Source organism: Rhinatrema bivittatum, chromosome 8 (assembly GCF_901001135.1).
Source record: "Rhinatrema bivittatum chromosome 8, aRhiBiv1.1, whole genome shotgun sequence".
In the NCBI taxonomy this organism is placed as follows: Eukaryota; Metazoa; Chordata; class Amphibia; order Gymnophiona; family Rhinatrematidae; genus Rhinatrema; species Rhinatrema bivittatum.
The window spans coordinates 91,876,585-92,106,049 of record NC_042622.1 but is presented as its reverse complement, the minus strand read 5'-3'; the positions used below and the strand labels follow the sequence as shown (position 1 = coordinate 92,106,049).

Here is a 229,465-nt window from a genome sequence, read left to right as displayed (position 1 = left end):
TCTCTCTCTCTCTCTCTCTGCCTTTTTCCTCTTCCTATTGGTCCTTTGCCACTAGGAATTCCTGGGACAGATTGCCTTCTGTAATTTCCTTCAGTTGGAACTGAGCTCTCTGCAGGTTAGCAGTGCCTTTTTAATCCTGCCTCAGTCTCTACAGAAGCATTTCTTTTCACTAAGTAATCATATTCTTCAGTTTCTATCTCAGCTCCATTTGCTTCCTTCGGACTACTGAGCTTCCATCAGAACTTATTACAGTTGTGACAGTCTCTGCTATCTGTGTGGTTATTCTTGATGCCACCTCAATCCCTGAGTATTTAATTATTCATCTTTCTAATAAATGTTGTTTGCTATTCAAGGACTCAGTTTTCACTGTTTTTTGAAGTGGGGAACCAGGTTTAACTGACTATCGAGCTAAAAGGATCAAGGGCTGAGGACAGTACAGTAAGGTGACAAATGATTCTTGTAAATACATAGGCTGTAGAGGGGACAGTTATTGACTGACTGATGGTTAAACAATGCAAATGGTTTGAAGAAAAAACAATTTTAAAATTCCTCAAAAAAAGGAAAATATTGGGAAAAAAAACCACATAAAACACAAGGTGTTCAATATATTTATTTGAAACCCCTTTTTCATACTCTGCTAGTATTGAGATTGCTATTGTTTTTGTGAGACATTGACATTTGCCAATGGTTTACTTTTTCCCCATGGGTGCAGAATTATTCTGGTATATTTTCCCATTTCTTCCCCAAGGAGTAAGTGGTTAGTTCAATTGGAGTACATTTTTGGTGGTCTCTTCCAACATGAACTTATCTAAAATATGACAAAAGAAGTTGTAAGTCCTCCTCATCACTGGAGATGTGACTGTGCAAGGTATAAATTGTATTCTCTCCAAGAGAATATGCAGTGAGTTGTTAGAAACTGAGTATTTTTCTATAATGTTCCCTGCTAGGACTGGCATGGGCAATGCTGTTGGTAGGATCCCCTTCCTATGTTGAATGGCTGATGGAAGTGGCCCATGAGTCAGTTGCTTCCCTACCTTTTGGGTGGAAGAGTCTAAGGGTGCCTGTGTTTTTGGTGAGGTTTTCCTCAAGGTAACCTATTGGATGTAATTATGAGAATACAGAAATTGTATGGTTGCTTAGAATTTTGTGTTTAAATTCAATGACAGGTGAACTGATTCTTATATTTCCTGAGCGTAACCTTCTCAATTAAAGGTGTGGAGAGGGTGAACTCAGGTCTAAAGAACCTGGGAGTAGATCAATAATCTGAGATTTTGTTGGGAAAGATAAATAGATAGATAGATAGATAGATAGATACTGTATGTATATTAATGTTCTAATTTGGAAGTTGAAATTAATATCTACAATATTTGAATGTCTGTTTTGATGTTTTATGTAAATATGATAGTGCTGCTAGAAAAATGAACCAATCTCCTGTTTCCCATTTATTTGTTTTGTTAAATGGGAAGAGGGATGTAACTCCTGCTACTGTTTGGTCCTGTTTTCCTAGAATGGTTAGGGTTTTGCATTTTTTGTCTTCCCCATGTTTTTGCTCTGGCCTTTTTGTGGGATGTGGCTCAGGGATATAAAAATTGGCCTGGGAGCATGTGTACAAGGTCTTTCTGTTATGATGTTTCTCTTGCTTTTTATGATTTTTTTCAGTGGAGCACCATCAGCGGACTCCATGCTTCATTTAGTGGTGCCTTTAACCTCTGCTATTACAAGCCACGGTGAGTACTTGCTGACCCAAAGGGTGTGAGAATTGTGTTGCCCATCACTGTACCAGGAGCCATGGAGGTGTAAACCTCTTCACGGCTGAAGTGTGAACGTCTGAGAGTGAGTGAGTTGTGAAGGAGGGAAATGCCCTGGGAACTGTGTAGCCCCCCTGGATTTAGCAGGCCAGTGATCAGGGGGTACCGCTACAAGGGGTTTGAGTGATGACATCAAAATAGAGCAGAAGAAAGGAGACAGGGTCTTTAATTTTCCCTGAGATCTCTTCCTTTGCTCTTCTAGTTTATCATGAGATGCAAAATCATCAGGGACTCTATAATGAGCTCAGCTTAGAACTATTATACAAATAGTATTCACATGAAATAAACATTATCTCCTTTTCTACATCAGCAACGCCCAGGAGCCAAGTATCTAGAGAGAAAATACAGCAGGAACTCAGGTCTAGTTCTTTCTAGTTTTTTGACAAGTTCAAAAGGGCAAAAATATTCCACAAAAATACAGGAATGAGAGATGAAAGTACAAAAAATGCAATTATAAAGAAAACAAAGCTATAAGCTAACAGGAGAAGGATAAAGTATTTTCTGTAGGCAGCTGGCTGTGCTCTGATTTCTAGCTAAGGTCCAAGCTACAGCATTAGGGCTTCATTCCCGGGTTAAGCTCCATATCTTGCAACTTGTAGTCTTGTATTTCACAAACATTCATATTCACAGTGCAGCCTCCAAAATGCCATAGGGAGTTAAAAAAAATGTTGCACTTGTGGAAAACGTATCTAGAATTCCTGGAACTGGGCAAGCATCCTATAAGAGAACCAGTGCCCGATAGTCTGTGCTTAGAAGAGGTATTCCTCATTTTCAGTCACAAAAATACCTATGTGAAGGCAATTCCATTTTTTCTGTAGAACTTGCTGGTGCCCGTCACAAAAAAAAGAACATAAGACATGCCACACTGGGAAGGACCAAGGGTCCGTCAAGCCCAGCATCCTGCTTCCAACAGTGGCGAAGTATCCAAACATTAAATAGATCTCAAGCTACTATTCCTTATTGATTAATAGCAGTTTATGGACTTCTTTTCTAGGAACTTGTCCAAATCTTTTCTAAACCCAGCTACACTAATTGCCGTAACCACATTCTCTGGCAATGAATTCCAGAGCTTAATTATGTGTTGAGTGAAAAGGAATTTTCTCTGATTTGTTTTAAATGAGCTGCTTGCTAACTTCATGGAGTGCCCCCTAGTCCTTTTATTGTCTGAGAGAGTAAATAACTGATTCACATTAACCTGTTCAAGTCTTTTCATGATTTTGTAGACTTCTATCATATCCCCCCTCAGTTGTCTCTTCTCCATGCTGAACAGCCCTAACCTCTTTAGTCTTTCCAGACAGAGGAGCTGGGTGCCCTTCTCTGTACTTTCTTAATGCAACTATATCTTTTTTGAGATGTGGTGACCAGAATTGCACACAGTACTCAAGGTGCAATCTCACCATGAAGCGATACAGAGGCATTATGACATCCACCATTTTACTCTCCATTCCCTTCCTAATAATTCTTAACATTCTGATTTCTTTTTTGACCATCACAGCACACTGAGCTGATGATTTCAATGTATTATCTACTATGACGCACTGATCTCTTTCCTAGGTGGTAACTCCTAAGATAGAACCTAACATTGTGTAACTACGGCAAGGGTTATTTTCCCTATATGCATCACCTTGCACTTGTCCACATTAAATTTCATCTGCCATTTGGATGCCCAATCTTCCAATCTCACAAGGTCCTCCTACAATTTATCGCAATCTGCTTAAGATTTAACTACTCTGCATAATTTTGTCATCTGCAAATTTGATCACTTCACTCATTGTACCCATTTCCAGATCATTTATATATTAAAAAGCACCGGTCCTAGTACAGATCCCTGAGGCACTCCACTGTTATAACTTTTCCCACTGTGAAAACTGACCATTTAATCCTACTCTCTGTTTCCTGTCTTTTAACCAGCTTGCAGTCCAGAAAAGGACATCGCTTCCTATCCCATGACTTTTTAGTTTTCTTAGAAACCTCTCATAGGGACTTTGTTGAATGCCTTCTGAAAATCCAAATACACCACATCTACCGGTTCACCTTTGTCCACATGTTTATTAACCCCTTCAAAAAAATGTAGGAGATTTGTGAGGCAAGACTTCCCTTGGGTAGATCCATGCTGGCTGTGTCCCATCAAACCATGTCTATCTAAATGTTCTGTGATTTTATTCTTTATAACAATTTGTTTCCACGATGTTTCCCGGCAGTGAAGTCAAGTTGAGTATTGTCCACCATCACCACTTTCAAGTCTGGCGCGTGCGAGAGCAGCTCCTCCATGATGAAACAAACTGCCACGTAGCCTGCGACCTCACGGTTTACTTCTGTAGCATGGGCTCCTGTGCCTTTAAAGACGTTCTGATGTCCTTGTCTATGCATTACATTGTTCCTCTGCAAGAAGGGGTGGACGGAGGCGGAGGGGGCGAGTTGGTGATAGGGGGTGAGGGTGCCCTCGGTTTCAACAGTAGGCACAAAGTTACAAGTGCGTGGGGGATGTGCAAAGAGAAACATGCCAAGCAGAAATAAAGCATGATACCATCCACAGAACTTACTTTGCATCAGGGGGAAAGCAATTCAAGTAATTGCCCTGTTCCTGAAGACAAGCTGAACAATTCAGATGGACTTTCTAATTTTTTCTTCCAACAATCCAAGGCATATTTTCCTGCCAAGGCAAAGCATTTGTGTCCTTTACCAATCCTTAAAAGCTATTAACTGCAGCTTGAACAGCAAACTGTGAGGTAAATATGTCCTAACAGGCAGGCAAGCTGTACCCATTCGAACCAATCATCTCTAATGAATAGCACATGGCGCACACATCATGTTTAAAACGGAAAGCAAATCTGTCTGCCTGAGCCAGTGAAAACAGCAAATGCAGCCCTCCCTGCACTTCTTAAACGGCACAGGAGATGCTAGAAGTAGCCTTTATCCTAGGAGGGTTTCCAGTCCTCTCCACGGCTTCTATTCTTCTGCAAGAGATTTCTCAGCCTCTCGCACAATTACCATTCAAGGACCCTGGAGAGTTTGGGTTTTGTTTTGTTTTTTAACATGAAAGACTTTAAACAAAAAGCAGTGTTTCTGCACACAATGCTTTTTTTTTTTTTTTTTTTGACCCCTCCCTGACCTCACCCTGAAATTCAGGGGTCATAGCCTCAGCCTTGAACCCGGTTCTGTGTGCTCAGGGCCGGCCTCTCCATTTCCTGGGGTCATGAAGCCAATGATCCATTAGCACCAGCCAATGATCTGCTCATTTGCCAAAACTGACATCCTGGGAAAATGCTGATGAATTTATGAATTAGGGGCTAGCAATGCCAGAGAGACACTGCTGGGAGCGCTGCCAGGTTTCTTTTGCTCACGGCACCCACAGAACCCACCAGGCCCTGAATTTCTGGCTCTGGTTAGTAATGACAAGGCCAAAGATTCAAAGAGAGGCACGAGCTGAAAGGAGAAAGTTCCCAAGGGGGCTGGATGTGGGGGAAGGGCTTGGCTTCTGTATTACCCACCAGCATGAGCAAAATTTATGATACTAGTACCAGTCAGTAAGAACAAGTACAAGGGAAGATCACTGTATGGCACTATAAAATGGCTTGGAGAAAAAAAAAAACCAATTGGATTGGCTAATGGAGGTTTAATACTTATTGTATTCAATTTATAACCTGCCTTTCTGCAGGACAAGCTTTCCTCCCAGGCACATTGATCCAAAATCCAGTGCTGTCTTTAAAAATAGAAATACAAACTCACAAACAGTAAATTAATGGTGCTCATTTTTTTTCAAATAATTATGCTTTGTGTCTAAATTCTTTGTTTATTCAGCAAGATTGGCTTTGCACAGCTGTCATGGACAATCGCCTAGCTTCAGGCTCCAACACTGTGCACCCCACTTTATCAGCTCATGGTGTTCAGATCTATCCATCAACCTCTGTGATCCCCAGCCACACCTACACTAGACTGCCACTTTTATTTTTAAGTCAGAATATCAGAGGTCTGGGGTCTATGAGTAGGGACAACTCATTTCTGCTTTTCTGCAACCCCTGGACAGGACAGATCCTTGAGCTGGAACCCAGGGGCACACAGAGAGATGGACCCTTTCTGCACACAACTCCTCTAATCTTCCTCACTCCTCCCTCGCTCCTCGAATAGCATTAACAATCTGAATTCCAAAGCTTCACTTGGGGGGCGTGAACATTAGTTCTTATACCTTGTTCTTTTTTGCAATAAAGACTCTTTCCATCCTGTATAAACAGCACTGACAATTATCTCTGCATCCAATAAATACACTGAGAAGCAGAGTGGTTTCCAAATCTTTTTACTGTTGGTGGTTTAGATGACTGGATAATATTTACAGCTTCAATTCAGATTTCAATTAAAGTCAATAAATATTGACAGCAGATAGATCAATAAACTTGTATCCCCACTTTAGCAAAGTCTCTCAACTCTTCTGGAAGCACTTTTATTTACACTGAATTCCTTTTCCTTCTCAGTTACTCCAAATTCTCAAATGTATCAGATTGAAATTAGTTCAATCCTCCTTTAACCTTCCAAATGCATATTCCCAGCTCTTCTCACTGTAGGTGGTTAGAATTTAGTTCCAGTGCTTTATCAGAACTTAGTCCCAGCTTTAACACATTTCCTAGAATATTCTTAAACCCTTTAATTCCTTTGGCAATACCAAACAGGCACGCCACTCTCTCTGGTAGTATATCTTGTAGAAGCAACAAAGTTCTTGTTACCTTTCCTTTGAATCTTCTAGTTCCCTTCCCTCTTATGTCATTGGCAGGGATCTTCGCCTCTAGATGAATTCCTCCACACCTCCAGCTTCTTCCAGGGTGAAAGATGCCACTCTCCCAAAGGTTTGGGTACTGAGTTCCAAGTATCAAAGGACATCAGTTCCCAGTGGAACAAAAAATAATCTCTGAACTCAAAAAAGGGAAAATTCAAGCAAAGGACAGGAAGGGTGGACTAGAACTTCTTAGTCTCAAAACAAAGGAGATAGTTCAAAAAAGACAGCTAAGTTAAATTTCAAACTCCTCTGTATCAGGTCACTCTCCGATCTATCCTCTGAAGGAGAGATAGCACACTGCAGATATTCCTTACCCCAAATCCAGCCTTGAATATAGGGATGCCCCAAACTACTGCAACAAATGTGGGATTTCAACCCCCTTTTAAGACTCCTATTTCTTTCCTTTCTACTGTAAAGCCTCCTTGTACTACTACCAAATGTTTGTGAAATTGAAATGCTCGGGGTTATATACATGCTGGATGCCTGAACTGTATCTCCTAAATCACATCTGCCAAATTTGTCTATGTAGTGTCATCATTCTATTCTACTGAACTGCTTGGTGACAATGAATTGCTCAGGTTATGTTCTTCCTGCTCATGTCAGCATTGAACAACTGCCTACTCTCCCAATATCAAGGGTTGCCATCCCATGGGTTCTTCAATGTACTAAAAGGTCCCCAGCAGCATTGTATGCATCCCAGTACTTGAAAGTTCCTAACAGTTGGGGGTTCAAGAAGCAGAGAGAACTTGATTTTTTCTAGTCTGTCAAACCTTTTAATTGGGCCATGCTAAGAATTTTTCTAGAAAATATATTACACTTGAGTTCTTCTCTGGATGAAGGTTCACTCCGAAGACTTGTAAGCAGTGGCCTGCTGTGTGGTTTTGAAAGCTCCTAAATGACGCAGTCATCGGATAACTCTTATGCTGTTCTAACAAAAAAGGTTTCACAACCCATGAAGAATCCAAATCTTTAAAGACAGATTTAAGGGAAGAAAGAAAGCAACATCTCAGACCCCCAAGAACTGATGGAATATCGAGAAAAGGATGGTGAAAAATATAGTAACATTTTTTGACCAAGTGAGAGCTGGGAAGCCTACTCAACACCGTTGACTAATTTTCATTCATTTTTCAGGCAAGGAAAGCTACCACAGTCGCAGTCCATTGTAGAACAAAGATTGTCGGCCATATCAGTGACGAGAGGAGACTAGAAGCGAATGAGCAGTGATGACTGTCAGAAAACTATTACTTTTCACAGTTCGTTTATTCTCAACCTTATTAACGCAGTTCATCTGTAGATTTTTACACCCAGTGCTGTTGTATAAATATGTATACATGAAATATTTGGCAGCACATATTCCTGTAAATGATGCAATGGCCAGGAGGTTGCTTGGCAACTGTGGAAAATGTTTTGTAGATTTTAATTTTTTAGCCTGGTAAACACATATTGCTCCAGTTCATTTAATCAGCTTCCTGGCAGCCAAGCTACTACGACTTCATTATATTTGTTTCTATTTTATGGGGAATGGGCCTATTTTAGCATTTAAGGCCATAAAGATTTATTTAAAAAAAAACAAAACACAAAAAGAAGAATAGAAGCTGTTTATGTTTCGAGCGTATTATTAACTTGACATCAGCACAAATAACCATGGTAACCAATGGTTAATTAGTGAATAGAGCAGTCATTAGTGACACAGAAACCGGAACAGCTCCAAAAATTAACACAAATTAGACAGCTTTATTTTATTACCACAGTAATTAACTGCAGTTATGCCAAAATGGAGCTAAACTGTCCACTGAACTGACTGGGGCTTTTACTATTTGTTCTATTCACTTGGAATCCTGGCACCTATTCACCAAACAAGCCCAAGTGAGGCAAACACTATCTGCATCTGCCTCCATTTTTATGAATTCATTTGAAGCATTTGTTCACTAAGCTGAAGGCATGTAATTGGGTTTGTCTGTTGCTGTGGCAGGACACAGTCAGGGCAGGGCTCAAAGAAATGCTGGAGTAGCCAGACACGGTGTCTGTCACTCCTTTTACACTCCAGCTGTATTGCTCAGAAAAGGCCCAAGCCTCTTGACTGGGAGCTTTCAATCAACACAACCCAGTCCCCTTGGGAGAAAAAGTGCCATATCCCTCCTCCTGCCTCGGAACCCCTTCTAATAACAAGAATTGATGGGTAATGGGGAGTCGTCATTTCCTTTTCAACTCTCAATATCACAGTGAACAGGGAGTGCCACTATAACTTTTTAACCTCTAACACTAGTGAAGATGACTTGAGCTGCCAGGATCCTGGAGGGAAATGGTGAGACGCTGCTAAGTTTTGGACTTGTGTTCCTAGTGCACTGTGGGATTTGAATCTCTGCAGCATCAAGGGTTGGGATGTTAGAGAACCAGAACAGCCTGATGTTCTCTCCCCTACCACCACCACCACCACTCCCGACACTGGATCACTGAGCAGTTCTACCCCTTTAGAAAATGGAATTGCAGCGCATTCATGACTAGCTGTAGATATTCCTTAAGTAGAATTACAACTCAAATGCACTACCTGCATTACCAATGACAACAGGTCCATGCCCCAATAACCAGAACCTAACAATAACTGAGTGACAGATGAACCATGTGGCCAAGAAGAGAACCTTAGTCCTGACTAGAGCTAGGGCAACCGATTCTTATTCTTTAGCTATTCCCTTTTGGGGGGAGGGGAGGGCTGGAAAACACCCCTAACGAATAAAAGGAAGGCATGTACAAGATTCTGTGCTGGATAATGTTTGGTCATGACATGCTTCTGCCATGGTCGTACTCAGCAGCCTGAATGGTGACCCTACTGACCTTACTCTCCCAGGATATCAAAAGGTCTCAGTGAAGAGATCTCCATGCCATCTCACCACCTGGCTTGATAATTAAACCTCAAACTGGTCACTCAGCATAGGCCATAGTTTTCCAAACTTGTGCAGATGACCCTTCGGATTTATTAGATATCCAGAATTAAATATGCATGAGATGTGCATACAGTGGAGACCCAGTACATGTAAATTTCTCTCATGCACATTAATTATGGATATTCTAAAAGCTTGACTGGTCATGAAATTCACAAAAAATAAAATAAAAACTGAAAATGAAGGTCCCTACCCTTAACACTTGGAAGACAAGGCACCCTTTTCATCTCTAACAGGAGGGGGTGGGGGGTAGATTTGTTTCTCCCCCTCCCAACTACAACTCACAAACTTTTCTTTGATCTGAAAACCATCCAATAGCTCTACTGCCAAACCACGTTGACTTCCATCAAACCAGCTCTGTGTCATATGGACATGGATTGAGCTTGGCCTGTTCTGACGACCCAAGGTCAGTTGGTCACCTCGGTGGTCTGATATCTGATGCTTGTGTCAACCTCCTGAATTTCAGTGAGAAATGTTCTCATCACATTAGGGAGAGGGAACACATTTTCCCAGAACTGTTTCTAGGCTGTGTTTAGATTTTTTTTTTTTTTTGAAAGGAAGAATTTAGGTCAGAATGTTCCAGCTATAAAATGGTATCTTTAACATGGGTCTGAAATAAATAAATTTCCTTCTTTTGCAAATAGTCTTGGTGCTTGGAAGACTTGAGTATCTTCTGTAATTCAGCTGAAGAACAAGAGGCTGGATTTTATTTGTATTGACAGACAGAATACCATCTTGCTTTGCTAAGTGGCGAGACTATAGTGGCTCATCTCTTCAATCTCTGTTAACCCTGCCTTTCTGTGTTTCCTAACCCTGCATTTTTTTCACATATCCCCCAAGAGTTTGCCCTTCTTACTCAATGTAGAGGGAGACTTTTAAAAACGGCTTTTTCGGGATGATTTATCAAGAGTTTAGGCTTCTTCCTAAAGCTGTGGTTTTAGACATTTTCCTGGTGCAGCGAGTGCTGGGCATGCTCTGCTTTGCTTTCAGCAGGAAACATCCCACGCTTGCCTCTGAATATTAATAATCAGCAAACCATATCTGAAAGCTTGAACTACTTGGTATTCCATAGCTAAATGGACTTGGTTTGACTGAATTTCAAATCATTGCATGGAGCTTGACTACCAGATCATAGTTTAAATTGTGTCCCAGAGAATGTTCTTTGCTCTCCCCAAGTCAATTAGAAAATTGACGCTAACATCCACAGATGTTTTTACTACAGGAGGCCACTGGTACAGTTGCACATAGCAGCATTCCTGGCTGAGAAAAGTGTAAAACCAAGTAAGAAGAAATATACGGCACCTCACTAAAACATGTCAGCAGGGCTGGGAAGGGCAGCATTTGGTCATTTTGGTCCTTCTTTTGTGGCCATCCACCAAAATCTAATTTCTTTCCACTGATGAACATATTTCAACACTTGTGACTTGGCCTCAGCAAGATCTTGAAAGGGCCCACCTCAAGCAATGGGTAGACCAAAAGAGATTGCATTTATTTATTTATTTGTTTATAAACCTTTTTTTATACCGATATTCGTGGCAACATCATATCGGTTTACATTATAACAGCAGGATGAAAATACAATGAACGGGGGGGAGGGGGGGGCAAAAGGATGGTTAGGAACAGTAAGATTAGCAAAGGAAATAAGTGAACCAGTCAGCAACATCAATAATAAATAATAATAAAAAACAAGGTAGATATTCAACAAAAGTTGTAGTTGTAGATACAACCACCGTCACAGCAAGCAAGCTAGTTGTGAATGTGATTGCAACCACAACCACAGACTAGTTTCTAATATAAGTTATTGCAGAGATATGTACAGAGTATATCAATTATTGGCATGAAAGGGATTAAAAGGGGAGGGAGTAGAAGTTATTGGGGGTACCCTTATTTAAATAGTCAGGTCTTAAGGTTGGCACGGAATTTAGAAGGACAAACTTCGAGCCGTAGGTTAGAGGGTAGGGAGTTCCAATAAGTGGGTCCAGCTATGGAAATAGCTCGTTCTCTTGTGGAAGTGAGGTGAGCGTGTTTTAGGGTGGGCACGTGAAGAGACCCATTCTTGGATGCTGCCACGGCACAATTGCAGGTCTGGAAGAATATGCTTATTTTGCTTTGTAAGTTGTTAACCTGCTGATTTGCGTATGGAGGTGATTTAGGGCTTTCCAGCTAGTCCCTTCCTCTTTTGCCCTCAGAAGAAGCTGCTCAGTCGCACTGATACTCAAGCTAATCCCAGCAGCAAGATCTCCAAGTCATGCCTGACACATTTCCTCACAGGCAGTCACAGGTGTCATGTTAATTACTTCTGTTGTCATGAGGAGGTTCCTGTATGACTTCGGGCATATTTTTGCCAGGGTGCAACTATACAGAGGGTATCTAGTGTCCTCCATTTGCCACTTCCTCTCTGTTTGGCTGGCCACAACTCTTCAGATCTCTGGCGGTGCTGTCCCAGCAAGGATATACAAACTCTTGACATTAGTTGGTTTAAGTTAACCTGTGATAATTTATCAGCTGTCATTCAGCACCAGGTCAACTTCTATCGTATGAGCTCAGCAGAGAATTCCCATACTTGGCAAGTGCAATCAGCACTGGAGTAACATAGGGCAAGCACAGCAGTCCTGATCAGCATTCCCCATCTCAAAGGGATAGGTGGCGATGTCCTTTCATGGATTACAAACTGGCTAATAGACAGGAAACAGAGAGTAGGATTAAATGGACAATTTTCTCAGTGGAGGGGAGTGGACAGTGGGGTATCTCAGGGATCTGTACTGGGACCCATGCACAAGCGGATTGTGATAAATTTCAGGAAGACCTTGTGAGACTGGAAAATTGGGCATCCAAATAGCAGATGAAATTTAATGTGGATAAGTGCAAGGTGATGCATATAGGAAAAAATAACCTATGCTATAGTTACACAATGTTAGGCTCCATATTAGGAGCTACCACCCAAGAAAGAGATCTAGGCGTCATAGTGGATAACAAATTGAAATCGTCGGTTCAGTGTGCTGTGGCAGTCAAAAAAGCAAACAGAATGTTGGGAAAATGTCATAATGCCTCTGTATCGCTCCATGGTGAGACCTCACCTTGAATACTGTGTACAATTCTGGTTGCCGCATCTCAAAAAAAGTTATAATTGCGATGGAGAAGGTACAGAGAAGAGCGACCAAAATGATAAAGGGGATGGAACAGCTGGTATGAGGAAAGACTAAAGAGGTTAGGACTGTTCAGCTTGGAGAAGAGATGGCTGAGGGGGATATGATAGAAGTGTTTAAAATCATGAGAGGTCTAGAATGGGTATATGTGAATCGGTTATTTATCATAGAGTCCAACAGGATAAGGATCCTGCAAGAGACTAAATGTACAATTGAATCTTTATGGGTAGAAATCCCATGTGTATCGGGAAAGAGTATAGCAATAGGAGTAAACTATCGTCTACCTGGCCAAAATGAAGAAACGGACGATGAAATGGTAAGAAAAATTAGGGAAGCTAACCAAATTGATAGTGTATTACTAAGGGAAGATTTTAATGACCCCAATATTGGATCAGGACATGCTAAAGAGATCAACTTCCTGGATGGAATAAATGACAGCTTTATGGAGCAATTGGTTCAGGAACTGATGAGAGAGGGAGCTATTTAAATCTAATTTTTAGTGGAGCACAGAATTTGGTGAGAGAGGTAAAATAGTTATCATAACAAGATCAAATTTGAATTAATGTTTGGAAGGGGGCCAATAAGTAAATCCACGGCTCTAGTACTAAACTTTTAAAAGAGACGCTTTGATAAAATGAGAAAAATAAGTTAGAAAAAAAATGAAAAGTGCAGTGACAAAAATTAAGGGGCCGATGCAATAAGCTGCACGTAAAAGCATGCATCCAAACTGGGCGTTTGTCTTTTTAACCTGCGCACAGCTTCATCTCTTGGGCACTTCATGCAGTATGGCAACGGGTTAGGAAATTGGACACTGCTAAATTGAGCGTCCATTTTCCTAACCTGGCCACCATCAAGACTTTTTTTTTCAGGTTGCTGCTTTCTGTGGTCCCTCCTACTTAGGAGGGACCACAGAAAGCAGGATGTTTTGTTTTAAGTGAGCCCTTGACGCGCAGCAAGACTTAACGCCAGCTCCGGGGCTGGTGTTAAATTTGCCATGTTAGAAAATGAGTGTCGGGCGCATGGCAATTTTTTGCATCACATGTAAAATTTTTTGCATCACATGTAAATGCCTACATGGCATTTACATGTGATGAGCGCTATTTGCTTGCCATAAGGTTGGATGCACGTTTTGGATGCACTATTCCCCTTATTGCATCAGGTATTAACCTAGTATGTCCAAAACGTGCACCCAATTGCTGGTTAAACTGTGTGATAGCCTGAGCGCATAATATTGCATCGGTCCCCAAGAGTGTACAACAGGCATGGACATTGCATCTTAGAAGCACAGTTCAGATGATTTCCACGCATTAAGACAGGTGGAAGGAAGGCCATACGATTGCTGGTATAGTTAAAAGGTGGGGATAAAAGGCTATTTTAGTCAAAAGATCTTCCTTCAAAAATTGGAAGAAGGATCCATCTGAACAAAATAGGAAAAAGCATAAGCATTGGCAAGTTAAATGCAAACACTGATAAGACAGGCTAAAAGAGAATTTTTAAAGAAGTTGGCCATTAAGACAAAAACTCACAATAAAAACTTTTTAAAATATGTACAAAGCAGAAAGGCTGTGAGGGAGTTGGTTGGACTATTAGATGATCGAGCTGTTAAAGGGGCACTTAGGGAAGATAAGGCCATTGCAGAAAGACTAAATTCTTTGCTTCGGTGTTTACTGAGGAGGATGTTGAGAAGATATTTGTTCTGGAGATGATTTACAAGGGTGATGTTTCAGATGAATTGACCCAAATCATGGTGAACCTAGAAGTTGTAGTAGGCCAGACTGACAAACTGAAGAGTAACAAATCATCTGGACCAGATGAAATGCATCCCAGGGTTCTGAAAGAACTAAAAAATGAAATTTCAGACCTATTACAAGTAATTTGTAACCTATCATTAAAAACTCCATTATACTTGAAGACTAGAAGGTGGCCACTGGCCAATTTAACCCTGATATATAAAAAGGGCTCCAGAGGTGATCTGGGAAACTATAGACCGGTGAGCCTGCCTTCAGTGCCAGGAAAAATAGTGGAAACTGTTATAAAGATAAAAATCACAGAGCATATAGATAGACATTATTTAATGGGACACAGCCAGCATGGATTTACCCAAGGAAAGTCTTGCCTCACAAATCTCCTATATTTTTTTGAAGGGGTTAATAAACATGTGGATAAAGGTGAACCAGTAGATGTGGTGTATTTGGATCTTCTGAAGGCGTTTGACAAAGTCCCTCATGAGAGACTTCTAAGAAAACTAAAAAGTCATGGGATAGGAGCTGATGTCCTTTTGTGGATTGCAAACTGGTTAAAAGATAGGAAACAGAGCAGGATTAAATGGTCTGTTTTCACAATGGAAAAAAGTAAACAGTGGATTATCTCAAAAGATCTGTCCTTGGACTGGTGCTTTTTAATATATTTATAAATGATATGGAAAGAGGTACGACAAGTGAGGTGATCAATTTTGCAGATGACACAAAATTATTCAGAATGGTTAAATCACAAGTGGATTGTTATAAATTGCCAGAGGACCTTTTGAGACTGGAAGATTGGGCGTCCATATGGCAGATGCAATATAATGTGGACAAGTGCAAAGTGATTCATATAGGGAAAAATATCCCATGCTGTAGCTACACGATGTTAGATTCCATTTTAGAAGTTATCATCCAGGAAAGAGATCTGGGTATCATAATTGATATTTATTTATTTATTTATTTGACAGTTTTTATATACCGTAGTTTGGAGCAAGCCTTCACCACGGTTTACAGTGAGAACAACAGGATACATTGAACTGAGTGAATTAACTGATTACATTATAACGAGAATAACAGATCAGATTAACTGATTACATTATAACAGGTAATAACAAGGAAATAACAGAGTAATAAACAGAGTATTAAACAGAGCATATTAAGTGATAGCATTATGGTCATAAATTAAGGTGGGGAGATGTGGGGGGAAAACAACTGTCATGGGATTAATACTGTTTGTGTTGGGCATGAAATAACTGTACATAGTATCAAGAAAATTGGGGAGTGCGGTGGACTTTATATTGCATAGGGGGAGTGTATATTAATCTATACTTTCTCTATATGTTATAATATTACATTGAAATGGTCAACTCAGTGTACTGTGGTGTTCAAAAAAAGCAAACAGAATGTTAGTAATTATTAGGAAGGGAATGACAAATAAAACGGAGAATGTCATAATGCTTCTGGATCACTCCATAGTTAGACCACACCTTGAATACTGTGTGCAATTCTGGTCATCGCATCTCAAAAAAGATATAGTTGCACTGGAGACAGTACAGAGAAGGGTGACTAAAATTATATATACTCTATCTCTCCCATCTTATTTCTTAGACTTCTGGCATTGCATGCAGACATTTCAAAGTATGTTTTTTGTTTCTATTAATGAATCTACTTTCCCCTTTGAGGAAAGGCTAAAGAGGTTAGGGCTGTTCAGCTTGGAGACAAAAAGGCTGAGGGGGGATATGATAGAGGTCTACAAAATCATGAAAGGGCTTGAATGGGTAAATATGAAACAGTTTTTTACTCTTTTGGATAATACAAGAACTAGTGGGCATTCTGTAAAGTTAGCAATTAGCACATTTAAAACAAATTGTAGAAAATTCTTTTTCACTCAATGCACACAATTAAGCTCTGGAATTCGATGCCAGAGGATGTTAAGGCAGATATTATAGCTGGGTTTAAAAAAGGTTTGGATAAGTTCTTGGAGGAGAAGTCCATTAACTGTTATTAATCAATTTGTCTTAGAGAATAGCCACTGCTATTACTAGCATCAGTAGCATGGGATCTACTTAGTGTTTTGGTACTTGCCAGGTACTTGTGACTTGGATTGGCCACTGTTGGAAACAGGATGCTGAGCTTGATGGACCCTTGTTCTGACCCAGTATGGCATGTTCTTATGTTCTGTAAGTTTCCAAGTTTATCAGTGATGTAGTTTTGGGCACTGACCTTCTCATGTTTTCTCTGAGTATCTCGAAAGAAAGTGAGCATTCTGGGCTCACTTTGATGTACACTGGATTTGTGTAGTGAATCAGATGTGTGCCATTCCAGCTGATGCTCAGCTTTTTATTTGCATCACGACTGCACAGGTGGAACAGGCTGACCTGTATCTTATTTAGATTTGGTCAAAGTTGATTAATAATATAGTAGTCAGCCTGGTTAGTGCAGCTGTCAAGGTGTGCTCAATCTGGGCAAAGTCTGCTGCTTGTTCCACTGTTCTGGGGTCAGACAATCATTTTTGGCAATAGATGAGGAAGTAAAGCAGCCCTAGCTCTCTCCCAGAATGTGCTTTTGTTTTGAATAGGGAAAGGAGCATGAGACGGGGTAGAAATGGAAGGGAGGGTAGAAGTAGCTGCAAAATAAGGAGAAAAGATAGAATCCACTCTGGCGCTCACAGAAATCCAGTTGAGGTTTTTCTGTTCTCTGCAGCAAGTGAATCACAGAGGGAAAGGGAAGCCCCATCCCAGGCATAGAGGGCCTTCAGCTTGTCACAGCCTCTGAGAACAAGTTTTGCCCTCTCACTCAGGTTGGCCCTCACAGGCTGAGTCGACCTCAGTTTTCTTAAACCTCATTCCACTGGGAAGGGGGATGGAATTTATAAATAGAAAAAAAAAATAGACTGCACGCAGTGCTAGAAAGCATTTTCCACTTTACGATTTTCTTCCGTTTCTTCTTCTGTGGAGCTGAGCCTGACGCTCTTTCCTCATTTGGCATAGTCCTAATCCTAGAACTTAGAGAGACCTGCATTGGGAGGTGAAAACAGGGCTGGTGCAAGAGTATTTGGCATGCAAGGTGAACCTTCCGTCATGCAACCCTGTCTCCAACTTACCTATTGGTGGCAGCTCCAGCATTGTGCTCCCTCCTACTGGCAGTAGTGGCTCCAGCCAATCTTTGGCAGCATTAGATCTGGTACCCCACCACTTTATGTCTCACACTGGCAGCATTTTGCTGTCCCCAAAATGTTGGCGCTCTAGGCAACCGCCTCGTTCGCCTAATGGAAACACCAGCCCTGGGCGGGATGGCCCTGAATGAGCAGTTTTCAAATGCTGTCCCTGAGGGGCTTCCCAGGACGTCTGCCCCAGTGAAATGCCCACTTTGTTAAAAGAACGCAGCAAAGCCATCGGTGAAGAGATGATCTCTATGTTAAGTGAACATTACATTATAAGATGCAAGCGAAGATACCTTGCCAGGGCATAATGAAAAGCCAAGGAACCGCAGATCACCACCTTCATGCAAATACTTTGCTTAGTATTGTTTTAACAAATTATACATGTCAAGGAGAGATAGCCGAGGTAAAAGAGAAAAGGGATGAGAGAAGAGGGCAGAAAAGGGGGCATGTAAAACAGAAAAGGGAAGGATGGGGAAAGAAACATGGAGGGATAGCAAGAGAAACAGGAACTGAATTGTGGCTGTGGATGGGAAACAAATCTTCCTCGTTGTTGCCTGGATGGTTATTTACACCAAGCACATGGTAGCAATTCAATCTAAAAAGTGCAGCGTTTCCAGAGGCGGGGGGGGGGGGGGGGGGCCCGGGCCCTGAAAATTGACGTCTGTGTTAATCAATCAGGCTGGAACCTGCAGGGCTCCGAGAGGTGTGCTTGTGCTATTGTTTAATTAAATCTAAGGAAGAGAGGGATGGGAAGGATGATCAAAGGCCCGGACTGGCTGAAAGCTTGGAAGGTGGATGATGTGGAAAAAGTAGGGGTTCTCCCTAAATTTTTTTTTTTTTTTTTTGTTTCTTTAACTCATTTCAAGGGTGGCTCTGAAGGAAGGGTTAAAATAAATATTAATTATACCCCTTGTCGTCTTAAGCACAGTTAAGGTTCTTCACATTATTGATCCTGATAGGTCTAATTCCTAGGAGACACCACAGCTCTCTGCTGAAAGGAAAATCTTCACAGCTCTGCCGGCCCCTGGCCTTCCTCTGTGTTATGCAGAACCAGTTTTCTTCTTTCGATTAGTGCGTGGACGAACCCAGGCACTGCCACCGAGTGAGTCACAGCTGTCAGAATGAATTCATGTGTGAAGATGAACAAAATCCCTACGAAAATATTGGCATGCAACGAATATCAGGTGGAAAGTGAGTGAGCTCCAGAGGGAAAGTTGCACTTAGCAAGACCATTTTTTTTTTTTTTTACTATTCAGGTCAACAAGTAGATTGGTTTTGGTTTACCGATTTTGCCATGTTTTCTTCACAAAACTTCCACTTTTATACTAAGCTGACAGGTTTTTCTTCCGAATTCTCCCTTTGATTGTATTTGCAGGCTGTAATACCTTTTATTGAACTATTCTAAAAAAAACCAAAAGGAAATTTGCATGAGCCTTTGAGACCAGCTCAGTCATTTCTTCATCATCATGCTAGTTAATTCTTAGCTCAGGATAATAAAAGCTAATCACAACCTGCAGGAGATCCAGTTCCTTCTAGAACTTTTAGCACAGCTGGCATCCTGCACCACTCAGGAGCCAATGTACTGAACTGCATTAACATCAGCAGATAAAGTGCACGTCAATGGTGTTAATGAGACGCAAATGAAGCATATGTTAACAAAGTATATGCATGAATTCAGACAGTAAAAGTAAAAGTTAAACTGCATCTTGGAATGGTATAGTTATGTTTATTAAATGAAATATATTTATTATCGAACACCGGTATATAAAAGTAAATAAATAAAATAAATAAATAAATATTGCAATAAAGACATCTGCACTACATTTTGCATATTTTAACATATGTTTTGTTATTATAGTAGTAGGTAATGGAATATTTAGCCTACCTTTGCATCTCATCCCCTCAGCAGCATAGATTTTGAGTTACTGCTAACCCAAACTAGCTCATGCTTGTGTTGTCATGAACACGGTTTGGTACATTGGGCCCTAAGTTTCTCAGAAGAAAGTCACGAATGTAGACATTTTTAAACTGGTTTTCCTTTCATTGGTGTGTCATTGCTAACTGTTGGGAAACTGAGAAAGTTTCACTAGTTTGGAAAATGGTAGCTTTGTTTAGCAGTACTCTTCACAAACCCTCTTCTTTTGTGTTGTACCTGTGATGACCCCTTGGGATATCAACTAATAGGTGCCCTAGTTAAGACCTGTATGGCGTGTTTGAGTTGTAGCATGCCACTTTTCTACAAACCAGCTCTGCTGTGTGGTGGCTGCAGTGTGTTAGGGTTTTGAGGTGTTGGAGTGGATTCTTGGGTACTGTGGTGATGGCCACTCCCACGGGGAGGAGCCCCGTGAGGAACCGCAGTACTAGGCTAGACTCTATACATGCAGACACAGAGAATTCATATTTATTATGCAGCTTGATGGTACTGCCAGGGATGGAAGCAGTGAGGTAACCCAGTAGAGTCAGTCCAGGGGTCCTCAGGAGAGGAGACCAGTCCCATGTTCATATAGATGGTAGGCAGTGCAGGATAGAAGAGAGAGTCCTGGATGCAGACTCCCAGCGCTGCAGCTGAGATGAGACAAGCTGACAATGTTAGTTACTCACTGAAGTAGATAGCTGTATGATGAGAATCCTGACAGGCAGAAGTAGCTGAACTGTAGGCACCACGGTAAGGAGAGTAGGCCCTCAAGGAGCGAGTCCCAGTCTCCAGTTATGGTACCTGAAAGAAAGCACAAGGACCCCCGAGGAGCGGGTACCCAGGTTAGAGTTAATCCCGAAGGGCAGAGAGAGCTTCCAGCGGCTGCTGGGAGCAGCAGAGCAGCTTAGACCGGAGCGATTCCAATCCTTGCTAACTCGGTTTGTTAGAAAACGAAGGGCAGGCTAAATACCCGGATGGCGTGACGTCACTCAGAGGGGACGCCCCCGAGGTTCCCGCCATGACGTGGATAAAGATGTGGGTGGCGTGCACGCGCACACCCTAGGAGGCCCTCAGGAAATCCATGGCGAACACCGTCGCCATTGCCGTTCTGGGGATGCCGGAGAGAGTGGCATGAAGTTGCGGCACTCCTGCAGGTTGTGATTAGCTTTTATTATCCTGAGCTAAGAATTAACTAGCGATGATGATGAAGAAATGACTGAGCTGGTCTCAAAGGCTCATGCAAATTTCCTTTTGGTTTTTTTTAGAATAGTTCAATAAAAGGTATTACAGGCTGCAAATACAATCAAAGGGAGAATTCGGAAGAAGAACCTGTCAGCTTAGTATAAAAGTGGAAGTTTTGTGAAGAAAACATGGCAAAATCGGTAAACCAAAACCAATCTACTTGTTGACCTGAATAGTAAAAAAAAAAAAAAATGGTCTTGCTAAGTGCAACTTTCCCTCTGGAGCTCACTCACTTTCCACCTGATATTCGTTGCATGCCAATATTTTCGTAGGGATTTTGTTCATCTTCACACATGAATTCATTCTGACAGCTGTGACTCACTCGGTGGCAGTGCCTGGGTTCGTCCACGCACTAATCGAAAGAAGAAAACTGGTTCTGCATAACACGGAGGAAGGCCAGGGGCCGGCAGAGCTGTGAAGATTTTCCTTTCAGCAGAGAGGCTTGAGAAGAGTGAAGGAAGAAAGGTGAGGCACAGAGGTCGAAGCCGTCTGAGACCGACGGGCGCAACACAGTGCTGGGCTTCTGCCTGTTCAAGAGCAAGTGAGTTTAGTGATCTGTGTGGCATTTTAGTTCAGCATTTGAAGGACAAGGTTCTTTTGTTTTGTTTTCCTGTTCCAGGTGTGTCTGGACCTTACCTCCTTGGCTATACAGAACAGGAAATGAGAATATATCACAGTTGTCCAAAACCTAGCTACTAAGGTATCTCAGACTGATTTTGTTTTGTTTTTTGGATTTTATTTTTTATATTTTCCTGAAACCCTTAATCCTAGCTCTGGGAGGGAAATCATCCCTGCCCTGGGGAGGATAGGAACTGCCGATTCCAATTCACACTCAGTAGTTGGACAGTGGTGACTGGGCCAGTTCAGTTGTTTTTGAGTGTTTTACTGTTTTGGGAGGAAAGTTTGCCCACCCTTCCAGCCCAGGAGTAAGGAGAAAGGAGTTTTTCCCTGGGCTTCCCCTATTACTGCAGGTCAAGGTGCAGCTGAAATGTTTGGAAATGGCTGGCGTGACAGAAAAAAAGAAACTGATCTAAGTGGTCATTGAAACCACAAGCACACACCAAACAAAAATGGGAGAATCTGCCTACTTGTGGATCAGACAAATCTAAATACAAATATAAAAAATGAGACATTCATCCTACCCACACTAGAAGAGATCACCCAACCTGGTATTCTCCAAACTTGATGCAGTTAGTGAATTTTGGAAGATTCTATTAGATGAGGACATGCCAAGCTGACTACATTCATAACACCAAGGGGATGTTACTGTTTCTAAAGACTCCCATTTGATGTGATTTCAGCCTCCGAGAAAATCCAGTACAAGATGGCCAAACTCTTGAGGACCACGATTGCATAATGACTACCATGGATGACGTGTTAGTCTATGGGACTACATCTGAGGAACATGACTGTCAACTGGAACCGGTTCTTGAGATAATAGCGTCCTCAAAATTGAAATTAAAGAGAGAAAAATGCCAGTTCAGACAATCTCACTTGGAATTCCTGGGATAACTCATTGGAAGGGAGGGAATGACCCCCAAACCCAAAAAGGATGGATACAATTGCAAACATTGAAACTCCGCAAAATTTAGGGAGCTCAAACATTTCCTTGGGAAGGTGAACTATTTGGAGCAATATTTCTGTAGGTTTCTTTAACTGCTCCACCCTTAAAAGCCATTCTGAAATATGGAAATGGCAAAAGCAAGCAGCTTTTGAAACTGAAGCAAATGGTCTCCAAGGTTCCTGTATTGGCCTTCTTTAAACCTAACTCACCAATGGTGGAGAATGCTGATACAAGCGACTGTGGCATTGGAGGAGGAGTCCTTCTGTAGGAACACAATGACATTCAGCCCTTTACTGATGAAGTAGATACTGCACTAGTCCAAGACCATACCAGAGCCTCCAAGTTTCTAAGAGCCTGCTCAAGATTGTGATCTATACAATGTCAATGTCAAGATAACCACATCAGGCCAAATAGTGAAACCCATTATTAGACTGGATTCATATTCTGGACATATTGCTAGGGCACAATAATCCCTATTCACTTCAGGTGGTATATGACAGTCTGCTCCTTGCTCCTAGGGTTGTTCAGAAATATTGAGGTCCATATTCAAAAGAGTAATAGCCAGATAACTCAGAAGTTACCTGGCTAAATGAAAATGTGGGCACTTACCTGGCTAAATTCTAGCAGGATAACTTTTTATCTGGCTAAAATTTGACTGATTAAGTCAGGAGCACTCTGGGAGTGTAACTATGAGAAGCTGAGTTAGCCAGATAAGCTATCTGTCTCCAATATTCAGAGTTTCTTGCCTTAATTTTCCATTTAAGGGAAAGGAGTAAGGAAGTTTTCACATTTAGGAGCCAGCCTCCACTGACTCGTTTATTCCAGAGTTTAAGCTTGTTTTTGGATTCTTTTAAGTCAATTTTTTGAGAGTTCCCTGTGAGAGCCTTGGTACCCCTTCACAGTGAATTGGGGCATTTGCTGTGTAAGGTTGTTACTTCTCCAGAGGATTTAGCTGTCTGGTGATTCAATAACGAGGAATTATGCTTTTGCATTAACTGTCTTTTTTGCACCTTCTCCTGTTTGGAGGCAAGAAAGTTTTATTCTAGCCTTCCTACTTCTTGTTTAATTTTTCCCCTTTTGGATTCAACTAATATTTTCTCCGAGGAAAAGCAGGATAGTAGTCCTCACACATGGGTGACATCATCGGATGGAGCCCGGCAAGGAAAACTTATGTCAAAGTTTCTAAAACTTTGACTGAGCCTCACTGAGTATGCTCAGCATGCATTTTACCACGTGTCCATGCGGGGTCCCATTCAATCTCTTCTTTTCCGTGGAGCTTGTTATGTGGTCAGGTGAGAGCCTTAATTTTTTTCTGACTTTTGGCCTACTTGGCCTGATTCGGCAAACTTCGTTTTTGGAAGAATTTTCTTCGCTGCTTTGCGCAGTCGATGCGAGTCCTACCCAGTTCTCCCTTTAGCATCCTAGATAGGGTTTTCGGTGGTTATCTGTTATCAGTAAATTTATTTTCGCTTCGATACCCCCAGGGCAGCAGTGTGTTCAGTGCCCGCCAGCCATCAATGAATGCTGCCATTGATTTTGACATCCCATCCATTTTATTTCGTGACAACATGTCCACACTGAGATTTAAGCATTGCCCCTGGTGCACAAAGACCATGTCTGTCATGGACCACCAAGATAGATGTGTCCTCTGCCTTGGTGCATTACATGACTTCCAGCAGCAGGTGCACCCAGATGACACCGAAGGCATGTAAGATCCAGCTTAATAAGATAGAGTGCCTCTTCAGGCTGGAGAAGACTGAGCCAGTGGCATTGGCACTGAGGGACTTCAGAGCCGCAATGATGGACACTGAGCCATCAAAATTGGCGGGGCCATCAATTTGTCAACTCTGTCAGCTGGAAGAGACACCAGAGACTAGTCATCACCAGGCTCCTCCAGGTCGAGGATGTCAGGCTCCTCGTCATTGACCTCAGCAATGGGAAAGGACCATGTCAAGAATCAAGAGAAGTTGGAGAAGCATCGGCATTGGTCCTCGTCGATGCACCATCTAGGACTGCGATGCTCCTGAAGCGACCCTACGGTGAGGAGACCTAGTCCTCCATCAAAACAGGGGGTGCACCACAGACTCCACTGGTCCTGATGCCAGCCACCGATCTTTCTCTTGGTTCTGAAGAGGATCTGGTCACACCTCCTCCATCCCAGCTTGTCTTGGTATCAGTGAGGTTGAGAAAGAACCGGGGAGGCATGTGCCATCTAGAAGGCAATGCGGGGCATCGACACTGGCATCATCGCTTCTCATGCTGTTGCTGGAATCTCTCCATGCATTCATCGGCATATTTCTGACCCAACCAGCATTTATTCCCGGGACAGCATTGATGCCCTGCAGAGCACTGCCGCCTCCCCCTGCTGATCTGGTCAACTTTGCAGGTTCCTCGGAGGAGGAAGCTCCCCTCATACTGGCAAAGGCACTGGAGCCTACGGCCCCACATCCAGTCCCATTGCTGCCTGCATCGCTGTGTGAAGGCAGAGTGCCCAGAGCCCCATCCGCATTCAGTGACAGTGGGGATGAGAGTACCTATGACCCCTGAGGGGAGACTCATCAGTGGCCTCCAGTGATGCTTGTGTTGTGCTCGCTGGCCATGGAACTCCGCGGCCGGCCAAATTTACCCGGCACTACTCCGGACCAGCCCTGACTTCCCTCACAGCAACAGGGAGGTGCCACCAACACCGAGCTTCCTTGCAGCTCATGCCGCCAAAGTCCAGCCATGCCAGCAACTCCCTAGGTGTGCGCACTCCTCCGCAGAATTTAAAGGGGCCGCAGCGGGAAAGTTCCCATGGCTCCCTCTGATGAAGTCAGCCCTCCAGACTACTTAAGCCCATTCCTGCCTGCAGTTCTTTGCCTCCTTGTGAGTTGCTAGTTGCCTAACTCTGTTTCCCTGTTCTTGTCCTCTACTAGATTGCTTCTCTGGACTTGACCTTGGATTGTTCTGGACTTTATTGGATTGCCTCCTGCCCCAATTCCTGGTACGTTTCCTGGACTTCTTTGGATCACTGCCTGCCCCGAATTCTGGTACACCTTCTGGACTTCGTTGGATCGCTGCCCTCCCCGACCCTAGGAACCTTGACTCAGCTCATGCCTTTCGCCTTTCATGGAGTTTTTCATCTTTGGAGACCTGCACCTAAATCCAGTCAGTCCTGGTACCCAAGGGCTCAACCTACAGGGAACGAGGGCTAGTATTGGTGAAGGTCCTGTTGGGTATGTGCACTGGACAGCTCTGCCAGCCGATGATGAGGACCTGCAGGGTTCCTCCCTGCAGGTAGCATCAACCTCATCTCATAGGGTTCACCTTTGCACCAGTTTGTGATGGTCTCCCCTCAGATCCATCTCCTCCAGAGGAGCGAAGGAAGTCTGTGCCAGAGGACTTCTCCTTCACAGGATTTGTCAGGTTAAAGCGGAAGCCATCCCCTTTCAGTTGATGACTGAAGAAGATACCAGGCACAAAATACTCAATATCTGACAGTTCGTGGAGCCTCCCAAGGAGATTGTGGCAGTCCCAGTACACAAGATCCTTGTGAAGTTACTGTTGAGGATGTGGGAACACCCCCTCACAGTGCCTCCCGTGAATACAAAGGCAGATGCAGTCTATCTTGTCAACAAGCATCAGCTACTCCACCCAATTGGTGGTAATGAAATCTGCTCTCTAGAAAGCCAAGTGTTCTCGGACCCGTTCCTTGGCGCCCCAAGGAAGGATCACAGAGTGATGAATGCTCTTGGGAAGAAGGTGTTCCAAGGGGCTATGCTTATTGCCCACATAGCTGCCTACCAGCTCTATATGAGCCAGTATACGTGGGATATCTGGATGTAGGTGCAGGATGTTGCCGAGAAACTACCTCAGCAGCAGCAAGACACACTCCTTTGACTGGTGCATAATGGCCTGGAGTGCTGAAAACACAAAGTCCACTCGACCTATGATGTTTTCAAAATGGCATCAAGGGTCTCTGCAGTGGGAATCGGCACCCACAGAATTACTTGGCTGATGTGCCATGCATTGGAGAGAATCTCTTCGGAGATTAGGTTAAGGATGTGGTGGCCCAAATCTGAGATAAACATGTGACCCCATCAGTAGTTTTCCAACAGTACTCCAGACCCGTCCTCCTCATCTAGGAGGTTGGCAAGATTGGGCCCGAGGAAGTCCTTTTCCTCCCAAGGAGGTACTATCCTCTGCCCTCTCACTCCCGTCAATAACACCAGAGCTCTTGCGGCCACTCCAGGCAGCAAAGAGCCCCAAAGTCCCAGCTGGTGACTCAGTCAGCTCCAGGGTTGGGGTTTTGACTGAATTGTAGGGAGTATAGCCCAGTCACCCATGTCTGAAGTGATGAAACTATCAATTGGGGGAAGGCTACGGTTCTTCACAGACCAGTGGCCTAGTGTAACTCTGTCTATGATCCGCCAAAGGTACCAATTGAACCTATTGGATGCTCCACCAAATTGTTCCCCGAGCCCATATTGGGGCCTGGTAGCACAGCAGGAGTTATTACTAATGGAGCTCTCCTCCTTCTTAATGGCCAGAGCGGTCAAACTCACTCCACCAGGGCAAAGAGGGCGAGGATTTTACTCTCAGTACTTCCTAATACCAAAGAAAGCAGGAGGACTCCATCCCATTATAGACCTAAGGGCCTTGAACAAATTCATCAAAAAAGAAAAGTTCAAGATTGTTTCCCTGGGCACCTTGATCCCCTTTTTGCAAAAAGGGAACTGGCTATGCTTCCTTGATCTGAAGGATGCATACACTCACATCAAGAACTTCCCAACTCATCGGAAGTATCTCTGATTTTTGGTGGCAAAACAGCACTTCCAATATCAGATGCTGCCATTTGGGCTTATATCATCCCCATGTATTTTTATGAAATGCCTGGCCACGGTGGTAGCACATCTTCACAGACTGGGAGTTCACGTTTTCCTGTATCTGGACAATTGGCTTTTCAAGAGCACCTCTCAGGTGAGGGCCAACACGTCCATGCGCTCGACCATGCAGGTGTTGGAGACACAAAAGTTCATCATCAACTATCCCAAGTCCCATCTCAGTCCATCACCTCAATTGGACTTTATTGGATCCCTGCTAGACACGGCTCAGGCCAAGGCCTTCCTGCCTTGACAAAGGGCCATCAACATGTTGACCATTGCAGCAGAGATTCAACAGAGCCAACAGGTATCAGCAGGTGTGGTGGCAGTTCTAGGAAGATGAGATTTTCCATGCAGCTCTTCACACAAAGAATCCTCAATAAAGGATTGTTATGAGGAGCCATCATGAGCTTGTTGTCTGTCAGAGCTGGTAAGAACAGGTCTATGTCAAGTCTCATTTTAGAGGGACGCACATTGGGCATCAACCGTGAGCGTTCAAGCCATATTTATCATTCCCTGCCAAAATCCAACCCCACAGAGCAGAGACTGAATCCAGTCCTGGTTCGTGACAGTCAGGTTTCCTAATGCAGACAAGCTTTCTGCCGCTGTCCAGTTCCAACTGGTTAGTGTTAAAACTGAATAAAAACAAGCTTTGTTAGTTTTCAGTCCTTGCTGTTTGAATACTCTACTTGCACTTAGGATTTATAGGATAGTTTAACCATTATAGGATAGTTTAACCATTAAATTGCCATGTTTCCAGGTATTAATGACTTTCATAAAACATGGCTTTGTGACTATGCCTGCAGTGTCTGACCAATGGGTTGCACATGTGCTGAGCAGAAGATGAATCCTCTAATACCAAGTAAAATGCATGGACAGGTTAATATAGATATGAAGGTAGATGTTAAGATTGCCTCCCAACTTTTAAAAAAGTTTAATTCCAATTTAACAAAAATCTCATGACAAAGGTTAAGGATAACAAAACTTAAAAGCAGAGTAAATAAATTAACACTAATTTATATAAGCCCACAATTGGGGAGATTGAAAATGACAAACCAAAGTGTTAGACCTCAAGCATACAACAAGAACAAAGACAAAAATAGTCCATAGCAATTCAGAAAAGCAATAAGACTTTGACCACCCTTCTGTGGGACAGACACATCTTGAGGAATCTAGGGAGAGGACCTTTTTATGTAATGGGTCCATGTTTATGGAATTTGCTAACAGAACCAGTCAAAAATGCATCATCTCTGACATTTCCCAAAATGTTAAACTCATTTGTTTCAAAAAGCTTTTTGAAGAAGAGTTCTGTTTTTTATACACTATTTCTGGCATAGAGTACGGGATTATCCATGAGCTGCACATTGTATTTTAACTCCTCAGTATCTAGGCTGTCACCTTACAGATAAGTGGCTTTGAACTAGTCTTCATTGCTATGTCCAACTTCCTTCTGAGCATTATAAGGCATAATGGCTGAGACAGTCATTTATGATTTTACATTTTGTTTTTCAGTCGATTCATGATTTAACACTTGTTCTTGTTAATTTATTGGTATTGATTTTATTTTTTGTTTTCAATTACTTTGGATTTGTTTATGATAAATGCACAAAAGAATAATCTTTTAACTGATTATGTATGCTACTTGTAACCCACTTAGTACTGTTGATAAGCAGGCTGGAAATAAATAAATAAATTATAGCTCCACAAGGGTTGCCTTCTCCAGTTTCCTCCTGACAAAAGATGCCAACTGTTCAGGCTTTAAAAAAAAAAAAAAAAAAAAAAACAAATTCAATGCCATTACAGAACACATTCACATGGAGATTTTAATGCAAATACAACTCCTGAATTTGATAACATATCACTTAAGCCTAAAATGTCTTCTTCTTTTCCTCATCCTTCATCTTAAAGAGAATGAGCTTTCCTAACATTTGTTTAGTGTTATTTCTCAAGAGAATTGCTTGTCAGTTTCAAGAAAGGTACTGGGTACAGTCACCAATGAACTATGGCATCTGCACTTAAGAGCAGCTGATACCTGGCCGCCAAGCCTGCCTCATGATGGCACTTACCTGTATATGGGCACTCTGTGTATGCCTTCTGTAATGAGAGCATCCCATGCCCATGAAGACCAGAAATACACTGTCAAAAGGTCTAATTCAGAAATTTAATGGCACTGTACTCACTGGTTTTCACCTACATGTCAGACCCAGTTTTAACTGGAGGCAGTATGTAGAAGGGACTGTGCCAGAGCAGGGACTGACACTAGCTTTGGTCTTCCAGCTATTACTGCTGTTTTTGACTTATTTAGTAAGCCGTAAAGCAGTTCCACAAAAAATGTCCAAAGAGTTGTCAGGGCCATACAAGGTAGCAGTCCCATCATCTTTCACATTTTTCCAGAGATGGTTTAGAGATGTGAACTGAAGCTCAGGAAGATGAAGCAACTTGCCCATCTTAAATAGAGTCTGCAGCAGAGCTGGGATTTTAACCAATGGACTTGTTCCTGGGCATTAGACCACAGGCTCATAAGAAATGGTGGATGCTTGACATGGTAATATATTGTAATTCATCTTGTAATCAACCTCCCTACCATAACTTAGACTTGGAACCTCTAGTCCCAAACAGAATCTCTTTGATATTTGCACTTACAGATAATTTCCTTTGGTTTGCAGTTGTGCTCCTATGTATGCATTTATTCATTTACTTGTTTTGGAAAGGCAGACATAAATCAATCATCCAACATGCAGGGCATAAGCAAAGAACACGTTTAGTAAAGGAAGTGGTGGAGTCTCCATCCTAGAAGGTTTTTAAGAGTAGGTTACACCAACATCAAGTCGAGGCTCATTTAGGTACAGGGTCATCCTGCTGGGAGCAGTGGTGGGGATTCAGTAATCAGTAACCTTCTGCTTTATCTTCCCTTCATACAGGCTACTGTAGAATTCTTCAGGTCTCAGTTTGGATCTAGCATTTACTTTAAGAGGTTGAGTTCTAGTGTGGAAAAAAAGATCAATCAGCATGGACTGCAGCTTTTAATGGCTATTACCAATGTGCTTAAGCACTCTTGTCTTGATTAAACAGATGTGGTTTAGGAGGAGTGCAGTGTGAAATACAGCATGTGAGATTCCTGTCTATTGCTGTAATATGAGGAAATAGCTCAGCCTGAAATTTATTCCAGTGCACATCCAAGATAAATACTGTATAATATACACCAGAGTTTGTTATTGCCAATAAACTGCAGACCCACTCTTGTTCGCCACAGCGCCTGAACAGACTCCATTGTCTACTAACCAGCAGGGCTGCACGAGAGGCTGTATTCAATAAGAACTTTGAGAAATGCCTACATCATGGGCCCTTTTGACTAAACTTCTTGTCTCACAAATTGTTCTAATGGCTGAACTCCAGGAAAAGATTGCAGTCGCCTCCTTCCCCTCTCCTCCCCCCCCCCCCCCCCAACCCTCCTTTAAGAAAATCAGATGTAATGGTTTATCCGAATTTAGCTTTTTCAATGTTTTGCGTCAAGTCAAATAAGTTTCACAAGAATACCTGCATTCTTTGTGTTGCTTTCTGGATACATATACACCACTGGTCCTAACAGAAGTGTTAGAATAACTGTACTGAGCTTACAAGAGTGGAAAAATATTCCATAGATATATTGGTGTTTATGGGATCTTGAATGATATCCATATATATAAACTTTCGCTTTGCTCAGGAGACATCTCTGAGATAAGTCTATGTCCTGTCCAAGCCAATTATCTATCAAGGGTTTTCTGCTATTCTGTGTCCAGTAACATCAACTCAGCATGAACCGGTTCTGCCATCTCCAGAAAGTTACCAGCAGAAAAAAAAACACAAGGTGCACCAGACCTCAGGGTGATACAATCCAAAAAAAACTGTCTTTAATGGCAAAGTTGGCAGGGGAATCTAACTAGATCAACTGGATAGTTGATATTGCAGTGCCTGTTTTTTTAGGCTTTTCCTCCAATAGATGCAGGTGTTTTGCTCAGACTCCATCAGTAGGTTTGTCATTATATAAAGAGTTTCCTAAAGTATGATTCAGTGGCTTTCTGTGCCCCATTGTTATTCTGCCTTTCTGTGCCTAAAATCTTTTTTCTCCATTTTAATAGTTTTTATTGGGAATTCTATCCATAGAGTCTTAGGCTTAAATATAAGTTTAAAACCTTGAGAAGTGTACAGTGCATGATATAATTTCTAATTCAGCAGTTCTAGAGATAACAAAATAGGTAAATCACAATAAAAAATAATAAAATGGAAGGCACACCAAGTCCAGAAATAAATGTTAATAATAAATAATTTACAAGAACATAAAAACAAAATTAAAACCACACATGACCATGTTTCAGCATCTCTGCCTGCATCAACATTATAAATTAGTGTGTAAATTGTACATCAGACATTTTGCAAAATGGGCAACCCTGCTTTTGCCCCATTGCCCGTGCTGGCAGACACACCTATCATTATCCTGGCCAGGAAGTAGTTTCCACTACTCCAGTCATCACTACTCATTGTCACTAGTACAGATGAGCAGTTGAGTTTGAGCCCTTGTTGCTCTGGCATAGTTGACTGAGCCTCATTGGTGAACCTATGAGGCAGACACCGGCAGCTGGCAAACGCACCCTGATGCGGGATATACTAGAGCTTTGCCTATAATCAGCCGCCTCCTCCATAGGTTGCCCTTGGGTTCTGGCAGCAGACAGGACTTAGGTGGGTCCCTAAGGCAGTGGAGTGAACAAGAGTCCAGAGGCACGCTGAGATTAGGACAGGCAGCAGATTGGAGAGATCAGGAACAGATCAGAGTTGGGGCAGGTGGCAAACAAGCGTAGACAGGGACAATGCAAGAGATCAGGTCCAGGTGGCAGGTCAAGTGTAGTCAGGTCCAGGAGATCAGGCCAAGGACAAACGAAAACACACAGCAGATACTGGATGAGACAGCAGGGGTAAGGCAAAGCCGGACAAGGCAGGCTGGTCAAGGCAAGACTGGATGAGGCAGGCTGGGAAAGGCAAGACTGGATCACAAGAACACAGGAGCAAACAGGAACATAGGACAACCACAAATGCAGGATGTTACGACTATGGCTGCTGTGCAGCCACCTCACCACCAGAGGTCATTCAAGAGCATGCTCTCCTGGCTGGCCCAATCTGTCCTAGTCATCTGCTCTATGTTCTGGACTTCCTTTATAACCCTGCCTATCCAATTCTTCAGTGCTTCGGCATCAAGCTCGTTTGGGCTCCCTGTTCTAGCCTCTTGTGTGTATCTGCCTTCGGACATTGTGTCACCTCCTTGCTTGCTGCCTTCGGGCTTTTGTGTTTTATGTTCAGTGTTAGTACTGTCTGGTTAGTCTGTCTAGTCATTGTCAGTCTTGCTTCCCCAGGTTTCCTTAGTCCAGTCACTCATACCTACAGTCAGTATCACCCTTACCTGCACGCTATTCTGAGTCCATCCTTACCAGCACCCAGGCTCCAGTATTCTGATCACCTTTACCTGCACTCACTTTCACACATACCTCCATGCTGCTCCTGTGTTTCAAGCTCACCCTTAGCTTCACGCACCTAGGATCAGAGATTCCTCCAGCTTGTATCAGACTCCCTCCAGCCAGCTCCCACCACCACAGGCATCCTCCAGTTAGCACTCAGTTCCACAGGTTCCAGCCAGCACCCAGCTCTACACATTCCCGCCTACACCAGATTCCTTCCCAGCCCTTATCAGAGGCTCTTCTGCAAACCTGTTTCTCTCCATTCTGGAGTCACTCCTGCAGATGGTGTTCACTACACCTGACCACTGCCCAATCGTAACAGCATGCCGAAGCCATCCACCTTCAGAGAGAGAGACAGGACTTTATACCCATCTGGTGAGTCAGCTTTTGTTTCCACTACCTACAACATGTCTCAGTCTCAACGGTTTTATACTTGTGCTTGTTGCCAAACCCTGAATTATCCAAGCTATCAAAACTGTCTAGCCTGTCAACTCTCAGATCAGGAACACTGGGCATGCAGTAACTGTCGAGGGAAGAATGTTTCAGTTTACCAAACATGTTTAAATTGCAACACTCCTAGACCAGGATGGTGGAAATGCCCCTGTATACCTAGCCTGTTACCCCCAGGCAAACCTTGCCCCCGTTGCACAGCTACCGGACCAGCTGTTTCACAAGAAACCTCAATCAGTTCTATTAGTCTGTGTTCTGCTTCTGGCCCAACTAATAAAGTAATTACTATTGGCAGTTTGTGGATAGAGAATCCCAGGACATCCTTTCATGAAACCTTGAAGAAAACCTCTCACAAAAAGGCAAGTTATCTCCCAGAAAACACTAAAACTCACCTCGTCAGGAATGTTCCTGTGACTTCCACACTATGGTCTCAGAAACAAGATCTTCTAAAGCAGAGAGAACTAATTAACCCTAGCAGAGCTCTGCCTCCCACAGCTGCAGGTCAGTCACAACTAACGAACTGTTTCCCAAGACGTTCCAGAGCTGTGTAAATTGCTTTCCCTAAGCTGCAAGTCCCCACCTCAGAACCAGGGAACCATGATCTGGGGTTCAAGAGTCCGTCTCTATTTACCAAGTCCTCAGCTGTCCAGTCTTTATCCTCCTTTCGCACCATCATAACTACTCCCACAACTGGTGAACAATCCACAACAGACTTTATTACCCTGCCATCTGAGCCTGCCGCTATGCCCCAGGAGGGGTCTGAGCCTCCCCGGCTGCCCCAGGAGGGGTCTGAGCCTGCCCTGCCACCCCAGGAGGGGGTTGGGATTGTTTCACTGCCCCAGGAGGGGTCTGAGCCTGCTGCCTCGCACCAGGAAGGGGTTGAAATTGCCGCTTCACCCCAGGAGGGGCTTGAGACTATTGTGTCACCCCAGGAAGGGGTTGAAATTGTTGCATCACCCCAGGAGGGGTTTGACCCTGCCCTCCCGCCCCAGAAAGGGTTTGGGACTATTTCGCCGCCCCAGGAGGTTGAATCCGTCACACCACCCCAAGAAGGGGTTTGACTCTGCCCCCCCATTCCAGAAAGGGTTTGAGCCTGCTGTATCACCCCAGGAGAGGTTTGAGAATATCGTGTCACCTCAGGAAGGGTTTACGACTGCTTCATCACCCCAGGAGGGGTTTGATCTTGTTACGCCATCCCAGGAAGGGGTTGAATTTGCCATCATTCAGTACCCTGTGCAGAGTTGGGACCCAGGAGGAGGAGGAGGCCTTAAAGAGGGGGGTAGTGTTACAACTATGGCTGCTGTGCAGCTGCCTCACCACCAGAGGTCCCTCAAGAGCATGCTCTCCTGGCTGGCCCAATCCGTCCTAGTCATCTGTTCTATGTTCTAGACTTCCTTTATAACCCTGCCTACCCAATCCTTCAGTGTTTTGGCATTGAGCTCGTTTGGGCTCCCTGCTCTAGCCTCTGGTGTGTATCTGTCTTGCTCTGTGGCCTTGGGCCCTTTGTCCTGCCCTGTGACCTTCTATCTCTCCCTGCTGCCTTCGGGCTCTGTGCCCTACTTGCTTGCCATCGGTCTGTGGCCTGCCTTGCTGTCTTCGGACATTGTGTCGCCTCCTTGCTTGCTGCTTTCGGGCTTTTGTGTTTTATGTTCAGTGTTAGTACTGTCTGGTTAGTCTGTCTAGTCATTGTCAGTCTTGCTTCCCCAGGTTTCCTTAGTCCAGTCACTCATACCTACAGTCAGTATCACCCTTACCTGCACGCTATTCTGAGTCCATCCTTACCAGCACCCAGGCTCCAGTATTCTGATCACCTTTACCTGAACTCACTTTCACACATACCTCCATGCTGCTCCTGTGTTTCAAGCTCACCCTTACCTTCACGCACCTAGTATCAGAGATTCCTCCAGCCTGTATCAGACTCCTTCCAGCCAGCTCCCACCACCATAGGCATCCTCCAGTTAGCACTCAGTTCCACAGGTTCCAGCCAGCACCCAGCTCTACACCAGATTCCTTCCCAGCCCTTATCAGAGGCTCTTCTGCAAACCCTGTTTCTCTCCATTCTGGAGTCACTCCTGCAGGTGGTGTTCACTACACCTGACCACTGCCCAATTGTAACACAGGAGAAACATACACTGCTACTAGGCAGGAAACCTGTTACTGAGGTGAGTGTAACCCTTGGGCAAAACAGATTCTTTGCTTGGCACCCACAGTCTCTATATACCTTTCACTTGCTCCAAGGATAGCTTTAGTCTCTGAGGCCAGGCTCCTATTTGTGGGGGACGAACAAAAACTCTTATACCCTGCTTCTTTGCAATCAAGCCCTGTCTCTGTCCGTTGGGTCACAACACTACCAATTTACACTGTCTTTACATCCAATAAATACACAGGAGAAAAATGATGGTTTCCAACTTCTTTGCTGATAGTTTGATTAGATGATTGAATAATAATTACACTTCTTGTGTTCGATTGATTAGCAGCAATAAATAAGACAGAAGATATAATAAACTTGTGCTTCATGCCTTCTAGCAAAGTCTCATAATCTCTTTGGAAGCACTCCTTATTTACACTGAAATTTCTTCTTCTCCCACTTACTCAAATTCCTCAGATTATGTAGATTTAAATTAGTTCAATCCTCCTTCACCTCCCAATATGATTCTTAAATCTTCCCACAGAAAGTAGTTAGAAAGTATATAGTCCCAATATTTAAGCAGAACTTAGTCCTAGATTTAATATCTTTCAAGACATCCTTTAGAAATCCTTTAATTCTTCAGCAGCACCAAAAGTTTGCTTGATGCTGTTAACTCTTTAGCCTGGTGGGCACATCTCACCCCTTAGGTAAAACTTCCCTGATTAGCAACACGGTCCCTGTTATCTTTATGTTGTATCTTCTTTGTCTCGTTTGGTAGTGCACTTTACTGGGATCCCTTGCTTTAGATGGAATTTGTAACACCTCTGCGTTACACTAGTGGACCTTTGGGCCGAGGGGGAGTTGCTGCTACCTGTGGGGAGGAGCCACAGGTCCCCACCATCAGTAGGTGAGGTTGAAGAGGAGCAGAGAGACCCCCACTAGAACTTCACCACTACCAGCCCACGTTCCCCTTAGGTTGAGCCCTCAGGTGCTGGGGCCGGCTGGACTTACGTTGGGTCTCTGCAGCAATGGAAGTCCTGGAGAAGAAGTGCTGGAGAGCAGGCCAAGTCAGAGAACAGGCAGCAGAATGAGGGAACAGGTCCCAGGCGAGGGTTGAGGCAGGCGGCATCTCTCGTGGTTGGGTTCCAGGTGAGGGCTGAGACAGGCGGCATATCTCGTGGTCGGGTTCCAGGCAGGGGTTGAGGCAGGTGGCATATCTTGTGGTCAGTGTCCAGTCAGAGGTCAAAGCTGAGGGGCTCCAAGAGAACAAGGGAGGAGACAAGAAACTCAGGAAGCAATACGCAGCGCTGGGAGCGAGGAGACCTGTTGCCAAGGCAAAGGCTGGAAGCAGGATCCAGCCTTATATATTGTCCCAGGGATGATGTCATCTGAGAGAGCCAGCAGCATATTCCTACAGCGGGCCCTTGGAAAGACCAAGGAAGTGTGCGCATGCGCCTAAAGGGAAGTCCCTCGCTGAAGGAGATTGGTGGCATCCCAGCTGCGAAGAGAGAAGGGCCGGCAGCATTGGTGGGGCTCACGTCGGGTTGGCAGACCACAGCCGAAGGCAGCACTGAGCATTGGCAGCTGCTTCCCGCCGTTGCCAAGGAACCCGGGCCTGATCCCACCGCAGAGCAGCATCAGGTAAGGAAAGCTGGCCGCGGGACTTCACGGCCAGCAAACACAACATTCTATATCTTTCTGAATGAATGACCTCCCTCTTCCAAAGGTTTGGTATACTGACTCACAGGTACCATGAGTTATCAGTGCCAAGTGGAAAAAAGCAGAGTTGCTTACCTGTAACATGTGTTCTCAGAGGACAACAGGACGTTAGGTGACATCAATGGATGAAGCCCAGCACGGAAAACATGTCAAAATTTCTAGAACTTTGACTGACTTTAATTGAGCATGCTCAACATGCATTATACCACGTATCCACGAGGGGTCCCCTTCAGTCTTATAATATAGAAATCAAGGTTAAAAATAAAAAAGGAGAAGAAACTCAAATAGTGCTGAAAACCCATCTCTACGGGGTGACAGGCGGGTTTCGTGAGGACTAATATCTTGAATGCAAGAAGCAGTGCATGCAAATATATTTCATGCATATTCATTGTAGATATCCTGAAAACGTGGTCTGTTTGTGGCTCCCGAGGATTGGAATTGGCCAGCCCTGGGCTACAGGATGGAAATTAAAAAATGGGGTAGCCTTTGTTAACTTTAGATGTAGCATTTCTGCATGGGAATAACCTGCACAGAGCAGCAGTTACTACCCTAAGCTCTAACCATTAGGTTATTCCTCTACTCTACTAGACCCTTTCCACCTCCCAGCATTTACTTAAATAATAAGTATTAGTACCTCAAGGAAGTAGAATGGGATAAAAATGCAGAGGTTTGATGTTTTAAGAAAGAGAAATTAGCTGGTAAGTGGGAAAAGAGGAAGAGCACATCAAGGGGTTATTGCCCAGAAAAGAATATGTGTGTGTCAGAAGAGGCAGAGATGAGAGAAGACATTTTACTTAGTAACAGTACACAAATAGACGAGTCTCTGCATGTGGAACAAATGAGCAGAAACCCCTTTCACGCTATAATTTGACATTTGATGGAACACAAAATATCTTGCTGCCCCTGTGGATAGCAGTGCTGTATGCAAAAAGGACACTACCACTGTTTTTTCACTGGATTGCCAGACCTGATTTACTTATTCAAAGACACAAAAGTGAACCGTCTGATGCTACTCCTAATCAGAATGGTGAAGGTATTTTTTAAGTGTGCTGCTCAGACTTATGTTTTAAGTCATGTAGTGTAATATATCATAGGTGAGAGAGGAACTAGATAGGTTTCGTTCTCCACATGCCTACAGAGCAGGCCATTGCCTAGTCAGTCCTTGGCCTCTCTGGTACCAGTTGTGCTAGGAGTCCTGTGGCATGAACTGTCTGCTGGGACCAGGATGGAATTGCCACACAACCCTTACATGCTGTATGTACATGAAGGCGGAAGCAGTTTCAAAAGTCATTTGAACTGGTTTCTCTCAGAATTGCCCTTCCCCACTGCCCAGCTAAAAGCTGACACGAGTTTCAGCCAGATTGAGGGGACGCATTCTTGGGTGCAGGGAGAGGGCTGTTTTTCAGCAAATTTCTGCCCACAGAAAAAGCAGGGGCAAAGTCCATGGTACAAGGTAGCCCAGGCACTTTTCAAAATGGAAGTTACCCACGTGTTAGCTTCAAAGTATGCGGGCACAAAGCCCAGCAGACTTTGCAGCTACATGGACTTTCTGGAAATTGCCCCTAAAATAGCTGCCCCGGGGTATTTCAAGTGAGGGACCTCGTTATGGAAAAGCAGGGAGAAACTGGTTGCAGCGATTCATGGGCAGTCTGCAGTTTCTTTTCCTAACTCCAGAGATGTCCATGCCAGATTCCAGTCTGCACGGTGAGGAACATCACTTGGGCCTTCAGCCATTCCATAACAATGGAACATCTGGTTACTCTTACTGTATTTCCAGCTGTGCTTCTGTACCTCAACAGTGTCAGGGAAAAAAAAGATATTGTGATTGGTCTTGCACTAGGATCTGTGCAGCTCAGGGGAGGGGAGGGGCTAATATCTTGTGCACAGAGCCACAGGGCTCCGAGAGAGCTAATTTCAGATGGCCCCGCCTCTGAGGATCCAGCTTGGTCCTCGGGTGATTCCAAAGGAGTGCTGGAACACTTGGAAGGTGTTCTCAGCATTTAGACAGCTAGGAGGCCAAAGGAAGATTCGGGATTCCAGAGGAAGACCCACGAGCTCTTCGCCTGAGGTAGATTTCTGCTAGTAGAAGTTTGTCTCCATTCATGCTATGTGCCGTCTCTGTGAAATGACCCAGACTGAATTGAAATGTTTCGGATTGGAAGTAAGCCTTATCTAACCTGCACTGCATAAGTCAGCAACTGTTATTTTGGCATTGTTTCTAAATAAAACTAGTATTGGGATACAGTACCTGTGTGAGTGTGCTGCAGAGGCCTTCAGCCTGACAAACAGCTTCAGTTCTTCCAGAAACAGAACAGTAATAGAAAAGCTGCACTTTGCTAGAATAGGCAGCAAGTCATAACCAAGCCCCACTTCAGCCCCTCAATCCAAAATGTAAAGAAACAAGAGAAAGAAGCTCTCCAGCAACACATACAGATATGCTATTGTGTCATTTCAAGGGAAGGACTGAAAACAGAGAGCCTCGCCAGACAAGAACACATCACAATAAACTAATGGGTTTAATGGATCTCATACTTTATCAATGCATAAAAAAGAAATTATAACCTTCAGTGCAGAGATCTGTTAAAAATACATTTTTTGAAGCATTTATCATTACAAGAAAAGAGAAATTGTACTGGTAATTTAAAAGGTTGCTAATAAAACGGCTTTCAAACATTAGATAAAAAAAACCGCCGAGCATGCAAACGTGTGGAAGCCATCTGCTTTCTGGGTGGCTTGGGTCACCTCTTCTTTTAGCCTGCGTGAGATTAATGCAAAGATGTTGCAGTTCATGTGCTTTCAGACTACAGATGCAACACTTCGGGCCCAATTCTCTGAACTGTTTTCCTCCTAGACATGGGGGAACAGTAAAAGTGAGTCAGGTCCTTAGGTAAAGGTGTGTGGCATGGAAATCTCATGGTCAGCGGTATCTCCGGATAATTCTTGTGCTGGTTCTTTAGATGGTGTTACAGCCCAAGACAGAAACAACTGTCTCTCCACAGCACCATGGCTATGAGAACTCTGTACTACACAGTGGGAACAGTATCGCCTTCATCAGGATCGTTCTCCTTTCTTCCTAAACTGTATTCATAACATATGTTCTCCAATGTATGAAACAAGTGATTAGGCAAGTAGGAAATAAGACATGATAGAATGCACAATTGTAGAGAGGTAGACCTAAGTGTTTTGTTCACTCTTTTGCCTTCTATAGCCATGTATGAATACATATCTTCACAGCTGTACCATCCGGCATGTTATTTCACTTAATAAATGTTTAACTGAAATATTTTGTTACAGTTATTCGCAAATGTAAAAAAAAGATTTTAAAATGTTTTCTCCACTTTTCCAAGATGGCTGCCAAAAGTTAACATGGCAGAATATCAGTCATTTTTGATTGACAGCTGGTTTGACCATTGAGAGACTTTCATTCCTGCATGTATGGGACTGGGTATGAGGGATGGTGATTCACCAGATGCAGATTCTGCTGTTTGTCAAAATTCAGCTACATGTTTGTGCTCAGATAATCGGAAGTACCCTTGTTTTATGAAGGAGAATACACTGCCATCTAACTGAATAGGAGAGTTCAATATTGTTTGAAGTCTCAGGATAAAATACATGGAATATATGTGAATATCATTAAAAGGGTAAAGAAACTCACATCTGTTAAGAATTTAGCTAATCAAGAAAGAGGAATGTTTCAACTCTTATATAAAACAGTCTTCTGAGCAACTAATTTCAGGGTTTTGGTCATGGTTCTTTCTCTGAGCAGAAAGTTGAGGGCTGCCTGGTAATATTTCAAAAGGCAGCAGAACCTCTGGAAAATGGATACGGTGGCCATTTGTCAGATTCAAGGAATTTTTTTTTTTTGACCCAGCAGCCTCTTTTTGCTCCTTTTGGCTTCCAGTTCAGTCAGTACCAAGCCTGGGATCTGGTGCCATGAGCCAGAATGTGCAATTCCCTTTATTATATATCTCTCGCTGCCAACAGCCCTACTCCCAAATTAAAAAAAAAAAACCTACCTGGTCTGGCCATTGTACTGATGGTTGTGGGCCAGTGGCCACGCACCAGGGCTCCATCCAGAACCCTGCTACTATGGGCCCCAACTCTGGCTAGTAGGGAGTCATTCTTAAGCAATGATTGACTCCCTCCCCTCTCCTCCCCGGGGCTCTCAACACTGCTTCTGCAGCAATACCCAGCCCACCCAGGAAGTGGAAGACCCGAACCGAAGATCAAACTTTCTGTATGGGTCACTTGGCCTTTCAGAAGTGGTTTTTTATGTTAAAATGATGTCTTTAGATGCCTCCTGAAAGAATAAATTCTGCTGGTGAGTTTCTTTTGGTTTACGCATTGTTGATAAGCAAATGACCGCTGGCCATTGTGCATCCACTGCGGACCAGTGAGGAGAGACAGTTGACACTGGTGTTCTGCATCCAGCATAGCAAGGAAATGTTAGCTTCCATCATTTGGTGGTGGCCCTGGGTATTCTAGCTGAGAGCCACTCTGTATCTGCATACAACTGCAGGAATAAACCTGTATTATTGTACCTTCTGCCTCCTCTCGCTCACTCTGGGCAGCGACACAAGAACACCTAAAACTCATGCCTGTTAAGATATTTCATTTTTCATGAATGAATATTTCTAGCTCAGCTATTATTAAGCGACATAAAAAAGCATACCCAATTGCAGTTGATTTTTTGAACTTCGATTTATTCATTCATGTCTATCTATCTATCTATATATAATAATATATTATGGTATAAAACCTCAGCTGGTTCACTTAAGTTGGTTATGTTGAAATACGACTTACAACAGATATAGTATTATTACAGGGGTAGACATCTGTCTGCGAGGCCCCGATAGGTGTGTTATTCACAGTAACCACGGTATATAAATTAGCGCAGTTAAACCCAACACATGCGAATAAATCTCACAAATATTCATGGTGGCTGTCCCGTAAGCCAGAACAGTTTATAATCCTTAATGAATAGAGTTGTCTGTCCTTGATATAAAGGTTCTAGCACAAACAGAACCTGAGGTGCATGCACTGCCGTGCCTGCTTAAGGAGTCAGCCCAAGGCATTCTATAGAAAGGTAAACACCAGTACAAGCTGACAATTTTATGTCAACATACAGGCCCCTGACAATTGGCCAAAGCTATAAACTGAATGCAAAGGGCAGGGTTAACACCCCAACTAACCAATGCTTAGAGCACCACAAAATAAAACATCTGAGGCCAGGGATTCTCTACTCTTCTCTTTAATGCTGCAGCGGAAATGCATGTATATCACTCGACTAGTGAAGGATTTACAACCCTCGTGTGTCAGAGTGTAAGAAAATCCACTTGGTACTTCAAGCCTTTTCAAAACATATTGTGTGGGGAGGATGGGAATTCATCTCTGAAGTTGTGACTGAGACCAACATATTATTAAATCATCAACATTTTGTTCAGTTTCAAATATATTTGCTCAGATTCAGAGATGTTTGTATAATGATTTGTTTACATTTCTTTCTCACTGGAAAACTTAATTTCTGGTCACTCAAAGCCTGATACGGACAGTTGAGAGTAGGGGTGGTGAGAGGGATTGACCAGCTCATCAGATGAAAAGCATTTTAGCAGATTAATACCACTGCTAATGAGTGAGATTCCATTAAAGTAATGAGAACAGTAATTGTGGATAAAGCGCAGAACTCAGCTAAAATGAGCAAAGGCAGGTCCAAATCTGTCCAGGTTCCTCCATCAATGTCCTCCAAATAAAATACGTACAGTATTTGCACAGCTGGATGTTTTTTATCCATTTGCTTGTTTTAACTATTAAACCGGGATGAAAAATCAGATTGTATTTCGAATGCTTCGAGCAGATTTACTGCACTGTAAACGATGCATACCTGCTGCACAAGTATAGAAACGAGTGTGCGTGCTGAAAAAGATTTACAAGTCGCCAGCGCATTCCAGTATAAATCAAATTCCATGCAACAGTCTAGAGCAGCATTTTCAACATCAGGGTGCTAATAGAATCCAGCAGGAGAAAGAAGTATCAGCTAAGTAGCTGGCCGCTGTTTTGAGAGTGAAATGGAGCTTATCCGCTATCCTGGGGCAAAAGGAGCAATCCCAGGGCAAAGGTTAAAGAGTTCAGCAGCGTTTCAGCAACAGGCCTGTCCCACGAAGCCGTTTACAAAATGGATGGCTGGGCACAGAGAAGAGGGCCTTTTATGTGACCAACAGTGCCACCTGGAGGAGTTTGGGGGATCTGCACAGAACTGAGAAAAAATCCAGCAAACTTAAACATCTACTTACAAGGCTATTAAGGGGTAGATGATCTCAAACTGAATATCCAAAAGACGGAGCTCCTTTGGGTGCGGAAAGTTGGTTGTGGGTTGTCGCGACCACTGGTAAAACAGGGTTTGGTGCATATGCCAAGTACCAAGCAAACGATGGTCTAAAGGTAGGGTTAACCCTGGACCATCTTGACACCAGAGTGGTGAAAGTGGATTTGTACTATTTTTGGTAGTTAAGGGGAACCAACCAATTATTTTATTCAGTTGGATTTTGTAAAGATTTTGTACATTGCCCTGATGACACATCTTGATTATTGTAATTCCCTGTATCTGGAGTTGCCTGAGTCTTTTTCCAATATTTATTAAAACAGAGATGTGTTCACAGAATGCCCGACTCAGGCCGAGTTTCGCAGCTTGACAGCCGCTGCCTCAGGGGCTTGAACACTTTAAATTCAAAGATGAAACTCAGCAAATTTAGTTTCATCCAGTGTGCAACAATTGTTTGACCAGCGTCCTGGGTAACATACCACACACAGGTTCAAAATTGGATGGGCCTGGGTTATCTGGCTAAAACATTACCTTTATATCCACTAGGTCGCACCTTCTGTGCTCCCAGTTGGCCAGTAACTTGGTCGTTCTATTGCTCTGATTGATTAGGCATGCTAGAGTTCAGGGTCCAAATGTTCAGCACCATAGATGTGGAACGCTCAACTGCTGGATTTATGCCAAATGGCTGTCCTGCAGCAATTTAGGCATAGCTTGAAGACTTATCTGTTCCCCTTGGGAGAGCGGGAGAGGAAGAATGGCCAGTATTTTGGTGAATGGGGAGGACCTGTTGTCCTTTTGTTGTGTGTTTCATTATTATGAGTGTTATGTGTTATGGGTGTTTCCGGTAAGAAGGGCAAAATATTGAACTGCATAATCTTGGCTAACTAGCTCCTCATTCTAAGGCACAGCTTTGTCCTGTAGTGTAACTCCCATCTGGAATGTTAACTATCCCCATCATAATATGCAATAATTTTCAGATGTATGGAAATGTCCTCTTCCTTTATCATTCATGTGGTGCTGTCAGTGAATGTACACAGCACTGCACAAGGTAGGTCACCGCTTACCAGATAAGTGTGAATACAGGGACAAAGTGTCTTGCTCATGGTCAGGCAGTGAGTGGGGGATGAGATGAAGTTCCTTACTACTATTAATTGCCAAATACATTATTATGAAACATCCAAATTCAAAATACATTTCCATTTTTGATAGTCAAAAATTAATTCTACATAAACTTGCACTGGTCTGTAGTACAGTATAGATGAGTTTCTCATTTTGTCCACAGGATTAAAGAGACAATGTCAGGGTTCCTAACAGAGGGATCAGTTTTAACAAGGAGGGCTCGAGTTTAAGAAATGGCAGGACCTGGAATGATCAGATTTCTGGTGCAACATTGTTTTGGGGGTTCTGTTTATTTTATATTTTCCCTTTATCTCCCTTTAACTCCCTTTATCTCCCCCCCCCCCCCCCCCATTACTCACTTGTTCTCTTGTTAATATGTTATATTTGTTTGATATAAAGCGCCACCCCAGGCGTCTGTTTGCGTTTCACTGTGAACCGATGTGATATCTTTGATGAATGTCGGTATATAAAAATTTTAAATAAATAAAATAAAATAAAATATTTTCCCCCTTTCCTTTTCAGACAAAATACATTGATGGGAGATTTTGTCCTGGTAGCTTCCTCCTGCTCCTTTTCACTTCCGGCTCAATCAGAACCAGAGCTGGGAAATGGCATCACGAGCCTTCACTGACAACAACCCAGGAATTTTTCCCCTCCCAATGCACCTTGTCTGGTCATTTGCAATTACTGTCCTCAGCCAGGGGGCCAGAGCACCAAGACTCATCCTGTAACTCTGCCAGGGCCACCTGCTTCTCCCTCCTTCCAGGTATTCTCCCCACTTCCCCCATCCATCCTCTGTCTTCTCCAGACATTCTTCCTGCATCTAGTTCTCACATTCTCCACCACTGCATCTCTTGCGTACCTACCAGCTGACTCCCAATCTCAAGCTCCATCTTGGCCCTTCTTCCCCTCTCTCTTACCTCCTTCCCATTTCCCCTGTTCTCACTCCTTCTCCAGTCTTCTATTTACCTCTTTGTCTTTCAACCACTCCCTAGACCCCCATTTCCACCCTCTGTACTCATCCTAACTCCAGCCTTCATCTACTTTCTTCTGCCTTTCATCTCTCACCAGCTCAAATTCCTTCCCTGTCACTCACCCTCTACCCCATTTCTTCTGACATCTCTGGTCCTCTCTTCCTTTGCATCCTCTCATCCCTAATCATCTCTCCAGTTCCCTCAATTCCCATTTCATCAGGCTTGGATTTAGGCATAGGCAACTATCTCTAGTGCCAAATTTTGATAGGTGCTAGAAGGTTGCAGCTGTTGCTGTACTTCCCAGGCTCTTTTCTAAATCAGCTCTGTTCTTATTCCATAACAGTGGCAGCAGCAGCAGCAACCTACAAGAAATTCAGCATGAGGCCTGCAGCCCACGGCTGCACACTCAAGGCCCTGCCTCTCACACAAGTTTCCATAGTAACAGGAAGCCCCTGTGGAAGGAGGGGGCAGGGCCTTGAACGTGCTGCTGTGGGCTGTAGGCTGCATGCTGAATTTCTTGTAGGTTGCTTTTTCTCCTGCTGCTGTGGGATCAGAACAGCACCATTTTAGGTAAGTGGCTAGAGGTTGACACCCCCCCCCCCCCCCAGTATGTCAGGAGAGGGGATGGGAAGGAGGGCGCCTTCCACCCCTCCCCGGTGCCTATGGGCACTGGCAATGGAAATCCAACTCTCTATTCCCCTATCTTCCTTATTTAGTTTGCTCCACCCCTGATCTCCTGTATACTCTGTTTTCACCCAAATGTGATGCTCCCTTCCTCTCTTCCACCAGTCTTAGTCCTCTCTCTCTAACCTGGATCCTATCTTAATCTTGCATCCTCTCTTCCACTTCATGTCCCCATCCTGAGCCCTCTCTCCCTCTCATTTCCCCCACCCCATGTACAGTCTTCCACAACTTACAGGTCTCCCTGCCCCCCCCTACCTCTGATACAATTTCTCCCTCCCTGTCACCATCACCCCAGGTACAGTTTTCCACTCTATCCCCATTTCCCCATATGAAGAAGGTCTGCTGCTGTGTGCCCTGATTCTCAATACTTTCCATCTTTCTCCCCTCCCCCTCCCCTGCTGTATTCCCAGCTCAGGAAATGCTGAGGTAAGCAGCATTTGCTTTACTTAGGGAATAGCCACTGCTATTAATTGCATCAGTAGCATGGGATCTTCTTAGTGTTTGGGTACTTGCCAGGTTCTTGTGGTCTGGTTTGGCCTCTGTTGGAAACAGGATGCTGGGCTTGATGGACCCTTGGTCTGACCCAGCATGGCAATTTCTTATGTTCTTATGTTCTTGTTACAACCCCCCTGAAGATGGCAAAAGTGGTATTTATTAGCTCAGAAGCTTCCTCTGCCCATGGGGCCACTCTCTTGGTCTGAGACACGAGATTCTAAAATGGAATCTCATGGCTCACACCATGAGATTGACCCAGTATGGCAGAGAAAGTTGACATGCTATTATGTGTCACTCATCCTGCCAGCTGTGTGCAAGAGGGGGCATGGAGGAATACCCAACCCACCGGGTTTTAAGGAGGCTTAGCCTACTCAAGCCTGAGCTTATACTGAGTGCCTATAATCAGTACCGCTGCCTGTCCCACCAGCTGACTAGGCCAAGAGGTGATGCTGGCAGTGCCCAAGGCACTCCATGTCTTACAGCTCCCCAGATGGCTCCCCAGCTCACTCTACCCAAAGGCTGGCCTTGCCGGCCACTAAGTGTCTCCACTGTGCAATGACTGATTCCTTCCCCCCAGGAGTTGTGAATGCTGCTTCTGCAATAATCTCAGCCCTGGTCAACCCGGAGAGCGGAAGCCCTGACCCAGGAATCAAACTCATATGCCAGCCATGTTTAGTTTTAAGTGAAGAAAGCATCATACAGAGCGCTCATTTTCTTCACTTAAACAGGAAAGGACAAAAATAGAACGAGATGAGAAATCCACATACACAAAAATCCCCTGAAGCTCGCAGTCAGAAATTAGATCCCTAGAGCATCGAGGTGAAATCACATATAAGGAAAAATAAGGAACTACTTAGATTAACCTGCTGAAAATATCCAAGTCCTTCCCATACCCTCTTTTCCCTTATGCATGCGTTAAATATTCAGGCTTTCCATCAGTACTTGGACAGAGTGACTAAGACCTGTTGTCTTTAACTCCTTAAGAAGAAAGAAGGAGGCATTAAAAATAAATATTGTGGCAAGTTAATAAAACTTTCTTACAATTAAAAAGTACAAACTAATAGATCCAACAGTGCCCTCTGGTGGCAAATGTCTTCTACAGTGAAAATTTCACAGGCACTTTTCCCTTCCATTTCTCCAGTCTCCTACAGTAACATGCAGGGTTCTGGAGAGGCCATTGACTCTGACCAAAACAATGGCACCTCCCTGATAAAAGTCTCGTGTTCAGATCCACAGCCTAACACAACCTCAATCAAATCTGGCATCTCTTCCCATCACTGCATCCTGTGTCTAATCATGTGGAAAAGGCACCATGGCACTTTGAGATCTGTTGCCATCTCTTATGATAGAATTTTTCACCTTCTGAATCAGAGCTGTCCTGAATTAGAAGAGTCCCAAGATTACTGACTACCCTCAATTCCAACCCTAGAAGAGGAGATGGGGGAAGAGTGGTGAAGAAATATGGGCCACTGTAAACTAATTGATGAGAATCCACTTCCAGTCCTCGAGGGCTGGAGACGGTTTTCAAGGGTGACGATTCAGATGAACTGATCCAAATCAAGGGAACCTGGAAGATACAGTAGGCCAGTTTGACAAACTGAAGAGTAGCAAATCACCTGGACTGAATGGCATACATCCCACGGTTCTGAAAGAACTAAAAAATGAAATTTCAGACCTAGTACAAGTAATTTGTAACCTATCATTAAAATCATCTGTTGTACCTGAAGACTGGAAGATGGCCAATGTAATCCCAATATATAAAAAGGGCTCCAGAGCCTGCTTCAGTGCCAGGAAAAATCGTGGAAAGTATTATAAAGAATAAAATTACAGAACATATAGCTAGACATGATTTAATGGAATACAGCCAGCATGAATTTACCTAAGGAAAAAAGTCTTGCCTCACAAATCTGCTACAATTTTTGAAGGGGTGAATAAACATGTGGATAAAGGTGAACGAGTAGATATGGTGTATTTGGATTTTCAGAAGGCGTTTGACAAAGTCCCTCATGAGAGGCTTCTAAGAAAATTAAAAAACCATGGGATAGGAGACGATGTCCTTTTGTGGATTGCAAGCTGGTTAAAAGACAGGAAACAGAGAGTAGGATTAAATTGTTTTCACAGTGGAAAAAGGTAAACAGTGGAGTGCCTCAGGGATCTGTACTTGGATCAATGATTTTTAATATATTTGTAAATGATCTGGAAAGAAGTACAACGAGTAAGTTAATCAAATTTGCAGATGGCACAAATTATTCAGAGTAGTTAAATCACAAGCGAATTGTGATAAATTGCAGGAGGACCTTGCAAAACTGGAAGATTGGACATCCATATGGCAGATGAAATACAATGTGAACAAGTGCAAGGTGATGCATATAGGGAAAAATAATTCATGCTATAGTTACACTATCAGGCTGATACTGTAAAGTGCGCTCAGCTGAGCGCAGTTTAACTCACTGTTTGATGCGCATTTTCTCTGTACCTTCTCCAGTTCCACTATATTTTTTTTTAGATGTGGCAATCAGAATTCTGCATAGTACTCTAGATGTGATTGCACCATGGAAAGATACAGAGGTATTATGATATTCTCCATTCCTTTTCTAACTTTCTGAGACTGATGATTTAAAGTGCGTGTAAAAAACATGCATCCAAACTGGGCACTTGTTTTTAACACGCGCACATCCATCTCTCAGGCGCCTGATGCAAAATATAAATGAGCTGCTGCATTAGAACAGATGTGCCCAGGAGACAAGGCTGTGTGCGAGTTACCAAAATGGACCCTTAATGTACGAGTGATTAGAGAAGAGCGGTGGTGATCCCGTTTCACAAAACTAGGAGCAGAGAGGAGGCAGGAAACTACAGGCCGGTTAGCCTCACCTCGGTGGTGGGAAAAGTAATGGAAACTCTGCTGAAGGAAAGGATAGTGAACTATTTACACTCAGAAGGATTGCTGGACCCAAGGCAGCATGGATTCACCAGGGGAAGATCCTGACAGACAAATCTGATTGATTTTTTTGATTGGGTGACTAAAGAATTGGATTGAGGAAGAGTGCTCGATGTGATCTACTTGGATTTCAGCAAAGCTTTTGATACGGTCTCGCATAGGAGGCTTGTGAATAAAATGAGAAGCTTGGGAGTGAGCGCCATGGTGGTGGCGTGGATTACAAACTGGTTGACGGATAGAAGACAGTGTGTGATGGTAAATGGAACCTACCCTGAAGAGAGAGCGGTGTTAAGTGGAGTGCCACAGAGATTGGTGTTGGGACTGGTTCTGTTCAACATCTTTGTGAATGACATTGCGGAAGGGATAGAAGGTAAAGTTTGCCTGTTTGCAGATGATACTAAGATCTGCAACAGAGTGGACACGCCTGAAGGAGTAGAGAGAATGAGATGTGATATAGGGAAGCTTGAACGGTGGTCGAAGATATGGCAGCTGGGATTCAATGCCAAGAAGTGCAAAATCATGCATCTGGGGTGTGGTAATCCAAAGAGCTGTATGTGATGAGAGAGAAGGGCTGTTGTGCACGGAGCAAGAAAGGGACCTTGGGCTGATTGTGTCTAGTGATCTGAAGACGGCGAAGCAATGTGACAAGGCGATAGCTAAAGCCAGAAGAATGCTGGGCTGCATAGAGAGAGGAATAACCAGTAAGAAAAAGGAGGTGATAATTCCTTTGTACAGGTTCTTGGTGAGGCTTCACCTGGAGTACTGTGTTCAGTTCTGGAGACAGTATCTCAAAAGGGCCAGATACAGGGTGGAGGCAGTCCAGAGAAGGGCAACCAAAATGGTGGGGGCTCTCCATCAAATGACTTATGAGGAGAGGTTGAAGGATCTAAATATGTATACCCTGGAGGAGAAGAGGTGCAAGGGAGATATGATACAGTCCTTTTGATATCTGAAAGGTTTAAATGAAGCACAATCAATGACAAACCTTTTCCATTGGAAAGAAATCAGGAGAACTAGGGGTCACGAAATGAAACTCCAGGGAGAATGACTCAGAACCAATGTCAGGAAATATTTCTTCACAGAGAGGGTGGTGGATGCCTGGAATGCCCTTCCGAAGGAGGTGGTGAAGACAAAAATGGTGAAAGATTTCAAAGGGGCATGGGATCCTTAAAGGCTTGAGGATGGAAATGAGGAAAAGAGCACATGTGGGTAACTTGCTGGAATGGCAGTTACAAACCTTAACCAATAAGCCTTCATACTGTTGATGCAACTCATTATTGCTCTCTGCTTTAACGGCAGGGAGAAAAGTGGAAAAGGGAAATTAGTTTTGGACAGCAACCAACAAGGACATTAAATTTTATGGTCTGGTAAAACAAATAAGCATGGGGGTAACTTGCTGATGCAACTGCTACTACCCTTAACCAATAAGCCTTAAACTTGTGATGTAACTCCAACATTGTTCTCTCTTTCAACAGCAAGAGATAAGAGATAATGGGCAATTAGACTCAGACAGTAACCAACAAGGGTCCTGACTGTAACCGTTTGGGAAACTAAGTATGGGGGTAATTTGTATGCCATGGCAGATGCCACCCCCTGATGCTACCATTATAGGGGAGACCTGGATGGTGCGGCTGATGCTACCATAAACTTGCTGGGCAGACTAGACAGTCCCGTTTGGTCCCTTTCTGCCGTCATTTCTATGTTTATGTTTCTATGTTTCAATATACATGGCCTGGAGCATGTATATTGTGCGTGTTTATTGTATGCCTGCGATTTTCATTTTTTCCGTTAAGCCTTTTTATTTTTTCAGGATGCTGCTTTCTGTGGTGCCTCCTACTTGTATTGCAATGATGCTAGGTAAGAGGAACCACAGAAAAGCAATATTTTTTAAGTAGACCCCTTGAAGCACGGCAAGACCTTATGCCTGCTCCAGGGCAGGTGTAAAATTTGACAGGTTAAGAAGCGTGCCTTAGGCACACTTTTGCATCGCAGGGTAATAACTAATAGCCTCATCTACATGGCATCTACATGTGATGAGTGTTATTAGCTACGCCTTTGTTTAGACGCGTGTTTTGGATGTGCTGATCCCCTTATTGCATCAGGGGTTAAGGACACGTGTCCAACTGTTTGTTAAACTGTGCGTTAAGCTGGACACACTTTATTACAATGACCCTTCTGTTTGCTTTTTTGACTGCCACCACACAAGGAGCCAAGGATTTCAACATATTGTCCATTATGACTCCTAGATCCTTTGTTTGGGTGGTGACTCCTAGTATGGAACCTAACATCATGTAACTACAGTTTGGATTACTTTTCCATATGTGAATCACTTTGCATTGTCCATATTCAATTTCATCTGCCATTTGGATACCCAATCTCCCAGTCTCGCAAGATCCTTCTGCACTCTCTCATAACCACTTATGATTTAACAATCATAATAATTTTATATCATCTGCAAATTTGATCACTACAGTCAGTGTTTCCTTTCACAGACCATTTATAGATATATGAAAAAGCATGGATCCCAGTACAGATCCCTGAGGCACTCCACTATTTACCTTCCTCCACTGAATAAAATGACCATTTAGTCCTACCTTCTATTTCCTATCGTTTAACAAGTTTTCAGACCGCAATAGGATATTGCCTTCTGTCCCATGGTTTTTTTTTTTTATTTTCTCAGGTGTCTCTCATGAGGGATTCTCTCAAATGCCTTCTGAAAATCCAAACACATTATATCCACCAGCTCACCTTTATCTATGTTTATTAACCCCTTCAAAAAAAAAGTAGTAGATTGGTGAGGCAAGACTTCTCTTGGATAACTCTACAGTGGCTGTTTTACATTAAACCACGTCTCTCTATATGTTCTGTAATTTAGTTATTTAGAATATTTTCCATGATTTTTCCCAGCATGGACATTAGGCTCACCAGTCTATAGTTTTCCAGATCTCCCCTGCAGCCCTTTTTAAAGACTGGTGTTACATTGGTCATTTTCCAATCTTCAGGTAAAATATACCATTTTAATGATAGCGTAGGGACCTTACTTTTCAGTTTTTATTTTATTTTTAATGGGAATTTCAATATTATAACAAAAATCAAGCAGTTACTTTGTTATAATACACAGGATTAAAATGAGTGGAAAAGTAATTTTCCACTGATATAACTGTTGCGCCGGGAGGTGGACCCTTGGCCTAGTGCAGGATTGGTAGGCTCCCTGGTTGGACCCAGAGAGCACCTGCCACCAGGAGGCGGAGCAGAAGAGGAGACAGAGGCTAGCTGGAGCTTCACCAATAGCAACCCGGGGTTCCCTCAGGTTCAGCCCTTGGTTACCTGGGCCATCTGGTCTTAGGTGGGCCTCGCAGGATCTCCTTGAGAGAAAGTTCAGAGGTGTGCCCACCACGATCAAGGTTGCACGGTCGATGTTCAGGCTAGAAGTCCGAGATGCCAGAGAAGGCCAGAATAGTCTCTGGATGTACGGCAAGGATCAAAGCCAAAGTCAAGGTAGTGTAGTCAGCCAAAGCAGGGGTCAATACCAGTGGTCAGTCCATGGATAGTCAGCCAAAGCAGGGGTCAGGTTCCAGACGGCAGTCAGACGTGGTCAGTGGTCAGGCAAAGGTCAAATCCAGGCGGCGATCAACGTAGTCAAGAACAGGCAGAGGTCAGTACCGAGAAGACAGTCCGAGAGGTACTACCTGGGGAGACGAAGGAACAGTAGGACGCTGGAACAGAAGGACGCTGGAACAGGATTGGAACAAGACCGGAACAAGGCTGGAACGAGACTGGAACAAACACTGGAAATGCAGAGGCAAACTAGAATCAGCGTGATCGACCCGAACGTCGTGCCCGCCAGACCTGGATCCCAGCCACTGCGGAACCGGACGCCGGACAGAACGGATGTCCCAGGGAACGGTTGACTGGAGAGGGTCCCAACGAACACCTGAACAGAGAGCTGTAGAACGACACATGACACCAGGTAAGGACCCGATGCCAAGGCAAGGAAGTGTAGGCAAGCACTTCCTTTTGAGGAGCGTTCAATCAGGGCGTGCCGTGCAGCTGGGATCTGCCCCAGCCCTTTAAGGAGCTGGGCAGTCCACGCGCGCCTAGGGGCGGGGCCAACGCCATGGAAGACACCGAGCCCCACCTTGAGGCCTGGCTGGAGGTGGAAGGCCCGACGCCATGGAAGACACCGAGCCCCACCGTGAGGCCTGGCCGGAGGTGGAAGGCCCGGCGACCGCCGCCGAGGGACGCCGAGGCCTGGCTGAGCTCACTGCTGTAGCAGGGGAGAATGACCCAGGGCCCGTGGGAGTCTTAGTGGGGTGAGTAGGCCTGGACGCAGGCCGAGCACGGACGGGATGCACAACAATAACATTGAAATTCCCTGTAAAAATAAATTAAAAACTGAAAAAGGTCCCTAATGATAGGTAACAAATTACTAGTAATGGATTTTCGATTTCATTTTTTAGTTTTTTCAGAACTCTGGGGTATAAACTATCTGGTCCAGGTGCATGGGAGATTTGCTTCCACTCCTATCTCATGCATATTCATTTGGGACATCTTGAAAACCTGGCCCATTTGTGGCCCTCGAGGACTGGAAGTGAATACCATAGCAAATTTATGGAGAAATGTCAAGTTGCCTGTCCTTCAGATCTGTGTAAAGATTAAAATATTTTCTGAACATCACATTAAAATATATTTTGCACAGTTTAAAATAAATAGTAAAAGTTGCCAGAGGAGAATGATTTTTCACAAATGCATGTAAGTGCTTCTGAGAAAGGTACCAGAGACATGCTCCATGCTGTCTTATCTGTTCATGCTAGCTTTTCCCTATGACTATCTCATCTTGTTCACACAAACACACACACACACATTAGGAAGTTCAACCAGCAACTATAAACTGACTCCTTCTATTCTTCTTTTATCATATTACTCCTGATCACATACCCTTCTCTATCTCTCCCCGCCTCATTTTTCTCCCTCCTTGACCCCTCCCCCCCCTTGTACAGTAGATCTAAACTAAAAACTCATCCATTCTAACCAACATTCCAAATTCATTTATCACATAACTTTGTACCGATTCAGCATTAGTGTTCTTATCAATGGAAGGCACCCTGTCACTGCACCACAGCAGAATTAAAATATTAAACCTAAGAAATAGTTCCAAAGTCCTCATTGTATCTTCAAAGATTTTTGCACTAACAAGTATATTCATACACAAAACCCTCATAGAAAAAAAAATAGACATGACTGTTTCCTTTAATTAACTAATTCTCTCCTCATGTGCTACCAGCTACTAATCCCAGCTCTACTTTCTTTAACATGCTCCAAACTGTCAGATATGCTGCCAGGATCCAGAATTATCAGGAGTTGCCTGTTTCTAGCAAGACAAGGATGATACATACCCTACTGAATCTTTTGTCATACTTCAGTGCAAGTCCTTAACACTGCATGAGCTTCGAACTCGGGAACCTTTGGGGAACCTCTGTTCTAAACTTTAGGGCCAACTCAGGCTGATTTTGCCACATTTCAGCCACCTCCTGGAGTCATGCTCTCTGTTCCTTCTCACCTTCTTTAGGTGAGGAGCAGGGAAATGTAAGTATAGAGGACATGGTGCTATCTGGTTTTCAGAGATTCACTACAGAGGTCTGCCTCATAGTATGGATCCTCATACCAATAAAGTTCCTGTTGCTGACAGGAGGGTTCCTAGCACTCCCAGCAAATAACACAACAAAAATAATTCAGGAGCAACCTCAGTGTGACCTCCTTACCCCCAGAGAAACTTGTCACTGGTGTTTCCCCTGTCAGTGACCTTTGATAAGGATACTACATTTTTCTCAGAGCAGTGGCAGCACTGCCTTGGCAAAATGTACCCAAAATAATATTTTCCTGCTGTGATACTAAAACAAATGCCAGTGGTTCTCTCAGAAGTACGGAGGAAAGATTATAGTAGTTTGGCAAGTATCTTTGCTCTAGGTTTTGGTAAGTGGCATTCAAATTTATGATTATATGTCCATAAGATTTATCATATGTGTATTTTACTGACTTAGCTAATGTTTGTATCCTGCATATATTTGTGATAAATGATGGCAGATAAAGACCAAAATGGCCCATCTAGTTGATGTTTGTATATGAGGGTAGATGTGCACATGAGAGCTCCCATATGCAGCCCAGCACCACCCCTTCTCTTCTACCATTCCATATCCTCCCAAGCACACCCAAAATCTGATAGTGATGGCCTTTTCCATCTAGGCTAGCAGGCCCCTCCCATGTTAAAATCTAGTCTTCCTGTGCTCAGTGAAGTTTGGGTTTATCAATGGGCCCCCATATACAGGTCCCCCAGCCATCCTGAACATCCAATTCAGTTATTACACTGCTGTTCAGGAGTGTAACCATGGCTCCATGCAGGTTACCTTCTGAATGCCTTCCCAAAAGCAAGGGACATTCCATGCTGCTTTTGGGCCATACCCGACACTCCATGCAGGTTACCCCCAATGCCTGAATTAAACCAAGTGAGTTAACAGAACTTGTTTTAGCAGAATTTTTCTGGATCTCAGCTGAAACAGGTAAGATTTCCACAAAAATATGGTTTTCAATTACTGTTAAAATAACTTTTTTTTTCCTTTTGGAAGTATGAACCTCACACAGCATAAGCTTAATTTTTGCAAGTGACTTTTAGCATAAAATGAACAATAGAAATATTTTCTTTCTGTACTCTGTTTAAAGCATTTGTCTTTGAGGACACATGTCACTCTGAAGCAATTTAGCACTCTTGTGGCTAAGGGTCAAGTACAGTGAGACTTCTTGATGACTGCCCATGACATTGGGGAGATGTCTCTCACAGCAAGCTTTTTCGGTTTAATTTACCTTTATTAGTTACTGGAGTAAACTGCCCAGTGTTGCTTGAGTCATAGCTCTAAAATTTAAAAATTGAACAAAAGTGAAAACAATTATTAAGTAACAAAATAAACAGCAAGCATACAGACACTTAGGGAACCTCTCCATAAACTACACTGACAGTATATTAGATGTCTCTTGTTGCCCAGCATAATAGCGATTGTTATAAAAGATTTAAAAGCACCGGTTCCAGTCCAGATCTTTGAGGCATTGCACTAGTTACCATTCTCCATTGAGAGAACTGACCAGTTAGTCTTACTCTGTATTTCCTGTCTTTTAATTAGTTCACAATTCATAACTGTGGCATAGCCATAAGTGGGCCTGGGTGGGCCATGACCTGCCCATTTAGGGCTTAGGCTCACACACTCAAAGCTGCCCAATGTCAGAAGAGGCCTACACGATATCCACAGAGGCCTGGATTTAGGCATAAGCAATGCCTCCGGCATCAAAGTTTAATAGACGCCATGCAAGTGGAGGATGGGACTCCCGGAATGGTAGTCTCAGGATCATTTACAGCCAGGATTGAGGAGTAAGCTCCATGGGGTGAGTCCTTCTTTATGCCAACTAAACTGGAGGTGATCACATTAGACTATATTTGGGAACTGATGACATGTTTTGGACTTTCAAAAAGCAATTGTGAAAGAAAGATTGACTCTTTAATCACTTCATTAGAACCCATGGTAATACAACATGGAGGTTAAATTTTGGAGCAAACATCTAAAATTAATGTTCTTGAAAAGGACTTTTGAGAATTTTTCCAGATTTATCCAGAGTAACGCAGGAAAAGCATAAAGGCTTTCTTTCAGACAAGCAACATTATCTTTGGGTGCCATGTTTTTGCTTAAATACCCCTGTAAGCATGTTATTAGATGTAATGATTGTTACATTTTCCTTGCCCTGGAACAACTTCAGTCTGTCTTAGATTCTAAATGATTAATAACCTCTTCAGTTCCTAATTTGAGTCAGTGAGGAATTATTTGTTAATTAAGCAAAGAATATGCTAAGTGGTTTTTCTTTTCCTTATTCTCCCTTTTAGTTCCTACTTGCTCCCTTGTCTTGTTTTGACCTAGAATTGGAATTATTTCCTCTATTTACTAAGTGTAATTTAAATTGTTCTTTTTAATTTTCAAGGGTTTTGTGGAGGGCAGATGGTGGTGCCAGGTCTCTGGATGCCCATGATAATATGGGCACCAGGCTTGGCTCCTCCTGTGAGAGGTGGTGGTTAGGCAGGGGTGGAACGGCTGTTAAGTTTTGAACCTTGGCGCGCTGGGGTTTGAATCATGCAGGACACTGGTGGGTCCTGATTGGTTGTGCCCCCAGAGCATCAAGGGAGTAGGGCAGGATCCCCAGGGACTGGTTTAAGGGGCGAGTACCTGGTGTTATCACCCCTTTTCCTTCCAGCGTGGCTCCTCACATCCCTCCCTCGCCTCCCTCGTGAATTGCTTTGTGGTTGTCACAGCTTGGGGGTGGTGGAGTTACCAGAGCTATGGTTATTTTTGAGGTGATGTCAAAGAATCCTCTAGGTGGTGGATTACTTTGATGCTGTGTACCCTGAGTATATGCATGTGATTGGGTTCAGTCACATGGAGGGGACCCCTTGCTGGGCTGTGGTGGTGGTCCCGGTGAGCGGCTGGATGCTGCTGGTGGTTACAGGCCGGGTGGCCTGTGGAGGGGAACATCTTGCTAGGGTGAGGCAGATGTACCTTTGGGGGGGTTATTGTATTTGGCATTTGGCAGCTCTGGTGAATTATTGTTAATTTAATAAAGCTGCGGCCTTTCTGTCATTCCAATCAGTTGTATTTGTTCAGGGTTTGGGTCTATTTTGTAAAGGGAGCTGAGGGAGATGGGCCATGAGTCCTGGTTGCCCATATTGCCATTGCAGAGTGTTTATTGCTTTGCATTGTTATTGATAACTAAATAAATAATAAAAAAAAATAAATACAAATTGCGCTGAAATTTAACACTGTTAAAAAAAATACTTTGTGCTCCTAATGCATTAAATGGGGAAATTTTAAATGCCCAGCATGTGCAAATACCGGGAGAGATGCGTGTGGCTCGGCCACACATGCGCAAAGCGCATTTTCAGAGCGGCCTGGCCATGCACGTATCTCCTGGTATGAGCGGAAGAGCCAGGCTTCGTAAAAGGGGTGGGCCGAGGCAGGGTGGGGCCAGCTGCGACAGTGCCATTAGGCGCTGCCCCAGTGAAGCACTCGCCGGCAGCGGAACTTACTTCTACTCATCAGAGCAGGTAAGTTTTAAAACAAATATAATTAGGGTAGGTAGGTAGGGTTTAGGGGTCAGGGCGGAGAGAGTGGAGAGGGAGAAAAGGGAGGAAGGGTAGCTAGGGGGATTAGAGAACTGGGGAAGGCCAAGTCATGTCGAAGCGCGTTTATTAAAAGATCCCCCTTTGCAAGTGCAAATCGGCACCCGCGCGCACATGTGCATGCTGATATTGGATTATATAACATGCGTGCAGTGACGCACACATGTTATAAAATTGGCACGTCCCTTTTCAAATTTACCTCTAAGCTAATAGTATGCTAGTGCATCAGGAATTTAAAAAATGTATGCAAACTAGAAAATGTGTGCAAAGAAAAGGCTTTGCACGCAGCAAAACATGATTTATGTGCTTAAAAGAAAATTGGTTCTTACCTGATAATTTTCGTTCCTGTAGTACCACGGATCAGTCCAGACTCCTGGGTTTTGTCCCCGCACCAGCAGGTGGAGACAGAGAAAGTTTGACAGCCTCTGCCATATATATACCTAGGTGCTACCCACAGCCTGTCAGTATTACTTAATGTCAAAGCAGCATAAATACCAACCAAACTATATACAAAAAACAGGAAACGGAAAAGAACATTGACCTCAACTGTAACCAGACCCCAAAACAGAGAACACCAATTGAGATAACCATGAGAAATATAAAACCAATGCTGATGAAGCGGACTCTCCATTACCTCCTTACAGTAAAAAAGGGCACGACTCTGGATTGATCCATGGTACTATAGGAATGAAAATGATCAGGTAAGAACCAATTTTCTTTTCCCTGTACGTACCCGGATCAGTCCAGACTCCTGGGATGTACCACAGCTAGCATTTAATTGGGATGGGAGCCGGAGAGGCCCGCTCAAAGCACACCTTCCCCAAAGTTAGCCACCCCTGGCGCCCGAACATCAAGTCTGTAATGACTTGCAAAATTATGTAAGGACGTCCACGTAGCCGCCCGGCAGATCTCTTATGGTGAAATCTGCTGGCATTCCATCCAAGAGGTGGCCTGAGACCGAGTCGAGTGTGCCCGAAGACCCTCAGGTAAAGGCCGACCATGGAGTAAATAAGCCGAATTAATAACTTCTTTCAACCATCAACCTATGGTGGTCTTAGAGGCCATGTTACCTTTCTTAGGGCCGCTCCAGAGCACAAAGAGGTGGTCCGAGGTTCGAAATTCATTAGTAACCTCCAGATAGAAGAGCTCTGCGAATGTCCAATTTCCGCAAATCCTGCAAAAGAGGGTCCGACCTAACCAAAGCGGAGAACGTCGGAAGCTCCACAGATTGATTCAAATGGAAAAAAGAAACAACCTTAGTGAGAAATGAAGGGACCGTGCGCAAGGAGACACCAGAATTGGAGATCCGTAGGAAAGGGTCTCTACAGGACAATGCTTGAAGTTCGGAAACCCTTCACACCGAAGTGATTGCCACCAGAAAGACAACTTTCAACGTTAAGTCCTTCAAAGTCGCCCTTTGTAAGGGTTCAAAGGGCAGAGCACACAGAGCTTTGAGAACCAAATTCAGATTCCAAGATGGACAAGGGGAGCTCACTGGGGAACGCAAATGCCTCGCTCCCTAAAGGAAACAAGCGACATCTGGATGCGAAGCCAATGGTACGCCCTGCACAGGACCGTGTAAAGAACCAAGAGCTGCCACTTGGATGGGCAAGGAACTACAAGACAATCCCTTGGCTAAACCCACCTGAAGGAAACCTAGAATATCGGAAACAGCGGCACGAGTGGGCACGATTTCACCTCGCCACTCACCAGGAATCGAATACTTTCCAGACTCGAACATAAGACAAAGAAGTAGATGTCTTACACGATTGCAAGAGCGTAGTGACTACCACATTGGAATAGCCTTTGCCCCTCAGACACTGCCTCTCAAAAGCCATGCCGCTAGACAGAAGCGATCGACCTGGTCGAAACAGACTGGTCCCTGATGAAGAAGGTTCGGGATCGGAGGGAAACGCAAAGGACCGTCCACCACCAGATGAAGCAAATCCACGAACCATGGCCTGCGCAGCACTCAGGAGCTACCAAGTTCACTTTCGCCGGGTGTCCTTCTATGCATCTGAGTACCTTGCCTATTAGAGACCATGGAGGGAACACGTACAGGAGAACCTTTGTCGGCCAAGGAAGAACCAGAGCATCCACTCCTTCCGCTCCTGTTTCCCTGTGGCGAGCGAAGAATCGAGGAGCCTTGGAATTTTTGGACGTCGCCATCAGATCCATATGGGGGACGCCCCACCTGTTGCAGAGAAGTTGAAAGGCTTTGTCCGCCAGTTCCCATTCGCCGGGATCGAGACGATGCCAACTTAGAAAGTCCACGTGAACGTTGTCCACCCCGGGTATGTGGGACGCAACTATGCTGAGGAGATGCTGCTCCGCCCAGTCTACTAACAGGCAAGCTTCTTCTGCTACTGCAAGAATTTTGGTACCTCCCTGACGATTGATGTAAGCCACTGTGGTCGTGTTGTCAGATAACACCCTGACTGACTTCCCCTCGATCAACAGGAGGAACGCTTGTAGCGCTAAGCGGACAGCTCTGGTCTCTAGACGATTGATGGACCAACGAGATTCTTCCGGAGTCCCCTGCCCCTGCGCAGAGGTCCTCAGACAAACTGCACCCCAGCCTGAGAGACTGGCATCTGTGGTCACCACCGTCCAATCTGGAACCACCAAAGGGACTCCTCTGGTCAAATTGTCTGCGATCAGCCACCAATGTAGACTGGAGCAAGTGGAATCTGTCAACAGCAGAACCAGATGGAACTGCTCGGAGGTCGGATTCCAGCGGGAAAGCAAGGCTGACTGTAAAGTCCGCATATGAGCGAAGGCCCAGTGAACCAACTCCAAAGTAGAAGTAATAGATCCTAGCACTTATAAGTAATCCCATACCGTGGGCCGGCACTTGGAGAGTAAGGACTACACTTGCCCCTGCAACTTGACAATCCTGTTGGTCGTGAGATAGACCCGACCCTGCCGAGTGTCGATCAAAGCTCCCAAATACTCCAAGGATTGGGAGGGGATCAGGTGAATCTTGGCCATATTGACCACCCAGCCAAGCGCCTTCAACAGCTGCAACACTCGCTGGCATGCTTCCTGGCAACTTCCAACTTTGCCCGAATCAGCCAATCGTCCAGATAGGGGTGCACCAACAACCCTTCTCTGCGCAGCCGTGCTGCCACGACAACTATGATCTTGGTGAAGGTCCTGGGCACTATAGCGAGACCGAAGGGCAGAGCCTGAAACTGATAATGCCTCCCCAATATTGCAAATCTCAGGAACTGCTGATGATCCTTCCTGATGCCTACATGCAGATACGCCTCCATTAGGTCCAGAGATGCGAGGAACTCCCTGGGATGTATGGCCGCGATCACAGACTGGAGTGTCTCCATGTGGAACCTTGGGAATTGCAGACATCTGTTTACCCGTTTTAAATCTAGAATGGGATGGAAGGATCCCTCCATTTTTGGCACCATGAAGTAGATGGAATATCGGCCTTTGCGCTGGTCAGAGGGAGGGACTGGAACAATGGCCCCCAGGCCGAGAAGACGTTGCACTGTCAGCTTTACTGCTTGACTCTTCACGACGTAGCCGCAAGGAGAGACCAGAAACTGTTGGCGTGGTCGGCGTGCAAAATCTAAAGTGTAGCCTTCTCTTATCACAGATAGGACCCACTGGTCTGACATGATTTTGGTCCATTCCTCATAAAACAGAAACAGTCTGTCCCCTACCACTGGTACCGAGGAATGGACTGTTGCCCATCATTGCGAAGTTTTGCCTCCTGGAGCTGACGGAGAGGTACCGGGTCTACCGAAATGACGCCCTCGAAAGGACTGAGGTAGTCTGACGGAATGATGAAGTGGGCGCCCGTGGCATATGAGCCTCCGGCCACCAAGAAAACGAGATCTTGAGGAAAACGAAGATCTTGGCTTAGGTCTGTCTTCGGGAAGGCGATGGACCTTATTCTCTCCCAAGGATTGAATCAAGTCTTCCAGCTCCTTACCAAAAAGCAACCTTCCCTTAAAAGGAAGAGAGCCCAACCTTGATTTAGAAGACACACCCGCCACGCAGAGCCGCAGCCACAATAAGCGTCTAGCCGAAACCGCTGAGACCATGGACCGAGCAGAAGTCCGCAGAAGATCATACAGCGCATCTGCACTGTACGCTATCACAGCTTCCAGGCGCCCGGCTTGACGAGTTTCCTCCTCGGAGAGAGACTCGTTGGCTAGGAGTTGCTGAACCCAGCGCAGGCCTGCTCTCAATCCGAAGTTACTACACACGGCTGCTCGGACCCACAGCGCTGAGACTTAAAAAATTCTCTTCAGCTGCAGCACAAGCTTCCGGTCTTGCAAATCCTTGAGAGCCATACCGGAATAGTTGTTTTCTCCGTAACCGTAGCCACAGTGGCATCAACCTTCGGGACTCGCAGAACCTCTAGAGCCTCCTCAGGCAGAGAATAGAGCTTATCCATGGCCTTCGTAACTTTGAACCCCATATCCAGCATATCCCATTCCCGGTACACCAAATCCGTCGCTGAAAAATGAAAAGGGAAGGTAGTAGGCAGGCCCCTCAGACCCAATAAAACTGGATCCATAGACCCTAAGGACGCCTGATCCTGTGTCGGTTCAATGCCCAACTCCTTCAAAATAGCTGGGATAAGAGGGGCAGGCTCATCTCTAAGGAACAACCGGACTACCTTAGGGTCATCTCCGTCCACGCCAAGGACGGATCAGGGGAGGGGTGGCCAGGCCCTGATCCTCTGGATCCAGAGAGACATCAGAGAATGAACTAGAGTCGGCCTGAGGCGCCTGGGACCTTAAAGGGTGCTTATCCCACTGTAAAGGTGAGGAACTCCTGCCCCTGCCGTGTCTCTTCGCGGCTCTCTTAGCTCTAAAGGCCTTATGTAAAAACCTAATATAATCCGAATTAGATGAGGAGGACGAAGAGGAATCTTCCCTATCTGTAGGGGCCTCCCAGACACCCCCCCCCCCCCACCCCACAAGGGCAAACGCTGCTGCGAGCGAGGCTGTGGTAAAAAATTGACTCCCGACGTGGCCGGCCCTGCCGCGCTGAAACCATCCAAGATGGCGCCCGTTCCCCTGCTCAGTGGGAACGGAGTAGAAGGAATCACCAGCATCTCCCCGAACGCACGGGTGACCGAAGAGACGCGCAGCATGACCCCCCGGTAGTCTGTGAGGTGCCTTCACCCCCCGGCATGCAAGAACACAAATCGTCCCTGGATAAACGACCGCGTGCCAAGCCGCATGCCCTGCAAGCCGCCCTCCGGGACATGTCGGGCCGAGAGAAGAAAATAAAACTTTTTTTTTTTTTAAACGCCGATCGGGAGCAAAAACCTTATGAACCGAAAGAAAAAACCACTGAAGGAAGGGAGAGTCGTAGCATTCAATAAATTGTTTTTGTTTTGTTTTTATTTAGAAGTACTTGCCCAGCACAGGAAGGGGTCTTGCCGCTAGGTCTCCAGGGGTGAGTGAGCCGGGCTCCCCAGTATCAACGCCTCAGCTGCTGAAGGAAGGCTATTGGGTCCTCGACCACAGCCACAGCTGCCTCTTAAACCAGGAGGAACTGCTCTTCCCCTGGGAAGCTAAGGAGATCCTTGCTGAAGAAAAGCCGCTTAGTCCTCTCTTTCTGGTTTTTTTTATAACCAATTAAGAACCAAAAAGAATAGACCAAATTAAAATGGAATCTCTAACTGCCTTAAACCAACACAGACTGTGGGTAAGCACACCTAGCACCTGCTGGAGACAGAATAATACTGACAGGCTGTGGGTGGCACCTAGGTATATATATGGCAGAGGCTGCCAAACTTTCTTTATCTCCACCTGCTGGTGCGGGGACAAAACCCAGGAGTCTGGACTGATCCGGGTACGTACAGGGAACTCATATTTTATCGCAGAAAACATGGTTCATGTGCTTAAACCATGTTTTCCACATAAAGTATTCTTTATGCACACAAAAAAGCTTTCTGCCCAAAATTCCTCTCTGCATTGGCAGTAAATTGCACACTCTGCCGCATGCACCTTATTGCATCTGCCTGTTAGTGCATATTAGCTATTTTTCCCTTTCACCCTCCTGCACTAGTTAGCTGAGACACTAACAGCCTAATAGCCCTGCACACACAAGGGACTATGCAAAAAGGTGCATGCGGCACAGCAGTTTAACCTTCAGTTGTACACACATATTTTATGCGCAAACACTACTACCAATGCAGAAAGGAGCTATATACGCACAAAATGTACTTTTAATATTGTGCCTTTAAGTTAATTTCTTTTTAATTTGGCTTGATGCAATTTTGAACATCCACTTGTTGCTATATTGTAAATACACTACATGTTTGCATACATGAGAATTACATGATTATTGAAAATACTATTTATCTTAACCTTTATGTGGTCTTTTGAAGATTGAGCTACTTTTGGGTTTGGGACTTCCCTTTCCTTGGTTACTTGGTCTATGTAAACCGACTGATATGAATCCCATTCATGAAGTCCGGTATAGAAATATGTTAAATAAATAAATAAATAGTTTGGGGCTATGTTAAGCTTATTTTGGGCTACAGATTCCGTTTAAAATCTTGCAACACTGATTGCCACTAGCTGTGTAGCAGTAATAACAGCAGAAACCAGCAGAGATCCAGGCTCTGGGCTGTGTGATAGCTTTTCTCCCAATCATTTATTTTTTATTTATTTTAGATTTATATTCCGCTTTTCGCACTTTTTTTCAGCACTTCAAAGTGGATTACATTCAGGTACTGCCAGACTGATTTGACTCCAGGAGGGCTCCATTATCCTAGGGAACAGGTCCAACTCCAGCTAAACAGTGGAATCTGCTTCACAGGAACATTAGTTTGTAAGGAGGTGTGTGGTCCTTTAAAGATGGATGGGGAGGGATTCATCCTTGGATGAGATAACCAGCTAGTTAAGGCACCAGCTGCATACAGGCTAAGTGGCACTTATTCCACTATACTGGTGGAATGCAGGCTGGCACCCAACCCCTGGTGAGGTGCATCAGTGCCTCCCCCCCCCCCAGGTCTAACACCCTATGGGGCCAATGTAATATTTGTGCGCTGAAAGTGGGAGCTGAACACTTAGCGCCTGCTTTCCTAATGCGCCCCCCACCACTCACAGCCAGGGGTTCAGGAAACAGACGCTGGTCAACTGAGTGTCCGTTTCCTGCACCTGATTGCTGGCGCTTGTTTTTTATTATTATTTATTTTCCCAGGGCAATGGGCAGCCCAGCAACAGGCCTGAGGGGAGCAGGATAATAGACAGGAAGGAGGTAGACTGGGGTAAGGAAAGGGGATGCTGAGTACAGACAAGGCTTCAGTTTTTGTTCATACCAGGTAATTCTAATGTAATAAGGGTAAGATGGTTTCTATGTTTTTTTGGTGGGGTTTTGTTTTTTTTCTATAAACCGTTCCTGTTTACCTGGCTGAATTGCCTTGGCTTTGGCTGCAGCAACAGCAGCCAGTAGAAAATGCGAGGCAGTCAGTTGGGAGGGGCATCAGCAAAAAAAAAAAAAAAAAAGTAGAACAGAAAACAAGAATGCAGGAAAATAGGCGATCAGAGAGGGGAGTAAAGGGATGCCAACCAGGAGCAGCCAGAAGCTAAACAAGCAGCTGAGCAGCGTGAGACCTGAGGAAGGTATATCCTGCAGTGAGTGGCAGGCAGGCAGCTACCAGCAGAGGAAATTTTTAGACAACAGTGACGTGGGAAGGAAAGGCTGCAGTATTGATGGGCCATGATGTAAGCTATGGATGTAGAAGAGGCAGCTGTGGTAGCGAGTGACGCAAGTCCCGGGCAGGAAAAGGCAGCAGCAATGGTGGAACAGCACGACCACTTGAACAAGTAGTAGGGAGTAGAAGCAGTGGAAGTTAGCTGCGACTTAAACACCGATGTGCAGGCACAGTTTCAAAATATAACTCGCTCTTGCTTCCCCTCCTGTGGCTGAGTCAGCTTCCTGATACAAAGACCCGGCATCTGATTGGAGGGAGGGCAGATACCAGAATCATGCATGCCGTTGTCTGATTGGATAATGTGCAGTGCAGCCGGTACAGCTCTGACGCTGCATGCATGCAGTTTTGTCCTGACAGTTACCTCTGCAACCGGACACTGTACAATTAGCTTAAAAACCAAACAGTTGATCACCCCAGGCAGTGCATAACTATAAAGATTAAAAGGCAACCCCACCCTGGCCACATCCAGCACGCCCTACCAGCTGGGAAAAGCTCTAACACATCTCGTCTTCGGCAGCGTCAGAGAGCATCGCCCATTCGCGGTATCAGCCCTTATCCGTGATTGGCTGACAGATTATACATATATTAAAAGTCTTCCAACGTTACTGATTGCTATCATTTTGTTCGTTGTAACCGCATTATATAAAGTAATTGTGAATTGAAAACACAATATATCATAACTTATTGTATACAGTATGTATTATATTGAATATTTACTGAAAAGAGAAATATAATCCAACTCACCCTGACTTTAAAGATGCTAAATTATTGGTGCTTTAAAAAGCAGTGAAGTAGGTTTATAAATCGTGTTGTATGAAAGGAGAGAAGGTTAGCACTCCCCTTGATAAGGATGGAAGAGGTCCTCGTGGCCTTTACAACACGCATATGGTTAAGGCATTGCCACTTACTTCGTGGCATCTAACCAAGTTTTTTTTGTTTAAATTCCTTTCATTCTCGGTTTGCAATTTGTGATTACCACTATAAAGCCCTATGGAAATTTTCAGTCTCTCTCAACTTTACAGGATTTTGCTGGCTAATCTTTTTCCTCCCCAGGGGCACAGGAGGTTATTAAAAATTAGAACTAAAAATGTTTCCCCACCCCCATTAATTAAAAACAAACTACAAACCAGTACGTGCTTTAGAGTAAATTACACTCCGGCCGATACAGAAAACTTCGCGGAAGAGCGGGCAAGCGCTCTCCTGGGCGCGTAATCCAGTAAATACATTTATGTAAATGAGGGCCCGCGGTAAAAGGAGGTGCTAGGGACACTAGCACATCCCTAGCGCCTCCTTTTTGACAGAAGCGGCAGCTGTCAGCATGTTTGACAGCCAACGCTCAATTTTACCCGCGTCGATTCTCGAACCCGCTGACAGCCACGGCATAATTGAGCGCCCGTCTTCCAACCCGCAGGCCGCGGGCAGATTTTAACTTTTTTTTTTTAAATTTTTGGGGCCTCCGACTTAATATCGCTATGATATTAAGTCGGAGGATGTACAGAAAAGCAGTTTTTTCTGCTTTTCTGTACACTTCCTCGGTGCCGGCCGAAATGAACGCCGATGTGTCAGGCCAATGTGTCAGGCCGATACAGTAAAATTTGTGGGAGGTAGACTGGGGTAAGGCGTGCACAGGCCACTCTCCTGTGCGCGCGATTCAGTAAAAAAAAATATTCAAATTAGGGCCCGCGGTAAAAAGAGGCGGCAGCTGTCAGCGAGTTTGACAGCCGACCCTCAATTTTGCCGGCATCGGTTCTCAAACCTGCTGACAGCCACGGGTTCGGAAACCGGACGCCGGCAAAATTGAGTGTCCGATTTTCAACCCACGAGTCGAGGGCCGATTTTAAATTTTTTTCTTTTTTTTAAATTATTTTTTACTTTTGGGATCTCTGACTTAATATCGCCATGATATTAAGTCAGAGGGTGTACAGAAAAGCTTTTACTGCTTTTCTGTGCACTTTCCCCGTGGCGAGAGAAATTAACGCCTACCTTTGTAGTATCAACCTGTGTGATGGGGCAAATGCCTCTTACTATGCAAGAGTAAGGCAAAAAATAAACAATCTGGGACTTCTTTCAGCACAAACACTTCCCACCCCCCATACAAGAGAAAAGTTGCCAAACCTGCATGGTGAGTATGCAAATTAAGCTTTGCCCCGCTCCTTCCTCCCTGTCCTCTGCAGCTCTGCTCCTCTCTTTCAGGCCTGAAAGAGCGCACTGTTAACCTGCATTTGGATGCGCGTTTTTGACGCGCTAGCTTTACCCCTTATTCAGTAAGGGGTAATAGCGCGTCGAAAACGCGCGTCCAACCCCCCCCGAGACTAGCGCCCGCAACATGCAAATGCATGTTGATGGCCCTATTGGTCATTTCTGTGTGATACAGTGAGTAAAATGTGCTTTTCTGTGTATTCTCTGACTTAATATCATGGAGATATTAAGTCAGAAGTCCCAAAAGTTAAAAATGTAAAAAAAAATAAATTTTAAATCAGCTAGCAGGTTGAAAACTGGATGCTCAATTTTGCTGGTGTCTGGTTTCTGAACCTGTGGCTGTCTGTGGGTTTGAGAACCAATGCCGGCAAAATTGAGTGTCGGCTGTCAAACCCGCTGACAGCCGCCGCTCCTGTCCAAAAAGAGGTGCTAGGGACGCGCTAGTGTTCGTAGCACCTCTTTTTACCGTGGACCCTAATTTTAAATATTTTGTTTTTCTGTATCGCGCACATAGGACACTGGTCTATGCGCTTGCCCGCTCTCCTGTGAACTTTACTGTATCGGCCTGTTTCTCAGGGCCCGTGCTAGGTTGTTTGCTGCCCTGTGCAAACAATAACAGTGCTGCCCTCCCCATTCACTCAGGCTCTGTCCAGGACCATCAAATAAAGCCCAGCTCCATGCAAGCTATATTTTTAAAAACACCCTCTCATCTCCCTTACATATGAACACAGACAGAACCTCACCAAATACAGAATGAAGCGATTAGAAAGTATAAACAGAAACGTGCTGAGAAGAAAAAAAAGCCAGCCTTTACATGCAGAGCAACAATGAAAAACAGGAATATTATCATTCTCTTCATAAAACATTAAATAAAACCTAGAAATATAAAACATCAATCATAATAGTAAAATCATAGTCATAAAAAGAATAAATATTTCAAACCAGTTAATGAATAGGAATATCCAAACTTTCCAAAACACCAATAAAATATTTCAAAACATCTGATGAATAAAAAATTCAATAATTAAAAAATGTATTATTTCTCCCCCAAAAATTAAATATTTCAAAAGAGCAGAAACATCAAATTACACCCAATAATTAAAACTAATAAGGATTTAAAAATCTCCTGCTCTCCATACCTGGGATCTTTTGATTTCCAGTCACCCTGAGACCATCGTGGTTAGGGGCGGTTCTATAATGAGGTAGGGTGAGGTGGCTGCTTCAGGCGGCAAAATCGCCCCTCAAACCTTCCTGCCACAACCGTCTCACCCTCATACCTGGAAAATCTCCGGATTTGGCCAGGAGACTCCGGAATTTTAAAGTAATTGCCGGATCTTTGGGCCAGCAGCAGAAAATTCTGGGCAGTGGTGTACTGGGGGGGGGGCTTTATTTTCCCATCCCGCCCAGCGACTGAACTGAAGAAAGCACATAGCCACTGGCAATGTTCCCTAATCTGTGCTCGTGTGCTGCCGTGAACAGCTTGTCCCCCTCCCCATGCCCCCGGGCGCAATAAGACCAGCAGGATTGTGGACGGGGAGAAGAGGCTCATGGCAGCCGGGAGATCCCATCCCACCCAGCAACCCAAATGAAAGGGGCCCCGGCCGCTGGGAGATCGCATCCCACTCAGCAACCCAAATGAAAGAGGCCCTGGCTGCCGGGGCATCCCATCCCACCTGGCGGCTGAAATGGAGGAGGCCCCTTGGCAGCTGGGGGATTGCATCCCGCCCAGAGGCCAATAGAGAAGGCACCACAGCTGCCGGGGGATCGCGTCTTGCCCAGCAGCCCAATTAAAGGAGGCCCTGTGTTGGCAGGGGATCAGTCCTGCATACCTGCTAGAGAGACTGTGTGTGTGTGTGTGTGTGTGTGTGTAAGCACGTGTGCTGAGAGAGAAGAAGCTGTTGCTTGAGAGAGAGGGAGCCAGTATATGTGTGTGTATGAGAGGGTGGTGGAGTGTGTGTGTGTGTATATATGAGAAGGTGGCGGGAGTGTGTGTGTGTGTGTGTGTGTGTGTATATATATATATATATATATATATGAAAGGTGTTTGTGAGTGTATGTGTGTGTGTGTGTGTGTGTATGAGAGGGTGGGTACGTGTATATATGAGAGGGTTTTTGTATGTGTATATGTGTATGGGTGTGTCTATAAGGGAGAGTGCCTGCGCACGTGTGTGTGTGTGTGTGTGTGTGTGTGGGTATCTGTATATATGTGTGAGAGAGATTAAAGTTTGTGCACCCTCCTCCAATCTATGACAATCTCAAGAGGACTGGAAATCTAAAGTTCCCAGGTATGGAGAGTGAGAGAGTTGTTTTTTTTATCCTTGTTAGTTTTAATTATTGGATGTGATATATCTGCTGTTTTGAAATATTTTATTAGTGTTTGGTAATATTTTAAACATTTTTATATGTGATTTTAATTGGCTGAATTTATCAGCAGATTTCACATTCTTTTTATTGGTATGTTTAATGTTTTATATTTCTTGATTGTGTTTGCATTGCTTACAGAGTTTGGCTTCTTGTGATTTCCAGTTCAGTTTTTGTCTGCACCCTTCAATTTATAGTTCATGATCTCTTTATTCTGTATTTGATGAAGGTTTATCTGTGTTCTGTTTGTGTGACTGAGGCTTTAGGTATTCTGCTAGCATGTAGTTTCTGTGTAGGGATTTAAAACAACCTGGCTTTAATCTGTTTTCCCAATAGGTGGTGTATTGGTGTTTAGGGCCTGATGTAATATTTGCAGTATGGCTTTTTCATAGGTTGAGTGCTGGCAGTTATGATATGGAAGGCTTACTATATTGGAATTGTAGTTCAGTTTATTCCTGACTTTCTGTGGGCCAAGTCCACACCCAGTGCCCTTTACCATTGGCCTAATACCATATGGGATCCAGTAAACCACCTTGATTACTATAAGAAAGTTTATTAAGTCTATTAAACTATTATTATCATCAAAAGTGTGGGGTTTTTTTTGCAGTTTATGCCTATATAATATATGTTGTAAGTGATATTTTTACTTCAGAAGATTGTATTTTGCATTTGGAAAATAGACATTCAATCTGCCATTCAAGGTTGGGGAAGTTAATAAATTAAAACATGGAAAAGAAGGACGCACAGCACAAGCGTCGTTTTCCTGTAGGGGTTACAAAAGCTTATATTACTGTCCTGGAAAAACCTGGCAAGGATCTCTCTTCCCCCGCCTCTTATAGGCCAATATCGTTGCTAAATTTTGAAGCAAAGTTATTTGCCAAGATTATGGCAGATCGCTTGAGTATGGTATTTCCAGATATTATCATAGCCCAACAGGCCGGTTTTGTTAAGGGGAGGACTGTAAGTGCAAATATGACAAAGCTGCTTATTGCCATGGAATCTTGCCAAAGACGAGGACAGGAGGCCATTGTGGTGGGCTTTGATTCGGAAAAGGCCTTTGACAGGGCCTCCTAGCCATACCTGTTCTCAGCCCTGGCTAGATATGGTCTTAGGGGGGCAATTGTAGAGAACATTGCTATGTTATACACTGGGCCATACTCAGCAATATGTGCCAATGGGCAGGTATCTGAGGATTTTTGCCTATATCGGGGCACACGACAGGGATGTCCACTATCCCCGTTGTTATATGTGTTATCCATAGACCCACTATTGAGAAAAATAGAAGCGGACCCGAGGATTTCAGGTGGGACGCCAAGTCTTTACAATGTCTGCATTTGCAGATGACGTGTTGGTGTTCTTAACTAAACCTCAAAAATCCTTATCACACATGCTTCAACATCAGGTTGCCTTTGGAGCCTTTGCAGGTCTGAAAATTAACACAGACAAATCGGAAGCCATGGCTTTAGGTGGTTTGGTACAATCTGGATGGGAAGGTCCATTCCCATTGAGGTGGGTGGGCTCTGAAATGAGATATCTAGGGGTGAGACTTCCTAAAGGGGTGTCTAATCTCTATGCTGCGAATATTGGTCCTTTACTAAAAAAGATGGAACAGACACTTCGTATGTGGACTAATTTGCCCCTTTCCCTGACCGGAAAGATATGCTTATTGAAAATGGTGGAATTGCCCAGATGGATGTATGTTTTGCAACAACTCCCCCTATGGCTAACAAAATCTGATCTGGCTCATATTAACCGTATGATACGGGCATACTTATGGGGCTCCCATAAAGCGAAATTGCCTTTGCACACTATAATGAAGCCCAAAGAACAGGGAGGTATGAGTTGTCCCAATTGGAGAGACTACAATTTAGCATGAATCCTCCGCCATATATACGATTGGCTGAATACTACTAGTATATGTATACCTATCTCATTTCTTACGGAGTGGTGTTCTCCTCTCAGTTCAGGGAACATTCTTCAGAGTAAGCGATCAGATTTGCCAGGGCCAATAAGAGATAGCCTGATCTTCGAGTCAGGGAGGGCAGCATGGAGATTTTTATGTGTAAACAAACTGGGAATGAAAAATGTATATACCCCATGCTTAACGTTACTAGGCAATCCCCAGTTCCCGGGGGGAATGACCTCGTCAATGTTTGGCTCATGAGCGGAACGGGGACTGACTAATTTATATCAATTCTTAGATCCCCATACTTTGAGGGTCAAATCATTCCAAGATCTTCAGGACCATTTTAATATAGACTCCAGGGACTTTTATGGGTATATGCAAATGCGTCACTACATTCAACAGTTATGCCCTACAGGGTCGGACCCATATCAGCCAGCCATATTAAGGGATTTCTTCTTGCAAGTGGGGAAAAAAATTAATTCTAGCGCTATATACATGAAACTTATAAATTCTATCCCTAATGATGCTATTTTGATTAACATTCAAAGCAAATGGATTAGACAGGCCAATATTGACCTATCTATTGAGGAAATCCGGCAAATCATAAAAGGATGGAATGTGTTTTCTGAGAATTCAATTATGCGGGAAGTGGGGTATAAAGTATTGCAATGTATGTAGGGAACCTTTTTCCACTGTAAATGGGATTGTGTAGTGATAGCCGGTTTTTGGACAGATCTCTTACAAGAGGTGAACAAGATATTGAGGCAGTATATACCCCGAGATCCGAAAATATGCTTATTCCGCTTGTTCAGACATATTACAACTTCTCTTACAGATTATCAAGCTTTGTTTTTAGGCAAGGTGCTGTTAATTGGCATACAAACCATTATGGCAAATTGGATCTCCAAGGACAGACCGCAAGTATCACACTGGAAAAATCAGGTGAGCAAGCATATGCAATTTGAATACATGACTGCTGGAGCCAGGTCGTGGAAAGCCTTTGCCACATGCGAGGCTATCTGGAGGGAATATTGGTGTTGACTCCCACTTTCCACAAGGGACTCTATTACACAACTTGCCCAGACGGTGTATCAACCTTCTTCTTCTTCATCTTGAACATCGGCTTGAGACTCCATCAAATGAGACGATATTTGGGGTGTAGGGGGGGGGGGGGGGGGGTATCCATATGTTTTTTCTGATTGTATTGTTCCATGTATCAGCATACGGTAAGGAATGGGAGATGCATGGGACGGTGTGAGTTATTGTTGTTGACTTTGTTTGCCCTCTCCGTGTGTTGTACAATATAATATAAAATGTTAATAAAGAAACCATATAAAAAAAAATGGAAAAGAATGCATAAGTTTTAATTATGTGGGGAGGGGAGGGAAGGGGGAATGAAAGGCTGTAAGGTTTGTCTAGGGCATCTAATACCCTTGTATCAGCCCTAAGGGAGAGTGTTTCACACACAGACTCCCACCATTTTATCAAACTTTCACATACCCCCAGGGGGCAGATCCTGAAGAAGGGTGGGAGGTAGGCAATAGGGAATGGAGGAGTCCTATTTCTAGACCCAGGTAGTGGGCAGCCAAAGACCGCCCCATCCCATTAAACATTTCTCCGGCACCCACTCGTGTGGACACCAAAGACTGAGAACCAAAAAAATAACAGGCCCAAAAGCTGAGTGGTTAGAGCAGTGGGCTACAAACAAGGGAAGTCAGGGTTCAAATCCTATTGCCATTTCTTGTGACCTTGGGTAAGTCACGTCCCCCTACCCTGGCCCTTGGTGATTTCACCTGCACCAGGCCATATGGGGGGGGGGGCACCATTTCATCCTTTGCTTCAGGCAGGAGATTGCCTTGAGCCACCCCTGCTCATGGATTGAGGGAGGTAGGACTGAACACATTTTATCTTCCCTCTCACACACACGCACAATAACACATTGATTCTCTCACTTACATAGGCTCCTTCTCCCTCACAGATACATTATGTATATACGTGTGTGTGTGTGTGCGCACGCCTGTCAGTGCCTATATGAAACACATAGGCTCTCACAGACACACATTTACAAACACACACACACACAAGGACATAGGATCTCACACACATATGTGCTCACGTTGGCACAGGCTGTAATCCTCAGCTCTGCCCTTTTCTCTGCATTGTCCAGTCCTATGCTCAACCTGCACATAGCCATACCCTGAAAAACTGGTCCAGGACTTGTTTAGTATTGTTCATATATGTCTATTTAGCTCACACCTTTTCATTGGTAGAAGGTACAGTAGGTAGACCCCTGGCCTACTGTGTTTGGCAGGGCGCACCAATTAATTCTCAGTTGTGCACACATTTTTTGAGCGCAAACTCTACTGCCAATGCAGCAAGGAGTTTTGCGCACAAAAAATGTGCATACAACAATGCGCGTTTGAAGTTAGCACCTGCCCATGGAAATTCTATGCTTTGGAGGGCAATAGCTATTACCTTCCAATGAAGAAAGGTGTGCTGGCTTACTTTAGTGCTTCCTTAGTGCTGTAAACTTAAAGTCCTAGTCAGAGTTGGAGTAAAGTTTCCAGGGCTAATAAGGGTAGTCTATAGCCAGAAGCTAGAATTCTGATGCCAGGACCTGTACTTGGGTTTTTAGGAAAAGAAAACATGCTTTCTGCACAAAAGGCATATTTTCCATACATAAAATATGTATGCACTGAAAAAATGCTTTCTGCACTGAAAATGTTTTAATACACTTTTTATTTAAAGACATAAGACAAGCATTAATGGCAAATTTGAATAATACAAATCTATAACTTTGCCACAACAATTTACATTAACGATCCAAATGACATAATTTAAGTATGGAATACAAGTCTACTAAGACCCAGCCAGTTTATGTTGTTTCCCGCTGACATACCATATTGTCCTGAAAGTTTATGGTCATGTGTGTTCATATTTTGTTTGCATGTGTCATTCTTTACAATAGTTTCAGCAATTTTACTCTCAGATAAGTCCATTCTTGGAGTGATTTTCCAGTCTTGCCAATTGTAAGACATACAGCATGCATTATAGTTGGTCAATTAACTTGCAAAAAGCCCCATTTACAGAACTACCCTCCATATCCCTAAAATGATGATGTAGGGATTAATTTGAAACATCTGGTTAGAAATATCAGATTTTTTTCCCAGCAGTCCGTATCCAAAAGTCATGAATCCCACTGCATTCCCACTGCATATGTATATAGCTCCCTAATTGTCCACAGCCTTTCTATTTATTTATTTGTTGAGTTTTATATACCGTCATTCAGTAAAGCCATCATAACAGTTTACAAAATTTAAATTAAATTTACAAAATTAAAATCTTCTAGCAAGAAGAACTCATATTGCTACATTCAGGAGTGGCTCAAGGCAATCTGCCACCTGGAGCGAGATCTGAAATGGCACCCCTCGAACCACCTCCCCCTCTTCCTGGCCTGCAGCAGCGGCCCTCCTCTCTTCAGCATCCGCGATCTGGCCTCCAGCGCAGATCGCCGCGCAGCCGCGTCCCTCCACTCTTCAGCCACTGCAATAGGGACAGACGCCACAGCAGCGTTCTACGAGAGGCTTTTTTTGCCAAAATTCTGCTGCCTGAGAGGCTCAAAATTCTGCCGCCTGAAGCGGCCACCTCACCCTGCCTCATTATAAAACCACCCCTGTCTACATTTAGCAACATAAGAGGTATACAACAAGTTCGGTACAACAATCTAAATAAAAGATCCCTTTTAGAACATATGGATAAATTCTGTTTTCGCCAAATCAGTTCCTATTCTTGCACGCCTAGATTTCCTTGTCTATCTCTATTCCAATTCCATATGATTTTCTGTAATGTGCCTTTCCTCACAATATCATCTCAAAAACAAGAATATAGGAGAGCCACAAAAGGTCTGATTTTATCTGAACTACTCACCAGTGCCTCTGGACTTTCAAGATCTTCACAATTTGCTCCCACCCAACTTTTAAGCACAGGCCTGCATAACTGCAGCTATCTGAAATCCTACTCTCAACACTGGAAATGATTTGAAATGTTGACCTTCGCTAAAAACTGTTTTGTACACATAATTCATGGTTTATGCACAGAAACCATAGTTTATGTACACAAAGCATGTTTCCAAACATGAGGGTATAGAAAGCATTTTTGGGGGACATAAATTATACTTTATACATGGAAAACAATTTATGCACATAAACCATGATTTCTGTATATTAAATATGAGTTACACATACAAATCATATTTTGCTGTGTGCAAAGCCTTTTCTTTCTGCACATTTTCCGGTCTTGGGTGCATTTTTCTAAACTCCCGATGCATTAGCATACTATTAGCTTGCTACAGCTGGAGTTTTAAAAGAATTAGCTTGTGCATTAACTGCATGCTGAATGTCAGCAAACAGTTTTAATTCTCAGTTTTTTGCATCAGCCCCATTTGGATCGAGGCAATAGAGAGTGAGGTAACAGCTAAGGATTTGTCATAATGCAGTGTCTTCAGCTGAAGAGCGCTGTGGTCTTGGAATTGTCTTGCACCTGTCTAATGTTCTCAAATTTTCAGGCAGCAGCTAAGTAATTGCGGTGGGAAAGACAACAAAATTATGCAATAAAGGGCTGGCAGAGGGTGAAAAAAAATGGAGGCATGATGGTGGGTTTAAGGCAGTGATGGAATGCATGCATGTTACAAACACTATAGAAAATTAGCACAGAAGTTTCTTCAAATTTAAGTTGAAAGAGCAGCAACCACTCCAATTTAAACTAGTTTTTAATGACATGCTTTTTCAAAACCAAATTTCAAATTGGTGTTAAATTAGTTTTATTTAACTAGTGATTGCAAGTTAATTATGATTATGGTCTGGTGCTGAATGTCTACAAGCTTTTACACTTTGCTGCACCCTATGCCTTGAATAGCATTCCTAAGTTGGCATATCATGCTCTCTCTCTCTCTCACCCTATTCAAATCGCACCCAAAAACCCACCCCTTTGAGGCTGCATTTAAATCTTAAACCCAGACTCTCTCTGTTCATGGCCTTTTTTTTATTCTAACATTTTCAGTACTATGTTACTTGAAACCTCTTATTTTTCTTGTTTGTATGTTTTGATTAGATCAGCGGTTCTCCACCAGTGTGTCGCCATCCTCTGCCGGCAAGATACCGTGCTTCCTGGTCTCCCGCTGGCGCAGCTGCTCTTCCCTCATCCTCCTCCACAGCAGCAGAGGTTAGTGAAAGCACTTGAGAGCAGCACCACTAGGTACATGGCCTCTCCTCCTTCCCATATCTGCTGCCCAAAAGAGAAAGTAGCGGGTGGTGGGTTGGTGCACGTGCAGGAAGGAGAGACCATGGCATGACCAGAAAGTGCAAATAACATCAGCCCCAGGCCAAAGTAGTCAGCAAGAGGAGCAGTGCAGGCCCAGAGCAAGATCAATCTCAACCCCAAGGCAATGGGACTCTCTCTTGGGGCTGTGGCGGAGGCGGCTGCTGCTGCTAGCACTTATGCATCAAGGGTGGAGGGGGGGGGGGGGGGAGAGGAAATGAGAGAGAGTGAGCATATGTGTATGAGAGGAGAAAGTTTGCAAGCAAAACCTCTCTCCTCACCTCCTACTACTTCATGACAAGCTCAGAGCAGCTGGAGATCAAATGCTTCCAGATATGGCAAGCAGAGGATTTTTTAAAATCCTTATTAGTTTTTATTATTGGGTCTTTTTATCTGCTGTTTTGAAATATTTTATTGGTGTCTGGAAAATTTTTATATGAGTTTTTAATTATTTTCTATTCATCAGCTGTTTAAAAATTTTTCTTTTAGTATGGTTTTACTATGATTTTTATATTTCTTGCCTTTATATAAGGCTGGTGATGTTTGTTTTTCTGTTGCATTATATATAGTCTGGCTTGTTCTGGATTTATGTGTTCTGGTCTCTTTATTCTGTGTTAGGTGAGGGTCGATCTGTGATCAAGGTCTAGTACTGTGCTAGTATGTAGGGTATGTGTAGGAATCTTTAGGCTTATTGTGCATTTACAAGTCACCAACACCCTAGGCACTCTACAAAATAAAAGGCAATAAAAATAAAAAAAAATCCTAGACAGGACAAAACAAGACATTAAAAACTCACCCTAAGAACAAGAACATCTAAAATTGAGGTTAGAGCACATCATACTGTATCAATGAAATGCCTGCTGAAATAAAAATGCCTTAATCATGGCTTTAAAAGTCTTTGAACAAGTTAGTAAATGCAGGCTTTCAGGCAATGAATTCCAGAACAGTGGGGCTGCCACAGAGGCCTTTTCTCTGGTATCTGCCAACCATACCTGCGGTATTGAAGGGACTTCCAACAAGCATATTGTGTTGTAAAGGTGGAGCATGGAATTTGCCCAAGGGAGAGAATGAATCCCACGGCACTTGCATACAAGTAGCAGTATCTTAAATTTCACATGCCACTGTAGTGGTAACCAATACATATCATACAGTACAGGAGTAATGTGATCCCACCTTTCTCTTCCAGATATCAGTCAAGCTGCAGCATTCAGTAATATCTACAATGCCCTTAGAATGAATTGCAGTAATCCAGTAATGGCAATGTCACTGCCTGTACAACTGTTTTTTGGGTTTTTTTTTTTTTCAAAATACTTTTTATTAATATCGGATAGGCAGGCAGCAGAGGCAGCTAACAACAACAACGTCATGAACATTACAGTCAAAAACAGCAAAATTGTAACACCATGACTATGAGATAGGCTCACATTTGCTCCTACTGCTAGTTGGGTCTGGGGCTGATAATGTTTGTACTTCTGAATACAGCATGGCCTCTTCCTGTGCACACCACTTTCTCTGCCAGGCCATGGAGGCAGGGAGGAGAGGCCATGCCACAAGTGCCACTGCTTCAAGTGTTTCCGTTAAATTCTGCTGCCGTGTTTTGCATAGGTTGTCAACATTTTCAAACCCAGGTGGAGGAAGAGTTCTTCACGGCTGGTTGAGGTACACAGGGAGGACAGGAAGCACAATATCCTGCCAGTAGAGGATAGCAACCGACCTACCTGTACTTGGTAACATACCAATTGAGAACTGCTGCCACGGATTAACACTAGCCCCAGAAATGCGAGTTAACATTACACCACCACTGACCCAGAAGTTTAATTTTCAGCATTAAAAAAAAAAAACCACTTGCATTAGAGCTTCAGCACTTTAAAGCACTTACCAGTATTGGGGAGTAATAGCTGCTTTCATTAACATGGGATTTGCATGGAGGTACACTAACTTTTGCACACACAAAAGTTGCATATATAAAAATGTGCAGACTAACGAAACTTGTTAAATCAAGGCCAAGGTTTGAAGTCCTCACATACAGGCCGATACAGTAAAGCGCGGCCACGGTTACCCTGCTTCTAACCCGCTTTCTACTCACAATTTGGCCGCGTTAGTCCAACCCGCGATTCACTATCCCTTTTAACCTATCCTTACTGCTTCTTTAAATCAACGGGTAACCCTTTCCGCCCGCGGCATGTATATGGTATGTAAACGATTGGATTAGCTATTCCCTCCCATACAGTAACGTGCACCTCGATTATCGCCTTTTTAACCTGCAGTTTTGCCGCGTGTTTAACCTGCTAATTTACCGCCTACCCTTACCCCTGCGTTAGTGTGGAGAGTCAGGTCAGAGAGACTAAGTTTCATGGGCAAACGACCCCCTCACCCCCCGGGACAAGACCTTTAGAGGAGCCAGGATAGGGCAAACTTTCCCCCAGCCCCCGCTCACCTGCCCTGGTCGCGTCCATGGGTGCCGGTCTCCGGAGCAGCCCCAGTCCTCTCCCCCCTCCTCCCGGGGGTAGCCGGCGGCGAGAGTGGCTTCAGCAGCCCGGGCGCTCCCCATGCGAGGCATGGCTTCCAGCAGCCCTCGCCGGCGATGGTGAATGAGCGCATGAGCGCACGCCGTGACCTGAGTGCCCGGCTGGATGTCCGAGGTCACGGCGTGCGCTCATTCACCATCGCCGGCGAGGGCTGCTGGAAGACGCGCCTCGCATGGGGAGCGCCCGATCTGCCCCGGGCTGCTGAAGCCGCTCTCGCCGCCGGCTGCCCCCGGGAGGAGGGGAGAGAGGACTGGGGCTGCTCCGGAGACCGGCACCCATGGACGTGGCCAGGTCAGGTGAGCGGGGGCTGGGGGAAAGTTTGCCCGATCCTGAAGCGTGGCTTTCCCGGTGCGTTGGATTTTAGGTTGGGCAGGCAAGAGTTTAGGCCAGCTGATACTTCTCTGATCCTTTTTTGCTTTAAGTTGGAATCCACTTCCTGGTACCTGTCATTTGAAATGACATTTGAAATGACAGGTACCAGCGCACCCAGGATACTGTATAGGCGCTGTATAGCGCTCTATACAGTAAAATGGATTGCGCTTCATGGACTCTTCTTGGACGCGCTTTGGACATGGCTTGCATTTGCATGCCATTTAAATACTGTATTGAGCGGTATGTGATCTGAACTGTGCGCGTGGCAAACGAGCAGGCGCCCGGCACTGCCGCACTTTTTCTACCGCGTCCTTACTGTATCGGCCTGATACATAGGTAGGACAAATCCACAGCATCTCTATTGTACTGAAGACACTTCCACTTTTCTGCAGCAGTGCCATCTGGTTCAATGATAGAATTAAAAAAGGACGACCAAAAGCAGCATTAATTGAATGGGATGTCAGGAAACACTGATCAGGTTCTATTTCCAGGCTGAGGCATAGAAAACGCGTCATGCTCCTATTTCTCACCCGGTATCCCAAGTGCTCAAGTGAATTATCGAGTGTCCTTTAAAATGCACATGCCTAATTTATGGAGTTAAACTAGTATAAAAAAAAATTATTGACATTATATAAACAAAAGGAAAATTGGTTCTTACCAGCTAATTTTCACTCCTAGATACCACAGATCAGTCTAGATGCATGGGTTTTTCATCCCTACCAGATGGAGAGAAGAAGAGCAGCTTTGCTGACACCGTGCTACTTAAGTTAGCATGCCATCTGCAGACTTTCAGTATGAACTGTACCCAAGCAAAAGCTCTTCCACCCAAAATAAGCAATGGAAAGGTTGAGCCCTTTCATCTATAGTATCTAACGAAAAGCCAAAACCCTGAAATATCTGCTTACTTTCTACATAAAGCAAAAATATAGAGTGGTCTTTCCAGAGAGCGAGGGGTTCTGGACTGATTTGTGGTATTCCAGGAACAAAAATTAGCAGGTAAGAGCCAATTTTCCTTTCCTGTTCATACCCTAAATCAGACCAGATGCATGGGATGTACCCCAGCTCCCGTATTCTGGGCGGGAATCTGAAATGCTGCCCGACAGATTTCGGGGGGGGGGGGGGGGGGCGACGACAACTGACACTCAGCTCAGAACGCTACCTGTGCCCTAGCAGAATGAGCTCAAAGCCTCACAGGAATCGGTTGCCCCTTGCAAACTTAAGCAGACACAATGGCCTCCTTCAGCCACTATGAAATGGTAGCTTTAGAAGCCTTACTCCCTTCTTCGCTACCCCAAATAGAACAAAGAGGTGATTGGATCTTTGAAAACTGTTGCTGACCTTCAGAGAGTAAAACAGAGTGTGACTGACATCTAATAGATAAAATTACTTCTATTGTGGAATCGCCGAATGCAAATTCCAGAAGAATAGAAGTTCCATTGCACAAAGATATCCTCTTCCTCTAAACTGGAGTAAACTACACTTCCATGCTTGAAGCTCTGAAATACTCCTGGCCAAACAAATCACCACCAGAAAGACTACTTTTAGTGTAAGGTACTTCAGAGACACCTGTTTCAACAGCTTGTCAGCGAACCACAGAGCACCCGCAACACCAAATTAAGGTTCCACGAGGGAAACTCTTCAGAGAATGCCAATGTTTCACCCCCGAAGAAAACGGATCACATAGGGATGTGAAGCCAGGGGCATCCCATGCAACTTATTCCTCCAACAGCCCAATGCTTCCACATGAACTCTTAAGGAATTGAATGTAAGCCCTTTCACTAGGCCATTCTGCAAAAAGACCAAAATGTGAGACATCATGCCTCAAACACACTTCACACCCTGACATAAGCCAAGGAAGTGGAAAGCCTCCTAGCCTGTAGTAAGGTGGGAATGACTTCTTCCAAATAGCCCTTCACGCATAACTGATTCCTTTCAAAAGCCAGGCCATGAGACAAAAGCGATCTGCCTGATCCAAGAAGATTGGGCCCTGATGAAGAAACCTGTGAAGATGTCCAAGTCTTAGAGGGCCATCCACTGCCAAATTTATCAAGACCAGAGTCACCAGGATCACCTTCCCCAGATGAGCTTCGATCCTCCATAGTACCCTTCCTATCAGTGGCCTTGGAAGAAAGCCTTACAAAGAATGCCAAACGGCCACGGATGAACCAGTGTGTCAAGACCTTCTGCTCAGACTTCCCTTCTGTGACTGAAGAAGCAGGGTACTTTGGTGTTCTGCCTCAATGCCATCAGGTCGAGCTGAGAATTGCCCCATCTGGAACAAATGAGACTCATTGCCTCTTCTGCCAGCTCCCATTCGCCAAGGTCCAATGCCTGCCAGCTGTCTGCTTGGACATTGTCCACTCCGGCAACATGAGAGGCTGCTAGAGCCATCAAGTGCTGCTCCGCCCAATGGAAAAGCACCTGGACCTCCAGTGACATGAGACACCTGGTTCCCCCCTTGGTGACCGATATAAGCCACCATTGTTGCATCCAATAGAACTCACAACACTTGACTATGTAACCATGGAAGAAAAGAGAGTAATGCCTTGCATACCACCTTTGTTTCCAAACAATTGAGACCACAATGCTTTTGCTGCTGACCACCAGGAGAGACTGGACCTGGTTTCCCTTGCAGCAGCAGTGGAGTGTGGAACTCCTCAGACTGCAGATTCTAGCAGAACAGAAAGATCTTTTGCAGAGGCCACATATGCATGAACACCTAGGGAACTAGATCTAGTGTAGATACCACAGAATCTAGGATCTGCGCAAATAATCCCATATTTTGGGTCCTGAAAGCTGCAATAAATTAGAGGATCTGTGCTTGCAACTTCAGCACCCTTTTCCTAGTGAGAAACACCTTGCATAGCCTGGTATCAAAGTGGGCTCTCAGGTGATCCAGCAACTGGTTCAGAACCAGATTGCTCTTGGCCATATTCACTATCCAGCCCAGGGTCCGTAACCTCAGCATAACCTGCTGAACCAACTGCTGACATAGGTCTCTCAACTTTACTCAAGTGAACCAGTTGTCCAAATAAGGGTGCACTAAGATGTCTTCCTTCCACAGAGCTGCAGCTACTACTCCAAGGTGCCATTGCCAACCCATATGGGTTTGCATGAAATTGGAAATGCTCTCCCAGCACTATGAAGTGAAGAATGTAATGCTCCATTTTGACGGGAATATGTAGATACACTCCTGTGAGATCCAAAAAAGCCAGGAACTCCCTCTTATGCACTGCTGGTATCAGAGCACAGAATCTCCATTCGGAAACATGGCACACAGAGGGCGGCATTCATCTTCTTCAGATCCAGAATGGGCCAGTAGGTCCCCTCCTTCTTTGGGATCACAAAATAGATGGAATATCTTCCTGTTCCGCGTTTAAGGAGTATAAGAACTATCATTTCCATTATGGGAAAAAAAAGAGAAAAGAGCGCACAGCACCAGCTGTAATGGCTGGGGAATGGTTAAGGATGCTACTTGAATTTCTCTTTCAAATTTCCACAGACTCAAATATCTATACATTGTGCTTATATTCAGTTTACTTACAGTAAACTGAATATATCTAATAATCTAAGACTAAGAAAAATTGCATTGCACATAAAAATAAGGTCTAATGTAAACTAGGAAAAATACAAATGTAATAGAAGATACAAGAAATTATATGCATATAATAAAGACCAGTATATACATATAAACACGATACAATTCTAAATCTGCTTATGTCCTTAAGATCGATCCATGAAACTCAGCAGTGAAGTAGGAACACAATGCTAGACCATGGCACGACTAATAGTCTTGCGTTTCAGTAAACACAGATACTGATGTTGTGAGGTGGTTTATATAGAATCTCATTCTTTGACTGACTTTCCTGCCAATACTCAGCCATCAATCATGTGTGCACTTTTTTTTCTCTCGTATTCCAGCCCTAAGGCAGAGGGGTCCTGCCAGGTGTTGACAAAAAGGTCAGTGGAATGTGACCTATAGGTAGCTCAATAATGCAGATTTCCTTAGGGCCTCAGCGCTAGCACACAAAATTCAGTGGTTTAGTTTTCCAGAGAAGACAGAGCTTAACAGAAAAGAGAAGCCCAAAAGGCTTAAATCCTAAGATCGATCCATGAAACTCAGCAGTGAAGTAGTCTATTACTCTAGGAACACAATGCTATTACAATTTAAACAGCTCAGTCAGTGGTTCAATTCTTTGGGGGCCTAACTGACCCTAGCCCCAGCCCGTAACACCAACATTTCTTCATATTTTCATTCCCTGGCTAATACAAGGAACTATCGCTTTCAGATACTGGAGCCAATGCAATGTGGTGCAAATCCTCTCTTTTGGCACAGGAGGCACAAGGGGAAATCATATAGGCTTGGAAAATCAGACATGCAAATTCTAAGGCGTAACCATCCCATACAACTGTCAGAACCCACTGGTTCATTGTGACCTTGGTCCACTCTTCATAAAAAAAGGATCAACCGTTCCAATCTCCAAGAAAGAGTGCACCAGCTGCATCTCATTGTACAGGTTTACCTCCTCCAGCCCCCTGACTGCAGTTTTCCCGGGCTGGTCTACATGAGCCCCGGAAAGACTGCATCTGCTCAGACCCCTGTCTCTGGGAGGAGGAAGGTCCTCTACTTAGACAATATCTCCTCACTTCCCTATACCGCAATCTGATTGGAAATGTCTTCTTGCCTCCTTTCGGCTTGACCTCAGCAATTTATGAACCTTTTGACTTGTCCAAATGAGTCATTAGCTGTTCCAGATCCTCAACAAATAAGAGCTTGCCTTTAAAAGGCAGATTGCCCAGCTGCTACTTGGACTAGACATCCGTTGACCAATTTCACAACCATAGGAGTCTTCTGGATGAAACTGCGGATATCATATTCCTGGCGGACGTGCAAAGCAAGTCATAACAACGCAACTGCAATATAAGCCACCCCCCAGCTCCAAGCACTCTGCCTGCTTGGCAGGGGGGCAAAGCAAGCTGTTCCCTTCACTTGAAGCTTCTGCACCCAGCGCAAACAGGCTTATGCCATGAAGCTACTGCAGACCGCTGCATGGATGTCCAAAGCCGAGACCTTGAACATTTTCTTGAGATGGATCTCTAACTTTCGGTCCTGAACGTCTTTCAAAGCCATTGATCCTGCCACCAGAATGGTGGTTTTTTTGGTCAATGCCGAGACAGAAGTGTCCACCTTAGGAAGCATGAGGAGCTTTAACACACCCTTGGGTAGGGGGTACAGCTTAGCCATCACTCTCAACATCTTCAGACCAGCCTCAGGAGTATCCCACTTCCCGACTATCTTTTTGACAATCTAATTAATAGAAAGTAAAGATCTTAGCTGGACCTCAAAGACCTTCCATGACAGGGTCCAACCCTCATGACTCTTCCTGAGGCACCTTAATCCCAAGCTCCTGCAATACTTGGGGAATCAAAGGAAACTACTCTTTCCTGAAAAACCAGACCACCTTAGGGTTGTCCCCTTCAGCAGCAGTAATCTCCTCTGAATCCAAGTGTCCCTTGTCTGCATCGTCCCCTGGGGACTCTTCCGCAGGCCCCTTCCAAGTCTTCAGATTTGCTCACAGGTTGCAGACAGACCAAGCTTACAGAGAAGACCCCCCAGCAGTCCAGTCTCCTGGCTTTCCCCTGCCATGGAAGAAACTGGGAGCGCTTTCCTAATGCTTTGTCAGGAAAGCCTTGTGCATAAGGAGCACAAATTCAGAAGAAAAGGCATCCTCTTAATCCTTATCCACAAAGTCCCCCAGCTCCCTTTGATTCCTCCTTGGCAATCCCAGTGTCTGGGACAGCAGGAGACAGAGGAGAAGCTAACCCTTCCCCCATCCTTTCCTGCTCCTCAGCAATTTTGCAAAATGGCCTTCATTTCTGCGTTAGTGAGGAGAGCAGTTTTGCCTGCCTCCCGCAGAAATGCTAGCTACAACAGAGTTGCTCTCCCCTCTGGAAAAACACCTCGTAGGAAACCCCACAGTAGTGAGTTGCGATTACAGATCTCTGGAGTGGCATTTCCCATGCTCTGTGGATGCTGCCATATTGGGCCCAGCTGCACATGCTACAATCAGCCAAACTTCCTCGCACTAGCAGCCCACTTGGATGTGCTTAGTTATACCGCAAACCACCAGCTGTTCCCTGACTTCCCGCTTCAAGAGCCGCTCACCATTCCTTCCTACGATGGCTGACCCAGCCAGGAAGGCATGCATCTGCAAGGAAAAACTTGCCTCTTTCCCACCCCCACCAGCTTCTATTACCATGCTGGCAAGAAAATCAGGTACTTCCCTTATGCTGTCTTCGATGGAAGCAAGGGGAAGAAGCAAGGGGATAGAGAAGGAGCCAGACTGTCTTTCACAACCCTCCTCACTTGTCAGGCTGAGGCACTTCAGGGTTACCAAACCCCTGTTTGCCCTACGAACAATTTCTTTGCTTCAGTGTTTACTGAAGGGGATGTTGGGGAGATACCCGTTCCAGAGACAGTTTTCAAGAGTGATGATTTAGATGAATTGAACCAAATCACAATAAACCTGGAAGATGTAGTAGGCCAGATTGACAAACTGAAGAGCAGCAAATCACCTGAACTGGATGGCATACATCTCAGGATTCTGAAAGAACTAAAAAATGAATTTCAGACCTATTTCAATTAATTTGTATGCTATCATTAAAATCATTCATTGTACCTGAAGATGGCCAATGTAACCCTGATGTTTAAAGAGGGCTCCAGGGGGTGATCTGGGAAACTATAGACCAGTGGGGGGGGCCTGACTTCAGTGCCAGGAAAAATCATGGAAACTGTTATAAAAACTAAAATTACAAAAAACATTTAGACTGGAGAAATTACTTACCTGATAATTTCGTTTTCCTTCGGGTAGACAGATGTACTCAGGACCAATGGGCTATATGCTCCCCTGCTAGCAGATGGAGAATGAGTCAGGTTTCAAAGCTGACATCACTAGATACACCCCTGCAGTGACCTCAGCCCTTCAGTATTCTCTTCAAAAGCCATTGTGGACATCCTATTGAAAAAACTTGATTAAAACTTGATTAAAAATGGATAACCATAACTGTACTCAGCCAACCAAACACTGAATCCCAGCAAGATAATAGATGTCCTGATCTAGGGATTGGGCAACGGCTTACCCGTAACCTCTTGGAATCAATATTCACTTTACAGACAATTCTTTGGCACCATCCTTGGGCAGTCGTGGGCGGTATGCTGAGTCCATCTGTAGACATTAAGGAAAATGAAATTTTCAGTAAGTAATCTCTCCATTTCCTAGCATGTAGCCAGATGGACTCAGGACCAATGGGATGTACAAAAGCTACTCCCCAATCAGGGCGGGAGGCTGCCCAAGGTCCGGTTAGCACCACCCTAGTAAAGGCTGTGTCCTCTCAGGTCTGAATGTCCAGGTGATAGAACCTGGAGAAGGTGTGCAAGGAGGACCAAGATGTCGCTCGAGAGATGTCAACGGGAGACAGCATCTTAGCTTCCGCCAGGATACTGCCTGAGCCCTAGTGGAATGAGCTTTAACCTGAAAGAGTAATGGCTTTCCTGCCTCTACATAAGCTCCTTTGACCACTTCCTTGAGCCAGCGAGCTAAGGTAGTCCTTGAAGCTGGTTTGCCCTGTCTCCTTCCACCGTGAAGAACAAAAGGTCCATCTTACGCACCGGTTCTGAAAGTTCCAGATACCGCATCAAAAACCTACTGGTTTAAATGGCGGAGGGGCGGTATTCTTCCATGTCCTTGTGCCTATCTAGGGACTGCAACGAAATGGACTGAATCATATGAAACTCCGAGACTACCTTTGCCAAGAAGGATGGAATGGTACGAAGTTGTAACACTCCAGGGATTATCCGGAGGAATGGCTCCCTACACGACAATGCCGGTAGTTCAGAGATGCAAAGAGCCGAGCATATCGCCACCAGGACCACCATTTTCAGGCATCCTGTAAAAATTCCAGTAACAGAGGGATTTTGGCCATCCAAGGGGCAACACTGCGTTCCTCACACCAGGCCTCAAATACTCTCCAGACTTGCACATACACTAAGGATGTCGAGAACTTACACGCTTGGAGCAGAATATACCCGCTTCATGAGGCAAGCCTTCTCAAGGTCCAAACCATAAAACAAAATAGAGCCAGATCCTTGTGAAGGACCGGACCCTGGTGGAGCCAAGCCAATCTCAAGCCACTAGAAGGATTAATCCCCTGTGGTGCTTGATTCTGCAAATGACCCTGCCCAGCAGTGGCCACGGAGGTAAGGCATTATATTAAGTTCTCTTCTGGAAAGGTCTGAACAGGGCATCATATCCAGGGACCGCTGATCTCTTCTGCCACTGAGGAAATCAGGAAACCTTTGCATTGTGAGATGCGGCCAGCAGGTCGATGGATGGGAGGTTTTGGCCGACAATGCCCATTCTCCTGGAACCCTGCTTAGAAAATCTGCTCTGATGTCGTCTTTTCCTGCAATGTGGGAGGCAGAGATAATCTGTAGATTCAATTCCGCCCATTCGATAAGGAGATCCATCTCCAAAGACACTTGCTGGCTCTTGGTTCCTCCCTGGCAGTTGATGTAGGCTACCGTTGTTGCCTGACTCTGGAGTAAGTGGCTGAACTGTAGACATGCCAATCTGACTGTCCGGGCTTCCAGGCAGTTTATGCTCCAGAGCGCTTCTTCCTTGGTCCAACGTCCCTGGGCTGTCAGCTCCTGACAGTGAGCTCTCCAACCCCGGATGCTCTCATCTGTCGTGAGAACCAGCCAGTTCAGCAGGGACAGGTTTACACCCTCACCCAGGTGAGTTTCCTGAAGCCACCACTGGAGCTGAAAACATACTTCCATTGGTAGGTGGAGGCGAATCAAATTGTCTTGAGACAGCGGGTTCCAACGTGACAGAAGGGAGTGCTGAAATGGCCGCATGTGTGCCCTCGCCCTCCAGGGTTGACGCCATCAAATCGAGGACCTGAAGATAACTCCACACCTTGGGGTATATCATGTTCGTCAACCAACACATTTGGCATATCAACTTCCTTATCCGCGAAGGTGGAAGACCTTGCCCTGCTTGGTGTCAAATCAAACTCCCAGATATTCCAGGGACTGGGAGGGCTTGAGGCTGCTTTTTTTTTTTTTTCAATTTATTATTTATTGAAATATAACATTTTAAACAAATGAAATAATCAGGAATTCCAAGGTAAACAATAAAACCTCACATTATTATTAAATCTCATTTCTTAGGATATCTAGCCCACATCTAGGGAGAGTGGGAGGGCAGGTCAAATATACTGATACATTTCTAATTACAACCAATTTCCTATACTTCCACCGTTTCTACTGATGACTTATCCCTTAGGAATCGCTCTAAATGCAATGGATCAGTAAACACAAACTTATTGTTCTGATACATTATCTGACACTTACAGGGGAATTTCAAATAAAAACTAGCTCCTATATCTAACACTGATTGTTTATGAGACAAGAACTGTTTTCTACGTGCCTGAGTGGCACGAGAAACATCAGGAAAGACCTGTATCTTCTGACCGCAAAAATTCTGATCTTTAAATTGAAAATATTTTGAGAAGAATAGGTCTCTCTCTTGTCTTAAAGAAAAAGATATTAACAACGTTGCTCTAGAAAGTATATTGTCCATGGAGTCCTCTAAAATGGTAGAGACCCCAGGACTTTCCATAATATCAATTCCTCCTTCCTGTGTCAGTAATGTTCTTCCTTTTGGGATATAGTACATCTTAGAAAGTAAAGGAATCTGTGTAGAATCATAGGATAATATCTCGACTATATATTTTTTATATAACTCAAAGGCAGAAATTAATCTAGACCTCGGAAAATTTAACAATTGAAGATTACTTGATCGTAACTCATGTTCTAATAATTCAATTCTAGTATGTAGAACGAGATTATCCTTAATGGATGATGCAACGATAGCTGGAATATTACTAACTGTGGGGTTCAAATTCCCAATTATAGTTTCTATTTTATTAGTCCTGTCTTCTAACTCCACAAACTTTTCCCTGGTTTCCACAGAGAAAGTATGGATCTTAGTGACAGAGCTAGATAACTTCTTATCTATTTTTGTTGTCAACCTCCAAAGATCTAATGACGACACTTTCTGGCTCTACCTCATTATCTAATCCTTCATCACTTGCGTTAAAAATTATGCCTGGACATTTAACTATTGTATTGGCAACTGCATTCACCCCACCCACACTCATACTCTCTAATTGTATATTCCCACTGGGTACTGACAGCCCCTTTACTTCAACAGGGGTTGCACTTCCCAAGGAGTCTATACCTTTGTTAGCCTCAGATGCACCTACCCTTCTTGGGTGTATAGGAGGTTGTGAGGACCTAGGACTTAAGGATATCCCAGAATGGGAATTTCCTTCTAACATGTCCTCTACTATGGACTCCCCCATACGAATTATGTGGGAGTCCATGGGTCCTGTTCAGTTTGGTGAACAGACGACTGGGGGGGGGGGGGGGGGGGGGTATGATAGAAGTCTACCAAACCATGAAAGGCCTTTAACAAGTTAATGTAAATTGGTTATTTAATTTCAGAGAAAAGGACTAGGGGGCACTCCATGAAGTTAGCAAGTAGCTCATTTAAAACAAATCGAAGACATTTTTTCACTCAGCACATAGTTAAGCTCTGGAATTCATTGCCAGAGGTTACAGCAGTTAGTGTAACCGGGTTTAAAAATGGTTTGGATAAGCTCCTAGAGGAAAAATCCATAAACTATTAATAAGCAATAGTAGATTGAGATTTAACGTTTGAGTACTTGCAACTTGGATTGGCCATTGCTGGAGACAGGATACTGGGCTTGATGGGTCCTTGGCCTGACCCAGTATATCTTATGTACTCTACCAAGGGGATGGTCCTCTAATATTTATATACCAATATTCTGAATACAATCATACTGGTTTACAATAAAACAAAAGCTGTAAGATAATAAGCATACAACTTATTTAAAAGAAATTATTCACATTCTTAAAAATAGATAAAAAATACAAGAAAATAAATACTAAAATATACAAAGAAATCAATCATCATTCATCACTTATCGATATACATCCTCTCCAAACACCTGCCTGAAAAGCCAAGTTTTAAACTCCTTTTTAAAAGTTTGATAATTTGCCTGCAATCTGAGTTCTACTGGAATAGAATTCCATAGTTTAGGTCCAGCTATCGATAAAGCTCTATCTCTAACTATAGATAAATGCACAGATTTCAGAGATGGAATGGACAAAAGACATTTATTAGCCGATCTTAAATTTCGCTGAGGGGTATGAATATGTAAAACTGTAAGAATGTAATACCCTTGAGAACAATTTTATTTCCTCTTTTTTTTTTTTTTACTCCAGGCTGCAGGTTTTACATCTCTACCATCTATTGGAGACAGAGAAATACTAAGGGACTTCAGGTGGCACACTAACTTAAGTAGCACAGTATCAGCAAAGCTTTTCCTCTCTGTCTCCATCTGCTGATGAAAAACCCATGCATCTGGACTGATCTGGGGTATAAATAGGAACAGGATTGTTCAATAGGTATGAAAAATAAAATCCACAATTCTAACCCTGGGAGTAAAGCAAAGAAGAAACAGCATGGGGTTTTTTTGCATATGTTGCCCAGATCGAGTACATCTATGATTAGGACAGGCGCACAACAAAATAGCCCCAATCAGAGACAGCAGCATACTTACATGACCTTCCCCCAAAGTGCAGGATAAGCACCTTTGACACCCTGGCCTAAGAGCTACACCAATCCCAATGAAGATCTTGCACTGAACTGAGGCTGCCCATCTTCTCATTGCTCATCACAGTTTAGATCAGTTTGAGCAGATCACGACATCGTACTCCCAAAACCTGCACAACTGCAGGGGTATGTAAGAAAATGGTTACCTACCTCAACTCCTAGCTGGCATCTTCTGTCAGGAAGTGCATACAAATTGAAATAAAAAGAATTGATTGAACCCACAGGTTTAATGATCAATTACTACTTACTTTCAAATAATGTGGGAGGGTGGAGAGAAACAGCAAACAAAAAGAAATAGTCACTCAAACCATGGCTAGAGGCCTAAACCCTATCTTCCAATAAGCTGTAAAATTGTAGCACTGGATAGTACAGTAACTTAACAACTGCTTGCTTCAGTATTAAAACCTACTTGGAGGGCTGTACTCTTGTGATCTTTTCTGTTGTACAGATCCATAATCCTTACATGTCCAGCCTGGCTCAGCCTATTGAGCCCTAGCTTGTCTTAGAAAACAGTTTCTCCTCCATTTAGAATTTCACAAGACGCCTATAACTGGAATCTTTTGCCATCTACTTCGGTTTTGGATCAGCCATTTACCGATGCACCTCTGCAGGTGTAAACCAAGTCAATATGCTTTCCTTCTCTATTCCAAAACAAGCCAAATGGACACGACACACACCTTATCACCAATGGACATGTAAAATCCCACCACTTTATTATGGTTTATGGTACCAGTTTTGGTTTGCAAAGTATCCTTAAATGTGATGGGAAAATTTTTTTTTTTTTTAAAAAGGAATTAAAATTAAGAATACTGAGCCTGAAATAGATACAGAGCCATGCTATTAGCAATACATTTCAATACAATATTTCTGAAATACAAAATAAAAAATAAACAGCCATTGCTTTTTTCACATTGCGATAACTTTACAGTGTGCAGTGAACTTTTGGAAAAACTTCAAAATATGGCCAAGTAGTACTACAAAAGCAGGTACTGTTGAATATTTTGAGAGAGAGACAAAGAGAAATGTAAGTTTCTATTTAACACATGTAGCAAGAAATGTAAGCAAACTAGACAGAAGATAAAAATTAAGATATTTTCCTCACTGTTCTTTTCCCAGTCAACAGCAACTTTGTCCTTAATTTGGTCATAAAGGCCTGGTTTGACCAGGAGGTTCCATTATGTGTTATCTGAAAAACGACTTGAAGAAGGTACTGATCATCATAAACCCAACCAAGTAATCCTTAGTGCTTACCAACCCCAAACAAGTTAGTTTTATGATGCATTGACTGGGTGCTTGCGTGGTCTTCCACAGAATCTGGCAAGTCACTGCAGAATGCTGTCTCGTGAAGTGTTTGGGAGCCTGGAACAGGTTACTTCAGCCAACCTGGTTTGAAAGCTACAAGGCGATGCAGCACCTTTCAACAAACTAAGCATTCTGGCAACAAGTAGAAGTACCTTCTCTGGGCCATGTTCCCATGAACAAACATGGCCAATGCCAAAAAACAAAAAAAAAACAAAACACAAACCTCTTCAGGTTGAAAAATAAAAGTAGGAGAGACTGACATTTGCAACTCCCATGACTGCTAATTTAGTGTGAGACTGATATGACCGTAGCAGACATTTGTGTTCTCTCCATTTTTTTATTGTCTCTAGGTAACTTGTTACATTTCTGCTCAGATAAAAATTGCTTTAAAAAAAAATTCTGGTTTTCCCTTCAACTCTGTTTTCATTCTTCTGTGCACCTTTTTTTTCTTTCTTTCCTGATACAGTCTAGCAAACAGTGCATCTGTGGCATCTAACAGTCGCTCTTCCACAGTTTAATCGTTTTGTCATTCTCTAGCGCTGCTGAGGCAATGATGTTCTCAGTTGGGTGACAGGCAGTTGAGATCACAACATCTGAAGGCAGGGGAAGAAGAAAGGCATACATAATCAGTTACAATTACACAGCTTGCTTCAGCACTATTTTCTTATGAGAACTAAACACCCTGACCCCAAACTCACTGCCTTTTTTTTTTTTTTTTTTTAAACTACTGGCCTTTATTAATACTTACACCTTCAACCTATTTGTATGATTTCATTGTACATACAATAATTAGATATTTTATGTAAAATCTTACTTAGTTAAAAGGCATTTTTACCAATGTCAATATTAATATTGACAGTTGAAAAAATAGTAACGCAATCTTTATTGATAGGTGTTGGCTGCCACGTTTTATAGTGAAGTCATGATGTCATGCTTTCCTACAGTCATGAGAGATCTGAGAAATCATGAATCACATTAGATTTCATCAGAAAACCCGGGATGAAATGCAGTTTGTAGTTCAAGGCCTACACGGTGGTCACATCACTTTTGCAAGCTACTTTGCATCTCAGCTGCTTTAGCACAGATGAAGCTAAATGCAAAGTGAAAAAAAAAGAGGATTAGTTTGCCCTGCTGAGCTCTACAAACACTGTGGCATACCAAGCCTGCACTGCCTTCAGCTTTATATTAGCAAAACGTGATGCATAAACCCAGCTAAAAAGGTTAACAAGAACGCATGGTATCACAATTATATAAAAGAAATACATCTTCAAACTAAGGATCATTCCTTTCAAAATATTCCTCAAAAAGTATCTCTTTAAAGTTTTAGTATATTTGGCACATTTTCCTTTTTGATTTTCTGTCCACCCTCAGCAAGATCAATTATATTTCAAAAGGGTTCCATAAGACCGTATGATCAATGCAACAGTATTGTATTTACTTGCACATATATAATATATACCAGCAGAGACCCACAAAACGTTTGTGATCAAAATATATTTATTGTACAAACAGTCCTGTAAAAACAAGATTTCTAGTTATTCTTTCACTGAAGACTAAGAGAATCCAAATTTAAAGAGATAATCCAGATTGGGAGAGAAGTGAGGTGTCCCTTTATTGGATCCAGTCCTGACGACAATACTTCCTTCCCTTCTTCCAATCCCCTCTTATGCACATACATAAAATGAGTTGATCTCCTTTTATCCCTTCACCCAGCTCAATCCATTAACATTCCCACTCTCACCCTTCAACTCCTCCAGACTGAATCCTCTCCCATTCCCCTAACCACTGCCGATGATCCCTCTTGCTCCCTCTGATGCCACCTCCTGTTGCTCGGCATGCACTGCCTGTGCAGTTCCCAAGGAACCTGCCACCATACCCTGAAACCATGGCTACACATTGTCTCCAAAGCACAATCGCTGATGCAATACTGTGCGCAGCACTCAACATGAGATTTGATGCCCATTCTGGACATATCCATAACACAAAAATGGGGGTTAACATGTCCAAAACGTGTGTCCAACCAAGCGCGCAGCTAACAGCGCTCATCACATGCAAATTCATGTTCATGAGGCTATAAGAAAATTGGTTACCTGATAATTTTCGTTCCTGTAATACTACGGATCAGTCCAGACTCCTGTGTTTTGCCCCCCCTCTAGCAGATGGAGACAGAAGTTTATCAAACAAAACTCCGCCTTATATAGGCTGGTGCCACCTACAGTCTTGGTAGTATTACTTAATGTCAAAGCAGAACGGAGCACGAAGAACTCCAAACTATCTACAGTACGCTAACAACCACAAAACCGGCTCATGAACCCCAAAATGGATACAGAACCCATGCTCTTCAAGTGAACTGCTCAGAAAAAAAACGAAATACAGTGCGGATTCTCCACACCCTTTAAACCTCTCATGGGTGGCACTCTGGACTGATCCGGGTACGTACACAGGGAAAAGAAAATTGGTTCTTACCTGATAATTTTCGTTCCTGTAGTACTCCTTCTCCAAAACCCCCCATTCCTGTAGCCCGAACATCCAGACGATAATGTCTGGCAAAAGTATGTGGAGACTTCCACGTAGCTGCTCTGCAAATCTCATCTGGAGAAACCTGCTGACATTCCGCCCAGGACGCAGCCTGCAAGCGAGTAGAATGAGCACGAACACCCATTGGTAAGGATCGCCCATCCAACAAGTACGCAGAATTGATGGTCTCTTTCAGCCAACGAGCTATGGTAGTCTTCGAAGCCAAGTTGCCCTTCTGTGGACCACTCCACAGCACAAAGAGATGATCAGACACCCGGAATCCATTGGTAACCTCCAGGTAACGCAGTAGCGCCCTGCGAACATCGCACTTCCGCAAGTCTCTAGAAAATGGATCCGACTTGTCCAAGTCAGAAAAAGACGGCAGCTCCAGCGACCGATTTAAACGAAAGGAGGATACTACCTTAGGCAGGAATGACGGGACCGTACGTAGGGACACTCCAAACTCCGAAATACGCAAAAAAGGTTCCCTACACGATAACGCCTAAAGCTCAGATAGCCTGCGCGCAGACACAATAGCCACCAAAAATACCACACCTTCAAGGTAAGGTCCTTCACGGTCGCCCTGCGTAAAGGCTCAAAAGGTGCCCCACACAAAGCCTTCAACACCACATTCAGGTTCCATGAAGGACAGGGCTGTCGGACCGGCTGATGCAAATGCCTCGCCCCCCCGAAGGAAACGAGAGACATCAGGATGAGTTGCTAAGGAGCTGTCATGAACATGACCCCGTAATGGACCTAACGCTGCTACCTGTACACACAAGGAGCTATACAACAATCCTTTTGCCAGACTATCCTGAAGAACACTCAAAATATCTGGGATTGCCGCCCGAGTGGGAACAATATTTCCAGTTAGACACCAGGCCTCAAAGACCTTCCAAACCCGCATGTAAGAGAGGGAAGTCGAAACCTTAAGGGAGCACAAAAGCGTAGTCACCACAGCATCGGAGAATCCTCTAGATTTTAAACGCTTCCTCTCAAAAGCCATGCCGCTAGACAAAAGCGTTCTACCTGGTCGAAACAAACGCGTCCCTGATGCAGGAGATTCGGCATGTTCGGAAATCTCAACGAGGCACTACCGCTAGATTTACCAGATCCGCAAACCAGGGCCGCTGGGTCCACCTGGGGGCTATCAACACCACTTCCGTGGGATGCAACTCTATTCGACAAAGTATCCTGCCTATAAGTGGCCAAGGAGGGAACACGTACAGAATAACTCCTGTCGGCCAGGAAAGCACGAGAGCGTCCACGCCTTCCGCTCCCCTCTCCCTGCGACGAGCAAAGAAACGAGGTGCCTTGGCATTCTTGAACGTGGCCATGAGGTCCATTGGGCGCAAATGATTTGAAACACGTCGTCTGCTAGCTCCCATTCTCCCGGGTCTAAATGATTGCGACTGAGAAAGTCTGCTTGGACATTCTCCATTCTGGCAATGTGAGAAGTCGCGATGCAGGATAAGTTCTGCTCCACCCAGGACATCAACAGCCAAGCCTCCAATGCCACCGGCTGACTACTGGTTCCTCCTTGCCGATTGATATAAGCCACCGTGGTCGCATTGTCGGAAAGGACCCTGACCGCCTTTCCCCGAAGGAGCGGAAGAAATGCCTGCACAGCCAATCTCACCGCTCTGGTCTCCAGGCGATTGACAGACCAGTGAGCTTCCTCCTGGGACCACAGACCCTGCACAGACATCCGCAGACAAACCGCTCCCCAACTGGACAAGCTGGCGTCTGTAGTGACCACTGTCCAGGACAAACTACCAGCGGAATGCCCCTTCGTAAGTGGTCCGGCACTAACCACCAGTTCAGGCTGCTCCGTGCCGAATCCGTCAGAGGCAAAGGGAGATGAAATTGTTCGGAAAGTGGGATCCATCGGGAGAGCAATGCTGACTGTAAAGGCCGCATATGAGCAAAAGCCCAAGGAACCAAGGTCATGGATCCTAGAACCTGCAATTAATCCCAGAACGTTGGGATCGACTTGGATAACAAGGCCCGTACCTGTACCTGTAGCTTGCACACCCGTTCCTCCATAAGGGATACCGTCCCTAACCGGGTGTCGAATAAAGCTCCCAAAAATTCCAGCGACTGGGAAGGTACAAGCCAGCTCTTGGATTCGTTGACTACCCAGCCGAGAGACCGCAACAACTGAAGAACTCTGAATCACCTGCTGGCAGAGTAATTTCGATTTTGCACGGATCAGCCAATCGTCCAGGTACGGATGGACGAAGAAGCTTTCCCTGCGCAATTGTGCTGCTACCACCACCATAATCTTGGTGAACGTCCTGGGAGCAGTGGCCAGACCGAAAGGTAGTGCCCGAAACTGATAATGCTGGCCCAATATGGAAAACCGCAAAAACCTCTGGTGATCGGCCCGAATCCCGATGTGTAAATACGTCTCTGTGAGATCGAGGGATGCCAGGAACTCTCCCTGTCGAACCAACGCAATCACGGACTGCAGAGTCTCCATATGGAACCGAGGAATATGAAGGCACTTGTTGATCCGTTTGAGATAGAATATGGGTCGAAATGTTCCCTCTTTTTTTGGTACCATGAAGTAAATGGAATAACGCCCCGGTGAAACTCCGCCGAGGGAACTGGAACAATGGCGCCGAGGTCGAGAAGATGTCGTAGGGTGGTCTTTACTGCCTTGCGTTTTAGGGAAAAACCGCAAGGGGAGACCAGAAAATGCTGGTGGGGCCGGCGTGCAAAATCTAACGTGTAACTGAGTTTTATCACTGTGAGAACCCACTGATCCGACGTGATCTTGGCCCACTCCCTGGTAAAACAGACAATCTGCCCCCCACTACTAGAAACGAGGAATGGGCCGGCCGCACATCATTGTGAGGGCTTGCCGCTAGCCTCCGTCTGACCGGAACCAATGCCTACTGAATCGTTGGCCACAAAAGGATTGAGAATGTGTCTGCTGTCTGTTGGCATTGTGTCAAAAGGAGGAACCTGAGCCCCTGGAAGCCCTAGGTCTCCAAGCTCTGCAAAATCAAGACCCTTAGGCTTTGGACGATCTTCCGGCAGCCGATGCACCTTATTCTCTCCTAATGACTGAACCAGATCCTCCAGTTCTTTTCCAAACAAGAGCTTGCTCTTAAAGGGCAAAGATCCCAGTTGAGATTTGGAGGACACATCTGCCGCCCAGTTGCGAAGCCCCAGCCGACACCATAGACCTGGCCGACGTGCGAAGCAAATCAAGAAAGGCATCCGCACTGTATGCAATCACCGCCTTGAGTTGCTCAGCTTGGAGTACTTCCTCTTGGGAAAGAGACTCATTGGCCAACAATTGTTGGACCCAGCGAAGGCTGGCCACGTAGGGAAAAATTACAGCACATTGTCACGCAAATCCCAAGAGTGGACACCTCAAAGATCTTCTTGAGCTGAACCTCTAGTTTGCGATCCTGTAAATCCTTCAGAGCCGCCCCCCCCCCTCCGGTAACTGGAATGGTCATCTTCTTTGTAACCGTAGCCACCACTGCGTCCACTTTAGGAACCCTTAACAGTTCCAAGGCCTCCTCAGGCAGGGGGTAAAGTTTATCCATAGCCTTTGCCACCTTAAGGCCCAGATCCAGCGTGTCCCACTCCTTGAAGAGTAAATCTGTAGCTGAAAAGTGGAAAGGGAATGCAGACGGTGGACCCCCTCAGGCCTAACACCACTGGGTCCGTAGCCCCCAACCGAGACTCTTCTTGGGGCAGCTGGATACCCAACTCACCAAGGATAGCCGGAATCAGCGGCCCCAGCTCATCTCTTCTAAACAGACGAACAACCTTTGGGTCGTCGCCGTCTGCCCCATGGGCACCATGCAGGCTACCCTGCGGGTTCTCTGCCTCCCCTTCAACCCCCCTCGGGGGCGGGCAAATCCTGATCGTCCTGGTCCTCCAAGTTAGACGAAGTATCTGGATCCACCATCAGAGTCCGGGTGCCAAAGGAACGTGGCCCCCCCGAGGGGTCCTGGCCGGACTTGGCTTGCTTCCGGGACCCTGATAGGGAGTCCAGGCTATGAGGCCTCTTTTTCCCCGCCTTCCGGGCCTTAAAGGCCTTATTCATAAGCAAAATAAATTCCGAGGAAAACGAAGAATCTGAGGACAAGTCATCCTCCTCCCCATCGGGGCCCCCAGCATTATTCGAGCCCGGCTTCACAGATCCGTCCCACTCAGGGACCCTAGGCTGTGGGGACAAATATGAAAGAGAATCAGTCTCCCCTAGTGCCGTCTGTGCCCCGGAGGCCGGCTGTGACAGTGGAGCCAAAATGGCGCCCTCACCTTCTGACACTGACCCCAAGGCACCTAAAATGGCGCCCGTTCCCACGCTTTGCGGGACCGGTCCGGAGGCCAGGGGCTGTAGCTCCCCAAAGGCATCTGTCACCGTCTGGACCCTCAAATAGACCCTGCCCTAGGTCATAGAGGCTCCCTCTCCCCCCGGGAGACAGTTTGCGCGTGCGCAGCCCGGCGTGGCATGCTACTGGTACACAAGAGTCCCTAACTCCTTCAGGAAATAGCTAAACGGCGCACAAAGTGTCCCCCCCCCCCGCGATCGGAGAAGAGGGAGAGTCGAGCCGCCCAGATTAAAAAAAAAAAAAAGTTTCTTTTATTTAAATACCTTATCACAGGCCTCCGGGTCCTGGATCAAGCTGGGGGGGAGTGAGCCAGGCTCCCCAGTATCACCCCCAGCGACCTCCACAAGCTGGCAATAGTGGCTAACCACCCAGTATCTCAGCTGCCTCTGAAACCAGGGAGGACTGGTCCCCTCAGGACCTTACCATTCCCTGGGAGGCTACAACCTGGACCTGCAGGCAACTCTCTGCGGTCCTAATCAAACCTGCTGCTGTCTTTTAAATTTGTTCTCTTACTTCTTTTTAAAACACCTAACTACTCTGTCTCAAACACAAACTAGGCCTGAAATCACAGACTGTAGGTTTTGCACCTTCTCCACCTGCTGGAGACAGAAGAATACTGCCAGACTGTAGGTGGCACCAGCCTATATAAGGCGGAGTTTTGTTTGATAAACTTCTGTCTCCATCTGCTCGAGGGGGGCAAAACCCAGGAGTCTGGACTGATCCGGGTACGTACAGGGAATAGCTATTTCCCTCCGAAGCGCACATTTTTACCCTAAAAAATTAATGCCTGCCCTGCAAACATTAACTCTTGAGGAGCTCAAAAAGTTCACATAAAAACAGAAAAATACTGATTTTCTGTAGTTCTGCTGTTTTAAATATTGTGGAGATATTAAGTCGGAGGAAAAAAAAATTAGCCAGGAGGTAGGTTAGGAAAACTAACGCTTGTAAAACTGAGAATCCGTTTTCCTAACCTGCTGACTGCCACCTCTCCTGGGCACCCGCTGCTGAAGAGGTGCTAGGGGTGCACAATTTCCCCTAGAGTCTCCTTTTTACTACAACAGTCCATTTAAATATCACATTGGGCGCCCCGGATAGGTACACTGGTGTGCGTTAGGACAGCAGGCATTCAAATCATAGTCACCTATTTTCCACGTGCCAATATTGCATTGGCCTGAATGTGATCAATGCTGCAGCCCTTACTGCCGACCATTGCTGGCACACCTGATGCAGTCTGCCATCACCAAACTGGCATCTTTAAGGCCTTATCTAATGGACTTCTTTGTATCTTATTAATCTTTTTAATTCCTTACTAGCCAACATTATACTCTACTTAGCAGAAACTTCTCGTTGTTCCCTCTTCAGTTAAAATTAGACTTGAGCATACTCGACAAACAGCTTTTAGCTATCTTGCACCTGCATTTTGGTAGTGAGAGGAATCTTAATACAAAATGGAGATACTCATGCATCTCTCCTATGTGAGCATACGATTCTTTCAGATCAAAGGTACAGTCTCCCACTTGAATGAAGGGCAGGATGATGTGGTGGGAATTCATTTTGAACTATAGCAGGCTCTTGATCAGACTTTGTGAATTCAGGAGGGGTCTCAATTCCCCTAATTTCTTGGGGGATAAAGAAACAGCAAGAGTAGAACACCTTGCCATAGTCTTTGGGAGGATTCAGTTCTATCACCTGTGGCTGAGAAGCAACTTCACCTTGAAAAAGAACTGGGTCGAGTGAGACAGATGTGGACTGAAGACCGAACCAATGGGGAAGCTCTAGAGTGCAGGAAAAGCACAAACGGTAACCACAATTTTGAGGACTCAATGATATCTAGTGATCTTTTGCCAATCTTCCAGCAATAGGTGAATCCTCTGCACTACTGACAAGATTGAGGTCTGAGGGTCAAATCCAGTTAAAAACTAGGCCCAAGCTTGAGCTGATGTCTCTCATACTAACATCCACGAGCCAAAAGCTGCTGCTGTGGAAACTGGTGGAAGTGGCATCTCTTGTAGAAGGAACGTTCAAAAGCAAAGCATTAGTCCTTGAAGCCACTAGAGGCAGCCTTCCTGAAGTCAGACATGTTAGAGATCCCACACATAACAGTGCTAAAAAGTGCTGTAGAGACAGCAAAGCAACTCAAAATGAGTTAGATTGAAAATAAACTATAAAGTATAAAACAATAGAGAGAGAGGACATTTGTGCAGAAGACTGGACAAAAAAAAGACTGAGGGTTTACCTTTGAATTATGCCACATACTAAGAGAAAGGGCAGACTACGTTCGGAGACCCCGACTGTTCCTAGTTCTGCCCTCTCAGCCATTAATTGATAATTTTCTCAAGACTTTAAATGCAATTACACTGGGAGATGGCTCCAAATTGGATACAGTCCAGGAGCAGGTTCTGTTATCCCAGGAGCAGCATCAGATCTCACTAAGCCCCGGTGCACCCTTGACTCCAGAACCGCCCAATCCCACACTAGACTCGGGTTCAGAGGCACTTAATTCTACCGAAGTGGTGAACTTGATGCCTAATATTGGGGGAGAAAATGGGGAAGGTGTGGATAGAGAAAGAGGAAGTATTGGGGCCATCCCGCTGGTACTAGAAGAGAGTACCAACAGAGAGAGACTTCTGCCCATTGAACCCTCAACTTCAACAACAAATGGCGCTAAAGGGGGGATAGTATCCTCAGTATTGAGGACTGAAGACTACCCAAAATCCGGGAGGGAAATTGTTAAGAATGAGAGCTCTGAAGTAAAAGACACATAAAATTAATTCAGAAAATATATGGAGTGTATTGATGGATTGAAAGTTTCTATAAATAATGTAGAAACAAAAATGTCTGAAATGCAGGAACAAGGTAAAACAATAGATGAAAGGTTAAGCAACATTCTGAGAAAATTGAGAATTTGGAAAGGCAATTATCTCAAATACAAGAGGTTCAAATATGACTCATAAAAGGGGATACAGCAAATTCTAGAAAAATTGAATTGAGAATAACATGAGATATAATAATATTAGAATTTTGAATTTAAACTTAGATCACTGTATAACTGTTAAACTTATATCACATATGGAACAATTTAGAAGATTTTTAGAAGAAAATTTATTACTTTCCCCGCAAAAAATGCCTTCAATAGAAAAAATCTTCTACATTGTAACCAAAAGGAAGGGAAATGTTAATGATCAAAATCAATCTCAACAGTTAGGTAATCTTACAAATTTCTTAGAAGAGTCAATGGAAGAACAGATTGAGTCGAGAGGAACCTTGTGTAAGATTTCAAAAAATGGAAGATAAGTTTCAAAATATTATCCCTATTTGAGAAATCAAGAAAAGCCTTATCTCACTGAAAAAATGTGGATGTATCCAGACATCACTAGAAACACCCAGTTAAGGAAACATTTTTTACAGATGGCCCCAGAAATAAAACATTTAGGGGCCCATATGAGAGTCTACTTTCCGTGTAAATGTGTAGTAAAGTATTTAAATGAGAGGTTTGTGTTTCTTGAACCCTCAGAGCTTAGAAAATTTTTGGATTCAAGACTTGTAAAATAAAGTATCCCGGATTGGTCATGGGTATATAGTATGAAGCATTTAAGCCACCTATTTAAATGCAATTGTTTCTTCATTTTTGCTCCAGTTTTTGGAAATATCTAAGATCTTCAGATTCTTTATAAATAGGCATATGTACAAGAATTGTTCTTTTCCGCTATTTTGGATTATTTAAAGTGAAAACTTGTTATATAAGCCATATCATTGACATGTATAATTACTGTCTATAATATGTAAAATTGCAATAAAAATAAAAGACTGAGGGGCTCACAAGGCAGCATGCATATGTAAACTCCTGTGCATATTTAGTAGAGCAAAAGCTCTGAGCTAGGAAAGAAGGGTCTGAATGGTGCACTCAAAAAAAAAATATCACAATGTATGGTTAAACTGGTATCTGTTTCAAACGTATATTATTAAGCCATCACCTTCAGAGTGCAAAATGCAAAATATTTTTGTGTAGGACCCTTACTCAGAGTCAGTAGAATGTGACAGACTCTTATGGTATCGGGTCACTTTACTTTATTTGTATCATCTTTTTTATCGTTATGAATAAAATTCACATATTACTAATGCATCTCTTATTTTAGGGCTGTAATAGCAGTCACAGTCACAAATGATTTAAGAGATGATACTCATCGCAACTGGCGTCTCAAACTCAGTCCCGACACGATCGCGTTTCGGACCACAAAAGGTCCTGCGCCTCAGGGGAATCACTCCTTCGAAACTGTTTCTCTATGACGTCCAGCAAAAATCCATCAAATTATTGATCAATGGCTCTTCTTAAGTCCATAACTATTTTCGCGGTCTGCATTTAGACTCGCCGTACTTGAAAAACATGGCGACAAACCGGAACTCTTTAAACCCTTGGAACCGGAAATTTCATTGCCCGGACGACCTGGTTGGAAACCTGGTACATTGTTGTAATTTCCGGTTCCAAGGGTTTAAAGAGTTCCGGTTTGTCGCCATGTTTTTCAAGTACGGCGAATCTAAATGCAGACCGCGACACTGAAGCATCCACCTTCAGAACCTAGAGAAGTTCTAGGAAGTCTTCCGGGAGCGGTTAAAGCTTGCTCATCGCCCTGCCTATCCTAAGACTCGCCTCTGGAGCCTCCCACTCATGGGAGAGCAATTCCAGGATCATAGGATGAGAAGGAAGAGTTTTGGCTGGTGGGCGAAGGCCTGCCAGGACGGGGTCCCCCCTCTTTTCTGCCCTCTGAGGACCCGGGGTCTCTGAAGAGGGGTCAATATCCAATTCGGCCAGGACATGTAGAATAAGAGGGTCCAATTCATCCCTCTGAAACAGCCGCAGGACTCGGGAGATTATCTCCCTCCATTTGTGTATACAGCACCAGATCTGGGTCAGCGGCAGGGTCCTGAGGAGGGGCCGAGTCCGGGGCGACTGAATGGGATACCACCCGAACTCGGGAAGGCCCTTGAGAGCCTCCTGGCCCTGGGGAAGTACTGCTCCTGTAGACCCCTGAGTAACCCCTGAGGCATCTAGGGTATCTCCCAAACTAAGCACCTTGGGTGGTGGAGGGGCGAACGCTGGATCCTACTGCTGGCTCAGTCTAGCCAGATAAGCGTTATGCATTAAGATAATAAACTCTGCTGAAAACGGCTCAGGTGGAGGACCAGAGGGAGGCACGGAAAGAAGAGCCAAAGAGGGATCCCCCGAAGGTGGCTCAGCATCTGGGAGATGGGCCGGAGTAAGAACCAGCAGGGAGGGAGAACAGCAGAGGTCTGCAGTACCATCCAACCCTGAAGACAAAATGGCCGTCGTTCCCGTGTTGCTCGGGAATGGGGCCGACCTCCCTAAAGGCAGGCGCACTTGGCTGCGCGAAACAGAGCGTGCCCCTGGTCTCGAGGGCCCTTTCCCGCCGGGGAGGCACCTCACACAGAGCCCTTCCCGGGAGAGCCGCGAACCGGGCTCTCCACAGGCGTTACATCGCGTCGGCATGGGTGGGTGGGGGGAAGACTGTTGGTAAGTCCCAAAAAAGTAAAAATCACCCCCGAAGGCTGCCAGTAGCTGTCCAAAAGCGAACTGAAAGCTTTGTGTTTAGGAAGGCACCGACCCAGTCAAGAAATTTTAAATTCATTTTATTTTATTTATTTATTTGTCTAAGACAGAGGAATGCCGCTTCTCTGTCGGTGCTGCCCCGAGGAAATCGGCTTCTCGGGTTAGGGGGTCGTGCAATCAGGGGAGAGGTTGGACCACCAACGTGCACCCCTAATTAGGCAGCAAACAAAGAAAAAACCTGTAAAAAACATACAGAAAAAACTTACCCCAAACGTAATAAGAAAGAAAAACTGGTAGGCTAAACAGCACTAACAGATCAATCTGCAAGCTGCAGTTGTAGTAAGTATTGAGGAGAAAATTAAGGGAAAACAACTTTCCTCAGTAAAAATATTTCTTTTTTAAGTCTGATCCATCCAAAAGGAGAAGAAAGTAATAATGAAAAGTCAAACTATTCTCTCAAACTAGAAAGGGGAACCTCAAGTGCAACCCTCATCTGCTGGAGTCAGAGAAAATACTGAAGGGACACAGAGGGCGCACCAGCTTATGAGAGGGTGCCCTTTCAGTTTTTGCTCTGACTCCATCTGCTGGAAGGGGGACATAACCCACGGTCTGGACTGATCCGGGTATGTACAGGGAACCATGATTGCAGGGTTCCAAAAGGAATCCTGGTGCTTGGCCCCCATCTGAAGGCTGGCACTGCAATGACTAGGTTAAGTGAGATGGGAGAGAATATAAAAAACCAGGAGGAAACCTTTTGGTAGGTGCGATTGAAGGTTCATAGTGCCAGATCCCAATTTTGATTGAACTGGAAAGCCAAAAGGAGATGGTAGAAACTACCAGACCCAAGGAAAAACACCACTACAAACAAATAATTCTTCTCTAATCACCTCACCTGTATGCCCCTGTAACTTCTGTACAATTTCTTTAGTCTGAAGGTTCCAGATATATACCAAGTTGTCTTCTGAACCAGACACGATCCACTATTTGGGAAGGAAGAGAAGTTAGATGCATCTATCTATATCACTGATGTCAAAAAACAAAAAAGGTACACATTTACAGTGCAGAGAAGCCAGCATGAATGTGTCCTGCGTATGTGAGTAGGAGAGAGGATACATACATGAGTTTTTCCAAAACAAATATTTTACAAGAATACTGTGCCATACATTTACATACAATTTGTAATTATACCCATTTCTATCTTTAGGGATTATAGTAACACTGGGGGTCAATATTCAAAGCATTTCAGAGTTATCCAGTTAAATGGAAAGCTTTATATACTGAGGACCTTTATTTGGCTCAATTTAAGCCAGAAAAGTCATTATGCAGCTAAAATCTAAGATAAAAAAATTTAAAAAAAGGCGTTCTGGGGATAGACTAAGTTATCTGGATAACTTAGCTGGATAAAACTGAAAATCAGCTAAGTTAGCATGATAATTTTAGACATGCCTCAGAGCAGACCTAAAGTTATAGGAAAATTAGTTCTTACCTGTTAATTTTCGTTCCTGTAGTACCACGGATCAGTCCAGACCGTGGGTTAAGCCTCCTTCCAGCAGATGGAGACAGACTAAAACTGAAAGGGTATCCTATATCAGGACAGAGCCTACCCTGCAGCCCTTATAACTATTGTCAAAGCAGAAAAAACAAGATAAAGAACAAGATCAAGCAAGTAACCACAAAAAACTCAATGGAGTAACTCTATAACCTTGTAAGGAACTCTGTAGAAAGAAACGCTCTTGCATGTACTTGGTCATCAAAAACCAATGCTTCCGGTGTTCAGAAGAGAATAAAACAGTACTGGCATCCTAATACCTGTAGGAAAAGCTTTGAGTGGATGATATGAAAGAGCAACAGGGAAGGGCGTCTGGACTGATCCGTGGTACTACAGGAATGAAAATTAACAGGTAAGAACTAATTTTCCTTTCCCTGTACATACCCAGATCAGTCCAGACCGTGGGATGTACCAAAGCTTCCCTAAACCGGGTGGGACCAAGACAGTCCCGCTCGAAGCACTTGCCGACCAAAAGAACCAAAAACCAGTGCTTGCACATCCAGGCGGTAGTGTCGAGCAAAACCACCGAGCAATAGTAGTCTTAGAAGCCGGTTTTCCCCGATTGGGACCACTCCAGAGGACAAAAAGATGATCCGAGACCTGAAAGTCATTGGTAACCCGGAGATACCGGAGTACAACACGTTTGACATCAAGCCTGCGAAGATCGCCCCCAGCGGTACCCGCAGTCTCCTCTGGAGAGAATGCTGGAAGCTCCACTGACTGGTTGACATGGAAAGCGGAAACTACCTTCGGCAAGAAAGAAGGCACCATCTTGAGAGACTCCTGAATCGGAAAAACACAGAAAAGATTCCCGATGGGATAACGCTTGGATCTCAGACCCGCCAAGCGGAAGAGATAGAAACGAGAAAAACCGCCTTGAGTGTGAGATCCTTTACCGTAGCCCGACGGAGGGGTTCGAACGGAGCCACACAGAGAGCCCAGAGGACGAGATTAAGACTCCACAACGGACAAGTAGAGCGAGCGTGCAGTCGCAGGTGCTTGATGCCCTTCAAGAACCGAATCACATCCGAGTGGCCCGCTAAGGGATGACCATCGACCCTTCCGAGGAGAGAGCCGAGAGCGGAGACTTGCACGCGCAGGGAACTGAAGGAGAGACCCTTCTGTAGGAAGGAAAGAACCAACGAAACCGGAGCGGAGCGTGCCAAGATCCCTGACTCCGCACAAAAGGTCTCAAAGACTTTCCAAACGCGCACGCAAGCTAGAGAAGTCTACTGCTTCCGAGCCCGCAGTAAAGTGGAGATAACCTCCTCCTTATAGCCCTTACGCCATTCAAAAGCCAGGCCCGCTAGACAAAAGCGATCGGCCTGGTCAAAAAATACGAACCCCTGCCGAAGCAGACGAGGAAGATGGCCGAGCCGGAGAGGTCCTTCCGTTGCCAGGTTGACGAGATCCGCGAACCATGGTCTGCGAGGTCATTCGAGTGCTACCAGAACCACTGGCCCCCGGTGGAGTTCTATTCTTCGGAGAACTTTGCCCACCAGAGGCCACGGAGGGAACATGTAGAGAAGGATGTCTGCAGGCCAGGGGAGAGCCAGAGCATCCACTCCCTCCAAGCCGTGCTCTCTCCAGCGGCTGAAGAACCTGTTGGCCTTGGCATTGCGCAAGGTCGTCATGAGGTCCAGGTGAGGGGGACCCCACCTGTCGATCAGGTCCATGGCTTCTTCCGAAAGTTCCCACTCTCCCGGACCGAGAGACTGGCGACTGAGGAAATTGGCCTGTACATTCTCCTTGCCCGCTATATGGATTGCCTTGTGGCCTCCCAGATGCCGTTCCGCCCAGTCGAAGAGTCGGCTGGCTTCTAGAGCCACCAAGCAACTGCGAGTGCCCCCCTGACGGTTGGTATAAGCCACAGTAGTGGAGTTGTTGGAGAGAACCCTCACCACCTTGCCGCCGATCAGGGGCAGAAACTCCTGTAGAGCCAAACGCACCGCCCAGGCCTCCAGCCGATTGATGTGCCAACGAAACTGAACCGGATACCAGATCCCCTGCGTCGTCTGGGACTGGCAGACTGCACCCCAGCCGGAGAGACTGGCATCCGTGGTTACTACCGTCCACTGTGGAGTCTGAAGAGGCATTCCCCGGAGAAGATAAGGAAGTGAAAGCCACCACTGCAACGCGGCGATGGTCGAGGCCGAAAGCGGGAGAACTGTGTGAAACTGTTCTGACACCGGCTGCCAACGGGATAGCAAAGCTGTCTGTAATGGTCGCATATGCGCAAATGCCCAGGGGACGAGGTCGATGGTGGAGGTCATCGAGCCCAGGACCTGGAGGTAATCCCACGCCGTCGGGAGAGGAAGCAAGAGAAGGTTCCGTACCTAGTCGATAAGTTTGAGAGCCCGAGCACGAGGTAGGGACACCTTGCCGCTCAGAGTATCGAAGCGGGCCCCCAAAAATTCCAACACCTGGGAAGGCCGAAGATTGCTTTTGGGAAAATTTATTATCCACCTAAGGGAGGCGAAGAGAGCTAGAACTCGATCTACCGCCTGCAGCGACTCTCCGACTTGGCCCGCATGAGCCCGTCATCCAGATAGGGGTGGACCAGGACTCCTTCTCGGCGGGGGGCAGCCGCCACCACCACGACTTTGGTGAAGGTGCATGGTGCGGTGGCCAGGCCGAAGGGCAGCGCCCGAAACTGAAAATCCCGGTTGAGGATGTGGAAGCGAAGATACTTCTGGTGAGTGTGGCAAATCGGAACATGGAAGTAGGCCTCTGTCAGATCGAGAGAGGCAAGGAACTCTCTGGGATGAACCACCGCGATGACCGCTCTCAAGGTCTCCATGCGAAAATGTGGGATCTTGAGGGCCTGGTTGACCCTCTTGAGGTCCAAGATTGGCCGAAAGGCACCATCCTTCTTGGGTACCACGAAGTAAATAGAATACTGGCCGGCGCAGAGTTCCTCCTCCGGAACTGGGACAACGGCGCCCAGACTCAGAAGCCTGGTGAGGGTTTGGTCCACCGCCTCCCGCTTGAGATGGCCGCAAGGGGAGACTACAAAGAGGTCCGGTAGGTCTCGAGCAAATTCTAAGGCATAACCGTCTTAGACAATCTCGAGAACCCACTGGTCTGACATGATTTTGATCCACTCCTCGAAAAACAGGGAGAGACGACCACCCAGAAGGGGGACCGAGGAATGGGTCAACCGAACTTCATTGTGGGGCTGGCTTTGGGGTGGCGCGCTGGGACGCTCCCTCGCAGAAGGGCCGGCGCCCACGAAAAGGCTGAGACCAAGATTGAGACCAGGCAGAATAACCTCTAGAGGAGCCACCGCTCCCGCAAGGCAAATCTCTCTGTTGACCCCGGAAGCGAGGACGGGAGAGCGCAAACGACAGATTGTTTCGGACGGTCCTCTGGTAGCTTATGAACCTTATTTTCCCCCAAGGAATTAATAAACTGCTCAAGGTCCTCTCCAAAGAGCAACTTACCCTTGAAAGGCAATGTGCCCAACCTCGCCTTGGAGGATGGGTCCGCGGACCAATTGCGCAGCCAGAGAAGCCTTCTAGCAGAAACTGCTGAGACCATAGCTTTCGCCTGGGCGCGGAGGAGATCATACAGCGCATCTGCCCCATACGCGATGATGCCTTCCAAACGTTCAGCCTGCTCCGCCTCTGCAGACAGGAGGTCCTGGGTGCCGAACAATTGTTGAACCCACCTAAGACCTGCCCGCTGCATTAGACTGCTGCAGATAGTCACCCGAACTCCCAAGGCCAGAACCTCAAAAATACGCTTTAGATGAGCTTCGAGCTTACGATCTTGTACGTCCTTCAGGGCAATCGCCCTCACCACTGGGATAGTGGTGTGTTTGGTGACCGCAGAGTCGGAAGAATCTACGATGGGAATCCTCAGCATTTCCAAGCAGTCCTCCGGGAGGAGGTAGAGCTTGTCCATAGCCCTCCCAACATGGAGCCCCGCTTCGGGAGCTTCCCATTCCCATAGGAGCAGCAACTTATGCATAGGGTGGAAGGGAAAGGCACACGCTGGAGCCCTGAGTCCCGCCAGGACCGGGTCCATATCCTTGGGCAGTGAAGCCGTCAGGGTATCTGCAGGGGGTCCCTCCATCCCTAACTCCTGGAAGACAAAGGGGATGAGGTGTTCCAACTCCTCCCTCTGCAACATGCGGAGGACCCGGGGGTCATTCCCCTGCAGGGGGGGAGCACCCCCGTCAAATCTGCGGCGGGATCCGGAGTGACCAGAGGCAGAGGAGGATCAGGGTTGGGAGGGACCTCCGGGACCACCTGCACCCGGACCCTGTGGCTCCGGAGTCAGAGGAGCAGGCAGTGGGGCTGGCCGCGGGAGTTTTGCCGGCAGGGGACCTGGGGGTCCTCCTCCTCCTGCAAGCTGGCCAAGTAAGATTTGTGCAGAAGAAGCACAAACTCCGAAGAAAAATGGGCCCGAGCCTTGCTGGAGGGGGGTCTGGGAACTCATCCTGGGGCAGCACGGGAAACTCCGAAAAATTTGGGTCCTCAGCACCAGGCGGTTCCGAATCGGGAGCAGCCGAAAAACCCAAGATGGCCGCCGTTCCCGTGGTTTGCCGACCCGGGAACCGCCAAGCCACGCGGTGAGGGACGCGACCCCGGGCTGAATTTTCAAGCGCTGCCGAGGAGGGCCCCTCCTCACCTGGCAGACACAGAGCAGAGCCCCCCGCGCGTCAAGGGCTCACCACAAGCAGTGCAGGCATGTGAATGCGGCATCCTCACTGAAGAGCCGCAATCTATAATTGGAAACAGCTGAGAAGAAAAAAATTAGCTGCCGGCAGGAGCGGAGGCAGAGGAATGAACACTGCACGCTCCTCTGCACTAGAGACTCTGGCTGCCAGCTTGTGGATTTACTTACTTCTTGTCCCTTTTACAATTATTTTATTTAATTAATTAATTTATTTGTTTTTAACTGAGGGGAAGGGCAAACCTTCCCACAGTGCAGGGAGCGCTGAGCCCCCGAGGCAGCCAGAGAAGGGGGGGGGGGAATGAGGGACTGGAACACCAGTTTCACCCCCCACACCAAGGAAGCAAAACAGGGCTTAGGCTATGTCCGACACAAGGGGCCAAGCCCCCCTAAGCCCCGCAAGAGCCAGGATTCAGGAGCGTCTCCTGTGAAAGAAGAGACAGGCAGAGTCAGTCAAACAAAATCAACTTTTTTTTTTTTTTTTTAACTACTTGCTTGATCCTTAGAGAGAAAGAAATCAGGAAAAACAAAGGCCGACTAGCCGAGATCAGGGAACCGCAGGGTGAGCTGATCCATCTGCTGGAGACAGACAAATACTAAAGGGCTGCAGGGTAGGCTCTGTCCTGATATAGGATACCCTTTCAGTTTTAGTCTGTCTCCATCTGCTGGACAGGAGGCTCAACCCACGGTCTGGACTGATCCGGGTACGTACAGGAACCAGCCTTGTGTGGCCAGATAACCAAATATCTTTGGCTAAGTGGCAAGTTAAGTGGCACAGTTTAAAAAAATAAAAGGCCGGCTGCCTGCTTTCCTGGAAGGGTCGCTGTGTGCGGGGCCCATTACTTTTCTTTGGAGAACTTTACCTTGTGCCCGTGAGCTGCAGAGAAGCCGGAACACCGCGAGTGCTTCCTACATCCGGGACCTGTCAGGTGACGTCGGTGGGAGGAGCCGGGTAGGCACAAAAAACTGCCCACGCCGGCGCGACGCCACCGGCGCGACGGTTAAGCCGCGCGTGGTAAAGGGGCGCGCGGCTTGTCCCGGCTTAGCCCGGCGCAGAACGGCCTGAACGGGAAACAGATAAGCAGCCCTAGAGACCAGCAAAGCTAAGTAAACTGTTATATTGCCTTTTTGGATCACTCTCTGAGTTATCTTAGCTATGCCTCACACTAAGAGGAAAGCTAAGATACGAATGGTTTCTTCTACATCATCTCCGATAAAAACTGTACAACCCAGAATAGCAGAGTGTTTCAAAAGAATATCCACAGAAAACCCAGTGGGGGCCGCTAATGATTTATCCGTGGAGCAGGAAGAAAATAATTTGGCTATAGAAACATCACTAACCCCTGGGGCCCCAGAGAAAACACAACCACCTACAGCAATGATAGCTGGAACCTCGCTTGTGGGAGATCTTGCCATTAGTATGGGGAGGGTTTCGAACAATACTAAACCTTTATGTTCGGATAGTTCTGGCAACATGGACTTACAAACCCCCCAATCGGCATCAAGCGTAGAGGGACCCTTTAACCAACACGAATTGGAGGAACAAGCAGTGGGGTCTGAAGATATATCTGTGATTGTACCCCAAAAATTTTCCTTAGAAGAATTAGGGTTGATAATGCTAAATATGCAAAAATCTATTAATTGCCTAATGAAGTCTGTGCAAGATGCTTTGAAAAACGATGTTAATACTAAGGAAAAGATAATTAAGATTGAAACTGATGTGAAAGAGATAGGAAAGAAAATAGACGGTGTACAGGATGTACAAATTAATGTTATAAAATCTATAGAAGAGCACCAAGGGAAATTGGAGAATCTTGAAAATATGAATAGGAGATTAAACTTAAGATTCCTGAACTTCCCTAAGACTCATTTAATAACCTCTGGGGAGTTAGTAAATAGTTATCTAAAAAATGTCTTAAAATATACAGATAAAACAATACCAACTGTTTCAAAGTGTTACTATCTTCAGCAAGTACAAAATGAAGATTTAGTGGAGAGTAAGGAAAACTTAGATTTAACAGAATTTATAGAGAAATCATTTGAATCAAAAATTAATGTAAGAGCTACTCTACTTGTACAATTTTTATCACCGGTAGAAAGAGATACTATTTTGAGACTACATTTTAAATACCAAAAAATAGATTTCTATGGATCTCCTATAAAGATCTTTCCGGATGTGGTGCGTAGCACTCAACTAAGAAGGAAAAAAATTATTGAAATGCGTAAAGAAGTGATAGAGAAAGGTGCTCAATTCGTACTAAAGTACCCGTGTAAATGTCACATAAGTTTTGGGAAAGACAGATATGTCTTTAATGACCCAAACCAGCTTAGGGTGTACTTAGATACACACTCCTAGAGGTGTAATATGATTAAAGGGGGGGAAAGGATTGAAAAATGTGGTTAGGCAATTTAGTGTAGATTAAAAATTTCTTTATCTGCTCCAATAATTTGGCCTTAGCTGAGGTTTGATCTCTAGTTTTCTTACTATATTGCCTTGAGTAATAGGGTGGAGTTATAAAAATGATGTCTTAAATTGTATATGGAATAATAATTCTAATATAACACACTCTATGTATTTTCTGTATGTATAAACAATTGAAATGCATTAAAAATAAAATTAAAAAAAAATAAAAAATAAAAGGCCTGTGGCCCGGTTGCCACCCTCACCTCCAATATATTAATGGCCCTAAGCACCCCTTGAACCCACAAACCCCCTCCAACACAGAGTAAAAAATTATCTAGAATTCTCAGGTCAGCTTCACCCCCCCTCCCACCCCTGGTTTCATAATAAATGCCCCAAACTGCCTCTCTTTTTCATCTGCAGCAGCCTACTCTTCCACCCCAAGTTCAACAATCCACTTGGTACGTTAGGTAAGAAAAGAATTGCAATCCCGGCAGAGGGGTTAACTGCAATCCCAACTGCTTCCCTCATTGCTAGGCATAAATGCTGGAAGTGTAAGCTTCCAGTATCAGTACACATAGCAGCTTCACTTAGCAATGTTGGTAAGTATAATGCTGGAAGCATTATACTTATCAGTGAGGGAAGCAGCCAGGTTCACACTTGAGAAGTGCGATCCTGGCAGAGGGGGCCTTCTTACCTTAAATTACTGGGTGGGTGAGTGAAAAGGGTAGGGGTGAAAGAAAGGGCAGTTTGGGGCATTATGGAAGCAAGGAGAGTGCGGCCAACCTGGGAGCTTCAAATGTGTTTTACTCAGTTTCAGAGGGCTTTGGTGAGTCTGGGGGCTTGGAAAAGCAGGGCCATTTGTGAAATAGTCGTGGTGAGAATCTGGCCACATGTCTGAATTGCATTTTTTTTTTGTTTTAAATAGTGTCACTTAACTGGATATATTCACACAAAGCTGATTATATTCAAACAGCTGGATAGGTTTTAAAATTATCCTGCTACATGTAGCTGGATAACTTTAAGCAAGTATATTCAGTGGGATATTTATCCTGCTGAACATCTGGGACAAGTTACCTAGCTAATTTTAGCTGGATAACTTGTCCACTCACCAGCGTATTGACTATTACCTCCAATATTAAAAATGTAATACTCTGAAAACTGTTCACAAACCCAGATCTCATACCTACCTTACCACCAGTAACTGAGAAGTTTGCAAATATGCAGTATTTTTCATTCTTGTGGCCTGTGTAGGTCTTTAGACACTAAAAATAGAAGGATAAACTAGGCATAAGCCAGATAGAAGATAACAAGCATTTAGGACTAAATTTTTTATTGGGTTCCCAATTGCCAGGTTACTCTGTCAACTTTTAAGCGTACAAAGAACAAGGTGATTTTCAAATACAAGATGGCCACCTAAATTTGAAAATTGGGGTCATAGCTTCAGGCGAAGTAAAACAGGGGCATACATTTAGGCATGCTGGTGCCATGCCATCTGTGTGCATACACAAGAGACAGTAAGGCGCACACACAGAGGTACCATTCCCCCCTCTTGTTTGTGGCCATGTTTGAGCATGTTATGGAAGTAAGCACATGCTTTCAGGTGGCTGAAGATCCATCTGCCTGCACATGGCTGATTGCGCACGCATCAACTATTTTTACTTGTGGAGAAGGCAATTAAATCTAAAAATTTAGCCATTAACCTGGGCTGCTGGTTTGAATGCTTTGCCTCCACATTCTCTCAAAACATGTAAGGTTTTAAATTTAGTGTTTTTAAAACTTAAGGTCACAATCTGATACAAAAATCATTTTAGTGGATTCTGTTTTGTATCTTTTTTCCTTACGAAGCACTGCAGAGACGTCCACCCTAAGTAATTAGGCAATTCCTCTTCTCAGCTTCCTAGCAGCATTTCACAATCCATTGTCAGTGGCACACTTATGTCAAAGCCACTGAACTGTGATATCACTGAAAGATTCTGCTGCATACTTATCTTCCATATTCAGCAATGACAGAAGAACAGCAAGTATAGAAGCAAGAACTTCAGGGAGCCTTCAAACCATACTGCATCTACTCTGAATAGCCATTTTACAAAATAAGCAAGGACTCAAGAGTTTAGCTCTTTTTTTTAAATATCAGTTTCATCAATGGTGCAGTTTTCCTTCCAATGAATATAACAAGTCATTGTTGATATAATGATTAAGACTAATACCACATGGCAGTGGCAAAAAAACAGATTACATTACAGAAGAAAATGTATCTGAGAATACATACCTTCCCTTTGCTATAGTCCCAAAGCTTCAAGGTGCTAAAGAAGAGAAAACATACATAAGTATACCAGACAAAAAATGGTATGGTTTTCTTTTTAACGTCCTAGAATAATCTTTCCCTTACTGGAATTCTGTTCTCTTCACACTTAGGTGGATTATACATTTCAGAGATCACTGGAGCATGGTAAGGCCTTTGGTGTGTGGAACAGTTGTGGATTGCTGTGAACATTTTTTAGTGCATTTTATGAAATAAAAAATGTTGTCTGTCCATTCGTCCATGACAGTGATGTCAGAGAAGACATCACAGGTGGGACTAGCAGGCAGGCAAGTAAAAGCAGAAAAAAAACCCACACTAAACATGTACCAGACTGAACAGAATGGCCAGTGAGGAGTCCAGGACCCACTGCCAGAGAAGTGAATCACAAAGCTGCCCAACAGCCAATGAAGAGTAGATGACATGGTCAAGGTGGGAGAGGGTGAGAAGGGAGCAAGAATGAGGAACGAAAGGGAGATAACATGAAATGGAGTGTGCAACTGAGAAGGGTGTTCACACCCCCTCCCCCCAACATACACCACTGCATATAACCCCCCCTCCCCCCCCCCCCCCGCCCACATACACAGCTCCTGCTACCCCACCATGCCCCTTCTCCACAGAGTTCCATACACATACATACCCATTCTCCATCCCCATAGAGCAAATGCAAGACACCCACATCCCTGGAGCTTCTATAACCCAAATATGTAGGTCACAGAGCCAGAGCACACTCTTTGAAAGTTGCCATGCAATTTTAAACTTGTTGAACGTGATTTTAATGGCTCCCACTCACTGAAGAGAGAAAATAACTGTTTTAAGCTTAAAACAAAGATTTAACTCAGTAATGCTTTTGCTTTAAACCCAAGACAAAACTGCCTTTTTCTGTTCTACTTGGGCACCAGTCATTCTCTCATTCTTCTCTAGTTCAAGAAGTGGAAGAAAACTGGTATAGTTATCTTCAGAGCCATAGATAGGCAATTTGGCACCTATAGCTAAATGAAAAAGTATGCCAGCCCCTAAACCGGCCACCACCATCTCCCTCTGCTGTTTCCTCTTCCCCGTTCTCTCAGCCACCCCCATCAACATTCCCCCCTCCTTCCCGTCCTCTCAGCTACCCCCATCAACATTCCCCCCCACCCGATCTCTGAAGATGTGTCTCAGATCCTGGTGGTTTCCAGAAAGCCTTCCACTAGAAAGTCCTATGGACTGAAATGGACAGTTTTCTGTGTGGTGTGAGCAGAAGGGCCTAGATCCTGCCCCACATAAAAACTGCTTGGGAGTAGAATCCCTGCCATCTTTGCCTTGGTGGGACAGGTTTGACTGCTCTGGCCGATAAGAGGGTAGAGAGCTCCCGTAACAGTACCTCCTGATGTGCTACTGGCCCCCAAAACGAGCATGGAAGACAATTTGGCAGGACGTCCTTGACGGACGATGGACAGAATCTACTGGTCAGAGGTTACACTGGGCCACTGATCTGCAAAGAACCGTAGCCTGCCCCCGACCCCTGGGGGTCCAACATCATGGGTACAGGTGGCTGGCTCATGCTTCCTACAATCCAGTCAAAACCCCATCCCAGAATTTGACTGGGGAGACGGCTGGGGCTTGGGAGCTCTGATGCCTGGGACAGCTGCGAGAGCTTATCCTCTGTGAACAGGAACCAAGGGCCAGAGGATATTTCTTCCTCTGGCAGTAGAAAGACTTCCTCTGACCCTGCCTCGTAGATCTCCTGGCTGAGGAAGGTGGGTCTGAAGTGCTGGTGGAGAGTTGCTGGATGATCTCATGGTGATCCCCATAACTAGGCCACTGCATCCCTCACCTAGTCTCCAAAGAGATTCTGTCCCATACATGGCAAGTCAGCAAGTCTTTCCTGTTCCTCCAGTCAGAGATCCAAGGCCCACAGCTATGCCATTCTGCGGGCGCAGATTTCCCACTGCAAAGACTCTCGATGCTTTGATTGAACAAACTTCGTGTTTTCCACACTCCAGGCCCTGACCCACCAGCAATAAGGGGTCTTGCTGCTGTTGAGGCAGTTGCTTGGCTGCCTCCTGCACCTGCTTCCAGAGGTTGAACAAGAATTGGTTCATGTAGAGCGAATAAGAGGTGATGAGGGCAATGAGCATGGCCCCCTGGAATACTTTCCTCCCACGAGCGTCCATTGCTCTGTGATCCTTGCCTGGGAGCACCAAGGCCCAGGTCTGAGAGTGCTTGGCCTTCTTGAGAGGAGATTTGACAACTACTGACTGGTGTGACAGCTGATGCTTCTCAAATCTGGTAGCCTGGATAAGGTAAACTTCATCCACCTGCCTGTTGAAAGGAGATACCGTGAGGGGTGTTCCCAGATTCTCAGCAACTCAAAGATCTCATGCACTGGGAGCACCATGATCTCTTTAGGAGCCTCCACGAACTGGAGGGATTTCCAGCATCTTGTGCCTGGCATCCTCCTCTGTCATGAACAGAAATGGGATGTCTTCAGCCATTGCCTGCAGAAAACCTGCCAAGGTCAAGTCCTCTGGTGGAGACCTCCTTCGCTCTTTTGGAGGAGACAGCTCTGAAAAGAGAGACCCTCTAATTGCTCGGAGAATTCTGCAGTGTCATAGCCCCAGGGGTCATACAGAGCCTCACCCTCACTGTAATCCACAGCGGATGGGACCCTAGGTGCTTGGCCTTCATCCAGAGGCATGGGCATGCCGCCGGCCCCAGCAAAGCTGGATTGGGGGGGGGGGGGGGGGGGGGGGGGGGGCTGGCCTTCTTGTTCCTGTCTCGATGGAGCTTCCTCAGAGAAGGAATCAGCAAGGAGCACTGATTGCTTTCCGGGAACAGACACCAACTGGGTTGGTAACACCGATGAACACACTGAGCTGTTCCAGCAGCAGTTCCAGCAGGGAAAGCACAGGCACCGCACCATCTGTGCCATCAGCTCAATGCCCTGCAGCGCCCGCTCCACCACCAGCTGGACTCTGCGCTCCAACTCCTCAAAAGCTGCTGATGCCAAAACAGACTATGAGGCAGGAAGGATGGCCAAATCTTCCTCAGATCCAGAAGGTGGATTGGTGACTAGCACCAGGACCAGTGGAGACTGTCACGGACCACCGGCATCGATAAAGGATGGGCAGTCCTCGCCGCAAGGTCACTTCGGGGGCATCATGGCATGAGCCAATACCTTTCTGAGCCCGGCACTGTGCATCGAAGGTGACCTGTGTCAGTGCTTCCTTGGCTTCCCTCGATGCTTGGCCCAGTCTTTCCCCAGGGCAGAGGTTGTTGATGAACCCGATATCCTAGACCTGGAAGAGACCAACAGTGGCCAGTCTCCGGCGCCCGTGTCCGCCGGCAGCATCGACGGAACAGACGGCCCCTGCAGAGGTTGATGGCTTGGTGTCCATCGATACGGCTCCAAGGTCCATTGGTGTAGATGTCACTAATGCCAATGTCTTGGACTTCTTCGACCTGAAGAGTTTCTCCATGTTGAGTCAAGCGTAACGTCCCTTAGGGATCATCCAGGCACTCATGCAGCAACCCTGGACGTAATGCGATGCCCCCAGGCAGAGGACACACCTCATGGGGGGGGGTCTGTAATGGACATGGTCATTGGACACTGGGGGCATAAACAAACAGGATGAGGACATGAAGAATAAAAAGGGAGAAAAACAAGAGGTGGTGACAGTGTGTGGTCGATGCCGGTGGGCACTGCCACCATGGGGGAAACAGAAGCAAAAATAAACTTACCAAACCACCGAAAAACTTGACTGAGAAGTCTAAGGGGAACCAAGAGGGACCCGGCATCGGTGAAACATGAAAAAAAACTAAAATAAATCGGTGGAAAAGTTTTTCTAAGGCAATTTCTTGAAGAAAAACTAAGCTCATTTAACCGTGAGGCAAAAGCTCCATGCAAAAAAAAAAAAACAAAAAACCAGAGGAGCCCTGCGTGGATGCGAGGTATAGGGCACGCTAGGCATGCTCAGTCAAAGTTCCAGAAACTGACATAAGTTTTCCGTGCTGGGCTCCATCCAATGATATCGCCCATGTGTGAGGACTACCATCCTGCTTGTCCTAGGAGAACTGGACTATGCTCCCTATGACCCAGTCAAAACCCCATCCCTGGTGTTGACTCAGGCTGGGCCTTGGGGGCTCTCTGCTGCCTGGGATGGCTGCAGAAGCCCCGATGCTGCTGACAGGAGCGAAGGGGCAAAGGATAGTACCTTCCTCTGGCGAAAGAGACTTCTGCCCTGATCTCGTTGACCTCCTAGCAGAGAAGACGGGTCCAGAATGCTGGCGGAGAGAGTTGTTGGAAGGTTTCTTGGTGGTCCTGGAGCTCGGCCACCGCATCCCTCACCCTATCTCCAAAAAGATTCTCTCTAGTCTATGGCACATCAGCGAGTCGTTCCTGAATCACTGGTCAGAGATTCAAGGCCTGCAACCATGCCATTCTGTGGGCATCAATTCCCACTGCAGAGACCCTCAATACCATCTCAAAAACATTGTAGGCTGCTCGGACCTTGTGTTTTCCGCACTCCAGGCTCTTATGCACCATAACATGAGGGTGTCCTGCTGCTGAGGCAACTGCTCGGCCACTTCCTGCACCTGCTTCCAGATGTCCCGTGAGTAGTGGATCATGTAGATCCGGTAGGACGATATACAAGCAATGAGCATGGATCCCCTGAAAAACCTCTCCCCCAAGAGCTTCCATTGCTATGTGATCCTTCCCCAGGGGGCACCGAGGAATGGGTCGGAGACTGCTCGGCTCTCTTGAGAGTGGGTTCGGCCACCATCAACTGGTGGGGAAGCTGTTGCTTATCGAACCTGGGAGCCTTTTGGATGAGGTAAAGCCAGTCAGCCTTCTTATTCATGGGAAGCACTGTGAAGGGTGTTCCCACATTCTCAGCAGTAACTCCTCAAGGATGTCATGTACCAGCACCGGCACAATCTCTTTAGCAGGCGCCTCAAATGGTGGATTTCAGGCATTTTGTGCCTGGCATCCTCCTCTGTCAGTAACTGAAATGGGATGGCCTCCGCCATCACCCTCACAAACCCTACGATTAAGTCCTTAGGTGGAGACTTCCTTCATTCCTCTGGAGAAGATTCTGAGGGGACACCCTTAGAGCCATGAGTGGAGAACTTTGTGGTGTCATCCCCCCTGAAATTCAGCAGGGGTTGGGGCCCTAGGCACTCTGCCTTCATCTAGCAGTGCAGGCACCAGCAGAGCTGAACAGGGGACGGCAAGAGAGCTGAACAGGGGACAGCAAGCCTCGGCATCTCAGCCGGTCTAGACAGAGCTTTCTCCCCCGAGGAACCAGCCACAACCACTGTATCGACAGGGGAAAGCTGTGGGGCCCAGAAGGGCACTGACTCCAACCTGGGAACCGATACCAGCTGGTAATTTCTCCATTTCCAAGTGTGTAGCCAGATGGACTCAGGACCAATGGGATGTACAAAAGCTACTACCGGACAGGGCGGGAGGCTGCCCGTGGCCCACTTACTACTGCCCTTGCGAAGGCTGCGTCTTCTCAGGCCTGAACATCCAGGTGGTGGAACCTGGAAAAAGTGCATATGGAGGACTACGTCGCCGCCCAACAGATCTCAGTGGGCGACAGCAGCTTGGTTTCTGCCCAAGAGACTGCCTGGGCTCTTGTAGAATGAGCCTTAACCTGTAGAGGTAAGGTTTTCCTGCCTCTATGTAGGCTGCCTTGATTACTTCTTTGATCCAGTGGGCTATGGTCACCCGCGAGGCCGCTTCTCCTTGTTTCTTCCTGCCCGGAAGTACGAACAAGCGATCCGTTTTGCGCACCAGTTCCGATCTTTCCAGGTATCGCACCAGGAGTCTACCGACATTTAGATGGCGAAGAAGGCGTGAGCCTTCAGAGTCCTTATGTTCATCCGGAGATGGTTTGGTTCAAGTGAAACCATTTTCGGTAGGAAGGAAGGGACAGTGCGCAGTTGTATGGTTCCAGGCATGAATCTAAGGAACGGTTCCCGACAGGATAGAGCCTGTAGTTCGGAGATGCGACGAGCTGAACATATTGCCACCAGGAATGCCATCTTCAATGTTAAGAGGCATAGTAACAGACCACGTGTTGGTCCGAAGGAAGCACCAGCTAGGAAGTCTAATACTAGATTGAGATTCCACAGAGGCACCGGCCACTTTAGGGGTGGTCAGAGTTGTTTAACCCCTTTCAGGAAGCGGGACAAGTTCGGAAGGGTTGATAGCCGGATACAGTCCACTTCTGCTCTGAAGCAGGCCAATGCAGCTACTTGGACCTTGAGGGAGTTGAGACAACCCCTTCTTCATACCATCCTGTAGGAATTCCAGAATCATAGTAATCTTGGCTGTCTGCAGGAGAATCCCGCGGTCCTCACACCAGGCTTCAAATACTTTCCAGATCCGTATGTATGACAGGGATGTGGAGAACCTGCACACTCGGAGCAGGGTGTCAATCATGGCCTTAGAGTAGCTGCGCTTCTTCTGGTGAGTCCTCTCAAGGGCCAGATCGTAAGAGAGAATCGAGACTGATCTTCGTGGAGAATTGGGCCCTGCTGGAGAAGGTCCCTGTGCAGAGGTAGGCACAAGTTCCCCGCAAGGAGTCTTTGCATGTCTGCGTACCATGGTAGTCTTTGTTAATCCGGGGCCACTAGTAGAATTAGTCCCCTGTGATGTTCTATCTTGCGGATGACCTTGCCCAGTAGTGGCCATAGGGGGGGGGGGGGGAAGGCGTACAGTAAGTCTTCCTCTGGTCAAGTCTGGACGAGAGCGTCAATTCCTTGGGATTGTGGCTCTCATTTGCAGCTAAAGAATCTGGGGACCTGGCACTGAGACGGATGGCCAGTAGATCCATGGCTGGGAGGCCCCAGCGATTTACTATCATTTGGAAGGCTGTGGTCGACAGCATCTATTCCCCCAGATCCAGGCTCTCTGCTGAGGAAGTCTGCTAAGATGTTTTCTTTTCCTGCAATGTGGGAGGCTGAGATCCCTTGTAGGTTTATCTCCGCCCATGCCATGAGAGGGTCTAGCTCCAGAGACACCTGCTGGCTCTTGGATCCTCCTTGGCGGTTGATATAAGCAACCGGTTGCATTGTCTGACATTACTCGAATTGCTTTGACTCGGAGTCTGTGGCTGAATCGCAGGCACGCTAGTCTGACTGCTCGAGCTTCCAGGCGGTTTATATTCCATTCCGCCTCTTCCTTGTTCCATTGTCTCTGGGTCGTCAGTTCCTGACAGTGGGCTCCCCACCCTCGCATCCGTGGTGAGCAAGATCCAGTTCGGTGGGAATAGGCTTACTCCTCTGCTTAAGTGGTCTTCCTGTAGCCACCACTGGAGCTGAGAACGTACCTCTGCTGGTAGTTGGAGGAGAATTGAGTAGTCCTGGGACAGTGGGTTCCATCGTGACAGTAATGCGCACTGGAGCGGTCGCATATGGGCCCTTGCCCACGGGATGACATCCAGGGTTGATGCCATGAGACCAAGGACTTGAAAATAGTCCCATACTTTGGGGCGTGCATTGGTCATCAACCTTCGTAACTGTTCCATCAGTTTTCCTTCTCCTAGGAGGAGGGAGGAAGACTTTGTTCTGTTTGGTGTCGAAACGGGCCCCCAGGGCTGCAGACTGCTCTTGCCCGTGTTCACGACCCAACTGAGTTCCTGCAGTAGACTCTTAACTCTACTGGTCACCTTCTGGCTCTCTTCCAAAGACTTTGCCCTGATTAGCCAATCGTACAGGTAAGGGTATACCAGACTCCCTTCCTTCCTCAGTGTTGCCGCCACAACCACCATGATTTTGATGAACGTTCTGGGGCGGTTGCTAGGCCAAAGGGTAGCACTCAGAACTGGTAATGGTGACCCAGTATCGCAAAGCACATGAAGCACTGGTGATTCTGATGGACTGGGATGTGAAGGTAGGCTTCGGAAGAGTACAGGGAGGTTAGAAACTCTCCCAGTTGTACTGCCATTATTACAGAGCGAAGAGTTTCCATGCGGAAGTGTAGAACCCGCAGATGACGGTTGACGTTCTTGAGGTCCAAGATGGGCCGGAATGATCCTTCCTTTTTGGGAACAATAAAATAAATGGAATAGCACCCCATATTTTGTTGGGACGTGGGAACCGGAGTTATTGCCTTCAGACTGAGTAGTCTTGTTAGAGTGGTTTCTACTGCCAGTCTCTTGGAGTGGGAGTGGCAGGGTGACATAAATTTGTCTCGGGGGATGCTGTGGAACTTCAGAGAGTAACCTCGAATAATGTTTAGAACCCATTTGTCAGATGTTATATCGACCCATCTTTGGTAGAAGAGGGTAAGTCGACCCCCTATATCCTCTTCCTGTGGATGAGTCTGCCCATTCTCATTGTGGAGCATGGATGGAGCCTGCCCAAGGGCCTGCTCCCCTCTTGGTCTGTCTGTTCCGAAAGGGCTGGGACCTCATGAGAGGCTTCTACGAAAACTAAAAAGTCATGGGATAGGAGGCGATGTCCTTTCGTGGATTACAAGCTGGTTAAAAGACAGGAAACAGAGAGTAGGATTAAATGGTCAATTTTCTCAGTGGAAAAGGGTAAACAGTGGAGTGCCTCAGGGATCTGTACTTGGACCTGTGCTTTTCAATATATATATATATATAAATGATCTGGAAAGGAACACGATGAGTGAGGTTATCAAATCTGCAGATGATACAAAATTATTCAGAGTAGTTAAATCATAAGCAGACTGTGATACATTGCAGGAGGACCTTGCAAGACTTGAAGATTGGGCATCCAAATGGCAGATGAAATTTAATGTGGACAAGTGTAAGGTGTTGCATATAGGGAAAAATAACCCTTGCTGTAGTTATACGATGTTAGGTTCCATATTAGGAGCTACCACCCAGGAAAAAGATCTAGGCATCATAGTGGATAATACTTTAAAATAGTCAGCTCAGTGTGCTGCAGCAGTCAAAAAAGCAAATAGAATGTTAGGAATTATTAGGAAGGGAATGGTTAATAGAACGGAAAATGTCATAATGCCTCTATATCGCTCCATGGTGAGACCGCACCTTGAATACTGTGTACAATTCTGGTCGCCGCATCTCAAAAAAGATATAGTTGCGATGGAGAAGGTACAGAGAAGGGCAACCAAAATGATAAAGGGGATGGAACAGCTTCCCTATGAGGAAAGGCTGAAGAGATTAGGGCTGTTCAGCTTGGAGAAGAGACAGCTGAGGGGGGATATGATAGAGGTCTTTAAGATCATGAGAGGTCTTGAACGAGTAGATGTGACTCGGTTATTTTCACTTTCGAATAATAGAAGGACTAGGGGGGCATTCCATGAAGTTAGCAAGTAGCACATTTAAGACTAATCGGAGAAAATTCTTTTTCACTCAGCGCACAATAAAGCTCTGGAATTTGTTGCCAGAGGATGTGGTTAGTGCAGTTAGTGTAGCTGGGTTCAAAAAGGTTTGGATAAGTTCTTGGAGGAGAAGTCCATTAATGGCTATTAATCAATTTTACTTAGGGAATAGCCACTGCTATTAATTGCATCAGTAGCATGAGATCTTCTTAGTGTTTGGGTAATTGCCAGGTTCTTGTGGCCTGGTTTTGGCCTCTGTTGGAAACAGGATGCTGGGCTTGATGGACCCTTGGTCTGACCCAGCATGGCAATTTCTTATGTTCTTATGTTCTGGAGGGACGAGGTGCCTGGAACTGCAAGTTCCTGTAGGGTCTAAAGCACTGCGATCATCTGCCCTTGGTTCTTCTGGGGGAGGGACGCTGAGGTCGTTTATTCATATCTTCCGGTAGCCAAGGCACTGGGGATTCGACCCATTTGCTGGCTAACTTTTCCAATTTGTTTCCGAACAAGAGAGATCCTTTAAAAGGCATTCTTGTGAGATTCGCTTTAGATGTTGCGTCCGCAGACAAATTTCCTAGCCTTAGTTATCTTCTGGCTGCCACTACCGATTCAACTCCCCTGGCTGAGGTGCACACCGGGTCTGAGCTTGTGTCCATGAGGAAGGCTGCTGCAGGTTCCATCGTCTCACCGGTATAGGTTCCGGAGTTATTTACCTCTCTCGAGAGGAGCAAGCAGGAGCGTGCCACCAGTGCGCAGCAGGAAGCAATCTGCAGTGTCATTGCTGTTGCGTTGAAGGCCTGCTTAAGGATGGATTCCAATCGTCTGTCCTAAGTGTCCTTCAATTCAGCCCCTCCCTCAACGGGAATCGTTGTTCGCTTTGAGAGGGCACAGACCATAGAGTCCACTTTCGGAAAACGCAGGCGTTCCTTGGTCGCTGGTTCTAGAGGGTATAGGGCTTCCAAGGCCCGCCCCCCTTTGAAGCTGGCCTCCGGGGCATCCCATTCCAGGTCAATCACAGTTCCTGGATGGCTTCCATCATTGGAAAGTAGCATGAGGACTTATGAAGGGACACCAAGATGGGGGTTCTTCTTTGGTTCCGTCATAGGGTCTGTGCCAGGAATACCCAGCATCTTCAGAGTCTGGGAAACAAGGGCTGGTAATTCGTCCTTGTGGAAGAAGCTAAGCATGGTTTGGTATGGTTCCATTCCTGGAGGGATTTCTCCTTCTTCCAGGGAGACATTATCATCGGAGGTGTCTGGGTCACTCTTAGGGAAGTTCTTGGTTAGGAGAGGCATGTCTTGAGGCATCCGAGCCGGGCGGATCTTGTGCTTCCGGCACTGGTTGAGCCTGAGGCACAGCTGGGGCTGATTGTGCCAGGACAAAGGCTTGCAGCCCTTGGAAAAATTCCAACCAGGAGGTGGTCACTGGGTCCATGTTAATCCCAGGAGTCGGAGTAGGGGCCCCAGAGGTGCCCTCCTGTGGGGAAGACATCTTGGAGATGCAAAGGTCTGGGGAGCTATCGTCAGTAATTCCGGAACCATCTCCCGACAGTAAGGGACCAGGCTTTGGCTCCCCCTGGGCTTCTTTGCAATATTGACACAGGCAGGACCTCCAATTCAGGCTGCGAGGCTCTTATGTGGCAGGCTGTGCAAAGAAAGTGCCTTCTGGCTTCTTGGGTACTGGTACCATTGTCTCTATGTAATTGCATGTGTGCAGATGTAAACGCGGCTGTACGTGTAGTTGTGCGCGTCGGGTGCGCTCAGTTGTGCGCGCCGCTGTGTGTGTAAGCTGGACGAGAGCAAGTTAGGCGCCTAGGCCGCCCGGCCTGCCCCGCGCGTACTGCAGCCGAGAAGGGAAGATGGTGCCGACAACCCCCCCCCCCCCCCCCCGCGCTCAAGATGGCGCAGACTACCTACCCTTGCACCACATTGGGGCCTAGCCCAAGCAAGGCTGCTCAACCCGATCGATGCTCCCTTTCAACCATGCCGGGGACGGATTCGGCACGTCAATCCGAGCTCTGGAGACCAGAGACCTGAATTTAAAGATTTGTTTTCCTTACCTGGTCTCTGTGCTTACCGATCGTGTGCTGGACGGTCTCCAGCTGCGGGGGGAGAGGGAAATACTTTCACCGCCGTGCTCGTTTCTGCACACTGGGGGCTAAGTCCATGCCAAGAACCAGCTGCCGGACCAAGGCACACCTCTGAGGGATATCGGAGATCACCTCAGGAAATCGACTGGGGGAGGGACCCTTAGGTATCACTGCAGGAGAGCGGGGCTCGATCTTCCTTAAGGTACATTTGTTTCTTCTTTGCTGTAATTCTTAACACTAGTGTAGGGGATAGTGTTCACATCTGCTAGGAGACGGACAGATACTGAAGAGCTGAGTTTACTGCAGGGATATATGTAGAGTGACATCAGCTTTGAAATCTGACTCAGTCTCCCATCTGCTAGCAGAAGAGCACAATACCCACTGGTCCTGAATCAATAAGGAAAAGCCACTGCTTGTAACCAGCATTAGTAGCTTAGGATCTTTTTAATGTTGGGGTACTAGCCAGGCACTTGCGGCTTGCTTTGGCCACTGCTGGAAACAGGATACTGGGCTTGATGGACCCTTGGTCTGACCCAGTATGGCATATCTTATGTTCTTATATATCTAGCAAGCCTGTCATAGTAGAGATGTGAATCGGAACTGAAATCTGAACCGATTCTGGTTCCGATTCACATCTATAGAGATGTGAATCGGAACTGAAATCTGAACCGATTCTGGTTCCGATTCACATCTCTAAAACACAGCACTAATTCCCAGGACTTAAACAGCAACAACCCTACCTATTAAAAAGACAGTTCCGCAAATATTACACCAGGCCCTAAAACACAATTTTACCGAGTCTGGGAAAAACAAGCAGGCCTTGTTATAAGCATAGGCAACTGCCTAGAGTGCCAAATTATGATGGTGATAAGTATACAGGCCAAAGAAGAGCTTGCTTTAGGGTATGTGCTGGTACAGCTTCAAAGGGGTGCTGCTCTGGTAATCTGCCTATGGGTGCCAAATCTTAAATCCTGCTCTAACAAGCTGTATTGAAACAGATCCTGTCACAGAAATTACACGCTAGCATAAAGCCTCACAGTCGTACTCACAGAACACAGACACTCTCACCAAATCTGGCTTGAATTGGCCTTCTGATTTTCTGCTTTCCTGTGGCCTGGGACACCCCTGAGACCCCTTGAATCAGTTATTTACTCTTCACATAATAGAAGGACTAGGGGGCACTACATGAAGTTAGCATGTAGCACATTTAAAACTAATCTGAGAAAATTCTTTTTCACTCAATGCACAATTAAACTTTGGAATTTGTCGCCAGGGGATGTGGTTAGTGCCGTTAGTGTAGCTGGGTGTAAAAAAAGGTTTGGATGAGTTCTTGGCGGAGAAGTTCATTACCTGCTATTAATCAAGTTGACTTAGAAAATAGCTACTGCTATTACTAGCATCAGTAGCATGGGATAGACTTCGTTTTTGAGTACTTGCAGCCTGGATTGGCCTCTGTTGGAAACAGGATGCTGGGCTTAATGGACCCTTGGTCTGACCCAGTATGACAATTTCTTAGGTTCTTAAATTTTGTGATGGCAAGCTGCTCCAAGCCATTTCGCATCAGGAGGTGCAGCAGAATCAAGCTGTGAAGGTGCATGGGGATAGGAGACAGTCACACTCTTTCTCCTTCCAGGCCCTTTGGTGGCTTCACCCTCTCCTGACGGGAAATGGGGACGAAGGAAAGCACATAAACTCTTTTCTGTCCTTGCACAATTTCACCGCTTGATTCCATGGCAGGTCTTGCCATGACAGGGCTCTGAGCAGCTTCCAATTATGAAATTAAAGGTCTGCCAGCAGGGGAAATGGAGAAAAGGTGTCCCAGCTGGGCGACTTCCAGTGTGCATTAAAGTGGTGAGCATAGCAGCACTCCTCCTGCACTGCCAGCCAGTGCCCTTTCAGCAGTTGTGCCTATGGCCATGGCCACTGGCTAGCTACAGCACTGAATATTTATATAAAGTATTTGTAAGAAAATCATTTTATTGACATATGGAATCAGCTCATCTAGGGCAAATCAGCAAAATATTTTAACTGCAAGCTATTCAGCACTATGGCACAAAAGACATTGATATAAAAAAACTCATCCCACTTTACAAATACCTTTTCATACTTTGCAGTTATGAGCAATTAGTAATCTCAAATTCCCATCAATAGGACACATGCATGTCATAATTCACAGCAGAATAATTTAATAATGTAGATATTTTACTTTTCTGAGAGATATTCTGAAAACTTGACCCGTCTGCAGCCCTTAAGGATTAGGGTTGTTCACCTCTGGTTTATAGAGTGAAATTTAAACTTACCTGTTAATTTCCCTTCCTTTAGCCTTGCCAGACCAATACAAAGAAGCAGGTTATGTTCCCCTGCCAGCAGATGAAGACAGGAAAAAAAACCCCCCTCAAAATTGACTTCACCTCCTCTATAGGAATCTGGTGCTGCCTTCAGCTCTTCAGTATCTTATATCAAAGCTAAGATAACCGCAGGCAATTGCTGGTTTTGGTTTCCAAATCATCATCACAACCAAAACATGATGCAGCAAGGTCATTAACCCAGGAATTAGATAATCCCTACACCAAGGTTATGATTAGGCCAACTACCTTCGGAGTGGGCAACAATGTACTTGTTGCTAGTTTTCTGAACTTGTCAGAGCTCTTGATTGTTGTGGCTTCCCTGGGTGGGTTCTGGGCTCGTCTGGCAGGGCTAAAGGAAAGGAAATTAACAGGTAAGTTCTAATTTCATCTTCATCAGCATCCATGCCAGACCAGTCCAAACAAGTGGGATGTACCAAAGCTTCTCCCAGACCAGGCAGGAGGAAGCCAAAATAGTTCTCAGAACTCCTCCGTCTAAGGTGAAGCCTTTCCTGGCTTGCACACCTACACTGAGGATCTTAGAGAAGAGATGCAACAGAAAAGAAAAAAAAGATGCTGCCCTGCCATTATCCTCTGGCAAGACAGGTTCTGATTCTGCCTATGAGGAGTCCTGCACACTCATCAAGGAAGCTGGACAGAAAGCTCTCTGGGACCTGCAAACTTTTACTGGAGTAGGCCAAAATGTTCATCTCCATGATTCCTCCTGAAATCAATGCCTTAGAAATCATTGTGCTTTAATAGGACACATCAAATACCTATTCAAGAGAAAACTGGTGATCCACAAACATTTCAAAGGTTACCTACAACAGACTTGAGAATGGATGTCCCTGTTCTGGCCTACATCACTATATTTTCTCACTGTCAAAGTGAGAAAATCCCGGTTCCAACAGAAGTGAAATATTACCCTTAGAAGGGGGGTTAGTTTTGGGTTCAGAAATTCCTCTTCCATTAAAATTACCAAAGCCCACCAAGGAGACTGACTTCAACGACAAAACTCAAAGAAATGCCCTATGAGGCTTCAGAGAAAAGGAAGCCAGATCCCTTCAAAACTAAACTCAGGTTCCAAGTTAAGTAGATCTTTCACAGCTGAAGACTTGCTTTCGTGACTCCCTAGAGGAAAGCATCCTATTCAAGAACGTAGCGAGACAGCTTCCATAATTGTGTCCCTTACAGCAAGCCAGAGCCAGTCTCTGTCCACTGCGAGATTTGCAGTTTATGCCTTAATCCCAGTCTCCTCTGGGAATGAACAAGATTGAAGAAATGGATCCCTCAAAGGGAAATATTACCTCCTCCATAAACTGGACTCTCAGAGGCTCCAAACTAATTTTGATCCACTAATGGTCCTTTCATGCCAGAGGCTGTAACCCCCGACATCAAGTATACTCATTATGTAGCCTGGTTCTCTCAACAGTCAAGGTTGTGAACCCAGAAGATCCCTTCTAGTCTCTTTTACAACTCAGAAGAGTCCTCTGACTGGGGAAAAAGGTGGAGAACCCTAAGAATTGCTGCCTTTCATTATTCAACCAAGAGCTGCAAGACAGGTTCTCCTACCGGAACAGTCTCCCCACTGAGGCATTAACCCTTTCTGAGGAGGAAATGGCCCTCTGACCGCTGGATAGGCTGTCTCCTCTTGTCCAGCCCTTTGCCTACATCTGACCTAGCTAGTGCAGCACACCAAAATTTATAGCTCACCCTTTTCCCTGCATTGCCTCCCAGTCTCCTATGATATTGTGCCAGATTTGGACTCAAGTTAGAGTGTCGGAGATGAACACTCTCCCCTCTCCCTCCTGCTGACTTCTGGCATGGCTGTAAAAATGAGGTGGCATGGTGCTACAGATAAGTCATGATGGCTCTGTGTATCAGCATTCTGCCTGTCTTGTGAGCAGGCAGACACCAGGCAAGGGCAAGTACGAACTGCAATGGTCAGCACCCTGCCAAAAGTAAAATATGGGTTCCCCAGACTGAGCCCTAACCTCTATGATGGAAAGCAGCGCTCTAGTGAATATGGAACAGGGCTTGGTTGGCACTCCTGTTTTGGTTTGTTTTGGGGTTTTTTTTGCTGGTTTAGCAGACATTTTATAAATGCTTCATGACAAAAATAAAATATTAAGCATGCAGACTCCTTACTTCCTCTGATAGTCGAAGAGGGACATTTCAGGGGTGGGGGGGGGGGGGGGCACTACACATTCTCTCTCAAGCACACGGAGCCTGTGCAGCTCCAGTTCTCTATGGAGTTTTCAGCAGATGATTTCACATGATTGTTTCAGCTCCTCGCTCCTGTCCTAAGAGCAAAACGATGGAGGGAACAGCCTGCAGAAACATCTCTCTTCCCCTGCTACACAAATGAAGATTCCCAGAGTGTCTCTTAAGGCTAAATTAGGCTTGTGAAGCTGTAAATTGCTGTAGCCTGTATTAAAAAAAAAAAAATTCCATGGTGGCCCTGTTTGGGCAGCATCTTTGGACTTCTCCTTGAGCCCTTCGTCCACATCCCTTCACAAAATAATTTAAGAAAAAAAAAGCTTTGCCAAAGGTAAGCTAAACTATTGCCTGCCCGTTGCTTTCCCAGAATACAGGGGAGAGTATGCAGTCAGTAGCTCCTGCTGCCAGACTCGCCAAGGGAACAAAGTCACCCAGGACCACCTGGTAGCTTGATCCATCAGCGCAGAAACTCACAATCCCAAATCTTAGTCAGTTCCCAAGGGGGAAGAGAGAATCAGTCCCACTAAGAACCATCACACAAGAGTTCCCCCAAGACTCTGCCTATGTTTCACCGAGAATCTGGGCATAAAAAGCCTTCCTGGGAACGATCTACACATAGCTACAGCACCAGTCCACATGTCTGCACCATCTGCTGAAGACAGAGAAATATTGAAGATCTGAAGGCAGCACCAGAACTCTATGGGGGGGGGGGGGGGAGTCAGCTTGAGCATTTTTTTTCTTGTGTCTCCACCTGCCGGCAGGGGTGATATAACCCATTTGTTTGGACTGGTCTGGCATGGACAATGAGGAACATTCTCAATTTCAGTTTTACTCTGTACTCACTTGTCTAAAGTCGCTGCTAAAATGTACTTTCCATTTGGAGAGAATTTCACAAAAGACACGGGAGGATTATCATCATCTGTATTAAAATAAAATGAAAATTACCCCTCAAAACTAGAAATTAATTACTAGTTAAGAAGTGTTACTAGCAATGTTATGACAAATGTTTTTATATTTTTGTTGACTCCTTTATTTTTCTTTCACCCCAGGAGTTGAGTCTCTTATTTGTACTACTTGGGAAGAGCAAAGGTCAATTGCGAACCTTATGGGTTTTTTTTTTTATAAATGTATTGTCTTTTACCTCTTAGTGTTGTACTTGTCTTTTCAAAATAAAGAGTTAAAAAAATGAACTATATTTATAACATTCCAACCAAATTAACTGGAAAATAAAATATACAAATTATTGAAGTAGTAAAAAAAAAAAAAAAAAATCCTCAATTTTAAAATGCACTTCTCAATATTACAAAGAACATTTAGCATTATGGGTCCAATTTCCTTTTACCAAATGCACAGCTGAAATTTGGAAACTATGATAAGCTGCTGTCTTAATGAACTCTAGGCAAAATACTGCTTTCTCTGCTGCACTTGGACATGCAGCTCAGATTTCAAGGATCTCTGATCCTTTTAATATTCAAATTCAAGTGATCAGTCAGACACAGGACCAGAGCAGAGTAGCACTACAATGGTGTGGAGAGATTTTTCCCCCCCTCCCAGCTGTTCCTAAGGACATTAAATTATTTATGAGAGATCCCACCTTCAGGAGAGACACTGGTGAGCAATAATCTTTTCCCTACTCACCAATCAGCGTTTTTAAGCACTGTCCAGATGCTGTATCCCAAATTCGGCTGGAACAGAAACAGTATACAATAACTCATCAAGCTTACAGGAACATTAGAGGGAAAATTGAGCCAGCTTATACACAGATCCCTGCACGCCCCAGATCTGCTGAAGAGTTCTCTAGAGAAAGCAGAGTTGCTTACCTGTAAACAGGTGTTCTCACTAGGACAGCAGATGTTAGTCCTCTCATATGGGTGACATCAAATGGAGCCCAGCACAGAAAACTTTTGTCAAAGTTTCCAGAACTTTGACTAGGCACACTGGATATGCCAAGCATGCCACTATCCACGCATGGTCCCTCTTCAGTCTCGTAATATAGAATTATGAAAAAATAAACTAGGGGAAACCCAACTCTGCGGGTACAGTGGGCGGGTTTCTGAGGACTAATATCCTGCTGTCCTAGGAAAATACCTATTACAGGTAAGCAACTCTGCTTTATCCTAGGACAAGCAGGATGGTAATCCTCACATATGGGTGAATCCCTAGCTACGGGCTGCTCCTGAAAACAACAGGACCAATGGCAAAACCAGGTGCCAACGGGCACAACACTAATGCTATTGGTAATAGAGGGAGTCAGCCTGAGCAATAGGTCTGAGGCACGAAGAGGTGGGCTTCACAGCTGAAAGATTCCTGAGGACGGACTGGCTGAAATTCCTGTCACATCAGCTGTCCCTGTCCAGACAATAGTGTGAGGCAAAGATATGGAGGGAATTCCATGTCGCAGCCTTGCAGATCTCATCCATGGGGGACCACCAAAGCTGCCATGGCTCTAACAGAATGAGCCCTGACATAACCCCTAAGCTGAAGTCCAGCCTGCACATAGCAGAAAGAAATACAATCTGCAAGCCAGGTGGAAAGAATCTGCTTGCCAAACAGGTTTTGTCGAAAGAGACGAAGAGTTGTGTTGACTGTCTGTGGCCAGCTGTCTGCTCCAGGTAGAAGGCAAAGGCTCTCTTGCAATCCAGACTGTGTAGAGCCTGTTCACCTTTGTGCAAATGTGGCTTGGGAAAAAAGGTGGGCAGGATGATGGATTGATTCAGATGGAATTCCGTGACCACCTTCGGCAGAAACTTGAGTGTGTACGCAAGACCACCCTATTGTGAAAGAACTTCGTATAAGGTGAATACGACACCAAAGCTTGACATTCAGACAACTGTGTGCCAAAGATGACCGCTACCAAGACGACGACCTTCCAAGACATATTTCAGGTCACAGGAGTGCAGAGCTCAAACGGAGTCTTCATAAGCTTGGGCCAAAACCATGTTGAGGGTCCCAGGAGACAGCGGGGGTCTTAGGGGAGGCTTCAGCTGAATTAGGCCTCACATAAAGCACCCCACGATAGTCTGCATCGAGACGGGTGAACCATCCACCCCTCGGTGGTAGGCCCCAATAGCACTGAGATGGACTCCGACATGGTTGGTCTTCAGGCCAGCCTCCTAGAAGTTGCAGAAGGGTAATCAAGAAGCTTCAAGATGGAGCAGGAGAACAGATCCAAGCAGTGATGCTCAAGACCAAATGGAGAGCCTTTTCCACTTCAGATCGTAATACTTCCTAGTGGAAGGCTTCCGGGACGCAACAGGACCCAATTTCTAAGTTCAAAAATTCATTTTATTCTTATTATTTTATATCTGGCATGGTTAATAGGTCACTTATCCAAGTTAAATAGTTAAATTATACAGATTATATTACATAATTTTATTAATTACAATGTTAAACTATACTATATTATTTATTATCATTATGTTAAATTGTCATCCGGTTATATTGTTCCATATGTGCCACTGTTCTATGTAAAGCCCCTTATCTCTGTTGGGCAGTTTATCGTTATATGTAAACCGGAGTGATTTGTAGTCTCTATAAGAACCTCGGTATATAAAAATTAAAAATAAAATAAAATAAGATGCAACATCCGATAGGTCTAGGGGCTGAAAATCACCCTCTCAACATCCAAGCCGATGGGGACAAGGCCTGGAGGTTGGGATGGCGCAGCCTGCCCTGATCCTGTGTGATGAGATCCGGGGAGGTCCCCAGACCGATTGGTTCCCCTAGGGAAAGATCCTGCAAGAATGGGAACCAAATGTGTTTTGGCCAATACGGGGCGATGAGAATCATGGTTCCCCAGACCTGTCGAAGTTTCAGGAGAGTCTTCGCACTAGTGGAAGCGGAGAATACGCATACAGGAGGTCCTTGCCCCAATGGCAGGCATCCGATGCTGGTTTACAGTTTCCCCTGAACAGGGAGCAAAACTGATTCACCTTCCTATTGTAGGGGGAAGCGAAAAGATCTACGTCTGGGGTTCCCCAGAGGCAGAAGACCAAATCCACGACTTCCTGCTTCAGGTGGTCATGTGGGCAGAAGGATCGACTCAGATTGTCCACCACCACATTCTCTGGCGTGGAGCAGGATGCCCTGGAACAGAGTCCATGACTAAATCTGGACTGCTTCCTGACAAAGGAGGAATGACTTCGTACCACCCTGCTTGTTCAGGTACTACATCTCCACCTGTTGTCGGTCTGAACCAGGACACTGTTTGCCAGGCGATCCTGAAATGCCCAAAGCACGTACCGGATCGCTCAGAGCTCTACGAAGTTTATGTGGCACTGCTCCTCTTGTATCACACCCAGGGTCTGTGGTCAGAGACCCTCTACATGGGCACCCCAACCCAGGTGGGAAGCATCTGTGGTGAGGATGACTTGAGCAGGGGAAGCTGAAAAGGGACCCCAACCACCAAGCTGGATAGGATCTCCCACAATGACAAGGACTCCCGGAGGGGTGGAGTAACTCTGATGCGCACCTGCAGGTCCTGGGTGGTCAGACGCCATTAGGACCGTACAGTCCACTGCGCATATGCAGATGAGTGAATGGAGTGATATGGACAGTCGAAGTCATGTGACCCAACAGCCATAGATTGCGGTGCATGGAGGCTTGGCGATTCAGAGATTGCTCCTGCCAGGGACACTATGTTGAGCGCCCAAGCCTGAGCTGTATTGAATCTGGCACCAATAATGTCTAGCTGTGGGGACTTTGGGAAATTGATCAAAAAGCCCAGGGTCTCTTAACACTGCAATAGTGGAGCTTAGAGATTGCAGGGCACCCTGCCTGGTGGTGCTCCTGATGAGCCAGTTTTCCAGGTAGGGAAAGACCTGCACTGGTAGTCTCCTCAGGTGAGTACCCACCACTGCCAGACATTTTGTGAAAACTCGGGGCACAGACGCCAGGCTGAAAGGTAGCACTTGGTACGGAAAGTGATCCTCGCCTACTACAAATTGGAGGTATTTATGATGTATGTGGGAAATGTCGATGTGGGTGTAAGCTTTTAGATTGGCTTTGCTTACTCAATCCCCCCTTTGCAGGAGGGGAATTAGGGCACCCAGCGAGACCATCTTGAACTTCTCCCATTCCAGGAATTTGTTCAAGGCCCTCAGGTCCAAAACAGACCGGAGGCCTCCTATTTTCTTTGGAATCAGAAAATACCTGGAGTAGAAGCCGCTGCCCTGCTGCTTTTGCAGAATGGTCTCAATTACCCTGGCCATTAGAAGGGCTTAGAGCTCCATCAACAGTATTTGCTGATCCGAAGACCCCCACGAGGGGCACGGAGTCTGAAGGGACCCGCTGATGGTTTTAGGGGATAGGATCCAATGGTCCAAGTTGACAGCCATCGTTGGGGGTACGGGTGGCTGGCTCACACTCTCTCTCAGCCAGTCAAAACCCTGTAGAAGGGCTCTGCTGGGGCGCTGGCTGTATCCAAGGAGTACACGGCTGCCCAAGGCATGTCCTAGGCCCTGATCTTTGAGGCCTTGCTCTGACCGTCAAGGGATAGTATTTCCTTGGCGGTAAAAAGGACATCTGGGTCCTTGCCTTGAGGACTTCTTGCCAGTGGACTGTGGGTCTGATGTGCTGGTCGAAAGATGAAGGGTCTCATGATGATCCTTCAACTGTGCCACCGTCTCAATTTTATCTCCAAAGAGATTCTCTCCAGTGCAGAGCAAGTCCGCTATACGCTCCTGCACTGCTGGACAGAGGTCAGAGGCCCAAAGCCAGGCCATGCGCCAAGCACCTATGCCCGCCGCAGCCACGTCGGTATATTAAAAGTTGTTAAATAAATAAAATAAATAAATACGTCATAGGTGGACCGGACCTCATGCTTATCACACTCCAAGCCCTGCTGCATCATCTTTAGAAGGTCTTCCTGTAGCTCCTGAGGAGGCGTTCCAGCAGATCCTGAACCTGTTTCCAGAGGTTCCTGGAGTACTGGCTCATATACAATTGATAACAAGCAATACGAGCCGCCAGCATGGAGCCTTGGAAGACCTTCCTTCCCAGGACATCATACTTCACGCATATCCAGCATAGCTCTCTGCTTCAATGGCAGGGGAGAAGAAAAAAGGATTCGCACTCACAAAGCAGGGAGTAGCTGGCTTGTTACGGCGGTTACTACCCCAAACCAAATAAGCCTGATACTTCACTTTCAATGCATTTCCAGCATAGCTCTCTGCTTTAACGGCAGGGGAGAAGAAAAACTGCTACTTCACGCATATCCAGCATAGCTCTCTGCTTCAACGGCAGGGGAAATAAAAACTGATACTACACGCATATCCAGCATAGCTCCCTGCTTCAACGGCAGGGGAGAAGAAGAAAAACAACCAATAAGGGCTGAATAACAGTCTGGGTAAAACAAATAATCATGGGTGTAGCTTGCTTATTGCGGCGGTTACTTCCCCTACTCCCCCTAACTAATCAAGCTTGATATTTCACTTGGATGCAGCTCCATCACTGCTCTCTACATTAATGGTGGGGGTGGAAGGGAAATAGAACCAAAGAGCTAAGAGAAAACAGATAAGTAGAGAAAAAATGTGTGAAGCTTGCTGGCAGACTGGATGGGCTGTTTGGTCTTCTTCTGCCGTCATTTCTATGTTTCTATGTGACTTGGACGAGCCAAAGAGTGGGTACGAGACCTCTTCGCCTTCTTGTGCATGGCCTGGTGCGGAAGCTGACACCGCTCAAACCCGTGGTAGGCAGCACTGGGTACACAGCATCAGTCTGCTGGTTCACCAGAAGTACAGAAATAGGGTGCCCCCAAAGCAGAACAATTCCTTGAAAATGTCATGTACCGGCACAGCCACCACCTCCTTGGACACATCCACAAATTGGAGGACATCTAGCATTTTGAGTCTGGAGTCCTCCTCAGTCAAGAGCTGGAACGGAATCGACTCACCGGCACAAAACGCAGCAATGTCCAATCCTCGGAGGAGATAGCTCAGAGGGCAGGGGCTCGGAATCCTCTGTAGAGGACATGGACGCATCATCCTCCCAGGGATCGTATGGAGCATCCTTCTCACTCGGCTGCCCTTGGACCTCGGTGGAGGAGCCCTGAGTAACACCCCTAGGCCGGGATCCCGAAGGCACCGGCAGTCCAAAGAGCATCAGGGCACGGAAGGCACCAGGAGTTACAACAGGCACAGTGGGCACCAAAGCCTCTGAGGGCACAGAGGAACCCAATGGAGTCTCGGGCAACATCAATCACGGGACCTGCCGCGGAAAGGCAGGACCATCTACCCCGATGAGCCCTCCCTCGTCTGAGGAATCGGCCACTTGAATAGTCTCTGCTCGAGGCACCAGCAAGGGTTGCATCGGCAACACACCTAGTTGCAAATCTAATGCTCCATTAATAGTGCATCAGAGCAGGTTCTAGTGTCTGCGGTGGCCCTGTTGGGGCCATCAGCTCGATACCCTTGTAGAGCCTAGCCAACCGGACTCTGCGCTTACTCCTCCTTGAATGCCGATGACGCCGAGACAGCTTGAAGAGGAGGAGATGAAACCAGGTTCCCTTCGGAGGCCGCAAGGGGAACCGGTACTCGACACCCGGAATCAATGGGGATCGCCTCGGGCCCCTCAGCCAATGCAGGGCCTTCCACAGAGCTTGGACTCATGCGAGGACAGTGACTGGTGACTGTGCTTCCTCGACCTCCTACTGTGCTCAGCCTGGTCTTTCCCCGGAGCAGAGGGAGACTCCAATGAAACCAGATCTGGACCTAGAGGAAACAAAGAGGCAAGGTCCCCAGAGCCCAACTTGACTTGGGAACCAGACAATGGAGAAGCTAACAAGGGACCGGTAGCCCCCGGTCCCTCCTTATCCAAAGACATTCACGCCCCCAACGCCGAGGGCTCATACTTCCTGAGCCCGAACAGCTTCTCCATTTTGTTAGGTGTACCTGGCGTCCTTTGGGGGTCATCTGGGCGCAGAACGCACACCCCCAGACATCGTGTGAAGCGCCCAGGCACAATATACAATCCTCATGGGGGTCTGAAATGGAATAGTCCTGGGGGGGAAATCAGCGAAATCCTGACAACGCCATTGGAAAAAACAACCAGTAAGCGGTCAATGGCCAGCGGCCACCAGGAGATGGCACCATCGGAAATCGACCACTAGGAATGTACAAACTTACCGTGATGCCCTCTAACTAGGGCTGGGAGATCGAGGGACCTTAAGCAAAGAACAGAGAAAAACTTTACTCAATTGAAGCAGTTTTCCAGCAAAAAACAGTGTGAGCTCTGCATCCACGAGATGAATGCTAAGCGGAAAAGAAGAGACTGAAGAGGGACCCCGATGGGATGTGTGGATAGTGGCATGCTGGGCATGCCCAGTGTGCCTAAACAAAGTTCTAGAAACTGTGGCAAAAGTTTTCCATGCTGGGCTCCATCTGGCACCTATATGTGAGGACTACGATCCTGCTTGTCCTAGGAGAAATCAACACTTTCAAAATAATTTACCCACAGTCAGTGCCTACAGTAACATTTCATTGAAAAGTAGGATTTCTTTTTGAACATGCTAAAGCAGGGTGGCATGCTCAAAATGTGCTTTCTCTGTGCACAAGCAGCACAAATAACCAAACAAGATGGAGTGATGTCATCCAATGGCACCAAAGTGGTTAACACTTTCTCAGCTCAGAGCAAGCGCGACTCTCTCAGTCTTTCATACACTCATGTGAACTATTGGGAAAAACCTCTCTACTCATCACTGACTTCTTTAAAAAAATGTCATTGAAGGATTCTTTGAAATACAAAGAAGAGCCCCTTTCAAAGCTTGTGAATAACGTCACAAAAAAAAAAAATGGCTGTGGCAATACGGAGGGCAATACGGCACAAACAAAGACGAGCGCAAGATAGTACCACTGTGGTGGGCAGACCAAGCCTAAAGCGGGGCCTAGTGCACCAGGGTGGACATTCAACCCAGTTGGAAGCTCATTTCCCCTTACCCCAATGGGATCAGGAATGACGTTAAGATGGGGTGCCGAGCAAGGAGATCAGAGGAAGTCTTACCGAAAACCCCCTCCAAACGTCTGAATCGGTAAAAATCTTTTTTTTTTCTTTTACTTACCTAGGCTCAGCACTTACCTGCCAAGTACAGAGACAGTCTCCGGCTGTGGGGGGGAGAGGGCTTTGGCCTTCATTGCCCACGCTCAGCTTCCTGCACCTGCTGCCTTTCAGCCTCTTAAGCAGCAGAGTCCACGCCGGGAATCGGCTACCAGACCAAGGTACACCTCTGAGGGATCTCAGAAATCACCTCAGGAATTCTCAACTGGGGGAGGGACATTTAGTTATCACCACAGGAGAGTGGGGCTCAGTTTCTTTCCTCCAATTTAAATATGGAATTTCTCCTTCCAAAAAGTACAGCAATCCCCATAACGAGAGGTACATCCACCATCTGCTGGAGACTGAGAAATACTGAAGGGCTTAGGTCACTGGAGGGGTCTATGTAGGGTGACTTCAGCTTTGAAATCTGACTGTCTCCTGCTACTGGCAGGGGAGCATAGCCCATAATCTTGAGTCGATCTAGCTACATCCTAGGACATTTACCAAGCAAAAACAAAACAAAACAAAAAATAGAACAGTCCAACTCAATTCTGCAGAACCTCAGAGAAAAACATTGAGCTAAACTTCCAGCCTCTCTTTCAAATGGAAAAGAAACTACACAAAGCAGACCCTAACTCAGATTCCACGTCATATATATACATGGTAACAAGATTCAGAAAGCTTTTGAATTGGTGGAATTCGCATCACATCTGACCCCAGACCTCCCTTCAGATCCATTACCAGTGCCAGGCAGAACTTCCATACCACTGAATACCATGTACCCGGTTTAAAAAAAAAAAAAAAAAAAAAGACAGAAGCACTCCTTTTAAATTAGAAGAGAATACAAACCCTATTAAATGGCAAAGTGTAATGAAATTAAACATCCAAACAATTCAGGGTCATACATGAAACATTACAAGTATAATCAAAAATAAGGAATATGCCATTTTCCATTCAACCAGAAGCCAAAAATATTGAGTATAGGGTTGAAAAAAGCAAAAGCAAAAAAAAAAAAAAAGCAAGCTAATGTATACTCAAACACCCCTCCGGGTAAAGATCCTAGATTACTGGATACAGCAGGCAAGGTGGTTTACCAAGGGGCAATCCTCCAATCCAGGATAATTGCTCATCAAATGTAGATGATCCAATACCTGTGCAACAATTTGCAAAGACTCAAGGAGCACAGAAGATGTTACCTGAAGAAGAGCTACGATTATTCAGCAATGTTATGAAAGAAACTGAAGACTGTGCCAAGCATGTGCGCTCAATTTATGACTCTTTCAACATCTTCAAGAATTTCAGCCTGAGCCATAGCAGCAAGAAGGATGGCCTAGCTAAGAGCATCTAGTCTAAGAGAAGAGGTACATGAGAAACTAGCTAACACGCTATGTTTAGGAGACACACTTGCTGAAGACAAAGTCAAAAGCGGTAGAGTCCATAAAGAATCAAAGTTTGGTTCTTCATTCTCTTTCCACTTTGCAAATGGATTCACCATCTCAAAGAAGATTCAGGCAAGAACCATACAAAAATGTTACTACTATTCGCAAAGATGAAGATGCAATCCATATCATTACATACAACACAATCATCCTGCAGCAAATTAATAGCCACATCAAACCAGGTCAAGAGGCAGGAATAAGCAACAAAAACTCCACAACCCCCCAACAAAGATTATTCTTAGACAATCAGTCAAACATCCCTAGAAATAACTGGAGGGAGAAGAATTCAATATTTTCCCATTCAATGAGGAAAAATAATGGATAAATGGGTTAAAAAAATTATGAACCAGGGATATTTTCTAAATTTTCAAAACCTTCCACCATATCATTCCCCATGCTACCAGAAACATGGAGCAGCAATTGAATATACTCAACTAAGTTATGATCTGTTCTACAAGCAAAAGTGATTCAACCAGTCTCTCAAAAGAGGAAAGGATTCTACTCCGGATACTTCCCGATTCTAAAGAAAACAGGGGGATCTAAGAGATATTACATCTCAGAGAATTAAACACTTGTCAAAAGAGTAAAAAGTATAAAATGAACTCCTTGGGTATAATCCTACTTCTGCAGAACAGAGGCAGTGCATCCCAATCAACAAAAACAGAAAATACTTTAGGTTCACCCTACAGGATCACCATTTTCTGTACAAAGTATTACCTTTCAGACTAGAAGCAGCACAGAGCTTGTTCACTAATTGTCTTACAATACTGACTGCACACTAAAAAAAAAAAAAAAAGGTACTAGTCTTTCCATACCTAGATGGCTGGCTAATATCGAGCACATCCTACAAGAATTCTATAATAGAAGTGAACCATGCAATACAGAGGATTGTTGATAAATTTTGAAAAGATCAACTTAGTCCCAAAGCAAAGGCTAGAATTCATAGGAGTTTTCCTAGATATGGTCAGAGGAAAAGTCTACTTGCCCACCCAAAGAGCAGCCAAATTATAAAGTATAGTGCAATCCCGCCCCTTACAAAAAAATAGGCAATGGCACAGAATTTCATGAAACTATTAGGCCATATGGCATCAACAGTATATGTCACTCCCCTTGCCCAAATTAAGGCATGCATAACGGAATCTGAAAACTTATTGGAATCGGCATGTGCAACCTTTAAGTTAGAGGATCCCCATGACCTGAGCACTAACCTTCTCACGAAAATAGTGGATCAAAATGACTTTGCAGCCAGAAATCCATCCATCAGATTGCCAGAAAATACTAACAGATGCCTCACATCAAGGCTAGGGAGCACATATGGGTTCGATCTCTACACAGAGACAGTGGACACAGCACGAATCATTTCTACTCATCAATCTGCTGGAATTGAGAGCTATCCTCAATGACCTAAGGGTCTCCAAAACCTTGGTTGAAAAACAAAACCATACAAATTTGAACAGAATCAAGTATTGATGTATTATAAAACAAGCAAGGAACAGAATCCTACCTGCTTTGCAAAGAATCATTAGCTATATGGAATTGGTCAGTCAAGAGGAAAATATACATTTCAGCAACATATCTCCCAGGAAGAGATAACAATTGCAGACAGTTGTCAGCTACAGCAACCCAAGTGGTCCCCTCCACAATAATACACTGAAGAAATGGGAAAGTTAGAAGTAGATCAGACAGAACAGAGTTGCTTACCTGTAACAGGTGTTCTCCAAGGACAGCAGGATGCTAGTTCACACATGTGGGTGACAACACTGGATACAGCCTGGCATGGAACTTCGATCTCAAATTTAGAACTTTCAAACATTGCCTACTGAGCAGGTGCAGCTGTAATCATTAACCTGCCCCCTAGGCAGAGTCCCAGAGTCCATAAAATAGCTAATACATGGAGAAACCAACTTCCAGGGGAGGCGGATGTGTTTCATGAGGGCTAACATCCTGCTGTCCTCAAAGAACACTGTTACAGGTCAGCAACTTTCTCAGAGGTCAAGCAGGATGGTAGTCCTCATACACGGGCAATTCCCAAGCTATAGGCTGTCCAAGCAGGAGAAAGCAGAAAACTGTACAGTGCTGAAAGCACCACCTCTCTCCCATTTGCCTGTGACCCCCACAAGGGGTCTAGACAGGAAGGGGTTCTACAAAGAAAAAAAAACCATAGAAACGACAGACAAAATTCCCTTGCATAGCAGGGCACCTAAAGCAGAGGAGAGATGTGAGTGCTAGCAAGAAACACTCTGCATCACGGAAAACATTACAAGCAGGGTTTCAGATTAGTAACCCTGACAATGACAGTAGGTGTAGAACACTCCCGAATACAGGAAAAAGTCTAGAGATGTAAACCAGAGAAGGACTCTTGGACAAAGACCACACAATTTGCTTCGGTGTTACAAGGCAACCAAAAACTCAACTGGGGCCCAGAGAACTCCCCAGAAAGAAACCGCTGTCGTCTGCATCTGCAGTGTGCGCCCAGGTTTGGCTGACAGGCAAAATGGGCAGAAACACCCAAGCAACGCTTGGAAGAATAATCAGCAATAAAGGCAGGATCTATGACAGGACCCTACGTGCCAAAAACACCAGGCATAGCTGACCAACAGGACAGCATCGAGTTTCAGGGGTTGAAAAGGTAATCCCTGAATGGGATTGCTAGCCCAAACCCCTGAGCAGGGAGATAAGTTGGGGCCTAAAGCTCACCCACTCCGCACCCTGTCAAGGGCAGGGCTATCCATCCTCCTACAGGATAGTTTCAGGTGAGCAGGAAGGCAATTTGGGGCAACACAGGAAGTGAGAAAAGCTAAAGGCAAGATTGGCCAGAGTTTGGTGAAAATATAGGGAAAAAGTGGTCTCTTTTTCCCTGCAGGTATTTAATTTTATTAATTGATGTATTTTTTATTAATATGAATAATTTTATTTCCCCGTTTTTTTTTTACTGTATTTTATGTATTTAAGTTATGTATCTTTGTGGATACTGTATGAAGATATTTTTAGTGTTTATGAATTTAAATTTCTGTAAACCAGTATAATCTTTTTTAGGAATATTGGTATATAAAAAATAAATAAAGTTACTTAATTCAACTATTTGTTTATTAACTCATTTTATATATTCTTTGATATTTACTTTTTCCCATAGCAATGTTCCCCGATGAAGACACAGCAAAACACGGACCCGCATCGGGGAACAGAGGACATATGAAATATTACCATATACAGCTATTTAATTGTCACTTATTAAATTTGGCTGAATATAACCTGCAAATTTCCACTTATTGACTCTAATGGTCTGTTAAACTCATAAAACTGTTTGCAACACACTTTTGCTTTGATATTGATTATATATTGGTGCTCGGTCCTTGCTGTGCAGTGGGATTCTACCCAAAAGTGTGAGTGTGTGAGTGAGTGTGAGTGTGTCAGATTCAAAGAACAAACTCCTTCAACTGTCCCATAACAACCTTATTAAATTATCGCATGATTTTGAGTAACTCAGCTGTAAAATCCAGTTCAGTAAGGGTACATCTAAGTGCCATTGCAGTATATTATCAACATGTGAAAGATCAACCAATCTAAAAAAAAAAATACCCATTGGTAAAATTTGTAAAAGGGCTATACAATTTAAAAATCACCAACAAAAGCTCCTCCTCCACAGCAGAATTTAAATACAGTCCTGCAGCAATTAATGAATGCACCATACGAGCCAAAGGTTTCAACTTATGGACATGTTAATTGCCATTATGTCAGCAAAAAGAGTAAGCAAATTACAGGTTCCAGTTATCTACACACTGTACACACAGGTTTTCAAACATAAGGTAGTGCGTAGGACACGTTACTTTTGGCAAACATTTTGGATAACTCAGGTTTCACCTCTTCCATATTATTATATTTTATCCAAAACTTCAAGCAACATAATCTGAGCAAGAGTTGCATAAATTAGACTGCCAAAAAGCTCTTATGCTAATCTTGAAAAAACTAAATTGTATAGAAAAACCTCCCAGGTCGTCATCTCATGCTGCCAACAGAAAAGGAGAAGCCATGAAGCAGCAGTCTTTGTGAAGATGGTTAACTGTATTTCTCGTTGTTCCCAATCATTAACTGTGCACTATCAGAGCCAGCAAAGGCCCATCAAGTCAGAGCTGTTGCAAATTCGATGGCTTACTCAGCTTTCATCCAGGACATTTGCAGAGCAGCAACAGTCTACAATACACACATTCACCAAGCATTACTGCATATAATAGGAGTCTAATTGGGGATATACCTTTGGACAGGCTGTACTCAAAACCATATTGAAATAGATCCACAATTTCTCACTCGTGTTGTCGGATGGTAGTTAATTCCAAAAAAGTAAATTATTCCTCTGCATTCCTCAACTTGGGAGTCTCTCGTGTGGCTAATTGTGCTGCTTGTCCACAGAAAAAGTGAAGCGGCTTATCTGTGACAGGTAGACTCTGTGAACAAGCAGTCACACAATTCCTCCCTCTTCTCTTCCCCAAGAAGAGGAGATCAGCTAAGAAATGGAGGGTTGTGCAGTAATAGCTGCCCAGGAACTTCCACTCATGCTCAAAGCAGCCTAAAAAGCTCTGAGCTGAGATTGTGTTAACCGCTTTGGCACCATCAGGATGACATCACCCCATCTTGTGTGGCTGTTTGTTCTGCTGACCACATAAGAATGAAAATTTACTACTTACCCGATCTAATTTCCTTTCTTTAGACCAGACACATGAATCCAGAACCAGAGGGTTATGCACCTCTACCAGCAGATGGAGACTGAGTCAAAGCTGGCATCACAGTATATATACTCCTGCTGTGACATCAGCCTGCCAGTAACTCTCTTAAAAAAAAAAAGCCAACTGTGGACTAAAACAAAACTTGGATTAATAAAAGACAATGGAAATGCTGAGCTCAGACAAAGTATTAACACTAGTCTAGGGACTGGATTAACACTTACCAGTAAACTCCTGGAACACATAGGCACACAGGACCACGATAGCACGATCATTCGGCAGCCAAAGGCAGGAAGCTGGATTCATCTGACTACCCTAAAGAAAAGGAAATTATCAGGTAAGTAGTAATTTCTCATTTCTTAGCGTCCAGACAGATAAATCCAGAACCAATGGGATGTACCCAAGCTATTGCAGAACAGGGCGGGAGGCTGCCAGCAGTCCAGACAACACCGCACCAATGCAAAGGCTGTGTCTTCCCGGGCCTGCACATCCAGACGATACCTGGAAAAGGTGTGAAGGGAGGAGACCATGTCACCAGTTCGGTAAATGTTGATGGGAGACAATTCTAACTTCTGGCCATGACACTGCCTGAGCCTACTGGAATGAGCCCAAACCTGACTAGGCGACTGCTGCTCAGCATCACATACAGGGCCATGACTACCTCCTTAATCCAGGGGGCTATCATAGCCCATGAAATTGGCTCGCCTGTTTACTTCCACCATGGAGAACAAAGGGGCAATCCGTTTTCCTGAGAGATTTAGAAACCTCCAGATACCTCACTATGTGTCTCAACATCCAAGAGCTGCAAGAACAGAATTCCTCCACATCTCTTTCCCTATCCAGAGACAACAGAGAAATGGACCGATTCAAGTGAAAATCTGAGACCACTTTTGGCAAAAAGGAAGAAACAGTTCGCAACTGAATGTCCCTGGAGTCACTTGGAGGAATGGCTACCTGCAAGACAAGGCCTGTAGCACAGATATTCAACATGCCAAACAAATCGCCACAAGAAATACCATTTTCAAGGTTAGTAACCACAAGGAGAGGTTACGCATTTGTTGAAACATAGGGCCCACTAAGAATTCTAAAACTAGATTAAGACTCCACAAGGGTACCAGTAATCGCAAGGGAGGACGAAGATGTTTCACTCCTTTCAAAAAAAAAAACACTGCCCACATTTGGATGAGCCAACAACGATCCACCACTCACCTGACCCCTGAAACAGGCCAAGAGCTGCTACCTGTATCTTTAAGGACTTAAGGGCCAAGCCTTTATTCAGTCCATCCTGCAAAAATGAGTGGTATCTTAACCCAACAAGAAGAAGTCCTCAATCTTCATACCAAGCCTCAAAAACTCACCAAACCCACACATAAGCTAAGGAAGTGGAGAACTTTCTTGCTCGTAATAAGGTGGAAATCACCGAAGTAGAATATTCACGCTTCAAGCAAGCAAGCCCTCTCAAGGGCCATACCATAAGACAAAATCGAATTGGATCTTTGTGAAGAACAGGCCCCTGCCACAACAAATCCCTGTGTGCTGGTAATCTGAGGGCGGAGTTATCCAGGAGCCTTTAAAGATCCCCATACCATGGTCTCCTGGGCCAATCTGGTGCCACCAGAATCACCACCCCTCTGATTCTCGAGCTTCCGAACCATTCTGCCCAACAGGGGCCATGGGGCAAAGGCATGGGCAAAGGCTTGTCCCTCCGGCCATTCCTGCACAAGAGCATCAATACCCAATAACTTTGGATCTCTCCTGTGACTGAAGAATTGTGGAACCTTCACATTGCGAGAAGTCGCCAGCAGGTCTAGAAATGGGAAAGGCCCCAGCGATCCACTATCTGCTGAAACGCTTCTGATCCAGAGTCTGCCTGCTGAGAAAGTGTGCTCTCACATTGTCTTTTCCTGCAATGTGTGAGGAAATCTCCTGAAGATGCACTTCTGCCCATTCCATTAGTTGGTCTATTTCCTGCGAAACTTGCTGGCTCTTGGTTCCTCCTTGCCGAATGATATAGGCCACTGTCGTTGCACTGTCCGACATTATCTGGATAGTTCGACCCTGCAACTTGTCACTGAAATGCAAGCATGCCAACCAGACCACCCGGATTTCCAGTTGATTGATATTCTAGAGAGACTCTTCCGCACTCCAGCGCTCTTGCTCATGAGTTCAGTGAGTTCCTCAACCCTGGAGGTTCGCATCTGTTGTGAGTACTAGCCAGTCTGGAGATTTTAGGGAAACCCCCTCTCTTAGATGATTTGCTTGCAACCACCACTGTAGTTGAGCGCAGACCTCCATCGGCAGATGGAGCTGAATTGAATAGTCCTGAAACAGAGGGCTCCAATAAGACAGCAGGGAGCGCTGAGGATGCATATGCACCTTCGCCCAAGGCATCACTTCCAGGGTTACCACCATCAATCTGAGCACCTATAGACAGGACCACACTGTCTGATGTATTGTGTTCAAACACACCTGCACCGACTTCTGAATACAACCCACTGGCAAGAAAACTGTGCCCTGCTTCGGGTGGAACCGAACACAGAGATACTCAAACGATTGGGATGGCTGAAAACTGCTCTTGGCCAGGTTCCTAGTGGCTCTCTTTCACAGACTTGGTCCAAGTCAGCCAGTCATCCAAGTACGGGTGTACCAGGATCCCATCCTCTCTCAACTCTGCCGCTGCTGCCACCACCACCATCAAAATCTTGGGAAAAGTTCTGGGCACAGTGGCCAAATCAAAAGGTAGTTCTCAAAACTGACAACTCAAAACCTTGAATTACAGAAAATGCTGGTGCTCTAGCCAAGATGGGAATATGCAGGTGCACCTCAGACAGATCCCAAGGTGGTCAGAAACTCCAGATTGCATGGCCATTATCATGGAGCACAAAATTTCCATGCAAAATGTAGTCACCCACAAATGACGGTTGAAACCTTAGAGATCCAGGATGGGACAAAAGGAGCCCTCCTCCTTGAGCACAACAAAATTAATGGAATATTGGCCCATATTTTCTTGAGACATGGGCACTGGAACCACAGCCCTCAGACTAAGGAGTCTTAACAATGTACACTCAACCACCTGCCTCTTCTGCAGGGAGTGGCAAGGGGACTCCATGAACATGTCCTTAAACAAAAACTAAGAAATAAAGAACACACTTGGAGAAAAAACCCATCCCCCACAACATTAGCTGTATACAAAACCACTCAATGCCTACAGGATCAACATTCTTAAAACTAAGAGAGACTTTTTCTCTAAAAAAATACATCATTTCATCTTTGATTCGAAAGCACTCTTCTCCTACGTTTCTGCCCTCACTAAACCAACCCCTCCTACCATCCCAGATGATCAAGCTCTCAACAAAGCCTCCGAACTAGCTGAATACTTCAAGGAAAAAATTGATAAATTGACTGTTTCTTTCTCTTCATCTAGTTCTTCTCCTCCATCTCCACCTAATACTCCACCAAAACTAAATACGACTCTAGAAACTTTTGAAACCACATCAGCTCTTGAGATCGAAAATATTCTCAAGAAAATGAAACCATCCTCTCATCCCTTAGACACAATTCCAAACAACCTCCTCATTGCTATAAGGAATACCATTTCAAAGCCAATTGCCGATATCATTAATTGCTCTCTTTCCCAAGGTCTAGTTCCTGACCAACTTAAACTAGCAATTCTTAAACCTCTTCTTAAAAAACCAAATCTTCCGGCCACAGATCCAGCTAACTTCCGCCCAATAGCCAATTTGCCAATGATCGCCAAAATTATGGAAAAGATAGTCAATAGACAACTATCAGAGTACCTGGAAGAAAACTACATTCTTGCACCTTCCCAGTACGGTTTTCGTAAATCGTTAAGCACTGAATCCCTACTTATCTCTCTCACCGACAATATTCTAACTAATATGGATAAAAAACAACCTCACCTCCTTCTTTTAGATCTCTCTGCGGCTTTTGACACTGTCAACCATTCATCTTTATTACAAGGTCTGATAGACATAGGCATTAAGGGAACAGTACTCAGCTGGTTCAAGTCCTTCCTGGTTAATAGACAATTCAAGGTAAGATAAACAACAAAGAATCACACCCGGGTCCCAGCAAATCAAGGAGTCCCTCAAGGTTCCTCCCTCTCTCCAACCCTTTTCAACATTTACCTTCTCCCTCTCTGTCGTCTTCTTAATAATCTAAACCTAACACACTACATTTACGCGGATGACATCCAAATACTCATCCCAATCTCAGAATCCCTACACAAAACCTTGATTCACTGGAATAATTGCTTGCAACTAATCAATCATCTTCTATCCAGTCTCAGCCTTATTCTCAACAACAAAACCGAGATCTTAATTATCAATCATGACGTTAATAACAATCTAATATACCCAGCTGTCCCACTCATTTCTACCACTCCTATAATTAATCACTCACCATATGTACGTGATCTAGGCGTCATGATAGATAATCAGCTTAACTTCAAAAAATTTATAAGCACCACCACTAAAGACTGCTTCTATAAACTTCTTGTCCTGAGAAAATTGAAACCACTTCTCCACTTCAATGATTTTCGGATGGTTCTACAAGCCATTATTCTAACAAAAATCGATTATTGCAACTCGCTCCTTTTTGGTCTCCCTACCTCATCCATCAAACCCCTCCAGATGATTCAAAACTCTGCAGCTAGAATCCTTACCAATACAAATAAAAGAGACCATATAACCCCCATACTAAAACTCCTCCACTGGCTGCCTATTAAGCAAAGGATTCTCTATAAAGTATACACAGCAATTCATAAATCTATTTACAACATATCCCCACTCCACTTAAGTACCCAACTTCGTTTTCACTCTTCATCTAGACCTATCAGAGGAGCTTATAAAGGCACACTATGTTCCTTCAACATATCCTTTACATCAGAAACGTACATCTCTTTAGCAGGACCGTCCAATGGAACATGCTCCCGCCAGACATCCGCCTTGAGATCTGCTTCGCTTCCTTCAAAAAGAAAATTAAAACCTGGCTCTTTAGCCAAGCTTTTCCAGAACTTTGATTATTTTTTACCTCCAGCTATCAAGATTTTCTCACCATCGCAATCCCTTCTGCAGATCACATTTATCTTAGACAATTACGCCTTATTTTATGATTTGGTTTCTCAAAGAGACTATACAATTTTCTCAATGTTATTTTTTCGAACCGTTTCCATGTTTTCCAAGTTCTATAACCTTGTTATATGTACCGCCTCTTGGCGTAATTTTTATGTTTCAATGTAAACCGATGTGATCTGTATTTTAATACAGGAACACCGGTATATAAAAATCTAAAAATAAATAAAAAATAAATGTCCTGAGGAACACTGTGAAACTCCAGCGCATATCCCTCTCGTATCACCTCCAAGATCCACTGCTCTGACATGATTTTGACCCACCTCTGATAAAATAGCGAGCAGCAACCCACTATCTCCTGTTCCCGGAGGTGGGTCAGCACACCTTCACTGGGAGGCTCAGAAGTTACACTACCTGAGCCTGCACCTTGCCTGGGCTGTCTGGGACGAAAGTACTAAGACCTACTATAAGGCCGAGTCCTCTGAAAGGTCACTACTCTGTAGGGTCAAAAACACTTGGATCCCATAGCATGACCTCTCATGCTAAAGGAACGTAGCATTTGCTTCTTATCCTCTGGCAATCGAGGAACCGGAGAACCACCCCACTTATTGACCATTTTCTCCAACTCACTCCCAAACAAGAGCAAGCCTTCAAAAGGCAAATTCATATGGTTAGCCTTGGAGGTCACATCGGCAGACCAATTTTTCAGCCATAACTAACACCAAGCCGCTATTACAGAAGCCACCCCTCTAGCTGAGGTGCCGACCAAATCGCAGCCTGCATCTGTCAAAAAGGTGGCTGCTGGCTCCATAACTGCCCTGGAATTCTCTCCAGATTCGACCTCCAGAGAGAAGTAAACTGCAGTGAGTCACCAGGGAACAAGAAGCTATCTGTAAGGTCACTGCCACTGCTTCAAATGCTTGCTTAAGAATGGCCTCAATCCTTCTATCGTGCACATCCTTCAAGGCTGCTCCTCCCTCCACAGAGATAGTCATCTGCTTAAAGACAGCACACAAGCATGCCCACTTTTGGAAAACGCAACTGCTCTCTCACCACAGGATCCAGGGGTACAAGCCTTCCAAGACTCGACCCCCTTTGAAATTAGCCTCCAGGACACCCCACTCAAGATCAATCAATTCTTAAATGGCATCCATAACAGGGAAAAATCAAGAGGCTTTATGCAAAGAAACCAAAAGGGGATTCTTTGGCTCAGACATGGAATCAGCTCCAGGTACTCCCAGCATCTTTGTCTAGGAAATCAGAACCGGTAACTCATTTCTGTGAAAGAACCGCAACATAGTCCTTTTATGTTCCAGTCCCAGAGGAATTTCCCCATCCTCCAGAGATTAAGGATGTGCATCATCCATGCTATCTAGATTCCTATCGGGAAGACGAGCTGCCGATATAGAAGCACTTCGGTGCAGGAGGTCATCACCTGTGACTCTGACCTGGCAAGATTGGTCGGAGCCAAGGACTGTGCCTGAAGAAAGGATTTCAACCTTTAAAAAAATTCCACCCAAGAAAAGGCAGAAGGATCCATGCCAAAACCAGGAGGCACCTGTCCTGTGCCCTCTGAGCTACCTTCCCTCGCTGATGAACCAGTTAAGGGAGATCCAAGGTCAGGCACTCCTTATGATAAGTCTCTACCCAGGCCTTCTCAGGCTGGGAAGAACCGGGCTTAGTAATTCAGACTATGGCAACTCTCCCTGAGCCTCTAAGCAGCGCTGCCCGAATATATGACAGACAGTACAGGAAGGAAAGGCAACTTAGGTTTCTTAGCTATAGGCTTCCATCGGTCTGTTAGTACGCTTAACAGCTGACTGAATGGTGTGCGTCCAGCTAAATTTGTGCTGTAAAAAAAAAAAAAAAAAAAAAGATACATGTCCCAAACTTTAAGCACACAACCTCATGCTTGATGAGAATCCAAAAACTGAGTGCCCTAGCCCAGATTGTGCAAACAGGTAAGTGCGTTCCAAAAATCAGACACCGCTATCAACTGGATGCCCAAACAGGTGTCCAACTCAGCGTCCAATAACTGGGCGCACAATTTGGACTCACAGCTGGATGCACTAGCACGAACAGACACCCTGAAGAGGACAGCCTAACATGCAGGAAAAAACATGCGAAAGCACCGCCGCAGCCTACCACACAGTGCACAGAGAAAAGCCTAAGAGCGGGACCTAGCCCAAAAGGGCTGCTCAACCCTCCAGGCTGCCCATGCCCCTTAAACTCCCTCGGGGGCAGTATTGAATGTTGAATCGGCCCACCAGCACAGAGACAGAAGGAAGCCCTTTCAAAAACCCTTCAGTTTTTTTTTGTTTTTTTTTCAGCTTTTTCTGAGCTCAGCCTGTCCTAGTACAGAGTCTGTCTCTGGCTGCGGAAGGAGAGGGCATATACCATCACTGCCACACTCGGCTTCCTGCAGCCACTGCCTTTCAGCTGTTTCAATAGCTAAGTCCACGCCGGCTGAAAAAAACAGCTACCGGACCAAGGCACTCATCTGAGGGGCCACAGAAATCACCTCAGGAATTCTCAACTGGGGGAGGGACCATTTAGTATCATCACAGGAGAACAGGACAAATTAAGTTTCCTTCTTTTTCTCCTTCTAAAACTTAAAGCAATCCCCAGTAGGGAGGTGCATGTCTACCATCTGCTGGAGACTGAGAATTCTGGCAGGCTGTCACTGCAGAGGTATATATATACTGAAACGTCAGCTTTGCTCAGTCTCCATTTGCTGGTAGAGGTGCATAACCCACTGGTTCTGGATTCATCTGTCTGGACAATATGAAACACCTTTTACAGGTAAGCAACTTTGCTATGCCAATCCAAACCCTACTACAAAATAGTGGAGGAGTGGTATAGTGGTTAGAACAGCAGGCAATGAACCAAGGAAGCCAGGGTTCAAATCCTACTGCCACTCCCTGGGGGCCTTGGGCAGTCACTTCACCCTCCATTGCCTCAGATACAAACTCAGATTGTGAGCCCTCTGGGGACAAGGAAATACCTACTGTAACTGAATTTAATTCACCTAGAAGTGGCTGAAAGGCAGTATAGAAATATAACCAGCTGATACAAACACTATATCAAGCAATATTTCAATTTAGCATTCCAAACACCAGCACTCCATTTTCAACAGATAGTGTTGCGTAATCTTTCAGGAGACTGGCTGTAATGGAAATGTAGCAGTACCATCATGCACATTGTAGGAACATACTTTTATTGAGGAAGCATCGTAAGTGAAAATAGTTAAAGTCATTTTTTCATAAAACCAAAAGAAAGTGATCACTTACCAAAGTCCATCATAGCTACTTGACACTATCAAGGAGCCATCCCGATTAAAATGGACCTACAACATGAGAGGACAGAGTATTTACAGACTTGGGAACTCTGCAAAGCAAAAATACACACTGCAATGACAGAAAAACACTGCCTCTTTTATATTATCAAATACAGAATTTCAGACACTGCCTTGTTTATTTATCTGTACGGAGAAATTAGGTTTCTTGCCAGCTAATTTTCTTTCCTTGAGTCATATCAGATCAATCCAGAATACATGGATTTAGCCCCCTTACCAACAGATGGAGACAGAAGAATCTGATTCACTGATGCCCTTATAGGGCATTGTGAAGCCTGCAGCACTTCAGTATAACTGTATTAAAACAAAACACATCAAACCTCTCTCTCTCCACGAGTAAGGGAGACAACATGGACCCTTAAACAACTATCACTTCAAACAACTAGTAAGAAAAAAGATACAGCTGGATGTTAGCTAGAAATGGGTGGGACTCTGGACTGGTCTAATAGGACTTATGGAAAGAAAATTAGCAGGTAAGAAAATGTCTCCTTATCCCACAAGACCAGTCCAGAATGCATAGGATGCACCCAAGCCACCAAACAGAGCGGGAGCAGGACAAGCCTGCCCTCAGGACTTCAGCCCCAAGGGAGGCTAACTTCCTAGTCTGTACAGTTAACCAGTAATGCTTGGAGAAAGCCCATGTGGCGACCTTGCAGATCTCCTCAGGTATCACTCACCGACAACCATCCAGTGTCAACTGATCTCAAAGATTCTCAAAAATCAACAAGCCTCTGGAAATGTAAGCAGAACCAATAAACCCCTTAACCCCTCTGGCAATAGTAACCTCACCATTTCCAACCGTTGGAGAGAATAAAACAAGTGATCTCATTTTCCTAAAGGAAAGGGTCACTTTCAAGTACATGAGTAAAGTTCCTTTCATCAAATAAATGAAGACTTTTATACTCTCCTGTTGAATCACAACTCCTGAATACTGAGAGATCCATCGACTGGTTTAATTGGAACACAGAAACTACTTTCAGTAAAAGGAAGGGATCATCTGAATGGATACTCTAGCCTTTGAAACAGCAGATTGCGAGGAACTGCAAAAAGGAGCTTGTGAGATTAGAAGACTGCATCTGCCATTTAGATGCCCAATTTAAATGTGGAGGAGAAGTGGAGAATAATACACACACGGAAAAATAATCCCAAATTACACATATATGATGCTGTGTTCTGCATTAGGAGTCTTGAAATTTTTGGCTCAGTGACAAAAAGGAAAATAGGTTAGGAATTATTTGGAAAGGAATGGATAACAAAACTGTACAGATCCATGATGCGACCACACCTTAAGTATTTTGTGTAGTCCTGGTCACCCATCTCAAAAGAGATACAATGGACATAGAAAAGGTACAGATATGGGTGATAAAAATTATAAAGGGGATGGTAAAGCTCCCTTATGGAGAAAGGATAAACAGATTAGGGCTCTTTAGCATGGAAGAGAAACAGAGAAGAAATCAATGAGATTTATAAAATCATGTGTGGGGTGGAATGGGTAAATATGGAGTTTTTTACCCTTTAAAAACACTAGGACTAGGATATATTCCATGAAATAAGCAACCAGAAGATTTAAAACAAGTTGTAGGAAGTTTTTTTTTCATTTAGTACACAATCTATGAGATCTGTTACTGTGGTGAAACAGGAGTTTTGCAAGCTTTGTAGTTTGTTACGCCCTGTGACACTTTTCCCCAGAGAGCTCATTTCCTGTGTGCTGGCCTTCAGGTGGTGTTTGACCTTCACAGAAGTTCAAGCAGAGGCTTTGGATGTTGCCTTGACTGAAGGTAGCTTGATCAGCATACACATTCCAGCAGCCCTGAATGCATGTAACACTGAACCACCCTGCAGTGCCATTGGCCAGAAAGTTAGCTCTCAATATGTGTGCCCTGATTGGCCCTGGGGACAGAAATCACCCTGAGGGTTCTGGAACTCTCCAGTCTTGGCTGGGAGTGCAGAGGGAGCAGATCTCTGTGCAGAGGCCTTGTTCAGCTCCTATGGATAGCCTTTTCCTGACCTCCCCAGACACTATTAAGTAGTGAAAAATGTTTAGCTATTTTCTACTGTTTAATCCTCAATGTTTTACTTATTTCTTTCTGCAATTTAAAACTTATCCATTCACTATTTCTACTTTTTCTTAATAAACTTATTAGTTTGTTAGCTCTGCCTGTCTTGGACCAACGATCCTAGTATTGTGTAATTTGGTCTGTGGGTTATTTCTAGGAACTGTGTGACCCTTGGGTGTGAGGGTTCTCAGTGACCCTAGAAACCACCAGGGGATAGCTTGTGGGCAGGGAACTTGCCTAGAGGCAAGCAGAAACCCAGTTGATGGGTGGGAGATTGCCAATGTAGAAGCTAATGCACAGATGTACCTGTGCAGTGCTTAGGAGGACCCTTCCCAGTGGCAACAGGGTTACCCTATGTGGGTATTAGGGGTGGCACTGCAGTGATATGTGACAGTTAGAGGACATGATCAAGGCAACTAGCATAGTGGAGTTCAAAAGAGGGTTGGACAAGATCCTGAAGAAAAAGTCCATAAACAATTAGCTAGGTAGACTTGGGAAAGTTAGTGCTTATCTCAAGGAATGAGATACAAGTAACAGATCAACTATTTGGGATCAGATATGTACTTGTGACCTGGATTGACCATTGTCGAAGACAGGATGCTGCGTTCGACAGACCTTGGTCTGACCCAGCATGGCACTTACATTATGTTCAGCATGAAAGGGCCTGCAATTTGGAAATACACCACGCTGAAAAGATAGCCAACAGAAAAACTACCTTCAGTGGTAAATCCTTCATAGACACCCTCCTAAAGTGTTGAAATGGAACTGTACACAAGTTTCAGAAAATTAAATTAAGATCCCACGGAGGAAAACCTTTATGACGCGGCAGGCGAAGATGCTTCACTCCTTTTAGGAAATGAGAAACATCTAGATAAGCTGCTATGGACAAGCCTTGGATTTTCCCTCTATAAGGCAATATCCACTACATGCATATTCAAGAATTTAAAATAAACCTTTCTGAAGTCCATTCTGCAAAAAAAGACAAAACCATGTGAACCAAAGCCTTAAAAGGAGAAAAACCAACTTTCATACACCAAACCTAAAATACCTTTCAGACCGAAATATAAGCTAGCAAAGTAGAGTTCTTCCTTGCTTACAATAGTGACCACCTCCTCCTCTATATAATGTTTGTTTCTCAGCCTTTTACTTTCAATAGTCAAACCTCAAGACAAAAAGGGGCCGGATCCTCCAAGACCACTGTCCTTTGATGCAGAAGATTCTGAACATGATCCAACCTCAGAGGCCCTTCTACTTTGAGTAATGAGATCTGTATACTAAGGACACCTGGGCCAGTCTGGAGCTACCAGAATGACATGACCCTGATGCTTCTCTATTCTATCAGAGACTACAGTGGAAAAACAAAGACACGGAAAAGGCCACTGTTGAGATAAGAGCATCTACTCCCGATACGGCTTCTTTCCTTTGACTAAAGAAGCTGGATGCTTTGGAGTTTCTGCATATGACCATGAGATCTCAACTTGGTTCACCCCATCTGAGCTCTATCAAGTTGAAAGCTGTGCTGGACAGTTTGCACTCTCCGTGATATAGGGTGTGACAACTCAGATAATCTGCCTGTTTTCCACTACCAGAATATGTGAAGCTGAGATAGCTTGAAGATGCTTCTCTGCCCATTTGAACAAAAGCTCTGTTTCCACAGCCACGGGCAACTTTTGATACCTCCTTGACGATTCACATAGGCCACTTTTTTCATTGTCAGCAGTGGCCTATGTGATATGCCTTAATCACAGAACATCTGCAGAACTTTCCATATGGCTCTTGTCGCTAGGCAATTTATGGACCATGCTGCTTCTGTCGGATACCAGAGACCTTCAGCTGATCTTCCTTTGCAATGCATATCCCGACCACCAGATCTGGGGACTCCAAGGGCATTCCTTTGGCTAGATTCTGAGCTGATAGCAGCCATGGCAGACTTGCTCAGGCTTGTGTTAATTTCCTCACCTCGAAATCCTGAGATAATGCACGCCATCAAATTAGGAGCGACCTTTCCAAAGGCCAAATATGTGCTCTTGCCCACAGACTAAGATCCAAAGTTGCTGCCATGAAACCCAGCACCCGCAAATAATCCCAGACCCTGGGTGACTTCAGTAGGCTCCAAACCTACAACATAAGCTTGACAACCCTGTGTGATGCCAAGAATTCTTTGGCATTTGGGTATAAAAGCGTGTGCCAAAGTACTCCACGTCTTGAAAAGGTACCAATCTGCTCTTAGCAAAGTTTATCACCCATCCTAGATCCTGTAACAATTGGCCAAATATTTGACTTCCTCTTCTGATTTTACCTATAATCAACCAATCATCTAAAATGTGGCTCTGTCCAGCTGCAAACTGCTTCTGGAGTCCCCCATTTGGCAGTTACCAGAGATCTTACAGTTCTGTGGAAAGCCTGTAAAGACCCTTCAATACTGAGTCCTCCCTTTCCACGTAGACTCTTACAGAGCCTGTTTAATATCTAATTCCACCAAGGTCTGGGTGAGCACAGAGAGAAGTTCTTCCCTCCTGAACTGGACTACCTGTGGATCGTCCCTTCTGGGGTGCTGTTCCCATCCAGGACTTCCTTCAAGAACCCTCCCTCTGATAAAACTGATGCCCTATCCAGATCCTCTTCCAGCTCAACCCTGGACATCTCCCCTCCTCCCCCAAACTGGGATTAGACCTTCCCCGAGGGGGTCTCATCTCAGGCAAAAGGCATCATGCTTAAGATATAGAAACTCGTTAAAAAAAAAAAAAAAAAAAGAAAGAGAATGTGGCCTGAGAAAACCAATCCAAGCCTTTTTGTCTTCTTCCTTCAGAGGACTAAAATTTCCCCCACCAGGGAGAGAATTAGAGGCTCAAAGCCCTCTTGCAAAGCTGCTGCTACAAGCTGTTAAAGTTACCACCACAGCCATTTTAGCACCTGCCCCAGGCCCGGATGCTTCCGCCATGTTGGACTCCATCAATCCACCTGCCCCAACATACTAATAGTGGAAAGGATCCACTGGATGATGTTCCCTTCAAACAGTTCCTGCACACCCCAACACTGAAAGGGCTCCCACAAAAACCTTCAAATTGCAGTGCTTCTCGCCACCAGGAGAAGCCTGCCTAAACAAAAAAAAACCCTCCAGCAGCTTACCACTCCTCTCCCCACTGAGAACAAGTATCCCACCACAGACTGTAGGCTCCTTTAAACCTTTAAATTAGCTGGCGGGTGCATCCATTCTCTTATCCTTTCCTTATTAGCAGGAAAGTGACAGAAAGTAGGAGCCAGCATCACTGGCTATAAAATCCCTCCCACGCCGCTCCATAGAAGGTCTAAGAAGGGCCAACAACACTCCCTACCCCCCTCCAATACAAACCTCTTCCAGGCTGTAGGATTAACCCCTGTACCATCTATCACTGGAGACAGACATACTAAAGTTTTGCAAGCTTCACAGTGCCCTATAAAAGGTTACATCAACAAATCAGATTCTTCCATCTCTATCTTCTGGTAGGGGGGCTAAACCCATGAGTTATGGACGGGTCTGATAAAGAATAAAACATCTGGTCTAAGGATGTGCAAATATTGGGGGCTTGTTATGCATAACATAGGAAGAAGTGATTTGGCAGCTTGCTGCAGGAGCACTGGACCAGAAACATGGCAAAGGACCAGGGTCAAGAGCAGTACTGGCTTTTGCATGGGGCACACTGGGCGGTCATTCGCGATGCCAGTTAGGCTGAAGTGATTTTCGCCCAGGGCACCATTTGTCCTAGAGTCAGCCCTGGTGAAGAGGCAACAGAGGAAGAGAAGACAAGTTCTTAGCAACTTGTCTAGTAAGAATTCTCTGCAAAATACTGCTCTATAAAAACACCATTTGGTAGCAATTCACTGGGTATATCTAAGTCCCATATAGTAATCTCCTGGAAATTGATTCCCATTTCCTGTGATTGCTAAATTCAGTTCCCTGTACGTACCAGGATCAGTGCAGACAGTGGGTTATGTCCCCCTTCCAGCAGATGGAGTCAGAGCAAAAACTGTAAGGACGGCCCCTAATAGGTTGGAGCGCCCTCTGCGTCCCCTTCAGTATTACTCTGACTCCAGCAGATGAAAGGTGGCACATGTGGTTCCCCAGTACTCTTGGATAGACTTTGATTCTATTTCTTCTCTTTCTTAATTGTCCTCTATTTGTTTTCCTGTATGGATCAACTTAAAAAAAAAAAGTTCTTGATTTCTTCTTAATCTACTCCCATCTCTGAGACTCGCAGACAGAACTTGTTAGGGACAGTTTTCAATTATTTCCTCTCCGTCTGTGATTTGGGGTAAGTTTTATGTATTTGTTTCTTGCAGCATTTCTAGTTAGCTGTCACTGGGTGCACATTGGAGGCTCCAACCTCTCCCCACCCCCCCCCCCCAGCAGCCCACCCTGAGACGTCACTTCCTCGAGGCAGTTGTGACAGAGGCGCCATTCCTCTGTCTCCCTAATTTTAATACCTTTGTGTATCGCTGCTGCTGACGGCCTCCGGGAGAGTTTTTTGGCTCTGTTTCTCCTTTCACTCTCCAATGCCGCGTCCGACGCAATGTTCCGCCTGCGGGGAGCCCGGATCGCGGCTCTCCCGCAATGGCCTATGCTCGAGGTGCGCCCGCCCACTGGGAGGTCGGCCCCGTTCCCTTCTGAAGAGGGAACAGCGGCCATCTTGGATTCAGAGCTGCCTGCTCCTACACCTCCCGATCTGGCTGACTACTCCGGATCTCCCCCCCCCACCACCGATTCTGACTCCAGCAGTTCCACCCGATGCTATTTTACCATCGGGATAGCTGAATGTGGTCCCTCCCGCGGCCCCCTCCCAGGGCCATTTTCTACAGAGTTCATTTTACTCATCCATAATGCTTACTTAGCGCGGATCTCTCAGGATGCAGCAGCTCCTCCCCCCCCCCCCCAAAATCCCCAGGCTTAAAGGAAGTGGGGATTCTCCGGATCTCGCCCAGGTACTTGTACCACCTGTAATCCCAGGGACAGGGGCCACACAATTGCCAGGAATCCCACAGGGACCGTCTTGGGTACGGGTGGTCTCCCATCCGACCAACCCAGACCCCCTTCCCTACTCAGGATCCTGATCCGGACCTGGATGATTCAACTCCGCAACTGGACGGGGATGACCCCCGCGTTTTAAGGCTATTTCAGAGGGACAAATTGGACCCGCTCATCTCTCAAGTCCTGGAAGAATTAGATATCGAGGCCCCGCAAGAGCCTGCAGGGCCCAGTACAACCAGGAGGAAGGAGGACCCTGTACTGGCGGGTCTCTGTCCACCAGCGAAAACTTTTCCTTTTCATCCCAGGCTTCTTCAGTTGTTGTCGAGCGAGAGTGGGATGTTCCTGATGCCTCTCTTAGGGTCGGCAGAGCGATGGACAAACTGCACCCACTCCCAGAAGAATCTTTGGATTTCCTCAAAGTACCCAGCATTGATGCATCTGTGTCCGCGGTCACTAAGAGGTCTACTATCCCGGTCACTGGCGGCACCATGCTAAAAGACATCCAGGATCACAAACTCGAAGTGTATTTGAAGAGAAGTTTCGAAGTTTCTGCTCTAGGGGTCCAAGCGGCGGTCTGCAGCTCTCTCATGAAACGAGCGGGACTTCACTGGATGCAGCAATTGTTAGGGGCTCAAGCTTCCCCCGGACGAAGCACGGCAAGCAGACCGCCTGGAGGCGGTAATTGCATATGGGGTGGATGCTCTGTATGATCTCCTCCGAGTCCTGGCTAGGTCCTTGATCTCCGCCGTTTCGGCCAGACGCCTGCTTTGGCTCCGTAATTGGTCGGCGGATTCTTTCTCCAAAGCTCGGCTAGGCTCCTTGCCTTTCAAAGGCAAATTGCTTTTTGGAGAAGAACTGGAACAGCTCATCCAGTCCCTTGGAGAGAATAAAGTGCATAAGTTGCCCGAAGATTGACAGAGGGGTTACAGGACCTTCAGCTCAACACGCCCCCGCTTCAGGGGCCAGTGTCAATTTCGTCAGTCCAGATCAGTTCCTCAGCCTCTTCTCAATCACAGTCCTGGTCCCATTCCTTTCATGGCCGAAGACAATCCAGGGATAATCCCTTCCAAGGGGCTCCCAAGTCCACACAATGAAGTATTGCTGGCTCACTTTTCACGTTCCAAGATAGGGGGACGGCTGTCCCTCTTCTATGAGGAGTGGGTCAAGATCACCTCCGACCAGTGGGTCTTGGATATCATAAATCACTGCTACGCGTTAGAATTTGCTCGGCACCTAAGAGACCAGTTTGTCTTCTCCCCCTGGGGCCCGGTGAAGAAGCAAGGCATAGTGAGGCAAACACTAGATCGCCTCCTGAGCTTGGGGGCCATTCTCCCTGTGCCCTTGCTGGACCAAGGGTCAGGCCACTACTCCATCTACTTCGTGGTTCCCAAGGAGGGATCCTTTCGTCCAATCCTCGACCTCAAAATGGTCCACAGGGCCCTCAAGATTCTACACTTCCAGATGGAAATTTTACGTTCGGTGATTGCAGTAGTCCACAAAGGGGAGTTTCTAGCTTCACTGGACTTGACAGAAGCTTATCTACATATTCCTATCCTACAAGCACATCAGCGCTTTCTTCGCTTCAAGATTCTCGGACAGCATTTTCAATTTCAGGCTCTGCTGTTCGGTCTGGCGACCGCGCCAAGGACGTTCACCAAGGTCATGGCAGTGGTAGCCGCCGCTCTCCGAAAAAAGAGGAGATCCTAGTTCACCCTTATCTGAACGACTGGCTCATCTGGGCGAAGTCCCGGGATCTGTGCCAACAAGCTGTCGACAGGGTGCTACACCTCCTCCGATCCCTGGGATGGGTTGTCAATCTCACCAAGAGCCACCTCACCCCTCACAAACTATCGACTTTCTAGGTGCCCACTTCAACACCAGACAGAGGAAAGTCTTCCTACGTCAGGATAGAGTACAGACTCATTGCTCAGGTGCTACACTTCCAGGATCTCTCCCTCCCCACAGCCTGGGACTACCTCCAGGTGCTGGGCTCCATGGCTTCAACTATAGACTTAGTGCCATGGGCTTTTGCCCATATGCGTCCATTACAGCAGGCGTTACTCTCTCGCTGGAAGCCTGCGATCCCGAGAGTTTCAGGCCCCTCTTCCGCTTTTGGACTCGGCCAGACACAGCCTGCTCTTGTGGACCAGCCTGGATCACCTGTTGCAGCAAGGAGTGGACCTGGAGGTCCCACAGTAGGTGATTGTCACCACAGATGCCAGCCTCTCCAGCTGGGGAGCGGCAAGCAGGATGCAGTCGATTCAGGGACAATGGTCTCCCATCCAGGCAACATGGCCTATCAACTGTCTGGAGACCAGGGCGGTTCGGCTGGCGTTGATACGTTTCCTCCCCTTAGTTCAAGGGCGAGCGGTGCATATTCTCTCTGACAACGCAACGACAGTAGCGTACATCAACCGCCAGGGAGGCGTCGCCCGAGAGACAGACAAGTTGATGGCATGGGCGGAGCTCCATCTGTCCCGACTGGTAGCATCCCACATAGCGGGGGTGGACAATGTTCAAGCAGACTTCTTAAGTCGATAGCGCTTGGATCCAGGAGAGTGGGAGCTCTCCAAAGAAGCAATCCACCTCCTGGTACGACAATGGGGGACCCCATCTGGACCGGATGGCCACGCAACGGAATGCGAAAACCCCGTGCTTCTTCAGTCGCAGAAGGGAGCACGGCACAGAAGGTGTAGATGCCCTGGTCTTTCTATGGCCATGGGACCTCCTGCTCTATGTGTTTCCACCCTAGCCGCTGGTGTGGAAGGTACTAAGGAGAATAGAACTCCATCAGGGTCCAGTAATTCTGGTAGCACCGGAATGGGTTCGAAAACCATGGTTTGCAGACTTGGTCAACATGGCAGTGGATGGTCCCCTGTGGCTGGGACATCTTCCGCACCTCCTCAGACAAGGACCAGTATTTTTCGACCGGGTAGATCGCTTCTGTCTTGTGGCATGGCTTTTGAACAGCACAGGTTGAGAAGGCGTGGGTACCCGGACAAGGTTATTTCCACCCTTCTTCAGGCGCGAAAGCCATCTTCGTCCATCGCATATGTTCGGGTCTGGAAAGTTTTTGAGACTCTGTGTCTCCATGCATGTCTCTCCCTGTCATGCGTCCATTGCCAACATCCTCTCCTTCCTGCAGAAAGGCTTGAAGAAGGATCTAGCCTACAATTCCCTGAAGGTCCAAGTAGCAGTCCTCGGGGCTCTTGTCTGTCATTCTTCCCATCCTGACACTGTCCGGTTTTTGCAGGGGGTAAAACATGTCAGGCTGCCGGTTCACTCCCCGTTGTCTGTCCTAGAATCTAAAATTTGGTCCTCCGGATTCTTTGTGGCCCACCGTTCGAACATCTCCCCAGCGCCACGCTTAAAGATATCATTCTCAAGACTGTTTTCCTGGTAGCCATTTGCTCGGCTCGCCGGATCTCGGAACTCCATGCTTTGTCGTGCAGGGAGCCCTCCCTCCGCTTTTCGGACTCGGGGGTTTCTTTGCGCACGGACCAGCTTTCTTACCCAAGGAGGAACTTCCCTCCTTCCCAGAGGACAGTCCTAGAGAGCTCAAGCGGCTTGACTTAAAACGGGTCCTCATGCACTATTTGGAAGCTACTAATCCTTTTCGTCTAACAGATCATCTCTTTGTGCTCTGGGGTGGTCCCAAGAGAGGCTGCAAGGCTTCCAAACCACCATTGCAAGGTGGTTAAAGGACGCAATTTCTTCTGCCTACATCGGTTCTGGTCGTACGCCTCCTGCGGGTATCAAGGCTCATTCCCTACGCTCCCAAGCTACCTCTTGGGTGGAGAGCCAACCCGTCTCCACGCAAGAGATATGTAGAGCAGCTACCTGGAAATCATTGCACACTTTTGCGTGTCACTATCCTTGCATGTTCAGTCTCAGGAGTTTGGCTCTTTTGGTGCGCAAGTTCTTCGTGCTGGGCTATCCACGGCCCACCCTACGTAGTCCCACTGTCTGGACTGATCTGGGTACGTACAGGGAAAAGAAAATTATTACTCACCTGCTAATTTTCATTCCTGTAGTACCACAGATCAGTCCAGACTCCCTCCCTATCTGGATTAAGCCCAGCTCGCTTTCTGCTTTATAAGTCTGTATACCAGTTCCTTTGGCAAGTTCTAAGAGTTACATGTTTACAGTTGTGTTTACAGTTCTCAAGTTGATATTTTCGTTGATCCATACCATGTACTTTTCTGGCTCTGATATTCTTTATAGTTAAGGGACACAGAGGGCGCTTGCACCTATTAGGGGCCGTCCTTACAGTTTTTGCTCTGACTCCATCTGCTGGAAGGGAGACATAACCCACTGTCTGGACTGATCCATGGTACTTCAGGAATGAAAATTAGCAGGCGAGTAATAATTTTCTTTTTGAATGCTTTAAGCCAGATCAAAGAGACTCTATAGTTCCCTTCCTTATGCTAATTTCTCATTTAAGAGCCACAGTGGCTACTGCTTGCATATGCAACTCGTTTTCCACAAATTGTTGCAAAATATTTCAAGAACTTACAGCCGAGACAGGATCTGAATGAGCAGGAAGAGTCTTGAGGCATTTCCCAGTCTTCACATCCCAAATTCTCACACTTTCATCAAACTGCGTACAGAAGTTATGAAAAAAAGAAAAGTCACAACATACAAGCCATGTTAAAGTGTTTTTAGCCTACTGAAAGAAAAGCTAGCAAACTGTTAATAGTCATACTCAAGATCAAACAAGTCAATAATCCTCAGAATCACATTTAAAGAATCTGTTCTTTAAACTTTAAAACTGAAATCTAAATTTTTGTCTGTGAAGTTTTAACAAACATTTGTGGCTAAGTGCTGAATGAGAGGTTCCTGAGCCCTAGGTTGAATAACTGCTTAAAACCAATGCGGTGTAGTTTTGATGCATATGCCTTCCCTTTCAACTTCATGAAGACTGAACCTAATCTTTAAACAGCAACAAAATTAGGAATATTTATAGTGCATAGGACATCAAATCGATTTACCAGCCCAGAAATACAAGAGTACTCCACTTTTAGATTCAATGCAGACTTATTTCTTCTCCAAGGGTAAATTTGAAACTCAAAGCCATCAAAATACAGCTGCTGCATATGTGTAGTTGAATTTTTCTGTATGTGTGGAAATATCTGTGTGTTCTAGCTCTTTCAGGGCATTGCTTTATGTGCATGTGCCATAGAGTTGTCAGAGTATGTGTGTTTCTCTGTAAGGGCCGTTTAAGAGTGCTACTCATTGTGTGTCTCTATGTCAATTTTATAAAATGTAGAACTAACAATAAGACTTGGGGAAATCTGATAGAACTTGCAAACTTTTTTTTTTATTTATTTTTTTTATTTCTACATCAATGCCCAGCAGAAAATAAGAGTTCTATATTCTATTCGATTACCTGAAACTCTTACTGATAGAATGAGCATCTAAACAGAGCAACCAAATAAGGCATCTATTTTCATTCTACGCCAGCTTTTGCACAGGAGGAAAAGACCCCAACCAAATCCACATGCTTAACCCAGCCCTCTTACAAGAAGACCACACTTACTGATCCTGAAACGATGAGGTTGGATTGCGGATTGAAGTTACAGCAGAAAACATAATTACTGTGCCCCTTCAAAGTCTTTAAACACTTGCCCTAAAATGAGATTACAAATAGGTCAGATCTGTACATGGTTAGTGTTTTTTTCTTCCACAAACCCTGCATGGCCTCCAATGGTTATAGTATAGGGAACCCGGCTTACATTTCGTTTTCTTTCTTGTTGATTTTATTTTGCTCAAGAAAACTGGACAGCACAATGCTGTATGAATTATCGTACATGCAATATGTATAGGGGCTTTTTTTCAATCAAATAACTAAACACTCTGTTATAACCCTTACCGAGCTAACATCCCATATTTTGAGAGTTTTGTCATCCGAAGCAGAAACAAGAAGGTTTGAATCCGATGACCAAGCAACATCAGAAATCCCCTAGCAATAAAATGTGTTAAAAAAAAATCCGATTAAAAATGGCATTTGAATGGTTTGAATCCTGCATATCAAGAACATGGAGAAAATCTTACTTCTTTCAAGCTGTGTTTTATTACAATTATGATTTTATTCAACTTGGGCTCATTTTACTTGACATTAAAATCAGACTTTTTTTTCTTTTTTGTTAAGCACAGGATGTACTTTAAAAAAAATTAAAAATTAAGTCAGATATATGCTGCTAAATATATGCATATAACCGAGCGCTTAGCCATATAAGTCTAACCAGCTAAGTTTAGACCTGCTCTGTGGAAGGTCTAGCTTAGCTGTACAACTTATGCGGCTAAGTCCAAATATCAGCAGTTAGCCGCATAAGTTGCATGGCTAACTCATTCTGCCCTGATACATCTACTACATGCCTACTTTTTATGTAACTACCTTATACTTCCTTTGAATTCCAATCATCAATTACCTTCCAAATATTTCTAAGCTTAAAACCAAGTGAAAATCACATCCTCCGAATAACCTTTGCTTCTCAGTCTTCTCCTCTCAACAGCCAAGCTACAACTGAGGCGCTGGGCATGTTCTCCATGAGAAATGGCCCCTAGTGCAGCAGCCTCTGAATCTTCCAAGCTGAGCTTGAGAAGATCCATGAACTAGGGATGCCTGAGCCAATCTGAAGCCACCAGAACAACTCTCATCATCACTGGCCACGGGGAAAGATGTACAGAAGGCCCCCAGATAATGACTATTGAGATAACACATCCAGTCCCACAGATCCAGGCTCTTTCCTCTGACTGAAGAATTTGGGCAGCCATTGCCATGAGAGCTATCACTATTGTTCTGATGGGTGGAACGGTTATCTGCAGGCACATCGCCAATATAGAGAATGTGCAAGCAAATTTTCTGAGCAGGCACGCTCTGAATCCCGGAGAGTGGGAGCTAGTGGACTTGGTGTTTTACTTGATCCTGATCAGGATTCAGAGCATGCCTGTTGAGAAAACCTACTTGCACATTCTCGACATCAGCGGTGTGTGATGCTGACAGTGTCTGCAGATGCTGTTTGGCCGAACAGAAAATATTGTCAGAAAATGCTAGATTCCTGGTACCACCTATTCAATTCACATACGCTACTACCGTTACACTGTCAGAATATTCTTACAGCTCCTCTACCGATTACAGGTAGAAACTATCAAGGCCCTTCTTATTGCCCTGGATTCCAAGCAGTTTATGGACCATGTTGCTCCCGTTTCCAATGTCCCTGGGCTTACAGTCCCTGACTGAGCCCCCAACTGATTAGACTGGCATCTGTAGTCACCACCAACCAATTCGGAGTCTCTAATGGCATTCCCCTGGCTGTTCCTCATCATTGTCAGAGGCAGCCTCAAGATTCTGCAATGGAGACTTCCATTGCAAAAGAGCACTTTGCATGGAGTGGAATCAAATCCAGGGTTGACACCATGGACCCCAGAACCTGCAGATAATCCCAGACCCTGGGAGCACTCAACTGAAGTAAAATTTCATATCCATTTTTTAAGCTTTGCAATCATTTCGGAAGACATGAATACTCTCCTACTAGGTATCAAAGAGAGCCCTGAGATACTGCAACCTCTGGGACAGCACCAACTTAATTTTGGGAAAACAGATTACCCATCCTAGATCTTGTAAAAGCCGAATCACTCTGGATAATGACCATGGGCATTCTTCCTCTAACTTTTTGCTCAAATCAACCAATTGTCAAGATAAGGATGGACCAAAATTTCTTCCTTGTGAAGAGCTGCCGAGACCACCACCATCACCTTGGAGAATACCCAGCCGAATAGAAGGGTTCTAAACTGGTAGTGTCCTCCCAGAATTGCAAATCTGATTAATTTTTGATGCTCTTGAATTGTGATACCGAAATACACTTCTGAAAGATCCAGAGCTGTAAGAAATGCTCACTCTCTTATACCCACGGTTACTGAGTGAAGAGTCTCCATATGGAAATGAGAAACCCTCAAAGACTTGTTCACCTGTTCAGATTTAGGACTAGCCTGAAGGCCCCTTTTTAAGAATCCAAAAAATAAGTCCAAGAAATGGCCCGGTATTCATTTGTCCCTTGGAACTGGGATCACAGCAGCCAACAGGAGGCAGCAATCTAATATGGCCTTCACTGCCTCCCTCTTCCCTGAAGAATGACAGGGAGAGATCAAGAAAAGAGCTTGTTATGCATTGAGAGTTATGGAAGAAATAATCCATTGTCGATTGTAATTTGTGCTCACTTCCAATAAACCTGGGACAGTCATCCCACAATGTGTTGAGTTAGGGAGTGAATCCCTTGAATCTCATTGTGCACCTTTAGACTCACTAATGTTGGCTGTGCTGCTGTCCGTTAGGCCCCTTCTGACCCTCAAAGGACTGGTATCTTGTTGCCATACCATCCTTTCTAAGGCGGCAAAGCCTTTTCTCATCCTGTAATGTCTCGCTTCGCTACACCTGGTCTGCTAGGAAGGCCTTTTTCAAAGTCCTAGGCTTATCTTCAGGTAACCTATGGAAGTTAGATTCTCCCCAAATTTTACACCAGTTTTTTCCAAGTCTTCTCTGAAAAACAGCTTTCCCCGAAAGGACAGTTTAGTCAACCTTGCCTTAGACTACGTATCTGCTGATCAATTGTGCAACTACAGTAAAAGCCTAGCAAATACTGAAACTATCATCCTCTGGCTAAGGTCCCGTTCAAATCGAAATTAAAAGAGCTTCCACTATGAAGATGAAGCCAACTTCCAGCCTCTCGAGCCATCAAACTTTCTTTAGACCTATCCAATGGGATCTGCTGCATCCACTGCAAGCAGGCCCTAGCCATATACTGTAACTGCTGTAAACCAGCACTTGCAGCGTTAAGACAAACTTCAAAGGCCTGCTTCAGATAGGTTTCTATGTATCTATCCTTCCTATCTGTCTCTCAGGGGAGTGCTTCTTCCACCAGAATCATGGTCTTCTTTGTAACTGCAGCAATCAATGCATCAATTTTAAGGAACTTCAACTGATCTACTGCTTCCTTAGGTAGGAGGTAGAGCTTAGACACAGCTCTGCCTACCTTTAAACCCATCTCCAGGCACATTCCACTCCTCCAATACTAGAGCCTTCAAAATTCTGTGAAATGGAAAATGCTTTCCCCGGACAATGGAAACTTTCCAGAATTAGAGCCTTACCTTCCTCAGTGGGCACTACCTGTTCCTCAAATATACTTAACTCTCCCAGCACACCTGAGTAATCATGGGCAGTAATTCCTCTCTTTTGAATTGCTGGACAATCCGAGTGTCATCTTCTGCAGTGGGAAGTTCTCCCTCTTCTAAGGGGTCCCCCTTCTGGCTCACTACCATCATAACCTTGCTCAGCCACCAGCTCTCTCAAGGAATCTGAGCCAGATATCACTGAACTGGTTTCTGCATCCAGTTCAGATCCTCACCAGGCTGCCTTTTCTGGAGACAAAATATTAGAAGGCCCAGCTGTATCCAAAGGAACCAGACTGGATCTAGATGGAGTAGTTCATTTCATGCTAAAGGCTTTGTGCATGAACAGGGCAAATTCTAGTGAAAACAGAGTGGAATCAGCCTGGCCCAACCAGCCTCCTGAAAACTGCCCCAACCACCCATCCTCCTGCGATGTATACTGGTTCCCTGGAAACAGGAGACAGCACTGAGGATTCCAAAAACGTCTCCACTCATCATGCTGTTGCTGGGACTAAAAATGACCACTATTCCCATTTTTATCTGCTTTCCCCTTCCCCATCAACAGTATCTGACTCAGGCCCAACATGCAGTGTTTTTCTGGGGCCCAGAATCGCTTTGTTTCCCCGACTCAAAAAGATCCCCGGGTATAGATTCCAAGCATCCCTCACCTCCTTTTATGCATGCCCAACATAGGCAAGAAGTGAAGGAGGAACTGCAAGAGCCCCTGCAGACCATGTGACGCTTCCTGTGCCCACTCATCAGCTCTGAAAATATTCTGCTGTCCCGTCCCAGGGGAGGGATCCAAGAGGAAGCACCGACTACCCCAGACACCGGGAAAGGCCAGCAGCACCTATTGTTTCCTTCTCTTTTTTTTTTTTTTTTTTAAGCTTTATAGCCTCAAACAAAAGACCAAACAGATACTTTCCTGAAAAGAAGTAGTCCACTTTGTAACCTTCTGACATCCAAACCTCTACTTCATTCCTGCACACCAAGCCCCAGACTCCTGACAGAGGAAAAAAAAAAAAGGGGGGGGGGGGAGAGGATGCAAGCACCCCTGGCTATCAGATCCCCCCCTCAGAAGACAGGATCAAGCCAAGGAATGGCTAATGAACCCCATGCTCATCCCAAAGGGCAAAACTTCCCAGAAGTAATCTGTCCACCAGACCAGCACCTCTACCATCTGCTGAAGACAGAGAAATACTGAAAGACTGCAAATGGCACAGTTCCTATATACAGTGAAGTCAGCAAACTCTTGGTTTGTCTCCATCTGCTGATAGAGATGCAAAACCCATGTGGTTGGACTAGTCTGGTGGATAAGGAAGTTGTCACTTAAAAATTCAGTTGAAAAGCTTGCTTCTTTCCCAGCTTCCTTCCTTGCTAGGAACCATACAGTGCCCTGCAAGTCCACCAGAAGAAAAAAGCCCGAGATTAATTTTAAATAGGAAATGAAAAACCATAGAGTTTCAACCAGAAAAAAAAACAAAACAGTCCCAGTCAGGACAGAAGAAAAGGCATGTCACTGAATAACTATCCACAGCTTTTCAAAAATTAAAAGCTCCAAGGTGTATATTAACCTGGAAGATAAATTTATCACCAATACATACATATTTGGGTTGGTGACTTAAAATGTCTGCAACTTCTAGAAAATGCAATTTGTATAAGGTAAAAACCTCTTTAGGAATATAAAGAGTAATTGGCACCAGGATTTAGAAACTGATTGTTAAAAAGCATAATGAAAAAAACAATTGAGGTAATGCATGTAGCTCAAACATTAGCTGAGATTGTTATGCTAAACATGTACATTAAGTTAACTGGAAATCTATTATACAGGATATCAAACAGTTTTGCATATTTGCCTTCTATTTAAAAATAAAAGATTTTTTTTTTTTAAAGTAAGATCCAACCTTACCAGTTTGTGACCCGATATAGTCTTCTCGAACTTGCCATCATAGGCTCCCCAAATTTTAATTAGTTTGTCAGCCGCTAAAATAATACAATAATTGGCATAAAATTAAAAAAGGGAAAAATGCTAGTGGTAACAAAAAGGTGAATAAATATGCTGCACAAGAAATAAACACAAAATATAAAAGTTATTAAAATATACAGTATAGGTACAGCTATATTACTTTATTAAATGTGCATTTATATTAACTTGTTGGCTGCTAAAACTGGCATACAATTAAGAATGAAATTTAAATTAGTACATACACACTTAATGCTACCTTTCTGCAGTTAGAGAGCGCTCAAAGGACTAAACTAGCTACGATAGCACATCTGACACACCTAACACTCACACAACAATTAAAATGAAACTATTCATAAAAAATGACAGAAGTCCTACTTCCTCCTTAATAAAGGACAGACTGGTCCAGCATTTGTCTTTGGACATTGTTAGGATAACTATTTCAGTGGCCCTTGCTCACTAGCTACAGACCCTCGTGGTAATACCGTAGTATAAAATATTCTAACATTATCCATGAAGTTAGCAAGTAGCACATTTAAGACTAATTGGAGAAAATTCTCTCTCACTCAACGCACAATAAAGCTCTGGAATTTGTTGCCAGAGGATGTGGTTAGTGCAGTTAGTGTAGCTGGGTTCAAAAAAGGTTTGGTTAAGTTCTTGGAGGAGAAGTCCATCAATGGTTATTAATCAAGTTTACTTAGGGAATAGCCACTGCTATTAATTGCATCAGTAACATGGGATCTTCTTAGTGTTTGGATAATTGCCAGGTTCTTGTGGCCTGGTTTGGCCTCTATTGGATACAGGATGCTGGGCTTGATGGACCCTTGGTCTGACCCAGCATGGCAATTTCTTATGTTCTTATTCTCGCTGATATTTTTCAAATTTGAAAGACAAAATATCAAAAGTGCAAGAGAAGATCAAGTGAATTATAAAATACAAAAAAGATAAAGGGGGCATTACAGGGCCAAACTCAAGATAGCTGTGTTTTTTCTGCCTGCTATGGGCAACTTTTTCTTTTTTTTTTCCATACAGACTCACAGACTTGGTGAGAGGTAATGGTGGTGGGGCTGCTTGGCAATAGTGATCATAATATGATCATAGTGATCATAATATGATCAAATTTGATTTAATGACTGGGAGAGGAACAGTGTGCAAATCCAAGGCTCTCATGCTAAACTTTCAAAAGGGAAACTTTGATAAAATGAGAAAAATTGTTAGAAAAAAACTGAAAGGAGCAGCTACAAAAGTAAAAAATGTCCAAGAGGCATGGTCATTGTTAAAAAGTACCATTCTAGAAGCACAGTCTAGATGTATTCCACACATTAAGGAAAGGTGGAAAGAAGGCAAAATGATTACCGGCATGGTTAAAACGGGAGGTGAAAGAAGCTATTTTAGCCAAAAGATCTTCATTCAAAAATTGGAAGAAGGATCCAACAGAAGAAAATAGGATAAAGCATAAACGTTGGCAAGTTACATGTAAGTCTTTGATAAAACAGGCTAAGAGAGAATTTGAAAAGAAGTTGGCTGTAAAGGCAAAAACTCACACTAAAAACTTTAAATATATCCGAAGCAGAAAATCTGTGAGAGAGTCAGTTGGACCGTTAGATGATCGAGGGGTTAAAGGGGCACTTAGAGAAGATAAAGCCATCACAGAAAGATTAAATGATTTCTTTGCTTCGGTGTTTACTGAAGAGGATGTTGGGGAGGTACCCGTAATGGAGAAGGTTTTCATGGGGATTGATTCAGATGGACTGAATCAAATCATGGTGAACCTAGAAGATGTGGTAGGCCTGATTGACAAACTGAAGAGTAGTAAGTCACCTGGACCAGATGGTATACACCCCAGGGTTCTGAAGGAACTCAAAAATGAAATTTCAGACTTATTAGTAAAAATTTATAACCTATAATTAAAATCATCCATTGAACCTGAAGACTGGCTAATGTAACCCCAATATTTAAAAAGGGCTCCAGGGGCAATCCAGGAAACTACAGACCAGTCAGCCTGACTTCAGTGCCAGGAAAAATAGTGGAAAGTGTTCTAAACATCAAAATCACAGAACATATAGAAAGACATTGTTTAATGGAACAAAGTCAGCATGGCTTTACCAAAGGCAAGTCTTGCTTAACATATCTGCTTCACTTTTTTGAAGGAGTTAAACATGTAGCTAAAGGTCAACCGGTAGATGTAGTATATTTGGATTTTCAGAAGGCATTTGACAAAGTTCCTCATGAGAGGCTTCTAGGAAAAGTCAAAAGTCATGGGATAAGTGGCGATGTCCTTTCGTGGATTGCAAACTGGCTAAAAGACAGGAAACAGAGAGTAGGATTAAATGGACAATTTTCTCAGTGGAAGGGAGTGGGCAGTGGAGTGCCTCAGGGATCTGTATTGGGACCCGTGCTTTTCAATAGATTTATAAATGATCTGGAAAGAAATACGACAAGTGAGGAAATCAAATTTGAAGACTATACAAAATTGTTCAGAGTAGTTAAATCACAAGCAGATTGTGATAAATTGTAGGAAGACCTTCTGAGACTGGAAAATTGGGCATTGAAATGGCAGATGAAATTTAATGTGGATAAGTGCAACGTGATGCATATAGTAGTCCTGGGGGAATTCTGCGCTACTACGGAATGCAGAATGTGTGCAGAATTCCTCCCTCACATCGCAGATTTCTTCCCTTGTCGCAGTTCCCGCAGATTTCCTCCCTCGCTGGAAAAGGATTAAAAAAAACCCACGGAAGCATGCCGCGCACGGACAGCGGCATCAGGTGGCGCACGGAGAGTGGGGGCATCACATCGCAGCATGGTGACTCGAGGACCAAGCAGCAAGGAGGTGAAGAGGGAGAGAGAGAAGGGAGGGGAACAGAGGGGAGGGGGAAGGAGAAGAGAGGGAAAAAAGAGGAGGAGAAGAGGGGAAGTCAAGTGGCGCACGGAGAGTGGGGGCATCGCAGCACGGTACGGGCGGCTCGAGGTAAGCAAGCAAGGAGGAGAAGAGGGAGAGAGAGAAGGGAGGGGAACAGAGGGGAAGGGGGACAGAGAAAAAAAGAGAAGGGGGAAAGAGAGGGGCTAAAGAAGAGGCCCTGGCCCTGAGAGTGTATATTTGAGCCCTTGAGTTTGTTGTGAGCCAGTGGGTAGGTGTCTACCTGGGAGTCTGTCTGTGTGTGTGTGTGTGTGTGTGTGTGTGTGTGTGTGTGTGTGTGAGAGAGTGTTGTATGTGGGGAGAGAACATGTGTGTGACAGATGGCATGTGAGAGAAAGCATATGTTTGATATCATGTAAGAGAGACAGTGAGCATGGATACTCAGGTGGAGAGGTTAGCAACAACTGCAGCAGTCCCTGCCAGCTTGGCTCATCTGCCAGCAGCAGCAATTGACACTGCTGGCAGATGAGCCAAGTTGCCAGGGACACTCGCAGTGAAATGCAGAATAATTTGCAAAAAATATTGTGTTATTTTGAAAAATAAATGTGCAGAAGTTTGCAGAATTTAGAAAATGTGTGCGCAGAATTTTCAATTTTTTGTTGCAGAATTCCCCCCAGGAGTAAGATGGGGAAAAATAACCCATGCTATAGTTACACACAGGCCGATACAGTACAGTGCGCTCCGACGGAGCGCACTGTTAGCCTGCTATTGGACGCGCGTTTTCTCTTACCCCTTATTCAGTAAGGGGAGGAAAACGCGCATCCAACCCGCAGCACCTAATAGCGCCCTCAACATGCGCGCGCGAGATACAGAAAGTTGGGTCGGCGCTAATTTCTTCTGGCGCCGGGAAATTGCACAGAAAAGCAGTAAAAACTGCTTTTCTGTGCACCCTCCGACTTAATATCATAGCGATATTAAGTCGGAGGTCCCGAAAAGTAAAAAAAAAAAATTAGAATTTGGCCCGCGGCTGCCGGGCCGAAAACCGGACGCTCAATTTTGCAGGCGTCCGGTTTCCGAGCCCGGGGCTGTCAGCGGGCTCGAGAACCGACGCCGGCAAAATTGAGCATCGGCTGTCAAACCCGCTGACAGCCGCCGCTCCTTTTCCCCGTTTTTACCGCGTTACCTAATTTAAATACAGAAGCGCGCGCGCGCCGGGGAGAGCGGGCGAACCCGCGGACTTTACTCTATCGGCCCGAATGTTAGGTTCCATATTAGGAGTTACCACCCAGGAAAGAGATCTAGGCGTCATAGTGGATAACATATTGAAATCATTGGTTCAGTGTGCTGCAGCAGTCAAAAAAGCAAACAATGTTGGGAATTATTAGAAAGGGAATGGCGAATAAAACTGAAAATGTCATAATGCCTCTGTGTCGCTCCATGGTGAGACTGCACCTTGAATACTGTGTACAATTCTGGTCACCACATCTTAAAAAAAAAAAAAAAAGATATAGTTGCAATGGAGAAGGTACCGAGAAGGGCGACCAAAATGATAAAGGGAATGGAACAGCTCCCCTAGGAGGAAAGACTAAAGAGGTTAGGACTTTTCAGCTTGGAGAAGAGATGGCTGAGGGGGCATATAATAGAGGTGTTTAAAAGCATGAGAGGTCTAGAACAGGTTAATGTGAATCACTTATTTACTCTTTTGGATAATAGAAAGACTAGGGGGCACTCCATGAAGTTAGCATGTGGCACATTTAAAACTAATCAGAGAAAATTCTCTCTCACTCAAGCACAATTAAACTCTGGAATTTGTTGCCAGAGGATGTGGTTAGTGCAGTTAGTATAGCTGTGTTTAAAAAAGGATTGGATAAGTTCTTGGAGGAGAAGTCCATTACCTGCTATTAAGTTGACTTAGAAAATAGCCACTGCTATTACTAGCAACAGTAACATGGAATAGACTTAGTTTTTGGGTACTTGCCAGGTTCTTATGGCCTGGATTGGCCACTGTTGGAAACAGGATGCTGGACTTGATGGACCCTTGGTCTGACCCAGTATGGCATTTTATGTTCTCATATGAGCAAACATCCAAGGGACCAACTCTAGAGTGGATGCCATGGAACAGAGGACCTACAAGTAGTCCCAAACCGTGGGGATCGGAAGTGACAACAGGCAGCGGATTTGTTGTGTCAACTTAGCGATCCTGTCCATTTGGAGAAAAACCTTCCCCACCCGGGTATCGGAATCGGGCTCCCAAGAAGTCCACACCTGTGAGAGAAGAAGGTTGCTTTTCGCCCGATTGACTACCCATCCCAGCGACTCCAGGAGCCTCACAAGTCTGCCAACCACTGCCTCGCACAGCACCTTCGACTTCGCCTGAATGAACCAGTCTTCCGGATACGGGGGAACGAAACCACCCTCCCTCCGAAGGGCTGCTGCCATTACCACCATCACCTTGGTGAACGTCTGAGGTGCTGTCGTGAGCCCGAACGGCAGCACACAAAACTGGAAATGGTTGCCGAGAATCTTGAAATGAAGAAACCTCTGATGATCCTTGCGAATGTCTATGTGCAAATACGTCTCAGTCAAGTCCAGGGAAGCCAAGAACTCGCCGCTGCTATGACTAAGCTCAGGGTCTCCATCCTAAAACGCAGAATCTTGAGGGTTCTGTTTACCTTTTTTAGGTTGAGGATCAGCCGGAATGATCCCTCCTTCTTGGGGACGATGAAGTAGATGGAATAATGCCCCTTCGTGCATTCCATCTGGGGAACGGGTATAATGACCCCCAGACTCAGGAGCCAGTCGAGGGTCTGACGCACGAACCGTCCTTTGGCAAGAGAACAGCAAGGGGACACAAGAAACAGGTCTTGGATGGGCCGAGCAAATTCCAACACACAACCGTGTTTTATGACATCGAGAACCCATTGGTCCGAGGTTATCTTAACCCACTCCTCGTAAAAGCTGGACTGCCGTCCTCCCACTCTGTGAACCGAGGAATGGGCCGACCGCATCTCATTGAGCTGACTTGGCCCCCAAGGAGAAGCGGAACCAGCACCTTCCCTAGCGGGCCGGCCTCAAAAGGAACGAGACCAGGGCTGGGCCCTATCAGCAAGTTGCCGATGAGTCCCTGGGGTCCTATTCTGCTGGAATCTTCTTTGGCCCCAAAACCAAGCGCGGGCCGTAGGAAATCCTCTGGAGGGCTTCGGCCTATCCTCCGGAAATCTATGAACCTTATTTTCGCCCAGCGACTTGATCAACTGCTCCAAATCCTCTCCAAAAGGAACTTTTCCTTGAAAGGTAAAGAGCTCAACTGGGCCTTAGAAGAGACATCAGCAGACCAGTTGCATAACCAAAGAAGTGTCCTGGCTGAGATTGCAGACGCCATGGCCCTGGAAGAAGTCCGCAGGAGGTCATATAAGGCACCCGCCCCGTATGCGACCGCCGCCTCCAGGTGCTCTGCCTGAACTGATTCCTGAGGCGGAAGCTCCTGGGACGTTAACTATTGGACCCAACGTAAACTGGCCCGGAGCATAAAGCTACTGCGGAAACCTCAAAAATCCTCTTTAGGAGAACCTCCAGCTTTCTGTCTTGGAGATCCTTCAGGGCCACTGCCCCAGCAACCAGGATCATAGTCCTCTTTGTGACTGCCGACACAGAAGCGTCCACCTTGGGAAATCTCAGGAGCTCCAAGATCTCCTCGAGCAACGGGTACAACTTTTCCATTGTGCACCCCACTCGGAGGCAGGCATCCGGAACATCCCACTCCCAAGTCATCAACTGTTGGGGCATGGGATGCAGAGGGAAAAAGTCCTGGAGGGACCCCGCAACACAGCTAGGAGCAGGTCCACCGAACCCTGTGGAAGCACTTCTTGAGGAAGGTCCACTCTGAGCTCTGCCAAGACCCTCGGAATAAGCGGATCCAATTCCTCCTCTGGAAGACGGACCACCTTAGGATCATTGCCTTCCAGAGAAGATGCCTTGCCAAGGTCCTCATCCAGGTGTGTCCCGTCCCCCCCCCCAGGGAGAGGCGGAGGAGCCAGAGACATGTCCATTTGACCCACTCCCGCTGGGTCGAATACGGAGGCTCTAGCCCCTGGAAGGGTAGAGCCCCAAAGCTTCTTTACATGTAGAGATCCCTGGGGATCTTGAGACCTAGGAACTTTACTTGGGGGCCCTCAGGTCGCCCCTGCACTGTAGTTCCCCTCTGGTGTGCCTGAGTGGCAAGAAACGCTTTGTGCAGCACAGAGTCCAGCGAAAAAGCCTCAGTACCACCCCCCCCGGTGGCAGAGTATCGTGTTTGCCATCCGAGCTCTCTCTGGATCACTCCCGTAGGTCCTCTGGGCTGCCAGGGACTGGGGAAAAGTCAGGAGGGAATTCCCCTCCCCCTAACACTCTTGCCTCCGCTGCGGCGGCAAACGTTTCCAAGATGGCCGCCGTTCCCGCACTCAGCGGGAACAGATCAGCCTGACTGCTCCTACCAGCCTGCCTCTTCCAATATCCAGGCAACAAATCTGAGGTGCCTTCCCCACTGGGAAGGCACCGAACACAAAGATCTGTGCGGGAGAGCCGAGAATCAGACTCCACCACAGGCATTACAGCGCACCGATCGTGGCATGACTGTGATTGGGGGGGGGGGGGGGGGGGGGGGGGCGGAATAGTAGAGAAAAAAAAAAGAGAAAATGGCGCGAGCACCGCAGCTGAAGCTGAAAGCATGCGCCACGCCATCAGAGCACTCCCGTGGGAAAACGCTATGCCAGGACCCAGTCCAGCTGCTCTGTTCCTGTTTGTTTTTGGGTTTTTTTATGAAGCCACTGAACCACCAGAAGGCGGCTGTGTGTTTTGGGGGGTTTTTTGCGTCGAGCTGACCAGGACCAAGAGGGAGGGACTGGACTACTAGTATCACCCCTGGAGTCTTCCTGTAGTGGGCCACGCGGATTACCAATCCCAGCTCCAGAATTGCCTGCTACCAGGAGGGATGGTCTCCCTGAGACCCCCTGGGAGGCTGGATCCACTGCTCAGCTTAATCTGCAAAAACTCTGCTTTTTTTTTTTGTAAAAAAAAAAAAAACACAAAAAAAACACAAAACTCTTTACACTTTCTCCTGTCAATATTCTCTTTTTTTTTTTTTTTTAGATTAGCCTACACCTCAATAAAAAAGTGCAGACCGCAGGTTTTGCACCACCTCCATCTGCTGGAGACAGAGAAATTCTGAGGAGATGCAGGTAGCATGCCAGGTTAAGAGGGGGTGCGCCTTACAAGTTCTTCTTTGTCTCCATCTGCTGGAAGAGAGGCAAAACCCAGTCTGGACTGATCCGGGTATGTACATGGAACATACAGATCTAGGCCCTACTAGTTGAACTCTTATCTATAAGTAATGCCTTAGCATGTACCTTATAAACTACTCAGAAATCCATTGTAACAGCCATCAAACATGCGTGACATTTTAAAATATTTTAATTCTATTACTTCAAGCACTTACCAAGATTAAAAATGCCTTAGTCTATATTAATTTTATATTTACTGCAGTTTATAAATACAATAACATAAAAAGTAAACAAACTTCAGAAAAACATTAGATCCAATCACGAAATAAAAAATCAATATATTTTTATGAATGTTTTCCAAAAAATGCATAAAACTACAATAAAACAGCAATAGTCATCATAAAAAAAAAGATTTGCAACAGGTGCAGAACAGAGCTAGGACATGCAAAAAAATTTAAATTCCAGTACCATCTCAGTGACAGAAAAACTAATTGCCTTCACTGCTAAACACTTTTTGTAACACAAACCCTACAAAAACAAACTAGAACCTTACCATATCTTAACAGCAGCAACTCTCAGGACTTAAACAGCAGCAACCTTAACTATGAAAAAGCAGCAAGGCAAACATTACACCAGGCCCTAGAACACTAATACACTACTTAATGGGCAAACAGAACAAACCAGACTGCTACAAATCCCTACAGAAAAACTAGATGTAGCCAAAATACTGCATCTGTCACACATGCGCAACACAGACAGACCCTTACCTAAGACAGAATAAAGGACTACAAATTAGAACAAACATGCAGATAAAATGGAAATGGAAAGCCTGATAAACCAGACTCTAAACACTAGAATACTGAAGTAAAAGCAAAAAAAAAAATGTGAAATGCACATTCCAGTCACTGAAAGGCAAAATATATTTATTTTATTTGCACGGTTTTTATATTCCGGTGTTTAGTTGGAGGACCATCACATCAGTTTACAGTTTATACAATTTAAAATTCATAGTACATACATCAATACAATAAATAATATCCTATATAAAACTTTCAGATTACAAAGTAAATAAAATCAAAGTAACTTACATAAAATATCTAAACTATAACTGACAATTGCAGCTTCTGCACTGAGATATCTCAGAATATATTCTCTGCATGACCTTAGCTTGGACTATCATTGAATGCTTGGCTGAAGAGCCATGTTTTCAGAGTTTTTCTAAATGCCTTTAAATTAGACTCTAGTCTTATTTGTTCTGGAAGGGAGTTCCAGAGCTTAGGCCCAGCTAGTGAAAGGGCTCTGTCTCTAACGGAGGTTAGTTTGGCTGACATTAGTGATGGAATGGATAGGAGCCCTTTGTTTGCTGACCTTAAGTTGTGTTGTAGCGTGTGTGCGTGTGCGTTTAACCATTCAACCTGTTTTCCATATATAGCTTTGTGAAGTATGATTAAAGTTTTATATTGCATTCTTTGTTCTATGGGTAACCAATGTAGATTTATTAATATGTGGGTGATATGATCCTGTTTACGTGAACCGGTTAATACTCTGGCTGCGAAGCTTTGCAATATTTGGAGCTGTCTGATAGTTGAAAATATATATATTTTTTACCTTTGTTGTCTGATCTTATTTTTATAATTAGCTGGTCCCAGACTCTCTCCTCCCCGCCTTGTCTGTCTTTTCCTTGTTCCTTTTTCAGGGTCTCTTATTCTGTCTTCTTTCCTTCCTCCTTAATACATAAACAGTCTCTCATGTTCTCTCACACAGGATCCCCATTCTTCCATGCTCTCACATACATACATACAAGTTCCCACTCCCTCAAACAGGCACATACAGACTCACTGTTACAGGTTCTCTTTTACACAGGCTCACTCACATGCTCTCACATATGCACACACACACACTCACACACACACACAGGCGCTGCTGTTCTAGTGGCTCCTCAAACAAGAGACGACCCTTGAAAGGCAAAGAACCTAAGCGGGCCTTGGAAGAAACGTCCGCCGACCAGTGACGGAGCCAAAATAAACGCCTGGCCGCGACTGCTGAACTCATAACCTGCGACAGCAAACGCACCAAGTCATACAGCGCATCCGCTACATATGCAACCGAAGCTTCAACACGATCTGCATCTGACGAGTCGGGACCAGGAGGTGCAGCCTGAAAATTCTGCACCCACCTCAGACAAGCTCTCTGCATAAAGCCGGAGCACACGGCAGCCCAGAGCCCCAAGGCTGCACAGCTGATGATAAAAATCTAAAAATAAAATCCTAAAAATCAGCAAGACCCGCGGGAGAGGGGGGGGGGGGGGCGGGAGGCGGATCTCCTCAGAGCCTAACCCTTCAGCCGACTTCCTCTTCCTGACACAAACATTTTTTTTTAAATTTTAAATAAGTTAAAAAAAAAGAGAACAGAAATAGAAAGATTCCCTCCTAAGCTGAAATGAGCTGTCCAGCGCAAATCAGCTTTTTGAAAAAGGAGGGAATCCCCTGAAAGAAAAAGGAGAAGGGCTGTAAGCCGCACGGCCGGCCTCGTGAGGGGAGGGATCTGGACCACCAGATGTACACCCTTGATGGTTGATGTAAGCCACCATCGTCACATTGTCGGAGAACACCCGCACCATCCTGTGTTCGAGCAAGGGTAGGAATGCCTGGAGGGCCAGACAAACTGCCCTCGTCTCGAGCCGATTGATGGACCAGGAACCTTCCGGTGACCAAAGCCTCTGTGCGGCCCTGCCTGCACAGACTGCTCCCCAACCGGAGAGACTGGCGTCTGTGGAAACTACTACCCAATTTGGAGGGTCCAGATCCACTCCCCGACCCAAACTGTCGAGAGACAGTCACCATGACAGACTGAGTCTGGACGCTGGAAGCAATGGCATGGGCAAATGGAATTGCTCCGACACTGGACTCCACCGTGACAACAGAGCTCGCTGCAACGGACATTCATGAGCAAACCACCTTGGATTTAGTCCCATGGGCGAGGCCATTGATCCCAGGACTTGTAAATGATGCCACACTGTGGGGTTCTCCATTTGCAGAAAACTGCGGATCTGGCCCTGCAACCAAGTCACCCTGTCCGCAGCCAGAAACACCTTGCCCTGAAAGGTATCGAACAGCGCTCCCAAATATATCAGTCTGAGTAGGCTCCAAGTGACTCTTCTGTACATTTATTATCCAGCCAAGCGACTGCAACATGAGCTGCACGCTGTAAACCGACCTCTTGCAGTCTTCCCGAGACTTCGCCCGGATCAGCCAGTCAGCCAGCCAGGTACGGGTGGACTAGAATGCCCTCCCGCCTGAGGAAGGCAGCCACCACGACCATTACTTTGGTAAATGTCCGAGGCGCTGTAGCAAGTCCGAAGGGAAGCACGTGAAACTGGAAATGTTGACCCAACACTTTGAAGCGCAGGTAGCGCTGATGGTTCCAGCGGATTGGAATGTGAAGGTACGCTTCCGTGAGGTCCAAGGACACTAGGAACTCTCCTTTTCGAACAGCCGCCATAACTGTCCGTAGGGTTTCCATTCGAAACAGAGGGACCCGGAGCCTCCGATTCACCTTCTGGAGATAGAGGATTGGACTAAAGGTGCCCTCTCTCTTGGGAACCACAAAGTACATGGAGTACCTGCCCCGACCCCGCTCGGACTCCGGAACTGGGACAATGGCTTGCAGCTCAAGAAGACGGTGCAAAGTGTCTTGAACCGCTTCGCGCTTGCAGTGGGAGGACACGCGAGATTCCACAAAGGCTTCTGGAACTGAACGGGAAAACTCCAAGGCGTAGCCGTCTCTGATCACTTCCAAGACCCAACGATCCGAGGTGATCCTTTCCCATTCCGTGTAAAAGTTGGATAATCTGCCTCCAACAGCTTTGACGACGGAATGGGTGCTCGTGGCTTCATTGGGAGAATTTACCTCCCCCTGTCCCGAGACTTCCCGTGTCCTGTCCGGGGCAACGACCCCCACGAAAGGATTGCTGGCATCCCGGAGTCTGTTTAGATCCAGAAGAAGAAGAAGAAGATGATCTGACAGTCCGAAAACGGCGTGTATCCCGGTAACGGGGTCGAGGAGGAAACACCTTCTTTGAGGATCACCTATCCTCCGGCAGACGATTGCCCTTGGACTCCCCGAGCAGCTTAACCAACTGGTCGAGTTCCTCCCCGAAGAGGTGCTTGCCCTTAAAGGGGAGGTTACAGAGTCGGGATTTTGAGGACAAATCCGCCACCCAGTTCCGCAACCAAAAGAGTCTACGTGCAGACACCAAGGACACCATGCTACGTGCCAAAGTGCGCACCAGATCATAGAGTGCGTCCGCCACATATGCAATGCCTGCTTCCAAGCGAGCAGACTACAACGGCCCACCACCAGTAGTTCCAGAGCCGGGCGCTGCCTCCTGTACCCAGCAAAGGCAAGCTCTTTGCATAAGGCTGGCACAGACTGCCGTTCTGAGATCCAGTGCAGCCATCTCAAAGACCCGCTTCAACTTGATCTCGTTTACGGTCCTGCGTGTCCTTTAGGGCAGCGGCCCCAGTAACTGGAATGGTGGTTTTCTTCGTAACCGCTGAAACCGCCGCATCCACCTTCGGAATCTTGAGGAGATCCACAACATCTGATGAGAGAGGATAAAGCTTGGCCATAGCCCTGCCAACTTTGAGCCCCGCATCCGGGGACGTCCCACTCGCGAGTGACCAGCTTGCTTACCTTTTTGGGCAAAGGAAAGGAAGAAGTCGGTCCCCGAATACCAACCTCTTCATTATCCAATTCCTCCTGAGAAACTTTCAGCCCCAAGACGTCCAAAACCTGAGGAATAAGGGGACGTAGCTAGTCGCACTTGAACCGATGACCCACACTGGGGTCGTCACCCTCTGTGAGCAGAGGATCATCCCCATCTGGATCATCGTGTGGGATATCACCTAAATCCGGGCTTGTGTCCGGATCCCCATCTGGATCGGTATCAGGATCCGGTGCCAGTCCCGAGATCGGGTTCAGCCCTTGAGGTCCCCTGGGAGAGCTCCCCACAGGAAGAGGCTGTTGTACCAAAGGCTGCTGGGCCTCCATGGACTTTCCCTGCTTCGGAGGCGGCTCCGAAAGATCCAGCGGCTGTCCGGGGCTCCTGTGCACCACCTGCCTCCTAGCCAGGAAGGCTTGGTGCATAAGCAGAATAAACTGAGGAGAAAAATCTTCTGGATCCAGTGCTGCTCCAGAAAAGGCATCTGGGTCCCCATCATCCATACCCAATGGAGGATCTTCCCCCACGGGGGCATCCCCCCCCCCCTGCGAATCGGCCCGTGCTTCATTCCCCTCCCCCACGGGAGGGGAAGTAACTCCCGACGAGCCCTCCTGGCCCGAGGAACAGTCAGGGCAGAGAAATCTCTCATCGAGTGGCTGACCGCACGCGCCACAAGCACAGCAGGGTGCCGACTTGGTCCGGGGCACCATTCCAAAGCTCTTGCTGACAAGCAGTAAACAAACGCTGAGGCCGGTCTGAAGAAAAGCGCGCGCTTGGGGAGCGCTAGAAAAACTGAGGGCAGCAGGCCCGAAGTTTACTGTCTGTGAGGGAAGGCAGGCCGGCCCAGAGTAAAGCATGCGACTCAGCGGGGCGGGAAATGCTCGCAGGCAGGCTAAAAATAGGACGGCCTGCAACAGGAGTAAAAGCACCGCGACTGCCACCAATCAACACTCCCTACCTCACCAGCCAGCCCGGAGCCCCAGGAGCGGAGGAAAGAGGCGGGGGGAGAGATGTCAGACACACCCCCACTGCAGGAGAAGGCCCCCGACTTCTTACCTCAGAGCCAAGACGCTGTGTAAGCCGAGGCTGCTCTTCCACTTTTTTTTTTTTTTTTTTTTTTTAACTAAGAAACTTTAAGCTCACAAGCCTGGAGTCGAGGGAGCAGTTTCAGAGGCGGATAGCCAGAAGCCCCTGGCCTAACCACCAAATTGGAGCAGGCGAGACCCAAGTCAGGGGTGTCCAACCCCCCGGACCCCCGGCCTCCGATGAGGGATGACCCACGAAGGTGCCAAACACCTCAGGAAGCAGCCAAAGAAAGGAATTTCTTTTTTGTTTTCCCTATCTCCCTAAACTAAAGTAAGAGTGCAGGAGTGCACAACTACCAACTGCTGGAGTCAGAGAAATACTGAGGGACTGCAGGTGGTACTCTTGTATATATATAGCAGTGCCCAAAGATTTTGCTCTCTGACTCCATCTGCTGGTAGGGATACACAACCCACTATTCTGGACTGATCTGGGTATGTTCAGGAAATTGGATATTCTTAAAGGGCTTGGCAGAGTGTTGGGCTATAAAGTGAAAGAAGGTAAATCTGAGATCCTGGGAATTTATTTATTTAAAATCTTTTATATACCGTCGTTTAGTAATGCACCATCACAACGGTTTACATATAGGCACATACATTTGGTTTGGTTATAAAAATAAATTTACAAAAGTGCCATTACAATGTCAGTACATGCTCATATAAAATAATGTATAAGAAATGTGGCATGGATCTAGTCCATGTAAATGATTAATATGGTATTACATACAAGGGTTATGCTTAAGCTGGAATTCTAACTTAATTATTGAGTATAAAATAGAATAAAAGTTTGTGGGACCACTTATCTAGGTAACCTTGTTCTGAGTTTTTTTATTCTCTGTTCTCATTGTGAAATGCTTTTCTGAATAGCCAGGTTTTTAAACATTTTTTGAAAATGTTTGGATCAGTCTGTAATCTTGTCTTTAGTAGCAATGTGTTCCATAACGTTGGACCGGCCAAGGATAGTGCTCTCTCTCTCTAACAGGTCGATACAGTTACACCGCGTTAGAAAGAGTGCGGCACTGCCAGGCGCACCCTCGTTCCCCGCACGCACAGTTCTCTTCACCTACCGCTCGATACTCTCTTCAAATTGCATGCAAATGCATGCCGCGTCTGCGAAGCGTTAGGCGAAGGTTAGGCCCGCACAACCCATTTTACTGTATAGAGCGCCTATACAGTATCCTGGGTGCTCGGGCCTAACGCTTCACGGCCATGCTGGTATCTGTCATTTGAAATGACAGGTACCAGGAAGTGGACAGTTATGTTCTCCGATGCTCGGCAAACTTTCCCCCAGCCCCCGCTCACCTGCCCTGACCGCGTCCGGTCTCCGGTGCAGCCCCAGTCCTGTCCCCTCCTCCTGAAGCAAAAAAAACAAAACCGAAAAAGTAGCAAGAGAGCGAGGGGAGAGACGGGCAATCCTAGGCTCGGGCCTGCTAGTCCCTTCTCCTCTCCTCCCGAAGCAAGGCGCGAAAAGCAGCCTTGCTCCGGGAGGAGGGGGGGGGGGCAGTTTAAAGCGACGAAGCGACTTACTTTTGCAGCCCCCCCCCTCCAGACATCGGCGACGACCGCGGTTCCAGCCTCCAGACAGACGCATCGCACGTGGGAAAGCGTGCAATTGGCTGCTCAAGACGTGACGTCACGACGTTTGGCGTCACAGCATGTGACGTCACGTCTTGAGCAGCCAATTGCACACATAGGAGCCGCTTTCCCACGTGCGATGCGTCTGTCTGACAGCTGGAGGCAGGAGCCACGGTCGTCGCCGATGTCCGGAGGGGGGGGCTGCGGCGCAAGGAGAGAAGACGCAACTTACTCCAGCCAGCCCCCACTTCGGCAGCTCCCCTACGGCGGAGACGGCAGTGTAAAGCGAGACGGACCTTTGGCGGAGACGGCACTGTAAAGCGAGACGGACCGCGGCGCAAGGAGTGGAGGAAAGAGAAGATGCAACTTACTCCAGCCAGCCCTCCTCCGGACAGCGGCTCCTCTGCCTCCCAGCTGCCGGCGAAGACAGACGCCCGAACGGGTAGGCCCCTCGTGCAATTTGACCTCAAGGCGTGACGTCGCATGCCGTGACGCCAAACGTCGTGACGTCACGCCTTGAGGTCAAATTGCACGAGGGGCCTACCCATTCGGGCGTCTATCTTCGCCGGCAGCTGGGAGGCAGACGAGCCGCTGTCCGGAGGAGGGCTGGCTGGCTGGAGTAAGTTGAGTCTTCTCTCTCCTCCTCTCCTTGCGCAGCGGTCTGTCTCGCTTTACAGTGCCGTCTCCGCTGAAGGTCCGTCTCGCTTTACACTGCCGTCTCCGCCGAAGGGGAGCTGCCGAAGTGGGGCCGCATTGGATTTTTTTTTTCGCTTTTTTTTGCTTCGGGAGGAGGGAGAGGACTGGGGCTACCCCGGAGACCGGCACCCATGGACGCGACCAGGGCAGGTGAGCGGGGGCTGGGGGAAAGTTTGTCGCTTACCCTTACTCCTGCCTCTAACGCAGGGGTAGGAGTAGGCGGTAAACTAACAGGTTAAACGCGCGGCAAATCGGCAGGGAAAAAAAAGCGATAGTCGGAGCGCGCGTCACAGTATCGGAGGGAATAGCTAATTCATTCATTAAATAGCTAATTCGTTCATTTACATATCATTTACATGCTGCGTGCGGGAAAGGTTACGGGTCGGTTTCAAGAAGCGCTAAAGACGCGTGAAACTGGAGACTGTATCGCAGGATCACCTTACGCGTCCCAATTGTGCGCCCACAGCGAGTTAATCTCCAACCGCACCTTACAGTATCGAGCTGTAACTTGTGTTAGTTTCGCTGTTTTGACCGATGGGATTGTTAGTAGCGCTTTATTGGCTGATCTCAGATTTCTTTGGGGTATGTGTAAGCATAGCGCTGTGTTTAACCAGTCAGCTTTATCCTCATTGATTAGTTTGTGAATTATGCAAAGTGTTTTAAATTGCACTCTCTGTTCTATTGGTAGCCAGTGTAGTTAGGCCAGTATTTGAGTAATGTCTCTTTTGCTTTTGCCAGTGAGTATTCTGGCGGCAGAGTTCTGAAGGACTTGTAGAGGTCTTATTGTGGAGTATAGTAATCCCAGAAATAGTGTGTTACAGTAGTCAGTACTTATGAAGATAAGTGATTGAAGGACTGTCCTGAAATGTTTCTGGGTTAGTAACGATTTCAGCCTCCTTAGGATCATGAGTTTGGCGTAGGCTTCTCTGACTTTTAGTGATATGTGGTGTTTAAGGCTAAGTTCTGTGTCTATTATTACTCCTAGGTTTCGGGCTCTCCGCTATATCCACTTCCTGACCATTTTTAAGTTTGATAGGATTTTGAATTAGTTCCATGTTTTTTCGTTCTAGGTGTATAAATTCCATTTTTTCAATGTTTATCACTAGCTCCATTTTGCTTAGTAATTGCCTAATTATGTCTAGGTACTTCATTGCTAAGTTTAGTGTTTTTTGATTGTTTCGTCTATGGGCAAGATTAGTTGAATGTCATCTGCGTAAATGTAGTGTGTTATACCGAGTCCTGCTAGGAGGTGGCATAGCGGTAACATGTAGATGTTAAACAGTGTTGCAGATAGTGCAGAGCCCTGCGGTACTCCTGTCTTTAGTTTTATTTTATCTGATGTGTTTTTTATCTGTATTTGAAAAAATCTATTGCTTAGGTAGGATCTGAACCAGTCCAGTGTTTTGTTTTGCAGACCTATTTCTTCAAGCCTATTTATAAGTTATGGAGTAGTTTACTGTGTTGAACGCTGCTGATAAATCCAATAGTATCATTATGTAGTGTTTACCACTATCAAAATCTCATAGTACATTATCTGTGAGAGGGATTAGCAGTGTCTCAGTGCTATAGTGTTTTCTAAAGCCGTGTTGAGAGGGATAAAGAATGTATTGTTTTCCAGTTCAGCTAGTTATTTTTGTACCGTTTTTTCTATTAATTTAGCAAGGAGGGGTAGGTTTGAAACTGGTCTGTAGATATTTAAGATATTTGGGTCACAGTTCTTTTTCGTTAGTAGTGGTTTGATTATTGCCCCTTTTAGAATATCTGGCATTACTCCATCGTTAATTGATAGGTTTATTATTTTGCCTATTGTATGGGAGGTTATGTCGGCAAGTTTTTTTTATATCCATAGTAGGTATGGTATCTAGTTTATGTGGGGCAGGATTTACGTTTTGTTTTTGTTTTTTTTTTTAACATGGATTCAACTTCGATGTCGGATACTTCGTCAAAGGTGGACCATTGCGTCACATCTCTTTTGATCATTTTTATTTCCTGTTTTGCTGAGTTAGGGATCTTATTTCTAAGGTTTATTATTTTGTCTGAGAAAAATTTTGCTATTTCGTTACATTTATTCTCTAGTGGGGTTTGGGGTGCCTCGGTTTTGTCGTTCGTCAGGTTTTTTACAATGTTGAATAATGATCTTGGGTTGTTAGCAAATTTTTCAATTTTTGTGCTGAAGAATAATTTTTTCGCATCAAGAATTACTTTTTTTTGTAGTAGGCTAGTTGCTTCCTGAATGTAGTCAGACTTTGATGATTTACATTTAATCCATTCTTTTTCTCAGAGTTCGTTTGACCTCCTTTATCTTTTCGTTATATCATGGGTTTGAGTGTCTAGGCTCAGTGATCTGTGTTAGCTTTGTGGGGTTTATATCATCCGCTAATTTATTTGTTATTGATAGCCACGCTAACGTTGCGGTTTCACAGTCTTTGTGCTCGAAGTGTATTAATTTTTCTTCGAGGTTATTTTTTAGTAAGCCAGTGTTGAATGGTGGGCGGTACTCTATTTTACTTGGGACATTTCTCTGTATTACTTTAGGTTCTAGGCATTTAATATTGGATTCGATTAGAAAATGATCAGACCATGGAATTTGGTTGTATGTCGTATTCATGTGTTCAAGGAAGCTGTGGTTGATATATGTTAGGTCAAGTGAGTGTCCTGCTTTGTGTGTGGGTTTATCTGTAATTAGTGTGAATCCTAATGCTGTCATTATATCGTTTAGAGTCTGGCATGTGTTTGTTAATGGGGAGACATCCATGTGAAGTTTAAAATCTCCCAGTAGGATGGTTGGTTTGGAGGTGTCTAGGTTTAATGTGAAGTACTCAATTAGTGGGGAGATGTTTAACTCAAGTAGGCTGGGGGGGGGGGGGGCAGTAAATAAGGCAAATTTGTATGTATTCTGACCAGTTACATGTAGGAGAATCAACAAGCTTTATTCTTCTGGGTGGAGTAATAATTCTATGAGATATTTAGAGATAATCATTCCAAATCAATTAGAGAAGCCTTTTGGTTTGGCAAGATAGCTACTATTAAAATTAATATTCCTCCTAGATTTGTTTGATATGTTGCCTGTGTCCTAGTTAATTTGTTTAAAGCAACAAAAAAAAAAAAAGAATCTCTGATTTTATGACAAAGCGAAAAAGCAAGAGTTGGTTTTCAGGTCTTGTCTGGACAAAGGGATATAAATGGCCTTGCATGGCCCTATTTCAGAGATTATTATTGGGCTATGCTGTTGAAGAGTGTTATATCCTACATGAATGACTTTCCTGATAAATACTGGATCCTGATGGAAGGGGAAATAACACTTGATAGAAATTTCACTATTCCTCTTTGGGCCTCATCAGTTGAGAATCACCTTTTTATTTCTTCAATTTTGAATGTTTGGTCTGTCAGATACAAGGACACCTTCATCCTTTCTCCCTCTTTTTTCTTTACTCTGAAATAATCCCAATTTCTCTTCTCATTTTTCCCCAAGGTTAATTTCCCAGTTTGGTCCTTGGGTGGCCTTTGTAAAGTAGGTCAGCTTTTTTGGCAATAACTTATTTATTCATTCAAGCTATTTGGGAGAAATGTTGACAATATTGATCTGTTATTCCAATAACTACAACTGAAAGGGTGAGTCCATCAAGTCACGGTGAAGTCGAAGCGTAGTAAAGGGTTAACTGCTTTTGAAAAATTGATCCTTCACGCCTCTAAAAACAAAAGCTTAATCTCTATTTATTAAATATTGATGGCATCCAACTTTAAGGCATTTGATGACCTTAAATAGGTATGAGAAGAGGATTTGGGATTTAAGTTCTGATAAAGAGTGGTAAGGAGGTTTCTTAGGCTTTGAAAAGGGAATTATATTAGCACCTCAGAGTTGGGGTATAAAATTTTTTTCATTGGTGGTATGCCCCTTTGAAACTGTATAAAATGGGGGTCAAAAGGGATCCTTTTTGGTGAGGAATTGGGGGTAAAGGTTCCTTTCTTCATGTCTGGTGGGACTACCTGGTTATTACAATATTTTGGTCTGAAATTTCCTGGATATATTTATTTTAAAAATGTATATACTGCATATCAAGATTTCTAGGGGGTTAACAGAACATAAAATCATTAATACAGACATAATACAGAACAAACAGTATCAAGACTATTAAAATAAATATACGAACAATAAAAATCTATCTGGAAATCGTGACTAAAATATTCAAGTGCTCTTTAAAAAGCTATGCACTAGCCAAAGCTCAAGTAAACAAGTGAGCCTTAAGTAGTTTTCTAAATTTTAAACACAGAAATCTCCTTTAAATTAAGCGGGAGAGCGTTCCAAAAGCAGAGGACCCTGATATAAGATTATCCAGGCAAAAAACTTCTCCTGGATCCTGCAAGTGTGCTTTTAGGACACAACTTGAAGGTGCCCTACATTAAATTATTCATGTTAGTGGTAGCATGGTGCCTTACTGAGTTGCAATGGAATGCTTCCTCCAAGCCTTCTAATTCATCTGTGGCTCCATGCAACTGCTGACATACCACGTTAGGGACTCTTATCTTAATCTCTTAAAAATTTGGAAACCTTTTCTGGATTCTGTTGATATGGGGGGGGCTAGACCCCTTTTTTGGGGATAATTTCCCTAGTATTTGTTTTTCTTCCGGTGTCTTTAATATATTGTTTGATGTAGCTTTTCTGCTACATTGGGACCAGACTGCGTCTATTTTGTGCTTTTGGGTATCATGGGGGTAAGGTGAGGTTCTGTTATTCTTGTTTTGGGGAATGGATTTATTTGTGATCTTACTAATTTAATTATTGTTTTGGCTTTGTTCTTTTATTGAAACATGCTCTTTTTTTTGTATTTTTGCTCAGCATCACGGTTGCCTGCTGTATTGGTTTCTATTTTGTTTGTACAAAAAACTTCAATAAACTATATTTGCAAAAAAACAAAACAAAAAAAAATCAAACACATAGGCAGGAAAGAGTTTCCTCCCATATTTTTCATCAGTTGATAGGAGATGGTTGCCATGACATACAGCTGCCCAATAACAGCATTATATTCGAGCTGATATGATCTGCTTAGAAACGAGTCAGATAATCCAGCTATAAATACCCTGGAAAAATGATCACTTTTTTTTTTTATGCTACAAGAGGCATGCACTATGATGTGACAGTACATAGCAGTACCATATTTTTCGCTCCATAAGACGCACTTTATTTCCCCCAAAAGTGGAGGGAAAATGTCTGTGCGTCTTTTGGAGCGAATATTAAAAAAAAAAAAAATAATAAAACCCCAACCCATCAAAGTTAAATTAACTACAACCCCCCACCCTCCTGACCCCCCCATCCCAAGACTTGCCAAGAGTACCTGGTGGTCCAGCAGGGGTGCGGGAATGATCATCTGCACTAGGGCCGTCAGCTGCCAGCATTCAAAATGGCGCCGATAGCCTTTGCCCTTACTATGTCACAGGGGCTACGGTGCCATTGGTCGGAGCAATGGATAGCCGGCCAAAAAAAAATGTTATGCCCTCCCCTAATTTTCTCCATAAGATGCACAGATGCCCAGGAACAGAGCCAGTTTAGCACACCATTATTTATTTAATTATTTATTTTTTATTTTCCTGCTCTGAATCCTAGGTGCATCTTATGGAGCGAAAAATATGGTAATTTTCAAATTGTTTTCCATATGATCCAGTGGAAAAAGAAATGGTTCTTCTTGGCACCCAATGAAAGAAAATGAAAAATATTCTTGCCCTGCCGCCCACTGTTCACTCACCACCACACCTCTAGCACCCCACTGCTGATAGTCTTGATGCTGTTGAAAAAGCTCCATGCAGCTCAGTCACTTTGACCTGTGCGGTGCCTGTACTCTCAATGAGGGCAGAGAAGCATGAGAGTTAAAACACTGTGCAGTTCAAGATGCCTTGAGCTGCATGGAGGTGCACTTCAGGCAGTAACAGGTCCACAACTCAGCTACTGGCATGACACAACCCTCAGACTGAAAACTGCTGGTATAGCGCACACATAATCAACATGCTCTTGGTTATACTATCTGTATACCAATATTTAGCAACGACTGATTTATGTACCAGAAAAGGGTGAATCAGCCAATCATATCAGCCAAGTCAGTCTGCCACTGACAAGTTTAGCCAAGATGGAAGCTGCCAGTTTGAATTTGGCCTATAGAGGATAAGTTTTATTCTTTGTGTTTGCACACAGAAGGCAGCTGGGTACTTGTGGAACCATGCCTCATTTTCCAGTGCAATCACTATACTAGCTGTAACACTTCCAAGCAGAAAGCAAAGCTTCTTTCAGCCTCTTTATGGAAGATTTTAATGCCCGTATATTAATTTTAAAAAACACTATAAAATAGAGAATAGAAAATGCCAACCAAAACATTTCTTCTTAAAAATTTAAGAATTAACAAAAATAAGAATGCTTAAAAAAAAACTGAATGCATTTCTAAATTCACTGATGTGGTGTTTACATTTGAGTAACTAAACAGATCAAATCCTCTAGCATGCAGCTAAGAAATAGTAGAAGAAAACCAAAAACTAAGAGGAAAACTATGTCAGTACTCACAGGAGCTGGCTAGCCATTCTCCATTGGGACTAAATTTTACCGATGACACGGCCTTGGTGTGGCCTGCTAGTGTAAACTTCAAAGCATAATTTGGTTTTACAGGTGCGGGCTGGAAGAAAAAGAGATCAGTGTAAGTACTTGCCTTAACACTTATTCTGTTACATAGGAAGGTGCAAATTCAGTCAACACTTGCGCACGCTCACATGCAAAAACTGAATCTAAAAGACCCAGCACTAGCAGAACGGACCTTGCTCTGATTGGCAGAAGAAGAAGGAGCAGACTGCGTTTTGGTGGCTTCGGCCTCTGGTTTCTTCTCTTCCGTTGCCATGGTTATGAAGCCAGAATATCTGTGGGGCAGAGGTCCACTGCTTTAGGAATGAAAGTGCTGCTTGGCAGTGAAGTCCTTTACAGCTCAGCAAGAGAGACTGTGTAACTGGCAATGTCACACTGAAACAGAAGAGAAAAACAGCCGGTTACCGTATCATATACTAAACTATAAAACATACCAAATGAGTATTTACTTCATGTTGATTCACCTGAGCTGCAAGAAGTGGAATATCTGCATGCCTATGACAGAGGGGCAAAGGAAGGGGAGGATTAAGGGGCAAGTGTGTAGATCCCACAATAAAGCTCAAAGTAAAATCCTGACTGTCCCAATCTACTCTGGAAGCTAAGAGCACACAATCCATCTCTTATAAAATAAGCCTGAAAGAGTGGATAAGAACATCCACCTGCATCTAGCCAACCACCTCCACCTCATGACCTTCATCCTCCCCCTGCCCCATCTATCTTCCGGACATGACCTCTGGTGAAAAACGTTTGGGACAAAAGAGGTGGCAGCAGCAGCAATGCAGAACCAGTCGAGAGGAGTCATTTGGCGGCATCATCATATGGTACCATGCAGGCTGAAAGGAAAGGAGGAGAGAAGAGAGAGACCTGTGGTGGAAGGAAGAATAGTGGCAGCCACGGTGTGAAAATTAATCACAAGCCTTAGTGCGTGAGGATCAGTGGCAGCAGGACTCCAATTAGACAGGATCAGCAGCAGTGGGACGCCAGAAGATGCAAGGAGCGAAGAGCCCAATGAAGAAAAAGGCAACTGATGGTGTGAGATTTCTCATTTGAGCAGTTGCAATGTTGCTGTCTGCTGCGGGAGGATTGGCGAGGGAAGGAAGTGGCCTTGGGTAAGAGTTTATGGGAGACAAATTCTGCGGAGGTTGGGGGAAGGGGGTCTTGGGGTTAGGATGCTGGGGATAGGAGTCTGGAGAAAGAGACAGTAAGATAGTCCTTGGGGACAGGGGAACAGGGCGAGAGTATCAATGGCATGCAGGTTAGTTAACAGAAGTGAATATACATGACACGTATTAGCATGCACTGCTCCACTACATGAAAATGCATCTCGTGCATATTTACTATGGTCATCTCGAAAACTTGACTGGCTTGTGGCACTCAAGGACCAGAGTTGCATACCGCTGAGTTAAATCTTTGTACCCACTTCCAAAATATTGCCTACTTCTGGGTTAGGCTATGAACAAAAAAAAACCTGCTGAGTGGAGCAAGTTTCTTGAAACAAGAACCCACCTTCTTTCACAAAAAGTAAAAAAATATCCTATACACAAGAATCTCTTTATAAAGAGAAAGCAGAACACTATGCTTTCCATTAACTTGCTGCAACTCCCAACCTCTGGTGCAAAATCTTTTCAGTAAGAGTAAATACAGAGGACAAAGTCAAATAAACTGCCTATCCAGAGTGCTTTTATGACATCATTTTACAATCAGGGACATGCACAATCATTCTCTTGAAACACTGATGTCAGAAGTGTAAACACAAAAACACCCAACGTGCCACGCCATTAGTCCAAGACCAGAACTGAGGTGCTGGTCTCAGTCATGCTCCAGTGGACAGCTGCCCAAATTGCTATAAAAAGCATCCAAGGCAACTGGCACTAATCTGCACACTTTGTGGCACTCTCAGAAGTCTCGCTAAGAGCTGATGGATATGGAAAGTAAACAACTCAGCTGTTGACATGTCCTGTGCAAAACAGGGGCGGGGACCTGTGTAAGAATCAGTACAGGTACTGCCTGTGCTACTGGATCTACTCTATGGTAAATAAAGACCCATGGTCTTCAGAATGATCAGTTCAGAACATTTCACCTCAAATAAAGTACTGTAAATCATAAAAAAAAACAAAAAACAACCCATACTGGCAAAGATTTTAGAGGAATGCAGCTTTTAATAAACTTGCCCCAGGCTTAAAGAAATGGGTTTTCTTATGCTTTAAATGCCCCATCTGTCAGGTATGGTAGCGGTGTTCCTCAAATGAAGAAAAAAGTCAGATTCCGGAAGAGGCCAGGGGTCTTGGTAAGCAGTGGCTCAATATAACAAGCTTACTATGCACAATGCCCAGGTGGTGTCTTCACCCAATGCCATGGCTGTTCCCCACAGGTTGAGCCCACAGGTGCAGGCCATGGATGGGAGTACCTGTGGAGTAGCTGAGAATGCAGGCAGGTCCAGGCTTTGGGCTTAGGCACGAATCAGGAATCTGGCAAAGATCTGAAGTCAGGCACGCATCAGAAGTCAAGGAACAGTCAGACAACATTTACACAGGCAAGGCCTGAGAAGACTGTTTGAACCAGTAAGGATTATATTTTATTTATTTATTTTATTTAAGGTTTTTATATACCGGCATTCATGATAAAAATCACATCATGCTGGTTTACATATGAACAGGAGTGAATAAATACATCAACTAGAACTATCGTGCAGGAAAAAGCAGTTACAAATAACAAGGAATGATGAACTGGGAGAAGATGGAGATAAAGGAAAGAGATTAGCAATGGCTAAAAACTATGTACAAGGAGACGGAGATGAGCTGCTTGTTTTAAATATGTAGAAGGTGAAGGCATTAGTTTGAGTCAGGGAAGGCTTGCTTGAACAGCCAAGTCTTAAGTCTTTTTCTAAAGGTGGGGAGGCAGGGCTCCTGTCTGAGATCGGGTGGGATGGAGTTCCATAACGGTGGACCAGCTGTAGAAAGGGCTCGATCTCTTAAGGTGACATGTCTGGTTGTTAATTAAGAGACCTTAAAGTAAGGTCTCTTAATATACCGCATGCCATTAGGGAACACAAGCAAGGCTGGTCCAATTGGGAGCTTCATACGGTACGGAGTGCCCCAGGGTTACTAGTTTTCCATTCCTCATACTTAATATTTTATGGATTTTATTTTTATTGCAACCAGACCTGAACATTGTAGAGTGCGAGATATACCGGTAAATCTTAAAATAAAAATACTGATATAATGCCAAACAGCATGTACAAGCAGCTCTAAAATACATGCCCAAATGATTCCATTACAAATCCTTTTTAAAAGATGGATCTACTAAGACTCCCACTCAAAAGGAGACCGCACTAAACCAATAAAATAAATTCTGATTATCCAGATTTCCATATCAGAAGAAATGAAAAGCTTAGACTCCACCCAGTGATTAAGGCAGAACGCCACACAAATCCTGTTCAGCCAAGCTGACTGCTTCTTGTGTTTCTGCTCTTTCAACCAGCCGGCATTCAGCAGGAAAACATAATGAAGTGCTGCACTGGTGCCCTGTGACCACAAATCATGCACATTGCAGAGAAAATATTTTCTAATGGGCCTCAATAAGATTTCAGGATCACAATGAAAAAAATATCATTCAAAATCACATTCTAGTAACTACAAAGTTTCTAACATCTCCCAAGTGCATATTTTATAGAAAAACAGGCACACTGTTCATAGCCTAGCTCAATAATAAGATTAGTCGCTAAACTAATTCAGTTGATATTTCCCCTCAATAAATTTGGGTGCCAGTTGAAGGCGCTAGGTTGATAATAAATAGAAAATTTGTCCTTTAATGTTAACACCTACAGCTCAATTAAAAGTGGTAAAATTTCTCCACACTGCCCTGCCAAAGTAACTATCCCTACTTTGGTGGGGAACGCCACTAGTCTTCATGTTAGAAGAGTTCTGTTTCCACAGAATTCAGATGACTTCTCTCTAAAATTTCCCACCTATTTTATAGAAATACCTTATTTTCAAATCCCACTTACTCAGTCTGATTCACTACAAAATGCTCTCCCATTCCAGAACAAAAGAATAAAGTTCCTAGCATCCTCAAGCTGAGTGTGACTGGACACAGAGCATCAGAATACCCATGAAGAATTCTGTCTGGATCAGGACCACAAAAAAAAAAAAAAAATCTCTATCAATGTACTTTTTTTTCATACCAACTATGTCTACAATAAAGAAATGCAGATGCAAGACATACGCAAAGGAACCTATTTATAGTACTTAAATGCTACTGGGATGGAGATTAATAGAATGAATGAATCCCAAGCAATTAAATTACACAGAACTGTTTGTCAATACTGTCTTACTATAATAAAAAGTATTCCATTAAAGGCACTTCCTAGGATAAAACACTCAGCTGAGAGATTAATGAACATGCTGTGGAAAACCTTCAAAGGTGACCAAGTCAATGTATATCATATTGCATAATAAAAAGAGTTCATGAAATAACCATCCAGAATCTACTGCATAGCCTGACTGCAGCCACAGCAGAATCTCCTCAGCCTGTTGCTAGAGAATAGCAAAGGAATCTATTCAAATCATTTGACCAGGAGGAAACCACATCATAAAAAATTAATAGAAAACTTAAGCTATAAGCATAGCTTCAGTGTTAATGTAACACAAAAAAGGTAAAATGTTTGAAATGTAAAACTTGAGTGTCCTGGTGGTGTATCTATATATTTTTTAGCACATTGCTTTTCCCCTTTTTTGAACATACAAAAGTAGAAGATGCTAGAAAGTCTTGACATAATAGCTGACAAATTGACTGTTTAAAATTTTGTTTATGCATTTTAAAACTGTTTTGTATTAACTGAATGTTGTAAATTTTCATTTTTAAACTATTTTAGATTATGTAATTTGTGATTATTACCGCATTGTTAGCTGCTTTAGGTCCTTCAGGGAAAAAGGCAAGGTATAAGTTTAAGAACAAAATACAACGTATAGCTAGCTGTACAGTGTCAATGAAGCACAGGAGGAGTCAGTCAGTTCTGTTATTTCGATCTGCATATCTTTGCTGTGGTATTACAAAAAGCTGACCAAAAAAAAAAAAACCACACACACCAACAAAAAGCAGCTTGCCCAAGTGATTCAATCTCTACCAAGGTTTTGATTTACAAATTAAATTTCTGTGCATGCGCTGAGGCAGTTACTGTGCAATGCTTCTGCTAGAATCTCCTGTTTTCTTTCATTTTCTTTGAATACAGCAGCAACAGTATGCAAATAGAAGCAACAGCACTAGTTCGCCTTGATTTGCCAGCAACAGAAAAGCTGAATGCAGCTTTTACTTGTATATATTTGCTTCTGCAGTACAATGGTTACGTTTCAGTCATTCCCCTTCTATCCACCCAGACAGCTTTCTTTGAAAGTAATACCAGCAAAACCATTTTTGGATTACTCAGACAGGTGAAAATTTTACTTAGTTTTGATTTAAACTTCATGAATTATTTATTTAAAAATGTATAAAATCACCTATCAACATTCCTAGGAAGACAATATAAGAACATTCATAAAATATACATAAAACAGCACACGAAAACACATTCCATTAAACAAGAATGAAATGTACCACAGACCTAGCTGAAACATATGCTACATAAAAGTTACCTAAAAACAAACAGCACATAACATTACATTTAATAGCATAACACCAAATTTGAACTACAAACCCTATTAAAACAAATCATATAAAATCACGTAAAACCACATAAAAATGCATAAAATTGGGAAAGCAGTTAAAACCTGCAGTTAACACTCACTGCTGTACAAGTGATCATAAGTTAAATGCTCACTGAAATAAAAAAGCCTATTAATGTTTAAAATCTTCAGGGCCCTTCAATCTAGCCACTTCCTTCTGAGCAAATGAAGCTACATCTCCACTGTTTCTTGTCACAGCCTCATGAAGGGATTTATACTAATACAGGCAAAGTATGAATACAGCATAATCAGCTGATAAATACAGGGAAAGTAGAGTTTAAAAAAACTAAAAAATGACTAACATCTTTGCTCCAAAAGTGTAAAAGTTACGAAATAAAATAGGCTACAAAAAAAAGGAGACCTGAAAATAAGACCCATGGGGGGAACGCACCAAGAAAGAGTCAACTTTATTACCTAAGAACAAGCTTAGTGCTTCCCGGTGAAATTAGTCAGTTGAATTTTCAGGACAGCCTCAATGAATATGCATGAGATCATTTGAATGCATTAAATATTCACTGTATGCACACATTTCTTATGCATTCATTGTCAATATTCGAAAAACCAGCTAGCTCTGGGGCCAATGACAGATTTGGGAAAACATGATCTAGTTTATACTCAAACTTAAAAGGTCAATGCAGAAAGGTGCATTCAGCGGAACGCAGTTTTACCCGCATGTGAACGCACATTTTATAAGTGGAAACCTTACTGCTGATGCGGTGCCCTCGTATGAAAATCCCATGCTAATGAAGGCATTAGCTATTCACTCCCAATGCAGAGAGTTGCACTGAAATAACTCCCATTTTCCTAGCACTGGAAATCTTACTTCTGGTTAGAGGCGGAGTAAAGTTTCTGGCTCTAGGGAATGGAGTTGCACCAGGCCCTGAAGGAAGTTGTTCCCCAGCACTGGGATCTAGCAAAAGCCACAAAACACAGAGAGGAGGGGAGGCTCAATGCTGCCTGTCAATGAATGCAGATTCCACACATCTTGCATATTTCCAGCTTGGATTTATTTTTAAAAATCAGGAACCGGGGACACTATCTGAACAGCAGCAGCTCGGAAGGAGCCTGGCTACCATTACTACTGCTTCTTCCCAAACTGGCTTAGAGCCCCAGCTGTGGGAGCTGTGACTCCCCCCCCCCCCCCCCCAAGAGTCTTCTGAAAGCTTGCTCAGTGTGCCTTTGGCCTGTGCTGAATACACATTTTACAGTCTACATGCCTTTTTTTTTTTTTTTTTAACTCCCAATGCATTAACATAACATTAGCTTGCTGCATTAGGAGTTAAAAATTTTAATCTGTGCATTAAAACTGTGTGCTGAAATTCAAACATTTTCTTAATGCACAGATTATTGCATTGGCCCATTAGACTGTAAGCCCTCTGGAGATGGGGAAATATCTATAGTACCTGAATGTAACTCGCTTTGAGCTACCAATAAAAAGCTTACTAATAAAATTAATTTCAAATGAATAAAGGGTCATTATCTTGCAGCATAATCTGCAACACTGAGTCCCTTATTTCAGATTTGCAGTATAAAGCACATCTATATATGTTCATTTAAAAAGTGAAATCACTACAAATCAAAGAAAATAGTTTCTATTAATTAGGTGTCACTGCTGTAATATTGTTTGAAAATGTATTTATTATTTATATAGTCTATCAATATGTGGATATGAGTTATGTTTGTAACTGCCTTATGACTGTATACAGCATGTTTTTGAATGGATTGCTTTGTACTTTATCTAGAATGATTGTGTGAACTAGCAGACAATACATTTTTTAAATAGGAACAGCGAAGATATGGAATTATAGCTGTTTACCATTAATTTATCAAATCTTACTGAATCGCTTTTGAATGCTCCCCATTTTGTAGAGGGTGAGAAGGTTGTTTACCATGTTATTTATCATGGGTTAGGCAACAATGCCTGATCCTACTTCATTATAGATTTTGACCTGTCCACATTGATTCAATGTTAAAGTTAAACTTACCAGCCAACGCTCCATGTAAAATGTTTTCCTTTCAAGCATCAGTGCTCTCAATCTAGTTCTTTCACAGAAAACAAACGGAATTTTGCACTATTAAAATGGGAGATTGTTCTGCCTGCTTAATGCGTTTATCCAAGATCTGGCTCTAAGAATGTGGAATCTGTTTTGGTGATTTTCAAGTATTTTTCTCACTCATACTAATGTGAAAAGGGGCTCTTTTTAAAATGAATAAATGATATGGCAGGAAGCAAATTTTGCACCGAGCTCTGCAACTGCAGTTCTGTAGAAAATTACGGATCTTACATATAAAACTATAGATAACAGAACCATCATGGTTGTACCCAAATGGGCAAATGCAGAGCCAGAATTTTAGGTTCAAAAACTGGAACATTACTACGGAGTCAAAGCTCTATATAATAGAAGCCAGCCAAATTCTCTGCCACTAATAGAAGAGAGGCACGAAGGCTTGGACTTTTGAGGATTTTTTTTCCAACCTATGTGGAAACCACGAGGTTGACACTACCTGAAGATGAAAAAATGTGTGCACCCACCTGCTGCTTTTGAAGATAAAAAAAAAAAAAAAAAAACCTCCGTCTCCGACGCCTCAAAATGGTTTTCCAAATCACCCCGCCCTCTAGAAAGGAGACACTGACCACTGCATTATTTAGTCCCTTGTATACTATTCACCTACATGAAGGATAAAGAGGAGCATGCAATAAGGAACTCTCCTACCTATCACCATGTAGGGACCCAAAAGTCAGATCAGGTTTGACATCGCAGCACACCGTGCACTGTTACGGAAAGAGGGAAGCCGGAAGAAGGAGCCCGTGGCCGGGACCAGCCAACACCACCGAACTGAAGAAGTGAGGAGCCCTTTACCTGAGTGAAAATAAAGCTGGATGCCATGAATTCTTCTTAAGAGTCCAGGAGGGGAGGGAACTGGGGCTAGGCCAGAGAAAAGAAGAGGACATTGTAGCTTGAGAGGAAAGGGCCCCCGATCTTCCCCGCCGTGAACATAAGAGCGGGGAGACACTGGCTCATAGAAATTTCTGAAGGCGAGGCCCCGTTCTCTAGGGCTGGGGGAGATAAAGGCCCCATTCCGCCCTCCCGGGGTCCTGCTTACCTGCTCCGGGCTGGCCTGTGCGGTAAGGGAAAGGAAGAAGCGAAAAGACAGCAGGCCGCGGCGCACTGAGCTCGCTGAAGCTCGGCGGCCACCGCCGCCACTCATTGAAAGCCGCACGGCACGAGAAGCTGGTGCCGCGCGCACGCGCCTGGCGGGGAAAGTGGACGCGGGCCCGGCCAAGGCGCTTACGCATGCGCGAGGCCAGGCAGCACGCACAATGCCGCGCTCTTTCCAGAGAATGGAGCTTGAGGGGCGGGGTGGGGATGGGGGAGGGAGCAAAGGGAAAGCCTCCCGGCTACGGCACCTCAGAGGGGATACGTGCTTCTCTTAAAGGGACCGTGCGCCATTTCCATACACTGGAGCTTTTTGGGGGTGGTGGTTAGCTCAGGTAAGAGCGGAGCAGAATGGGTTAGGATGTGGAAAGTTGGTGTGCACTATAAGCAATAACACCACACTAAAAAAATGACTCGCGTATCCGAAACACCCTATGATGAGTCCAAAGACAGGTGGCTGGAATCCAATAGCTTTCGCTAGGCCTGATTGACCCACAGTGGACTAACAGCAAAAGTGACTCCCAATGTTTTTTCTTTACAAGTTAACCGTTTGATGATTAGCGAAACCAGTATGGGGGCAGGGAAAACAGGACTCTAGAACAAGGCCACCTAAACTGGATTTGTAGGGACAGTCCCTCAACTTGGTGAAAAAAAAACGCCTTTTTCCAATTTCTCCAGAAATTATATTCATCCATTCCAGTGCATTGTATTGAAGTTTTATTATATGTCCCCCAGCCTCACCATAGATGCCTCAAACGATTTCTTGTCCAATGTTTTAGTCGCCCTACTTTTATTAACTTGTAGCCTTGCCTCAAACATGACTGCCCTTTTTCCTGAAAAACAATACAAACTATTACTTTGTGCCATGATACTAAGCATTTTTCCCATAGAAATGAAATATGAGAAAACCCTTAGTACATCGCCCTAAAAGTGACCAATCTTTGGGGCCGATGTGAAAAACTGAGCATTAAAACTGTGTGCTGAAATTCAATCCAGTTTATTAACGTACAAACTACTTTTTTCAAACTTCCAATGCAATAACCGAATGATATGCTAATACATTGGGAGCTATAAAATGTTCACAAACCAGAAAATGTGCAAAAAGAAAAAGCTCAGAGCAAAACATGATGTATGTGCAAAATTCATATTTTATGTGTAGAAAACATGGTTTATGTGCACAAATCATGATTTGGGCCTATAAAATATGCACACAAAAATGCTTTCTGCACATAAATCAGAAAACATGATTTGTGCACATAAACCATGTTTTCTGCATATAAAATATGAGTTATGTAGGCAAAAAAAATTCAAGCACAGAAAGCATTTTTTGCCTACATAACTCATATTTTATGTGTGGAAAGTGTGTTTTTGTATCCAAAGCATGTTATCTTTATATAAAATACTGACTACAGGTCCCAGTAGTAGAACTCCAGCTTCCGCTCATAAACTATTAACCAGTGCTCCTGTCTGCATTGGGGGGTAATAGCTAATGCCATCATTAGCATGCAATTTCCATGTGAAGGCACTAACTTAAATGCACATTTTTGTGCGAACATTTTTTGTGCATAACTCCTTAATGCATTAGCAGTAAAGTGTGTGCACCACTGAGGGTTAAACTGTGCACTGTGTAGATCGGGCATTACTGCATTGCCTCTTAGTAACTTGTAGCTGAATTTAAGTTACATTGAGACAAAATATGAAATGTTGGCTTAATCATGTAAACTGGCTGTACCACTAAAATACTGAGTAGCTGACAAAAAGTACATAGAACTGGACACAGTTGTGGAGGACCATTAAAATAAGATTTTAAAAAAATGTTAAAAGGCCCCCACAAATAAACTTTAATGGTCTAGGACTTTCCCTAAGTGCAGTAACACACTTCAGGATGTGTGCTAAAGAATTTAAGTACACTTTCTGGGTGCCCTACGATGCATCTAGACTAGATCATTCATTGAAATTCTTTAATGCACATCACTAGTGTGTTGATTACCTAAACAGTATTCTCTAATCAGTTATCTATAAAAAGTTCCACAATGAGTTAGGCTGACTACTAAGGTGCTTAAGTAGTCTAGAAATTACATGTATGGAAGTAGATGGATGTCGCTACACGTACCATTTTTCTTATAGGCTGCCTGTAAGCACTCACTCCTTGTCATAGTCCAAGACAGGTTGGTGGACTAGATGGGCCTCTTGTCTTATCCAATTTTGGAATTCTTTGGGTTAGTGAAAGATTTCTACACTGAAAGTGCATGAGAAAAGCTTCAAAATATCATATTGCTAAAATTCTTCTGCCCTTTTGCCTATTCACTTTATAGCTGGATGCAATCAGTATTCTTTTCAGCAGGAGATTTTTGTCTGAATGCATAGAGAAAGTATAGATTTTCAGTGTTTTAGATTAAAAGAAACATTTCTTTTAGTCAATCTAATTGATGTTCATTTAAGAGCCAACCTGAGTTGGTTCCAGTTGTTATTAAACAAGGTGTGTGCATAACATTATATATTGACCTTTTATGGTCTATGCTAATAAGCATGCTTGAACTACTTGGAGTTTAACAGTTGCCAAAATATGTGAATCTTTTTATTGTTTAAAGGTTTGTTTTGCAGAACATATTAAGACTATAGGAAAACTAAAAATAGTATTGTAATCATTTAGTTAAAATAAAACAAACATTCATTCCAATTGATTGCTTCTAAATTTCTATTCAGGGAGGGTCAGGAGGCCCCCCCAAGCTGGCCAAAAGTCCCTGGGGGTCCAGCGGGGGTCCGGGAGCGATCTCCTACGCTCCTGACGTCGTTTTGACGTACAAAATGGCGCCAGCCATACGCTGTATGGCCGGCACCATTTTGTACGGCAAAACGATTCGAGTGCAGGAAGTAGAAATGTAGAAATGGCCATTTTGTTTTTTGTCCCCCGACGTCAGGAGCATAGGAGATCGCTCCCGGACCCCCGCTGGACGCCCAGGGACTTTTGGCCAGCTTGGGGGGGCCTCCTGACCCCCACAAGACTTGCCAAAAGTCCAGCGGGGGTCCGGGAGCGATCTCCTACGCTCCTGACATCGTTTTGACGTACAAAATGGCGCCGGCCATACGCTGTATGGCCGGCACCATTTTGTACGGCAAAACGATTCGAGTGCAGGAAGTCGCTCCCGGACCCCCGCTGGACTTTTGGCAAGTCTTGTGGGGGTCAGGAGGCCCCCCCAAGCTGGCCAAAAGTCCCTGGGCGTCCAGCGGGGGTCCGGGAGCGATCTCCTATGCTCCTGACGTCGGGGGACAAAAAACAAAATGGCCATTTCTACAACGCACCGGAGGCCCGAGAGTAAGCGATCACACCGGGACCCCCCCCCCACTGGACCCCAGGTAATTTAAGGCATTTTGGGGGGGTTCGGGAGGGTGGGGGATTTATTTTAAAGGGTCGGGGTGGGTTTTAGGGTTGTTTTAGTGTGCCGGTTTTCCCGCCCTCCCCCTTCCCCCGATTTATGATTTTTGACGATAAATCGGGGGAATTCCTATTAAATATCGCCTCTAACAATTTTTGACGATTTAAAATATATCGGACGATATTTTAAATCGTCAAAAAACGATTCACATCCCTAATATCCAGCATAACTCTCTGCTTCAACGGCAGGGGAGAAAGACTGATACTTCACGCATATCCAGCATGGCTCTCTGCTTCAACAGCAGGGGAGAAAGACTGATACTTCACGCATATCCAGCATAGCTCTCTGCTTCAACTGCAGGAGAGAAAGTCTGATACTTCACTTTCAATGCATATTCAGCATAGCTCTCTGCTTCAATGGCAGGGGAGAAAGTCTGATACTTCACTTTCAATGCATATCCAGCATAACTCTCTGCTTCAACGGCAGGGAGAATGAAGAAAAGTGGATCTATATACAGACAACAACCAACAAGGACTGAATTACATAGTCTGGGTAAACAAATAAGCATGGGTGTAGCTTGCTTATTGTGGCGGTTACTACCCCTAACTAATTAAGCTAGATATTTCACTTAGATGCAGCTCCAACACTGCTCTCTGCATTAATGGTGGGGGTGGAAGGGAAATAGAACCAAAAGGTTACTTAGAGCCAAGAGTAACAGATAAGTATGAGAGAAAAAAAAAAGTGCGAAGCTTGCTGGGCAGACTGGATGGGCCGTTTGGTCTTCTTCTGCCGTCATTTCTATGTTTCTATGTTTCATTTCTATGGAACTCAGGAACCAATTGGAGCTGCATGGAGGTAAGGGTGCAATGGAACTCAGGAACCAATTGGAGCTGCATGGAGGTAAGGGTGCAATGGAACTCAGGAACCAACTGGCGCTATGTGTAGGTAAGCGGGGAACAAAGGAACACAGGGAAAGAGACAAGGGCAAAGACAGACTAAGGACAGGACTACACAGAACAAGGACAACACAGAACATGGAACATGGATGTCTTGCCTTGAACTCTGCCTCTTTGGTCACTAGAAATTGAGATGCAAGCCTGCTATCCTGCAATCTCGTGCCTTTCTTGTTTATGTCTTCAGTGTCTCGTCTACGTCTTGCCTGGATCTTCAATATTCTTCATGTCTTCAGCTACAGTACTACCATCGTTACAGTTCCTTGCCAAGAATCTTCCAACGTCTGTTCTTGGACCCTCGCTCTCCCCCTGTCAGTTTGGAAAGAAACCTTGTCTCCTCTAAGCTGTTGACACGAGGCTTGAGGAGGGGGTCTTTAAGGAGGGGGTACTGTTATGATTCCTGCCCGTGGAGCTACTCTCCACGAGCAAGCCTCTCCACCCACCTGGTTTCCCCGACGCAGCAGGATGCCGCCGACTCTGTTTACAATGGCCCGGAGGCCGTGGCCGTCTCTGTCCCTGAGCGGCAGGGCTGATGCCGCCGCTGCCGCTCTTCCTTCACGGCAGAGAGCCGCTCCCGGGTCCTTGCTGGGCAGGGAGGCTGCCTCTGCTAATGCCTGCCTCTCCCTGCCTTCTTCGTGGCCTAGTGCTGCCACCGAGATCTGCGGCCTGGAGGCCACACCTACCAGCGCTCTTGCGGCAGGGAGCCGCCGCCCTGGAGCCTCTTCAAGCAGCAGGGGATAGCCCGCTGCTGCTCCGACGTCATCGTGCGGCCTGGAGGCCGCCCCGAAGCCTGCCTGCCTGTCTCCGCATCTCTGCTGAGGTGCAGGAGAGCACCGCTGTCCATGGTGCTGCCTCTCTCTTCAGCTTTTCCTTAGGCGCTGGCGCGCGCCTCTTCATTCTATTTAAAGGGCCAGCCACAGAAAGTGCTGCTGGCTCCTTCTGATGATGACTTCCTGCTTTAGCCTTATAAAAGGGATTCCTCTTCAGTTTCTCGTTGCCTTCAGATCGGGTTCCACAGTTGTCTGTCTTCTGACCAGTCCAGGTCCTCCGTGGTCTTCCTCTGCTTTGACGGCTTGTCTCCATGTTCCAGATGTTCCAGATGCTTCCTCCAGAGCTAAGGCTGATACATTGCCCCAACACGTTCAAATAAAGACTCAAGAAATGGCTATTCGGTCAAGCATTCCCTTAATTTACTTATTCTTCCACAGCTCCCATAGACTGTTTTCATACTGTTGACGTCCAGAACCTATGCTCATGTTTTTACTCATCAATAAGAAATTTCTCCCTCCTCCCCCCCCTCCACGAACAACCTTCCTTCCCCCCCCCCCCCCCCATTAGCAAACCTCCCTCCCCATGCGCTAGTTTCGCTCTAATAGTGCATACTGCTACTGTTCCTAGTTATGTTATGTTATATTATCCAAGTTGTTCACGCCCTTGTTCATTGTAAGACATATGTTATCATTGTTTTCTACTTGTTATAATGTAAACCGGAGTGATAAGTAATTCTGTTACCTGAACTTCGGTATAAAAAAAGTTATAAATAAATAAATAAAATAAATAAGATGTCTCTTGTCCAGGTCTTCAGTCGTCTCCATGTTCCAGATGTCTTTCGTCCAGATGTCTTCAGGTTCCTGACATCCTCTGTCCCTGTCTTCAGATGTCTTCATGTTCCCGGGTCCTTGATGTTCTGCTCTTCTGTTGTCTTGATTTCCTGATGTTCTTACCTTCGTCTCTGCCTCCATGCCTTGGTTCCTAGATGTCCACCTTCCTGGCGTGCCATCGTCGTGGTCCGTGACCAGCTCACTGGTAGTGGCTGTGTAGGGCGCCTCACGGTACAAGGCTTCCCTCATCTCCGCAGCGCAACACTCTGGAAGACCTCCTGCTTCAGTCCGTTGTTTTTAATCCTTAAGAATCAAATCTTGCTTCAGAGTTGTCCCGGTCTTCAGAGCCTATTGCAACCTGCGTTAAATCCATGTCAAGTCTCTGTTTGAACTTGCCCTGAATCCAGCGTGGTCCGTGGCCAGTCCCGCGGTGGGCTGTATAGGGCGCGCCCCAGTGCAGGCCTCTGCAGTTGCTTTGTCATGTTCCGGTATCAGTTTCCACTATTCCTCCTGGAGTTCTGCCTCGAGCCCAGCGTGGTCCGTGACCAGTCCCACGGGTGGACTGTGTAGGGCGCGCTGCATCGCAGACTCGCACCAGCTCTTGATCCTGCTTCAGCCCTCATCTACAGTGTCTTGCTTCAGCCCTTATCTACAGTGTCTTGCTTCAGCCCTCATGTACGATGTCTCGCTTCAGTCCTCGTCCATGATGTCTTCGCTCCACTCCTCGTCAGTGGTGTCTTGCTTCAGTCCTCGTCTATGATGTCTTTCCTCTAGCCTTCGTCTACAGTGTCTTCACCTCAGTCCTTGTTTACAGCGTCTTCGCTTCAGTCCTAGTCCAAAGTCTTCTGTGTTCCAAGGACTCCATCTGCCCTCGTCCTCTGTCTGGCCTGCCGCCCATTGCCGTACCTAGGGGCAGGTCCGAAAGGGCTTGGAACGGTCGGAGGACTGTTCAACAATCAACATTGCGTTGTTGGTCATCCTGGGGCGTGCAGGTCCGGTTAAGGGTCAGACCTTATACCCTAGTCCATGCTTCAGCCTTGTCCTGCTTTCGTTACCCATGCTCGCACCAGCTCACCTCCCGAGGTGTGGCTTGGGGCTCCTTCCTGGGTTATGCCGTGGCCCAAGGGCTCACATCACCAGCTTCAGAGATGACCGCGCCTCTGTGCCTCGGACTGTAGCAGCTGCCGGAGGTCATACTCGTAACAGGACCCGAAGGCCACCGTGCCCTCGGGATGTAACAGGATCCGAAGGCGCCAAGCCCTCGGTCCCTACAGCTGCCGGAGGTCGCGCTCGTAACACTGGAAGTTCTGGATCGCAGGTTGCGGAATTCCACAAGTCTGGTGCTGCGGATAAGTGTCGGAGTATGCCCCAGCCTGCTGAAGGTTCCACTGATGAAGACCCCGCTGGCTCAGATGACAAGGGCAATCTTTATTCCCTGGAGGATAGAGAACTTCCTCTGGATTTGGAGTCATATAGATGAATCACCAATTCTGATCTCTCAGACACTGATGATGCTGGGAGTGCCGGGTGTTGCTTCCATGTCTGAGCCAAAGAAGAATTTCATTTTAGTGCCTTGATTGGCCTTGAATGGGGCGCTCCAGAAAATAATTTTAAAGGGGGACAAGCCTTGTTAGGGCTGTATCCCCTGGATCCGACAGCAGTTGTATTTTCCAACAGTGGATATGCTGCTGTGTGCAGTCTCCAAGTGAACAACCTTCCTGCAGAAGGGGGAGTGGCGACAGAGAATGTGCAGGATAGGAGAGTTAAGGCTATCCTTATGCAGGCCTTGAGGCGGTGGCAATGAATTGCAGTTAGTCTCTTGCTGCTCCCTGGTGGCTCACACTTTTTTGCTTCTATCTCAGGAAGTCAATGAGACTGGTTAGAATACCAGGGCAGTGATGGAACCGGCTGCCACCTTTTTGGCGGATACAGGCTACGCCTTGGTCTGTCTCTGCCAGAGGGGTGGCTTTGATGTTAGTGGCCTGTTGTGTCCGTCGGTGTTAGACGGCTTCACCGCGTTTGCCTCACCTTATTCACGGCTCCTCCCGCTTACCTAGGAAGGATGGCTACTGCCGTGTCTACAAGCCGACCTCTCCGGAGTCCCCGGAACGGTTGTGGTGCAGCCTCTCGACATGCTCCTCCCAGGTACCTATAAGGGTGCGCGCGTGCACCATCCACTTCTTTATTCCAACCTTGGCGCGAACCTCGGGGGCGTTCCCCCTTGCTGACATCACGTCATCTGGGTATATAACCTCTTCTAATTTGCTAGCTCGTTGAGTTAGCAAGGACTTGATTTGGACTTGTAAGGCTTGAACCTGGACTCGTATCCGTTCCTGTCTACGCTACTCTGCCGCTTCCATGCTGCCGCTGGGAGCTGCCCTTTGGGGTAACTGCTAACTTGGGTACCCGCTCCTTGCGGGCCCTCTACTTTATTTCAGGTGCCTTACAGGGAACAGGTACTTGCTCCTTGAGGGCCTGCTCTCCCTGCCTCGGTGCCTGCACTTCCTTCTACAACCTGGTGGAATCGCATATCTACAGCAAACACCTAGTGAGTACTCTAACTCTCAGTCTATCTCATCCACAGTACTTCCTTGCTGGGAAACCTGCTTCGGAACCTCCCAAGACCAACGGGGTGAGAAGGGCTCCCTCTGCCGAGGTCCCTGAAACTGCAACTACCAGACTTCCTCACTACTGCCACCTCTGGTGGTACTCTTCAGGCTGAATAATAAAGAACTAATTGTGCGTGCTGAGTCTAGCCTAGTACTGTGGCTCCTCCCCGTGGGTGTGGTCATCTACCACAGTATCCAAGGATGCACCCAAACACCGCTCATCCATAACATGGCCACGCATCAGCTGTGGCTGAGATTAGGGCAGCTGCTACAATTTCAAAATCTAATCTTATGAAATTGTCCTTAAAGGATCACTCTTGTTCTGGGAATGAGTTGGAGTAAATGACCAATAGGTGGAGTGAGTCCCAAATCCCTCATTTACCAGAGGATTAAAAGCAGGCACTGTGCTCTTTCAGCGTGAGTGGCCGTGCTAGGGATTTCAGACATTTTTGACCCTACAGAGAAGCACCTTCTCAGAGAGCTTGACCTATGAGTAGGTCTCAGTCCTTTCAGTGTTACAATTCCTCCCGTAGCTGGAGCTACGGGAGGCCTCTCACCTTTCTCTGGAGGCCGCTCCGTAGCCGGGGCCTCGCCTGATCTGGTTGCCCAGGTTTTGCTCCGTGGCCTGGGAGGCCTTCGACATCCTCGGGGTCTGCCTGAGGCCTGCTTCAGTCTTCGCCTGGACTTCCTGGTTTGGGCCCCACCCTTCTCCCTAGGGGTCAGCCCGCAACTCTTCTCTCCAGTTATAGGGCCATCTGAACTCCTCCCAGAGAGTTGCTTGTTTCCTGTCCTATAAAAGGACTTCCTCTTCTCTCAGTCCTTGCTTCGGCAAGGGGCTAGTCTACCTAGGCTATGTCTTCCTTGGACTTCCTGTGTGTTCCAATGTTCCTGATGTGTCCAGTCCAGATGCCAGAATGTGGGACCCATGCCTCCGAGAGTCTCCTCCTGTGTTCAGAGTCTTCAGATTCCTCGTTGCCTTGCCTAGTTCCGACTCTGGAGGATCTGAGGGGTTTCCACTACCCTGTGCTAAGTGACTTTCCGAGCTTCTCCCATGTCTCCCTTGGACTTCCTGTGTGTTCCAGTGTTCCTGATGTGTCTGGTCCAGTCGCCAGAATGTGGGACCCGTGCCTCCAAGAGTCTTCTCCTGTGTTCTGAGTCTGCTGATTCCTCGTTGCCTTGCCTAGTTCCGACTTTGGAGGATCCGAGGGGTTTCCACTACCCTGTGCTCAGTGACTTTGCGAGCTTCTCCCGCTCTTCTTATGGTCCGCAACCAGCCTCCTGGCTGTGTAGGACGCACAGGAGACAGTGTGGTCTGCGACCAGCCCATTGGGTCTGCCCGTTTACGGTGGGCTGTGTAGGGCGCCTGAGGGTCCAGCTCACCCCTCTTGTTCATGTCTTCGTCCTGAACTCCACTTGTGCCTTGCTCCAAGTTCCAAGACCTTGCTTTGACCGCTTCAGTCCTGTGCCATCCTGACCTCCGTCCGATCTGCCACCTCTGCTGCTCCCTGCGGCAGGTCCAAAAGGGCTGGGAACGGTCGGAGGACCGTTCAGAGACCACCATAATGTTGTGGTCTCCCGGGGCGTGTAGGTCGGCGGAGTGGCCGAGACTTGGACCATCTTCACCACCACAAGGGCACACCTCACTTCTCTTCCACCTAGAGAGCCCTGGTATGCCAAGCCTCAAGTGTTTGCTCGAGACTGACGCTAGCCATAACATTCAGCCCAGATGGGGCGTAGGCTCAGGTGGTGGTGCTCCCGACCTCCTCAATGAAGGTGTGCCAAACCACCTCCTAGAACTGGAGATAGGGGTTCGCCTGTCTCCTCTTATCGGAGGTGGGTCAGATCATGTCAGACCAGTGGGTTCTGGAGGCGATAAGGAATGGTCATGCTCTGGAGTTCTGCGTTCCTTGGGACGACTTCATGGCATCTCCTTGCGACTCTTTGGAAATGAGGCTGGCAATGGAGGTTACATTGTCGAAGCCCCTGCACTTGTGGGCCTTATTTCCAATGCTTAAGTCACAAGAAAGTATGGGTTGTTATTCCATTTATTTCATTTTACCCAAGAAGGATGTTTCCTTTTACCCATCCTGGTCCTAAAGGGAGTCAATAGTCTTTGCGAGTGGCTCGTTTACACAAGGAAACCTCTGTGATAATAGCACTACATTGGGGGAGTTTCTTACGTCTCTGGATTTGTCAGAGATGTATCTACATATTCCCATTCATCTGGAGCATCATCGCTTCTGCGGTTCAATGTTTTGGGGTGACATTATCAATTTTCGAGCGCTACCTTTCGGTTTGGCCACCGCACTCAGGTCCTTCTTCAAAATCCTGGTGGTGGTAGTGACAGTGTCAAGACAGGATGGTATTCTGGTCCACCCATACTTAGACATGTGGATAATTTGGGTCAAGGGCATGGAGAGAGTCTTCAGGTCTCATGCAAGGTGGTTTCCTTGCTGCAATTTCTAGGTTGGGTGGTGAATTTGGCCAAGAACAAGTTACAGCTGTCTCAGATGCTGGAGTGTTTTGGTGTTTGTTTTGTTATGAAGCAAGGCAGGGTGTTCCTGCTGGAGTCCACATTAAAAAATGGATAGCGCAGGTGCAACTACTAACAGAAGCAATTTGCCCGGTGGTATGGTCTTACTTGCAGGTGTTCGGTTGATGGTAGCCACCCTAAAAGTTGTACCATGGGAAAGGGCACATATGCGTCCTCTTCAGTGCACACTGCTTGCATGATGGAGTCCACAGTCAGGACTTCTTGATATAGCTTCAGTTACCCTTGAAGATTAGCATCCAAATGCAGTGGTGGTTGAAAGTGGATCATCTAAGGAAGGATATTCCCCTACGAACACCGGATTGACTGGTACTCATAATGGATGTGAGCCTCCAGGGTTGGGAGGCTCACTGTCAGGAGTTGATGGTGCAGGGGCATTGGACTCTGGAGGAGTCTCTCTGGAAACATGTGCCATACAGTTGGCATGCTTGAGGTTAGTTGACTGCTGGCAAGGTCAAGCCCTCCGAGTAATGTCAGACACTGCGGCAACAATGGCTTGCATCAATCACCAGGAAGGCACCAAGAGCCAGCAAGTGTCGCAGGAAATAGTCTATCTCTTGGAATGGCCAGAAGTATATCTTCAGGAAATCTCTGCCTCCCACATTGCGGGAAAAGACAATGTAAGAACTGATTTTTCAGCAGACAGTCTGGATCCAGGAGAATGGGAATTGTCGGATGAAGTGTTCCAGCTCATAGTGGACCACTGGGGCCTACCGTTTATAGACTTGCTGGTGACATCATTCAATGTGAAGGTTCCTCCCATTTTTCAGTCACAGGGGATATCTGAAATGCTTGGGCATCGACACTCTTGAACAGAAATGGCCAGAGGACAAGCTTCGGTATGCTTTTTCCCTGCCCATGTTGAGCAGAGTGATTGGAAGATCGAAGGACATGTGACTAGTGCTTCTAATGGTTCCAGATTGACCCAGGAGGCTGTGGTATGCAGATTTGCAGAGGCTCCTGGCAGACTCTCCTTTCCGACCCACAGGGACCTGCTATGACAGGGACCTATTCTTCATGTAGGTCCATCTTGATGTTGCCTTTCGGTATGGTCCTTGAAAGAGCTCAGTTGCTGAAGCATGGAATCTCCACTGCTGTGATTTCCACCTTGCTTCAAGCACAATAGTTCTTCCCCTCTTTAGATCATGTTCAGGTTTGGAGAGTATTGAGGCTTGGTGTGAGGAATGAGGCATACTTTCTCATTTGGTTAAGTTCCTGCTCATTTTGGAAATCCCACAGGATGGGTCACTTAAGGGCTTGGCCCTTAAATTCTTGAAGGTGCAGGTGATAGCTCTTGCCTGTTTTCAAGGGTCAGGTGAATGGCGGACCCTTGTCGGCCCATCCGGATGTGGCCGGTTTTGTAGGGTGTGAGACTTCTTCGTCCTCCCTTGCGGTTGCTGGTGCCCTCAGGGAGCCTTAATCTGGTTCTAGAATTTTGGCAAATTTCCACTTTTTAGACATTGTGTAGCCTCTCCTTCAAGTTAAATTCTTGAAGACAGTGTTTCTCATGGTGAATTGTTCTGTGCTTTGGGTCCGAACTGTGGGCTCTTTCGTACCTGGAAATGTTCCTGTGGGTGACTCCGGGACTGTCCAGCTTCCAACTGTTCCATCCTTTTTTGCTGAAATTGGCCTTGGATTTTCATTTGTACCAACATAATTCCTTGCCAATGCTGGACAGGGAGAGAGATGTGGATGAATATTATTTGTTGCAGACCTTGGAAGTCAAGAGGCATCTGATGCGGTATTGGAGATTATTAAAACCTCTCAGGAAGACTGACCGCCTGTTTGTTCTCCACAGTGGAGGTAAACAGGGTGAGTCGGTGTAGCAGGCTATGTTAGCCAGTTGGGTTAAGGAGATTATCACGGTTAAGTATATGGATGCTGGATAACCATTGCCTAAACAGGTTAGTGGTCATTCCACTGGAGCTCAGGCAGTGTCATGGGCAGAGCTTTGATTGTTGTCTCCCTTCGAGATTTGCCAAACTGCGACATGCTCCTTCTTACACACTTTTCCCAGGTATTACTGCCTGGATGTGCAGGCCCAGGAGGACGTGGCCTCTGAGCGTGCAGTGTTGGTTAGAATAGACTATGGACAGCCTCCCACTCTGTTCAGGAGTAGCTTTGGTACATCCCACTAGTTGTGGATTAACCTGTCTGAATGCTGAGACATGAGAAAATACTACTTATCTGATGGTTAATCTACCTTCTTGCCCTTGGCTACTGGTTTGTGGTTCTATGCTCCTCCTGAGTGGCTGCGTGTCCAGAGATTACTGGTAAGTTTCAGTTTTAGTCCCTAGATTAGTGTGTTCCCCTCCTTATCTGAGCTCGGTGTTTTCCATTGACTGAGTACTTGAGTAATTGTCTGTTAAAAGTTATAATCAAGTTCTGTTAATTTGTCTACAGTTGGATTTTGCAGAGAATACTGGTGGGCTGATGTCAATGCTGGGGTATATAAAGTAAACCATGATTTCAGCTTTGCTCCATCTCCATCTGCGGGTAGAAGTTCATAACCCACTGGTCGTGGATTAATCTGTCTCCACTAGAGAAAAGAAAATTATCAAGTAAATAATTTCTCATTTATCTTTAACTGAAGCTCATATTTCAGAATTATTAAGGACTGCTACCATAAAACCTGTTTTAAAAAAATATAATCTTGATTTGAGAGATCTTAATAACTATTGGTCCATATCTAATCTTCCATTCTTCTATAAAATCTTGGAAAAGGTGGTCTTAAAATAATTTAAACTTTTCTTAGATGATCTTTCAAGCTTAGATTTTCATCAATATGGGTTGTGCAGAAACATTATTACTTTCTCTTTTTGCTGTCTTTCGAAGGGGTTTTGATAGTGTAAACACATTTTTTGGTACTACTTTTTCTCACTGCGGCTTTTGATATGGTTAAGCATGATCTCCTCTTATCTAGATTCAGTGAAATTGGTTTTGCTAGTACTATTCATAAATGGTTCTTGTCCTTTTTAAAGGGGCATTACCAGAAAGTGTTTTTTAAAAATGCTGAATCTTCATTATTTGATCTAAAAACTGGGGCCCCGCATAGTTCAGCTTTATCCACCTCCCTGTTTAATGTGTACCTAGCAACAATTTGTAAAGTATTTTTGAACCTCAATGTTGAATTTCATATATTTGCTGATGATATTCACTTTTATTTTCAAATTGATGTCAGTGAATGATACAATAGAAAAAAATCAAGTCCATTATTATTACTCTCAGTCAGTGGCTGATGATGAATAATTTGGCTCTGAATATGAAAAAGACAGAAATCCTGTACCTTGCAAGGAATCCAGAGGTAAATTTCCCTTCCAATTTTTTTTATCAATGGAGTCGCTGTTCCATTATTAAACCAAGTATGAAATTTGGGTGTTACTATGAACACCCCTTTATCTTTATGCCCACATATATGCCAACTTGTTTGCAATGTGTATTATAAATTACATTTGATTCACAGGATTTGCCCTTATATTGAAAAGAATGACCTAAAAACAATTGTGCATTCCCTGATTATGACTCCACTTGATTATTGTAATATCTTATTTTTGGGCTTACCACAGGTAACATTAAAAGCTTTACAATATGTTCAAAATTTGGCAGCAAGAATTATATCTGAATTCCTTTTTGCCAACATATTTCTCCAATCATGAAACAACTTCATTGGCTTCCTATTACTTGTCAAATCAAATTTACAGGGTCATTCATCAAAATGCGTTATGGCGTTGTGGAGAATGAGGTAAAATACCGCGATAACATCATAACGCATGCATTGGTGCCATAATGCAGCGGTAGTCACGGTAGCGGGCAGTGCGAATGTTAATTTTTCAAAGGGGAGGAATTGGGAGGGGTTTGGGTGGGATTAATGAAAATGAGGGGCATTATCGCACATTTTTAACACCGGAAATAACTTCACCTTTTTTCCTGGTGTTAAGCTGTGCAATATGCCCGAAACAGCCGTAACACAATTTACGAGAGAAAGGAAGGGACAGAGAGAGAAAGACAGAGAGAGAGGGAGAGAGAGTACTATCAAGCTAGGGTGAGAGAACATTGTAGAAATCTCATCTTTGTAAGACTTTCCTCACTCCAAATGACATCAAATCTTTACTGAGGTGTACTATGCTGTTCGTACGTCTCACTCTGCATGTAAAACTGGTCCCAAAACCCTAAACCACCATCAAAACCTCATCTCGCATTATTAGCATACTACCTACCTATCAGGCCGATACAGTAAAAGTCGCGGGAGAGCGGGTGAGCGCCCGCTCTCCTGTGCGCGTGGTTCAGTATTCAAATGAGGGCCCGCGGTAAAAAGAGGCGCTAGGGACATTAGCGCGTCCCTAGCGCCTCTTTTTTGACAGGAGCGGCAGCTGTCAGCGTGTTTGACAGCCGACGCTCAATTTTGCCGGCATCGGTTCTCAAACCCGCTGACAGCCACGGGTTTCGGAAACCGGATGCTGGCAAAATTGAGCGTCTGGTTTTCAACCCGCGAGCCACAGGCTGATTTAAAATGGGTTTTTTTTTGTTAAATTTTTAATTATGTTTTACTTTTGGGACCTCCGACTTAATATCGCCATATTAAGTCAGAGGGTTTACAGAAAAGCAGTTTTTATTGCTTTTCTGTACACTTTCCCGGTGCCAGCAGAAATTAACGCCTAACTTTGGGTAGTAAAAGGTATCGACCTGTATGCGAAGCGCTAACATAGCACATGGTGCGGTAATTGTAAAATTATCATAGACACGTCCCTTTTTCTTATCACGGGTGTTATCCATGCAAAATTATAGCATTTTGATGAATCTAGGGGTTAGAGTCTTATTGTTTGTCTTTAAATGATTCAAAGGCAGGGCCAGTGCAAGGGGATTAGGCACCCCGACTCCTACCTCTCACAAATGTGGCGGTGCCCCCACATGGCTTGCGAGCGGCAGTGGCAAAGCGGAGTGGAGATTTGAATCCCCACTTGTCTTTGCCGCTGCTGTTCGTGCCCCCTAATGGTCGGCGCCCTAGGTCCAGGCCTAGCTCTCCTGGTGCTTCTGCTGGCCCTGTTCAAAGGGCTTGTGTCTTCTTGTTTTAATGCTGATCTAAAGTTATACCAACCTACAAGACCCCCTTCAGTTGGCATCCCAATTACTTCCATCAGTTAGAATGACAAGGTTAGATGAATCACGTGAACGTTTGTTCATGCTCCAAGCTCCTTTACTTTGCAACTCTTTACCTTTGGAGATTAAGAAAGAGTCTTCTCTTCTTAGCTTTAGAAAATTGTTAAACTCATTTGTTTAATGAAGCGTACTGTGATATTTAATTTTTAGATAGCAATAGGTTAACTATTGTTTATGTTTACTTTAAACTTTTTTAAATAAGTGAAACTGCTTTTTCAACATCATCAATAGTGAAGTATATGTTATTTATAAAAATTATGTATTTTTTCTATTTAAGCAAGCCCTGTATGATATTAACAAAATGCTCAGTTTTGTGCAGATAAATGTCTTAGGATATGAAGAAACGGATATATTAGGCAATGAAGCAGCTAAAAATATATGTTGTTTTGTATTATTTGTGTTTTACTGACTTATGTGCTTTGTATTATTTTTCTTTTTTGATGTGTTTTTACTATGATTGTTTTATTTTGAACCACTTAGAAATTATATAAGTGGTATATATTTCAAATAAATAAATAAATAATGAAGGTACCATTAACAAGACTTGTGTTGCAGAACAGAAAGAACAAGGAGTGTAGTGTCTTATTATATTCTTTAAACAAAAATCTTCAGAATAAATAGCTCTATGAAGTAGAAATAATAGCTTAAACTGAACTCGCTGTGTGACTGATAAGCAGTACTGTTCTTTTAGAAAAGGGATAAGGCTCTCTCTTAAATGAAGACCAAATAGTATGCATACAGCCACATTTTGAATCAGTTGCAAGACACGTAACAAGTGTTTTGGCAGCCCTTCGTACAGTGAGTTTCAGTAGTCCAAGTGTGAGAGTACCAAGGCCTGAACTACTAGAGATGTAGTTCCTGTGGTGAAAGAATTACTCACAAGGGTTTTAATAATGTCAGATTATAAAAACTTTGCCACTTTTTGAATTTGGACAAATAATGTCAGTTTATAATAATGTCAGTTTATAAAAACTTTGCCACTTTTTGAATTTGGGCAAATAATAATAATTGTTTATATCCTAGCCCTGTGCTGGAGAGGCAGCAGCATCATGGACTACTAATGTCTGACCATGATGGAATATAGATGACAGATGTTACACAAAAATATGGCCATCAAATAAACAAAGGCAAAGTTGTTATCTGAGGTTCTGACATCTGACCTTCAGGCATATGACTTATGGTAGCACCAAAACTCTCAGTTACATGTGCACAATTATGTAGGACTGGCTGCAGTTAATTTGATGTATGGTAGCTATAAGGATTGCCCTTTATAAGAATGCCTAGGTTTCACGTATTCAACTCAACTATGGGGTGGATTTTAAAAGGGTTACGTGCGTAAATCCTGAGGATTAACGCGCGCAACTGCTCCTGCGCGCGCCAAGACTATTTTGCATTGGCCCGGCGACGGGCACAAAGCCCTGGGACGCGCGTATCTCCCGGGGCTTTGTGAAAGGGGTGGGATGGGGGCGGGACCGAGGCCTCCAGCACAGCGGCCATGCCTGGGGATCACGCGCCGGCAGCTGGCCGGCATGTGCAAGTCACGCCTGCCAGAGGCAGGTGTAATTTACAAAATAAAGGTAGGGGGGATTTAGGTAGGGCTGGGGGGGCGGGTTACATAGGTGAAGGGAGGGAAAGGTGGGGGGGCCCGAAGGAAAGTTCCCTCCGAGGCCGCTCCAATTTTGGAGCGGCCTCGGAGGGAATGGGGAAAGCCATCGGGGCTCCCCTAGGGCTTGGTACACACAGTGTGCACCCCCTTGCGTGCGCCGTCCCTGGATTTTATAACATGAGCGTGGCTGCGCACGCATGTTATAAAATCGGGCGTACATTTGTGCGTGCCAGGTAGCGCACAAATGTACCCCGCGCGCGTAGGTTTAAAAATCCGGCCCTATGTATTTTTAGAAGAGTATCTTATGAGTAGAAACCTTCGTTTTCAGTTTTTATTTTATTATTCCTGGGAACTTATCAGTGTTTATTACAATAATGCCCAAATTTTCAAAGACCCACATGCGTAAAATACAGGGTTTACATGCGCAGCTGGGCTTGTGCACACTGCTCACATTTTAAAATGGGCCCAGCCATGCGTGTAAACCCCATGTTGGTGTTTGAGGTAGTTATGGATGGATTCTTGGCCGGTGGCAGATGACCATGCCCTCGGGGGAAGATCCCGAGAGGGACCACCGGTCAGGCTCAGAGTATGGAGACAGACACACACTAGTTCTTTTATTAGACAGTATATGGAACCACCAGAGGTGGCAGTAGTGAGCTGGAATGCCCAGCTGGGCTGTAGTCCCTCAGATACTGGAACAGCGATCCTGGATAACTGAGCTGTAAAGAAACTGAACGTAGTGAGTAGGCAGGGTATGCAGAGTTCAGGAACAGAACCTTGATGGTAACTCTCACACAATAGTCTCTTAGGAGCAGCCCAGGAGCTGGAAAGAAGTAGGCCCTCGAGGAACGAGTACCTGGTTTCAGGGAATGCTCTGAGAGAGAGATGGTAACTCACTGGTGTTGTAGGCAGTGATGACTTCCTGGCAGAAGTGGTATTCAGTAGCAAGTCCGGGTACGTGGGCCCTTGAGGAGTGAGTACCGGTTCCAGACTGCGACCTGAAAGGCAAAGAGAAACGAGGCCCCCGAGGAGCGGGTACCCCTGAGGAGGCAGAGTAGCTAAGAGCATAAGGAAACCTTTCCTTGTAATCCAACTCCTTGCTAACTCAATTAGCGATTTCAGAGACCTTAAATATCCGGTGGAGATGACGTCTCCTCAGGGTGAGGTTCGCGCCACTGCTGGTACTTGCGTCGGGGCTGCGCCGCACGCGTGCCCTTAGTCTGCTGGGAAACATGGCGGAGTGCAGCGTCTAGCCGGTCCAGGGACGCCGGAGGAGAATGGTACGATGAGGCAGCAGCCAAACTTCCAACAGGCAAAGAGGGAGTTGCCAAAGAGGTAAGGTGGGCATAGTGGAGACGTCGGGCAGCGATGGTCGCAACACAGTACCCCCCTTCAAAGGGCGATTTCCTCTTCGGGTACCAGCTTGGGTTTTGAAGGATGCGCGAGGTGGAACTGACGAAGCATCTCTTTGTCCAGAATATTGGTCTGAGGCTCCCAAGAGTTTTCTTCGGGGCCGAAACCTTCCCACTTCAGAAGGTATTCAAAAGTATTGCCTCTTTTACGAACATCCAGTACCTCTTCGACTTTGAATTCTAAGTCATCTTCTGCATTGATGGCAGGTGGATCTTGAGGTTTGGAAGAAAATTCGCTGAGTATGAGTGGTTTCAGAAGTGAAACGTGGAAAGCGTTATGAATGTTGAGCCCAGGCGGTAACTTCAGACGGTAGGTGACATTGCCAGTACGTTGAAGGACTGGGAATGGTCCCACGTAGCGAGGAGCAAACCGAGATAAAGGTAGTTTAAGTCTGAGGTGCTTGGTGGACAACCAGACCTTGTGTCCTGGTTTGAAGACTAGGGCTTGCGAATGGTGCGTATCATAGTATTTTTTAGCACGGTCACTCGCTTTGATCAACATGTCTTTTGTCTGAACCCACAAATTATGGATATCATCAGGAGTAGATTGAGCTGCTGGGGACGTCACTGAGAGCTTCAGTGGAAGTGGCGGTGTTGGGGAACGTCCATAAACCACTTCAAATGGTGACAATCCAGTAGAGATTATGGCGAATTCAGCCCATGGAAGCAATTCGGCCCAGTTATTCTGTTGGGACGTTGTTACGCTCTCCTCCTCCAGAGGGGAGGAGTTAGCAATCTGTTAACGCTCACCCCACCAGGAGGGCGGAGTTAGCAATCTGTTCTGCTTTCCTCCTGAAAGGGGGAGGAGTTAGCAATCTGTCATGATCTGCTCCTCCAGAGATGAGGAGTTAGCTATCTGTAGTGCTTACCCTGCCAGGAGGGCGGAGTTAGTAATCTAGTAGCGAACTGTTGTTAGATGCTCCTGTAAGGGAAGGAGGTAACAATCTGTTATGGCTCAACTCCCCAGGGAAGAGGAGTTAGCAATCTGTTCAATGATACTCTTCTGAGGAGAGGAGCTAACAATAGGTATATTGTACTTTGCTACTGAGATAGCAATCTATCATGCTTCTGTGACGGAGTAGCAATCTGTTATAGATAGGCTGCTGGCAAGTCCCATAGAAAGAGAAGTTAGCTATCTATACAATACTTCCTTAAGCGGTGTTAGTGGTCGGTAGTGGTTGGCTCCCACAGAGTGACAGTAGTGTAAGAAATGACCACTTGGAGGAAATGGTGAATCCCTGGGCTGATGGCAGATGACAGTGCCCCCAGGAGGAGATCCTGAGAGAAACCACCGGCTAGGCTAGAATATGAAATAAACACAAATAGTTCTTTATTAAGCTGGAAGCTGGACCACCAGGGGTGGCAGTAGTGAGTTGATGTGTCCGGCAGGGCTGAAGTCCTTCTGATACTGGAATATAATCTCTGGTTGCTGAGCTGTAGAGAGAGACTAGAAGTAGTGAGTAGACAGGGTTTACTGGATACAAGATGGCATACTCACAATAGTAGATGTCTACAATGGTCTCTATGCCACAGAGAGTCTTTAGTACATTCAGGAACAGGAGCCGTAGGCAAGCACTGGTTCCTATAAACAGTCTGTAATAAGAACTCATAATAGCTGTATATGAAATGGCTTCTAGAGTAGAAGAGAGTCTGTAAAGGATTCTAGGAACATGGGCCCTTGTGGAGCGAGTACCGGTTCCTATCTGCAATCTTGTCAATGTAACTCATGATCTCCTGTACCTGCGATAATGTCTTGGACAGATGGGAGTCTTCGGAGCTATAGGAATGTAGGCCCTTGTGGAGCGAGTACCGATTCCTATCTACAATAGAACTCACTGTATTCACGTCTGCAATCGCTTCCAGGCAATGAGGAGTCTTCTGAGTATTCAGGGACGTAGGCCCTCGAGGAGCGAGTACCAGATCCCGTCTTGGCAATCTGAAATCAAGAAGAGAGAGCGGAGCCCCCGTGGAGCGGGGCCGAGCAGTGGAGAAGGATTCCCCTCGCTGACTCGGATCGTTGTTGCAAGTATCGTGGACTGCCAAATCAAGTCCTGTTGGAGTTCCTTGCTAACTCGTTAGAGGTTAGCAAAGACCTTTTAAAGTGAAAATGGATGACATCACTACGGGGGGGACGCCCCCAAGGTTCGCACCCTTGCTTGTACAAAGTCTGGAGCGCGTGTGCCCTTACGTCATCAGGAACATGGCGGATCCGTAGCGTCAAGCCAGCCCGGGGACACCAGGACCAAGAGGCAGAGAGAAGCCGCAGCTGCATCTGTCCATCAGAGCTGAAGGGAGTCGCTCCCAAGGTAAAGAGGGTGGAGCGAGGGCGAGAAGAGGCACGAACACAACAAACGTGATATAAGCTCGAATAAACTGCTTCATTGTTTGATTCATCCGTTCCGTCTGGCCATTCGACTGCGGATGATAGGCTGAGGTGTAGTCTAGAGAGATGTCAAACAATTTGCACAAGGTCCTCCAGAATCGTGCCGTGAATTGGGACCCACGGTCGGAGACGATGTGAGAAGGTAGTCCGTGGAGGTGGAATATGTTCTTTATGAAGAGCTTTGCAAACTCCAAGGCTGAAGGTATGCCAGGGAGTGCCACGAAGTGTGCCATCTTGCTAAATCAATCCACTGTCACCCAGATGTTATTCATTCCTCCGGAAGTAGGTAGATCGACTACAAAGTCAGTAGCGATGTGCGACCAGGGCCAATCTGGAACTGGCAGAGGTTGCATTTGACCCCACGATTGTCCAGAAGCAGGTTTTTTCTTAGCACAATTGGTGCAGGATGCCATGTAGGAATAGGTATCTTTTTTGAGAGTAGGCCACCAATATAGCTCCTGTATCTTGAGCAGGGTCCGGTGTTGGCCAGCATGGCCAGCCAGCTTGGAATCATGCACCCAAAAGAGCACTTTCTTCCGAAGTCTTTTTGGAACGATGGTTTTACCAGCGGGCACAGACTGGGTAGATGCCAAGAGGACTTTCTTCGGGTCAATTATGTGCTGTGGTTCATCAGGCACATCCTCCAAGTGAAAAGAGCGTGATAGAGCATCTGCTCTGGTGTTTCTATCTCCAGGGCGAAACTTGAGCATGAAGTCGAACCTATTAAAAAATAGGGACCATCTGGCCTGTCTGTAATTCAGGCGTTGTGCGTGATGGAAATACTCTAGATTTTTATGATCCGTGAATACGGTTATTTGATGTTGAGCGCCTTTGAGCCAA

At 45.2% G+C, this 229,465-nt stretch overlaps 1 protein-coding gene and 1 non-coding gene across 6 annotated transcripts; one reads left to right on the top strand and one right to left on the bottom strand.

Annotated features, from left to right (window-relative positions):
• Positions 1 to 67,180: 67,180 nt before the first annotated feature.
• On the top strand, positions 67,181 to 67,308 carry LOC115098390. The gene has a single exon (XR_003858488.1). It is a non-coding gene; the product is annotated as a U6atac minor spliceosomal RNA (small nuclear RNA).
• A 26,203-nt stretch (positions 67,309 to 93,511) lies between these two features.
• On the bottom strand, positions 93,512 to 207,187 carry WDR5 (WD repeat domain 5). Of its 5 annotated transcripts, XM_029612243.1 has the most exons (15): positions 206,924 to 207,185; positions 206,533 to 206,679; positions 198,274 to 198,473; positions 198,027 to 198,135; positions 175,229 to 175,302; positions 170,024 to 170,113; positions 169,691 to 169,780; positions 168,668 to 168,751; positions 157,025 to 157,080; positions 135,093 to 135,139; positions 134,298 to 134,373; positions 117,467 to 117,500; positions 116,385 to 116,459; positions 107,457 to 107,544; positions 93,512 to 94,716 (listed from the first exon to the last, which is right to left on the bottom strand). In XM_029612243.1, the coding sequence occupies exons 3-15, from the start codon at positions 198,352 to 198,354 to the stop codon at positions 94,616 to 94,618; spliced, it is 1,005 nt and encodes a 334-aa protein (XP_029468103.1). In that variant the 5' UTR covers positions 198,355 to 198,473; positions 206,533 to 206,679; positions 206,924 to 207,185; the 3' UTR covers positions 93,512 to 94,615. The 5 variants fall into 5 exon arrangements, with proteins under 5 accessions (XP_029468103.1, XP_029468102.1, XP_029468104.1 ...); XM_029612242.1 differs by lacking the exon at positions 206,533 to 206,679; XM_029612244.1 differs by lacking the exons at positions 206,533 to 206,679; positions 206,924 to 207,185 and adding an exon at positions 205,804 to 205,838.
• Positions 207,188 to 229,465: the final 22,278 nt, after the last annotated feature.

Coding starts and splice junctions, on each gene's coding strand:
- WDR5 (XM_029612243.1), bottom strand. CDS start 198,354: ATGGCAACGGAAGAGAAGAAACCAGAGGCCGAAGCCACCAAAACGCAG. Junction 135,140..157,024: donor AGTAGCTATGATGGACTTTG/GTAAGTGATCAC, acceptor TTTCTGTTCCAG/CCGAATTTGGGATACAGCAT. Junction 134,374..135,092: donor GTGCTTAAAAACGCTGATTG/GTGAGTAGGGAA, acceptor ATTTTAATACAG/ATGATGATAATCCTCCCGTG.